A 288,358-nucleotide genomic window follows, 5' to 3' on the forward strand; every position below is an offset into this window, starting at 1 on the left:
CTCCCATTTTACAGAGGCCATAAACCATGAACAATGCACAACCCCCAGAGGGGGTTATCAGTGCTGGCGCCAGGCCAGGCCTTTAGGTGTGGTCTCACATCCCCCATCCCAACAGGAAAGGTCCAGAAGTCTGATCCATATATGGGGGACAAAGAAACCAAAAGGTATAAAGAGATAGCTTCCTCCATGTTGATTGACTCAGGATTTGGAGAACTGACCTCCTGAGTCACTGTACTAGTACATGTGAAACATCTGAAAATAAATGTTTTTTTTCCTGTATCTCCAGGTACTCCTGTGTATTTTACGGTCACCTGGTAAATTCTGTAACATGGTGAGGGTTTGTTTTGTGAGCACTTTGGACAGTGAGAAACACTGAAGGCTGTGCTCTTTGGATTGAAATCTAGACTTTAGTTACAAATCTTAACTGATGCCCTCTCGCACACTGAGCTTATAATGTCTCTTTTTTTCCACTTTTTTTTTTAATAAGCTGGCAAATGCTGAGGATTCCCGAGGAACTGTCTGAATGAGGGTGTTGCAGCTGAGGGGCTGGGAAGCTCTGTGACCTCACAGCCCTTTACAAGCCCCGGGCCCCAGGAGACTTGCCTCACTCTCGGGCCTCATTTTCTCATCTGTCAAATGGGGAGAGTGACAGCTACTTCACAGCCCTGCTGGAGATGTTGGGAGGTGAAGGCAGGGGGTAAGCAGTCTGCAGAGCAGGGGTGGGGAACCTTTATTCTGCCAAGGGCCATTGGATATTTATGACATCATTTACTTAATATAAATGTATGTCACTATGAAAAAAAGATCCCAGGTTTATTGAATTCAAGTCCTGCCTGCAGTTGCCTTGACAGGGCCAGACCAAATGATTTCTCAGGCCTTCTATGGTCCGCAGGCCGGAGGTCCCCCACCTCTGCTGTAGAGGCAGTTATGCATTGAAGTGAATGAATGTTCAAGAACAAGAATGCTCAGGGACTGGGCAAGATTTAGAGGGGATGTCTTTTGCACCAGCTTTTCCAGAGCTTTCCAAAGCTGGGACCACCTTTCTCTTCTCATCACTGGTCCTGGCCCCTCAGTCATCCTAGTCTCCAGTTCTGCTAGGAATGCTGTTCTCCCTTCCCACGCCTCCAGCCTGGGCTCTCACATTTTGTAACCCCTCCCTTCTGCATTTCCAACCCCTAGACAAGGTCCCTCCTTCCCCCAAAGTCCCGCCCACACTCGCTGTCTGAGCTACAGTCCTTCTAATCCATCATGGAACCTTAAACCTCCACCACTAGAGCATGAACTTCCAATGGACAGGGACCCTGTCTCTCCCCCGAGAACCAAGCACAGGCTAAGAAACATGTCCTCAGCTCATACAGTGTTGTTCAGTGAATAAATTCTGCATCTTCACATAGCCTCACGGGATGGGTCAAACGGAAAATAAAGGTGTTTGCTAAGTCCAACCCCTTGGCTTGGCATTCGAGCCCTTTACGATCTAGATGTACCAAACTTACTCTTCCATTCTCGTGCCTCTCACCGATTCCTGCCTCTGTACCAAGATCCCACTCATCCATCTGGGTTCAAGTGTATAGCCAGCTCATCTAAAAAGCCAGGTGCCGCACCAAGCAGAACTCCCCTCTCCCTCCCTTTTTCCCACTGATTTTGGACACATTTCAAAATGTTTTACCTCTTCCTTTTTTGCCTGTGTTATGCTGATTTAGGGACAGGCCTATCTCCCTCAGCTCCATTCAAACTTCTTGAGCACAGAGGCTGCATTTGCCCTCAGATGGTTATTAAACAAGATGACATCGGTTTATAAAGGGCACAGTTACCCTGGCCAGGTAGCTCAGTTGCTTAAAGTGTTGTCCCAATACTCCAAGGTTGTGGGTTCAGGGCACATACAAGAGTCAACCAATGAATGCATAAATAAGTGAAACAACAAGTTGACATCTCCCCCCCTCCCCCAACCCCCTTTCCTCTCTCTCTAAAATCAATCACTTTAAAAAAAAAAAAAAAAAGAACTTGTGTTTAAATTTGTTAAAGACTGGATTTCCCCTTCATTGGATTTCCCCTTCATTGGATTTCCCCTTCATTGGTATGTAAAGAAGTATCATAAAAGTGAAGGGAGAAAAACTTGCATAGTTAGTGACTGAGCCACCTGGACCACAATGTCAGTTGCTCTTTATCCATGTGCCCTGCTCTGGGCTGGGGCTGTGATTGAAACCAGACAGGGAACCACCTGAGTTAGCCACAGCCCTTGGCAGAAAAAGATTCCCCACCCCTGCTCTACAGCCTGCTTCTCAGGTTGTCAGCTTCCCACGCAGCGTGAAGGACATTCCGGCCCCCTGCCTCCTGCTCCCTCTTGCCTGTCCCACGTCCCTTCCCTGCTCCTCCACACTCAGCCTGCGCTTCAGCCAAACCAGCCACTTCAGCTCCCCAAGTCCCAGACCTGCCTGCTTCTGCAGATGCCATTCCCCTGTCTAGGATGTGACTCCCTCCAATTCCCAGAGGACAACTTCAAGGGCCACCTCCTATGTGGCGCCCTCCCCGAGTCCCGCAAAGAGCAGCGCTTCCCTTCATCTCTTCTCTCGCCTTTCTCGCTCGCTGGGCTGTGGGCATCTCCTTGCTGCGTCCCCTCCATCCAGTGGACGGGCCAGGCTGACAGGGACTCCCATCCACAGCTGCGGCTGCGCTGGTCTGGGTGCCATCCTGGCGCCTTCTGCTCTCAGCTGCGCCCGGGTCCATCAGGCTTGGTGATGTTCCTTAGCATCCGGAACTGAAATGACTTAAATGCCGTGCCTCCCTCCGCTAGGAATTAGACAGGCAGTAAAAACAGTGACAGGGGTCTCCTGGGGGCGCTAATTCCCGAATTATGAAGGGGAATAAACGTGTTCAAGGGTTTCGGTTTTCCGCCACCCTCCGCAGCATGCGGACGCTGACTGTTTTGTGTGGGCACGCGGACTAGGTTTAAAATTCAGAGAGGCTGCGTGCAAAACCCACCTTGCGGAAATGTGCCCCAGAGCTCACTGTTGTTCTGTCTTTGTGGGGATGCCTTTGGGGGCGGGGTTTAGGGCAGGGCTGGAGTTCCTAGGAGACAGCACAGTTTACCCAGAAGGAACCAGATTAGGAATTTAAAATTCTGGATTCTTGTGCCAGCTCTGTCATTTATGAACAGTTATAATATTTTGCCATTATGAGCCTTAATGTTCTCATCTGTAAGTAGACATAATTCCTCACATATACTGAGGTACAAGTAAGAATTAAACAAGATAATCTATGTAAAATGCTTTGTAATCAATAATACAACATAGAGACACACCTGGTGCGCCACACCAGGCTGGGGTTTACATCAAGTTTTCACCTCTCCGGGCCTCAGTTTCCCCATCTGTAAAATGGGGAAAACTTTAGACCTTCTAATCCTTCAGAGGGTTGTTAGTTAGTTATTACTTCATACAGGTTAAAATATTTTATGTAATTTACTTAGAACAGTATCTCACCCAGAGCAAGCACACAATAAATATTAGTTGCTATTATTACAATGATTGCCATTTTCATTTTGTCACTTTGTACCTAAAAGAAACTGAAGAAAAAGGTATGTAGCTGTAGTCCCTGAGAACAGGTGCTTCTGAAGTCAGATTTGTATGTCTTGGAGCCATACAAATGCCCCAGAGTTGTTACAAAACTTCCACACTGTTTTTTAAAAAAATCCTATTTTGAGGAAGAGAGAGAGAAAGGGGTCACGTTCCAATCCCCACACGGCAGGAGTAGGAAGGGTCGCCAGGTAACACCTGCCCTGATCTGCAGCAATGCTAATACATTGTTTGGACAATGCAAAGGCAGAGCAAGAGCACACACTAGTGGGCGAGGCTGGAATGCAGAGACCTCTCTGTCCTTGGCTTAGTCACTGCTGCCTTCTGGCTCAGAGACCTCAGTCTTGTGGGAAGATGAGTCAAGCAGACCTGGTTAGACTCCTGGGCCCTACCCCAGTTAGGTGACCTTGGCCTGTTTATTTACAAAATGGGCTAATAATAGCCGTCTCCTATTGTTAGCGGTCAAGATTAAAGGAGAAAAAGTGTAGCGAGCCCTTGGCCCTGAGCCTGACACTTGGGATGATGAATCCATCCACATCTGTTGCTGACTGGGCTGGGAATAGCCCAGGGCACCACTTGCTTCCCAAACTCTCCTCCCTCCTACAGGGCCCCAACCTCCAGCCCTGCCTGCCTCCCCACTTAACTTAATGAAGACAAACGGAAGTCACAGAGTTCATTCATAACTTCAGGGGAGACTGCTGAGGGAGGGAAGTCAATCGTTTTCCAACCCAAGAGACGGACAAAGAATTGTCCTTTCCCCAGCCTCCTCAAATGCTTTTTGCTTTCTTCCTCCTCAGAGTTCAAGGGCCTTTCTGGAATCCAAGGAGCAAGATCTGAGTGTTCTAGGAGGCACTGCATTAGCTTCAATACTTCACTGGCAACACAGGAGGACAAGAGGCGTGAGCCAGCTGGTCGCAGTGGAGCCTGCGTGGGCTGAGCCCACAGGGGTCAGGGCCAGGCCCAGCTCCTCCCCGCAGCCTGGAGCACGTACGGGAATCGGTGCAGGCACAGAACCTACAGAACCATTGTAATAGGACCTCACAGGCAGCAACACCAACACTCACCTACATAGGCATCTTCTTCTGCTGTTGTTTTTAAAAAATGATCTTAACCCTACCAGACCGCTGTACCGATTTTTCGGTAATTTCCACACAAAGGTGGAATATTGGCGCTAGAGATGAAAGGTAGATGAAAGGTAGACCTATTTTCTACTATGTCTCCAAGTTCCATCTTATTCTAACCACTTGTTTGCATGTAACTAACATTTTTCTATAGCATGTTAGTTTTTTCTCTTTAATGCTCAGGAGCCCAGGTATAGGGGACAGTTAGGTTCAGGGCCTCAGGTCTGGTAGGATTAAGGAACAACATTAAGGGTGATTCTGTTGGCTTGTTAGTTTGCAAAAAGCATTTCCCCACACCTGCTAGGGCCTCTCTCCCATTCAGCTAATGTGGCAGGAGCTGCAAGAACAAAGAAACCTCAGCCCGGTGTGAATTGGGGAAACTTTATTGAACACAAATGAACAGACGTCAGGTTTCCTCTGTGGATTAGGAAGGACTCTGGGCGCCAGGAAGGAAGTGAAGGGAATTTCTGGAAATGTTTGGGGTGGAGGTGGAAGTTCAAAGGAAAATAATTTAAGTGACAAGATGAAGAGCCCCTTCTGAACTGCCTCAGTTGGTGAAAGGAGTGAGGGCCCCAGAGATGGAGACGCAGAGAAAAGGTGGAGACAGAGAGTGAGGATTTGCTCTCCTGCTGCCCAGTGCAGGGGCGGGCGCCCTGGGAGCCCCTGGAAGAGAGGCAGCAGGAGTCCGTGGGAGGGGCCTGAGTTTTGGAGTGAGAGCCTAACTCACTAGCCAACTCTTCCACCACGTGCCACTCCTGATCATGTGGCTTTGCACTGCTTCGCTGTCCTAGACCTTCATTTCCTCATCCTCAGAATGGACTCATAATGCCCACGACCTGGGGCTGTTAGGAGGATAATGTGAAATTAAAAATATGAAAATCCCCACCACAGCACACTGGACACACACAGATTGCAGTTCCTATCTAACTTATTCCCATCCTTGAGCTTGGCCCAGGCTGGCTGCTGCTTTTCAATGCCCCCTAGAGGAATCAGGGACCTGCTCCATCCAGGTCTCCTCCCCGACCCCCAGGGAGGTGACTTCTTCGTGGACTGCTGCAGTCAGATGCTGATGGGCAGCTGCCTCCTCCCCACCACGGGCTGGGGGTGCCCATGCAATGTGGGGAGGCCTGCAGCTGTGCCAGTGCAGCCAGGCCTGCGCCAGAGGCCTCCTGCCAGGAAGCTGTCACCTTCTCCTGCCTTTCCAGAGGCTCCCCTGGGCTGGCCCCTTAGGAGCCCAGCTAGTAGGGAGTCTGTGGCTTTCAGGATTATCTGAAAGTGAGGACAGGATCTCGTAACCCATCCACAGAATTCAGTCCTCAGGGCAACCAAAATTGCCCAAGCTATTTATAACCCATTCTTAATGCTTGAAATTGAAAAAAAAATCAAAAGTCAAGAGCATGGCAAGGAAAATGACAATGGATCTAAAAGCTGATCAAAGGCTGGACACACTCTTCCCTATATTACACTCTCCTTTCAAACCCTCCTCCCCTAATAAATGGAACAACACACACACACACACACACACACACACACAAATACATACATGTTCACACATATACTCACATGAACAACTATACATACACAGGGTAGAGGCCCCTTACGGAAAGCCTTGATATTGTCCAACATTTTCCAGTTTCTTCTCTAAAATACCACCGACAAATGTAGAGAAGTTGATGAAGGTTGTACATAAAAGATAACATTTTAGCAACTGTGCCTACCACCCGCCAATGGCAAAATATTCTTCAGTTATAAAAACACTAATCAGAAATAATGTTAGATTCCTTCTAGGCACAAAAATATAAAAAAAATAAATTGCAGGTATGTTAAAGAGCTATAGATAAATAATTACAGAAACATATATATATTTAAATCTAAACATTTAGATAACCTTGGAACAGGGAAAAATTAAGCAAAGTGAAGAAATATATAAGCCATAAAAAAGGATATATTTGATCATATAAAATGCAAAGCTTAAAAGAGGAAAAGATATCATACTCAAAGTCATATATAAAATATCATAAGGATGGTAACAAAATGATAGATTGGAAGGAAATATTTGTATCACATATAATGTACTAAGAACTCCCCAAATTATTAACAAGACAATAAATAACCAATTGAGAAATGACAAAGAACATAAACTGGCAAGTTATAAAAAAGAGCCAAAATGAACAACGGTAACATAAAATTTTATAAGCCACACCTTCTCAAACAGTACACAGGGAAATTAAAACGAACACGATGACATAACTATTTTCTATCCATTAAAACAGTTCAAAAGATTGGTAATATCTTTTGGGATCTAGGGGCTGGCTCTGTCCCATAATGATAGGACAATTGTGAGTAATTACAAACTTCATAAAAGTCATCTAACAATATTTATTCAACTTTAAAATGTAACACACTCTGATCCAGGAATCCCATTTCTGCGAATTGTTTGGGCTAATTAAACTATCAGTGTATAAAGCTAGTTAGTTGTCTGTGATGTCTGTTAAATCACTTTTTGTAATTAGAAAAAAACTGAAAACAACCTAAATATTATTCAACAAATGATGCTATGGCACATTGTTGAACTTCTGCATCCTCTACTTGTGCACATGTGGGTCATAGGGCAAGGCAAGTCTATGCTTCTGTTTCATCATCTGTAAGATGAAGGTAATAATGGCACTTACATTACAGATTTATTTGTGTTAACTTGGAAGGGCTTTTACTATATGTCCCAAGTTTGTTTTGTTTTTTAAAGCAATTTGCAGAATTAAAGGGAGTCTTTAAAAATGTATATACACCTACATTTATTTGCATGCTTTATGAAAAGGAAAAAGTGGAGAGACTCTACATTAAATTATGAATACCTTACTGCCTTTGTAGTTTGTCGCTAAAAAGAAGAAAAAATCACCAATAGAAAAAAATACAGAAGCCACAAACATTGAGAAACAAATACAAATGCTTACTAATCAGAGGGGGGAAATATTCAGCCTTAAAGCCTACTGGTTTCTGAGAACTTCCTTAATTCAAAGCTCCCTTATTGATGCCATGTGCCGTCCAACTAGCCAAGCTGAGGGTGCTATAGTCAACCCCTCAGATGAGGCACAGTGAAGGGTGTGTATGGATGCATGTGGGGTGATTCGGGGGGTGGGGAGGAGGGGTTGATGCTCTGGGTGAAGAAATAAATATCTTTGCAGGGATTCGAGGTAGACTAGGGTTCTAATCCTGCCCCTGGCACTTTTCTATAGAATTAAAATAGTCTGGTTTTCTTTTGAGTCATTCTCTTCACTTGAGAAATGAGTAAGTGATGGGATCCAGCGAGGTCATATTCACAGGAGGCCTGGAACAGGGCCCTCCTGCCCTCTCAGCCCAGGCCCAGCCCGCAGTGCTGAGTCCTGCCTCTCCTCCTCCTCCTCTGTCCTACCCTCTCCCATGCCCTGCACTGCCTCGCTCACAGCCTTCTTTTCCTTCCCTTAAGACAGGACGCTGACCTCTAGGCTTGTCACTCTGTCTTAACACAGCCTGTCTGCCTGTGACTGTCTGTTTACCATGACACTCATTGCTGCTGCATTTAAGGGATTTTGGGTCCCTGTGCAGGTAAAGGCAGGGTTTCTGTCACACACACACACACACACACACACACACACACACACACACACACACAGACAGTCACAGGCACACTATGCCCTTTACTTGACACCGAACTTTCTAAACAAGAATCCAGGTGTCACACTGGGTCCTGTACAAAATACAGGTTTCATTGGCCACGGAAAGAAAGCTCCCAACGCCAATATGACAAGAGAAGATGAATTGTAATAATTTCACATTACTTTAAAAAACTGCATTTAAAATCATTGAACCTTGAAAGTAACTTGAACAGACAGAGAAAGGCAAAAGAATCCGTGTCTTTGCAAAGGGCAAGACTCCTGAGAAATCGTGGGGCAGCTGGAAGCAAAGTACCTGCTTCTCCGGCAGTTCCACCAAGTCCAGGGGGAATTCCCCTAAAACTCTCCTGTCAACAAGGCCACACGCTGACCATGCAAACATGACCGTGTGCTGCTGGTCCAGGGAGCCCAGGGGGTGCTCAGGCGCTCTGGGGCCGAGGCTCCCTCCCGCTGTTGAGCAGGTCCGTGAGCTCCCCGATGTACTTGATGGTGTACTTCAGCGTCTGGATCTTGGTGAGCGGCTGGCCCCTCTGGCTGTAGACGGGTGGCAGGTAGTTCCGGAGGGTGTGCAGGGCGTCGGCCAAGGTCCTCATCCGGAGCTTCTCCCTCTCGCTGGCCTTCCGTCTCCGCTGCACAGACATCCTGACTTTGGTGCCCTTCTGGGCCTTGGGGCCCCCCGCGCCCTGCAGGTAGGTGGACTGGAAAGCTAACATGTTGTAGTCCACCTCTACCAGGCCACCAGGGTCACGGCCGCTGCAGCCATCGCTGCTCTCGTTGCTGGCACCCCCATGCCCACAGGGCAGCCCAGCCGCAGCCGGACAGGGAGAAGAGGTGTAAGACTCCAGCGAGGGGGCTGGGGAGAGGCTCTGAGTGGGAGAGGCCTGGCTCAGCTCGAAGGGCCCTGCCCTGCTTTTCCAGTCCCAGGCGGACAGCAGGCCGGGGCTGCCGGAGGGGCCCAAGCCATCCTCCAGGCCCAGGAAGGTCTCCCTCAGGTTGTCCATGCCTGCGAGACAGCTGCAGAGAGAAGGGCTCCCTGGCAAGTGAGAAAGAAGGTTCTGTGCCGCCTGGGCAGAGCTGGCTTTTATGATGCTGGGGGACGAGTGATGAAGTGGGAAAGAGGCCGGAGAGGGAGTTCAAAGGAGACGGGCGAGGACCAAGATGGAAGATGAACTCCTCAGGTGTCACTTTCTCCTCATTGATAATTAGCATCTTCCAGCTAAAACGGCTCTAAACAAAAAGGCCTCCAAGAGAAGAAAAAAGGAATTATCTTGTGGTAACTAAACCAATTAAGGCTGCATAACTAGACTTAGCATTGTCCTGTGGAACTCATTAAAGGGGGAGCCAAAGAAAACAAACCTGGGGCAGCCTGCAGCCAGGAGGCGGGGGCCAGGGGCCTGCGGAGAGGAGCAGAGTGCCCCAGAGGGCCTCCTCCCCCCTCCCCCCTCAGCCCACCTAGAGGTTCAGAGCCTGTGGGGTGTGCTGTTGGAGAAACAGGTCCAGGGAGGAGGTACCCCCTCTGAGCTTGGATGCCTTCCTATGCCAAACGCAGACAATAAACCCTTACTTCATAGGGCTGTTGGGAGAAGACATGGTGGATGCCAGCTTCCTCCTTTTCTCCCTCTTTAGGCAATTCCCCCAGGGCTTTGTAACGTGCAGGAAGCCTACGGGCAGAATGACAAAGGCCGGCAGCTCCAGTAAACTCAGAGCCTTAAGGAGCAGGAAATACCCTCCAAGAAGCTGAAAGCCCTTGCTTTCACTGAGCAGGTTGGGATTTGTCACAGCAAACAGACACCAGATAGAGGACGATCCTTAAGGCAGGACAGGGGGTAGGGTACCTGGCAGTCAGCCTTCTGAGGGTGCTTTGTGTTTTGTTTTGTTTTGAAATCTGGCTGCAGGGTCACACCTTGTTTTTGAAATGGATAGGGGAAGTGTGAAATTAACTAGGAGCCTGCCTGTTTTCCCCACCCCAGCTCCAAATGCCCCGGGATGGGGTGTGTGAGGTTGGATGGTCCCGCTAGTTTGCTCCACTTCCTACATGCTCTGAGAGGCAGACCTGGGCTTGGGAAAAGGGTGTCTCCGAGTCCCCATTTGTCCCGTGAGCGCTCCTTTTTCTCCACGGAACTAATTCCACAAGGGAGTATGAATATCGGAAGCACAGTGCGTTACATTTCAGAGTAATAGCAGCGTGTCCTCTAACGTGGTTAGTTAAGGCCCCTTTGCAGTTATTGAAGCGAAATGTCAATGGCCTAATTAAAACATGGATGGTCTTTTTTAATTAAGTAGGCTCGGGGAAGGAAACGCTCACTCGGGCAATCTGCGGAGGATGCTCTTAATTTTGCTACTTACTAAAGGACCCTTAGCCCTATCTGGCAGAACAACATTAATAAAACATAATAAATGTAACAAGTGATTGCCTCCCCTCTCCTCTCCCCTCCCCTTTCTTTTCCTTCAGCTCTTATTGGGAAGCCAGGAATCTGCTGCTACTATTTAAGGACACTTACACATATTCTAATTAACCTTTATTAAGAAAAATAAACCAACAGTTTACAGATGAAAATATTAAGGCTCTATGACAGCGGTTCTCAACCTGTGGGTCGCGACCCCTTTGGCAGTGGAACGACCCTTTCACAGGGGTTGCCTAAGACCATCCTGCATATCAGATATTTACATGACGATTCATAACAGTAGCAACATGACAGTTATGAAGTAGCAACGAAAATAATTTTATGGTTGGGTCACAACATGAGGAACTGTATTTAAAGGGCCTGAAGGTTGAGAACCACTGCTCTATGAGGTTAAAAGACTCAGTTAAGATTTCCCTGGCAGAAAGCGGTCAAGCCAATATCCCTGTAAGACCACCTTTAAAAAAAACACATTTTATTTCAGTTGTCCGTGGTAGAGGCAGGTGACCTGAATGCGACTCAAAAAGAAGGGACTCTCAGTTGACCCGAGGCGCTGGGGTTGCCACTGTCAGTCGGCTGTCAATCCTCATTCTAAACCTCCCAGTTTTCCACATAATATCACCTCTGCTCTCAGAAACTCTCTCTCTCTCTTTTTTTCCTCTATAGCTTCTTTCTAAAATTGCTTATTCCTTAAACTTCTACTTTCCGAAATTTCGTTTTCTAAATGAGACAACATCTGTCAAATCCTCGGTACACTGTTGGCACTTAATATGCATCGGCTTTGCTCTTGTCCCTGGTATCAGAACGACTTCCCGTGCTCTCACTCCCCTCTGCTGACCTCAGGCAACCAGCATTGCTGGTCCCCCAAACCTGCTTTGGGAACAAGGAAACTGCCTGGGATCCTTGCTTGCCAATGTCCCCTCTCTTTCTCTAGTAAGAGATAAACCAGAACCAGATGTGCATGGACCTGCTTGTCTCCCTGCAGCTCTCTGAGCTCATTCTGTGGACATGGGGTTCAGGACAGCAGAGCCGGGGCCACGGCTCCAGCTGCTGAGCAGGGCAGGCCTGGAGGCTGAGGCTGCTCCAGATAGCACTCCAGGTGTGTAACAGAGATTAACTCACAAAATCCTCGCAATGACCCTAGGAAGTAGAAGCTATTATCGCCACCAGTTCTGTTGTACTAATAGGAAACTGAGGCACGGAGTGGTTAAGTAACTCACCTGAGACCCCACCCCTAACACCTCATAACTGGTAGCCCAGGATTCAAATCTCGGCAGGCTGCCTCGGGCCAGGCTTTAACCCCTGGCTGGAACACCTGAGAACCGTCAGAGGCATCGGCACGATGGTCCCTGTAGTGCTCTTGATGCCTGAACTCAAGCTATAGCAGCAACACAGTTAAAAATCGGGACGACCGATTGGTGCCATTCAATCACATGGTCAGTGTGTACAGAGCACCTGAGATTGGCCTGTGTGCTAGCACTGAAGGGGCTAAAAGGATGCCGTAGGTTTAGACTTCCCATCCTTGTTCCTAAATTAGATGGTGAGACAGATTAGCACCCACATACTTCTCTGCCACGATTCGTGGACAGGCCTGATTCTGACAGTCTGAAGGGAGTGCTGTGTGTACAATCGCAAAGGCAGCCCCTGTCCTGGCCATACCCATAGTTACCCCCATAAGCTTATTTAGTGTTAAGGGCTTTGTATGATTTATTCCATTGGGATCTTATAAAAATCCTTTAAAGAAAGTACTATTTTTGTTCCCATTTTATATAAGAAAAGAATGGAGGCTTAGAGAAGTAGAAAAAGTTGTTCACGGTCATGATTAAAAAGTGGAGGAGACATGCTAGACCCAGGTGGTCGGACTGGAGGGCCAGGCTCCAGCAAGCGCTTCCACATCATGAGGGAGGAGCAGAGGAGGGCAGGCTTTGAAAGGGCCCTTGTTCGTGTCCTAAGGCTGTTTTACAACTTTGGGTCCACAGCTCCAGAACAGAAGGCATCTGTCTCCCCGACCACCTTCTAGTGCTTTCCCTGGCCTACGGCCAGGCAACCACCTTGACTAAACAGCAGGTAAGTTGACATTTATGCATATTTTCCTATAACTGAAAATGTTAGAAAAAAAAATCTCATTCTTTCGCAAGTAATTTTATGTGTTAATGTTAATAAGTAAGAACACTTTCCTTGTTTGAGTACTTACAGCACTTCCTCTGTGCTAGGTGCCAGAAATGAGAGCCTTGTATACAGGATCTCATGTCATCCTCCATATAATTTGGTATGGTAGGCCTCGTCTTCACCTTACAAGAGAGGAAATGAAACTCAGAAGCTAAGGCGCTCGCCCAAGGTCAATGGAAACAGCCTCTCCTTAAAGGCCACAGCCTCACCCAACACCTCTGCGGTTGACACGCCCAGAATCCTCTGCAGTAATGCAGCCGCATCCTGTCCTCACTGCCTCCAACCCTGAGCTCATCACACAGACACTCAGTGCAGCCAGGTGTCAATAGCTGTCTTTGGCCCTTAGGGTCTACTCCCCGACCTTTGTATACTCCACAGTCCCTCAGCCTCAGCCACAGGACCCCACTGACCATGCCAGCCTCCGGCCTGTCCAGACCCTGGAACTTCCTGCTGGGAAAGAGATAGAGGCGGTGTTTGAACACAGTTAGGACTAAGGTAAAAACATGCGCTCTTTCACGCCATCACAGAATCTTGGCACCCAACTAACACACAACCAAAAAACAGATAATTCTTTTGGGGCAAAGGGAGTGTGTGTGTGTGTGTGTGTGTGTGTGTGTGTGTGTGTGTGTGTGTGTGAGAGAGAGAGAGAGAGAGAGAGAGAGAGAGAGAGAGAGAGAGAGAAGAAAACTCCTAATTGCAATGTGCTGTCTCCCTATGTCCTTGAGCTAGTCAAGAGAAATAAAAGTAGCAATTCCCTACTTGGTTACTGGCACAGAACTCCTGTGTTGTTGAGCTGTGAGAGTTTTCGCAAGGCCAGTGCCTGCGTCCTTTCAAGGTCACTGCCATTACTTTCCCGACTAACCCGGGAAACTGGAAGTTTTTGGCTCTCCTGACTTGAGTCTGAGGTTCATTGGAAAGCCAAAATGTAGTATTTTGGTTTTAGTCCTCTTACAAATCCATTGTGAAGCATCATGCAATGAGCAAATAGATGATTTTCACAGGCTAAGTATTCTACCAGGACAAAATACGGACCAAAAAAAAAAAAAAACCACATGAAATGAAATAAAATGCTTACTTCATCGGACATATGAGAGACAGAAGATAAATGTGCTGAACTGTAGAAGCCCTTTTGAACAGAAAGAGAAAACCCTGTGGACTTCTCCAGCCATTCCTGAGGCTTCCCCGACCTGAAATCATGTGTATCTCCATCCCCTTAACTCAGCAACGGGGGGAGGAAGAGCATCCTTCTTGTCCCAAACATCTGTATGGCTTCCTTTCCCCTCAAACACGCTGACAACCTGAGCTCAAGATCCCAACTCGTCCACCCATTCCACAGCCAAGCACTGTGTGCATTTTCTTTGTTGAATGAATGTAGATGGAAACCAAGTCAGCGTGACTTTCCCGTAAAATAATCCACTTACAGGTAACCACATCCCTGTGGGACCCCTGTGGTTCCTGATCAGAATGTAAGCCTCCTTCTATTTGGAAAATGTGACTAAATACCCTGGCCTCTGTGGCTCAGATGGTTGGAGCATCATCCAGTGCACCCAAGGGTCACCTGAACCAGTTCAATTCCTGGTCAAGGCACATGCCCGGGATGTGGGCTCCATCCCAAGGTGGGGGCAAAGGGGGCATGCAGGAGGTAGCTGACCTCATATCGATGTTTTTCTCTATATAAGAATATGTTTCTTTTGGGGGGGGGGGGACAGTCATCACATCTGCACAAAATGGGCTGTTCTGTGGACCACAGGAGGGTGGTAGAAAAGAGAATGCATTGTGTAGGGCAAAGGAACATGAGAGCATGGACCAGGGTGAAAAACAGAGGAAGTGGCAGCTAATTCTCCCTTGAGAAAAACAGGGCAGGATGTGGGGATGATTCTTGTCGCAAGAGAATATAAGCATTTCCTCTTGGTTCAAAAAATCTCATGTCAACATTTCGCCCCAAATAGCCTGGTTTTCCCCCACAGGCTCAGGGGGGGAAGCAGCTCTGAGTGCTTCACCCCTAATTCTTCAGCAACTGGCTAGCAAGATTCAAAAAAAATCTCATGTGTTACATTTACACCTACTCCCCCTTTTAAGTTGGATTCTTTATTACCACTGGTATTTGGGGTGGCGTTTTAATACCCGTGTCAAAAAAGTTGAAAGCAATTTGCACTGAGGCGGTCCTCCAAGGAGTTCCCTGTTTTTATCAGCCTGAAAAGCAGAAACGTGCAAAGTTACTTCTTTAGTCCCCTCCAAGGCCAGTAATTAAGATGTGGAAACTCCTGGTAGTAAAATGAATACTACAAATGTTTTTAGTCAGATATCTGCATAAAAAGGCTGCTTATTTTCAGAAATGCTGGCCTCTACATTAGATCATTTTAAATTTAGGTCTCCATATTTGTAAGCTAATTAGCACCTAGAAAGCAGAGATACAAGGCAAAGACCAAACCAGGGAAAATATTTCTCACAAATCTGAGACTCAAAGGTTATGGCTATGAAGATCTCACAGGGATAAGAAAAACAGGAGCCCACCACTGGGAAAATGAACAAGGGCATGAATAGACAGCTCACAAAAGAAGTGCAAGTGGTAGTAAATGTAAAAAAAATGTCCCATCTTGCTAGTAATCAAAGACATGTAAATGGAAACTACAAGGAGAAGTCATTTTTCACCTCCCAAATTGGCAACGTTGGCAAGAGGGTGAGGAAATGGTCCCTCACACACACTGCTGTGGGTCAACTGGTGAGATTTCTTAAATATTCTAAAGTCTCTAGAATGCACTTTAGATTTAAAAATAGCTTTGACACACAGCCTTTATTCTACAGAACTAGTTACAGTCAAAATTTATGAACAAAAATATTTGTCACAGTATTATGATAGTAAAAAATTAGAAACAACCTCAAGACTTAACAACAAAGGAATGATGACATAAATTATGTCCCCTCCATGTGATGGAATACTATTAGTCAATGAAAATCATATTTATGGAGAATATATAACATAGGAAATATAATCTAAGAATTTATAATCAAGATTGCAAACTTAATATTTTGATCCAATTACATATTTTTCCATAGAAAAAACGATGAAGTATTTAAGAATGATTATTTCCAATGGACACAGACACCAGGGGGTGAAGGCATGATGGGGGAGGGGAGGGAAGAGGTGATAAGGATACATATGTAATACCTTAATCAATAAAGAAAATTTTAAAAAAATATTGGTTATTTCTGGTAATAGGAATTGAAGGTCATTTTTTTCTTTATTCATCTGACTTTATTCTTGAGGGGTAGTCTGTGTCATGATTAGAAGCATAGGGTTCCTGTTCAAACCTGGATCCCTCTGCTTTCATTAATTATGTGACAGTAAGAAGGTAACGTACTGGTATTTGGTGTGGCATTTTAATACCTGTGTCAAAAAAGTTGAAAGCAATTTGCACTAAGACGGTCCTCCAAGGTGTTTCTCTGTGCTTCAGTTTCTCTATTTATAATATGGGGATAAAAACAGTACCTACCTGACAGGATTTTTGTGAAGATTCATACACGTAAAGAAATTTCTCGATAACTGTCTTCAGACATAGTAAGCATTCAGTCATTGGTAGCTGCTCTTACTCTTTATAGTTGTCAATATTTTCTAAATTTCAAAAAGATAATAATTTAAAATTTTAGAAGCAGTGACTAGGCAAAGCTGACCTGAGTAGGTCCATGAATAGAGGAAAAAGACTCAAAAATCACAGTTGCCCCCAAGTTGAATCAAAGCATCTGGGTATTACATTTATTTGAAAATAAAGAAAAGACAAAGATAGGAAATAAGGGAAGATGGAAGGAAGGGAGGGAGGGAGGGAGGGAGGGAGGGGAGAAAGGAAGGTGATTGGGGGGAATACTCTTGTAAAGAGAACAGGACATTGATAAATAGGACATGAGGATTATTAAGTCCTTGATAGAGCTCTGCATTTAGCTTGCATGGGGGAGAAAGAAATGGGAAGGAGGTTCAGGGTAGGGCAACAAGAAATATGAAAGAGAGAAAGTTGTTCCTGAAGAAAGTGCCAGTCTTCTCAGTCACAGTTGGGTGGGGCACAGAGCACTGGGTGACTCTACCCAGCCCTCTGTAGATGAGCAGTCACCTCCTTCATCAGCATAGGAAGCCTGCCTGTGGATGAGGCTCCTGGCACAGGGAGTCATCAAGGTCACATGCACAGCATTCCCACAATTCCACGAGGACAAGAACACCTGGGGAGAGAGGAAAGCTTATTTTCAGAAGGATTCCTGGGCCCCTCTCCCAGAATTCTGATTTGGTAAGTCTAGGCTGGAGTTGGATAATCTCTTTTTTGAATAAGCAGAGAAGTGGGGAGCCGCTGGCTTGGACAGATGAAGACCTGCAGGGTCCAAAAGCTACTGAGCCTGGCCCCTGGAAGCCAAGAGCATGTCCCGTACGGGCCCCTTTGTCCTGACTGTTAAATAGGGATAAGCCACAGGACTCAGGGAGCAGGATGATCTCGATCACTGCTTGACTTTTCCATGCCACTCAAACCTCTCCTGACAACATCCCTGCCTGTCATGTAAGGGTACCCCCGGTCCGACCCATCACGACCCTTCAACTTTATGTGCCCATTCTCTGCCCCATTCCAGGAAGGCTCTGCACTGTCCCTTGAACACATTTTTTTTTTCTTGCCTTTTACCTGGGCTATGTCCCTCCCCCAAATGTCCCTTCCTCTCCCTTAACCCTTCAGGTTCTACCAGTCCCTAAGTCCAGCCAAGTGTCTTCTCCAGAAACCCTCTGTGCCTCCTCACTCCTGTGACCACTTATGTGGACAGTCCAATTTAGACAGTTTATTTCACTGTCCTAAATTGTTCAGTAATTTTTTTTTCACTTGTTAAACTCAGGAACAAGGACCTTAATAAAAACTACTATGGGAGCAGTGCCTTATAGTTTGTAGAAGGTTTTCATACCTATTACATCTTGGGAACTTCATAACCCGCTCAAGATATGGATAATGGTGTCATCTCCACTGGAATTGGAAACTAAAGTTCAGAGAGGCATCTCGAGAGTTCTTATGGTAAAACTACGCATAAGTGGCAGAATGACGAGACTGCACCACTGGTAAAAGGAATAGGGGATCTCCCCATGTGAAAACTGGAAATGTGGGGGGGTTAATGAATGGCCCTCTTTGTTCTCCAGACCAGGGGGAGGGTCGAGACACCAAGCTTTAAAGAACAGCTGCACCTCAGAGCTGAGCCTGTGTCATCCCTGGCTCAAATGGTGGGCTCATTATTGCAGCTGTTGCTGGCTTTAGAGAGCCAGACAGCTGTTACCAGGAGATGGATTCAAAGAAAAGAGAGGAAACAGAATCCTGCGAAAATAACCGTGCCTGTATGTGTGTGCACAACGTCCTCCCTTCTTGTAGCTCAAAACGTTCTGAAGATGTTATCTAATTATTCCTTATAGAAAGGCCAGGTTTGGCAAGGACAGGTGAGAAAGCCAGGCAGAGAGAAGGTACGTGCCTTAGATGAGCCTTTCCTAGGTATTCCTAAGGAAATTCGTGACAGGCGTTCGTGACAGGCACTGCGGGAGAGTGTTCTTGGCAGAGCTGGGGAGCTCTCGGGGTGTCTGTGCCACAGAACAGACAATGGGATTGGAGATGAATTCCCTGTTCCCCTCCATTCCCTTCCCATCTCTTCTCCACAATATAAGCTGTTGCCATTTTATGGATCTCAGCATCTTTTTCCCAATATTGTAGGGCCTATGCCTGCTGATGAGCCCTTGTTCTATTTTCTCTTTTGATCTTATTACCCTTCTTACTTGTCACTAAAGCTTCCTATTTCATCCTCACCCTTCCCCTTCCTCCATCATTCTCCTTGGAAGACAGGCAGCTCATCCCATTGCTATGCCTTGGTTAGCATATAGGTTTCTGCCTCGGGTGAGTGGTGCCATCCCACTGCCTAACCAAATCCTAATTGTTCTTTCTGGTCTATTCTGACTACCAGGCAACTTCTTGTGGCCTCCAGTGTTCTTATAGTGGGAGCGTCACAGGCTAACACAAGGTTTTCCTCCTGCAGTTTAGTCCACCCAACTAGACTAAGAGCCGGGGACTAAGATGAGAGGCTTCCTTCCTTCTCATTACCCTCAGCTGCCCATCACTTACTGTGCAATGGTGTGTAGTCAGCATCCTCTTACGTGAAAAATATTGATTTCTTTACTCCTTTAAAACTCACTTTTCTACTTTAAATTATCCTGGTTTATGTTGGGCTTAATTTTCAAATCATTATGAACTTTTATGGAGCACTTTTCGTGCATTAATTAGTCCTTTATCTCACAGTTTAATCAACACACAACCCTAGGAAGCAGGGACTGTTACTACCCATATTTCACGGTGAAGAACCCGTGGCTAAAAGAGGCAAAGTAACTCCCTTAAATTCACATGCTAGTGGGCGAAGGCCTTAACCACTTGTTACAGTGCTTTGCATAAACCACCAAAAGTCCCTACTAGGAAGTGTACAAATTAAGATCTGTAATGTCTGGGTGTTCCAGATAATGGGTGAGCTGACATTGGAAGATAGGGGTGTTCCTTTCCAAAGTGGGTCCTTGTCACCACATCCTGAGCCTCGTCTGGGAATGATGTGACCCAGCTCACGGTCTGCTCCTCCTTATGTATGGAGCAAATGTATTACCCTGTGAGTGACAATCAGCCTGGGGACTTCCAAACTTCAGTCCTTCCACTTCTGTACACTGATTACCTGACCTCAGAGGACCTCGGGAAAGAACTCTGATTTCTTTAAGAGCTCTCTCTTCCCTGGAAAGCCATGATCTTGTATCTGAGGGCACTCTCTTGGAGACAATTCTTTTTTGACAAACTCAACTATGGGTGAATTATGAGGTAAGCCAGGCAATTCTCATGGGAAGCCTCTGGTCATGAATGGTATAAACTGGTTCAACCCGTTTTTGGAAAAAAAATCTTTGCTGAGAACATGTTCTTCCTGTAGCTCTTTTTGGGGACTCGAGTGATCACATTACATTCCAAACAAATCTTCTGGCAGACGATGTTTTCCAGGCAGCCCAAGGGAACCTGCTCAGAGAAGGCTGAGCACGGTGCAGAGCCACCAGGGCCTCATGTGTACGGGTACGGCGCCCGATCCCACAGTGCACCATGGAGAAGTTACTCTGACATCCGCCCCTTGTGCTGCACTACCTCCTGCTCTCTTAATGCACTATGCCCCTGGGGTTCTCCCAACCCCCACTCCTCTCAAATAAAACCTGCTCTGGATTGCTTCCCCTTCCTTAAAACAGATAGTATACCTTCTCCAAAGAGACTGTGGCTTCAAACAGACAACTATCAAACAAACAAAAAACATCAAAGGATACTCTCCAAGAGGAATTCATATTTGAATCAACTCAAATATTTTCTAAGCACCTAAAGTGGGCCCAGGGAGTGGACATTAAAGTTCTAAAGAACTTAAAGCAAAAGTCACAGACTTGAACTCAAAGAACCAGAACTGTGCTAATATGGCCTCCAGGACCACCTGTGGCTGTCAGCCCGTGATATGTGGCCAAAGCTGAGATGTGCAGTCAGTGTAAAATACACATCAAATTTCAAATACTTAGTATGGTTAGAAAATGTAACCATTTTATCTCACAGATGATTTTTATATTGGGCACATGTTGCAGTAACCTTTTGGATATGTTGAATCAAACATTCTTTTACAATGTTTACAAATCAAACATTAACAAAAATGTTAGTACAATTAATTTTGCCTAACTCCATTCAATAAATATGGCTTCTGGACTATGACCCAGCCATTCCATTTCTGGGAATATATCCAAAGAAACCCAAAACACTAATTTGAAAGAATATATGCACCCTATGCTCATTGCACCGTTATTTACAATAGCCAAGATTTGGAAGCAGACCAAGTGCCCATTAATAGATGAGTGGATAAGATAGCTGTGGTACATGTACAAAATGGAATACTATTCAGTTATAAAAAAAAGAATGAAATCTTACCTTTTGCAACAGCATGGATGGATCTAGAGGGTATTATGACAAGTGAAATAAGTCAGACAGTGAAAGACAAATACTATATAATTTCACTTATATGTGGAGTCTCAAGAACAAAATAAACAAACAAAATAGAACCAGTCATAGACAGATGGTTGACAGAAGAAAGGGGGATGATGGGGCTGGGTGAAAATGGTGAAGGGATTCAAAAGTACAAATTGGTAATTACAGAATAGTCACAGAGCTGTAAAGTACAGCATAGGAAATATGTTCAATAATATCATAATAACTATGTATGAAGCCAGGAGGATATTTGAAATATTGGAGGGACTACTCTATAAAGTACATGATTGTCTATGAAACTAATATGGAATAATATTGAATGTAAACTGGTAAACTGTAATTGGAAAAAAAAACATGGTTACTAGAAAATTAACAGTTGTATATGTGACTGGCATTATATTTCCATTGCATAGTGCTGACGGAAAATGTCGCGAGTAGAGGGGCCAGTATATAAACTGCCATAAAGACCCTGGAAATGTGCCATGGGAGGAGAGAGATGGGAGAGATAAATTTCTGTTGGATGACCCAGGAAGACTTCCTGGAAAAATGACAAGAAACTAGGTCTTGAAATAAAATTAGAGGGATAAGGCCTGGAGGCATCCACACCCAGATCTTAGATGGGAATTTGTGACGTCAGCCAGTTGGAGGACTGAACAGATAATGTGGTGCTACAGTCCTCCTAGAGTTTCCAAATCTGATTCCCCATCAGAATTTCCTGGTAGTTCTAAAAGAGTATAGGTTCCTGGGCTCACCCCAAGCCTTATGAGATAAGATCTATGGGTATGAGGTTCAGACATCCATGATTCACACAGCTCCATGAATGGTGGTCCCGCTGCTCATGGGTCCCAGCCCAGGAAACTGTTTGAAAATGCCAGCTGCAAATGGTCATGCTTGTGCCTTTGAAAGGCAGCCTCGGGGGAGCTCTACATAATCCATGGCCAAAGGCAGCCTCGGCATCTTCTGTTCTTTTATATGTCCTTTGGGGAGAAGCACTTGAAATACAGACTCAGGGAAAAAGCTCAGGTCCTGGGCTGCTCTGTGGGTCTCCCCTCTGGGGGAGCAGAACAGGAGGGCTCTGTGGGCTCAGACTCATCTCAGGGACCACCAAAGGTGCTTATTCAGTGGCTCTGGCCTGTGTGACAACTAGCTAATCTTTGATCATTCTGAAGAGTGATCAAAAGCTCTTTGTACTTTCAAAAGCTCTTGATAACCACAGCAGAAGGAAGACAGAATAAGAGTGAGAGAGAATGGAGTAAGGAGAGAAAGAGAGAGATTATCCTGACCATGCTCTGATTAATGGATCTGTGCCCCCAAATACCATTATTTTCCTTATTTTCTTTCTTCAGCCCCCACACCCCTCTCAGATCTACAGCAGTGTTGCTCTAAGTGGGATCCAAAGCCCACCTGACCACGCAGTGTCACCCAAAGACATTCTTACCAGGGGCCAGGGTATCACAAACTCGCTTCCAGATTAATTCATTCAACTTGCAACATTTCCCAAGTACTGTATCTACTATCTACCAGAAACTCCACTGCAATCTGGAGATGTACAGGGAATCACATGAGGTCCCTGGACCAGGGTGCTCACTCTAGAACAGTGGTCCGCAGTGTGAGAGAGGTCAGGGATGGGACTCCCGAGTGTCCAATATAGCACATGACAGTTACACTTATGTGCCCAGGTATATTTTACTGGTAAGGAGATGTATAGATTTCATAAAGTTTTAAATGTTTTTATCACTCAAAGAAGGGCTAAGAACTACTGGATGCATTGCTACCAATGATGAGTGCTTTCTAAAAAGAGAAAATGTTAAAAAAAAAAAAAAAAAGAGAGAGAGAGAGAAAATGTTGCCCTAACTGGTGTGGCTCAGTGGATAGAGTGTCGGTCTGCAGACTGAAGGGTCCCGAGTTCAATTCTAGTCAAGGGCCCACACCCAGGTTGCGGGCTCGATCCTCAGTGGGGGACATGCAGGAGGCAGCCGATCAATGATTCTCTCTCATCATTGATACTTCTATCTCTCTCTCCCTCTTCCTTACTCTCTGAAATAAATAAAAATATATTTAAAAAGAGAAAATGTCATCACCTGCAAGCTAGCAAAATGAGGCCAAGTTGGGATCTTTAGTAACACTGTCATTAGCAGGTCAAGTATTTGCTCCAGAATGGATAATAGCAAGATGCAGAAAAGTCTGTGTAGGTTCTGTGATCAAAGGCATCCCTCCAGGCACAGCTAAATGCCACTGATGACAATTTATCCTCCTGATAGTTATGTGTGGGTACATATCATTTCTGAGGAGAAAGATGTTAGTATGGACAGATGGTCAGGAAAAATGTTTTGGTAAAAACAGGTTGTGAGTTGCACCCCAAGAGCAACTGTGGTTGGGCCAGGGCTTGCTGGGTAAGATGAAGTCACTGGACCAGGATCATCTCTTACCCTTGTTATTCTGAACACATGGGACCACAGCTACATGGTTGACAGGAGGGAATCATTAAGAAAAGAGCTTTCTTAGGAATTGCCCGGCCCACACCAGTATCTACCCTGTGTGCTCAGGAGGGAAGATGCCTGCTTCCATAGCCATTCTTTCTGGAGAGGCACCTTCCCAGGAGTCTATCTGGAGAGAGCACAAAAGATGCCTCCAGCTCCCAACCTGACCCCCAGCTCAACACAATCTAGAGGCTTTTACAGAAAACCTCTGTGGGGAGAGGCGGGGGGGGTAGGGCAGGAGCATTCCCTCTAGGGATTGGAGATGGGACAGGGAGTGGAGGTGGGGAAGCTGTGGCTTGAGCTTTGAACCTGATCTCTCAACCTCAACAGGAAGACTGCACCAGCAAGGGCTTTCTCACGGCTCCCAATTTGGCACTCTGAAGGCCCCCTCTTTGAGGGTGGGGGATGGATTTTCCAAGGATAGAGGGAACTTGCAGAATCTTCTAGTTTGTAATAGACAGTCTAAGTTTGGGAGGAGGCTGCAGGTAGACAAGCAGTTCTTGTTTCCCAGTGGAAGCCCTCGTGGTCAAAGTACCACTCAGGCTGTTGGTGAATGCCAGATGGTTTTAGATTACAGACCTGACCTCAGCGAGCCCACAAATGATCATATTCATCTCCTCATTCTGTTGGTTCTTGGCTCTTTTGGCTCAGAAGCAAATTTCACAGGCCAGTCCCTTCAGCCAGGGTATGTTTGCACTCTTCATCACACCCCACCGCAGCTGTGGGAAAGGAAGGAGCTGAGCTCTCCACAGCCCAGTGAGTTCAGATCCCGGTCCCAGTTACTGTAGAGCAAGCATGTCAAACTCAAAAGCTAACACGGGCCAAATAAACGAGGCATGTGGCCCACGGGCCACGAGTTGGACATGCTTGCTGTAGAACCTTCAGTCAGCTATTTCTCTGAGCCAGTGCAGCTGTAACATGTGGATAATAATTCATTGTACCTCACTGGCTTGTAGTGAAATTAAACAAGACAAAGCACCTAGCACACAGTTGTTAATGTGACTTGTGTCCTTGATCTATCACGTTTAACCTAGCAAATATGTAGTATTCTGATAAATCTGATGTCAGCTACTTTTGCATGAGACATTCTCTGAACCTCTGTTTCCTAGATAGTTTTTAGGATCCGCTCTAGTTGCAAAAATGTGAGAGTCTGCGGTTCTAAGCTCGTTCCCCATGAAGTTTCTGTGAGTCAGAGAGAAGCTCTGTTCAGCAAATCCTATGGGGCTGCAGATGATGGTGCCAAACTAAGGCGTGCAGCTGCGAGCTGTGGCGGCCAGGGTGCAAGGCCAGGAGAGGAAAGCCACAGAGCCCGAGAAGAGCTGCAAAGGAAAAGACAGCTGCAAGTCTGTCCTGAGTAAATCAAAGTGTGACGTTTATTGGGCTATTTCCAGAATAACACCAGCAAAAAAACTGGAATGCAGGATACGCTTTGCCAGGAAGGATCTTAGCGGAGCTGCCTATAATAACCAGGCTTGGGGACTAGAGTCAGCCTGGCTTAAGGAAAAGGTCATAGGTTAGGGGACACTCAGACCTGAGTTTTAATTCTGTCTCCGCTACTTATCAGTGTTTCTGGGCAGGTTATTTAACCTCTCTGAGCCTCATTTTCCTCCTCCCTTAACAACAACAAGAACCAAAAAGGTAAATAATCAAGGAAACTTTCAAGATGATTGTGGCTGTTGGGAATGTTAAAATAACTTGATGTATTTTGGTATTCAATAAATAAGAGCTACATGACTCTGAACACACCACACTAGGGCCCCCAGGTCCCCTGGACCTGGAACCACCCTTTCTCAAACGTGTACCTGGTACAATGTAGAGAACTGATGGGTGGGGGAGGGGGAGGCATCAAGGCTGGGGGTGGGTGGGTAGAGGGGAGAAAAGAGATCAAAAGGCCTATAAATATCTGTCAAACTTTAAAATGCAAATCCCTTGCCTGTGTCCCTGTTGGGACCAAATCTTCTGTTATCACCTTTCTGAGAAGAGAAAGAAAGATTAGCATAGTCTTCCTCTTCATGGAATGTTTTGGTTTGGTTTGGTGTGATTTTGTGGCCAAGCCTGAATATGTGATAAATATTTTCATTCAACCCAGATATGGAAGCATGAGTAGAGAGTTAAGACACTAAGGGGCATATTGTGTCATAAAGTCTTAACAGCATGTGGTTTTCTTTGTGGATAGACCGTGAATTTCTTAAGAAAACGAACCCTTACTATAGCCCCTGCAATTTGCATGATACTTGGTGTAGAGAACCTGCTTGTGGAATACATGTATGGACAAATGAATGGACGAATACTTGTTCATTTTGAGCATAGGAAGTCATCTTCATTAGCTAGTGACCTAGTTCTCAGGAATCTTCTTGCTCTATACTTCATTGGGGTCCCCTCCGAGGGGCAGTCCACATAGGAGGCAGCTATGGCCCTCAGAGAATCTCTTAGAGATGGTCTCTGCTGGCCTGTACCGGAATATATATAATGCCTAATACCTGACATTCACTGTGTTCCAGGTCCTGGTCCACCCCTTCTCAATGCCAACCAGAAGTCAAACACTAGAAACCTCACTCACCCTTTTCCTCCTCTTCTTTTGCCTTATTGGCCTTGTTTTCTCACAAAATTATACTTGTATGTAATGAGTGAGTGAGTTACTTTCTAGACAAAAGGATATAACAAATGTCACCAGCCTGGAATGCCCTCAAATACTTGTCATTTGTTACTCATTCTTGGGTAAATTCACCCGATTTTAAGTCTTACCCAAGAACCTCATGGTCTTCACTCCCCCCTGTAAACTGCATCTACCATTCAAGCCTCCAACCACTCAACTAGCAAGTCTCTGAGGACCACCTGGGTGCTCACTGACCGCTCTCATCTGCATGCTGATGCCCTCTGATGCCACTGCCTTCACCCAGCACTTAGGTGTGTTATTTGTTATCTCAAGTGCAAATGAGTCTGGTGTCAGAACTTAGTTATAAAGATCTTGAAAGGAGAGACTAGTTATTATTCCCTTGTACTCCGCACCATGTCTAACCAGGTGCTGGATCCATCTTAAGAATTCAATTACAACTTGTGGCATGTTGGTGGTCAAAATGTGGATTTGGGTTCAAAGTTTAACTTCATTTATTCATTCATTCATTCATTCATCCAATAAGGTTGTATTAAATGTGTGCTACATGTTACTCACGGTTAAAAGTAGCTCAAGGGATATGACAAAAAATAAGATGAAGTTTCTTCTCATGTTGTTACTGTAGTGATAGGAGACAAACAAAAAGAACTCTAATAATTTGTGAAGAAAATAACTCAGGGTAAGAAGCAAGAGGAGTGGGAATCAGAGTGGGGATGTGGCGACTTAGCATCATCACAAAAGTACTAGCTGAAGGGTGAGTAGGAGCTTACTATCCAAAAACGTGTGAGAAGTTCAGGCATATGGCACAGTAAGTTCAAGAGCCAGAATGTGGAATGAGCTTGGTGTGTTTAAGGAAATGAAGTAAAGCCAGCAGCACTGGAGCAAGGTGATCAAGGGGAAGAGTCCAGAAATGAGGTCAGGGAGACAGGCAGGGCTCAGCCACGGAGGACCTGACAGACTGTCAAGGAATTTGGAATTGACACCAAGCATGATGGGAAGCTTTTGCATGGAGGAAAGGGTGAAGGCGGTGCTGGTGTCAGAAGGTGGTTTGCACTTTCTGTAGATTTGTCTGGCTGATGTGTGCACTACAAAGGGCGTGAGTGCTTTGAAGCAGGGAGGTCAGTTAGGAGGCGCTTTTAGTAGTCCCTGTCCCCTTTGGAGGGAGCAATGCAACTGGGAGGAGACGAGCATACCAACTGTGTGGCCACAGGCATGTCGCTTTACTTCTCTGGGTTGCTTTCAAGATTAGTAAAAAATGCACTTAACTGATTACAACAGGCCCAGCCCCTTGCAGTCACTGTGCAAAGGTGACTCAAGTCAGAAATGAATGCCAAAAAGGAGCCGCTCTTAATGGACACTCCACTGAGAACTCACAGATGACCTCATCCTGGGGACATCTGGCCCTGGTGGTTAGAGCGTCAAAGGAAGGGGATGAAACTTCTAGATTTGGTGCCCTGGATGTCCCGCACCTCCCAGTCCTTCCTTACACTCAAATCTCCCAACTTTCCCACTGTAACTTGTGATCATTTCTTGCTTTGCTGGGGCTCAAGTACTCTGATTTAGTGGCCAGTTTTCCAGAAATCAGATCAGTAGAAGCCAATGCATCTCTCTGACAGGTTGTTTCTTTAAAAGTGTCATACACTTAGATAAATGTGGAGTATACAGACATCTTAATTTTTGCCAGAGAAATTGTGCAGTTAGACTACTAGCTCTGGGTTCAAATCCTGGCCCTGCTTCTTACTAAATGTTGACCTTGGATAAGTTCCTTCACTTCTCTTAGCCTCATATATAAACAGGGAAATAAAAGTGCCTGCCTTTCAGTTTCTGTGGAGCAAATGTGAGGATTCTGAAAAAGTAGAAAAATGCGTGGATGTGATAGTAAACATTTAATATGTGTCATTTCTCTTCTCCCAAGATTCACTACTGTTTATACTATCCAATATGTTTTGTCTTTTTTCTTCATATTAGAGACAAGTTACCTTCTCAAAAAATTATACAGGTTATAATACAACACATTTTAAGAACATCGCTTATTCACCAATGGATTTGACAAGTCAAAATCAGTAATATTAAATGTATACATTAATGTCTGTTTCTCCAAAAGCTGTTTATTCTCAACATGTAAATGAGAGTGAAGGGGGGAGGAAATATCATTCTCACCTATGTAGGAGAAGCATGCAGAAGCTTGGAACATTTGCCCAAGGTAGCCAGTCTCTATCAGAAATTGGACAATTACTCAGACATTGCCTCCCACATTAAAGAAAATGTCCTTTGGTCTGTTTCACAGGATGTAGACCGGGTTGTATGGAGTCCTTGACACCTCTCATAGCACTATCCCAGCTGTGAAGTCATGGGGCCTTCACAGGGCCTGGACTTGAGACGTCTGGGTTTGGACAGCCCTGTTAAAATAAGCCTTCTGGCATCTGGCATTCACAGGGTTGGCATTCTCAGTTTAATAAAAATGTAAATGACTTTAGCAATAATATTACTTTGGAGCAGTCACTGAATCCACATTGCTTTCAAATAAAACAAACAAACAAAAAAGGCAAAGACTCTGTCATCTACCTTTACATGAACGTTGAATAAATCACTCATTTTCATTTTCAGATTCACAGGACAGCACTTTGAGACTTCACTCACAGCAGGAAGGTGGATATCTGTTGAGTGGGAGATGAGTCGGAGTTACGACGATGCAAACAGTATAGAATTCCTTCATTTGGTTTTTGATCAGAGAATTTTGCCATTCTGGGGAGGTCGACATTCTGTTTTTTGGGTCTTGGCACAGAATAATGTTGAGGAAGCTCAGGCACTTAATCCCTATTAAAGAAGTCTTGTTTGGTGCTTACCAAAGAATTCTTCCAAACATTAGCAGAATACTCAGTCATTCTCAGTACAGAAGACTCGGCCTGACTTCCAGATGACCGTTTCCTCCAGTGCCAAACAGGCCATTTATTGAATTTGTCTGGCCTGGGAATAAGTACATTGTCCATTCTGGCAATCATCAGCAAAGGTCCCACTTTTTTGGACTATCCTGGGCCTGACTCTGCAGCCTTAAAGGCAATGTGGCAAGTCCTTTAAGGGGCTAATGCGAGCTGTTAGCTGAGCCTGATAAAAGGTTTTCCTGGCTAAGGAGGTGATAAATGTTGCCACATTAATCTGCAGATGAAAGGAGGCTGCCTTTGGTGGTATTATTTAAGCTGTTTCACCCTAAGTGCTACCAGCATGACAGGAATAGTGAGCGGCTGAGTTAGCCCCTTCACCTTCAGAAAGCAAGGCATCTCACCCTGGCATCTTCACATGACAAAGGGGGACACGTGATCAAGCTGATGGAGGGAACCATCCAACTGGATCTGATCTTTCTTGATGGAGAATGGAAGAACGAAGACCCCAAATTCACCAGCAGGCAATCGGCACCCATTCACTGATGGCTTTCTGTGGCAGCCCCTCTGCTAGGGGTTAGATTCAGGAATACAAGATGCTCACAGCCTGGTACCTGAGACAAAATGCAAACCACTCGAAATAAAGCTATTTGCAGATAATATTTTAAAAGTCTATAGGAAAGAGGAGGGGTTCTTGAGAAGCTATATAAACCCCTCTTAGAAAAGACCAGGTTTATTCTGAGTCTTGATGGATAAATAAGAGTTGGTGAAGCAGAGAATTAAACTCTGAGCATAGTGATGGGGGATACAAAAATAAATACGATTTAACCTCTGTGTTCAGAATTCTGTCTTATCTTAGAGAAAGGTAAGTACATTAAAAAAAAAAAAAGAATATGCCTGCTATATAGTAGACACTCAACTAATATTTTGAGTGTATGAATTAAATGTGATAAATACTATCATGGAAGTATGCACAATTTCTTTAGGACCACAAAGAGAACAACTAATGGAATTGAATGAATTATGGAAACACAAATATTAGGAAAGGTCCTTCACTAAAGGAATTAGGAGACCCGAGTTCTAGCCCCAACTGAAGCTTTTTCCAGCTGGGTGATTTGAAAAAATATTAAATTCCATGGACCTCCAGCTGGCTGTGATACACAGAAAAACATAGGGCTCTTTTACAAAGTAGTTGTTCAATAAATATATTAGGTGGCTAAATGAGTAATATATCAGCTGCAAATAATATTTGGTTTATTGAAAATATATTTTTATTGATTTCAGAGAGAAAGGGAGAGGGAGAGAGAAACATCAATGATGAAAAAGAATTATTGATCGGCTGCCTCCTGCAAGCCCCAAACTGGGGATCGAGCCCACAATCTGGCCATATGCTCTGACCAGGAATCTAACCGTGACCTCCTGGTTCATAGGTTGACCTCAACCACTGAGTCACACCGACCGGGCTGCAAATTATATCGGAACAAGCACACTGTTCTCATCTCATAAAATTCCCCAGAACACCTCTAAATCTATTTAAAAAATAAAAAAAGGACATCTGTATATTGTAAGTATTTACCTGGACTAGATGGTCCTAAACTATCAGAGCCAATTGTGGTGCCCAGATTGAACAAATCATGATCAGCAGATCCTCAGAGAAAATGTTTTAATTAGGATTATTTTTCCTTCTGGATATTCAAAATAAACCTTTATATATGGCTTATACGGTCAGAATCTTTTAGCATATTGGTCACGTTCTTTGCTACACTTTGTCCTATTTCTTTTCCCCATTGCCCAAAGATACCCTAGTCTGCTTTCTGCTCGATTCTTCACTTCTCAATCCCTGACCATTCCTTGTCTGCACAGCAATTTGTTACCTGGAGACCGAAATTCCAAATAAGACTCCAACATTCCCTAAGCATGCCAACCGTCTTTATTCTATGTCGTTACCTCAAGCTAATCAATCCCTCATCCACTGAAATGTCCTGTTGTAACACAGCTACAATTCTGCCAATTTTTTGCCTATACTTCAAAGCCCAGTCAAATCTGCCAAAAGAACGTTCCTTCCTCTGATCCAGGTGGCAGTGATTGTCTATTCATTAAACACCCAATTCTATGCTAACCAACATAATTGATCCTTGTATGTAAATATGCCATATTTCTTTATCTTGCTCTTTTCAATTTCTTGAAAATAAGAATTGGGTTTCATGTTACTTTGTATTTCCTGGTGGCCCTTGGCATTTCATGTGCACTTATTCCTGCAAGTAAATGTCTCCAGGATAAATGAATGTGCGTGACCACTTAGAACCCAGGAACCAGTTACAGCAAGGCTTGGAAGTACATCCAGATTAGATGTAACAGGCAGCTCAGAGCTTCTGCCATCTCTATTACTATACTTTTATCCCCAGTGATGTCAGGAATTGGTTAAATAAGCAGATCTATACATTAGAAGAAAAGCTTCAGCTAAATATCTGTATCTGAATCATAAGAGCAGAAAATATGTAGAAATAGTGAATAGAGTAAGAAAAGAGAGATAATTTAAGGAACACAAGTATTTAAGGAGCATGAATATTTAAGTCTATGAAGAGTATAACTTGTTTCTATATAGATTTGCCTATTTGGAACATTTTATATAAAGTGAATCATACATGTGGTCTTTTGTGACTGGCCTCTTTCACTTAGCATGTTTTCAAGGTTCATCACATTGTAACATTTATTAGTATTTCATTTCTTTTTATTGACAACTAGAAGCCCAATGCACGAAATTTGCGCAAGGGTAGGCCCTCACAGCCCCACTGCCTTGGCCCTAGCAGCCCTGGCTGTCATTCCAGAAGGTCTTTCTGCCATCCGGTCTAATTAGCATATTAGCTCTTTATTATATAGGATTGCACAAAGAGACCACATTTTGTTATCCACTCCTCAGTTGATGGGCATTCTGGTTGTTTACATTTTTGGCTATTATGAATGTTTCTATGGACATCTGTGTACAAGTTTTTGTGTGGATATATGCCTTCATTTCTTAGGTATATACTTGGGAGTGGATATAATGCATAATGTGGTAACTATGTTTAACCATTTGAGGAACCACCAGACTTTTTCCAAAGTGGCTACCCAATTTTATATCCCTACCAGAAGGTTAGAAGGGTTCCAAATCCTCCACATCCTCACCAATACTTGTTATTATCTTTTTTATTTAGCCATCCTATCAGGTGGCAAGTGGAATCTCATTGTGGTTTTGATTTTTTCTGATGATGATAATTTTTTCATGTGTTTATTGTCCATTTATATATTTTCTTTGGAGAAATGTCTATGCAGATATTTTACCGGCTTTTGAGTTGTCTTATTATTATTGAGCTAAGAGTTCTTTATACAAGCCCCTCTTAATATAAACCCTTTATCATACTTACGATTTGCAAATATTTTCTATTTTGTGGGTTATCTCTTTTCTTTTGTTGTTAGTCCCCACCTGAGGATATTTTTCCCACTGATTTTTTTAGAGAGAGTGAAGGGAGGGGGTGGAGAAAGTGAGGGAGAGTTCGAGAGAAAGAGAGAGAGACTGGGTGCCTCCTGCACTCACCCTGACCGGCAGTGATAATGGAACCTGAGACCCTTTGGTGCTCAGGCTGATGCCCTAACCATTTAGCAACACGGCCAGGCCTATCTCTTCATTTTCTTACTGGTGCCCTCTGAAACACAAAGTTTTTATGAAGTTTATTTTTCCTTGTCTGAGGTTTTGGTGCGATATCAAAGAAATCATTTCCTAATTCAAAGTCACAAAGATTTATGTTTGTTTTCATCTAATTACAGCTTTAGCTTTCATATTTAGTTTTTGATCTATTTATCTATCCTAATAAAAGACAAAAAGGGTAATTAACCGTACCTCTGCTATGCTTCCCATTGGCTAATCAGGACGATATGCAAATTAACTGCCAACAAAGATGGCGGCCGACAGCCACGCAGCTGAAGAGAGCAGGAGGCTTGCTTGCTCCAGTGATGGAGGAAGCCAAGGTTCCCCGCCTGCCGCGGCCTGCTCTAAGCTCCGAAAGCAACAGCTCCAAAAGCAACAAAGTTTCCATTATAGAAGCCAAACAAACCCCAGATACCTGCTTTCAGCCAGCTGTGGCCTCAGAGCTGGGAGCACCAGTGAAGGCAACAGAGTTTCAATTATAGGAGGTAAATAAATCCCAGAATAAAAAGAAAAAGAAAAAAAAGAGAGGCTGGGAGCTTCAGTCACAGGCCAGCCTGAAAACGGCCCTCAGCCCCTCACCCAGACTGGCCAGGCACCCCAGTGGGGAACCCCACCCTGAAGGGGGTGTGGCCAGCCTGAAAACATCCATCAGCCCCTCATCCAGGCTGGCCAGGCACCCCAGTGGGGACCCCCACCCTGAAGGGTGTGTGACCAGCTGCAAACAGCCATCAACCCCTCACCCAGGCTGGCCAGACACCCAAGCGGGACCCCCACCCTGATCCGGGACACCCTTTAGGGCAAACCAGCCGGCCCCAGGCTTCTATCCTATATAGTAAAAGGGTAATATGCAAACTGACCCTAACAGCACAAAGACTGGGAATGACTGGTCACTATGACACACACTGACCATCAGGGGGCAGAGGCTTAATGCAGGAGCTGCCCTCTGGTGGTCAGTGCGCTCCCACATGGGGGAGCTCTGCTCAGCCACAAGCCAGGCCAATGGCTGCCAGTACAGCGGTGGTGGTGGGAGCCTCTCCTGCCTCCTCAGCAGCGCTAAGGATGTCCGACTGCAGTTTAGGCCTGCTCCCCACTGGCAAGTGGACATCCCCCGAGGGCTGCCAGGCTGCCAAAGGGATGTCTGATTGCCAGCTTAGACCCAATCCCCTGGGGAGCAGGCCTAAGCCAGCAGGTGGTCATCCCCTGAGGGGTCCCAGACTGCGAGAGGGCACAGGCCGGGCTGAGAGACACCCCCCCCCCCCCCCCAGTGCACAACTTTTTGTGCATCGGGCCTCTAGTATGTATATATAAGCCCAAGCGACCCAAACAACTGATCGCTATGACGCACACTGACCACCAGGGGTCAGACGCTCAACACAGGAGCTGCCCCCAGCCCACAGGCGCCAATCACTGATGGGACCTGCCAGCCAAACTCCTGGTCCCTCCCCCGCCGGCCGGCAGGTCCTGATCGACCCGATCAGGGCCGGGCCCTGGGCTGGGACAGGGAACTGGGGGTGGGTGGCAAGGGAAGGAGGAGGCAGGGAGGTAGGGAGGCGGGGAACCTGATTGGCCCTGATCTCCAGCCAGGCCTAGGGACCCCACCTGTTCATGAATTTCATGCACCGGGCCTCTAGTTGTATAGTGTAAGAGGTAGGGGTCAAACTTCATTCTTTTGCATATGGCTACCCAGTTGTACCAGTAGTATTGGTTGAATTACTCTTGTTTCCCCCTGAGTTGTCTTGGCACTCTGGTTGAAAATCAATTGAACATAAATGTGAGAGTATATTTCTGGACCCTCAATTCTATCCCACTGATTAATATATATGTCTACCTTTATGTGATGACAACAAATTCTTCATTACTGTAGCTTTGTGGTAAATTTTCAAATCAGATTTAAGAAGGGCAATTCCTCCCATTTCTCTTTTTAAAGAGAGCTTTGCCTATTCTGTGTCCCATAAATTTCCATATGAATTTTAGAATCAGCTTGTCAGTTTCTGCAAAGAAATCAGCTGGAATTGATGGGGACTGCACTAAATCTGTAAATTAGTTTGCCATCTTAATACCAAGTCTTCTAATCATAACATGGAATGTCTTTCCATTTATTTAAGTTTCTAAAATTTTCCATTCAACAATACTTTTGCAGTTTTTAGAGTATAAATTCTTTACTTTTGTTAAATTTATTACAAAGCACTTTATTGCTTTTAGTGCTGTTGTACACAGAATTTTCTTAACTTCATTTAGTATTATTCACCAAAGATATATAGACCCACAATCGATGTTTGTATATTGATTTTAAATCCTGCAACTTTGGTGAACTCATTTATCAGTTCTAGTAGTTTTTAGTGGATTCCTTAAGATCTTGTACACACAAAATTTCGTCATCTGCAAATATTGACAGCTTTACTTTTTCCTGTCCAATCTAATTGCCTCTAGACCAGTGGTTCTCAACCTTCCTGATGCCACGAGCCTTTAATACAGTTCCTCATGTTGTGGTGACCCCCAATTTCATTTTTACAAATTGAACATAATTAAAGCATAGTGATTAATCACAAAAACAATATGTAATTACATATGTGTTTTCCGATGTCTTAGGCGACCCCTGTGAAAGGGTCGTTTGACCCGCAAAGGGGTCGCGACCCACAAGTTGAGAACCACTGCTCTAGACCAAGCATGTCAAACTCACGGCTGGTGGGCAATATGCCTTGTTTATTTAAACGAGGCATATGGCCCAGTGGTCGCAAGTTTGACATGCTTGCTCTTGATTTTTTGAGTGATAAATGAATAAACAACTTAATATTTGGAGAGGTTGAACTCAATTATTATATAGATTCATTTTTAAAATAAAAGTAAGGAAAAGAAAAAAGTGCTATAGAAGAAAAAGAAAACAGAAAAAAATGCCACCAAATTAGGAGGCAAGAAATCTAATCCTCACATCATTATTAATTAGCTGTGTGATCCTCAGCAAGTTTCTAATTCTCTTCTGATTATATATTCTATTTTTCAAATCTTTTCTCCATTTGGCAAACCTGTTAACTTCTGGGGATATATAAAGAGTAGCTTTCCTTAGTTTATTCAGCATTACAACCATTATTTTTTCTATATATATATCAATCGTCTTCCTCCTTTTCCATTTTCCCCTCAGAAAAGAGAATAAAGTTACCAAAGCAAAAGAGCATACTAAAAGTATCTTCACATGGAGAGAAATATGACTCTCCAAAAAGGCACAATATAAGACATTGAGAGATTTTAGGCAATTATAAAGAATTATCTTCTTGAGAACAAGCTGAAATATAAACATTATAGAGGTTTGTGCAAGACATGGGTATAAATGAGCAAAAAGATGAAGACTTTACTCTGCCTAGTACTGTATTAACACTTTAAAGCTATGACTAAAGAATAGTCAATAAAGATATAAAATATGGCAAGAGTAAGTTTTAAAAATATACATTATCTAGTTTTACCACAAATATTATGTTTTAAAATAAAAGTTTTAGGTAATTTTTAAAAATTATAATTTTGATTAAAATGGCAAAAGTATCTCCTGACATATAAACTACATTACATTTTTCTGCCAAACATTAATTAGACACCTTCCTTCTGCCTCTGCTAATGCTGATGATACCAGAATATTAACTAACACTTAAACATTTTTAATTTCAAGTGTTTTGGAACCTCAGTTTTAATCTCTGACATAAAGGAAGAGGACTATCCAAATAAGTACCAGAGTCATCTTTTTCCTTATGACACTGTAGGGAACTCAGAGAAACTTTGGCTGCATCTGGGAAATAGTTTTCTACATTTACAGCTGTTTTAGAAGTCTGGACATACTGTTCCGTTTCTTTAATATGTATCTTAGGGTTACTCAATTCGTTAGCATCATTTTTCTTGAATTGGGCTGGTTTGTGCTTCTGAAAACTCTGCTTCGTTTTCTCAGTTGCATTCATAGCTTTCCCAAACACTGGGGGACTTTCTTCATCAGAGGAATATCTGTCAAGGCAAACACTTTTCTCCATTACAATCTTCTGAGTGGTTTGCAAGTCAACATTTCTATTATGATCTAAAGAAGTATTTGGTGGCTCGACTCTAGCATCAGAGGCCTTTACTATCATGTTTTTGACAGAATAGGGTATAGAAGTATTCACTTTATAGTTTTCTGGAAACAGCTGGTCTCCTTTTAGAACTTTAGAGTTCCTAGATTCCTTTTGCAAATAAATTCCTAGATCCTCTGAAAGATGTGATGGACAATCAGAACTACTGCTAGCCTTACAAGATTCTTTTACTGTGCGTACGGATAAAGTTTTCAGGTCTGGCTGTACATTACCCAGAGGATGTAATGATTTTATAAGTATTCGTTCCTTTAAAGGCAGATCCTGACTATGTAAGTTAGTAATGCCAGAAAGTAGATGCTCTTCAGGATTAGTCTTTTGAAGATCCCAACTGAACACTTTATTTGTGGTGCACCATTCTGAGTCACATGACAATTGTCCTGGGATATGTTTAAAGCTATGAGGGATGGCTATTTCAAGTCCTGATTTTAAGCCATGAGAGCAAGTATTCCTTGGAATAGCGGGAGAATTACTAAAAGAAGTTCCCTCCCAATCAATGCTGCTCAAGTGTAGATCAGCAATCGTCGACACATTATGGGATGAAATATTTGGTTGACTAGATTCTGAAATTAGAGATTTACTGACAGCTGTAATTTGCTGTGAAGCCAAAAGTTTTGAAGAAGACATTAACTGTTCTTGAGTATTCATACAGAGAGCATCTTCAGATAAAAGCAAGCTCTTCAATGACGCAGAAATAGATTCCTGGGGTAATGCCGAATCAGGGAAAATTTCCAAATTTAACTGGGAATTCTGTTTAGAAGAGATTTCACATGTGGGTTTTAAAGTTATGAGTGACTGAAAATTCATCTCATCTGTTTGTGGCAAATTATTTTCTTTAGGCTTAGTTTTCATGCCTGAAAAGAAAAATACAATATAATTAAAACCTGTTTTATTTGACTTAACTTGAATAAACAAATAAACTAAACAGTTCAGATTAAGAACTATATAAGCAATTTTTGCATTTTTGTCCCAGTGCATTCCTAGAAACTGTGTTGTAAGTAATTATAACAAAATAATTAAAAAGGATATATGTATCCTTATGTTCATAGCAGCACAATTTACCATTGGGAAGATCTGGAAACAGCCTAAGTGCCCATCAGCAGATGAATGGATTAGAAAACTGTGGTACACCTACACAATGGAATGCTATGCTGTTGTAAAAAAGAAGGAATTCTTACCATTTCCAACAGCATGGATGGAACTGGAGAGCATTATGCTAAGTGAAATAAGCCAGTCAATGAAAGAAAAATACCACATGATCTCACTCATTTATGGATAATAAAGACCATTATAAACTGATGAGCAAAAATAGATACAGAGGCAGAGCAGCATCGAACAGACTATCAAACTACAGCGGGAAGGCTGGGGAGGGTTGGGGGGCGGGAGGGGGAGGTAAGAGATCAACCGAAGGACTTATATGCATGCATATAAGCATAACCAATGGACACAAGACACTGGGAGGTAGGGGAGGCCGGGGAATGTAAAGGGGGGGAAAAAAAATGGAGACATATGTAATACTCTTTGTAATATTTTAAGCAATAAAACAAAATTAAAAAACAAACAAACAAAATAATTAATGACAACATATTATAAAATATTTTCTTCCAGAAACAATGTTTGATCGAATTTTCTTCCTTAGTTTTTCTGGGAAATAAAGAAAATGTATTTATAATCCAAAATATATTACATATACTACTTGCTCAATAAGTGGTTGGTGTAATTACTATTATTAACACTTGATTAACTTATCAGACACATCTGAGAATGGTTTACTCTTGGCTTTTCAGCTTTAATAGTGTATCAAGACAAAGAAGCAAGTTCTTATATAGAACTTTCAGCAAAATTTAGACAATATTGACTCGTGTAGAACAGATAGCTCCTCTACAACAGCTGTGTGTGGCTATCAAATGAGATACTTACTTTTCTTTTTCTTCTCTTTAATTTCTAACTTTTGTTTGTGGTAAACAGCAACAATCTCTGGAAAAGCTGCTTCAAATAATGATTCTTCTTCTATTGTTAGAACTAATTCTCCATGTTTATCTTCTATAGCATAATGTTCTAAAAGATTAAAAATACAGTAAAACAGCCTTAATTACAGATATGAAAAATTCAATTTTCCAGGTAACAAAATTTACCAGGTAAACTAAGTCATCCACAATGGATGACTTATTGCAAATATTGCTTTATAACATCTCTATTCTAATAATCTGCTGATTCTAGTATAGAATTGATTTTCTTCTGCCTAACAAGAGTTGGAAGATTATTTTTTTATATTTAAAGTATGTATTACATATGTCTCCTTTTTCCCCCATTGACCTCTCCCCAGCCATTCCCACCCCCCAGCACATGCCTCACCCCCTACTGTCTGTATCAATGGGTTATGTTTATATACATGCATACAAGTCTTTTGGTTGCTCTCATACTCCCCACTCCCAACCCCCCTACCCCCCACCCCCCACCCCCACCTTCCCTTTGAGGTTGGACACTCTGTTCGATGCTTCTATGTCTCTGGATCTATTTTTGTTCATCAGTTTATGTTGTTCATTATATTCCACAAATAAGTGAGATTGTGTGATATTTATCTTTCTCCGACTGGCTTATTTCGCTTAGCATAATGCTCTTCAGGTCCATCCATGCTGTTGCAAATGGTAAAAGTTCCTTCTTCTTTATAGCAGCTAGTATTCCATTGTGTAGATGTACCACAGTTTTCTAATCCACTTATCTGCTGATGAGTACTTAGGCTGTTTCCAAATCTTAGCTATTATAAATTGTGCTATGAGCATAGGGGTGCATATATCCTTTCTGATTGGTATTTCTGATTCCTTGGGATATTTCCTAGAAGTGGGATCACTGGGTCAAACGGGAGTTCCATTTTTAATTTTTTGAGTAAACTCCATACTGGCTGTATCAGTCAGCATTCCCATCAGCAGTGCACGAGGGTTCCTTTTTCTCCACATCCTCTCCAGCACTTGTCATTTGTTGATGACAGCCATCCTGGCAGGTGTGAGATGGTACCTCATTGTTTTGATTTGCATTTCTCAGATGACTGGTGACTCTGAGCATGTTTTCATATGTCTCTTGGCCTTCTGTATGTCCACTTTCAAAAACTGTCTATTTAGGTCCTTTGCCCATTTTTTTTATTGGATTGTTTATTTTCATTTTGTTAAGTTGTATGAGTTCCCTATAAATTTTGAAGATTAAACCCTTGTCAGATATTACATTGGCAAATATGTTCTCCCATGCAGTGGGCTTTCTTGTTGTTTCATTGATGGTTTCTTTTGCTGTGCAGAAGGTTTTATTTTGATATAGTCCCATTTGTTTATTTTCTCCTTAGTTTCCATTGTCCTAGGAGCTGTATCGGTAAAGATATTGCTATGACCTATTTCTGATATTTTGCTGCCTATGGATTCTTCTAAGATTTTTATGGTTTCCTGTCTTACGTTTAAGTCCTTAATCCATTTTGAGTTTATTTTTGTATATTTCTGCCTGCCAGCCTGGTCACCCCCATTTGCCCGCCCCCCCCCCCCACCAGCCTGGTTGCCCACAACTGCCCCCCCCCCCCCCCGCCAGCCAGGTCGCCCCTTACTGCTGCCCCTGCTTGCCAACTGCCACTGGCCTGGTTGCCCCCAAGAGATTGTTTTGACTCCATTGTATGTTCTTGCCTCCTTTTTCAAGTATTAATTGAGCATAATGGCTTGGGTCGATTTCTGGGTTCTCTCTTCTGTTCCATTGGTCTATAAGTCTGTTCTTGTGCTAGTACCAGGCAGCTTTGAGAACAGTAGCTTTGTAATATAGCTTGATATCTGGTATTGTGATCCCTCCAACTTTGTTCTTCTAGAAAGAGATTACTTTTAAATTAGAACTTTAAAGTCTCTTGTTTCAGAGGCAGAAGGAGCAGCGTAGAGGATAAGTCTTTGTGTAGGTAAGGTTAAATGGTTTAGTTTAGTATAGTAAGTGTTTAAGAGCTGGATAAAGAATGGGAATAGACAGTTGACTAAAACTTCAATATTAACTTTCTTTAGTGGTGTCTAATGAAAAGAATAGGATTGAAAGGGTCATCAAAAATATTATAGTAGTCCCCTTTATCCATGGGGTTATAAACCCCGTCAGCAGTGCACGAGATCTCCAGTGGATACCTGAAACCACTAATAGTATCAAACCCCATACATACTATGTTTTTTTCTATGCACATATACTTATGATAAAGTTTGATTTATAAATAGGCACAGTAAGAGATTAACAACAACAATAATAAAATAGAATGATTATAGCAATATACTATCATTAAAGTTATGTGAATGTGGTCTCTCTCTCAAAATATCTTATTGTAGTGTACTCACCTGTCAACTCAAGGAAGCACTCTAAAGCTTCTTTGGTATGTCCAAATGCATCACTACTCTTGTGCTTTGGAGCCATTATTAAGTAAAATAAGGGTTACATGAACACAATCATTGCAATACTGTGACAGTCAATCTGATGACTGAGATGGCTACTATGTGACTAATGGGTGGGCTGCACATACAGCCTAAATATGCTAAACAAAGGGATGTTTCATATCTCAGGCAGGACAGAGTGGGAAATCACAAGAATTTATCAGAAAGGCACATAATTTAAAGCTTATGAATTGCTTATTTCTGGAATTTCCCAGTTAATATTTTTGAACTGTGACTGAGTGCTGGTAACTAAAACCATGTTAAATGTAACCCCTGATAAGGGGTTTATACTTTACTATTTTCCAGATGTTATCCATCTTTTGAAGATATACGCAGGCTTAGTGATAAAGGAAAATGAGAAGGTTTATATGTAAGTTCACAATAAGATATATAAGTAACAGTCTAAATTTTTGCATTTATCCTACATGAGGGAAAATAGCTCAAGAGAGGCCAAACTCTAATGAAAATATTAGTTGACGAGTATAATAAAGTAGAAATAATAGAAATCGGTGAATTTTAGGTGTTTCTCAGTTAAACTAGCTTGGGGTACATTTTCCCCTTAAAGGACAGCTCCCACAAAGATAAGTGAAAATGGGCATCCAATCCTCAGTTCTAAACAGATCTGCACGGCCAAAGTGGGTTAATGTCACTTTCCTTCCTGAAAATAGACTAAGGTTTGTGGGACTGCTTCCAAGCAGTTTTCAAAATTCTTCAGCTTTCTATCTTCTTCTTATTGCTTAGAACAGTTTATCTAATTCTTTATTAATTTCATTCTTCAATTTACCTACAACTTAAACCTTCATTGATAAATCTACTATCTCACTCATTCACCCATAATCACACAATATAATCTCAATGCCAAACAGAAATGAAACTGGGATTATTTTCTATTTAAATAACCTGTGCTTTTCTTGCCTTTGATTTTGGTGCTAATTCAAGTTTACTGTATTTCTGTCTATAACAAAAATAAGAGTAAGACAACTAAAAATTCCCATGAAAACTAAAGAGTAAGAAAATGAGAGGAAGAGTACCCCACAGTGAAATCCAATGAGCAGACCATTTGTAGTGGTATTTTCTTGAAAAATACCAATCCAAACTATCTCCATATTATATTTTAAACATTAAGTACAAAAGAAATGCCAATTTAAGACATTAAAATAAAATTATTTGAAGTCTTTAATCTTTACTATTAGTCAAAGCCTATTTAAATAGCAGAGGGAAACTATGAAATTAACCCTGGGTACATATTTCTTCCCTATTTTTTACATACATACATATATTTTACATATGTGTACAATATTTGCTAAACATACATGGTTTAATGTTATAAAAGCTGCTTAAACTGATACATACCAGGCTTTTCCCACTCTATTTCAAAGCAATGAACTCCATTTCTGATTCGGTTTTTAACAATTCTGAAAAACAAATTCATCTAATGAAGTTCAATTGCATGAGTAACTTGTAAGTTTTCAATTTATAGATTGAATAATTAAATATGCATTGATTCTTATTCTATTTTTATAATATTAAAAGTATTGTGAGGAATAACCACATTGTTATTCAACTAACTTATACAAAAGATTTTATTGTTAGGGGTATAGGGCTTATAATTATTAGAGTGTATGAGTAGATTGTTCATTATTATTCAGTACCACTTTTCCATAATAATTTTTGTTTTAAAGTCTATTCTGTTTCTGTTAATTTTTCTACATCACTTTGGTAAATATTTGCCTGGCAAATCTTTTAAGTCTCCTTATTTTCTAACTTAGTGTATATTCTGTACATGCCCTATAAGAATATTGCTGAATTTTGTTTACTCATCCAATAAAATGTCTTTTAATAAATGAGATTAATCTACTTACATTTATTGTGATTACTAACATAGCGGAACTCATTCCTGTTTCTTATTTTGTGTTTTCTGTTACCAAGCTTTTTCTTCACTACTTCCCACTTCCTCCTTCTTATACTTTTTTGGCTTGGTAATTTTGTGTGTGCTTCTTTTTAAGTCCTTACCTGAGGATATGTGTATTGGATTTAGAAAGAGAAGGGAGAAGGAGACAGGGAGAAACATCGATGTGAGAAATACCAATTGGTTACCTCCTGTAAGTGCCCTGCCCAGAATCGAACCATAACCTTTTGGTGTAGGGGACAGTGCTCCAACCAACTGAACCACCAGGCCAGGGCTTGGTTTGATAGTATTATTTTACGAATTGGTTTAGAAGATACTGGATTTCTAATGTTTTAGTGGTTACCCTTATATGTCTACACATATACTTTGGAAGTTTATGATCATATTTTAACCATCAAGCATTATGCAGATATTTATATACATATTTTTTCCAGTCAGTTTATTAATTTGGCTATGTTTTATCAATTTTGTGCTGACCACTATTTCTTGTTATCTACATTTTCCCTCTGGGTTCAGTTTTCTTCTTGCTGAATGAAGTACATCCTTTAATAGTGCTTTTAATGAGGACCTATGAATGGTAAACTCTTAGTCTTCATATGTCTGAAAATGCCTTACCAACCAGTGAATAATATTTTAATAATGTTTAGGCTGCCAATTATTTTTACTCAAAGTTTTAAAATATTATCCTGTCATCTCTTGACATCTATTACTATTATGAAAGATGTGTGCTATCTCATTGTCTTTTCTTTGTTGTTTATCTTTTTTCTTTAATACTTTCCTGCAAACTTTTTATTTTGAAAGTTCCAAACCTTTAGAAAGCTTGCAAGAATAGTGCAAAGATCACTGACATACCCTTCACTGAGGTCCCTCTATTCACTTTACACTTTTGTTCCTTTTTTGGTCACTGAAATAGTTATCTGGTTAAGCCTGGCTATATCTTATTATACTATTGATTTCTTTTAATTTATTATAACTATGTATTCGAAGCAGGAAAGTATGTCAGAGTGTGAAGTTATTATGTTAGCTTGGCTGTAAGCCCTGACTAAGCTTTTATTTATTCCAGGAGACCTTTCCTCTATCTTTATAAAGATACTAGAGGCCCGGTGCACGAAATTTGTGCACGGTGCGGGGAGGGAGGGTGGTGTGTGTCCCCTCAGCCCAGCCTGCACCCTCTCCATTCTGGGACCCTTTGGGGGATGTCCGACTGCCAGTTTAGGCCCAATCCCAGGGCTCGGGCCTAAACCAGCAATCAGACATCCCTCTCACAATCCGGGACCACTGGCTCCTAACTGCTCACCTGCCTGCCTGCCTGACTGCCCCCAACTTCCCCCCACCGCCAGCATGATCACCCCTTACTGCCACCCGACGGCCTGGTCGCCCCCAAATGCCTCCCCTGCCAGCCTGGTCGCCTCCAACTGCCCCCCTGCCAGCCTGGTTGCCCCCAACTACTCCCCCCCACTGGTCTGGTTACCCCATGCAGCCTGCTGTTCAGTCGTTTGGTCATCCCTCACTAACCCCCCTACTGGCCTTGTCGCCCCACATAGCCTGCCAGCCTGCTGTTTGGTTGTTACTGTTACTGTGACAGCGTCCTGGACAATTTGCATATTCCTCTATTATTAGTATAGATTAAGAAGAAAATTTTAGATCATAAGATATTCAAATGCAAACACACACAATTCATACCGAATTGGCTGTAGTTGATTAGAGTGTCTTCTACCAAGTTTTCTTTCTATCATGTCATAGTGGGTCAAAAGTACCAACAATTTCTCACATGCATAGTGATTGGGCCAATCCATTTTTTCAAGAGTAAATCTCTGTAAATATAATAAAAATAAAATAAGATTTTCTTATCTCTTGGAGACAAAGAGCACTCAGATGATATTATTTTTGCCTTCAGAATGAACATTAAAGTAGTATCACTGACAGAACAATGAGCCTCCTAAAGAGTCAGTAGTACATAGTACTTAAGTGTGAGGGTTCTCCATTTGTATGTCAGCATGATATTTCCTAGATGTTGGGTAAGTTACTTAACTTCTCTCAGCCTCAGGTAAAATATAACCCAGCTCACAGATTATGAAGATTAAGTCAAATTATATGTAGTGTGGTTTTAAAAAAAGCAAATTTTAAATGTTCAATAATTATTTGTTACCATTATTATTTCTGTTGTTGATAGGAATAAGCAAGAAGTAGTTATAATTTACTGAGCCACTGTTTCCCTAGCCACTCTATTAGGAGTTAATATAAATAATCTCATTTAATCCTCATAGTGACTTCGTAAGATAATATTATTTCTATTTTGAGGATAACACATATCCAGTGTCACACAGTGAGTGATAGACTATCCAAATCTAAATTTATATAACTGATTACAAATCACAGTGTCCGTGCAAATTAATATACCAGTACTTAATCCTGACATTCTTTGGTTATCAGCCCCTCTCTCCCAATATACCGCTGAATACAATATATCTGTACAAGGTATTTAAGGTGTTTTCTAACAAACAGCATAATTATAATTTGCCTTATGGGTCTGCAAAGTACAGTTACTATGTAGCAAAGAAATGAAGACTAGAAATAAATGCTGAAAAAAGCATGGGTGCCAATAGCAGACCATTCAAAGTGATTATCCCTTCTATCTTCCTACTATTCAACTTCATACTGTAAAGAATTTATTTTCAGATACCTGAAACAATAATAAATCAGGTCTTTGGTACCTGATTGCCTTTACCAATTTATCCTTGTTCAAAAGGAATTCTTGAATAACCTAACAAGAGAAAAGAAAATAGGAATTGAGACTTCAAACTTAAAAAAAAAAAAAACTTCTGAAATAAACACACTTGAATTATTAGTTATTACCTCATGGAATGGGAATCCTTCACAACTGCAAGCTTTTCTGAAAATAGATTATATACATGTTGTTAATACAATCAGACTAAAACTATTTCTCATCTAATCTCTCATTTAATGAAAAATGTCTCTATAGTATCTCAGTCATCAAGTTTCACTTTGAATAACTATTATATTACCATCTCCTGAAAAGGCCTATAATTTTAGTAAATTCAAGAAAAGGATTTTGTGAAATGTTATTAATTTAGACATGGGGAAAGGCTATATGGAAATAATTCAACCACAGGTATATAAAATAGGTCATGCCAGAAAAGAATGAGTTAAAAACAAAACTTACTTCTTAATATTGTTCTCTATTGTAATCAGTTGCCTGTCCTGCTCTGATCGGTGCCACTCACAGGGACAACAGTATTCATAATCATGTGGTTCACAATATCGATCAGTTTGACATAATTTGCATCCATTATGTTCATGATCCTTAGGTGAACCTTTAGGGCGGTATAAGAAAGTATGATTTTCACTGCTTTTTAGAATTATCTTCTATTATACTTTTTTTCTTGCACTTACCCACATTTTCAAAAATGAATACTGCCTAGCACAGTGCCTGGCTTATAGAAGGGTTTCAATATATTTAGGTTAAAGAGAATAATGCACACTATAGTAATCTTTAAGGTGTAGTAGATCCTAAGCTATTACTATCACATGATACTTTGTTTCTGTAAATTCCATTATCTGAAAGTGTTAATTTGTAACTTGAAATTATACATTCATAATAATCAACAATGGAAAAGTTTGTGGTTAATTTGATAGCTAAATTCAAGAAAAGTAGGCTATAATTATTAGTATTAAAAAAGATTATTTACTTTATAGAATAATTCATAAACTGTTGTCCTTAATTAAAATATAAAAGAATACAGCAATTAATTACATCTTTTAGTGTCTAGCTCTAAGTTACCTGTATTACTATTTTTAAATTATGCTTGGAACATGAACAAATTATGACTATGACAAAGGTGTGGGATCCTAGTTCCCTTTAAAAGGAAAGCATGACCATCTTCAACATTGTTTTGAGAATACGGAAGAGCATACATAACTGATATGACCTAAAATTACCATTTATAAGTTATCAAGAAAATATAGAATGGAGAATCTTATCCATAGAAAATTTTTTCTTCCATGATTTCATCTATAATGTAATAATGTTAATGAAAACATAGTAAGACAAATAGATAAATGCCGTGGCTAGTGTGACTTGGTTGGTTGGAATGTCATCCCTTGCACCAAAGGGGGTTTGATCCCCGAGTCATGGTGGGTATGAGAGGCAACTAACTAATTGATGTTCTTCTCTCTCACATCGAGAAAGACTCTCTCTTTCTGTCTCTCCCTCTTCCTCTCTCTCTAAAATCAATGGAAACATACCCTCAGGTGAGAATTAAAAAAAAAAAAAAAAAAAGACAAATACATAAAGCAGAATTTCTTTTAAAAGATGAGCTAACATGATCTCAATCTCTGCTGAAAGTGGAAGACCTTTCTAATCTACTATGTATCAGTGACATCTTTTTTTTTCTTCCAAAACTAATAAAGAGAAACCAAACTATTTTCAAAAATAATGAACATGTTTTAGAAATTAGTTTCCAGGCACTATCTTCACACAATCAAAACGCACTAGAGGACAATTAATATTTAATCATTTAAATATATAAGTGTAAATCACTGTTAAAGAAACAGATAGTTTCAATTCCATTTTCCCCAATACTATTAGTGTATTTTTTCCCTTAAAATAGATTTCTATATTAAAAACATAATTTTAAGATCTAAGTAATTTGGATTCATAGTTTGAAACTGTACTTGTTCTATATTTATCATTTATGTCACTTCATTTCATTCAACTAACATTTACTGAGTGCCTATTATGTATATACGACAACTCCTGACTCTGAGGATTCCCAATCTAGCGGGAAAGATAATATAAAATGTACCTATAAGAACAGGGGTGAAAATGTGGGTTTCTGACACTAATCCTCCAAGATATCATTCCCTATGTCTGCTTACCTGGATGGGAACACACAGAGCAATGAGCCAGTTTTTTAATAACTAGTGGTTGTTGATTAGAGTTACAAGGTTTTTCTTCACTCCACTGAATAAACCTTTAAAAGAAAATGGCTTTAAAAAGAAAAACAAATACACACAAAACACCCCCAAGGTCACCAAAGTGCCATGTTCTCAAATATCAGGTTATTCTGTTCCCTTCCAACCTACCAACTTATTTTCCCTTTGGTGGTAGATAAAGTTACTGCCCAAATTAAAAAAAACTCTCCCTCAATCAACGTACCTCAATTTTTAGATGTGTTCCCCAAAGACAGAAGAATTCCAACAGGAGAGGAGAAAGAGTGTCAGAGCAGGGGAGAGGGAAAGAATATGTGTGTGTGTGTGTGTGTGTGTGTATTGATATACTCATTCAGCCTTTATTTTTAAAAAAGGATCTTCACTTAAGCATACATATAGGGAGAATGGTTCATATAAATTTGTTTTTTATATCTTTTCTAAGTGCCAGAGTATAAAACAAAGAGAATCATGTACATGAACACTTCTGTATATCAAAATAAGGGTTAAGGGCAAAGTATAACACTAAATAAAACATGGAGTTTCTGGGTAAGAACTGTTTAAAAAATCCAGATCATTTGAAATTGTCATTTTCTTATTCTCCTATCCAAACAGCAAAAACATTACTTGTTTAAGGAAAGATTTTAAGAAAATGTATATTACTGTTAAAAGGTCGACTAAATAAGTTTTTTAAAAATATATTTTTTTATTGATTTCAGAGAGGAAGGGAGAGGGAGAGAGAGATATAAACATCAATGATGAGAGGGAATCATTGATTAGCTGCCCCCTGCACCCCCCCCCCCCCCCACTGGGGATTAAGCCCGCAACTCAGGCACTTGCCCTTGACTGGAACCGAACCTGGGACCCTTCAGTCCACAGGCCAACACTCTACCGACTGAGCCAAACCGGCTAGGGCATAATAGTTAATTTTTACTACAAGCTTCATGTCAATTTAAAACCACCAAGAGGATAAACATTACCATAAAATGTAAGTTCTGAATTGTTCCTCTACTTACAGAAATTAAAGTTCTAATAAAAAACTAAATTATACCTTCAGTTTGCAATCTAGTAACTGGCACTAAGAATTATTATTTAGCTTTGGGAACTTCTAATGAACATACAACAAAGACCAACTACACGCTTGCTAAAAATTAGCAATAATTGATGCTGGCTGCTGGATAAATAATAGAGATTCAAATGTTAAAAACAAACAGGGGAAGCCAGTCTAAGCTAATCAAAATTAAAACATAATTATAACAAAAAATGCAATTTCATTACTTTCAAATATCAAGACCAACATTTAATAAAATGTTGCCAAAAGTACAAGTTTGCTGAAACTGTTTCAATAAGAATGCCTTGTAGCTGGCCAAAGGCCATATTTGCTTGTTTTTCCCTCTTTGTATTAGTTTTCACAATTCCCAAATAATTCCTTAACTCACCTCAATGCCAAAGAATACCCTTTTTTTCCTGCTTTGGCAAAGTAATCACTGATCTCAATAATGAATTTTTTGAAGGCTTAGATCTATCAATAGCTTTTCAGCTGAAAGAGAAGTATTGTAGGAAAAAGTACAGTAATATGAAATTGTTTTCATCATCATTCCTTCTTGATTTCTACAACTTGTGTTTCCTTTCATGCACTCACCATCTCAAACCTAACTGGAGGCCAAGACTGGTTTAAGTCTCCAGTGTTCTCATTCTTTCCTTTATTCACTCTATTTTATCACCCTTAATATTAATTTTTATAAACCACTGCTTTCATCAAGTAAATCTAGTTCACATGCTTGCAAAACTAAATAGCATAGTTTGTAAATTTCAATATATTCCTTAACTGGTTTGAACCCTTAAATTGTTCAGTCTAAATTAATTTGAATACATATATTCTTAAATGTATGGTTATAGAACAAAGGAAGGCAAGTAAAAGTTTTAATCAAGTGTTACTTATTAAATATTTGTAACAGGTTAGGCATTTCATTTACAAAAATAAATTCAATATCAAATTATTTTATATTAAAAATGATTTTAAGGATAAAATAAAATATTTTTAAGGATAAAATCATTTCAATGTTACATTATCTTTACTTGGTAGTAAAATAGTCTAAAATAGCCCATAGCAAATGCCCATGGTTATAAATAAACACATTTGACATCTACTTGTGTTTACAGTGAGCTAGTAATACTGAAAAAACATATAGTATGGCTTAGGGCATATAGGGGTGGGTTTACAGTTATATGTGAAACACGGGAATTTATTCTTGCATTATTATTTATTAACTATTGTATTATTTTCCATATGAACAACTGTTCACCTACTTTTTCCAACCCTTTCTTTGAAAAATTTCAGAATAAAAATAAGTAATTTTCCTGCCTCTGCGGCAGTGCCAAGAACCCCTAGGTGGACATACTGCGAGGGGTCCCGGACTATGAGAGGGCACAGGCTGGGCTGAGGGACCCCCCATCCCCCCCCCTCAGTGCACGAATGTTGTGCACTGGGCCTCTAGCATTCACTATAAAATTCAACAAGAATAAAAGTCTGATGTCACAAGAAAACTTAATTTTTAGTTACCTCTGAAGTAAACTTTGACCTTTCAAAATCTGTATAAGTTTTAATGCTTGCTCTTTTCCAACTCCAGGGACGCCCTTTCAGAAAAAAGGAAAGTAATTCAAATGTTAATCATCAGAAAATGAATAAAGTACATTAAGTCCATTCAAAAGTAGATCATGCGGCTGAAAGAATGCGGTAACTATATGATAGAAAAAGATGTGGAAAATACATTGCTGTGTGTAAGATGAAAACCACAGAATAGCCTATGGTGTGATCTAGATATGTAAGTGAAATAACAATTATACTGTTAATCTATTCAAAGGAAGAAAGTCAGAGAATTACATACCAAACCACTGATAGCGTTTGTTTTAGGGGAAGGAAGAACAGAATTTTAGAGGGCGATAGCTTTCTTTGTTAATTATTTGGATAATATTTTTATTTGAGCTAACTTTATGTTATATTTATAATCAGGAAAAAGCATGTTTATTTAATGATATGAAATTTAATATTTAAAGACCCAGATGTCAAAAGAGAACAAAAAAGAGTTCTAAGTTAAGAAAATTAAAATAAGCTAATACCCATTAAGCATAAATTCACATGACAATTTCTGATTTAAGTTGAGGCTTCCAGTAACTATACAAGTTTATGAATATGTCTTTATAAGCAAGGCTGTTGGTTAGCCAATATACACTAGAATAGACATACCAGTTTTACAATACTCCTCAAGCATCCTGAGTGCCTGCTGGCAAACCCTCTAACCTGAATACCCTTCCCAACCCACCAGGATCCTGCTACTAAAATGGTAGCACATGGCACAACAGATGGCAACCACAAGCCTATGTCATCAGCATACCAGTTGCCAAATATTTTGTGTATCACCCTTCTTGTATCGGCACTTAGCTACATCTTAAATTTTTTGAAGACAAATCATCCTATATAATAAAAGGCTAATATGCAAATCGACCGAACAGCAGAACAACCAGTCGCTATAACATGCACTGACCACTAGGGGCAGACGCTCAACGCAAGAGTTGTGCCCTGGTGGTCAGTGTGCTCCCACAGCGGGAGCACTACTCAACCAGAAGCCAGACTCAAGGCTGGCAAGTGCAGCGATAAGGACCCCTCGGGGAATATCTGACTGTCAGCAGGGAGCGGGCCTAAGCCGGCAGGTGGACATCCCCCAAGGGGTCCTGGACTGTGAGAGGCTCAGGGCGGGCTGAGAGACCCTCTTCCCCCTTAGTGCACGAATGTCGTGCACTGGGCCTCTAGTCCTCCTATATTATAAAAGGCCAATATGCAAATCGACCAAACAGCAGAACGACCGGTTGCTATGACCTGCACTGACCATGCAGGAGCTGCCCCCTAGTGGTCAGTGCACTCAGCCAGAAGCCCTGAGCCAGGCTCACCACTGGTGAGTGCAGCAGCAATGGCAGGAGGGACCCCTCTAGTATTAGTATATAGTCTTAACAATCTTTAACTTTAAGAACAATATATATGGCAGTTTGGGTTACGAAGAATACAAATGTTCAAAATAGCTAAGGCTAATGCATAATGTAACACCACTGTAGATAAAGTTGGTTTTTTACATTCAACATTGGACTGCTTCTAGTCTTTAAGCTTTAATAATTACATAAGGAAAATAGAAATTTTCTATTTCAGAATTACAATTATAATAAAATAATTTTTTTGTGTGTTATTTAAAAGTTTCATTCTTCCTTCTTCCTTTACTTATAAGTTTAAAAAAAGTTGATTTCACCGTCTGGTCACTGATGACATAAATTAGAAATTAGAGTTAATAATTTGACTTCCCTGCTATTTTTCCTATCTCCTAAGATCTGGCTAAAAAAAATTATATGTCCTCCTTCTCTAGATGTCTCTTGGGGATAGAGTATACAGTATAGTATAATGAGGGATTCGGTAAGAAGAGATGATCAGTAGGGACATAATAATGGGACAACATAATAAGAGCTATAATACAAGTAATTTTGTATTTTTAAATATAGTATTTAAGAATGGGGTTATCCTCATAATTCTTAATCACTCACTTAATATACCTATTTGTTACGATATAAATTTATAAGATATAAATCAAAGGTTTTCTGAACAACATTGAATGCGGCACGAAAGGATGAATGGCTTATCCCAATAATCATGTAGCCTAGCAACAATAATAATAACACCAAGCGTCTGCACAGCTGGAAAGCTAAAGACTGAAAACCAAAAAATAGATAAAATACTGATAGAAACTAACATTAGCATGACACAAGAAAAGAATAATTCCTTTATTTCTTTAAAAGGGTAGTTGAAACTTGAATGTGAATTCTTAAGCTAGAGTAATGGTTTATGAGATTCAAACTGTGATAATAATTATTATTCTATTCCTATTTAGAAGCTTCAGTGTCACAATGAACCAGCTTTTTAATGCCATTTGAAATGCTGATTATTTTAGTTATTGATTTTATTATGCCTAAAATTATACTCTAAATTAGATTCTTAATCATATAACAATACTGTATTAATATTTATGTAAATCATAAGGAATAAAAAAACCCCCACACTATGAATAGTGAATTTCAGTGTACCTTTGGAAGATAATCACAGCCAAGCAGTATTGCCAGTCCAACTAGAGCATCTCTATCCAAACCTAGTTTACTCTTGATAGATGGCATTGTATAACAGTCAACGTGGGGGTCCTAAAACAAAGCACAAATTTATTTAATCTTCAAAATGTAAATGTTTATACATTAAACACCATTACAAAAATGTGTCAAAGGTGTCTCTAAATATTTAATTATTCCCAGATGTTTAAATAGGAAAATTATCCTAATAACCAGAATCTTCGTAGAATCTAACACTTTAATATCTGGAAATAAAGTCATAGTTTCAAAAATGGCTAAACATTTCAGTATTCATTTTTTCCCCTTTACTGTTTTCTGTATACAAAAGCAGATTTTCATCTTACAAAATTAAACACTTTACAATGTATATTACTGAAAGAAAACATTCCTGTAATTGCAATTTCTAAAGTTAACATTATTAACAGTGTGGTACATATTCTTCCAAAATACCTTTTCTTTTACACACATATACAAATATTTGTTACTAAGCATATTTTAGGTAAAAACAGGATTATATAAAAGAAACATTTTGCAACATTTCTTACCCACTAATATATGTATGTATCTTTAATATTAATATTACATACCGTTTTAATAACTGCTTACTCTTATATCAATTCTGAAGCAGTGTTTCTCAATGGGGATACTATAAGCATTTTCAGACAGATAACATAATTGTCTGGCAAGAGATTTAGCTTTCCTGGCTCCAATCCACCGAATGTCTATAGTCTCCCTTTCCCAACATTGAATAGTTACAACCAAAATGTCTTCTAGCAGTATCTCCCAGGCTGAGAACCATGGCTATATTTAACCATTCCCTCTCATAGACATTTGGGTTGCTTATCAAATTTTTGTAATTACTGACAATGCTGGAAATAATATCCTTGCATACCTCTCCATGCATATTTGGAGGTGTTTTTGAGGATACATTACTAAAAGTAGAAATTCGGGATAAAAGCAATAAATTTCATATGCAATTTTATAATATACTTTTAAAACTAATTTAAAATTAAAGTATATGAAACAAGTCAAACCCTTGGGAGAGAAATCTACATTTCAAAGAGAATGAACTATGTGGCAATGATATTTAATAACAGTAATAAGCATTTTTTCCATTTAATCATTTAGTAATCCCTTTAAAAATTTAGTTTGGAAAACAAATGCTGACAAAGAGAAAGAAAAAAATACCTTGGTATTCATAGTGAAATTCCTATAAACAGTCCGGGCCCCATAAAGGAAAGCATCCCCATCATTGGTGAGGCAGCCATCCACATAACCACTGGCATCGAGGTAAGCGCACATGGCTTCTGCTTCCCCAGCAGCTTGGACCCAGGGAATTCCTAAGCATTCCAGCAATTCAAGACACTGAAAAGAAAAAGCAGATGCAAGAAATCTAAGAACATTGTTATTGCTAATTTTTTTCACTTACTTTCCTATATTACAAACTAGAGGCCTGATGCACAAAATTTGAGCAAGGGGCGCAGCCCTCGCAGCCGCAGTGGCTTGCCTCAGCCCTCACAGCCCTGACTTCGTCCAGAAGGTCATCTGGAAGGTCATTCGGCTGTCTGGTCTAATTAGCACATTATGCTTTTATTATTATAGACTAGAGGCCCGGTGCACAAAATTTGTGCACTGGAGGGGGGGGGGGTTTGTCCATCACCCCAGCCTGTACCCTCTCCAATCTGGGACCCCTTGGGGGATGTCTGACTGTCGGCAGTCAGATATCCCTCTCACAATCCGGGACTGCTGGCACCCAACTGCTCACCTGCCTGCCAGCTTGATCACTCCCTAAACACTCCCCTGTCAGCCTGATTGATGCCTAACTGCTCCCCTGCTGGCCCGATTGCCCCCAACTGCCCTCCCCTGCCAGCCTAGTCGCCCCCAACTTCCCTCCCCTGCAGGCCCGGTCACCTCCAACATCCCTCCCCTGCAGGCCCGGTCACCCCCAACTGCCCTCCCCTGCAGGCCCGGTCGCCCCCAACTGCCCTCCCCTGCCAGCCATCTTGTGGTGGCCATCTTTGACCACATGGGGGTGGCCATCTTATGTGATGGTGTGAGGGTCAATTTGCATATTACCTCTTTATTATATAGGATTATTATAGTTATTAACACATTGTATGTGGGAAACGTATTTATGCATTTTACGTATTTATACGTTCTACCAGTGTAGTAGAGCGCGGGACACGTATTAATACGTTTTTTATAGACTAGCGGTAGAATGCGGGTAACGTATAAATACGCAAACTAAAGTTATAGTAATTTTACTGAACGTTGCCATCTGCACAAAAAATTAGCAAAAATGGCCTGCGCCACCTGTTAGCGAGCGATAAAAACTACTCGCAAACAATGCATTAACAGTGCTATTTACGTGTCTTACAAATTATGATACTTGCTTAATAGTATCTCAAGAGTCTGGAAATATCTTTTAAATGATTAATAATTAATCACATTAATATTTACGTCTGTAAAATTACAAAAATTCTCACATGATGTTGGCAATGTAATATGAGGTGATTATGCAATTTGGCTTGAGGCTTTAAAGTTCTCTTCTTTTCCTTATATCATCTCTTCCCTATAATGAAACAAATGGTGGGAAACCAAAGAGGGATCCGCTGTTGATGTGTTCCTAGGAAGTCAAGTGTCTGTGCAGAATGTTCCTATCAGTTTGCTGATGAATAAATAATCCCGAGTTTTCTTTGGATTATGAATTTAACCCAACTGAGCAGCATAGAGTGTAGTCTTATATCCCAGTGTATTCTTTCTTGTCATGTATAATTCTCAAATTCTATTACTGGGGAATACTGGGTAAGGTGAAGAAACAAGGGCACTGTAGTTTGGAGAGACCGACAGAGTAAACATCGTCTCTTTTGCTTTAACTGATCAATTACTTACATGCCATATTACATAAGAAAAACCTCTGCCAGATGTTGCCCAACGTGGACAAGGTCCAAAAATACAAAGTACTATGTTGATAAGAAGGATACTTTTCAGAAGACAAGTTTTGTTACAGGTATTATTTTATGGCAACACTATAGTTGCTTTGACCTTCCTCTAGATAAGAAATATCCTTTCAGTATAAACAAGAGTTTGAAATTTATCTTAGATTCCAGTGCCATTTGTCATTTCAGCTCTTCAAAAACCAGCAGTAAATTTGTGATGAGGCTGGTTGTAAATTTTCCTACCCTAAGTCCCTGTCACATTGAGGGTGGATGTGGTGTTGGAAGAAGACTAATTTGTGCCTTTCGTGCTTGTAACTAAAAATTGGCAGTGGAGTAGGAGGAAGTAGGGCCTAGTAACTGAGGGTACAGAAATATGAAAATAATGGGCAGGTAACACTGAGCAAAATGTCTAAGAACACCAATTACTGTAATAAAGAAATAAGAATGGAGCAATTTTCTCAAAAAAAAAAAAAAAAAAAGAGATGGACATCTTTTTGCTTTATTCTAGGTATTTAAGGCTCTAAGTATGTGTACCATGGTTATTTTCAGTAATTGTTTATGGAGGAAATAATTAGAATCCAGTACATATATTTTCTTCAACTATTGATAGTCATTAAGGTGGAATAGCCACTAATTAAAAACTATTTTTTTAAAAATCACCTAAGAATAAAAACAGAATTTCAGGAGAAAATGATTATTAACTTATGCAATACCTTTTAAAGAAATAAAAATTTTAACCAAAATTGAAAAGAAAAACAGGAATATGAATTAAAAGCAAATATGATAACAAGTTTATATCCTTAATATATAAAGAACTTGGACAACAACGACAAAATTAAAACTTCAAGAGGTAAGTGGGGCAAAGACCATTATCCACAGAGGGACTAAAACTAGGTTAAATGTTTAACCTCACCATTAAAAGACCAATACATATTAAATATGTATTTACATGTATTACATAAACAAAGAAACATCTTTGATTTTGAATACTAAATAATACAAAGATAAATCTCCTATCTTCAGTGTTCTTGTGGGTGCTCTGAAATTGCTTATCTCATATCTATACTGGTGGAAAGTAATTGGTAGTAGCTATAAAATCATTCCTAAGCTTTGGTCTACTCATCTCACTTTGGGTAATTTTATCTTAAAAATCCCAAATTACAAGAAAAAACTACGTACACAAAAAATGTTCATCATAATTTCACATATAATGGAAGAGCTGAAAAATAAACAATATATACAATCCTGGGTAATGATTTCATAGCCTCATAAATGTTGCACAATCATTATAACAACAGGGAAATATGGATATGACATATTAAGTGAAAAGTCCAAGATAAAAATTATTTATGAACTATTATGGCAAGTTTTAAAAATATATACATTTGAAAAAAGACAAAATTATAGTAGCTTCCTATTATTTTAATAATATATTTTATTTTATGGATAATTTTTTAACTTTTATAAAAATATATAATATTTTATAAGTAATATGTAAATATATTAAAATATAACAATAAGTACTTTTAAAAATTACAAAGCCCTAATGAAAGTCAAATATGCATGTTCAATGCATGAACTATTATTAATTCTGAATGAGTGAAGTGTGAATTAATGAGATCTCTATTCTGGGAATTCTTTAAGTGGTAAAGATGTCATAAAAGATAACATGTATCAAGTCTCTACTATGAACTAGTTGATTAGATATTAGATATTTGTAGATTTTCTCTCATTTTCAGCACATCCCTGCAAAGTATTACTATCCTCATCCACAGAATAGGAAATTTTTATTTTAGATAAATTAAAAACGTGCAGAACACCTTAGAGTTTCAAGATGCGAGAGCCAGGCCTTGAACTTAGGTCAATTTCACTCCAAAATATAAACTCTTCTCCACCCACACTGGCCTTCTATATACAATACAATAAGAATTATTAAATCAGATCCAAATGCTCACCTCTCTTAACACTGATTTAAAATGTGATCTCCCTGTTTTCTGAGACCATGTTTTTCCAGAAGGCCCATACCGAATTTGATTCCTCTTGTTTATGACATCAGCTTTCAGCTTTGGGGGTTCCCCTTCCATAACGAATACCAGTTTTACATCCATTAGTGTTAAATGTGAGATACGAAAAAACAAGTTCCTGAAATACAAAAATTAGTCATATATTAATCCTCATATATTGATAGCAAAAGTCAACATAGCAGCATGACGTTAATGGCAAGAACATTAGACTAGTACCTAAAAGGTTATATGCAATAACATTTATTTTATTTTCACGGGACTGAGAAACTACTGAATGTTTTTTTGTTTGTTTTTTGAATGTTTTTAAGCAAGGGAGATTTATGATTATTTTTTTTAATATATTTTATTGATTTTTTACAGAAAGGAAGGGAGAGAGATAGAGAGTTAGAAACATTGATGAGAGAGAAACATCGATCAGCTGCCTCCTGCACATCTCCCACCGGGGATGTGCCCGCAACCCAGGTACATGCCCTTGACCGGAATCGAACCTGGGACCCTTCAGTCCGCAGGCCGACACTCTATCCACTGAGCCAAACCGGTTTCGGCAGATTTATGATTATTTTAATTGCTATATGGAAAATGGTCTGATAGATACAGAGGCAGAGCTGCCTCAAACAGATTGTCAAACTGCAGCGGGAAGGCCGGGGAGGGTTGGGGGGCAGGAGGTAGTGGGGTAAGAGATCAACTAAAGGACTTGTATGCATGCATATAAGCATAACCAATGGACATAAGACACTGGGTGATAGGGGAGGCTAGGGGACTGTCTAGGGCGGGGGGATAAAATGGATACATATGTAATACCCTTTGTAATACTTTAAGCAATAAAAAAAAAAAAAAAAAAAAGTTGAAAAAAAAAAAAAAAAGAAAAGAAAATGGTCTGGAGGAGGAGGATGAGGAAGAGGAGGCTAAGACCTGAGGGAGGGAAGCCGGTGAAGAAGTCATTCAGCAGTATAGATGAGAGATGATGCTGGCATACACTGAGGTGGTGCCTCTGGACATCAAGTAACGTTTATGAACAAACACAAAAGTTTCTTTTGAAAGTAGAACTGGCAAGACTTCTGAGGAACTGGACACTGGGCCAGGTAAAACAGGGAGAGAATGGCTCCCAAATTTCTGGCTTAGTCATGGCAACATCCAAGTAGATATGTTAAATAGGCAACTAAGCATGTGAGTCTGGAGTTCAGAAGGTAAGAGGTACAAATCTGTGAGTCATCAATACAGGGATGGCAGATCTAGACACATTAATATCTTTTAAAATCTCAGAACCAAGACATCAACTATTTATGTAATCATACATTTATATTCTAAGAACTTTACTGTACCTGAGGTGGGGCTTCGTGACAGTTCCAATCATTTTTTTGACTGTCTGTGATTCACACACCCAGAGGCTCAGATCAACTGCAATGGTTTTCCCACCAAGACTACTCAAGTCGATGTGTTGCTTAACGGGCTCCAAAATTTGCCACAAGTCACTCACTCCCATTCTGGTTATTATCGGCTGTTATTAGAAACACACTTTTCAAAAATTGTTAATAAACACAGAAGCTTAGAACAGGAATTCAAGCAATATATTATGACCTACATAAGAATAATTCATAAATAGAGGATTCTACTTATTTCTTTCACTAGTCAGCTTTTTGGAATCAACCAAGAATACCTAAGCCATTAAAAATGGTAGTAAATGACATGCTGGTTACAAAATGGTGATACAATGAATGGATTATAAGTAATTTACATGTCACCAAATCTGTGTTTCTTTACAGTACTTAAAAAGTTATTTTTATATTTAATATAACTCAAATATTAATGGTCGCCTTTGTCCTTCCTCATTCTTTCCTCTTCTTTTCTATGTCCTCTTTAGCAGCAGCTGAGAATAACATTTTTCACATGGTTACCTTAACATTGTATGAAATTTAGAAAATAAAATATTACCCGCCAAAACGTAATGGTGATAATTGGCTTTGTTCCAGCTAGTAACAAGAACTAACAAATGCAAGACAGGTAGAAAAACAGAGGTGCTGTAAATCATATTTATCTTATTGAAAATTAATTCCTTGATTTTTCACACCAGGCTCTATCATGATCAGGAAAAACAAAAAAACATAAGCAAGGAACCATGCAAACAAAGCAAATAAACCAAAGGAAAAAAATAAGAGGTTAATGAAGGAAAACACTGAAGACAGAAAATGGGAACTGGAGGAATATGGAATTATCTTTTCAAAGAGCATTGACGGGCTTTTTAATTACAAGGTCTCACGTGTTCATTGTGGAAAAATAAACAACTTTAAAAAACAAATTTTTAAATCACCCATACTTACACGATCCAAATAAAACTATTGCTAAACTCTTTTCTATGTCCATGAAATTTGAAAAACAAAATTGGCTTAAATTCTGCTATTGTAATAACGTCTTTGGTATTTTCTATAGGCCAGTTTTTCCTTATTAAACATCTATAGCTGTTTTTCTTTCCCTTTGCTATTATTTGATAAAAATGTTATGCAGCATTTGCAATGATTCAGTCTGACTATACATACATACATATAATCCAGATTATCATCCTCTCAATAATGAACTTCATTCCAAAAACACAAGGTTGGATAACAACAACAACAAAAATTAAGTCAAAAGGCTATCTCCATAATGAAAAACCATTCTAAATAAAAATACTATATTGTCTGTTCCTTTAATCTAAGTATTATTTTGTGCACTCATTTTTATGAAGAACTTACGCAAATATTTGCTGATATCTCACCGTACAAAGAAAAACATTCAGATCTGAATGCACAGAATTAGGTAGTTAATGGTGGCTCAGTGCTAACATTGTCTATTTCACAAGAAGCCCCACTGGTTAGAATGCACACTATAGCATAGATTCAGAGTTAAGATTTCATCCATTGGTTAATGTGAAAAATGGCACTTACTTCTGGAAAAAGAGTGAGGCACATACATTTTCTAAGGCATTATTATGAACAGAAACAAGACAAATATAACTATCAGAACACATAAAAATTAAAACAACAACAAAGTTTGAGGGGGAGTTCTTTTTAATAGTTTTGCTTTCCTTTTATTTGTGAAGCAAGCTGTTTACTGGAATGGCTTATTATTGAAGGAAATTACGCAATTCTTCTCTCCGGAGGACAATTATCATAACTGATCTTATTTTATTATATGTGAACCTGACTCTAGCTGTCAAATTTTAAATGCCAGTATCTTCGGACTTACATAGCTCTCCTAGGAATTTATTTTAAGATGCACTTAGGTGTGTGCAGATGTATGTACAAAGATAGTCACTGTGGCATTTTTTTTTATCCTTACCCAAGGATGTTTTTACTGATTTTAAAGAAAGAAGGGAGAGAGAAACACTGATCAGTTGCCTCTCACGTGTGCCTAACCAAGGATCAAACCGCCACCCAGATATGTGCCCTGACCAGGAATTGAACCCATGACCAACTGACCGAGCCAGCCTGACCAGGGCAACTGAAGCATCCTATCTAATAGAGAAACATGGTAATTGGCGTACGACCGCTACCCTTCACATTGGATAATCAGGGCAATATGCAAATTAACTGCCAGCCAAGATGGCGGCCGGCAGCCAGGCAGCTTGAAACTAACATGAGGCTTGCTTCCTTCAGTGACGGAGGACTCCAACATTCCCCGACTACAGCTGCAGGCCTCTGAGCTACAACTCTAAGCAACTATGTAACAAATATAGAAGCTAAACAAAACCCCAGAAACCTGCTTTAGTCCGCTGGACTTCAGCCAGCAGGATCGCAACATTGTAAGCAAAGGCCAGAAACCTACTTTCAGCAGCGGAAGCCTAAGAGCTGGAGCCAAGCCTCAAAGCTAAAGCTGGCCCAGAATAAAAAAAGAAAAAAGAAAAAACAGGAGCGGTTGGGAGCTTCAGTCACCCCCAGCCTGAAAACAGCCCTCAGCCCCTCACCCAGACTGGCCAGGCACCCCAGTGGGGACCCCCACCCTGAAGGGTGTGTGACCAGCTGCAAACAGCCATCATCCCCTCACGCAGGCTGGCCAGGCACCCCAGTGGGGACCCCCCACCCTGAAGGATGTGTGACCAGCTGCAAATAGCCATCATCCCCTCACCCAGGCTGGCCAGGCACCCCAGTGGGGACCCCCACCCTGATCCAGGACACCCTTCAGGGCAAACCAGCCGGCACCCACACGTGCACCAGGCCTCTACCCTATATAGTAAAAGGGTAATATGCCTCCCAGAACCGGGATCAGCGGAGCCGCGAGGCCTCCCGGCACCAGGATCAGCGTGACAGGGGGCAGCGCCCAAACCCCCTGATCGCCCTGCGGCTCTGTGTGTGACAGGGTGCGGCGCCCCAACCCCCTGATCGGCCCTGCTCTGTGGGTGACAGGGTGCGGCGCCCCAACCCCCCCCCCCCCCCCCCCACGGGCCCTGCTGTGTGTGTGACGGGGTAGAGCCATAACCTCCCCATCCGCCCTGCCCTGAGTGTGAGAGTGGTGGCGCCCCAACCCCATGATAGGCCCTGCTCTATGGGTGATAGAGGGCGGCGCCCAAACCCCCTGATTGGCCCTGCTCTGTGCGTGACAGGGTACAGAGCCCCAATACCCCTGATGGGCCCTGCTCTGTGAGTGACAGGGGGCAGTGCCCCAACCCCCGATTGGCCCTGCTCTGTGGGTGACAGGGGGTGGCACCGCAACCTCCCCATCAACCCTGCCTTGAGTGTGACAGGGGACGGTGCCCCAACCCCCCAATCAGCCCTACCCTGAGCGTGACTGAGGGTGGCATTGCAACCTCCCAATCGCCCTGCTCTGTGCATGACAGGGGGCGGCGCCCCAACTCCCCAATCGGTCCTGCTCTGAGCCCGACCAGGGGCTGCACCTAGGGACTGGGCCTGCCCTCTGCCACCCGGGAGCAGGCCTAAGCCAGCAGGTTGTTATCTCCCGAGGGGTCCCAGACTGCGAGAGGGCACAGGCCAGGCTGAGGGACCCCCCCCCCCGAATGCACAAATTTTTGTGCACTGGGCCTCTAGTCTTACCTAAGAATAAACAAACATGTAAATTGACTGTCCCCCTGTTATGCACACCAGCCAATCAGGAGAGTATGCAAATTAACCCAACAAAGATGACAGTTAATTTGCATATGTAGGCGCAAAGTGGTGGAGCCCAGTGAAGACAGAAGGCTCCGGCTGGAGCCACAAAGACGGAAGGCTCCAGGCCAGAGCGAAGGCCTGGGCCCCCGAGGAAAACCGGTGCCGGCAGCCAGGGGAAGGGAAGGCCCATTGCACGAATCTCTTCGTGCAACGGGCGTCTAATATTTATAATAGTAAGACAGTGGGGAAAAATAAATGTCCATGAATAAACGATACATCTTTGATATATTCAAACAATGGAATAGATGGTGCAGCAAATAAAAATGGTATAGATCTATACATACTGGTCCTGGCCGGGTAGAGCAGTTGGTTTCTTCCCATATGTCAAGGTTGTGGGTTCGATCCCTGGTCAGGGCACATACAAGAATCAACCAATGAATGCATAAATAAGTGGAATAACAAATCGATGTTTCTCTCTCCCTCTCCAAAATTAATGGGAGAAAAAAAAATATATATGTATTGACCAAAAAGTCTCTAAGTTTTCAAATGAAAACAGGTATAAAAGAGATTACATATTAGGAATGACTGGAGATGAGTGATAAGAATTACTCTTCAAAGTATATTCCTTTGTGTTTTTTTGTGTTAAACTAGAGACCCGGTGCACGAATTCGTGCATGGGTGGGGTCCCTCGGCCTGGCAAACAATTGGCCATCCAGGTTGGGGGGTGGGGGGGGGGGGTAGGAAGGGGCCATGAGAGAGGTTGGCCGGCCGCTAGAGGTTGGCTGTGGGAGTGCACTGACCACTAGGGGGCAGCTCCTGTTTGAGCATCTGCCCCCTGGTGGTCAGTGCATGCCACAGTTACCAGCTGGTTGGCCGGTCATAACGGTTGCTTAGGTTTTTATATAGACAGATAACCATATGCATGCATTACTTTTCAAATTAAAAAACTATTTTAAAAATGTGGTCTTATCTATAAAGGGTTGGAAAATAAACTAGAAATCTTTAGATGGGTTACTTCTTGCCTAAATATTATATGACCAAACAGAATATATTTCATGGGTTGAATTAAAAAGCAATGTTCTGCAAATTTATGAGTACCTGAACATCAAATATGACTTCACTATAGCTTTTTAAGGAGAGATTTACATTTTCGGTTTCCTTCAGAATGCCTAGGAATGAATCATGTGATCTCAGACAATGCATATCTCTTCTGGCCCTTCCCACCCTAAAGTTCAATCCTTCCTATCATGACTCTAATGCTAGATTACACAAAATGACTACACATATGTTATATTTCACTGGAGCAGCCATGCCTGGGAAAAAATAAGCCCAGAACTGATTCTATAATGTATTAACATTTCCACAGGTTGGATCCCTTATATATGTTTAATGTAACATTAATTACATGTAAAACTTAATTATTCATATTACTTTAGTTTCTTTTGTCAGAAATAAACCTGGTTTAAAGAATGAACATCCATGGTTATGGTATAGAACTAGCACAGGTAATTGAACAGGTATCAGCCAAGTGTACCTAAGATTTATTTTGGCTGTTCTTTTATAATACTAGGCCTGGCCTGTGCCCTCTTGCAATCTGGGACCCCTTGGGGGATGTCGGACTGCCGGTTTCAGCCCAATCCCCGCGGGCCAAGAAGAGGGACCCCACCGTTGAATGAATCCGTGCACTGGGCCTCTAGTATGCATATAAGAGCTTTGGTTAATCTCTTCCCACCCTCCCCCTTACCCCATGGACCAGATTCATCAGTCTGTTCCATGTTTCCATGCCTGTGCGTTGAGTGTCTGCCCCCTGGTGGTCAGTGTGCATCATAGCTACTGGTCAAACGGTTGAACAATCGCTTAGGCTTTTATATATATAGGTGAGCAAAAGACTACAAAGCTGTAACAATGGCTACTTAAACACAACTGGTATAAATAATGTAGGCAAAAAGAAAAAAGTCTATAACAGAATTATCTGTTAGTTTTCAGAAAGTAAAATTTGAGTTATTATCGCAGAACTAAAGTGTTCTCTTCTTCACTTTCCCTTAGTTAAGTGACAGTGCTGGAAAAATGTCTTTCACTGCCAATCCTTCTGGTCACTGTATTTTTAAATCTTCCTCAAAGCCTTTTAAACCACTCTAGTATCTTAACCTATAGTTCCTATATATCTACCAAAATGGATTTGAAAAAGCTGAAAACATCTTTTGTGCTCCCCAAGCACACTCCTATATAGTAATGCTCTATATTTCTTCATAAGCATGAAAGAATTGCTGCTACACTCCGCCCCCCCGCACCCGCTCATTTTCCCCCTCTAAAGTCTAAATGATGCGAATCAAGGGGCCATTTTTATAGGAGCTAGTCTCTTTCTAGGACATTCCTCAATAAATATATATATATTTTTTTAGTAACTTGCCATTCATGAATTTCAATTAGATCTTCTTAAATTACTGCAAGACCTTTTATAGCCTTTACAACTTTTAACCAGAAATAATGGATTAGAGCCATGCCAAGCAACAATACCTAAAGGATGGGGATAGACATGGGAACTGGAGAGTGAGGAACGATATTTTTAGAGTTGGACTACACTGAAAAAGACATTATTGCTGAGTTCCCCTTGAATATTCTACAATGAAGGAACTTTTCTTCACTCCCCACCTCTAATATAATGTATCCCACATCATCTCTTAACTCCTCTCACCTCTGGACTAGAACATTCAATCCCTACTTTATCTTCACATGGATACATAATATGCATCTAACTCATGATTCCAACACCTCTCCTCAAACTCTTCTACCCTTAGTCTTTCCCTAAATATGCAGGAGTTTAGGCCAAAAACCTAGGCATTTTTGATTCTTTACTTCATTCTCTAATAGCACCTTGATCAGCAAGTTCTCTATTTCCAAAATCTATACCAAATCCCCATTTCTAATGACACTCCCCTAGTGTTGCCTGTATATGACTGTAATAGTCTTCCAACTGGCCCCCTGCTTCTAACCTTGTTCTACTCTCCACCCCAGGTAATCATTCTCCTAATGATGCCAGAATGATTTTGTTTAATAACCTAAAATATTAAAATCATCACCTCTTTGGTAATGGATAGTGACTTTCCTTAAAGGTGACATAACCTTTGTCACAAGTTAATTTACTTCTTTAAATATGGTGCTACCTTAGAGCCAGTTGTAAAATGCAAAAAAAAAAAAATTATGTAAAATTACGTAAGTGTTCTAAATGTAATTCAGAACACTCTTTAATGTAACTTAGTATGTAATTTAAATGAAATTTAGAAGACTCTTTTAAAATACTATTTTAGGATTATTTTCAGTAGATCTGCAACTTAGTTGTCTAATTTTCTTTTTTTTCTTGTAATTTTCTTTTGAAAAGCATTTATGTTCCTTTTGAAAATCATTAATAAATGCAGAATATTAAAAGAATACCTCAATAGTTCTGAAAGGATAAAATTATGTGAAATGTCTATTTTATGAAAAACAACAACAGAACATATTTTAAGATAGCAGTTAATACAAAATATGTATTTCCATGATCTATTGCTTTCTTGTTACTTTCTTTGCACCAGTCCTTCCTCCAAAGTGACATTAAGTAGCAAAAATGTAAAAGCAAATAAAGTTCCAAAAAGGGACAGAATGCAACAGCTCTTAAGATATTCAAGTACATCCTGATTAATAGCACGCCCTTGCCAAAAGATAAGCCCACGTGCAAAGGATAAAACTTTGTCAGTGGAGATTATTTTAAACAATGAAGGGTGGGGGAGGCAATGCTCAGAAGAGAGCACCTCAGAGACCAGTCACAAAATACACTCAGTGGTACCCGTGTCACAATTCTGAGTTCCTCCTGAGGCAATTATTTTAAGGAAGATGACATTCACTTGAAGTTGTCTTATGTTTATGAAAGTCCTACTGCTTTGTGCTCACTACTTTTAGTTTATGATTGTGACCTTGAAAACACATTTGAGGTCATGAATGTACCCCTTATTGACTGACTGTACACATTAAACTGTTCACAAAACCAGAAAAAAAAAAAAAGATATTCAAGTACAACTACACTCAAAGATAGAACAAATGGTTCTTGCATGAGGTCATGATCAATCTGATGAGGTTACCTGAAAATAACCCATCATTAAAATTTAAAAATATTATACATATCAAACTCACCCAAAACTAGGTATAATTTTGTCTTACCTTTTTTTTTTTTTTGATGTAGTGAAATCTGAAATTTGTGTGGTGTGAGATTTGGTTAGTTTCTACTTTTATAATGTAATAATTTTATTGATGTCCATCTGATCATGCAGTCTATATATATTACATATTTAAAAAATCTAACATATTCACAATTCTTACGAATTAGAGTAATACATAATTACTTATGTGAGTCAACAGTCAGAATAACCCTTAACAAACAAATTATAACCGATTAGTGGCTTCAGTTTATTTAGTTTAGTAAAACTGCACTGTACTTGGGATAAGAAACCTAGGATTTTGGTTTTGGATGTAACACTGACTAGCTGTATACCCTTGGGAAGACATTTAACTGATCTCCAAAATGAAGGATATTAACAAAATGAATTACAAGATTCTGACATCCTTTGAATCTCATGACCAATTTTAGTAGCTTGGTACCCAAAAAAAAAAGAAAAGAAAGTCCAATCACTTTATTTCAGATATTACTTGGTCGAAAGAACATGAATTTCTAGTTTAAAGAAAGTGCTTAAAATTCACTTTAGGTTAAGACAAAAACAAATCCTTTGATGTAACCATATGGTGCCCATAAATCAATTTATGCCCCTAAAACTTCCTTAAAAGCTAATAAGTTTTTATTGGTTGATTATAAAACTGAATGAGGTGAGAAAAGCACAGACCCTTGCTAATTCCACTAATGAATCAAATTTTAAAAAAACATAAAAAAAAGGTCAGTGATCTGGTTCATGCAAAAATACATTTTATTCAGCTTTGCAATTTTACTTCAGTTTTCAGCAAAAACATTAGAAAACTTATTTTAACAATAATGTGGGAAATACTTTAAATCACCTTATTCCCATTTAGATGACTATAATGGACTAGTAAACGATGTAAAGTTTACTTCAGTACAAAATGGTACTGTATGGGATTTCCCACATAACGTCACTAATGTTTATTATTTCGTCAGTTTTATTTTCATACGAATTTAGTTTTAACTTTAAAGCATAATATAATATAAACTGGGCTTAACTTTGCTATCAATTAACATTAAATGCCTACTATTTATCGAAGTTCTAAGTGTTGGAGACGCAATAATCAAAGATTAAGCCTTGAATTTGAGGAACTGAGTAGAGTGAGACTAGAGATAAAAAGAATTACAACAATGTGACAAGTACAGGTACAGAGATAAGGAGAGTGAACTACAGGAGCATATAAAGAGGTACCTCCCCAACTCCAGGAAGACTTCCTAAAGGAAGTGACATCCAAGCAGACACCTCCCAGTTTCCCCCTTTTTTCCCAACAGGACCACTTAGCCTAAATGTTACAGCATTTTTGACTCTTCAGACTATGTCATACTAATTGTATCAAGGCAAGGACCATAATAGGAATATAATATATATATCTGATTATCTTTAGAAGTAAAAAGGTGACTTAGATGCAAGGGATTTCACTACCAGACGTTTGACATCAATTTATTTGGTGTGTGTGTGGGGGGGGGGGGGTGGACTGGGGTAGCGGTACATGCCACTTTGTTCCCATCTGGAAAGGAAGATGGAAAGATTACTTGTCTAGATCAGCAGGCCACGTGAAGAGTTTCGCAAACATCAGAAGTAGGTTAAGGTCGGGTGCAGAAGGGCGCAGGAAGCCAAGTCAAGGCCTTAACTTTTACTGGTCCCGATTTTTATTGAGATGCGGGTGGGGGTGGGGTGGGGTAGGCGGGGTGGGGAGGGGGGGAAGAATGGCTGTAAGTTAACCATCATGCCTTAAGGCAATTGCTATAATGCAAATTATTTTCCAAACACCACGTGGACAACTGGAAAAGGGGAACACCCAAGTATACCTGCGGGGATCGGTAGACTCGCCCGGAGGGCCTTGAACAGGCGTGGGCGGGGGCCCGACGGGGTGCCCAGGGCGAGGACATTGAGGACGCATTGGCCTTGGCAGAGAAGGGAGAGCCCGGAGTGGCGGGGACACCGAGTTCTGGCCCGCGGGTCAGCTCGGGGGCGGAGAGGCGCAGGGGCTGGAAGCTGGGCAGGGGGTGGCGGGCCGCGCTCCCACGGTGCGCAAACGGGAGCCACCAACGGCGCGTTTGAAGGGCGCGAACACAGAGCTCCTCCCCAACCCACACGCCAAAGGACCGACGGGAAGTGCCGGGCCCCTGGGGCCGCCTCTCCACGGCCCGTGGGACTTACCCAGACCACCCTTTCTCCTTGGCTTGGGAAGGCGCCCCTCCGTCATTTACCAGTTTGGCCTGAATCCTAACTAGCTGCTTCCAAGTTTCTGAATTTAATCTCCTCCCCAAAAAAGATTAAAGTAAAAAGAAAATGAAAAACGTCCTCTTGCCTTTCCCACGCAAAGCCCTGCGTATAGGTCGTAGCACCCAGGCGCGGAAACCTCCCGGGAGCACTTCAAATCCGGCGCCTCCGCACGCAAGGTCCCGCCCCTTCCGGGAAGTGGCAGCCCCTGTCCCGACCCGACCGCTAGCTCCCAGCCGCTCCGTGGTACGCATGCGTGGAGCTGTTGCTGGGCCTCCGAGCAATCTTCCCTTTCACTGAGGCAAATCAACACCCCCCCGGTACACCACCCCGCGTCCGGCCGCGGTGCAGCCCCAGCTGTTCCCAGCTTCACCGTCCGCCCAGGGGCACTTCCGGCCCCTCCTGTAGACAACAGTGGCGCGAAAACGCCAGACCGCGCACGCGCGGGCGGAGTCCCCGCGGGCGGGGGGGCGGGGCGCAGGCGCGGACCGTCCCGGGGTGGGCGCCGGGGCGGCCGGGCTCCTGCCTTCTCCTGCCGCAGGCGCGCGGTTCCCGGCGGGCCAACGGCTGCCAGCCGCGGCCGAGACGTCCCAACGAGTGGCCTGGAGCGCCCCGTTCCGGCGCGACAGTCCCGCCATCGGGTTCCTTGGGGAGACTTGGACTTGTTGGAGGTAGGGTGAGGGTGCGCGCCTTCGCTCTCCTTGGCTCCGGATCGTGTCCCTGTCGCTGCCCCCGTCGCTTGCCTCCCCCAACCGTCTGGTGGCGCCCGGGTCCCCGGAGCTGCCCCCGTGTCCAGCATGGTCCCCGTGGGCCTGGGCGGGCCGGCCGGCGGGTGTTTCGCGCCCTCTCTGCAGGCGGCACCGGTCGCCTCTGCCGCGGGAAACTTGCCCGTCTGCGCTGGGCCCCTCCGGGCAGATGCCGGCGCGGGCGGCGGGACCCCCTGCCCGTCCCCTAAGGGCCGGTTGGCTTTGCGAAGCAGTGGCGGGGCCTCGGGGTTAAAGGGTGAGGTGTAACCCTCGGGATTTGGGCGCTTATCAGCAATCTGATGGTAACCTCGCCTGAAGCAACTTAAGAATGTTTAAGAGAGAGATACAGCTACCACTTCAGTTGCATTGGTGGTGAAACCCAGCTCCATGAACGTGCGAACGGCATTTTCTAGAAAAAACTGAATTGTGATGTGTGGATCTTTTATGAGAGCGATCCTTTCCCCTGTTTTCTTGCGGAAACGAGCTGGAGAAGAATCCCAGCTGGGAACTGCGGAACACGGGACGCCGGGGTGGCGAAAGGGGTGGGAGTAGGACCCACGGGGCTTGTGATCATTCCTAGAAAAAGCGGTGATGTGGGAAGACAAGTTATCTTTCACGAATAGGAGATGGAAAGCGAGTGTTTTGAGGACAAGCTATTCTGGAGTGTATATTCAAAAGAAAGAAAAGAAAGTCCAAATTCCCTGGCTTTGAGAAGGCTGCTGTGTAGTCCTTTAAAGCACTCGGCAGCCTACGCGCTGGCCTGCAGGTAGTTCCCGAGTGTGGAGCGGGGCTGGGAGCGTCCAGGCCTCCCCAGGTTTACTTTCTCTCATTCTGTTGGTGCGTGAAGTATGCAGAGTACTTAGTTCATTTTGGAATGTGCATTCAGGATTTCTTTTTCCTGAATGGGTGTAACTACAAGAACATGTTGAGATCCCTCGACTGTTGTTTAAAAAAAAAGCATGTTTTTGTCTAAGGCAGAACCGGTGGTGCATGACCCTGGGCCAAGTGGGTACCACCTCCTCAAGCCTCATTTCCTTTTCTGTAGTTGCGTAAATTAACGTAGGACCCTACTCACGGGATTCTTAACTATATTGGGGTGGGAAGAGTGAGGGAGATAGTTACCGTTATATCTCTACGTTTATCGATAATTTGTGTAAGGCACTTATTGAACCTGATCAAAAAGTAAGTACAGTTGACATATTAGGGTTGTTACAGCGGAAAAACAGGTTTTACTCAAAGGTTTATTTTACCGAGTGCTTAGATGTAGAATTTTATGTAAAACCTGCCCAAATCCTAACTATCACGTTTAGATTTCAGTTAGGAAAATTAATCAAAGTTGTACTTGGCTTACTTTTCAGGAATTGATGCACAACGCGAATTGCCGTAATAGTATGCATTACATTTAAGGCATAGTTAAATGCTACTGTTCTATCTACTCAGAAGTCCAGATGACTGAGAGTCAAGTACAGTCACTTATATTAACGTTAGCGTTTTTGCTTCACTAATTAATGAAATGTATCTTTCCTCACTCAACATACTTTCGCTGGTGACCAAATTCAAAATAACTTCTGTGGCTTCCTTAGCTCCGCTCCCCAGGCCACCTCTACAGCAGAGTACGTTTTACTGCCTGTTGGCCTCTCCATCTCGGTGTCCCAGGAGCACTTCAAACTCCGTGTTTTCAAACAAAATACATGTATTCTATATCCTCCCTCCTTGCCAAACCTGCTTCATCTACTTATAATGGCATTTTAGCACTAAATGTGTAGATTGTTTCTGAAAATTCAACGCAAAGTAAAATTTTATAAAGCATAGTAACATTGGAGGGACACATCACAATAGACTCTCTTACGTAGTTTTTATACATTAATGAAGGGTGGACAAGAAGATGAACAGATTAATAGCCAGTTTACAGGCCATAAACAATTAAAATGTTAAATTCAGTTCATGCCTGGAGGAACTTGGGCATTAAAGAGGTTTGAATTTAGGTTTTCACAAACCTGGGTTTGGATCTGGGCTACATAAACCTGGGCAACTGTCCTCTTGATTCTCAGTACCCTCTTTTATAAAATAAGGACAGTTTATACGGATGTTGAGGATTAACATGTTAAGCGCCCTGTCAGTCACCGGTGACTGACACTATACTTTCCATCCGGAAGACAAAACAGGCTGGGTGCTTAACGTGTTAAGGGAAATACATAGAATGTTTATCTCAACAGCTAAGCACATAGTCTAGCAAGTGGTTATTCAACAAATATTAATTCTATGCCCCCAAGTGACCCAATCTTTTAAATCTCTTGGTTTCATCTCTTCCCCCATCATCTCCTGGTGTTGTTACTGTTTTTTCTGTTCAGTGCCCCTTATTCTTTAGAGACTGTTCTCTTGCCCATATTCTCAGCCTCTCTGTTTCATCTGTCCTCTACATTTAGGCCACAGGGATGTTTTTAAAACATAAATCTGACTGTTCAAATTTATTAACTGAAATTCTGTGCCTAGTACTTTCCAGTTTCGCTTATCTGGGATTGTTTAATGCGTGGACTTAATTGGGGTTTTTAACTTAAATATTTATATTATTATCTATTGTATCTCATATGATTTCATGATATATTGCAAGCAGTGTGCTTAATTAATTGAATGCATTAAAAATCAGGTTGTGTAATGCAGAATGAATGTATCCATGGTGGTGGGAGGAGTAGAATTGGGCATGAAGTAAACAGTCCACAGCAGATTCAGAAGTAGTAGCAATTTGCCTTTTTATAACCATGATTTGTTTTTTGAGAATTCCAATTCTGTTATGTCTGCTCTCACTGCTGTTAGGTCCAGCTTAGTTAAATGGGAAGTATGAATTATTGGGTGCTCACAATAAAATCTAAAATCTAGAAATTTATAATCCTGTTAAAATGCATTTGATGTCTATCAAATTTCCTACGCACATACTTTCATGAATTGACCAACAAAATAAGACCCAAAGCATGGAGGCATGGAACAGACTGACGTACCTTGATGTGGGGTTGGGGGGATGAGAAGAGATAAACCAAAGAACTTGCATACTTATATGCATAACCCATACATGTGCAATGGGGTAGTGAAGACCTAGGGGGGTGGGGGGGGGGGCCGGGGAGGCAGGGGCGGGGAGGAGGAAGGTAAAGGGGGAGGAAATGGGGGATATCTAATGCTGTCAACATTAAAAAATATATTTTTAAAATGCATTTGATGTCTATCACATTTCCTATGCACATACTGCTGTAATGAACCTGTGGTTATTGATCTTGAACTTATTTTTTATTAAAAGCGCATATTTGTTACTGTTTCTGCTCTGATAGAGGTTGGTTCCTATGAGAGAGAAATGATATGTTCTTTAATTCTAATATTTTTATTGTCAATAAACAAATAATAAAACTATGAAGAGATTTGTAGATGTCTTGATAACCCCAGAGGAGCTTTTTTCTCCCCTTTTTGTGCATTCCACAATATTTAAAAGTATATTTGGGGGAGGGGATCTTCTGTATATATGTCTCTTTAACCTATTGGAAACAGTTTTTCTGTTTTAACCTGTATCTACCGCGATTTTAAAAATCCATTATCATTAAATCACAAAGTGGTTCTTATTATAAAAGGTAGGATCCTTCATGTCTGTTAGGTGCAAGTTACCATGGCAACCTAGTAGCAAACTGCAAATCCCAGACTAAGCACAGCAAATAAAAAACATCGTCTTCATGTAGCGCATTATCTTCTGTGTAGTGTAGAATCTCACATTCATTGTAAGAAGCTTATCACACTTACCTTTGTTCATTTCCCTCCCCCCAATTTTATTTGAAAACTACCGTTTTCTATGAATGGTAAAATTCTAAAATCAATCAGCTGCTCTCTGAGTGCCTGCTAAGATCATGTTATTAAGCATTAATAAAAACAGTGTCTAAAAGGGCATTTAATGTTGTGCAAACCGAACAGTAATGTTTCTTTTTTCCCCTTCTATAATAAATGAATTAATTATTGCTCAGTAATTGAGAAATGAATAGAGGATGGGTGGGAGAGAAGAAAGTGTTGGGGAGGGGGAAATGGCTTGGTGGTATTCTAGGGAATTTAAATTAGCAACAGGTTGAAACTAATATACATTGAGCCCAGCGGGCTTGGCTTAGTGGTTGAGTGTTGACCTATGAACCAGGAGATCATGGTTTGATTCTCAGTTAGGGCACATGCGCAAGTTGTGAGTTCGATCCCCAGTGTGGGGCATGCAGGAGGCAGCTGATCAATTTTTCTCTCATCATTGATCTTTCTATCTCTCCCTCTCCTTCCCTCTTTGAAATCAATAAAAATATATTTAAATATGTGTACATTGATTCTTGTTATTAAATAATTTGAGGAATGTATTTGATTTTCAAGTTTTGAGTTGTGTAAGAGATTCAAAATAAACATTAAATTATATGTAAAATAAAGATTTTTGAGTACTATGTAATTGTGACTGTAATGGTAATGTTTCTAAAGACATTTGTTGAGGTTAAATGTCCTTTGGATGTTAACTAATATACCTTTTGAGTGATACATAATTTATCATGATAAATTAGATTGTCATTGCCTTCAGGATAGGATAAAGTCCAAGTCCTTTAATGTTGTTTACAATAGTTCTTCTCAAACTTTAATATGCTTATGAATCATCTGAGGTCTTCCTAAAATGAAGATTCAGATTCATTTGGGTTAGGGCGTGGCCTGAGATGCTGGCAGTCTCACACATTCCAAGGAGATAGGCTGCTTGCTGGTCCTTGGGCTACACTTTGAGATCAAGTCTGCAAGTCATTGTGTGGTCAGCTTTCCTGCTGTTCTAACTTTCTTCTGTGCTGGCTATGCCTTGTAAATAATGGCACTGAGTCATGGATTTGCGTACAGTACCTCCTACAGCAGCAGTTTGCAAAGTGTGGTCCAAGCAAGCATCTGTGAGACTTTCACAGGGTCTACAAGGTAAAAACTGTTTTGTAATAATAGTAAGATGTTATTTCCCCTTTTCACTTTCATTCACTTTTGAATGTACAGTGGAGCTTTCCAGAGGTTGTAAGACATGTGATGATGTCATTGTTCTCACGACTATAGAATGTGTACTTGGTGTTTAAAAGTTTAACACTTTTAATTTCTAATATGGTAAATATTGATAGATATAAACAAAAGCTCTTTGAGTACTGTAGTATCTTTTGAGAGACCATAACCTTTGAGAACTGCTGCCCTACGGTATTGGACCATGGACATAGAGACTCTGATCTAGAACTTACCAGAGCTCTTTCCTTAGCCACAGTGACAGTTGAGCCAGAATGGAAGTTTCAGCTCCCCGCATGGTCCCCTCTCCGGCAGTAGTAAAAGGCCTCCTGTGACACCATGCAAGGGCGGGTGGGAGTAAGTGGCACCCTATTGCTGCCTGTGGGGGTAACTGTCTCAGCTCGCTAGGTGATCTCCACTGAAGTCATTGTCATGGTTCTCTCCTTGGCCTACATAGCCTTCTCTAACACCAGCCCAGTTGGGATGCTGAGATGACTCCTTTTAGCCTCACCAGAGTGGAAGACCAGGCTACCCACTTGGCCTTCGCTGGCCTGGGGGCGTGGGGCACAGTTTTTTCAATGGTATTTGGCTGGAGTAGAGCAATTCTTGCCTGAAAGTTCTCTGTCTTGGGCCCTTTTCCTGATCCTTTGGCTAGAGAGGACAGCTTTCCTTAGCTCCACCCTGTCTTCCACCTCCCCTGCACTTACACCTGTTGGTGTTTCCGCAGTTGCTGTCTTCTCCAAATCTGAGAAATTTGAAGCAAAGCAAAAACTCAGGGACATCACCAGGGTGTCATTCCTTGGGTGCTGAAGTCCCTAGCCAATCTGCCTCCTTCTCTTTCAGAGTCTTATGTTTCTTTTATATGTAATTTTCAAGGTTTTTAGTTTTACTAAGCAGGAGGAATCAGGAAAAATAAACCTATTCCATCTTCATGGAAGCAGAAGTCTCTATGTCCTTTTTTAAACTTGCGCTGTGGGAGATCTAGTCCCCCTGCATATCCCTTATATTTGATTGTATAAAATATATGAATAAATATTAAAATATTCCCATTGAAGAAAAACTAGTTTTGGTGGGGCAAAGAACTAATTTTGGGGAGAAATGTTTAAAATTTAATGAAATAGAATTTGCATGAAAGGAGTTATGACTATACTTGAAGATTTATAAACTATAAGGTAATTTTGTGTAGTATATTTGGGGCTTTAAATTATCAATATTTTGGAAAATAAAAATTATGGAAAATTTTTATTTTCCAATTCAGGAAGATATAGTGAACCTGTAAAACCCAATATACAAGATAGAAATTGAGATGATTTCATAAAAAGTTAACTTAAAACAGTCTCCACTATCTAGTTAGCTTTAAGTCTAGTTCTTTTTCACTTTCCAAGGACATTTAAATGTTATGTTATAGAGGTGATTTGAGAGCATTAAGAAGATGGGAGAACTACTCATTTCACTTAATGAATTGTCATAATAACAGACTTGGCAACTATTGTTCTCCAGAATAGTTCCTCCAAAATAAGTATAGGCATTTGATACTTCTGACATTGGTTCTGTCGGTATAAATTTGGAAAGCAGTGCTTTTTTTTAAAAAAAAAGGCATCACTGCATGAGTGTCTTTCCCTCGCCCTCCTTTTCTCTTCCACATCCTTCCTCTAGAGCAGTGGCTCTCAACCTTCCTAATGCCGCGACCCTTTAATACAGTTCCTCATGTGGTGACACCCAACCATAAAATTATTTTCGTTGCTACTTCATAACTGTAATTTTGCTACTGTTAAGAATCGTAATGTGAATATCTGAGCAGGATGTATTTTCATTGTTAGGAATTGAACATAATTAAAGCATAGTGATTAATCACAAAACAATATGTACTTATATATGTGTTTTCCGATGGTCTTAGGCGACCCCTGTGAAAGGGTCGTTCGACCCCCAAAGGGGTTGCGACCCACAGGTTGAGAACCGCTGCTGTAGAGTCCCTGTCCTGTTTCTGCACAGCTACTTCATGCTCTGTAACACGGCTTCACTAGCTCCCCCTTTCCCAGCACACACATGCACTTAGGACTGGCTTTCTTGACCTGTGTTCATGTCATCTCTTCTAGGGAGGACTGACTAGAGCCTTTCAGTCCAAATTCATAAAAGAGGAAATAATGTACTGCCTCCCAGGCACCGGGCATAAACAGGGTTGCTATGGTGTATGTAGTACTTGAGAGACTGAAATTGATTGAGATTAAAACTTTTCTCATATTCTTTTCTTGTATCTTAGAAACTTTTGATTACCTGTGCCAAGGATTTTTCTCTTTATTCAGCAAACATTTATTAGGTACTATATCTTTTGAGATCTTAAATGTATTTTAAAGAGAAAACTGAAAGCAGCAATCAGAGTAGTCATAACATTTAATTTTAGTCACAGACTATCAGCTGTGACTTGAAGTGCAGTTTTCATATGTTTAGAAAATCTTGTGTAATTTTAAATATATTCACTTTCCAGGTATAAATTTTATAGCCTGTTGGTAAAAAATAGTCAATCAGCATGCACTTTCTTTAGGGAACGGTTAAGGGGAATTACTAGTGCTAGGCAACACTGCTTCAAAATATACTTCCTTGGGAAAATAATTTAAAATTAAAAGTTTTACCTGATTGACTGTTACTCTATAACTTGTAAAAGTTGGATGATTGCTCTGGAATAATCTCAGAAGGCATTATGCCATCTCTAAAACATCTGGGAAACTAGAAACCACGGTTGCACAAAATCTTTTCCCTTTTGTGAATTTAGGAGTCAAACTATTTAGGTAGGTCCATATCAGTAAAATGGTGGCCATAAACAATGGAAGTAAAATCAACTAGTATTTCATATGCAGATGATTCAGAAGCACACAAACAAATGTATTATCTTATACTTTGATAGGTGAAAAGTCTGACCTGTCTCGCTGGGCTAAAGTCAGGGCGGCAGTGGGTCTGTGTTCCTTTCTGGGGGCTCGAGGGAAGAATCCGTTTCCTTGCCTTTCTAGCCCCTGGTGACACCTGCATTCTTCTGCTCAGGGACCCCTTTCTCCATGCAGATGACATTGTTACCTTTTTAACGTCAAAATGAATGAGCATGGTACTTAAAATGTAAGCCTCGTCTGGTTTAATTTTGTTAAGTTTAATGTATGTGGAATAATCATATGAATACTATACTTGATTTATTTCATTGTTACAATAATATGTTAAAATTTGTTCAGACCTGATGGCCAAAAGAAAGGAAGAGGATTTCTGCTCTCCCGAAAATGCCAAAAGACCAAGACAAGAAGAGGTGGAGGATTCTGATAAAGATGGCGATGAAGATGAATGTACAGATACCTTCACTAATGGTACCTCTACTTTGGTAAGTACAAAACTGGGGGTTTTTTATTGGCATGTTTCTCATGTCTGGTTCATATGACATATTCTTTTTTTTTTTTTTAATATATTTTATTGATTTTTCACAGAGAGGAAGGGAGAGAGATAGAGAGTTAGAAACATCGATGAGAGAGAAACATCGATCAGCTGCCTCCTGCACATCTCCCACTGGGGATGTGCCCGCAACCCAGGTACATGCCCTTGACCGAAATCGAACCCGGGACCCTTCAGTCCGCAGTCCGACGCTCAATCCATTGAGCCAAACCGGTTTTGGCATGACATATTCTTGATAATTCAATATCAGGAAAAGCAATATGACCTTTAAAAAACTGAGGTAAAATAACCCAACTAATTATGAAGTTTTTGTTTAATTAGAAAAAATTAGTAGAGAAAAACAATGATACAAAGAGTTGATTCTTTGGAAAGAGCAATAAAATTGACAAACCTCTGGTAAGACTGAAAAGGGGCATATAAAGTGCTACAGCTACTCTGGGAAATAGTTTTCTACAGTGCAAGACAGCCCTCCTCTAACAGAAAATTATCTGACTCAAATATTAGTATTATTTATATTAAGAAACCTTGTGATTTACTTATTAGATTTTTTAAGGAATTTAGAATGAGTAGTTACTCATGTAAGGCTCCCATTTCATTTCATTTCACTCATTGTTTGAAGTTAACATTATTCACTTTCTGTAACTTTTTTCATGGGTGACACTGCTGATCTTTCTCCTGCTGTAGACGTTTGGATAGTTATAATGAGTGAATTGGACCGATTGATTGTCTTCTTCCATTGTTTTTTAATAGACTGCAGCAGAAGTTGGAATAATTGAGAGTATTCAGCTGAAAAACTTCATGTGTCATTCAATGCTTGGACCCTTCAAATTTGGTTCTAATGTTAACTTTGTCGTTGGCAACAATGGAAGTAAGTGCTTTCGCTTTCCTTTGTGCACTCTGAGCACTGCGTTGACATTAGAATGCATTAACTTTTCAAAATAGGTGACTGTTAGTGCTGATAAATCTGAGCTTTAGGTCTGTAACAGTGGTCATGAACAGTTTCAGTGTTTGCTGCCATTCTACACGTTAAGAAATAATGTTAACTCTGGGTTCATGATTTATGCAACAGGGATAAACGTTTCCTATTTATTCTTTTGAATCTATTTACCTTGGAATTCACACCGTAGAAGAGTGGATAAGCTGGCCGTATTGTAATTGGGGCAGCCCTGTATCTACTTCTATTAAATGTTGTAACAGAGCATGAATAAAGGGCCATGGGCATCCCAAGGTGAAGGAAGGAACTTCTCACTCTTGTGACAAATGAAAGTGTTGTGAGAACTGGTATTTGTGCTGGTACATTGTCTCATTGGGGAAGAAGCTGAGATAGTCCAGGCAAAGATTGCTCATCAGCTAAGGTTAAGGTTTGTGGGGGTAGAAGTAGATGCGTGTGGAGAGAGGCAACAACCTTATATGGCTTTATCATATCGTATGTGGTAGGGAGGGGGCAAAAGCTGACACTGGAGAGTCATGTTGTAGGTGATACTGCTAAAGATCTTGGATGCCATGGTAAAGAAGTGGGGGTTTTATTCAGAAGTCAGCGGAGAACTAATTAAAGTTTGTGAGTAAGTGATGACCTGAGCAAGATTTGTGAAACGAACGGGCCACGCTGTGGAGAATCGATGAGAAGGGGAAGATACAGGAGTTAGAAAGAACAGTGATGTAACTTTTGTGATAGACCAGCCAGGCATGAGGTGTTGCCAGCTTGACGGAGCCAGTACACAAGGAAAGGAGGCTTGCCAAAGTCTACAATGGTGATACTGCTATGACATGAAACTAGGTACCTGTAGTTCCACAGCCTGTTTAGTTCTTTGTTTTCCCTACTCTGCATTCAGCCAAGAAGGAAGTGTTTTCAGAAAGAGAGAATGGACAGAGGGGTCAGTGCCACATGGAGGTCACATAGGGCAGTAAGTGAAGAAAGACTAGTGGGTTGGGCCGTTAGGTCCTCTTATTTTTAACTCTTGAGACTGATTTTATTAATAAAACTTAGGAAGAAATAACGCAAGTAGTGGAGGCAGTAAATTTATAAGTGAAAGAAAAGAAGAGAGTTAGAATAGGGACTTGAAAGGCATCCCAGGAACTAAATGGGTTAACCAGTGGTATATTTTGTTGTTGTTTTTAATATATTTTTATTGATTTCAGAAAGGAAGGGAGAGGGGGAGAAAGAAACATCAATGATGAGAGAGAATCATTGATTGGCTGCCTCCTGTTCACTCAATATTGGGGATCAAGCCCACAACCCAGGCATGTGCCCTAACCAGGAATCAAACCATGACTTCCTGGTTCATAAGTTGATGCTCAATCACTGAGCCACGCCAGCTGGACAACCAATGGTATATTTTGGTTAATTTGGACTGTATTGTGGAAGATAATGGGCCAATAAGAGTTGATTGAATTGGTTAATCGAGGCATTCATAAAATGGTTATCATATTCTGGATAATTATTGTAGGTTTTGGAATTTCAGCTTGTGATATTTTATGCAGGTTAAAAAGAAATACATTTTTAAAGTACTAACTGATGAATAACATTCAAATTAGGAGCAATAATTGTCCAAATATTTATTTATATGATTGGTAAATTTTTCAAAAAGTTCATTCATGGGAGTGCTGTTACGGGCAGATATTGGAGACACAGCATTGAATAAAATAGACAACATTCCTGTCTCAATGGAACTTTAAGGGTTGTTAAAAATAGTTTCTGGCTTCTAAGAATTTATAGAAAAAGTAAATTTTAATTAGAATGTCATAAAAATTAGATGAGTTAAATATGTACGTATGTATGTATGTATAGTTAGGGAGTTCAGTGAATAGGCTGTGGTCCAAAGTACAATGGGATTTTTAGGTTGAAAATGCAGCAACCATTTTTTCCCATTTCCTTATCAGTGGCAAAAATTTAATTCCTGAAATGTATTGATTTTTTTCTAATAGCATTAGCTAAATATTTCATTACATATACAACTTTTTTTTTAACATTAGCTGCTGTGGCACTGGAAGAAAATTATAATTGAAGTGTAATACTTTCAGGATTAGGCTAATTCACATTTTTATTCTGAAATTTTCACATCAAATTGTAGGTGTCAGCCCTTCCTTTTCTCGCTCTCTAATGAATGTGATTTCTTCAACTCCCGTTGCTTTAGGTGGGAAGAGTGCAGTACTCACAGCTCTCATAGTTGGTCTTGGTGGAAAAGCAATCGCTACTAATAGAGGATCTTCTTTAAAAGGTTTTGTGAAAGATGGACAGAAGTAAGTGTTTGCTTTTTACATGCATTTTTCAGTTTTTTCGTACTAGCAGCTACTTTAGATTCACAGTTCATGTAGGCGTTTTAGGAAATGAAGTGGCTTCTCAGAACTGGAGCACAGGAATCACAGCTTTCCATTCCTTTCTCTTGCCCCTGTTCCCAGCATGGCCCACTGTTGCCTGTTATCCATCTCCAGACAGAAAGCTTGTGCAAATTATTGCCATGTGCCTGTTTCTGTTACCTTTCTGGAAGAATGAGCAGTGATAAATCTATGTGCTTGTGTTTAAAGCAATATTTATAAACACTGAACTTTGACTCTTGTTCCAAACCCAGCTTTGGCAAGTCCACGTTGGTATGACACAGGTGAAGGCAGAGTCTGTGACCAGCCAAGGTGTCCCTGCACAAAATTTCTGCCTCCAGCGCTTTAAGAATTCCAAAAGAGTATTCTGCGCTCTGTCTCTAATTTTTATATCCTTTACTCAGGTGATTCACCAATGAGTTTGATTTGAGGGCCACAATCACTAATCTATTTGTGGTCCATCTTGACCCTTGATGAATGGTCTTATAACTACTCACTTTGGCTTCAAGTTTATATTTTTTTGTTGCAGCTTGCCTTCACATAACTTTATAGTAATTGCCTAGTTTACATCATCATAGACTCATGGCCTTCTGCCTATTAGGAGCTCTCTTCAGGATGATGTCCTTTTTTTAATAGTGCCTCAGATGGGGGTAACGTGGGGATAAGGACACATATGTAATAACTTAATCAATAAAAAAATTAAAAAAAAAATAGTGCCTCAGATGGCTCAGTAGGGACCTTGTTTCTCCTGACAACTAGATGTCCCAGACTGTCATAGCTCCCAGAGTGGGGCTGCTTCCAGTACTCGTTCCTCTCACACGCCCGACGCCCAAAACATCAGGAACTTGGATAATTAATAGTGAAGCCTTTTTCTCGTATAACAGACTTTCCTCTGCTCAGTGTCATATCCATTTAACTTCCCCCATTTTATTACTAAAAAATAGAATGGGGAGGGATGTGAATCAGGATTATAGTTTCTGATGTATCTCTCAGAAATCTTAGGAATCTGAACCCTGAGCCAGGGTTCCAAGCTGACTCAGGAGAAGCAGGGGAAAGATACACAGTAAACGATTTCCCATGCTGTGTGGCCTTGGAAAAGAACTATTTGGTAAGAATTTTCCAGCATATTCTTTTGTCTCTACTTATCTTATTTGGGCCTTAGCCCAGCAAGCTCTTCTTTCCCATAGTCCCCAAACAAAATTATGTCTGAAATAAAAAAGTAGTTATCTTAACACTTTTTAGTTAATAGTCTGGACTCAGTTTTAATTCATTATATAACTATACATTTCTTAGTTGTCCAAATAATCACCTCATCCACCTAGCCAGATAATGCATTGATCTTTCAAATGGAAGCTTCAGGAAGAAATTACTTTTTTTGGTATCACTAAATGATTTATGACTCAATTAATTAATTAATTAATTAATTTTTTCCCCCATTTTGGAGGTACCTGAACCAAAGCAGAAACTTGTTCTGAGACTTGCCCTTGGAAAACCATTAAAAGGAAGAAAGGAAGAAAAGGGCTAGCTTACACAATCACCAGCTTTTGAGGACAAAGCTGTCTGTAGATAGGAACATCAATATATTTTAAACAGAGTTAATAACAGTTAAAAGCTTTAATGTGGGCTCAGTCTCCTTTTTACTGACCTTGTCTGAAAAAGTAGCTATAAACAGCTTTTCCAGACCCATTACTATTCCTGTCATCCCTTTCCTCATTTAAAACATTTGGTGTCTGTAAAATTCCCCTTAATTTATAGTGTCTGATTCTGTCATCATGTTTTTACGGAATCAGCTCATTGAGCTTTCCAGTTCTATTTGTAGTCTGTTCTGTGCCTAAAGTCTATGTGGCTATCCCAGTGTGTCTGAGGAATGGCCTTGTCGGGCACAGGTGTGAGGTGGCCTCAGGACTCTCCTTCCTCCATGTCAAACATTATACCCTTCATTTGTGACACCCGGGCTGTGAGCTGTCTTAGAGATGCTTGCCCAGCATCGTTAGGAGAAATCAGAGAACTGTGCCTTAAGACCCTTTACCTGGGGTTCAGCCCATCCATCCACCAGCCCTTTTTTCAGTTATACAGGGACAGTGATTCCACTATCCTCTGATACATCTCTGCCCTTGGAAACCTCTCACAGTGAGCTCAGCTCTCATGGTTCTGGCTGGTCAGGTTTCTCTTAAACATGACAGTTCACCGTTTCCTCCCTCAGCCTTCCGGATCCAGCCTGGTGGTGTTGGGATCTTCGTACCTGTCTTGTTTTGCCATCAGCTGTGGCATTGGGAGTGGGGGATGGAAGGACTAAAACGCAAGGTTACAGAACTTACTGAGGAAGAACTGGCTACCCAGAGAAGGGACAGATAGGTTGTATTTTTACATGGTTTTTTCCTTGGTCCTCAATCCCATTGGTGTGTGCTGCCAGTTACCTTTGTGAGGTTGTTTCATTGGAGCTGAGAAAGAAGCCACATGCTTACCTGGCACTGCTAGTTTGTGTTGTCATATCTCATTGATAGTTGTCTCTCTTCACATATGCGTCTCCCATATTTACAGACACTGTGGCCCTTGACCCAAATTCAGCTTCAGCCACATCAGTGTGGTTGGGAGGAAGCAGTTAGGGCCCAGCTCGGTTGTCTTTCTCCCCTTTCACAGGTGTTTTGAAGTACTAGGAGGCTTTTTTCTTAACTCTGAATTTTCTTAATAACTTGGCTTTCTTATATTAAATTCATATAGCAACAGGAAGTCAGTGCCCCCAAAGTTCTCACAATACTAAAGGTAGCTTTGAAATACAAGCTGTAGGCTAGGAATGAAAATAATAAAGTAGATGTTTGCTTATTGAGAGATTTTGATCATTCAGACAACATGTACAATCACTTTATTGTAAAATGTTTTCATGAGACCCTGACTAGTTTGGCTCAGTGGATAGAGCATCTGCCCATGGGCGAGGGGGTCTCAGGTTTGATTCCGGTCAAGGGCATGTTCCTTGGTTACGGGCTCAATCCCCGGTAGGGAGGCGTACAGGAGGCAGCTGATTGGTGTTTCTCTCTCATCTATGTTTCTGACTTTCTATCCTCCCTTCCTCTCTGTAAAAAATCAATCAATCAATGTTTTCATGAGATACATTCACTTAATATGAGGTAATCATATTAGTTAATGAAACATATTTTTGCACCATATTGTAGTTCAGCTGCCCTTTCCGATCATACTTTATTTATTGATTTTCAGCCTTGAGTCTTCATTAGAATCAACTCAGAGTGCTTGTAACAATCCTGGTAATTACAATTTGGCAGGAGCATATCTGTCTTCATTAGGTATCACTGAATAAAAGAAAATACTTACACCAACCCATTCAGGGGAGCTTTTGAAAAGGAGATTTATTGTAAAGATGCAGGGTTTTATATATCTTGCAAGCTTGCAAGAGGAAGTAGAATTGGGTCTCATGAATGACCAGAAATGAGAGACCTCGGAACCAAGTGTCTCCTGTCTCTGATTTTCTCTGTGCCTTCGCCTCTAGGCAGGTAGTGCCTTTGCTGCTCTTTTCCTCTATGCCACCTCCCCCGTCCTCCTCACCTAATTGCCTGTATACACACCCCTTTCTCCTGACAACAAAAAGTGTGGGGAAATGAGTGTCTCTCATTGTTTCTGAAGCATGTGTGCTCTTATTATTTAACAACTTGTTTGTATATTAGATAGAATAGTCAGTTCTTTTTTATAAAGCTTCCCTTAGTCTCAATTTTAATTTTTTTTGTTAGATGTGATATCTGGTGTACAGTAACTTTTCAAATGAATTAGCCAAATTACTTGGAAGTTTTGAAAATTTAGTGACCTAGTACTGTAATTGCACTGTATCTTCATGTACTTAACCTTATTGCTTTAGCTCAGCAGACATCTCAATAACATTAAGGAACAGAGGAGATGATGCCTATAGAGGAAATGTGTATGGAAACTCTATAGTGGTGCAGCAACACATCAGCATGGATGGAAGTCGATCTTATAAACTAAAAAGTGAAACAGGTTTGTTATGAAGTTCTTTTCATTTCATATAAAATATTAGTAAATGTCTAGTTTAAAAGAGTTAAGTGATTGTGCTGGTATTTATTGGAAGGGCACTAAGCTCTTGAAATCTCTTGTAAGATGGTTCCTTGGTTGCATGTATGTATTCATACGTGTATATATGCATACAAATATTACACATAGTTGTACCACCGGACATTCTACAACAAAACCAAGATTGGCAGAATTTGGATTTGTTTGAAATAGGCTATGCCATTTTGTTCTCATCTGCAAACCTTCTTTCACCCCCATAGTTTCTATCACATGTGGAAAGAGATGGTTAGCAAAAGGTGGGAAAGGACATAAAAAGGAAGTGAGTGTTAAGCATTATGGGAGCCAGAGATGAGAAGGAACAGAAAATGTTGAGCTCCGGGGAGAAGAGAAGCACAGTCACTGCATCTGTGCCTCTCCCTCTGTGGGTACCTGATTAACTGCTCGGTTTTTTCTGTATTATTGCCCTAGAAACAGTCTGGTTATTTTGTCTTTCCTGAAACTAGGCACCGTGGTTTCTACTAGGAAAGAAGAGCTGATTGCAATTCTTGATCATTTTAACATACAGGTAATTGCTAAGTTGGTATTTTACAGATGGTAAAATGAAGGAGTTTAAAACTTTCCTCATTTATACTGGCTCTACATATTCTATCACTTAGGAACAGGATTATTTTCTAACATACCAATTGCTTTGTTACTAACACCAGATATATAAAGTATAAATATTTTTGAAACAAGTAATATGTTTTTAAGTTTTTCAACTATAATTTGAACTGTTAGTATACTTTACTATTACCTTAACTGTATGTTAACTTGTTAGCCAAAGGTGGTCAAATCCAAGCAATGGCTTATTTAAAATGCCTCGCCGCTCCAAAAGATAGAAATGACTCCAGCATTTCCATTTCTTTGATAATGTCTTCATGAAGATATAACAAGTGGGAACTCTGAAAAACTGCTATAAGAAACAGAAATGATACTTATCATAATTCTGATTAAAAAGAAACTGAGTTGGACTTTTTGTATTTAAACTAAGTTGCCCAAGGCTACATAGGAGGGTAGAAATGGAGCCCAAACTAGGTCTCAAGGCAGCTGAATCCCAACTCTTGTCCAGTGATTAAGAGTAGCTAGGAGTGATATTCTATAAAAGAGATAAAAGAAATGAAAACTTTCCAGTAAAAACACTTCTTCAGAGAATTCTTGTAGCTGTGCCCTCATGTAATAGCAGAATATTTAATTTTGACTATAGTATATATTTTAGTCTCATGAAATATTGAAACATTTTCTCTCTATTATAACATTTTTCTTTATATATTTACCCTAATGCTCTAACCATTGGCTAATACTTAGCCTGCTTGATTGCACCATAGGTCAGTTGTATTGTATATATTCAGTTTGTTTATCTTTAAGGCATTAAATTGACATATTTAAAAATAACCTTTTGTTTGTTTGCTTGTTTGCTTTTTTCAGGTGGATAATCCGGTTTCTGTTTTAACACAAGAGATGAGCAAGCAGTTTTTACAGTCTAAAAATGAGGGAGACAAGTACAAAGTAAGGAACACCAAGTAAATGAACTTAATAAAAGAACACATTCATAGTTTAAGCATATATTGTGAACGTAATTCTTGTTTCCACAGTAAATATTGAAGGTTTTTTAATAAGCCACCTATTTAAAGTAATTATTATAGGGACTAATTTAGGAAATTGTTAAGTAAGATGATAAATTAACACTACCACAAATGTTAATCTTTTGGTAAATTCTTGGTTCACATTTTGGCTTTTAATTCTGAGGGAGAATGAGCTATTATTTTCTAAAATTAATCTTTAAGAAAATACAAAAGAATGATTAGCCACACATATATAACTTTTTAAAAAGTTTTTATTAAATTCATTGGGGTAATATTGGTTAGTAGTACCATATAGGTTTCAAGTTTATATTTCTATGATACATGATATGTATATTTCATTGTGTGCCCACCACCCACCCAAAGTTAAATCATCTTCTAGCATCATATGTTTGCCTCCCCTTTACTCTTTACTAGCTGCCACCCTCTTCCCACTGGTGAGCATCATACTGTTGTCTGTGTCTATGAATTTCAGGTTGAAATTCCAAACATAAGAAATCATGTTTCTTAGCTTTGTCTGAATAATAATTTTTATACCTTAAATTGTTTAAATCTCAAAAAGCTACTAAAATTTACAGTGTAACTTTTGAATGGGTTTAAGTATTTCCTTTTCTAAAAATTTGCAGTGTACTAAGATTAAACATACAGATGTTCTCTGTTTCCATTTTTGCTTAAAGAATGGGAATCAGTAAATATAAGCGTTCAAAATGGTATTACTATCACAGCAAAAGTGTTTTCTTTCATGGAGTTTTAAGAACTTTTGCAAATGAACATGTAGATACGAACATAGTAGATTAAGTAAATTTTGGGTCTGAAATGAGACATGTTCTTTTGTGTCTATGTGTGCTTACGTATGTTTTTCATGTCTTGTTTACATAATTGGTCTAAAAGTTTTGAAGACCCAATTTTTTATTTTTAGAGTTCCATGGAAATTTTCAAATTCTTAATTGTGTTTTCATTGTTGTTGATAGTTTTTCATGAAAGCAACCCAACTAGAACAAATGAAAGAAGATTATTCATACATAATGGAAACAAAAGAAAGAACAAAGGAGCAGATAAGTCAAGGAGAAGAGGTTTGTAAACATTTAATGTAGTTATTTTTGAGATCAGTCAAAATTCTATAGGTATAAATGTTATTATAAAATCATTTACATTTATATGTTTATATATGTATACTAGAGGCCCGGTGCACAAAAATTTGTTCACTCGGGGGTCCCTCAGCCTGGCCTATGCCCTCTTGAAGCCTGGGACCCCTGGGAGGAGGTCCACCTGCTGGCTTAGGCCCGCTCCCTGGGGGATTGGGCTCAAACTGGCAGTCAGACATCCCTCTGGCAGCCCGGCAGCCCTTGGGGGATGTCCACTTGCCAGCAGGGAGCAGACCTAAGCTGCAGTCAGACATCCTTAGTGCTGCTGAGGAGGCGGGAGAGGCTCCTGCCACCACCGCTGTACTGGCAGCCATCAGCCTGGCTTGTGGCTGAGCAGAGCTCCCCCTGTATGAGCGCACTGACCACCAGGGGACAGCTCTTGCATTGAGCATCTGCCCCCTGGTGGTCAATGTGTGTCATAGTGACTAGCCATTCCCAGTCGTTCTGCTGTTAGGGTCAATTTGCATATTACCCTTTTATTATATAGGATAGAAGCGTGCCTGGCCAGCCTGGGTGAGGGGCTGATGGGTGTTTGAAGGCTGGTCACACATCCTTCAGGGTGGGGGTCCCCACTGGGGTGCCTGGCCAGCCTGGGTGAGGGGCTGATGGCTTTTTGCAGCTAGTCACACTCCCTTCAGGGTGGGGGTCCTCACTGGGGTGCCTGGCCAGTCTGGGTGAGGGGCTGAGGGCCGTTTTCAGGCTGGCCAAGCCCCCTGGCGATGGAAGCTCCCAGCCTCTCCTTTTTTTTTTTAAATCTGGGATTTATTTACCTTCTATAATTGAAACTTTGTAGCCTTGAGTGGAGCTCAGAGCTGGCCAGGGTGGGCGGGAAGCTTGGCTTCCTCCATCGCTGGGGCAACCAAGCCTCCTGCTTGCTGCAGCTCCGTGGCTGCCGGCCACCATCTTGGTTGGGTTAATTTGCATATAGTCGCTCTGATTGGCCGGTGAGCGTGGCTTAAAGTGTAGCGAAGGTGCGGTCAATTTGCATGTTTGTCTTTTATTAGTGTAGCTATCCTATCTAATAAAAGAGAAACATGGTAATTTGCGTACGACCGCTACCCTTCCCATTGGCTAATCAGGGGCGATATGCAAATTAACTGCCAGCCAAGATGGCGGCTGGCAGCCAGGCAGCTTAAAGCGAACATGAGGCTTGCTTGCTTCAGTGACAGAGGACTCCAATTTTCCCCGCCTGCCGCTGCCGGCCTCTGAGCTGCAACTCTAAGCAACTATGTTACAAACATAGAAGCTAAACAAAACCCCAGAAACGTGCTTTAGTTGCCAGGCTTCAGCCAGCAGGATTGCAACATTGTTTCAAATACAGAAGGTAAACAAAGGCCAGAAACCTGCTTTCAGCAGCGGAGGCCTAAGAGCTGGAGCCAGAGCTAAAGCTGGCCCAGAATAAAAAAAAAGAAAAAAGAAAAAAAGGAGCAGTTGGGAGCTTTCAGTCACCCGCCAGCCTGAAAACAGCCCTCAGCCCCTCACCCAGACTGGCCAGGCACCCCAGTGGGGACCCCCACCCTGATCCAGGACACCCTTCAGGGGAAACCAGCTGGCCCCAACCCGTGCACCAGGCCTCTATCGTATATAGTAAAAGGGTAATATGCCTCCCAGCACCGGGATCAGTGGAGCCGAGAGGCTTCCCGGCACCGGGATCAGTGTGACAGGGGGCAGCGCCCAAACCCCCTGATCGCCCTGCGGCTCTGTGTGTGACAGGGGGCGGGGCCACAACCTCCCTATCGGCCCTGCTCTGTTCGTGACAGGGGAAGGCGCCCCAACCCCCTGATCAGCCCTGCTCTGTGCCTGATGTGGGGAGCTCCCCAATCCCCTGATCGCCCTGCGGCTCTGTGTGTGACAGGGTGCGGCGCCCCAACCCCCTGATCGGCCCTGCTCTGTGTGTGTCAGGGTGCGGCGCCCCAACCCCCTGATCGGCCCTGCTCTGTGTGTGACAGGGTGCGGCGCCCCAAACCCCCCCCCCCCAACGGTCCCTGCTCTGTGTGTGATGGGGTAGAGCCATAACCTCCCCATCAGCTCTGCCCTGAGTGTGACAGTGGCATCGCCCCAACAGCCTGATCGGCCCTGCTCTGTGGGTGATAGAGGGCGACGCCCCAACCGCCCCCCACGGGCCCTGCTCTGTGTGTGATGGGGTAGAGCCATAACCTCCCCATTGGCCCTGCCCTGAGTGTGACAGGGTGCGGCGCCCCAACCCCCTGATCCGCCCTGTTCTGTGTGTGACATGGGGCGGTGCCCCAACTCCCCTATCGGCCCTACTCTGTGAGTGACGGGGGAGCTCCCCAACCCCCTGATCGGCCCTGCTCTGTGCGTGACAGTGGGGAGCTCCCCAACCCCCTGATCAACCCTGCTCTGTGTGTGACAGGGCACGGAGCCCCAACCCCCATGATGGGCCCTGCTCTGTGAGTGACAGGGGGGAGCTCTCCAACCCCCGATTGGCCCTGCTCTGTGCGTGACAGGTTGGCGCCGCAACCTCCCCATCGACCCTGCCTTGAGTGTGACGGGGCGGTGCCCCAACCCTCCAATCGGCCCTACCCTGAGCGTGACTGAGGGTGGCATTGCAACCTCCCGATCCGCCCTGCTCTGTGCATGACAGGAGGCAGCGCCCCAACTCCCCAATCGGCCCTGCTCTGAGCCCGACCAGGGGCTGCACCTAGGGATTGGGCCTGCCCTCTGCCACCCGGGAGCAGGCCTAAGCCAGCAGGTCGTTATCTCCCGAGGGATCCCAGACTGCGAGAGGGCACAGGCCGGGCTGAGGGACCCCCCCTTCCCCCCGAGTGCACAAATTTTTGTGCACCGGGCCTCTAGTCCATCTATATAAAAGTAATATTTTCAAAGTACCCTATGAAGTATATGAAGTGTGGTTTTTTATATTTAGGGTATACTAGCCTTTACTTTTTGTTTTGTAATAATGGGTATGTACATGTATTACTTCCTCTATCTATATATATAAAAGCCCAGTGACTGGAATGGCGGAACGACCGGTGTCTGTGACATGCACTGTGGCAGCCAACCAGCCTGATCTGGGCCCTGATCACTCCCACTTCCCCCCAGGCCAGCCCGGCCCCCAATTGCCCCCCAACACTCCGATCGGGGGCGGGGCCAGCTGGCCAGCCGCCCACTGCCCCTCCCCCCGACTGGCCCAGACAGACCCCACCCATGCACGAATTTGTGCACTGGGCCTCTAGTATTAAACATAATATACATTTAGAGAGAGAACCAAGATGGCGGCATAGGTTAACGCCGGAGTTTGCTGCTTTGAACAACTACTTCAAAAGTGAAACCAAAAAACGGAAGGGACATCACCCAGAACCACAGGAACGCTGGCTGAGTGGAAGTCCTACAACTAGGAGGAAAGAGAAACGCATACGGACACTCAGAGGAGGCTCAGTGCTGAAGTCAAATTCTGAGGTGCGGAGTGCGCGGAGCGGGCTGGCGGCGGAGGGCGCGGTTGGCGTTTTCAATCGGGAGGGAGTCGCAGACTCTGAGCTCCAGATCCGGGCGAGTCTTCAGGGACCCAGACTCAAACGGGAGAAACGGGACTGTCTGGCTTCGGTCAGAGCGAGTGCAGCTTTCTCTCCCAGCTTTGCAGCGGGTGCTGGGACTCAGAGAGGCAGAGCCCCTTGGGACAGGACTGAGAGCCACCATAACTGCTCTCTCCGGCCCACCCTGTTGATCCTGTGCGACCCGCCCCGCCCAAGCCCTGCACAGAGGCATTTGCCGGATAGCCTCAGGCAAAGGCATTTGCCGGATAGCCTCAGGCAAAGGCTAGATTAGCACCTCCCTAGAGGACAGAAGTTCTCTCACTGCTGACCCAGCTGATTCTCATAGCCACTTGGCCTGGAGGTCAAACCCTCCCTGGAATTAGCTACAACAATCAAGATTTATCTATAAGACTGCGAACAAAGACCACTAGGGGGTGCACCAAGGAAGCATAACAAAATGCGGAGACAAAGAAACAGGACAAAATTGTCAATGGAAGAAATAGAGTTCAGAACCACACTTTTAAGGTCTCTCAAGAACTGTTTAGAAGCTGCCGATAAACTTAATGAGATCTACACGAAAACTAATAAGACCCTCGATCTTATATTGGGGAACCAACTAGAAATTAAGCACACACAGACTGAAACAACGAATATTATACAGACGCCCGACAACAGACCAGAGGAGCGCAAGAATCAAGTCAATGATTTGAAATGCGAGGAAGCAAAAAACATCCAACCGGAAAAGCAAAATGAAAAAAGAATCCAAAAATGCGAGGATAGTGTAAGGAGCCTCTGGGACAGCTTCAAGCGTACCAACATCAGAATTATAGGGGTGCCAGAAGATGAGAGAGAGCAAGATATTGAAAACCTATTTGAAGAAATAATGACAGAAAACTTCCCCCACCTGGTGAAAGAAATGGACTTACAGGTCCAAGAAGCGCGGAGAACCCCAAACAAAAGGAATCCAAAGAGGACCACACCAAGACACATCATCATTAAAATGCCAAGAGCAAAAGATAAAGAGAGAATCTTAAAAACAGCAAGAGAAAGAAACTCAGTTACCTACAAGGGAATACCCATACGACTGTCAGCTGATTTCTCAACAGAAACTTTGCAGGCCAGAAGGGAGTGGCAAGAAATATTCAAAGTGATGAATACCAAGAACCTACAACCAAGATTACTTTATCCAGCAAAGCTATCATTCAGAATTGAAGGTCAGATAAAGAGCTTCACAGATAAGGAAAAGCTAAAGGAGTTCATCACCACCAAACCAGGATTATATGAAATGCTGAAAGGTATCCTTTAAGAAGAGGAAGAGGAAGAAAAAGGTAAAGATACAAATTATGAACAACAAATATGCATCTATCAACAAGTGAATCTAAGAATCAAGTGAATAAATAATCTGATGAACAGAATGAACTGTTGATTATAATAGAATCAGGGACATAGAAAGGGAATGGACTGACTATTCTTGGGGGGGAAAGGGGTGTGGGAGATGTGGGAAGAGACTGGACAAAAATCGTGCACCTATGGATGAGGACAGTGGGTGGGGAGTGAGGGCGGAGGGTGGGGCGGGAACTGGGAGGAGGGGAGTTATGGGGGGAAAAAAGAGGAACAAATGTAATAATCTGAACAATAAAGATTTAATTAAAAAAAAAAAAGAAGGGAAAACATGAACAATAAAAAAATATATATATACATTTATACTTATATATGGCAGATGACTCTTTCATTTCCCTAGTACAGTGTTAACATTCATCAAGCACTGATGGGTTGGAGGCAGCTGTCACATCAGTACTCCCAGGTTTGCAGCTACAAATTTGCTTAAAGCAAGCCAGTGGGACTTACTTAAATTTGTTTTTACATATGCTATATTTTGTTCTTATACTTTCTTCAGATTCCTGAAGATCCACCGTTTCTGTTTGATAATCAGAGACCTCAAAGTCATAAGGCTTACATTTCAACTGTTCATCCAATACATTAAGTTCCACCAATTTTTGTGTGATTCTGGGTCTTGTTCTTTTGTTATTTAGTCGGTTTTATATAGCTTGTTCTTTTGTACTAATGACTGACTCAGGTCAAATGTATTAGTTGTTTCACTGGCATTTTTACTTCAAGTTTTTATATATTAAGATGTAAGTTTATAGTTTTATGGTTCACTAAGTGAAAACTACAAAAGCAGGGGTGACCATATTTATTTTTATTTCCCCCATTATCCCTTCAAATGTGGTAGTGTGGTCATTTTTATAGTGCAGAAATTAACAAAATTGCTGTACCTAGTAAAATATACCAAAGAATCAAAAATATTTTTTATTTTTATCTTAAAGAAGTCATTTCCTAGCAAATCTTTTTTAGTACTTGTTTAGGCAATGTATTCAGAAGAAATACATTTGTGAAACGTCTTGTTTTTTCAATGTTAGTAAAAAATATATCCTTTTTCTTTTTAAAGCGACTTGTTGAACTGAAGCGCCAGTGTTTAGAGAAAGAAGAACGTTTTCAAATTATTGCTGGTTTAAGTACAATGAAGACTAACTTAGAAGGCTTGAAACATGAAATGGCTTGGGCAGTGGTAATTTTCACTTAATTATTTATTCACATATATTATCAGTATGTTTGGCTACAGTTAGTGATTTTCTATATAATTTCTTTTTAGGTCAATGAAATTGAAAAACAATTGAATGCTATCAGAGATAATATCAAAATTGGAGAAGATCGTGCTGCTAGACTTGAAAGGAAAATGGAAGAACAGCAGGTAATTACTATTTTTGTATAGATTTAGTATGTTGAATCATATGAGATTGCTGATATTAGACTATTATGACTTACAAAAATAGCAGTTCCAACCTGCCGGGAGCCGGTCCATGCTTGCTGTTTCAAGGGACCTGGCATATATGGCATACTGTTCTTAATATGTTTGCTCACCTTCTTGGCACTATGTGTTTTAACCAAGGTCTCTGAGAAAGGTTGTTTTCCCCAGGTAGGGATTTTCCCCTGAAGTTAGGGAGGGAATAAAACCCCTCAACTAAGTGCCAGGCGGGTAATTAATCCCTTTAACTACGAACAATCATGCTTAAACTACATAATCTTTTCTCCCTGGAATGGAGATAAGAAACGCCCTAACCTTTGTAATAGAGATTGATAGGATTGAATCAACTGGTATAAATACAGTTGTAACAAGACAGAAACACTCAGAACTTAGAACAGAATCAAGAAGACAGAACCTACACGGAGCCTACAGACAGAAGAACTTCGCTGGAGAGAACATGGCAAAAGATCCTGGACTGAACCTGACTACAGAAATTGGCAAGAGAACCTGACTAGAACATGGTGACCGAACCTGGCTAGAGATCTCAGACAGAACCTGGCTGGAGAACCTAGCGAGGGAACATGGCTACTGAACCTAACTGGAGAACCTGGACAGAACCTCTCTGGAGATCCTAAGCAGAACTTCTCTGGAGATCCAGACCAGAACTTGGCTGGAGATCCTGGCTAGAGATCCTGGCTAGGCTGCTGATAACTGAGTGCTGTCTCCGTGTCATTCCTTCTTCGCCGACTCCGTCCACACCTTTGGGGACCCCTGGACCCGCTGGGGCTGGACCCCAGCACCAACCTATATATTTACCTAATTTGAATTTATTACTCAAGTGAAGCTGACCTAAACTTTTGTTCAAGGAGTGTTGTGGCAATACATCTAGAGAGAGGACACTATTTGGATGTGATCAGCTAAGATTCAAGAAAACTCTTCCAATTGGGCCTAGAGGTAGAAGTTGGTTGAGTGGTACATAAAGGTAGTCATTTTCTGTTGGGATCCTCCACATGGATCTTTTTAATATATAGCAGATCCACTCTTTATTCTCGCCTTTCCATTCGTTTTTTCTGTTTTGTTTTGCTGTTGTTTTTTTTAAAGATATTTTTACTGATTTCGGAGAAGAAGGGAGAGGGTGAGAGAATCATTGATCAGCTGCCTCCTGCATACCCCACACTGGGGTTGAGCCCACAACCCAGGCATGTGCCCTGACCAGGAATTGAACCATGACCTCCTGATTCATAGGTCAGAGCCTCGCCAGCCGGGCTCCATTCATTTTTAAACAGCTTTATTGAGATATAGTTCATATACCATACAATTCACCCTTGCAAAATTTACAGGTCAGTGGAATTTTAGTATGTTCACAAGGGTGTGTAGCTAGCACTGTGGAATTCCACACAGTATTATCCCAGAAGTAAGGTTCCTAGCCTTTTCTTTCTATATAGGACACCCCAACCCCACAACCCACCCCCCATATTCAGTGTGGTTGATTTACCTCTGAGTACTTTATTCTACTTAGTAGTTGTTGGCCCCCTCGCTTAGATGTAATAGGATATAATCTTCCCTACCTTGGTTTTTTCTGTGCCTCCAAGTTAAACAGATATGTCTTTTTCTTTTAAGGGTTCTGACATTAAGCTATTAAAGGTAATAGATAAGTATGAAAAATAACAAATGCTACAGATTGTACATTTTCTTGGTGATCTCTGGGCTGAGTTTATTACTCCCTCTTCAGGTAATAAATGGAAGTTCAATCCCACCTACTTCTCTCACCTCACATACTCATTTTGGAGAGAATGTTCTGAAATTTTCACTGTATTGTTCTCGACCTCCTTTTTTAGCTTCTCATGTGAAAAAACTTTTTTTTTTTAATTGCTTAAAGTATTACAAAGGGTATTACATATGTGTCTTTTTTCCCCCCCCGCCCTTGACTATCCCCTGGCCTCCCCCACCCCCCAGCGTCCCATGTCCATTGGTTATGCATATATGCATGCATACAAGTCCTTCGGTTGATCTCTTATACCCCTCCCTCCTGCCCCCCAACTTTCCCCGGCCTTCCCGCTGCAGTTTGACAATCTGTTTGAGGCAGCTCTGCCTCTGTATCTATTACTGTTCAGAAGTTTATAATGGTCTCTATTATCCATGAATGAGTGAGATCATGTGGTATTTTTCCTTCATTGACTGGCTTATAATCTTCCCTACCTTGGTTTTTTCTGTGCCTCGAAGTTAAACAGATATGTCTTTTTCTTTTAAGGGTTCTGACATTAAGCTATTAAAGGTAATAGATAAGTATGAAAAATAACAAATGCTACAGATTGTACATTTTCTTGGTGATCTCTGGGCTGAGTTTATTACTCCCTCTTCAGGTAATAAATGGAAGTTCAATCCCACCTACTTCTCTCACCTCACATACTCATTTTGGAGAGAATGTTCTGAAATTTTCACTGTATTGTTCTCGACCTCCTTTTTTAGCTTCTCATGTGAAAAAACTTTAAGTTACTTCCCTCTTTAGGTATTCACCAATCTAGAAATGGAATCCAGTCTGAGTACTAGGTGCTCATCCCTTTTTTCCAAATGGGAAAAGGAAAATCTGGAGGCTGGGTAAAATTTGCTTCTGTGGGTGTTTGCTCCACTTTAACTGTTTGGGCAATTTATGTAGTAAGTGGTAAATTTCTGGAGGATAAAGACTATCTAATTTTATATTTATGCCCTTCACCCTCTGTCTTACATAAAAACTTTCCCATAATATATGCTCAGTTATTGATTATAGAATGGCTATTGAATCGAAGGTTTCTGAATAGTGTCTAAAGCAGTGATGGCGAACCTTTTGAGCTCGGTGTGTCAGCATTTTGAAAAACTCTAACTTAACTCTGGTGCCATGTCACATATAGAAATTTTTTTATATTTGCAACCATAGTAAAACAAAGACTTATATTTTTGATATTTATTTTATATATTTAAATGCCATTTAACAAAGAAAAATCAACCAAAAAAATGAGTTTGCGTGTCACCTCTGACACGTGTGTCATATGTTCGCCATCACTGGTCTAAAGCAAACTTTAACCTTGTTTAAAACTGAAACTTTAACCTAATTTAAAACTGAAAATATATAAGATGTTTATTGTGTATAACACATAGACCAACTTCAATTTTTATTAAAAAAGCATACAGATTTTACTGTCACTGTTTTAATAATAGAACTTCATTATCATTCTCTGTAATACTTCCTAAATATCCTAATACTGACAGTTCCCTAATCTATATTTCCTGTTCAGATGTTTATCTTGAGCACTGATTCAAATGTCTGTCTTCACAGCTTTATATAACCTGGTCCAGAAACTTTAAACTTAGCATGTCTGGTTGACAATATGGCTCACAGATTCTGAGACATACACTATCTGGCTCTTTCCAGAAAAAGTTGCTGATTCCTGATATAAATTGTTCTCATATTTGCTACTTCTAATCCATTGTCAGTACCCCATTCTGGCCACTAATTATTTTTGCTTCAGGATATTCTGTTAACTTCTTACTGAAATCATTTTCTTTTATTTTCCTCTCCACCCTACCTTCCTTGTGCTTCCAAAGTGACTCACTATACAGATTTGGTCAGATCTTGTCTCCCAGTTGTCTAGGGTTAAGCTGTAAGCTCATCACTGTGGAATTCAAGACCCTTGTACTTCGTCATCTCATCTTCCGCCACTACCTTCTCAGTTTAATCTCCAGAAATATTTCTAACTCATTAATCCCTTACCCCAGCTTTTCTCCTGGTACATTTTTATTAAATCTTTCCCACCTCAGCTCAAATGCTACTCCTGCTTTGAAGACATGCCTTATTTTTTCCTGGCAAAGCTATGGGTTTCTTCTGTATGTTTCCACAATTACAAATAGGCATACTTGCCTTCAGCATTAATCTATTCAAACTGTATGACCAATTTGCATGCCTATTTCTCTGCTGAATTGTGTCTGTCTTCCTTTAATTGTGTTACTTGAAGACAGTTATTACAGCATTTTTGTATCCCCAGAAGATAACATATTTGTTGGAAGTGTGGAATTAAAATTTAATACATTTTAGTATTTTATATTATAATTATATTTGCTTGCCTGATAACTTGAGTTTATGTAATCAGTGAAATTAAATTTATTATTGGGGTGTGAACTATATATAATTTTTTAAATTTCTATTTATTGAAGAAAAATAAAACATATGCCAACAATGTTATGTTTTTAAAGGTCAGACTTAATGAAGCAGAAAACAAATACAAGGATATTCAAGATAAACTGGAAAAGATTAGTGAAGAGACAAATGCAAGAGCACCTGAATGTATGGCGTTGAAAGCAGATGTCACTGCTAAGAAAAGGGCCTATCATGAGGCCGAGGTGAGGGAAATTGTCCAATCTGGAATATTAAAAACTGCATGTCAAATATAGATACTCTTTGTTTATTTTTACAAGTAGAGGTTTTGTAATTGTGTTGAAATCTGTGTTGCTTTAAGACTTTAAAAAAGGTTTTCATTTGGTCATTTATGCACTTTTTTATTTTAAAAATATATTTCTGCTTATATTCAGCCACTGATTTGAAGACTTGGCAAAGTGGACTTGAATGGGATATTTATTTGTTTTTATTTTACTGAAGTGTGTTTAATTTTTCGTTAGATTGTATATAACCGTTCCCTGGATGAGTATAGAGCATTAAAGAAAGATGATGAGCAGCTTTGCAAAAGAATTGAAGAATTAAAAAAAAGGTAAAATAGCTACTTTGTCATTTTTATGGTTCCCTCATTTTATAATAAAGTAGTCTAGTTGAAATGGAGTATTGTATTTTCTGTACTATTGTTAAAGGGTTTTATCACATTGCTTTATGTTTTTTTAATGTTAGGCTTTTCATTTAACATTTTCCACTTTGGATTATTTACTGTTAGTGCCGATCAATCTTTGGAACCTGAGCGGTTGGAAAGGCAAAGAAAAATATCTTGGTTAAAAGACAGAGTAAAGTCCTTACAGGATCAAGAAATTTCTGTCAATCAAGAGATGGAGCAGTTTCAGCAAGCCATAGAAAAGGACAAAGAAGAATATACTAGAATTAGGTAAGTTTCAACATGCTTACACTTATTTTTTTCAATTACTTGAAAATCATAGTGTTGCTCTTTATAGGAAGTAAGAAAACATGGAGGTTTTTGTTTGCTCTACATAATTTAGGGACCTTTTAAAAGCGTTTTTTGAGACTTTCTTACACTCTTAGAGTTGAATAACTTCTGGGATGTCTAGTCCCCATTATTGCATCCTTTTTTTATTATTATTTCTTACTAATTTTTCTCTAGTTGCACAATTATTTTTAAATAAAGACATCTTCAGTGGTTCTCAACCTGTGGGTCGCGACCGCTTTGGCAGTCGAATGACCCTTTCACAGGGGTCGCCTAAGACCATCCTGCATATCAGATATTTACATTACGATTCATAACAGTAGCAACATTACAGTTATGAAGTAGCAACGAAAATAATTTTATGGTTGAGTCACAACATCAGGAACTGTATTTAAAGGGCCAGAAGGTTGAGAACCTCTGATCTGCTTTTAGTTTTTAGGGTAGCGGGTTCTGTTACTGGTATACAAGTGTTAGGGGAGAAGGGTGAATATTTCTGTGTAATTTTATCACGTCTGCTCTGTTCTTCCACTTTTATATTTTAGGAGAGAAGAATTAGATGTGAAGCATTCACTGAGCTATAATCAGAGGCAGCTGAAAGAACTGAAGGATAGTAAAACTGATCGACTGAAACGATTTGGCCCTCATGTTCCAGCTCTTCTCGAAGCAATAGACGATGCTTATAGACGTGGGCACTTTACCTATAAACCTGTAGGCCCCTTAGGTATTTGTCACCATTTAGTCAGGATATAATAAACATTAGAAATAAGGTTTTATTTTTAGGAGTGGGTCTATTGAATCTAATTTTAAACCTATTATCAAAGAGCTATATAGTTACGTGTGGATTTTAATTGTACATGTTTTAAGAAGTAGTGATGAGTCACCTTAAAGTTTGTAACTTTGCTTTTGTATCTTTAAAGCATAAAATACTCAAAAGAGAACTTAGGAAAATAATTATAGAGTTAAATAATCTGATTTTGATTTTTTTTCCCCTGAATGAGTAAATAAATGAACTAACTTGACTGTAACTGATTAGTAAGAAAATCCAGTGACATTAAGACATATTTGAAAGGATACTCACCACCTGAGTTTTGTTTAACCTTTAAAAAATGACTTGTGTTTTTCTGAGTTTCTTAGTTTCTATTAAGGATGGACAACATTGTTTCTAAGTCCTCTTCCAACTGTAATATCTGGGATTACTTAAATATCTCCATATATACCTGAGATTTTAGAAAATCAGTTGAGTTCTCCTACGGAGTTATCTCTAATTCTGTACCTTGTTACGTGAAAATATAAACTTATTTTGTTAGTAAAGTACTGTATTGTATAAGTACAGTGCTATATACAATATTAAGTATTGTAGTAATGTCTCTTTAATTAAATATGTACCTCTATGCCAGGATCCATTTCAGTGAAAGGCATTTTTTCCTGTTGTAAGTCTAAAGTTCCAATGTTAATCACTTTTATAAAAAAAAAAATAAAAAATCTCTAAATCTTTTGATTGATTTTCAAAATACCATTCAAAGGCTGGAATCTATAAATGTATGTAGGAAAACCACTGTTGATTTACATTCCAGTGGGACAGCTTTTTTCACAGAGTAGAGTGGGTTTCCTCCCAGTGTGATGAGTGGATATGTGGCATTTCCCACTCAGTTAAAGTAAGATTTGTAATATCATTTAAGCTGCTTTACATGAGAATATTTTAAAATCATTATGAACTATTTTAAAAAGATAGTTACATTAATGTTCAAAAATCAGTATTTATGGGCCTTTAATAATTTTTTATCACTTTTAGGAGCATGCATTCATCTTCGGGATCCTGAACTTGCTTTGGCTATTGAGTCTTGCTTAAAAGGACTTCTGCAAGCTTATTGTTGCCATAATCATTCTGATGAAAGAGTACTTCAGGCACTGATGAGAAAGTTTTATTTACCAGGGACCTCACGGCCACAGATAATAGTTTCTGAGTTTCGGAATGACATGTATGATGTACGACACAGGTAAGGCATCAGTAATTAAATACTGTTTCTGGTTTTGCTTAATCATGTGCAAGTCACAAAGAATGAAAACATTTTTATGTTAACCATATCTGTACTACTGATATACAAAACTGCATCAGGCCACTTTGTTCTTTTCTGGTAGATAAACAAGAGAGATACGCTCTGCCTTGAGGTCTGTTGTGGGAGTCAGTACAGTGAAATGGATGTAGTGTGGCCTAGGAATTATGCTGATGGGGGAAATGGTGCCAGACCTAGACAAATAAAGAGGGAGGCATTAAGGGAGACACTGTTAATGTGCTTCAGAGATTGCATAAAGAGCTGTGATTGTTTTCCTTAATGACCCTAACAAACCTTTCAAGTCAAGATACCCAAACTGGCTTCTTTACTAGCTGTTGGCTGGCTGCCCATTGTATTTCTAAGTATCTACATAGTCCCTAATTTATTCTTTGTCAGCTTTGATAAAATTGGATTACAAGTTATAGTTGTGGTTGAGATAAGGGAGTAAATAAATGTTAGGAGGTAGGTTAGTGAAGAAATCAGAGGAGAGAGGAAAATGATTGGTCTTCTAACTGATGAGTTTGTTAATTGCATTCTAGGCAAATAGAATTTTATGTGCAAATTGCATGGAAGCATGACATCATAAATTACTCTGCAAAAATAGCATTTGCATTATTATAGATAGTAAGGAACAGATTAAAAGATATTTAGGACAAAATAACACATGTTACTTCAATATAAGAGAAAGAAGAATTGAGGATCACTGCTAGGTTTTTGGCTGGAGTGACTACCTAACAGATGTGCCAACAATTGATTTAGGAAAAATATAAGAAAAAAGTGAATTCGTCAAAAGTAAAGTTCTGTATTAGAATTGTTGATTTTGGGCTTTTATACTAGAAAGTAGAGGCCCAGTGCACTGATTCGTGCACCGGTGGGGTCCCTCAGCCTGGCCTGCAGGAATCAGGCCAAAACCGGCTCTCTGACATCCCCCTGAGGAGTCCTGGATTGTGAGAGGGCATAGGCCAGGCCAAGGGACTCCATCAGTGCATGATTGGGGTCTGGGAGGGACCGCAGGAGGGCTCCAGGGCATGTCTGCCCGCCTTGCCCAGTCCTAATCGGCCGTACCCCAGCAGCAAGCTAACCTACCTGTCAGAGCGTCTGCCCCTGGTGGTCAGTGCACATCACAGTGACTGGTCGGACACTTAGTATATTAGGCTTTTATTATATAGGATAAGGATTGGGAGTTAAGAGTAAGTGTTTTCTTTTTCTGCATGGGAATTTTACCTTAAGTTGATTTCTAGTTTGATCCCTGGTTTCTTAAACCCCATAAAAGTGAAATTTCAGTTGTGCTACCAGACAACATTGCTGTGGTAAAAAATGATCCCTGACAGGTTAGTTGCAACTGAAGTTGGGGAATATAAACATTCAAATTTAATTTGTGTAAAAGCCAGTCTCCTGATTTCTACCCTAAAACCTGCTCTTCCTAGAATTTTCTCCATCTTCATTTTTCAGTTGCTTAAGCCAAAAGTAGGTTTACAGTTGTCCCTATGGAAAATAATGCAATATTTAATAACTAATAATGCAAGAATAAACTCTGTTTCACATACAACTGTAAGCCTGCTTTTGCCCCACCCTGTATATACAAAGATACTTTCTTTGTTTTAGAATTGTAGGACTAAGAAAGTACTAAGACTACCATGACCATTTCCCCTTTAGATACTCATTGCTTCTGCACCTTCTGTTCTTGGTGTATCCATTCTTCAGTGCTGTTAATAGCACAGATGTTTAAAATTTTAGTTGAAAGAGTGAATGTCTCTTTAGGGAGCCCAAATTATAATTCCTAAGAATATCATTTCTCTCATATTTCCTCTGTGTTCATAATAATCTTCACTTCAGTTTTTCTTGTCTTGGTAGTAATATTGTCTCACTTTTTTAGTTAATTGACTTTTATTTTTATGTATGATAGCATGTAAGATTTAAGAAAGGTGTAATTATTGTAACAGGCAGTAGGGCATAGTGTTTAAGAATCTGGGCTCTACAAATGTTGAATCACTGTGTTGTACACCTGAGACTAATATAATATCATATGCCAACTCTACTTTATTAAAAAAAGGAGAAGAAGAATCTGGGCTCTAGAGCTGAGCTGCCTGGTTTAAATCCTAACCCAGGCATTTAACAAGCTCTATGACATTGAGGAACTTATTAAAATCTGAAGCCTCTCCTCTGGAAAGAAAAAGGGAGAGAATAGTATTATCTATCTCATTGTTGCTATAGGATTAGATGAGCATAGAATATTCTTATAACAGTGCCTATCACATATAAATGTTTGCTAAGTAAATAAATAAACCTAATCAGATATTTTCAAATGTTACCAGATATTTTTCATTATCTTATCATTGCCTATCATCTACTCACCCATTAATATATATGTAGGGATGTTTACATATAATTAAAGTTTGATGCTAATCCTTATGTATTTTTGTCTCTTAGAGCTGCTTATCATCCAGAGTTCCCAACGGTGCTGACAGCTTTGGAAATAAATAACGCAGTTGTTGCAAATAGCCTGATTGACATGAGAGGGATAGAAACAGTGCTGCTAATCAAAGTAAGACCAGATGCGTGCTGTGTTTATGTTTTTTAAAAAATTTCATAACTGAAGTAGGTTATATAAGTCCCTGTTCCCCTCCTACATCATGGAGCTGTTGATGTTTCATCATTGTACATGTACCTCGTAGGAAAATCTATAGAATAATACAGAGCTGGTGGTTTGTGTTTTTTGCCCCAGGGAACTTCATTACTTTCAGCTATTCTTTGTAAAGCAGTTTCACAAGTGTGTATATTTTTTTGATGCATGATGCTATAAATTTTTTTGTTTATGCTTTCTTGATTGCCTGCCAAATTCATTTTTTACTTGCCCTGACAGATATATGTATTATTATCATTCTACTTTTTAAACAAATACTTGACTTGATACTTTATAAATCTCTTTTCTTAAAAATGTGAGTGCTGTAAAATCAATATGTATTCTTTATCTGTATATGCATTTTTATATACTTGTTTGATTTGATCACCATATAGTGTTTTACCTATTGGAATAAATTTGCTGGAAAGGAATAAGGAAACTTAAAACAGAAATACGTAATCAAGACAAACACAATAGAGCCTGTTTTTCTTATTAATGGAAATGAGGAGTAACGGTATTAGTAAGCCAAGTGTATGTGTGTATTGCAAGTGTTGTAATTTTTGTGGGCTTGGCTCTATCATATTTTAGAAGGATATATGAAATAAAACAATGAAATCCTATTGTAAAGGTCTGTGCCTGGAGAGGTTAAGCCTGATTCCCTTTTGATTTCCTCTAAAGCTTAAATATTTCAAGGTTGTTGTCGTTTACTGGAATTTGTTTTTCAGTTGCATCATTTCTAGGAAGTCATTTAGAAAAAATAAGATTTGTATTAACTGGTAAAAGTAAATATTTTCATGTGAAGAGTTACTTAAAATTTTTAATTTTGAATGGATAGCAATATTAGAATTTAAAAATAGAACGTATCAGTTTGTCATAAAGCATTATTTGCTGTGCTGATTTGAAGACTTAATAGTTTTAATTCTTTGAATCTTGAAAGTTTTTTTTAAAATTTTTTTGTTTAACTTTATGGAATTATTTTACTTGAATGTTTAAATAAAAAATATTTGAATCTTAAAACAATGGCAGAAATTTTGAAATTGTGTGCATCAGAAATGCTTTGGCACAATTTAAGAAATGTATTCGTCCTCTGTTGTTTTTAGAGTAATTCTGTAGCTCGTGCAGTTATGCAGTCCCAAAAGCCACCTAAGAATTGCAGGGAAGCTTTTACTGCTGATGGTGATCAAGTTTTTGCAGGACGTTATTACTCATCTGAATACACAAGACCTAAATTCCTAAGCAGAGATGTGGATTCTGAAATAAGGTTGGTGTCCAGTGTGGCTTTGCTATATTATTTCTACTGCTTCCTTTGGGGTTCATACATATTTTATTAGGTAGCACATGTTCTTTCTCCAAGTAAAAAATAATTAAAATTAAGGAGAAACACTCTATGAAAATACATAACAGAATTTGTCCTACCCTGAAAAAGGGAAGTTATAAAATTTAGCCATTTTGTTTATGTAAATTATGTTGATTCTTTTTTATTAATTATTTTTTAATATATCTTATTGATTTTTTACAGAGAGGAAGGGAGAGGGATAGAGAGTTAGAAACATCGATGAGAGAGAAACTTCGATCAGCTGCCTCCTGCACACTCCCTACTGTGGGGATGTGCCCACAACCAAGGTACATGCCCTTGACCGGAATCAAACCTGGGACCCTTGAGTCTGCAGGCCGATGCTCTATCCACTGAGCCAAACCGGCTAGGGCAATTATGTTGATTCTTTAAATTTATTCTAAATATTCAGAAAAATGTTTAATAACAATATTGTTTATTGGTTTTATTTTTTGTTTAGGCTCTTAGTTTCAAATTTTATTTACTTGGTAAATTTTTATTGTTTTAGCAAAATTACTATTTGTTAATAAATGTATAGATTTATATATGATAAACATTTCTTATTAAATCCTCAGGAGCCATCTTAAATTTTTGCATCAGGCCCCATTTTTATCAGAAATACCACAATTATTCTTCTTTCCTCATTTTTATTCATTTATCATTTATTCAGCTGACTTTTTTTTTTTAAATTTTGAGAATTCCAGTAAGGTAGCACATTTATAATATTTATCAAATTTAAGTTGCTGTGTTATTTTATATATCAGTAAGGAAGAAAAAAGCTGCTAATAGAACCATGGACTGAAAGATTATTTCAGAGAGGTGAAAACGTGGGAAATATGCATCTTATTGAAATATGGCACACTCACTCTCAGAGAAGTTTTTCTTTTTTTTCTTTTTCTTTTTTTTTTTTTAAATATATTTTATTGATTTTTTACAGAGAGGAAGGGAGAGAGATAGAGAGTTAGAAACATCGATGAGAGAGAAACATCGATCAGCTGCCTCCTGCACATCTCTCACTGGGGATGTGCCCGCAGCCCAGGTACATGCCCTTGACCGGAATCGAACCCTGGACCTTTCAGTCCGCAAGCTGACGCTCTATCCACTGAGCGAAACCGGTTTCGGCGAGAAGTTTTTCTTAACTGCAAAGGTGGTTCACTTCCACCAGGCACTCACCTCTGGGGGACAGGTACTATGGTCAGGCAGGAAAAGGTCATTTCTGAAGACGGTGAATGCTGGCCAGATCTTTATGGTTTTGGCATTTGCTTGCTTTATTCTCCATCCCTTTTCATTGTCCTCCTTTCATTCACTTTAATTCCTCACGCATTCATAGCAGTGATAGCACTTACTCACCAACAGTGAATGTTGAGCTGCCAATTTTATCTTTTCACCCCTCGGTGCCTCTGTGCAGTTCTTCCCATCCTCTCCTCTAGTTGGTCCCACTGTTGAAAACTTTACAGAATACAATTGCCATGTCTCCCAAAGTCTGATTTTTCCGTGGTACTATGGACGTATAGTGTCCTGTTTGTATTTTGATGTTATGGTTTATTTCCTGAGTCTTTTTTGTTTGAGTTATTCATGTCTTAATTCTATCTCTGCCTCTACTTATCACTATGCACAAAGTCCGCCACACAGAAATCATATCATAAATGCCTATTAATGAAATAAGTAAAATTTGACTCCAGTCTAGATATTTTTTTGAAATCATTAGGATTTTTACAAATAAGCTATTAAAAATTAGTTTTTCTTTGTAAAGATCTAAAGTATTTGTAATATTTAGAAATAGTTTTAAATTATTTTTTATACTTCTCTATCCAGTGAATTGGAGGATGAGGTTGAAAATAAGAAGGCCCAGATATTAAATTTTCAGCAACATTTGTCTGCCCTTGAAAAGGATATTAAACGCAATGAAGAATTTCTTAGAAGGTACCAACTACGACATAAAGAATTAAAGGTAAAAAAATATATGCATCATTTTGTTTTCTCATCTTGTCACTTCTAAGCTGTTTTTAAAATTCTACCATTTATTTAGTTAAGCACCTTTATATTCTTAAAAGAGCTTTTTACATATGTGGGTTTTATCTATCAGTATTTACGTTGTTAAAAATTAAAACAAAATTTAACTGTATTTATTAGTTCACTTAAAAATTATAAACTCATTGTTTGTTAACATGCTAACATTTTTATGAAAAATAACTTTTCCAAATACCAAAGCTATTTAGTGAGAAGATTGACATTTTTATATTTTTGTAGTAAATTTGTATTTCTGGCTTAATAAAACTTAACTGAATTATCAAGTCAACCTTCTGCAATCAATCTGTTGCAATAAGTACACGTCACCGAGTTATAAACCTCCTGAGCACTTATGAGAAATAATAGTAAAAACGGTGAATAATGTCTTAGTGTTTTTATGAGGATAGTTTTTTTGGTTTTTTTTGTTTGTTTTTTTTTTAAATATATTTTATTGATTTTCCACAGAGAGGAAGGGAGAGAGATAGAGAGCTAGAAACATCGATGAGAGAGAAACATCAACCAGCTGCCTCCTGCACATCCCCAACTGGGGACGTGCCCGCAACCCAGGTACATGCCCCCGACCGGAATCGAATCTGGGACCTTTCAGTCCGCAGGCCGATGCTCTATCCACCGAGCCAAACCGGTTTCGGCGAGAATAGTTTTGACCTCATGAATCTCTGCAAGAGTTTCAGAGGCATCCAGGCAGTACTTGAATTGTACTCTGAAGACCCCTGGATTAGAATAATCTTTCCACAAGTTGAGTCTGGATATTTTAGAATATTTTCTCTATGAATTCAACACTATCATCATTTTAAATGCAAAGATTGAGTACTTACATCTTTTTTGTGTGGGAATGGGTCACCAGTGAGGGTAATATGGCAAACTTGGTAATATAACTTACTTTGGTTCATTTAATACTAATATGACTCTTTTATTAAATACAGAATCCTTCTGTAACACAGAGTAGAACATCATGGATTAATATAGCCTTTCTTTATTTTTTTTTTATTTTTATTTTTTTTTTAGTATTTTTTTTTTTTTTATTGCTTAAAGTATTACAAAGGGTATTACATATGTATCCATTTTATCCCCCCGCCCTAGACAGTCCCCTAGCCTCCCCTATCACCCAGTGTCTTATGTCCATTGGTTATGCTTATATGCATGCATACAAGTCCTTTAGTTGCTCTCTTACCCCCCTACCTCCTGCCCCCCAACCCTCCCCGGCCTTCCCACTGCAGTTTGACAATCTGTTTGAGGCAGCTCTGCCTCTGTATCTATTATTGTTCAAAAGTTTATAATGGTCTCTATTGTCCATGAATGAGTGAGATCATGTGGTATTTTTCCTTTATTGACTGGCTTATTTCACTTAGCATAATGCTCTCCAGTTCCATCCATGACGTTGCAAATGGTAAGAGTTCCTTCCTTTTTACAGCAGCATAGTATTCCATCGTATAGATGTACCACAGTTTTCTAATCCATTCATCTACTGATGGGCACTTACGCTGTTTCCAGATATTAGCTATGGTGAATTGTGCTGCTATGAACATAGGGGTGCATATATCCTTTCTGATTGGTGTTCCATTTGACCCTGTGATCCCACTTCTAGGAATATATCCCAAGAAGCCTTTCTTTATTTTTATTTTTCATTTATTTTTATGTTACTAAAATTAAAATACTTTCTTTCAGATGAAAATAAGAAAAAGTATTTCTGAAATTCAGGAACTTGAGAATATAGAAGAACACCAGTCTGTAGATATTGCAACCTTGGTAAGAGTCTTTTCCTCAAAGTTATAAAGGACAAAACTATCATTTAGCTTAACAGTATCTACTCAGCTTTTTTTTAAATCCTTTTACTTAAGGCTGCTTTTCATGATTGTCTCCATTTACAGGTAAGATAGAAACTACCTCATGTATAGCCTTCAAGTTCCTTATTGTTTTGTCTGTATAACTTGCATGAATAATAACTGATTTTGTCATCTACTACATGAAGAAAACTTTATCAAAGCTTAATTGTGCTCGTAAAATCAAACAGTGGCACTTTAAACCCTGCTGCCTAGCATAGTATTTTTCAGAGTGAATCAGTATCAATATTAATGGGTACCTTTTAGTCAGTTACGCTTGTTCTCTTTGCATTGTTTCTTTTCCCCAAGTTAATAGTTTTCAGTTTAATTGACCACATATTTGTTATTCTGTATTTTTTTCAGGCAGCTGTTTATGATATTCAGCTTAGCTTCTCTGAGTTACAGTAAACAATGGATTAGATAGCTTGCAGAATCTGGTTAAAAGAAGTATTAGTGTCTATACTGTACGTCATATAAACTGCTGAGGGATATACAGCATGTGGAACTCTACTCAAATGAGAATTTGTCTTCATTTTTTTATTAGTAATCTTGTTTCCCACATTTTATTTGTCTGCTTTAACTCCTTTTATTGATAGATTAAGTTTCTTTTATATATACTTTTTTATTGATTTCAGAGAGGAAAAGGAGAGGGAGAGAGAGAGAGAAACATCAGTGATGAGAGAGAATCATTGATCGGCTGCCTCCTGCACGCCCCTTACTGGGGATCATGCCCGCAACCCTGGGCATGTGCTCTTGACTGGAATCGAACCCAGGACCATTCAGCCCACGGGCCAATGCGCTATCCACTGAGAAAACTGGCTAGGGTGATAGACTAAGTTTCTTGAAGATATGTAATATGTCTTGTTTATTTTTGTTTACTCAGCATCTAACACATTGTCTGGCACAAGGTAGATATTTATACCAGTATGTACTATATTGTGAAAGAAAAGTAAGTGGGTAGAATAAAAGTTATTCTTTTTGATTATGACCTCAAGCACAATATAGTTTTAAATTGTGTCCTAAATAGTATCTCTCACTATTTTGAACCTGTTTCCTTCTTCCTAATTTGCTTTTGAGAGTGTGAAAATGCCCTAGTAGTCTTTGAATTTGTCTTTTATCTGATTTGCCTATAGCGTGTAGTGTCTTCTCTCTTAGAATTGTTTGTACTACTTTTCTATCTGATAACAAAGCATTTTAATTAACTCCATATGCTCTGTAAATGTAATCAGGAAGATGAAGCTCAAGAAAATAAAATGAAAATGAAAATGGTTGAGAAAAGTATGGAACAACAAAAAGAAAATATGGAATACCTTAAAAGTCTGAAAGTAGAAGCAGAAAACAAGTATGATGCGATTAAACTGAAAGTTAACCAGCTAGCAGAGCTAGCAGATCCACTTAAGGTATGTATTATTGTTATTCTATGATATATGTATCTTAGGTGTTAACTTTATATCTACAGTGTACTCACTAGATATTATCCTAACATAGTTTATGTTTAAACGTTAATATAACCATGTAAAAATAGGATGTAAACCAAATTTTCATCCTTAGATCAATTAGAATAAAATGCTTCTGCTCATGCTTTTATAAGAATAAATTGGCAAGTTTTTGTCCCAGAAGATTATAGCTCCCCGCCCTCTTTATTTTCTGATTTAATTTTTTTTTTTTTTTTTTTTTTAGAGCTAGAGCCAGGGACATCTTGTCTGTCTGCACTGTTTCTGTGCTTGCCTGTTCTGTTGTCCCACTTTCCTTCAATAACTCAAGCCAACTTGAAATAAAGTGCTACTCAGTTCCTGCTTATTGGCATTTCCCAGTTACGTTCCAGCTTGAATTTAGTTTATTTTTTTTAACACATGCTTTTTAAAACCAAATTTAGGAAAACAATTATTCAACAATTAAATTGTGTAAAATTTTCCAAGTTGTTTATTAGGTTAATTATTAATATTTTATTGTCATCATTTTTATGAATAGCTCAATTATTTTCAGGACTTTTATTTATAAGACACTGGGAAGAATGAATAGGATATTTTCAGAGGGGTGGGGTATCTGAGATATCACTCTAACATATCCTTTTCTTTTTCCAGGAAAATTAATTGCCCTCAGTATATTAAAATGTGTTTAGATATTTTTAAAGTTTAAGAGAATTTGCATGCATAAAAATTTTTATTGTAATTTTGTTTATTAAAAAATTTTAAAAATGTAATAAAGAGTTGAGAGAATAGTAGAGGAATTTAGAGGTTTTGCTGGTAGATTTCTCTGTAGTTACTATCCCTGGAGCTGAGATTTCTGTCTGCCATTATAACCTAAGATGGATCAATTGAGGCGAGCAAAGGTGGGGATTGAGAATGGAAAGAGACTTTGCTTGGGGTGATAGGTGCATGATTCAGTGTGCAGGTGATATTTGATTGGGTTGTACACTTGAAACCTGTATGGTTTTGTGAACCAATGTCACCCCAATAAATTCAATAAAAAATAAATAAAATTATGACTGAGAAAATGAGAAAGAAGAAAAGAAAATAGGAAAATAGACTAAGAAGAATATATAGTTTAAATATTAAATTGTAAAGTTGTGAGGAAGGAAAATGTACTAAACGTAACACTGAGAAATACAAATAAGAGAGTAGTTACCACAGGAAATAAGAATTAAGAAGATAAAGCCTAAGACAAAAAAGAAAACGAAATTCCTTTTTAAAAGAAGAAAAAGAATAAAATAAATATGAAAATTATCAAAAATAGACAAGGTAGAATTCAGAGAAATAAATTCAGGAATTAGAGCAGTAAAATTACAACAAAGGTAAGGTTAAAATATTTTTTTTAATGGGTGAAGGATTGAACAGAGTGACGAAATCAAAATGATGAAATACGGTAAAACGATATAGGGAAAGAAAGCACCTAAATTATTTATCCCAGAAGACTTAAAATTAAAAACAAGAAATGATGAAGAGTAAGCTGTGTTCTGTTCTTTTAGGGACCTCTAAGCTAAAGCAACTCCTGGAATTGGGAGTCCATAAATAAGTCCAAGAGCAGAAAAATATGGGCAGAAGGCAGTAAGAATTCTTGGTCTTAGCTCTTTGCCTTGGCTGCAAATAACTGAAAGCTAGGAGGTGAGTCCTTCAGTTAACCTGCATGCAAACAGCTAGTAGCCAAGAGGTTTTCCTTCACAGTGTCACATCACATAGCCGTCAGTAACAAGAGGACCAAGAGGATTTGGCTAACAAAATAATTCCTGAGAAACTGCAGTCACTTGTTAAACATTAGCAGCTTCTAGACATAATGCTTGCTGTTAGGACATTTGTTCATTTTGTGAGAGGGGTGGTAAAGAGTAGAATACTCTATTTAAACATGCAGTCGTTGAAATCTTGGCATGGGGAATACTTTTCTCACAAGATTTCATGTTTTATAGTTTTTTAAAACCTCTTAATGAACGTAGGTTTATATGAAACAAGAAGCAATCTTTCCGATGGTGCTGAATAAAATTCATTGTTTAGGCATCCAAAAGAATAAGGTTTTTCAATGATTCTGTCCTTTCTAGCATCTTAGTCTATTTTCTAAAGGCTGTAACTTCTTGCAGGTGGAAACTCTACAGCAAGCATGTCAAACTGAAAGGCTAATGACATGGGCCAAATAAATGAGGCCAAGGGCCGCGAGTTTGACATGCTTACTCTACAGGTTAAGGGCTGCATCATAGTTTCATTTTAGACCTATCCCATCCTAGGCCTCAGCCCCAAACCAAGATGAATGTATTAATTTGCTTTTATTATCTCTAGTTCTTCATTTCGCCATCAAATTAAATGAAATTAAAAGAAATGCTCTCTTGGTTTCCTTTTAGTTTTAGATCTCATAGTATCCAGGACATATATTTATTAAATATACAAGGACAAATCAGACAGCCATGGTAAATGTTGAGAAAGGGATATTAACATCTGTAGGTCTTTTCCTATTATTTTATGCTGTAGGTCTTTCCCTTTCTCAGGTTGCTAGGAGGGAAGATTAACCAGCACAAATGTGTCCTTGTGTGTTTTATCCCTTCTGTTCCCTAACACTGAATTGATTCCCTAAAGCAAATGGGGCCTATTTATTTTGACAGCTTCTACCAAAAATGATTAGAAAACTTAGTTCTGTTTTTAGAAGACAAGCATTCTATTTCATAAACTGTTCCCATTCCTAATTGTAATCTCTCCTGCTACACACATTGCACCCAGTTTCTTTTATTGTTTGATATAAATGAGCAGTTTGTTTTCATCCTTCATGTAACAATGATTTTAATAGAACTCTTTTATAAAAGCTATATGTTATCAAATGTCTATCATGGTGATATTTCCATTAATATGAACAAGCTGCAATAAATTGTATTCTTAGGTTAGAAAATAGCCCATGATGTGAGGTAAATATTTTCCATGTTTAGATACCTCTTCCTTTTGCGGATACCTCCATATATTGTCCCATGTGATGCTCTTATTGCTGCTCTGGTTTGTATTTGTTTCTTTCTCTGTTTATAACTAACTCTTGAGACTGAACATGATAATCATAGTGTCAGTGAGCAATGCTAGGCTCAAAAAACAAACAAACAAATTAACTAAAATATAACGTGGTGGTTCTTAAATCAGCCTTTTGAAAACAGTGTTATTGAGATATAAGTGACATGCATTAAATACACATATAAGTGTATGAGTTCATAAATTTTGACATGTATATACCTGTAAAACCTCACAATCAGAAAAAAGAACAATCCTTCATGCTCAGTTTCCTCGTGCCCCTTTGTAATCTGTCCCTCCCTGTGCCCTGCCCCTCGTCGCCAGACAGCCATCAGTCTGCTTTCTACACTGTAGCCTGCACATTTTCTAGAATTACATGCAATGGAATAACACATTATATACTCTCACTTTTTTGTGATCTGACCTTTTTCAGAACCTAACATGCTGTCTAGCACATAATGTATACACTGTTTATAGTTTGAAAGAAAAAGTGAGTGAATGGAATACAAGTTACTCTTTCTGATTATTGTAATCATCCATATTTTTACCTGAATCAATAATTCATTTCTTCTTATTGCCACGTAGCATTCCATTGTGTTTGATATACCACAATTTGTTTCATTTACTGATTGATGGACATGGGTTTCCAGGTTGGGGCTATTACAAAGAAAGCTGCTCTAAACATTTGTATATCAAACCAAAAGAACAAGCGCTCTGAGATTCTAAACTTATTTTGGTGCTTCTTAAATCAAGAGCTATTTAAAAGATTGAGATTCGGGGATTCCAGACCTAAAATAAAACATCCAGAGGTGGAGTCTAGAAGTCTATATATTTTGTAAAAACATCCAAATCAGTGGTAATGTAGATCATTATTTGAGAAGCCACCATAATGAATGTCTTTATGCATATGTCATCCAAGCCTTTCACCAGGCTAATGTGGCTTCCCACCAAACTATGCTGTTTACCAAAATAAAGTTGAAAGCACCATATATATGGAGACTTCATATAAGAGTTTAAATATAATCATGTGACTTCTCGTTTCTATTCAGACACATCCGGTATGAACTCTAACACTTGTGTCTTGAAGCAACATAGTCCTATCCACTTTATGGAGTTGTCAGTTTGTTTTATAGTTTGTTTTATTGCTGGTAATTATTTAAAAAAAAAACAAAAAAACAATGTTTGCTTTAGAAATTATTTTGGCTTTCTTCAAACAGGATGAATTAAACATTGCTGATTCTGAAGTAGATACCCAAAAACGAGGGAAGCGGCATTATGAAGAAAAACAAAAAGAACACTTGAATACTTTAAATAAAAAGAAACGAGAACTGGATATGAAAGAAAAAGAACTAGAGGTTATCATTTTTTATTTTACGTTTTTGTTTACAACCTTACTCCTAATTCCCAAAGTGCGTTTTTCTTAATATCCTGTTTTCAAACATACACAAGTTGTCGGATGAGTATCTGTTTCCTATAAAGTAACAGCTGTTTTGGTGAATCAAGAGAAGGAGCCTTAGGGAGTCTCTGAGTGTGGGGACTTAAATAGACCAACACGAAGGAGACTTCAGGCAGGACTGCGACAGTCTGGCGTCTGAAAGGGAATGGCACTCCCTCCAAGCTAATCTAGCTCCTTACTGGCCTAGTGTGGCAAGTAGATAGCAGCTTTATGCCAGAAAATCCATCCCTGCCTCTGAGTAGTTGGGGCCGGGCTGGGCTGTGCTGTGCTGGGCTGTGCTGGGCTGCAATTCCACTCCTGCTTGCTGGACACCCATGCTGACAGCTGTGAGCAGCAGCCCTGTTTTTGGAGATTAGTTGAAAGCAACCTTGGTCTAACTAGAAGAGATGGATCTCAACTTTGCCTTTATGTATCTTGGGAAAGGACTGAGACTCTAATCCATTGCCTTACTTATTCAAGACTTACACCAAATGTTGTAAATACAAAATAAGTACTATGTGTGAAAGTGCTTTGAGTTTTTTAATATTTTATAAACATGAGGGTCTTTTTGTTTGCATTTCAATACTATTTGGTGTTCAGAGTCCATCCTAAAATACACAGAAAGCTATGTCTGACTTCAGTGCCCTGCATGCCAAACTTTTCATAACTGCTACTTGAAATTTGTTTCATTAGGAACTTACGGAGGTCTTACAAATTATTAAAGATGTGAACAGTAGTGTAATTTTCTCTTGAAGATTTATAGTGACTGTACTATATTCTCAATATAAAGCTTAGAGAAATAACATTGATACCAAATGCATTCAAAAATACATTTTGTAAACATAAGTTTAGAATTTGACTTTGCTTATTTTGGCATTAGTAATACAATGAATTGTTATCTCAAAGAAGAGTTTTAATGACATTAAAAATCTCTTGTCTTAGGAGAAAATGTCACAAGCAAGACAAATCTGCCCAGAACGGATAGAAGTGAAAAAGTCCGCATCGATTCTAGATAAAGAAATTAATAGATTAAGACAAAAGATCCAGGCAGAACATGCTAGTCATGGAGATCGAGAAGAAATAATGAGGTAAGTGGTTGGTAGCTTTTCTACTTGATTATGTTATCCATATATATTATCAACACAAAAAATAAATGTTTAAATATAAATCTTAAATTTGGATTAAATATTGCCATAGCATGTTTATAGCTAAACTAGTCTTTCATATGTATATGTTAATAATAAACTAACTTTGCCTTGGCCGGGTTGCTCAATTGGTTGGAGCGTCATCCCACACACCAAAAAAGGTTTTGGGTTCAATCCCCAGTTGGGGCATGTATGGGACGCAACTGATCAATGTTTCTCATATCGATGTTTCTCTCTCTCTCTCTCTCTCTCTCTCTCTCTCTCAAAGTCAATAAAAAAATAATATAACTTTTTTCTTTTGAATTATTACAGAATATTTGCGTATAAATGTTATCTTTATACCTATAAGGTTCATATAGACATGAAATTATTCAGCTTCACAAGTAATCAAAGAAATGCAAATCAGAATAATTAGAAGCCATTTTCACATACATGAAGATAGAAAAAACTTCATGTCAGTTAGATCTCAGTGAAATGGATGTTTTTATACTAGGTAAAAATGGAAGCTCCAATGTAGTTAGAGCACAGGTTCTGAAGCAAAAGTACCTCGGTTTGAATTGCTCTTTTATTATCTTATGGCTTCAGCAGATTATCCAGTGTCTCTGAACCTTAAATTTTCTCATCTGTAAAATAGATGTAATTATAGTATTCCCCTTAAAGGGTTATTGTGAGGATTAAATGAGATCATAATAGACAGAATATATAGGATACATAGTATGTTAAATATTAGTGTTTCTGAACAACATTAAGGCAGTTTATGTCAAATGCCCTCAAAAATTTGTTTGGCCAAGTAATTTTGTTGTTATAATCCAAAATGAGAAAAATAATTTTTGCTTGGATATGTTTATTATTTATAACAGTGAAAAATTAGAACCATGTGCAACTATAGGATGATGATTAAATTGTAGTAGAAGATTGTAACTATGCACTTTTGAAGAACTTTTCCTATTTAAGAAAAGGCTGGAGATGGGAGCTATCTCAATTCTATTTTCAAAAGCATTGGAAAACAAAAATAGTAAAGTTTTTCTTTAAAATAGTTTTTAAAAAATACAATGTAAAAAGACCCCCCAAAAATTTACTTCCTCTTTTTACTTTTTTTTCTTTTATCTTATTAAATGTGCTCTCAGTGTTTCTATATGCAAATGTAAGGTAATGTGACTGCTTTGTATCCTTTCAGCTATAAAACATAGCACATTATATAAACTCTTTTACAGATTATTTTCTTTGATTTAATGATATACAGTGTTTGGGATTTTTTTTTATTGTTTTAGAGTATTAAACCACCTATTGATGGATAGTTGATTTTTTTAATTGAATCTTTTGCTATTATATATAGTGGTACATAATAAGTAATTTTGTACATGTGTCATGTTATTCAGGTTTATTTTGTGTTTGTGTATGTGTGTGTGGTTTTTTGGTTTTGTTTTTTTAGGAAAAAATTTCATTTTGACAGATTCCCCTTTCTGGGGATTGTATTTAATTTGCATTCCCATCAGCAGTGTATTAGAGGGCTTGTTCCCAATAGCCTAAACAGTGTGATCATCTTGTATGGTTTTGCTGATGGATAGATTTCCCCCCCCCCCCAAAAAAAACCTTGTTATAATTTTTATTTTCATTTCACTTATATTAAGTGTTATTGAACATTTTTTTTCTTGTCTTAACAACTGTTTATTTTTTGTTATGTGCACTTTTTATGTATTTTTTCATTGTCCTGTGGATAATTTGGGTGTAAAGTGAGGAATGTATTTTATCTTTTTCCAAATGGCCCTGCAGCCATTTGAAAAGTTGTTTGTCCTCAAATTGTTTCCTTAAGAATGGCTACGTGAATGATATTTTTGCATATTCATAATTATTTGTCTTAACTTTGAATTGAAGACTAGTTTACCCTAATGTAAAATCCCCTGTCTCTTGAGTATCTGTGATAGTCTATGAAGTCCTGTAGCTTGTCCAGAATGTCAGACTCCGTGATCCTTTCACTTGGTACACAGCATGCTTTTTCAGTCTGGAGATTCAAGTCTTATTTATTAAAACGTTTTCTTGTGTTTTACTTTTTAAAATATTTTCTGTTCTGTTCAGTTTTCTTTTTGAGGTCTTCATCTACACTAATAAAAGAGAAAAATGGTAATTGGCGTACGACGCTACCCTTTTCATTGGCTAATCAGAGCTATATGCAAATTAACTGCCAATTAAGATTGGCAGTTAACTGCCAACAAGATGGCGGTTAATTTGCATATGTAGGCACAATGCAGGGAGGCGAAAGGGAAAGCAGGAAGAAGCCCCCTGCCACTGACAGTGATCGGAAACCCAGGGGGGAGCTAAGCTCTGGGGGGCAGGGAAAAGGCGGCCCTGGGGCCGCCTTTGACCTGCCCCAGCCATGATCGGAGAATCAGGCGCCTTTGCCGCCCTGGCCAGTGATAGCAGGAAGTAGGGGTGGAGCCAGCGATGGGAGCTGGGCACGGTCGAAGCTGGCAGTCCCGGGAGCTAGGGGTCCCTTGCCTGGGCCTAAAGCGAAGCCCACGATCGCGGGGCCGCTGCAGCTGTGGGTCCCTGCTGCCCGGGCTGGACGCCTCAGCCAGAGGCGTTAGGCCTGGGCAGGGGCGGAGCCTGCGATTGAAGGGTGATGGGGGTCAACGCCTGAGGGCTCCCAGTATGTGAGAGGGGGCAGGCTGGGCTGAGGGACACTCCCCCCCCCCCCCCCCACACACACACACACACAGTGCACAAATTTCGTGCACCGGGCCCCTAGTCCTATATAATAAAAGGCTAATATGCAAATAAACCAAACTGCAGAGCGACTGATCACTATGACTCACACTGACCACCAGGGGGCAGACACTCAGCACAGGAGCTGCCCCCTGGTGGTCAGTGCACTCCCATGAGGGAGCACCGCTCAGCCGGAAGACGGGCACAGCAGTGGTGGCAGGAGCCTCTGCCACCTCTGCAGCAGCGCTAAGGACCCCTCGGGGAGCGGGCCTAAGCTGGCAGTCAGACATCCCCCTAGGGGTCCCATACTGCAAGAGGGCGCAGGCTGGGTTGAGGACGACCCTCTCCCTCCACCCCCCAATGCACGAATGTTATGCACTGGGCCTCTAGTTTATACATATGTTAGATAGTCTTTGTCTTCTCTATATATTTTGTCCAACCATTTTATATGTTTTTCCCCCAATTTGTTTCCTTTTCTCCTTTCTGTTCTCTGTGTTCCCACATTGGTGTCTGTCACTGAGGGAAATATTTATTGCCTTCCAGTGTAATCCCTTTACGTTTAGAAGGTGTATATTCTCTAATATGCACTGCCACTCTGGGACCCACTTTCCTCTGTGCTTTCTCTGCCTCCTCTAGGGCTGGACTTTGTTCCTGCCCAGCCTGCTAACCACTCTTCCCGGTCAGGGCTGCACCCGCTCCTCCTGGTAGTGGATTGTGTTTACAACTCTGTGAAATCTGCTAGTTCTGGGTCCTCAGCACTCCCTGTACTCCCTGGTCTTCCCCATGAAATATATTTGAGATTTTACTTTTTTATGTTTCTTTGAATGGCCTTTATTTACTTAATATTTTGTTCATAAAATAGGCAGTACCAAGAAGCAAAAGAAACCTATCTTGATCTGGATACTAAAGTAAAGACTTTAAAAAGGTTTATTAAATTACTGGAAGAAATAATGACCCATAGATTCAAAACATACCAACAATTTAGAAGGTAAGTGCATTAAAAAATATATTATCACATATGCATTTTTTTATTTTTCTTTGTTTCCACTTATCCCTTATAAATATTAAATTAAATTAAAAGAACTTTGCATGATTCAGTTAGTGAAGAGCTGCCAGTGCTTACCTTGTCAGCTGGTGCTCACAGTCCTATAATTTAATTAGGGAATTATGGATTTGAGTGGGCCTTTATAGCAGCTGTCCAACTTTTCCACTCCATCAGGTATCCATCCTTTCTAGATCATTCACAGGTGGCTGGTCACTGGCTGCTTAAAGTGCCCTTTGAAGGGTAGCTCATTGGTCCTGAGGCAGCCTCTTTCACTCTTGGACATCACACGTTGTTGAGGGATGCATGTTTTTGACGGGACCTGCTGAGTCAATATTCAGTTGATTTACCCTGATCAACAAGAATGGTGTGGCTTGTAGCTTGATGGATGCTGCTTTGTTACAGCTATCTCCAGAACCTACTGCAGGACCTGAAACAGAGTAGGAACTTGGTATATATTAGTTGCGTGAATTAATACAGGATTAGGGAAACTGGATATTATTAATGTACCCGGAAATGTACAGACTCGCATGGATAAATTGACCCCAATGAAAGTCACAAGCAACAAATAAAGCAGAGGACAGTTTAAAGGTAGGGATAACCCTTGGTGTGCTTGGACCCAAGGCAGCCCTAGTCTTTATACTAACCTTCTGTTTTCCCCAGAAGCAATTCCTCAGTCATGTGCTTTTTCCCTGCCTTTATACCCCAAACTCTATTAGTCTTAAGAATTTTTTAAAAATGTAACTAGCTCTACCACATACATGGAAATTCAAATGAAGCCATAACAAGAAATAGGCTTTTACATGAGTGACCATATTCCTGAACTAAACTAAAACTTTGTTTCTATTTTATAAGCATATGTTGTGAAGGCTTAAATAGGGTTTATTTTTATCCTTTTAAGGCTGCTTTTAAGTTTTGTTTGGTGGGACCAGAGCAGCCTTTGGTCGAGAACTAATTTTTTTCTACCTGTGAAGCAGGTTCTGAGTACTGTACTGATATCTTGTAACTTAAAAGGTTTCCACTTGGGCCAGGGGGAATGTGAACTGCTCCTGGCTGTGGGTGTCTTCATGAATTACTTCTGCTTCTTTCGAATGTTTCTCCCCCAGGGAGTGGTATCCTCACACCTGATGAGTAGAGTGCTCAGTGAGACCCGAGGCACCCCCTCCAGGTCCTCTCGAGTTCCCTCAGTGCTGTGCTTTCCTCTGCAGACTCTGCCTTGTGAACCGAGGCTCCTTGGCCTCCAGGGACTTCCAGCTCCACTTAGTTTTTCACCCTCTCCCCCTTACTCTTCCATAAGTTGTCATTTAAGGCTTCCATAGGGCTCAGTGGAATGCCCCCTGACAGATAGAGACGGAATGGGAGTTTGCATTGGGTCAGGCATGGTGTAGCTGTTGTAGATACACCGTGACTAGAGGTTGCCCTTCCCCCTTTTTTTTTTGCTGCTACGAAGTTGAGAGGAGACAGGCAGATGAATAGGTCCTTCACCCATTGTCAGCACTGCTAGAGTCAGTCCGTGCAAGGAGATGGATGTCTTCTGCATTAGGATGATGGATCGGTACATCCATATGGACCAGCTCTAATATCAGGAGATATATTCACTGTGAGGTGATATCATTCTGCAGATGTTTGTGGTAAAAATGTAGAGACAAGCGAAATATAAAGATCGGGAGAAAATCACCTAAAATTGCACCTATAAAATGGCCCACCAGTGTTAACAGTTTAGCATATTTTTGTCTGGTCTTACATGCTGGTTAAAGATCATGCTGAATACACTCTGTATCTTTATATTTTTCTTAATGTGTCCAATTTTTTATTTCAAGGTGTTTGACTTTACGATGCAAATTGTACTTTGATAACTTATTATCTCAGAGGGCCTATTGTGGAAAAATGAATTTTGACCACAAGAATGAAACTCTTACTATATCAGTAAGTATCTTAACTTTACATGTTCATTATTAGGAGATGCTTTGTCAAAGTGTTGAACAGTAAATTGACCTTATTGGCTAAAGCTGCTGTTGTAGCTTTTTTAATTAAAAAAAAAAAAAAATCTCCCCCAGACAACTACATTATTTTCTTCTGATGATAATTAGGAATTTTATTTCAGTGGAAATAAAACTTAGTTACCTTCTCTTTCTACTCCATTGGTTTCTTTCTTGAAATTATGTGGGACATTATAGAAGGTCCATTTTCTCTTGTCTCACTGTAGGAAGCCAAGAAAGAATTTCTCAAAGAATGTTCTAGCCCATGTAATAGTTTGTACTACTTATTTCTGAAGGTGTCCCTAGATCTGATCTCTCTTGAGAAAGAAAGCTGCCACATTCAACTCTGTGGAGTCTGTCTTTATGTATTCTCTCATAGTCACATGCGTTGAAAGAAGGAGTGCAGGGCAAGAGCAGCTATCCACTCAAATAATTGGAGAAAACTTTCAAATACTCATTTAATACTTCTAGTTGCCATACATTTTATATTCCCATTTTAATACTTAGAATAAGTAATAATTTGCAATACATATATAAAACAAAGGACTCATATCTAAAAATTTTAAATAATAATAATAATTACGAAAAAGAATGACAACACATGTAAAAATGATCAAAAGGCTTAAACAAGAACTTCATAAAGTGTCCAGATGGCAAATAAGCACATGAAAAAGTGTCCAGTATCATTAGTCATCTGAGAAATACAGATTTATATCACAACTTACTATGACATCACCATTAGTGTGCCTAAAATGAACAAGACTGATAATGAATATCTTGTGTTGGTGAGGATATAGACTAAGAACTCTGATTCCCTGCCAGTGGGACTATAACTTGGTAGAACTTATTTGGAAACCTGTCTGCCACTGTCTGTTAAAGCAGTTCCACTCTTCAGAAACTGGCAAAATTCATTTATGTGGTTAAAGTCAAAATAGTGGTTACCTTTTGGGGATTGCTATTGATGGAGAGAACACAGAGAATTTGCAGAGATGCCAGAAATGCCGTCTTGATCTGAGTGGTGGTTACTCTCTGTGTGTGTATGTGTTTGTATAAAAATTATTTGCACTAAACACTTCAGTTTTGTTCCTTACTGTATGTAATTTACACTCTAATAATAATAATAATAATAATAATAATAATAATAATAATAATAAAGTAAAAGAGCAAAGTGTTAGGATTGTTTGGGTAATTTATTCCCAGAGCTGACTAAACAAGACAAGTGCAGCTAGATTTTCTGACGTTGTCATCCCTGTTATTCTGAAGAACATTATTGCTTTAAGAATCTAGTCATCTGCCCTGCTTGGTTTGCTCAGTTGGTTGGAGCATCATCCTATACACCAAAGGGTTTCAGATTTGATTCCCAGTCAAGGCACACAACTAGGTTGTGGGTTTAATCCCTAGTCAGGGCTCATATGGGAGACAGCTGATCAATGTTTCTCTGTCTCTCCCCCTTTCTCTCTCTTTATAAACAAACAAATAAACAAACAAACATATCCTTAGGTGAGTATTAAGAAAAAAAAAAGGAATCTAGTCGTTTTTCAAAAAAGGGAAATTGATACCAATGTCCCATGATAAGTTAGTAATAGATAAGAAGTAAAATTTAGAGCTCCATGATTCACCCAGGGCTTCATTCATTAGATTGATACCAAATGCAGTTTTGGACAAAAGATTACATCCTGTTACTTAGTTCTTACTTTCATATGTGTGTGTTGTGTGTTTATTTGGTTTAGCTATGTTAATGTTGCTTTTTCATTTGGATTTTCATGGAGGATTCAGATTTACAGATGATATATGTAAAATTTCAGTGTATGTTTAAATTCAGAATATTTTGTAACCCTTACATGGTTAAAAAATAAATGAATGCTCACTTGAGAGCTTCATAATTTTTCAGATAGCAGTTTGGAAAATATGTGAATCCATGTGTGATTAACCTTCATGATGTAGAACTGGTTGGTGCTGCCTTTTCACCTTGTATAGCATATTTGTGCAAGTGGAATTCTGTCAGAATGAAGGAGTGACTTCTAATGTTCAGTATACTATCTTCTCAGGCAATTGTGACAGTGTGCTGTTCATTTATTAATTGCTAGTTTATTGTTCCCACGAGCCCTTATTTATTAAAGGGGGATTTTTTTTAAGAGATTTTATGAATTTCAGTTCATTGCTGTTACTTTCTTTGGCCAGTCTGAGTCTGTTTAAGTCGGTCCTATGTCTTTTTGACATTCAGTAATTACACTTAAAGCAACATAACCACTAGATGTCACTGGAATTCAAGTAACAAAAGTTATCTTGGCACTTAGAAATGTTTGAAAAAAGAAATAAACAAAACAGTCCCATTTACAATAGCATCAAAAACAGTAAAATACTTTGGAGTAAATTTAACGAGGAGGTGAAAGATCTGTCCACTGAAAACTATAATGTATTGAAGAAAGAAATTGAAGAAGACACAGATAAATGGAAAGATATCCGGTGTTCATGGATCAAAAGAATGAGTATTGTTAAAATGTACATACTTTCCAAAGCCTGATTAGATTTAACTCAGTCCCTAACAAGATTCCAGTGGCATTGCTTACAGAAGTAGAAAGCACAACCCTAAAATTTGTGTGGAATCGTAAAAGACCCTGAATAGCCAAAGCAATCTTGAGAAAAAAGAACAAATCTGGAAGCAGTCACGCCTCTTGATTACTACAACTTTTCACACCGTTTGAAATCTTCTCTAAGAAGAAAACATAGGGAGGAAGCTCCTTGATGTTGGTCTTAGCAATGATTGTTTGGATTTGACACCAGAAGCACAAGCTTTGGGTGTATATCCAAAGGAAATGAAATGAAATCACAGCTGCACCCCCATGTTCATTGCAGCATTATCTCAAATAGCCTAGACATGGACACAACCTAAGTGTCCACCAAGAGATGAATGTGTAAAGAAAATGTGATATTCTCTCTCTCTCTCTCTCTGTCTCTCTCTCTCTCTCTCTCTCTCTCTGTCTCTCTCTCTCTCTCTCTCTCACACACACACACACACACACACACACACACACACACACGGGAATATCATTTAGCCATAAAAAGGAGAGGAAATTGACATCCAGGCAACAACATGGATAAAGCTTAGGGCATTATATTAATTAAACTAAGTCACACAGAGAAAGACAAATACTGTCTGGTATAACTTAACGTAGAATCTAAAAGAGCCAAACTTCGTGGAAGCAGTAGAATGGTGGGTGCCAGGTGTAGGGCGTGGGGGAAACAGGTGGTCACGGGCTCAGGCTATCCAAGATGAGTAGGTTCTTCCCTATGTTGTCTTCTACAAGTTGTATGGATTCAGGTCTTCAGGGGGCTATGAAAGTGCCAGAATGACTAGTTCACAGTGTTTTCGTTACTAACATTGGGCTCACATTGGCATTTTTATCACCAAGCCTTTGGAATTGTGGATGTTAGATCTCATTACAGTGAGAAAATGCTTTCAATTTTTTTTTCTCACAATAAAACAAAAACCACTGTTATGCATAGCTCATTGTTTTACTGTAAAATGTTTTAAATGGAATAGATGTCATTTCCACTTGACTAAATGACTTTAGTCTCTTTTATTATTTTTAACTGTAAACCCATTCTTTCTAATGTGAGGCAGCCTTTTTATAGAGAATTTAATAATGCCTTTTCTACACCTTTTTTTCCCCGGTTGACTCATTCAAGGTGCAGCCTGGAGAGGGGAACAGAGCGGCTTTCAACGACATGCGAGCCTTATCCGGGGGCGAGCGCTCCTTCTCCACCGTGTGCTTCATTCTTTCTCTGTGGTCCATTGCTGAGTCTCCCTTCAGATGCCTGGATGAGTTTGATGTCTACATGGTAGTGTTACATTTTAATTTCTCCAGTTTGGGGGGTGGGGTGGTGGACGTGTGTTTTGTATGGAAGCGATTCTCTCTCTAGTTTTACCCGAACTAGGAAAGCTCCGGCCCCGACACTGCAGTCCGTGTTGGTGGAAGGAAGAACGGAAAAGCTGCAGTTCTCTCCCTGCTACGATGTGGCAGCTCCAGAGACCCGTCCTGATTTCCTCCTCTTCTCTCCCAGCGGGACCTCCCTCCTCTCCACCAGATGGACCTCCTGTAGCCTCTTCCCTAGTGTATTTCCGTCTTTCATTGTAACAGAAAGTCAAAAGCAGTTAGCTTACGCTTTCCTTCCTTCACAGCCCCTCAGAGAGCGGTATATATATGGCACAAGGGCGTGGGAACACTTGATTTTAAAGTCTAAAAACCCAAGATTGAGACCAATTACCCAAATGACTTTGGGCAAAGTAGTTATCCTTTTCAGGCCTCAGTGTCTTCATCTATAAAATAAAGCTATTAATCTTTCCTGCCTCATAGGGTTATAGTGAGGCTCCAGTGGGGTCTTGCTTGGTGCACGTAGTAAGTTCTCCCAAATTATCTGCGAGTCATTCTCTTTACTTACTCATGCCCGTTCTTTCCTAAATCCACTGCAGTCTGAGTTTAGAGACTGACTACTCTAGCAAAACTGGTTTAGCCAAATCATAAACGAACTTCCAGTCGTACTTTAATTCTCTTAGTATTTGTCACCACAGGCCTGTCCTCCATGTGTCTTCAAAATGTGTCTTCTCACTGGTTTCCACCTCCCTCACATTGCCTCATTATATATTTTATATTATGTATTGCATGTACCATTACACTAGTATTTTAACTGTATGTATTTTCCTTTCCATTGCTGTCCCTCTTATGTCTGAATCTCCTACCAAATAGTAATCTTTTTGAGGTCATATTTCTACCTTCTAATGCCTAGCCCAGTGATGGCGAACCTATGACACGCGAACTCATTTTTTTGGTTGATTTTTCTTTGTTAAATGGCATTTAAGTATATAAAATAAATATCAAAAATATAAATCTTTGTATTACTATGGTTGCAAATATCAAAACATTTGTATATGTGACACGGCACCAGAGTTAAGTTAGGGTTTTTCAAAATTCTGACACGCCGAGCTCAAAAGGTTCGCCATCACTGGCCTAGCCCATAGGAAGCATTTAGAAAATGCTTATTCATGAATCAGAATTTATACTTGGTGAGTGCCATGTAATCTTTCAAGTGACACCCTCCCAAAAAACATTGTTGATGATTAGTTAGAAATTCCTCTGAGAATTGGCTTTGATACTAATTCACAAATCTTAGAAGGCAATTGTTCTTTCATGCATTGTTTTTGTCCCAAATACAATTTTTTTTCTTTTCTACCATTTTACATCTGTCTCCTTTTTCCCCAATTGACGCCCCCCCCCCCAATACCATTTTGCAGTCCAGTCCTATGACCCATCTTATGTCATATTTAACTCAGGGCAACTTCTTTCTCTTTCACAAACTTAGAGGGTCTTAATCAGGATGGCATTTTGCCCCATTAAAATTATTCAGAAAAATGCACCCAGGTTCTGAGAACGAATCCAAAGAAGCAAATATTTTTTTTTGGTGCATTGACAGCTTTGTTATTAAATGATAGGCCACACCGGGGCGTTGTTTGGAAAGGACAGCATTCCATTTGTGCAAGCTCTGGTTATTTTTGTTCACTTTATGTGATATTACTTTGCAGATATTCCTGATGGAAGAGTTTTTATCATACGAGCCACTGAGCAGTGTAGGCGGGATGTGGGTCCCCTGTCTGCCTCCAAAGCCCATGTTCTGAGCCAGCAGGCTGCACTGCACACATGGTTTCCAGGAGTCCTTTCAAAATGCATCCTCCATCTGTCTCGGCTTCCACCTCTCGGGTGGGAGGGCTGCTTGGATTGTTTTTCTTTTCTGTTATTTAACTGAGAAAATGTAAGCACAGTTTAATTCATTTCATTTCAAAACCTGTTATAACTAAACATTTTTTTTCTATACACCGATGCACTGTTTATATTAAAGATTTAATTGAGAAATTGGTCTGTGAATTCAAATTGGTTCACATTGTACAAATTGTAGGAGATGAAGGGTGTAGGCAGAGTTTTTAAAGCACCTTAGTCATTGAGGGAAAATTTGAGAGACGTAATATGTTTTCGCTAGTCACTTTTGATACCGTTCTCCTGCGTGACTATTACTGTACAAATTAGATTCATTCTGGAATAGTTAGTTCTGTCTTTTGAGTGCTTATAAACACGTTTACTGAAGAAATTACATGGAAGAGAGATGTACTCAGTTGTTTTCCCTGAGAGCTTTGGACGTTATCTTCCCTAAGCTTGGCATCGGAGAGAAGGTAATGGATGGATGATTCGTGGATAAAAATCCAGGGGTTGCAGCAGCCGGCAGATTACTGTGTTCCCAGTAATTTGATTGACATGCCGCGACCCTGACTTCTGCTTGCTCTCCAGGACATGGTGAACCGGAGAATCGCAATGGACATGATACTCAAGATGGCAGATTCCCAGCGCTTCAGACAATTCATCTTGCTTACGCCTCAGAGCATGAGGTAACTTTTAAAAGTCTGCTCTGAATATATGTGTCAAGTGTATAAAATGGGGAGAAGTCTTTTATAATCTCAATTTTTTAAAAATATATTTTTATTGATTTCAGAGAGGGAGGGAGGGAGAGGGAGAGAGAAACATCAATGATGGAGGGAATCATTGACCGGCTGCCTCCTGCACGCCCCCCACTGGGGATCAAGCCCACAACTCGGACACGTACCCCTGATCGAAATTGAACCCGGGACCTGTCAGTCCATAGGCCAAGGCTCTATCCACTGAGCGAAACCGGCTAGGGCTATAATCTCAATTTTTAAAGTGCAAATGTTTAAATGACCATTAAAAGTAAAAATTAGCCTCTATACCAGTTCTGGCGATTTAAGATAATTTTCTCTTTGAAGATATTTAAAATTTTGTGTGTATCATCTCCCATAACAGAAGCAGGTTGATTTGAATGTGATTATTGACTTGTTACTGTTTCTATTTTGAATCTGCTCCTCTGTGTTTATTATGACCAACTAGTGCAGCGGTTCTCAACCTGTGGGTCGCGACACCTTTGGGGATCGAACGACCCTTTCACAGGGGTTGCCTAAGACCATCGGAAAACACATATTGAATATATAATTACATATTGCTTTTGTGATTAATCGCTATGCTTAATTATGTTCAATTTGTAACAATGAAAATACATCCTGCATATCAGATATTTACATTATGATTCATAACTAGCAAAATTACAGTGATGAAGTAGCAACGAAAATAATTTTATGGTTGGGGGTCACCACAACATGAGGAACTGTATTAAAGGGTCACGGCATTAGAAAGGTTGAGAACCACTGAACTAGTGTTGCAGTAGTTGTAGTAATTCCATTTAGACTAAAAAACGTTCATGATTCCTGGTCTTGGCTCTTTTCCCGGTCAGTTACAAGTGCAGTTACACTCCTTCCCAACAGAGAGCGCTCCTCTGCCGCAGTCAGCCTCTGCTGGTGCCTGCTAGGTACCAGGCTCCCTGTCGCTTAGAACCCATATGCTCTCTCTAAAGTGGTCGCTTTGGTGGGGATTTAAATTTGTGACTGGAAATATCAGGTAACCCCTTTCCAGCTAGACAAGAAGAACAAGAATAAGAAATAGTTGGTATATAAATCTCCCTCAGTTTATTTTTCTGCCAAACTGAAAACCCATAGCATTTAGCAGGAAGTTGATTTTTTTAAATGAAAACAAATTATTTCCTTCTTGCAAATCATATTTCTTCTGGAACTTCAGATAGTAGCCATACCCCCCTGCTGTGAATATATGTTAACAGATAACAGCCATTTAGATTTATGTTTTCATGAGAAGGAGGAGAATTTTCTTGTAATGTGAAAACGTGTTCTTGGAAATGTAATTTAAATTTTACTTCCTCTAGCTCACTTCCATCAAGTAAGCTGATTAGAATTCTTCGAATGTCTGATCCTGAAAGAGGGCAGATGATACTGCCTTTCCGACCCGTGGGTCAAGAGGAAGAAGAAAATGGAAGTTGATCATCTTCGTGCTGAAAGCTCTGTAAAGGGAAAAGAATTCAGGACTATTTGATGTAATAAAATGGAACTGAAGATATTCTGAAATAAAAGAGATTCCTTTGTATAGATGACCACAATAAAATATGTAAATAACCTGGAAAACCAGCCACAACCAGCAATTTAAAATTAACTCTTACTTTACTTGGAGAAAATCAGTTTCATAGTACTGGTTTTAAATCCGTTTACGTTTGTTCATTTGTTTCATTTTGTTTTATTTTCAACCATCTACTTTTATAGATTCTTTTTCAGAAGTAAAATTTTGTACATATGTATATGTACATATCTGTTTCATTTGGGTTCATTTCTATAGAATTTGTAAGAATGAAAATAAACGTTTTAATTCCCTGATTATATTTAGTCCTGCTTTTTCAGAATATTACATTCTCATCGTTTGTTTCTACTTTATGTATGAAAAGAACCACTCAGTCTGCTGGAGAATTTGATTTCTGTGCGTGTCCCGAATATCCACAGGGCCCACTTCCTTCTGCTGTTGCTTCATGACTCACAGTTACGGGCTTGCACGTGTGTGAGTGTGTGTGTGTGTGTGTGTGTGTGTGTGTGTGTGTTTTGTCTGTCATAGTGTTGGACACATGGTAGGTCCATGAAGATTGCTATGAAAGCATTGCCCAGAGCCTGACTTAACCAATTGCCCTTCCAAGGAGCCTCCCCAGCTCCTCAAACCCCCCCCCCCACCCCCCTCCCTCACTCTGGGAAGGGAGTATGGGGAGGCACTCACTGACCCTTTCCCATCTCTCCCTGCCCCCACTTTGGACCACCTAGCTCAGGGGTTAAGGACACCAGGATATTCTATTAGCACTTGGGGTGGAAGTTTGGTTTTATCAGTGTTTGTGGTATGGTTTGCTTGCCTCAGTTTCTGTTGAATGGATAAATAAATTATTAGGCAGTGATCTCTGTCTTATTTAATAACCCTACGGCAAAGAAAAAGAGTGTTTAGGAAAAAAACACTCAATAAGAAATGAATAATATAGCACTGCACTGTGATACTGTACTGCCTACATGTGGCAAATTAAAGTTAAATAATTAAAATGAAAAATAGTTCCTCAGTCACACTGGCCACATGTAGCTAGCTGGTGGGGACATGCACGTTCCCATCACCAAGGAAGCTCTGTTGGACGGCACTGTAGGAAGGAACTGAACTGCTCTAGACATGTTCTGGAAATGCAAACCTGCCTTTAGAGTCCTTTGTTTTCAATTTTAATTATTGATTTGAGAAAGCGAAACATTGATGAGAGAGACACATCGATTATCTGCCTCCAGCACACCCCGCCCCTACTGGGGATCTAGCCCACAACCCGAGCATGTGCCCTGACCTGGAATCCAACCTGGAACCTCTTGGTTGGTAGGTCAGTGTTCAAACACTGAGCCACACCAGCCAGGCGAGCAGTTAGAGCTCTTAATGGAATCTTTTCTGCCTCCCTTCCTGGAGCTAAGAAGGTCAGAGTGTTCCATCCTGATAAAGAACAGATAGTGCACTTTTGGTTTGGAAAGACCTCTTTTGGAGGACATTCCAGCCTGCTGAATGTGCCCTCCAGCTTGTGTAGAACATAATGTGTCCTTAGCACCAGAGTCACATTGAGATACATTTTATTTTCATATGAGCATTTTTTTTAAGGATGAAAAAGTTGTGTTTTCTGTAAACATTACATATGAAATTGTCCCTCTTTTGAGGGCCAGAATGAAGTTGGAAGGTTGCTTTTCCCCTTTTGTTGTCATTAATTCCTCGAATTCCAGAGTTGTCTGTTTAAGGGCTAGATTTGGTAAGTAGTAGCTAGCTGACCCTTGATAATTATAAACATCTGTTTCACATCTAAAATTATGAAATAAAAATTCAGGGAAAAAGTCAAATGTTATAAATTTATTTGGGACCTCTATTGCCACCTTTTCGGAAGCCTTTGAAAACTCAAGCAGAAATCAATACACTTTTTTTGTCACTTTCAATAAATAATATCTTTGTGTGTATATATATATAGATAGATATACTTAATGAGTCATTTATCAGGATTTTTAAGTTTTATACTGCATTAATTCCAAAACAGATTTTTCCAGATTGGTAGGATGCAAATGAGGTAAGAGTGAAGGCAACCCTAAAAGGCATGCAAATGTAGTACATTTATATTCACTGGTAAGACAAGCTCTTGTGTGTGGACCACATGGAAGAATCAAGAACCCCTGTGTGTGTCTGTCCAGTACTATTTTACAGGAAAATGGTGACACAGCTTATAATAAGTTACATTACCATAGCGGGGGGAGGGGGGTTCTCAGTGCTACTGACATGTAATCAAGGAGACACAAGCATTAGCAAAACATGAATGAGAAGTCATAGAACTATTATTTGCACATTTCTGGCCAGGCTTTGGAGAAGGAGGGTTAGTTATGAAATAATATTACACATATTACATTGTGGCAGGTTGTTTTATAATATATGCTTTTTAAAATTCATTAGCAGATGACATTCTCATGCACACAAGTGTTTCAAACACAAGAAGCAAGTCCATGTATAGGTAGTCCAAGCAATGTGTGTGTGTATGTGTGTGTGTGTGTGTGAGAGAGAGAGAGAGAGAGAGAGAGATAGCTGCAGATTGAATGGAACATTGAAACTTATGCAGTCCATAGCGTTGACCTCAGCTCATTTCTGAATGTCACACTGCAGAAGTAGTACAATGGAAGGGTCGCTCTTGGCCGCTTCTTTGAACTCATCCAGTGTAATCTGGTCATCTTTGTTCTTATCCATCTTGCTGAAAATCTTGTCTACCCGCTGCTCGGGCGTGAGGCCATCCTCATTCATTTTCATCATGATCACAGTGCCCACCATTTTGTAGATAGCCTGCAGAAAACCAGAAGGTTCTATGATAGGATCAACAACTCCAGTTTACTTCAAAGACCTCTTTAAATGCTTTAAATACGAGAGTGATATACTCAGATATATATGAGAGTCAGGACCTCTTGGGTAGAGAAGAACTTTGGATGGTTGCCAGGTTTCTGGCTGGAGGAAATGGGTAGAAAGAGTAGCTCAGTGGTGAGATCAAGAACCATGGGTTCGGGTTGGTCAGGGAGGAAAATGATGGCTTCTGTTTTAAACACCGAGTTTGAAGTGTAGGTGATGGTCAGCATGCCCTCGCCCTTGGTGAACTGGGAAAACACGGAATGTGGTCTCAACTGATCAGGAACTTAGAGTCGCTTAAGACAATCACACAACATGGACCACTACCACGTAGCCCTGAACGGAGTCAGTGTGAGGAGCACCGTGGATTGGGGACTATTTGTCAATTAGAGCTACAACAACAAGACTCCAATTGTTCCATTCACCAGACACAGTTCTCAAGGTGGCAGTTTCCTCGGTAGAAACAATGTTTTTCTTAGAAAAGTGTCTTAAAGAAATAAATGCCCATCTATACAAAGACTTGCAGGTCGGAGCCAAAAAGTGGAAGCAATTGGTAAAGATGAACAGACATGACGTATTTTACACTACAATCGTATACTATTTATGCGTGAAAAATGAATGTGATAAATCCCACAACAGAGATAAAAAGGAAGCCAGAGACAGAGGGCCACACACATGCTTACATTGTTCGGTTCCATTGACGTGACATGTGCAGAAGGACAGTATTTTGCTGAGCCGCCTGGAGGTGGCAACAGGTGGGCAAAGAGACCTTACTAGCTGGGACGGGGAGGATGACAATGTAAAATTGGATTATGGTGATGGCTGCACACTTTGCTACGTTTACTGGAAACCATTTAATTGTGCCTTAAAATGGCTGAAGTTATGGGCTATAAATTATGACTCAATAAAGTCTTTTTTCAATGCCAATTGGAGGAGCCGCAGTGGCATCGCATGCCCCCGGGGAAGCTGGTTGGAGGAACAGGGCGAGTCCAGCCCCGCAGAGCTAAGCCGGGCGGGAAGCAGTCCTGTAACATCCTCCGCGCCCAGTAGCCCACGTTGTGTAAGAGCTCAGAGCGTGCGGGGCTGGTTCGATGCCACCTCAGGGGGCAGCGCCAGCCGCTGGGATCTGGACTTTCCCCGCCCTGCGCTGGCGTGGGGGGCGGGTAGGAGAATCCAGGGCCTGGCCTGTCACTAGCAGGGCTCCCGGGGAGGAAGGAGCCGCCGTAGACCTGTGCCAAGGAAGCAGGGCCCAGAGCCGGGTCTGCCCCCGCGCCCCACAGCCCGGGCGGCCGCCCGAGGGCCCGCGCTCACCTCGATGATCTCCAGCATCTCCACGCGCGTGATCTTGCCGTCGCCGTCCAGGTCGTACATGTTGAAGGCCCAGTTCAGCTTCTGCTCGAAGCTGCCCCTGGACGTGATGGACAGGGCGCAGATGAACTCTCGGAAGTCGATGGTGCCGTCCCCGTTCTTGTCGAAGGTGCGGAAGGCGTGCTGGGCGAACTTGGAGGCGTCCCCGTAAGGGAAGAACTGCAAAGCGGAACGGACACGGTCAGGGGGCCGCAGGGAGAGAACCAGCCTGTCTAGGCTGAAGCTGAACCCCTACAGACAGAGAGGCTGCAGCACACGGGTGGTCTCAGACCGGGGAGGGTGGGGGGAGCTCGCCTCAATGAGCAGCAGCTTGGCCACGTGTTCAAGGCCAAGGGCGCTGGCACAGGAAAGGCTGTCTGTCTACGGGGGTGACCTCACTCACAAGCACCTCACTGTTTCCCGTGGGCGAGGCTGGTGCAGCCTGAATGGGGGTAGCTGGAACCCTCAGCTGCGGCCTCTCCAGTCACTCCCACAAGGACAAGGACTGGGCAGGTAAGCAGCCTCCTCTCCCCATGGCGGAGGGGTGGGAGAGGGGGGTTTCTACACGGATGTCCACATTCCCCTCCGTGAGAACAGCTAGGTCCCTGCCCATGAGCCGAGCGGGTTGCCTGGACCTGCTCTCTCCAGCCCCTGGCTCCCTCCCCAGCCAGCTGTCATCTCTGCTGAGGCCCCAGTGTCCGAACGCCTTTTACAGGGACTTTTCTTTTGTAGAACAGACATTTAAAAGCCATTAAAAATAGAACATGACTGGGCTTACTTTGGAGAGATAGAAAGAGGTTTCTTCTCAGAGCCACCAGCTGGCAAGGGTGCCGCGGAGACGATGGGTACAAGGAGGAGAGGAAGCATAGACCCGGAGAAGCCAGGGGCAGAACCAGGTGGTGGCCTCGGCCTGGACATGAGTCTAAGCCCTCACAACGGCCAGGGAATCTGACACCTGATCCTCTGTCTAGTCCAGCAAAGCTGAAGGACTTTCTCCAGGTGGAGGGAAGAAAAGAGGCCAATGAACCTCAAACTCTCCTCCCACTCCAATAACCACGTGCTATTTAAAAACAGACAAGGTGTATATGTATTTATGGGTGAATAAATCCAGCAAATTCAAAGCACATTCTTGAGGATATGTTTTGCAAGTTTTGCCACTTGCCAGCAGGACAGATGGCTGGCTTGGTGCCCACTCGGGGCTGTCTCCCTTAGGGAACCTCAGTCTCTCTCTCGCTGTACATCCTGACCTGCTGCCCACTCTTCCTACACCTAGAAGCACAATGGAAGGCAGAACATTTCCCTCCAGAGATAAAAGATGCTTTTCCACATCAGGACCCCTTACCTGAGGTCCAGAGAAGGGACCAGCCTTGCTTGGGGAGGGGGAGCTGGCTTAGGTTTGAATTTCAGTAGCAGCCACGTCCAGACACCAAGATCCATTCTGGCTACTACTGCTGTGTACCACCTCACCGCTAAGCTTAGTGGCATAAAACAACGGCGATCATTTTATTCATCTCAGAAAACAAACATTGGACAGCCATTTTCCCCCACCAAACAACTTACGGTTCTATGGCTGTGAAGGACAGCTTTCTCCTTTGTTCCCTCATTCCCTAAATGTGTCATATTTTTGCTGTCCTTCATTTTGCATTTTCATCAAAACCCATTGTGCCCTTTCTCTTGCCAGGCCCTGTCTTCGGTGCTGGGAATACAGAGATCCGGTCCTTGCAATTAATGGGGAACCCAACGTGAAATTTACAACAGTGGTGTTATCTGGTAAGAGCTAGAGCCCCTAAGTAGTCAGTCTTCCTAAAGCTCCGGGTGGTTTCAAAGAGGGGTGCTATGGAGGAAAAGGTCACCCTTCTTTCCCTCTGCACCCCTCTCCCCCATGCCTCTCCGGAGCTCAGGTGCCTGAGGATAGGTTGCCAGGTGCTGAGTTTTGAACTAAGCAATTTGAACTTGAAAATTTCTAAATAGGTAAATTGGATCCTTACGTGCTCTGACCTGCTTTTTACTCACACTTTTGACACCAAACATGTGAGTTTTTGTTTTGTCTTTACCCCTCACAACAACCAATTCTCCAACTCTTCGGACACCAAGTGGGTGTCCTAGAAGTCAATTCAATTCTGATATTAACTGCCGAGAGTTAGGGCACACCCCACAGGTCAAGGGCTCAGTCCCACAAGACTGCCCCCACTGGAGGTACCAGTCACAAGTCCCAGGTTGCCACTGTACCTCTGATAGACCTACTATAAAGGTGGGGGTTCCCTCAACTCCGTCCTTTGATAATTTGCTAGAATGACTCAGAATCAGGAAGGCACTTTACCTACTACTAGAGGCCTGGCACACAAAATTCATGCACTCAGGGGGGAAGGGGGTCTCCTCAGCCCAGCCTGTGCCCTCTCGAAGTCTGGGAGCCCTCAGGGGATGTTGGGCCTAAGCCGGCAATTGGACATCCTTAGCACTGCCTTGGAGGCGGAAGAGGCTCCTGCCACAGCCACTGTGCTTGCCAGCCCTGAGCCTGGCATCTGGCTGAGCAGCACTCCCCCTTGAGCGTCTGCCCCCTGGTGGTCAGTGTGCATCATAGCGACCAGTAGTTCCACCGTTTGGTTAATTTGCATATTAGCCTTTTATTATATAGGATTACCAGTTTTTTATAAAGGTATAAAGGGCACAACTCAGGAAGAGTCCAACAGAAGAGAGCATAGGACAAGGTGTGGGGTGGGTGCATGGAGTTTCCATGTCCTCTCTGGGCACACTGCTTCCCAGTGCCTCTATGTGTTCACCACCAGGGAGCTCCTGACCCCTATTGTTTAAGGGGTTTTGTGCAATTTCATTAAATTTTGCTGATAAAATCATCGGCCATTGGTGATGGAACTCAGTCTCCAGCCCCTCTTCCCTGCCTGGAGGTCTGGGGTGGGGTTGAAAGTCCCAACCCTCTAATCATGTTTTGGTCTTTCCCTGACCAGTTCCCATCGAGGATCCCTCAGCCACCGGTCATCACATTACGCAGTGAATGAATGCGTGAACTACATTCTTTTTGAACTGTTCTTCCTAATCATCGCCCTGCATAGTTGCAACCAATTACACATTCAGTGTCTCTAGAGTCCGCAAGACAACCCGAGGGGATGGTCTGATTGTTGTTAACTTTTACTTGGTAACAGAGAAGCGGGTTTTTAAGACAGAGGTTTAGTACTGTCTGTCATTCCTATTTATTTAGGGGATTCTTTACTTACTATTACTGAACTAAAATTCCCAGAGTGCAAAGCCTGTTTGCCCACCAGTGTATCCATAGCACATAGCACAGGCCTGCAGACGGAAGTGCTGAGTACGATCTTGTTGAATGACCACATGGAAGGAACGCTTGCAGGGCCAACCTGAGGGTAACAAACGCTGCTGCTGCTGCAAACGGCTACCACTTACGGCACATCTATTACATTCTAGCCAGTTCTGTGCCACAGAACTTCTTGTGATGATGGGAAATTCTATAAACCACACGGTTAAAAATAACAGCCACTAGCCATGTGACAACCACTATGTTGCGTACTGGGTATAAAAAAGAAAAATAAAAAACCCACAGAGAGCATTGAGGACAGTGCGGGGGTTGTAACTCTTGAAATGTTACATGTGTGATGGAAGAACTGAATGTTTTGACATTGTTTAATTTGCACATCGATGTAGGTAGCCACGTGTGGCTCTGGGGTTCTGCATTGGCTGCTCTGATCTGTGCTATGTCACTAGCGCTCACAATATTCCTGTCGAGCATGTATCCTCAACTCCATTGCGTGGAAAAGGAAACGTGGACTCAGAAAGGTCCAGCAAACTCTTACGTTAGTTCTCCCCCCACTGTGTCCATCTGCAGCTCTGCCCTGCCGGGAATAAGGGCACACAGGGCAGAGGAGGCGGAGAGCGAGGGAAAGGTTTTCATCGGCCTCATCATTTGTTGGAAAGCTTCCGTGATTGTCACGCAGCGCTGGAGTGGGCTCGGTTCTAAAACTCCTGATGTGTGTGAGTTCGTTCAGTCCTCATAGCATACCTACCGCTGTGCACTCGGTACCGTGGCCGGAGAAGCAGCTTCAAAGGTCACGGTGTTTGTGGGTTCCTGTCTGTTTGTGGCAGAGGCAGGAGGCAAACGCAGACAGGTGTGATCTTTCCTGCTACATATTGTTATTTCTCTCCATGGAGCATTAGCTAAGGAAATAAACCCAATTCCACAAGTGATGAAGCATAAGAATGTGGTGCAGCAAAAGAATTGGTCGCATTATGTAATTCTTCACTCCCATTGTCTTGTAACACTGGAAATCCACAGCCTTTTGTATGTATTGCCCCCCTCTGGCATTGTGTGTGAACTACAAGAAATTTACCAAAATGAGGACTCTTTTATGATACATTAACTCAATAACTATTGAGAAGCAATTGTGTCAAGCATTGTTTTAGGTGCTGAATAAAATAGAAAAAGACTCACAGCATTAAGGTCAGTGAGGCAAGCAGATATTAATCAACTACATACATGAGTATAAAGTACATTATGATAAGTTACAAGTGCTGCATAGAGCTGCAAACAAGGGTGATGGGAATGATATTAGTATAAAATTTCTAAAATGTAGTGTAGCGTTTCCTCCCACCACCCTAATATGCAGGCTGCTGACAATTCATTGTTCTTCATCGTAGCTGAGGAATGGTTTCAGAGTCTGGGACTTTCTGGGCTTACTCAAGTCTAGACTTCTCCCCACTGTGCTCCACACCCTCACTCGGAACCCACCAACGCGCAGAAGAAAACCCCAGGAAATGCTTGCAGCCTTTGTCTCTCCCTAGGCCACAACAGGAGGCTTTGCACGAATTATCCAGCTCCCCCCAAAGACAGTGGCCCACACCCTGCATTTCTTTGCCATAATCTATCCAGCTGTGAATGTTAAAAGGCTTGTTTCCTCTAAGGGGGGTGAGTGAGCCCGGACGCCTGTGCTGAATGTGTGTTGTGTCATTGACTGCACGCCAGACCCCGACCTGGGTGACACAGAGGCTGTTTGGTGGCTGCATCAAGAAATGGCCTCAAGCCCTCGCCGGTTTGGCTCAGTGAGAAGAGCATTGGCCCTCGGACTGAAGGTTCCCGGGTTCAATTCCAGTCAAGGGCATATACCTCGGTTGCAGGCTTGATCCCTGGCTTGATCCCCAGCTCCACTGGGCCCCATGCAGGAGGCAACCAATCCATGTATCTCTCACATCCATGGTTTGCTCTCTCTCTTTCCCCTTCCCTTCCACTCTCTCTAAAAATCAATGGGAAAAATATCTTATCCTCAGGTGAGGGTTAACAACAAAAAAGAGACGGCCTCAAACACTGCACTTCCTCCCCTCACCCAGTCTGCCCTCTGCACCACCTTGCTGCCCGTATACCGCATCTTTCCAGAAACTGTTCTAACTTCAGAGAAGATATTGCGACATTTAGAATCTCTCCATCTCCCAGGCACCGGAGCCGGCTGCACTTTGATGGAGGAGCTTTGATGGAGGATGCGGGTCCCCTAGCCCTTCAGAGGCACGAGGTCTGCACAAGCCTGGCGGCCTGCCATGTCCCACTGTGACCGCGATGGGCGGGGTCAGAAGGGTGGCACCAAGGCCGGTGAGGACGGTCTCTCCTGGGCTCTGCCCCCGGCCCACTCCTGGCTGATGCAGGGCAGCCCGCAGACCTCAGAACAGATCTCTGCCCGTTATCAGCCTGGACTAGAGTTCGCACTGGGATCCAAGAACAGAACCGTCTTCTGGGGCCGCTCCCCTGCTCAGCCTCAGGGGAGCGTTCCCTTCCCGTGGCTCACGGAATGCAGTCCCTTTTAGCACATCCTGCTCCCGTCCCTTCTGTTCCCTTTGTTCTCCAATGTCTGAAGCCCATCTCTCTGGCCATGAACCCACACACACAACCCCCCCAAGGGTAGGGTCTTCTGTATTGCATCCTTGAAATACGGCTACTGCACCTGGAGGTCATGTGCCCTCACTCTGCTGGAACTCATCAGAGGCGTCCAGCCCACGTCCTCAGGCCCTGCCACGAAGGCAGGAGTTATAGCTTCCTGAGTGTCTATCAGGGAGCCAGGCCCGTGGCAGCACCATACACTTCTTCAGCCGCTTCTTCAACAAGTTCAGACCTTGAGTGCTGGGGTCCAACCCCAGCAGGTCCAGGGGTTCCCAAAGGTGTGGACGGAGTCGGTGAAGAAGGAATGACACGGAGACAGCGTTCAGTTGATCAGCAGCCTAGCCAGGATCTCCAGCCAAGTTCTGGTCTCGATCTCCAGAGAGGTTCTGCTTCAGATCTCCAGCCAGGTTCAGTCACCAGGTTCTAGTCAGGTTCTCTTGCCATGTTCTATAGTCAGGTTCAGTCCAGGATCTATTGCCATGTTCTCTCCAGCGAAGTTCTTCTGTCTCCAGGCTCCCTGTAGGTTCTGTGTTCTGAATTCTGTCTCATGAGTTCTGTGTTCTAAGTTCTGTGTTCTGAGTTCTGTGTCTTTCTGTCTTCTGAATTCTGTCTGTTGTTGTCTTGTTGCATCTGTATTTATACCAGTTGATTCCAATCCTATCAATCTCTATTCCAAAGGTTAGGGCGTTTCTTATCTCCATTCCAGGGAGTAAAGATTATGTAGCTTAAGCATGATTGTTCATAGTTAAAGTGATTAATTACCCGCCTGGCACTTAGTTGAGGGGTTTTATTCCCTCCCTAACTTCAGGGGAAAATCCCTACCTGGGGATTCAACCTTTCTCGGAGAGGTGACCTTGGTTAAAACACAGCGCCAAGAAGGTGAGCAAACATATTAAGAACCGTATGCCATATATGCCAGGTCCCTTGAAACAGCAAGGATGGACCGGCTCCCAGCACTTGAGGGCTGTTCTTCTGGGTTAAGTAACTGGCATAGAGTGGTACCTCGAAGGGTGTGGGCGGGCTGGGGTCAAACCCAGCTCTGTGTGCAGAATGCCGCCTGTCTTGCACCTGGCGAGCCTGCCCGGCCTTTGACGCTGAGCTGTGATCCACCTCCTCCATGCCCCCTCCTCCGCGGGAGGGTCCAGCAAGCTCTGCCTCTCTGCCCATTGGTCTGCTGCCTCCTCCCCACATGGCACTCATCCTGTGGGCACTTCCTGTCTCTGTCCTCAGCAGGGCTGGTCCAGGCAGCAGGCACATGGGGAGCAGGGCACCCCGTCTAGAGACCAAAAGGGCATACCTACTGCCCCTCACATCAATCCACATTCACACCCCCCCCCGCCGCCCCCCAGCAGCAGGCTGTGCCCAGGGCAGGTGAATGGGAGCTGTGGCCCCAAGTTCTGTGATTGGGGAAGATGTGCCAGTGAAGACCAAGGCGGAGGATTTGAGTCAGCCTCCTGGGCCTCAGCTGTGGCCCACACGATATTGATACTTGGGTTCTCCGCTCCCCCAAGGCTGCAGAAGTGTGGTGTCCCTCAAAGAAGTCAGGGCCCACCCAAGGCTAACGAGAAGCAGAGGTGGGGTGAGAACCCAGTTCCATTTCATGCTGTGATGTTGGCTGTCAGCTGACCCATCTGAGCCTCAATTTCCTTATCCACAAAATGGGCCATACTGATGCCTAGCACACAGAATTGTGGGATTTACTGAAGATGACAGACGTGGAAGACCTCTGGGCCCCTGGGTGCTGCAGGCCCTCGTCCTCTTTCCTCATCCCCTCAAGTCCGCCCAGAGGCATCCCATACCCTGATGCTTGCAAATGGCACCTGGGTGAGCAGGGGGTTAGTGAGAGGGTCTCTGCACATGTCCTGGGCTGCTGGCCAAGCTGGTGCCCTTGAGGATTAACTTGGTATTCGGTTTGGCTTCAGGCTCTTCACCCTACGAGGCCTCACTGGGAACAGGACCCCCATTTGCTGGGCTGGCTCACTGGCCCCATTGATGTTGCACATTCTTTGCCTCCTAACTGCTCCCTTACCCTCCCTCTCAGGCCTCTCCAATCCGTTCCCCACACAGCTCCACAGAGAAATTTCACACCCAAGTTTGCTCATGTCCATTTCCCATCCCAGCCAATTGCGTCCAACTGTTCTCAGAAGAAGGACCAAAATCACCCCCAGGCCCGAGAGCCCTCCCAGCCGGTCCTGCCTCGTGTCCAGTACCTGGTCCCCTCCCTAGTTCCTCAGCCTCTTTCGTCACTTGGACCTTGTGCTCTTGGCCACAGTCCTGTTGTTCCCTTTGGTGGGAATGTTCCTTGTTGCCAAAACCTGTTAACTCTGTTCATTCTTTAGACCCTGATTCAGTCTTCATCTTCTCAGGAAAGCCTTCTCTGAGTCCAGGCCAGATACTGGCACACGACTGAGTCTGCCCTTGGAAACATCCGTCATGATCGTGAAGAAATGCTCATGGGGTGGCTTGATTAATGCCTTCCTCCCCAGTGGACTATACGCTAAATGGAGGCAGGGAGTGGCCAGGGTTTGCCCTCCAATCTCCACTGTATTCCCTGGTGCCCAGAACAGGGCCAGGCCACCGAGGTGCCCAATAAGTCACTGTCTGTCCAATAAAGTGACTCAGCATTGCAGGTCTTTTTCAAGCCCGAGGAGACAGCTGCACATTCACCCGACGGCCACTGAAAGGGTTGACATGTGTTCTGACGGTTGTCATAACTCACTATGCTAAAGAAGGCTCACTGTTTGGCCTGAAAACTTGTCATTCCCATCACTAAGTCAGCTGGTGATTCATGAGGGTATGAATCATCGCCAGAGCAGCACATGCACTTGGTCTCGTGGCTAGAAAGAGGAGAGAGCCCTCTCCCCTAATTGGAAGTGGGGAGTCCAAAAAACGGTTTCCTGCCGAAGTGTTCATTCAACAGATACTCGCAGAAGCCCAGTTGGTGTCAGGCTCTGTGTGGGCAGGAGGGAGGCGAGGAGAGGCCACGCAGAGTAACAGTAAATGTAACGCCTGGTCCCTGCCCTCAGGTAGATGTCATGCATCAGAGGTAGACACAGCGGAACATGGGCGTGGCCTTCCATGCATGGGCTCTCTGGGACGAGCCTAAAGACACACCCAACTCCTCTGAGAATAAAGGGGTCCATTCAAGATCGCTTCCTATTTCACCCTACACCCAACTCATTTTCACAGCGTCATGGTGACTATGATAGGCAACAATGCAGATCCTAGGCACCTAGGATTGGAAGGAGGAGGCCCAGGCAGGCCTGGAGAGGTCAGGGGGGAGGGGGTGTGCTGGAGGAAGTGGGCTTGAACAGGAGGGAGCAGGAGGTAAGTAGGCACTGTGTCTTCCTGGGGTATGCCTCGCCAGTGGTGAAGGGTTGAGAAAAGACAGACAAGAGAATGAAAGCTGGGTCTCGGTGGGACGTTGCCTCTCTGATGGAGAGACAGCGACACGGACTACAAGCCGTGTCTTTATTTTATAGCAGATTCCACACGGCAAAGTAAGGGCCTGGTTAAGATGTTTACAACATTCTCGTGGGTTTCGATCCTACTCAATTACATGCACCTGAACTCTATCAAGCCCACATCACTCAGCCATGTGGGGCCACGTGTTCAGACCATAGGTTCAAGCTTACAACCATAGCTGTTGGCTATAATTGTGCTGGGAGGGCCCTGCCCTCCAAGCTGGGACTTGCACGTGGCCACGAGAGGACTGTGCCCTCTCATTAATCCAAGGCTTGAACCTGTCCAAACACTGTAGCTGCTCTCCACACTGGGGTGTTGGGAGAAGCCTACACGAGGTGGTGTGGTCAACAGAAGCCATGGGCCAGCTGGGGAGATGCCCGGTGGGTCTGCTGGCCTGCCTGGGCGATGCTGCCTGTGGGGTAGGGATGGAGGTACAGAGGGTGGAGAAGGGCTGAGTGGGGCCTGGTGGTTTATGCTCTAGGTGAGGTGGCTGTCCGGACTCCCGACAGGAGGACTTCTGTACATTTCCATATTCATCTCTGCAGGGAAAGCAGAGAACATCCCAGCTCTCACCACCAGGCTCATGAATCAAGATGTGAGTCTCCTCTTGGAGAGCCCTCCAGGTCCTCCCAGAGCAGAGGGGAGCGGAGGCCACGACCGGGAGGGACACAGTGAAAAAGAACAGGCCAACCCGCCCTCCGTGGCGGCATAGAAAGGCAACCGGGGTCAGAGTGGGGGGTCACAGGTCATACCCGAGCACCAGAATCATTTCTCCTCTCAATGCCTCAGTTTCCCCGCCCATAAATCAAGAGGCTGAACAAGATGGCTTAAGGCTCCTCATTCCAGGCCTCCCTTTCTGTGGTTCTGCCATAAGGAACAGCAGGCACTTTATGGCAGCAAGAAGCGCTCTCCAAATGCCAGGCCTGTTGTGAACTCCTCCGAGAGGAGCCCTAATAGTCACTGTGAGCCACAAATGTGAGCCACACAATCATCTGAAATTTTCTAATGACTGAACTTAAAGGGGTAGGAAAAAACAAGTGACATTATTCTAATGACATCTCATTTAACCCACTCTAGTCAAAGCACATCCCATGACATCATTTTAACATGTAACCAGTATTAAAGTTATTAATGAAATGTTTTACCTATTGTGAACCATGCCTTTGAAATGAGTGTGTGTGTCTTCTGGTGACACATCTCAATGCCCACCAGCCACGTTCTGAGGGCTCGCGGCTCCGGGCCTCCCTGTGGAACCCTGCAGCTCTGGACAGTGCGTCCAACGCAAAGAATGTGTTCTAACTGCCCACATTCTAGAAGCATAGGCCAGTGCTGTGAGTGACCGTCCGAGCGTGGGCACAGGATGGCTGTCCACCGATCAGGGATGCAGGGGTTTGTGCGTTACCAGGAAAGCTGTGAGCCGGAGCAAGGCAGCAACCTCTCAGATCTGGACACCAGTGCTGCTTCCCACCCTTGGACACACCAGGCTTCGAGGCAAGTGAGTGGCCAGGCAGACTGGGCCTCGGCTTGCGTGTGGAGCTTGGAACAGCTGCATCAGTCCAGGCGTCCGTCCCGAATTCAGGCATCTGATGCCCTCACACCTCGCACACCTTCCATTTCCTCCGAACCCTGGTCTGTCTTCCCCTTCCCAGGTCCCAGCCACCAGGGAGTGCCACAGTGCTCCCCCTGCTTTAAACACTATTTCTCAAATGTTCCTCTGAAGAGTTCTTCCCAGCGAATCTTGACCCCTCTGAGACATCAGTGTTTTTTTCTTTCTCTGAGAAGCAATAGGGGACACAGCATGGCTGAGGGGAATTAATGAGGGCTCAGGAGCCGCCGCCACCACGTCCAACCCTGACTCCACGTCTAAAGTGCCATGTGGCCTGAGAAGAGTACTTTGTCCCTGTGCCTCAGTTTCCAGGAGGTATGAAAGGACCAGTCCCAGGAGTGGTTAATGCCATAGCTTATCTAAGCATTTCATTCACTGCCAGGAGACATGAAACACACACACACACACACACAGCTGCTGCTCCTCCTCTCTCCCTTAGGCCCGTGGATGTGTGTTTTGGAGTCTACACTACAGTTTGTGCCATCTCTGAAAACAAGGCACCTCTGTCTTGTTGGAGTGTCACTGACCTCACACTGATTCACACCCATTGTTTTAAGTCCTTTTCCCAGTTTTAACTTAATTCTTACAACACTCCTATGAGGTAGGGCTCACAAATGAGGAAACTGAGGCACAGAGAGGTGAAGTCACTTTCTCAAGGTCACACAGTACAAGGCAGGGCTGAGATGTGAACTTAGGAAATCTACCTGCAGAGCCCGGTGCTGCTCTGCTGTCCCACTGTTAGGCCAGGGGCTCCCAGGGGCGGGGAGAGTTGACCTGAAGACAAGAACCATCAACCAGGGCAGGAGCTTTAGGGCAGCCATCACGATGACCTGAACCCAGATCCTGCCGCGGCCAATCCTGTCGGCAGACATTTATGAATTTTTACATGTTGCCTGCCACCTGTTATCAGCCATCCCGGCAGCTTCCCCACCGCCCACGGCTTTCTGTCGGGATTCTATTTTCTGGAGCATCGCGCCCAGCAGGCGCCTGAGATTCCTGGCTCGGCACCAGAGTCCTGACTCTGATCTCTGGAGTGTCCTTCTGGCGGCCGCACACCAGGCTCTTCAGCTCAAGTCCTCCCTGTGGACCCTTCCCCTCCCGTGGGGCACCCGTGGTTGCAGCAGCCACAGGGGCATTGCATTCCCAGCTCTGCTCCGAAGCTTGTTGCTAAGCAGCTGGTGCACGCTGAGGTGTGTGGAAGGAAACCCTCATGGTGACACAAACAAACCCTCCTGTGCCCAGATCTGCGTGTGTGTGTGTGTGTGTGTGTGTGTGTGTGTGTGTGTGAGAGAGAGAGAGAGAGAGAGAGAGAGAGAAAGAGAGAGAGAGAGAGCTGTGCCTGGCAGCAGGACCCCAGGACTGCAGCAGAACAGACTGAAGCACAGAGGGGGTGGGACGGAGTTACATCACTCAAAGCAGGAAGGTAACCGTTTTCTCCTCTTTCGTAGCTGTGCTCCCAGGAAAATAGAAGCAAATATACAAAATATACAAAAACACCTGTCTTCCCCCTCTCCCAGCTCCTCCCCGAGGACCCCTTGCTCCTGATTCCAGTTTCCACGCGCAGGAGAAAACAGTTGCTTGGGACGAAGCAAAGAGGGCCCCAGTGGGTCTTGGCCTTGGCCTCATTTTTCCCGCTGTAGGCACCTTCCCTGGCTGGGCAACGCCACACACTGCCATTGCTGCTCCTTCCCTGGGTGATGTGCTAAGAAGTCCCCAAATGCAAAGGCTGGGAGAGGGAGAGACGGAAGCCAGGCGGCCCTCTCCCCCAGGCACCGGCAATACATAGCCCGCCTCTAGTCTTGCTGATTCTTCAGCGAATTTGGGGGGCCCATGCAAAGTGAACATATGGAGCCCTTGTTTAAAATTATCAAGAACTTGGAGATGGCAACATCGGAGCGTTGAACCCAGTGCATGATTTTATGAAAAGTCCAGATTTCCCTTACGGGTTGGAAATACCACATTTGTGCTGTGCCCTGGGGGCCTGGGTTTAAACTTGTTACTCTCTTTTTTCGGCTGGCAGTCAGTCTATTCCTCTGTCAATAGCATAGTGGCTTAATTACTGCAAGCTTATCACATATTTGCATATGTGGCAAACAACCCCTCCACTCTTCTCCTTTGGATTATTATTGAAAATATATTCTCTCAGAGAAATTTCACAATAATTAAGTCAAGTCACAGAGCAGCCAAACAAAGCAAAACACAATGAGATTCTGATAGAGATTGCTTTGAGCTGCTCCGGTCATTTAAGTCAGCGGTTCTCAACCTGTGGGTCGCGACCCCTTTGGGGGTCGAACGACCCTTTCACAGGGGTCGCCTAAGACCATCGGAAAACACACATATAATTACATATTGTTTTTGTGATTAATCACTATGCTTTCATTATGTTCAATTTGTAACAATGAAAATACATCCTGCATATCAGATATTTACATTACGATTCATAACAGTAGCAACATTACAGTTATGAAGTAGCAACGAAAATGATTTTATGGTTGGGGGTCACCACATGAGGAACTGTATTAAAGGGTCGTGGCATTAGGAAGGTTGAGAACCACTGATTTAAGTGGAGTGGAGCGAGGGCAGGTGCCTTATGTGAGCTTCTCCTTGCACCTCCTCTCTGCCCCTGGCAGGGGTCATGTTGTCCCTGTGGCAGCGAAGGAGCTGTAGTAACTTGTTACAGCAGCAGCAGGAAACTGATTCACCGGGTGGCTACATCCTTGAACACAGACAACAAAATGACCACCCAACTCCTCCTCTGATTCCTGGGTACCAGGACAACAGCTGGTCCCTCTCACACCTCCGTCACTTGCTCCTCCCCCACATCCCTTCCCCAGGTTACTGATGCTACTGGAGCTGAAATGGTGCTGCCAGGCCTGAAATGTGCCGCTGGGAACCCCTCCTCTTCTTCCCTGGGCAAAGGTAGAGGAAAAAGTTGCGGAGATGTGTGTGTGCCTGTCTGCACGTGTGTACCTTGATGAAGGCATTTCAAAACTGAAAATAATGTCACATGATGGGGGCAGGAATCCAGCCCTGCTCAACTCCTGGCAAGCCCAGGATGAATGGCAGTTGCCATGGAAACAGCATCCCTTGGCTCTGCTGGCTGCCTTCTTAGCGCAGCTCTGCCTCTGCGATCCAGTCGCCACTCCATGCTTGGCAGCTCGACAACCCGGCAGGGTCTGCATGCCTCGAGGCCAGAGCACTTCTGCTGTTTTCCATCTTTCTAAATTAGCTGCACGGATTCCAGAGGCCAGGAAATTGGCTTGTGAACTGAGATGAGAGGTTGTAAGCTACACTGGGCAGAGTACTGGATTCAAGATCTCCTTGCGAAGGTCCTTTCCCTCCTCCAAGCCTGGTTTCCGCTCTGTTGTGATAGACAGGGGGCTAGCCAGGATGGCCCCTGAGAGCCCCTCTAACAACCGTGAGTTTAAGTTCATTGGGAGATGATAAACTCAGACTGAGGAACAAGATAGAGCTAAAGAATGGCCAGGATGATGGCAATTTCTCCATGTTCCTGAAATCCAGCCTTGCCACTGGAGGGAAAAGCCCCAAGGGGCAGCCAGGAGCCAAAGGAAGCTGCTCCTGTGCTGTTCACAGTGCCAGCTTCCTCAGAGGAAGTGACTGAAGGAGAATGAGCGAGAAGCCCAGGACCCTGTGGCCTATCTATCAGAGGACCGCCTGCTGCTGGGCTCTGCAGTCTTGCTTCCTACACGCCGCCTCCTCAGGGACCACATCAAAGCTCTTCAGCTACGCCACTGGCCACGATGGATTCTGGGGCTCAGATAACACAAGACAGAAACCACTCCTTAAGCCAATCTGAATAAATAGTTAACTTTTCCAAGGATGCTCAACTGGTTCCTGACCTTCAAGAGCCATAGTGCAGCAGGGAAGCTGAGGCACATACACAGGTAACTGCAACCCAGGGTCTACACGAAGCTCACCTTGGCCCCACTGCCTGATTAGAAGGCAAATTCACTTCACTCCATCAGCTCCTGCCACCTACCACTGCACCACCAGTCAGCAACGGGGTGTTTGGACAAATCCACTCTGTCCTTCCATCTTTATGGGACTTGCCACAATGTTGCAGAGAGGGTCCAGGGAGCTAGCAGGGTGGATGGGGCAAGGCTACTCTATGCTATTTCATAGCACTTCATGATAAATAAACTGGAGTTCATGAGTTAATTATAGAGCTTGACAGGAGCCACAGAGCTGGCTGCAAGGCCTCCCAGAGTCAAGAAGCAGCGTACGGCTTTCTGGGCTCCACTCGGTGATGATGTTCACAATATGTGAGCACCTTGTTCCCTTCATCATGACCTCCCAAGGGAGCATGTCACAGGCCAAGAAAACGGCTTGAATCCAGGAGATGCAACACTGAAGAATGTTCGGTGACTGTGCTCTGCCCAGGTTAACTAGTGGATTAGTGCAATGAGAAGGTAAGTTATCAGGCTCTGTGGCAGACAGTCTAAGTCAACTAGTACTATCCTTTCTTCCCTAATTTTTTGTTAACTTGGCTTTTGTTCAAGGCGTCAATATTTCCAACTCTAGGTAACAGATGGTGATTGAACTAAAAGTAATAATGACAATCCTGTTTCTTGCTTCTTAATTATATATGTATATGACATGTGATATAGTTTAGGCCAAAGAGACAGAAGAGTAAGTCTGTTGAAGGTGGGTGGGTGGGAAGGGGGCACTTGTTGGAAATCTTCTAATTTCCTGATAAAAAAGACTGATGCTGCTGGTGCCCTGCCCCTTCTCTGGCAGACTTGGGTAATGACGTGATGCCCAGAACTTCAGCCAGCAGCTTGTATCCATGAGGGAAAGGCCAAGAAATATTCAGAAGCCATGGCTTAATACTGAACAAATTTCTATCTCCAAACTTCATTTTGTGTGAGAAAAATAAACTCTTGTCTATTTAAGCCACCTTTTATTAGATTTTTTTGGTTCCTTGTAGCCATGTAACTAAGAGGTCCAGCACAGGAAATGGAATTTGTACTTTTTCCTGTAGGCAAAGAGAAGGAGGGCTTTTGTTGTTGTTTAAGATTAATTTAAAATAAAAAGTAATAGATATGTGTTGTGAAGATTTTGGACAATAAAAAAGTATAGAAAGTAAGGAGTACAGGGCCCCCCTTTCACCAAACCTTTTTGAAGGAACACACTATGAAGAGCAAAAACATAGGATTATGCTATATAGTGTTTTACAATTGGCTTTTTTCATTTAATAATACAGCCTGGATCCAGGTGGATCCATGGATATTGGGGCAGCTGTACTTAAGGAAGATGAAGCTGATATGATTCAATCATCTCTAAATAGGACATAAACAAAATAGATAGAACCTCCTTTGTCTCCGAAAAGCAAAAGGAGAGGCTGAGATGTGTGGGTAATTTCCTGGGTGCAGGCATTGTGTTTGGTGTTCTCATTTAATCCCAGCTCCTCTGTGAGGTCATTCTCCTTTTACAGATGTGGAAACAGAGGTGCCCTCAGAACTGGGACCTGGTTCTATCTGATACCCAAATCCCTTGTTCCTCTATTTTACCGACAAATGGGTTTGCATTTTCCATCATAACTGCTCCCATGTTCCAAGCTGCCAAATGCAAATACAGTGGGGCCTTGACTTACAAGTTTAATTCGTTTCGTGATAGAGCTTATAACTCAAATTACTCGTATGTCAAATCTTAAAGTGAACGAGTGAGACACGTGATGCTGGGCTGATGTGGCGTTCACTGTGACGTTCGCTGCGCCAACTAGCGGTGGGGTATCTAAAGCTGGCTTGTAACCCGAATTTTAGCTCGCAACTCAAAGCAAAAAAATCGGCCGAGAGACGGCTGGTATCTCGAAAAACTCGTTAGTTGAGACACTCGTAAGTCAAGGCCCCACTGTATTTGAATTGCCTTGATGAGGAGACCTGATGCAAAGTGAGCACCCAGAGAGCCTCTTCCTCCTGGGGCCTGCTAGGAAAGCAAAATGTCTGGGCCTGATCCTGAGGCATAAATGCCCCCTTCGGTGTTGACCAGAGCTGACTCAGGGAGGTAGGGACGCACTGGCATGGGTTTGGAGGAAAAGAGCGATCGGACACCAAAGCCAAAGGAAGTGTCGTGTGGAGCCCATCAGGCTGGTTTCAATGCTGACGGTTCAGCAAAGCTCCTGGGAATATGACAACTGGCAGAGCTCATAGTGAGGGGTAATTATGCTGTCAGACTGTCAGAGGCACTCCCCGGTGCTGGTGCTCAGGGCTGGGAGGATCTGCCAACAGGATTCTGTGTGAATATGTAATTTGCTGAACATTGTTAAGTCAATGTTTCCCCTGACTGGGAAGTCTGACAACAGGAAGTGTAATTTCAGTGCCCCTCCTCCCCTATGCTGCTACAGAGAGAAGGTGGGAATAGTGAAGGTGGTGGATTTGGTGGGGAAAATAAAGAAGGGGGTAGCCTAGGGAGGAAAGGCAAGGGAAGGGGTGCTGGGGAACCATGAGTGCCCCAAGTCAGGATTGGGTGTCTTGTTCATCTTTGTGTCCCCAACACAGAGGACTGGGCCTGGACCCAGCTTTGAGAAAGACTCTGGGAACTCTTTGTTGAGTGTATAAATGAACTGCAGGATGGGCAACTCCGCCTTCTGGAAAATGAAGCAGTTGCTGTCATCCAGGGTTGTCTGTCCCCATTTAGAGTCACGTGAAAGCCCAGTGGCAAGTTGCGATGCATTTCAGAATCATCGTGGAGCTTTGTAAAGTATAGATGTTGCTCTTACCTCCGTTATACTGAATCAGAAGAGGGAGGGACGGGCCCTGTCAGTCATGCAGAAATTAGAAATGCATACGCCTGATGTTAGGAAGCATGATTTTCAGCACTTTTAGATTCTTCCAGCTTCCCTGCCCTCCTCTGGAGATGGCCCTGCAGTGGTTGTAGATGTATCTGTTTGGTAGCATATTTGGGGTGATCCTTTCAGCAAGGTTTGGTGGAGCTAAATGTCTACTTGGATTTTCCCAGCTACAGGAACCCTCACTCCTATACCAGGTTCTCTGATGAACTGATGGGATATTTGTGGAGGGAGAAGGGGGCCTTTACACTGATGAACACTTTGAGAGGGGAGCGCCTTGCTGGTCAGTCCTCTACACAAGCCACCGGGATCACACAGGTGACAAGCACCCTCTGGGGCCCCTCTGTGCTGCCCTCCTCTGGACTGAGAGCTTCAGCCCCAGCAAAGGATCATGTAGCAGAGATTCTTTTGCCAAAGTAGCCGAAGTCAAGGAAGGCAAAAACTTGCAAAACATTTTCAAAACACCAATCCCTTCCCCACCCCTAACACACACACACACACACACACACACCCTGGAATATAAGACCTTGCTTGTCAAATTCTCACCCCTTATGACTGCCAAAGCCTTGCTTTGCTCGTCCATGTGATGGCCCTGGAATCTCATCATTATTGCTTTGGCTTTCCTGATACACTCTAAACCCCTAAGCATGCCACACACATTAAGTCTAAGAAGCCACCGATGTGCTGATATAATTGATTAGAAACATTTGAGGAAGCAGGTTTGACTGAGGGAGGGCAAGAGCGAAGTAGGTAGGTGTGGGGTGGGAAGCTATGAAGCAGACAATAGGGCACAGAAAAATGTCAGTGAGGATGTTGGAGCCAGAGTTGGCTCATTTTGGAAACACCAATGTCTTCTTCAGAATAATCATGCAAACCTCTTTCTAGCCTGGAGTCAATGTACCTTTTGGCTCCATTCAAGTCCTACTTCTTGGATGGAGCCTGTCTCAAAGCAGTCGTATATGAAGTGAGTGTCATATGGCAGGGTCAACCTTCATATTATCTCCATACAAGCCTGGTGTCTCAGCACAACTGAAATGCTCTCAACAGAGCTGTGTGGGAGGCATTGCTCTCTCTGTTGTTTGGATGAAGAAACTGCGGTTCAGGAGTTTATGTCATTTGTCCAAGGTCATACAGTAAGGTCAGAGCTGTGGTTCCAGAGTTAAAGCCTATACCACTCAGCCATTCGTTAGCTGTGTGACCTTAGACACACTACTTTTCTTTCTTTGTGCTCAGTTCCCTTCTCTGCAAATTAGAGGCAGTAATGGTACCTAGCACAAAAGGCAGCTGTTTTAATGAAAATAATTAATACACGGAACAGTGCCTGGCACATAGTAAATCTGACATAAGTGTTTACTATTATTCTTATACTTGTTATTACTACTCAATATTATTTCCAAGGAATCCTATCACCTCTGTTTCTCTCATTGTATCTACTGGACATATAGTAGGACCTCAGTAAGTATTAGCTCCCTTCCCTTTGTCATTCTGAAAACTGCCACCAGGGCCAACAAAAATGTCACGACTACTTGTTTTACGGAACAAAGATTTTCATGTTCCCGCTGAAAAGAAGCCAACACTGGCACTATTGGATCAAAGCGAGCACAGTTCAGGGCCTTGAGCTGTAGCCCCCGCCTGGCTCGAGTTCAGAGGAAGATTCCTTGGAAACACACAGGCGAGACGGAGAGCCAAGGCCCTGTCATCCGGATGCGTCCAGGCCCACATCACGCACACGTTGTGATCCATCGTCATGTTCTCGGTCCCCGACAGGGCTGTTTTGATAAAGGGCTGACTAATGGGCAGGAAGGGGAAACTTTCACCAATGTGTTTGTTTCCATTAGATTATGGATGTATTTTTAGTGTGGCTGAGAAATATCTAGGATCTTGCCTTGCACGATGATTTTGTGGACCAGGACCAAGAAAAAATATTGGCAAAAAAACCCCCAAAAGATTGCAAATGCTTGCTGCTATCAGAAGATCCTTCTTTTCATTGCCACCTGGTCCACTTAAGACGTAGCTCAATTATTATTTCTTCAGGAAAGCCCCCCTAGAGCCTCTTCCCAGCACTCTTCATTTTTTATGGCCTCTAGCACAACATTTACTTCATTGTATCATCACCTCCAGTTCACTTGGCGGTCTCCCCCATTGGCTGGGCTCCTTGAGGAAAGGAGTCATGGCTATTGGTTTATTTCAGGATCCTCAGAGAGCAGATGCTCAATAATGTTTAATGAATAAATAAATGTATATATAGATTGATTGATTGATCAATGGGTAGATGGATAGATGGGTGAAATACAAAGACCAGTCATTCTGCATCAGTAAATCTTAGTATGAGTGTGATTATAGATCCCATGTCTCAGCATCTCTCACCCACTGTTAGGTGTCTGTTCCTCATGTGACGCTGCACTTGCCTAATGCCACCGCAGGCCTCATCTTCATGCGTTATTCAAGTCATGCCGGCAAATAAATGCCTCTGCTGTCAAATTGACACGAGGAGAGAAACACAAGCACTAATCATGGTCCACCAGCCCAGCAGTACACCCGGCAGAGTGCCCCAATGGGGACAAAGAGTCAGGGAGCAGGCGCAGGAAGAGGGTAGAGGTTGACAGGAAAGTCTTACATTGGCAAATTATGGACAACAGTTCCTTGTGTTTAAAAAATAAACCCCACTGACTTCAGCAAATGAAGTAATCAATCATCGGGACCTTTATGGTCAGTTTAACTCTCTATGTAGATGCAGTTTCTATCAGCCTCCAGTGTGAGACAGAGTGGAGCCCTAAAGAGGCTGTCTGGCTCAGCCCAGGCAGTAGAACAGGGTATCTTAGCACCACCCACCCTTAGTAAAGCAGAATCAGACACAGAATGAGTCCAATTCTGCTTGTCATGGTCTCAAATCCCATCCACCGGGAAGTGCACATAGCTGCGCACCTTGCATCTGACCTTGAGAAGAGAGGTTGATGACAGGAAGGAGCCCCCCAAAACATTCCCTCTGGGCAGAGATTGCTAGTGATCTCCCTTATCTAGTATTCTCTCTTTTCACAGTAATGGGCTGTTTAGCTGGGCATATAGCCACCTAAAATCAAGGCTACCTTCCCAGTGTCCCTTGCAGCTAGGTGTTGTCATGAGATTAAACTCTGGATATGGGCTAAGGTAATGTATGCAATTTCTGGTTCTTTCCCTTAAAGGTAAGGGTATATTTTCCCATCCTTCAGTCTTCTTCTTCTCACTGGCTGGAACCTGGCACTGTAGGGAGCCACTTGTGAATCAGAGCAATACCCTTGGAAGTGGCATCAGGATAGAAGGGGACTGAGTCCCTCAAGGTTTACAGAGCAGTGATGCCAGGTCAGCTTGGACTTCCCATGAAAGAAAAATATTCTTCAGTCATGCTGAAACCACATGAGTCTCTATTGCACTCAGTTGAATTTTTATCTTAACCGAAATGAGTGTGTGTGTGTGTGTGTGTGTGTGTGTGTGTGTGTGTGTAATTATACACACAAACACTCTGGAAAATCTTCATGTCTCCTCCACTGACTGTTATGAATTCAATAGTTTTTGTCCTTCAGAGTCATTCCTCCGTTTGAACAATAAATACATATTTATATATGTCCCTACCACAGAATAACAGAGCACCTTTAATATATTTGAAATCTTAAAAGGAGATAGACTGATTTCTTAGGGAAATGGTTCCTTGCTTAATACATACTATTATATTAATTCTGTATCAACTGGATTCCTTAGTTGCCCAGAGCTTTCATCATCAGTCTGACCACTAGGATTTTTCTATTTAGGTGGCTGATCCAGGTGTCTAATGCTACCTGTCTCATCATGTCCTCATCTTGAAAGCTAAATAGACAATATTTCATCTAACTTATTTTCATCTCTTGACCCCAGGATATCTCTTGACTCTTTCCAGTTGGTCTTGTCTTATGTAATCCCTCCAAAGCCAACTAGATCCTCATCCAGGGAGTTACCCTGGCAACCCAACTGTGTCATCTTGAAAGATATCTCCAGGCACCAAATTCTGAGTCGACAAGAGATTTGACTGGGACCAAGCTGTGAAGCCACAACATATTAGCTCTAACAGGATGTCATCATTACTCATGCTCCTGGTACACTTGTCACATTTTTAAAAATAATATGGATAAAAGCAAGTCCTACCTTGACTGTACAGGGAGATTTACTTAGAAAGCAGATGATCTCTGTCTTTTGCATTTCTTCTAAAAGAAAATCCTTTAAGTTTTCACATTTTTCTCTAATAACCATACTACAAACTAACACAAACAGCCCAATTTTCAAGTCTTCAGATAGCTTTTTTATTTTTTGGTTAATCCTCACCTGAGGATATTTCTCCATTGATTTTTAGGGAGAGTGGAAGAGAGAGGGAAAGACAGAAAGAAACATCAATATGAGAGAAACACATAGATTGGTTGCCTCCTGCAGGTGTCCCAACCAGGGCCCAGGCTGGGGAGGAGCCTGTAACCAAGGTGAGTGCCCTTGATGGGAATCAAACCTGGGACCCTTCAGTCCCCAGGCCTATGCTCTATCCACTGAGCCAAACTGGCTAGGGCTCAGATAGCTTTTTTATATTAGACATCTCGAGTTTTACATTTTATCCTTTCTTTTCCTCTTGGGAAAGTAGTATTTAAGGAAGCTCATTGACTATTCTCTTTGCTGGCAAGTGCAACACATATTTCATAATAAAATTAACTAGACTCTGAGAATGGCAATGCTATTCATCCTGTTATGTTATGATGTATCCTGCTTATTTCATCCTATATCACAGTTGTTCATTATGAATCTCTGTAGATTTATTATTCTGGATAACATGCTATAACATGCTTCATTCCTTTCATTTTTTCTTCAAATTGAATTTCAGCTAAGCTTATAAGAGAGTCCTTTATTCATTTATTTATTTGTTCTATCAACCAACTAATTTTTGTTACTGAGAGCTGAGGATAGAGAGATGAATAAGACACAGTCCCCACCCAGCCGGCATGGCTCAGTGGTTGAGCATCGACCTATGAACCAGGAGGTCAACAGTTCGATTCCAGGTCAGGGCACCTGCCTGGGTTGCAGGCTTGGTCCCCAGTGTGGGGGCATGCAGGAGGCAGCCAACCAATGATTCTCTCTTAGCATTGATATTTCTATCTATCTTTCCATTTCCCTTCCTCTCTGAAATCAATTTTAAAAATGTATTTAAAAAAAAGACACAGTCCCTGCCCCTGTGGGGAGCTGGACAGGAAAGTGCCATGATGCCAAGCAACCTGCAGTACATACTAGCAGAGATCTCGTGTCAGCTCCACTTGCTTTCTAGAATCTTAGTATTGGAAAGGAATCCAAGAGGTCTATGGTTCTCTCCCTCATTTTACAGAGAAATAATCTAAGGCCATGCCTCCCCATCCTACCTCTAACCTTCTATCTTTTACCCCCTCATCTTCTCTGCTCAGTCATAGAAACTTCTTTCTCTTGTGGAACTCCCATCTCTGCCTTGGTACCATATTCTATTAATTTCTATGTCTCCAGAAAAAAAGTAGGAAGTGAAGCTAAAAACATGGCCCCTGTCTCCCTCCCCTCCCCTCAGCTCCTAAAGCTCCTACTGACCCCAAACCTCATAGCTCTTGTGCTGTGCCTGCAGTAGTTTGCCTGGATGGCTTTGTGCCCACCCCAGCCCCTGCCCAGATTGCATAGGACTTCCACGGGACTGCCTAGGACAGCCTGTGATCCCCTCAGAGGTTAGTCTGGTGTGGCACACACAAGGTATGGACAATAAACACTTGATGAATAACTCCCTCAACTCTGGCTCTAAGGCATTTGTTTAAGGACACATTGAGAGCTCCTGCTGCTTCACTCACCGAGTCACTGTGAACATTTACAAGGAAAATGAAAAAAATAAAACACACCTTATCATTTCTGGTACTGTCATTCTGCTATTTTAAGAATACAATACCAGGTCACCAGAATTTCTAAGGTCATCTAACACCTCCTGGCAAGAAGCCATCTGTTTGACTTGTGAACATATTCAGGACCTTGAGCTTTCCTGGCATTCAGTGACTCTGTGATTGGGTCCCACTCACATCTCCAATCTTACTTCCCCCCTGTTACCTCTTTGGTAATCTGACATTTCAGGCAACATAGCTACTTGCTATTCTCCATACATCCCCTTATCTCCCTGTCCTTATGCCCTTGCTTAATTTGTCCTTTCTCTTTGGAATGTCACTCTTGCAGCTGCAACTCTTACTATACTTCAGGGTATCTTGAAATATCCAGTAAAGATATTTATGTAGAAATATATAGAAATATACTAGGCTAGAATATTTTTCTTGGTCCTGGGACAAATATTATTTCCTCTACCATCTCTGAGCTATCTATGTAGATTGTTGTACTAGGTTGCAAGCCCTTAACACAAGTGAGGCAATCTGACTCAAACTTCACATTCTCCATAGTTCCTGGCTGCAGGCTTGTTATAGATACCACCCAGCAGTGTCGGTGAATGATTGCTAGTAGCTTCTCTGTATTGCTATCTACTGAGGGATTCTCCTATGACAGAGCTAATGAAGTCCTTGGACATTTTGTAGATGGATTTAGGACTATTTTACACCTGATCTCTCCCATTTCTTTCCAGTTATGACAGGACTGCGTTTCATCTGGGAGGAGAGAAGCTGACAGGACACTGGAATAATTCACAGCATCATAAGGGCAATCACAAGGATGGGACTCTATAACAACCCTGAGAGAGAAATAGTCAAAGAGCCAAGAACATTTCCAGTGGAGATTTAAGAGTGATCATCAATAAGGTGGAGAGTTTTCTTCTAGCAGGTGCTCAATGGGCCACAGGAGGGGAGGAAAGAAATTATTCCCACCAGGTTGGGTCAATGGTACCAGATCCAGATCCCATTTATCCAGATACCATTTCAAAGGGTCACAAAAATCTAGTAATGCAAAACAGCTTTATAATGAGAGATCCAGACATGATTGTGTATCTTTAAGTGCAATCCTATAATAGACATGGGCAAGTTCTTCCTCTTTGGCTCAATTTCCAATTTGAAATGGATTGTCCTTTACCAACTAGCTGTAGATAATAGCTAAGTGGAGAGCTGGTCTTCCTGGCTTAAAACCTCCATAATCAGGCTGGAGTTGGGACCCATCCTTTTGGATGTTAAGCGGTTCCCATTAAGAAACTGCTCCATTGTGGAATGCCCCTCCCCCTCCCAAGGGCTTCTGTGTCCTCCTTTGAAAATTGGAGGTGAGGTGAGCTGGGGGAAGTGGGAAAGAGGTTGGCGGGGTGCAGGGGGAGGGAGGGAGGAGATGGAGTGAAAGACTTCTAAAGAACTCTTTCCAACCTTATCCCGAGAAAGTCGAGGAATCATCTAAGAGCATTCCTCTGGATTACATGGCTGCAATGACCATTGATAGCTCTCTAACTGACACCTGCTGTATCACAGGAAAGCAAACTCCCAAGGTGTGGAAGCCATCCAAAGGAATTTCACACCATCCCAGACGGGAGGAGGTTATCACTCCAACCCCTTTGGGATTAATGCTCTCTCTAATGCAAGACTCACTGGTAACTAGCTATTCCCTGAGAAAATTTCCCCATAACAAATGCCTTTGGAACCTCACATGTGATCTTGTTTTCCCAGAACTAGAACTTCATTGTCATCTCTTCCCTCAAGATTTTCAGACCCTAGCTCTTGTTTTCCACGTTAATTAAAGTTGAAGTGCAGCCTTGATCGTGTTGGGAAACATTCCAAATGGAAATGAATTCCCAGGTTTTCACTAAAAATCTTAGCATCCTCACCAGCCCAATCCCCATGACATTTTATGTCTTATGTAATGTCTATTTCCCAAAAGAATTAAAATGGTTCTGCATATAGCTCTGACCCCCAAAATTTTTAATGAGGCCTACTCCTAATTACCTTTTACAAACATGCAAAATCTGAATCCTTGAAAACTCATCATCCAAAAACCTTTTTTGAGCCAAATCTTTTACTTTCCAATTTCATTTGAATCTGATGCTGCGATGTTGTAATAGCCATTGTAATCCCACAATGGCATATGGATTATTTTGAATTAAAATCACTTGAGAGGTTGCCAGAGCAAGGAGGAGCTCTCCAACTCGCCTCTGTCTCTATAAATGCATAAATGCAGGAAATAAACCTCCATGTGAAAGGTACACTCCACCCCACCCCCCACCCCGCTATAAAAGGACTAAGATTCAGAGCAGTCAGACTAAAAAGAATCTGACAGCCTTATCGCAACAGATAGAGGATCCAGGGCTGAGAAGCGAATATAAACAAGCCCTTGTCAGTTTCACTAATTTACTGCCCTTAGCTCACATTCTAGAGACTTCCTTACTACTTACAGACCCCAGCACCTATGTTCTTTTGTCTTGTCAAAGTCTCCACAAATTGTTTCTTCATATAATAAAAAATATATAAACAGCCTGCTCCACTTCTCTCTTAGAGAATTATTCTTTTAATTCTCCTATGTACGTGTAATAATTTGGGTTTTCCTCGTGTTATTAGGCCTTGTGCCAATTTTATTAGTAGTCTAGCTGCAAGAACGCAAGAAGGGTAGAAGGGGGAATTCTCCCTCCTGGACAATGCCACGATGCCACAGTCCAAGGGACGGGGCTGTTTGACATCTGGAAACCTTCCCATGCCCAGGTGCCTTAATCTAGCTACCCATCTGTCTTACCTGGTACAAAGCACTTTGGTTGGCTCTAACATGAACTAATGTCACGCTTCATCTTGTATGGCAACAGGGGCCTGGCGGACACCGTTGTGCTGGGGAAGACACAGAGCTCAATGTCTAAGGCTCTGCGATGGGAATGAAGCTAGCATAGCCTGTGGTAGGTCTTGCCATGGTTGCTGCCCCACCTTAGAATACACTGTAGACATCAATAGCGCCTTGCATCCTCCTCTGTAGACCATTTATGCGGCCATTGGCTTTGGCATGTAAAACAAACACATTTTTCATCTTGACTCTGGAGTAACTGAGTAGATCATCAATCACGAGAGCAAAAACATCTTGTTATAGGTTGCAAAATCATTTTCGCTTCCCTTCTGTCCTTTGGGGTCCACCACTGAGGTGATAGGTCTGGGCTTGTTATTTCCTTATCAAAGATGAGGAAACAGAGATTCAGAGAGGCAGGGATATGGCAAAGGTAGCACAGCTGGCGTTGAATCTCAAGTCTGCCCGGCTCCAAATCCCATGGCCATTTTTAACTACCCCCTGACTGACTTTTCAACTCAGCCTGAATCCTCCCAAACAATCCTGACAGGCAAACTCCAAACAAAATCAGAATCCATTTGGGGCTTTCCAAAACTCCACCAGCTTTGTTTTGCGGTTTCTTCAGCTTTCATGTCACAGTGACTGAACAAGGTAAACAGGCACCCGTCTTCCCAGGAAGAGGACCTTGGAGAGGGACACATCCTCCCTCACACAGTTGCTTGCTCTTCCCCAGGGTAGGGTTTATTTTGACACTGTGGCTGCTTCTCTGAACATATAGTTAAAACTGCAAACCCTCCATCTTCATTTGTGATAACTTGGCAATCACATGATTATTGGAAACAAGAAATGTTCCTGGCGGGGAAAATTCAGGTACTTGGTTCTTTGTGACAAAATGCAAAAGCTCCCTTCCCACCCTTTCACAGCAGTGCTGTGGTGAGGATGATGAAATATCTCCTACAACTCCTGGGACCCGAACACAGACATTCCTGTGTGTGCCGGGGGGTCCTTACATCAGATACAGAGGGATCTGGGTTTGCACGTGGGAAGTGTGTAACAGAGAAGAAACAGGTACAATATTAGTTTGCTGGGGCCACCATAACACAGTGCTACAGACTGGGTGACTTGAACAATAAAAATGTATTTCCTCACATTCGGGGAGGGCAGAAGTCCAAGATGAAGGTGCTGGTAAGGTTGGTTTCTTCTCAGGCCTCTTGGCTCCTAGATGGGCACCTTCTCCCTGTGTCCTCACATGGTCATCCCTTTGCATGCCTGTGTCCTAATCTCCAGTTCTTATGGCCCTAGTCATAATGGATCAGGGCCCACTCTAATGACCTCCTTTTCATTTAAAATTACCTTTTTAATGATCCTATCTCCAAGTCCAGTCACATTCGGAGGTACTGGCGGTCAAAACTCTCACAAATGAATTTGTGGGGAAGTGCACAGGTACCAAGCTTGAAAAAGTAAAAATATCTCCTAGAGATATTTTACCTTCTTAAAAGCTAAGAGAAAGGTCCTCCATCACGGCCTTAATTAACTTTTTACTTTAATATCCCATTTTGAAATTAAGCTCTTCTTTCCACTTTTGCCCCACCAGAAGCACTTATGTCATTCCGCCTTGTACTGTGGTTAACCGTGTCTTTCAGAGTAGCCTGCGAGATCTTAGGGCAGGCAGGACTGCCCTTTAGTTACTTCTCTATGCCTCCACCACAAGGCTTTCTGAGAGGGAGATACACAGCCAGCATTTAATATGATTCACTCAACAATATGATTCATGCTTGCTTTGTAGTAGGCTCTGTGCTAGCCATTGGGTCTTATGTTAATTGAAATGAGGTGACTGGTCAATATGACGAAAGAATGAAACCTGTATCAGACTAGGAAGGACCATGCCCAGATCTGTGTTTTTCAAGGCTCACTCCAGCAGGCATACGGTATAGGGGATGGAGGGGTGCAGGCGGAGCTGCCATGGAATCCAGTCGACAGGTAGGGTTCTGTGCCGTGGTGCGAGTCAGCATACAATTTTTATTGTCCATTCTCCTACCTTCGGTCTTTTTGTGGGCAAATTGCCTCATTTTTCTGAACCTCGGTTTTAAGTCTTTTTAAACATAGACTTAATGAAAGCATTCCTTTATATTTTGGTAACAAAGGCTTCTAAAGCTGAGGGTTTGTGGCTCCAGGCCTTGCATTGTCTCTCATTATCCTGCTCCTCCCTATACTTCATCAGCATTTGTTCTAAGCAGCGAGGTGACTCTCTGGGAGCCTGAAACAGGACAGGTAGATGAGCCAGGCTGACCGCACAGACAAGAGGGCAGAGGCCACAGCAGTTTTGCTGGCCCAGCTGTGTTCCAGGATGTTTCATCATCCACACTGAGCTAGAAGGAACCCCTAAAAAATGCCTATTCATCAGGAGAAGGACTGTGTTTTGCTGAATATTTGCACTTTTCAGCAGCATTAAAGGAAGTTTTTTTGTTTTTTTTTTCTTGTCGGCCCTTCTCCTGGTCCTCATTATATAACCCACATTTTTCTGTGCTTCTCTCTTCTAGCTTATCAGACTTGTCGTTCTTTTTTTCTGTGCATGTGGCATATTTCCTACGTGATTCTACTTTGTATTATGTCCTTGGACAATTTTGGAAGCAGTGGAAGACTTTGCCTGTTTTCTGACTATTTGATACAAGAGCACAGGCTAAGTTTGAATGTGGCTATTAAGAAGCTGCCAAGAGTCTAAATTCCATCCAGAAAGTCATATATTCCCTTCAGGGAACAAAAAAAAATCTACTCCAGGACGGAGCTGGGGAGGTGGGGTGGGAGATGATGTCAGTACATATACGTCAGTTGTACTGTGTACGCTGAGCTGTGTTTAATGTTTACATCCTCCTCTCTCCCCATCTTGAGGCTGGTGCTTTTTTGGTGCTGAGTATTTCCAGTATATAAATGCAATACCTAATTTCCTGCAAATCAACTATGTCTTCAAAGGCAAAACTTCTCATTTCAAACAAACAGTAAGGAACATAGCACACGGAGCTCTCTTAAACACAGAGTGACAGCTTACATGACCTTCGGTGACATGGAAGTGGCTTTGACAAATCTCATTTGTCTGTGCTTTCCTTGGGGCTGATAGTGAAGACAGTTCTGAGGCCCAGGCTAACTCTTGGGTGATAAAATAGTGGAAGATGTGACTGAAAACTATGGAGAGTGGTATGTATAATAATCTAGGAACGTGCATACCATCACACTTCTCTGCAAAACCAATTTAGATCACTTGAATAATAAATGCATTTCTCAACACTTTTATATAAAAGGTCTTCACATGGTAAAAATGAATTACTTAGATCTTAGAAATGTCACAGTAGTCTTATTACAGTACCCATGCCAGTATATGTGTACCTTTCTACACACACTTACAGACATAGTGTCCTCAGGGGCTCAGCTTTGCAGTAATAATAATTCTGGGTCCCTGACATGCATCAGTGGCCCATGCAGGTTTAGTGAGCTTTTAATAATGACATAAGCCCTGAAAATTCACCACCCAAAACCATAAGTATGACTGACACAATTTATATCTAACATATGGTTATATCCCCAGCTCATCCCTTGCCGATTCCCCACTGAATATAACTATCAGTCTGAATCCTGTGTTTATCATTCTCTTGCTTTCCTTTTTATATGATTTTATGGCATTTATTTGTAATCTTATAAAATTGTCAAATGCTATTTGTGTTTAATTTAGAACATTTTGAGACTTACTTTTTTGCACTTAATGTTTTAGTGTCACTACAGTTCAACTGTTTTGACTGCTTCCGTGAATATACCACAGTTTATTTTCCACTCGCCCTTTGATGGGCATTTGGGTTGTTTCCCAGATTTGCTGTTGTGAACAGTGCAGCTATGAGCATTCTTATACATGTCCTTTCTTGTACAAGTGCAAGGAAGGAATTCTGGAGTACAGGCTATGGGAAATGTTCAACTTCAGGAGACAATGACAATGCTTAATATTTTATGCAATCATCCTACACACACATATACAGGTGGGTGTTTCAGATTGCTCAAATGGACAGTTGCTACACTTAAGTGATAAAATCACTATATGCTATTTGTCATTTTACTCAGAAAAAGTTAAAAGAAAAAGTATGTATTTCTTCCACAAGCTTAATATTATGTAAGCAGATACAAATTAGAGTGGCTCAAGTCAAGCTGATAAACTCAGACAAACCCAAATAATACCACTGCAGTAGGAATTATACCTTCCATGGAACAGTTTTATCTCAGGTCCAGAGAAAGATGAACTTCCATACAGTACAAAATGCTGAGTTAAGAGCCCATGGTGTGGACATTGATGCCTGGATGTAAACCAGACCTCCCCTAACCCTTCTACATGTGATGTTGAAGGGATTTTTTTCTTATCTGCAAATAGGAGGACTTTTCTTAGTGGAAAAAAAAATCCATGTACTTTCTCTTTAACTGAGAAAGATACAGATGCCTTTTCAAGCCAAACAATAGTGTAATTAGCAGCTTGTCAATAATCATCAGCACATACGATTATCTGAAATTTTACTGTTCTTTTACCAGCCCTGTCATCCTCTAAACTCTACTCAGTGATTTGATTGAACGATTACTCTTCTTGTTCAGAAATTATTATCTCTGGAACAAAGCCCACCTCTTTGCATTTTTTTTTAAATTGTCAATTTTTCTATTTGGGTGAAACAAACTGGCTAATTTGAATTATAATTCCACATGAAGCTGCATTTCATGAAGACAATGTTTTCTGCCTGATGAACAAACAACTTACCTTCACATAGAGCTGCTGGAATTCCTCGAGATTCAGCCTCCCGCTCGGACAGTCCTTGAGGAACCCTTTGTACCACTGCTTGAGCTCATGCTCGTTAAACTCAGTGCTCTTCACCAGGTCCTCCATCACTTCGGGAGCCAGTTTGCTATTCTGTTTCCCCATTTTGCCTGAAGAAAAGCAAATTAATGCAATTAGTGCCACAGCTATGATTATTTCAAACTTGATTAGGAGCCAAGCTGGAGTTCTGAGCAGTTCCTTGGTGGGAACTCCCTCCAGGGCATCTGATAAAAGTCTCCCCAAGTCTACTTCCTTCTATTTGGTATTCTAGAAAAGAGATTAGCACAAAACCCTCTTCTCACAGTTCAAAGGGCTGCAGAGTTCACCCTCGTCCATCATGTGTCATCTTTCACATAACATTGGTTACCACATGGGAAGGCACCTGTCCCTTTTTATGCTACTCATGTAAAGTATATGGGCATTGTTTATATTTTCTTTCGATGAATTAAGTTTATTTTCATTTGCTACCCAGGTACCTAATTCTACATTTAGTTTGTGGAAATATTGAGATTATTGATAAGAAAAATAAGGCTTTATACACAAATGATCAAAAAGTGGCTTGGAAAGCTGATCAGCAATGGTAGGGAGTCTCAGTTGTTCTAGTTCTAAAGTTGCAGATCTTTTTCCCAAATGGAAACAGCTCATGTGTATTAGTCACATTGATACTCTATTTTTCTTCTCATCCACAGAGACTTCCAACAACACTGCTTTCAGTACTGACCAACTCTTGGTGGCTTTTTCAAAAGATCATTTGGTGAATTTCAGCTGACATAATTCCATTCTTCTATTATTACTGTTAGTAAGTAAAAATAATAGTACATTAAATAATGTTACCTAAAAAGAAAGAAAAAGAACCAATGTTACCTACATCAATTATGTGCCAAGTTATGCGGCCATTATCACAGTAGAGTGTCAGTGAACAGATCATAGGTTTAAAGTCATTCCTGATTTTTACTCCTGATTTGGCCATTTACTATGTCTATCACTTATGGCAATGTTAACTGCTTTATCTTCCATTTCTTCCTTAATAAAGCAAATATAATAACAAAACTCTTTTAGCTTCACTGAAAGAAATAGGTAAACAAAGATAAAAATACTCCAAAATTAAAATAGTTGCATAGTAATTAAGAATTACTATGTAAAATTTCCTTTTAGTGTTGTTTTATAATAAAAAAGAGTGAAAACAAATTAGTCACAGATTGATTTAAAAAGTCAAAGTAAACTTGGAAATCTAAGGGACCACCAGAATAAGGAAAATGTCACAAGATCTTTAAAGTTGTTCAGAGGAGACTGAGTAAGCTTTTGAAGAATTTACCCAAGTGGACCTAGTGCTTCAACGTTCTTGAGACAAATTCTCTCTCGGGCTCTAGGCAGGTCTACACTTGCAATAGACCAGAAAAGGTAATCTCATCACATACTTTGTTATTATTTTTTACCTTCTTCTAAAACAGATTCCACACCCATTGTCAGTAACCTGCCCTAACACTGAACAATTCTTTCACAAAGCCACTCCCTCTAGGGAAGGCTTCCCGCTCAGCACCATCCCAACAGCACACAACCCAGCGAGAAGATGCCATTAAGATGGCCATTTGTGTTCTAGGCTCTCTGGTTTGAGAAAATGCCCGGAGGATAAGGCATGCCCTTTGTTATGGAGCTTCTCTATTTACTCTTGCTCTTAATTCCAAGTTCCAAGTCTCTTATTAGCAACTGTCTCTTAATTGTAAGTTACTGTGGGATTCCACAGCTGGATATGGAAATCAAGTAAATACTCAGGTGTCGGGTTTATATAATTGGAGTAAGATAACTGTAATTCATGGTTATCCTGATAATCAAAAGATGTAAAATTTTCAATACGTCACTTTGTTCTTTTTAGAGAATTACAAATTTTCATTATTGAACTAGAATCTCACCTAACAATAAGAGCTACTGAATACTGAGTGTCGGCTCTGGGTTAGGCACTGTGTTGAGTGAGCACTTCATGAACTTGCCTATGACCTTATGACACCTCAGCAATAAGGATTAGGGCAGCTCTCTCAAGATCATACAAATAGTGTGTGGCAGAACTAAAATTTGAACCTGAATCTGCAAGACGCCTATGCACAATCACAGACAGGTGAATGGAAGGCATGTTAAGTGAAGGAACAGAAGGAGCAAAAGCAGGAAGAATCAGTGTCTCTTGGCAGAGAGAGAGAGAGAGAGAGAGAGAGAGAGAGAGAGAGAGAGAGAGATCAGTCACTTTGCCAGAGCCTTCTTTGGAAAACCACAAGCTCAGATGTGAATTTGTATTAATAATGGAAAAATGGATTAAAGGTTATTTAAAACCACCTCTTCCAAAAGCCTTTTGAAGGTCAAAGTGTCAGCTTCTCTCTTATGCAGGAAAGCTTGGATTTTCCATGGATCACTTATGATTCCTTAGCCTGTTCCAGCTGCCTGGGAAGAGGGTTGTCTCTTACACACGCAGGGAACATTGTCAGGACCATGAATCACAGTTCTGAACAATCAAATGCATAGCTTCATGCTTCTTGGTTATACTTTATGATCAGCACATCATGCAGGTGTGTCTGGCAACGAGTGAATCATTCAGAAAATCAAGTTCTGAACCAGCTCAAAGTGGCATTGACAATGCCCTCATCAGAACTTGTTTGGATTAATGACCAACCTCCTCACCCAGCTGTCTAACTCCAAGCCACCTTTTCTGCGTGGCTGCTTGAATGAATTTCTGAAATATAAACCTCACCATCTAATCCTCTCCCTAAAACTCTCAATAATTCTCCATTGTCTACAGAATGTAGCCCCCCCTCTCTCTACCATGGCATAGGTCCTGCCTACTCATCTGTCTTTTCACTTCACATGCCTGGCAACCATCAACTATTACAGGTCTCAGGTCTTACATGCTTCCACAGGTCCATGCTTTGTGCATGCTGCTCTCTTTTCTTAGAATCACATGCCCTGTGTTTGCTCAGCAGACCTTTTCTTCTTTAAGTGGCTTCAGCTCACAGGCCACCTCCTCTGCGACACCTTCGTTGACTTTACAAGGCCAACGTAGGCATCCTTTCTCCTAGGCATCCCTCTTACCTTGTAAAAGCTTCCATGATCATTATTATTTAGTTTCTTGAGAGAGAGAACTGTCTTTTATTTATCTTTTCATCCTTGGTACCTCATTCTAAGTCAGTGATGGTGAACCTATGACACGCGTGTCAGAGGTGACACACGAACTCATTTTTTTGGTGGATTTTTCTTTGTTAAATGGCATTTAAATATATAAAATAAATACCAAAAATATAAGTCTTTGTTTTACTATGGTTTCAAATAACAAAAAATTTCTATATGTGACATGGCACCAGAGTTAAGTTAGAGTTTTTCAAAATGCTGACACGCCGAGCTCAAAAAGTTCGCCATCACTGTTTTAAGTGCTCAACAAATATTTTTTGACAGAATGAATGAATGATGGGGACTGACCATTATGAAGTAGATGCTTAAGGACCTTGTCACTGATTTTCATCAATTTATGGTATTTTGTATGTCTTATTTTGAAGGGAATCAATGTAACCATAGTATAAATATAAAGTGCAGGCAGCATAGGGCAGGAATGTTTCATTGAACTGTATAGAAACTAGTCTGTTTTCCTGGAGGTTGTTTCCCTGTCTGTCTTCATCATCAAATTTTGAACACCTTGAAGGTGGGATCCATTTTTTATCTCAGTACCCTCAGTTCCTGGCATAAAGGCGATGCTTAGTAATGTTTGATAAGTGAATGAAAAAGCATTCATGGGTTAACGCTCCCCACCTACACTCCTTTTGTTCTGGGCAGCAATGGTATGGGTTAAGTAGTATCTTTCACTTGGGACCAGGAATACAGAAAGGGTAAAAATGAAAGTAAAACTTCTCAAGTTCCCAGTGATAATGGGAGGGAGATTCATTCCAGCCCTGTTTCTAGTAGATTCTGTTGCTCAGTTTCCCTCTTTGAAAAATAACTGATTTGGGTCAGATGATCTTTAAGGCCATTCTAACCCCTTCCATTCACTGATTTGCAACATAAGTTTTGTAAATATGAAAATGGAGTCCCAGACTTCAAATTGGCTATCTCAAATGTGTGGATTTTTTACCTGAGAACCTGCCTGTACTTGAGTGTTTGTTACCTTAGACGGGAGGGGACAGGAACTGGTGTATTATGTTTAAGTTTGAGTTCCAGGCTACGAGGTAAAAACCAGCCCAGCCATAACCCAAAGAATTTTTCACTGCTTGAGTTACAATAAAGAGAAACTCGGTGCTAGGCACAAAGTGGGACTGGTGCAGGGGCTCTGATGGGCAAGAGAACCCCCGCCCCTCCCCCTCCCCCAGGGATGGGCCCTGGAGAGAAATTCCAGGACCACTTACCTCTAGAAAAGACTAAATTTTTCTACACTGCAGTTTACAGAAGGCCTTTGTGCACATTTGCCCATATAACAATGCTGTAAGAAAGAGGTAATTACCATCCCCTCTTTACTGATGAGAAGTTTTAAGCTCAGAGAGATTAAGTAATTTAGCTCAACCAGCTAGTAAAAAGCTTAGAACAGAATGAAAGAACTTCCACTGGTTTCTAATACAGGCTCTCTGTCATCTCTTGTCTGGATTCTGCAGCCACCTTCCAGCTGGTCTTGCTACCTTGAGTTTTTCCTCCTCTCATCCACCTTCTAGCTGGTCTTGATAACGGGATTCCAGAGCAGAAGAGGCAGAGCACGTCAGAGTGCCCTTGGGAGAAAACTGGAAGGCTGCCTGGAAGAGGGGAAAGGACCAGCAGGGGAGCCAAGCAACACCCACTTGCATCGTGTGTGTGTGTGTCTGTGTCTGTGTGTGTGTGTGTGTGTGTGTGTGTGTGTGTGTGTGTTGCCCCGAGTTGGCCCCAACCCATGCTGATATCTCAGTCCAGCTTCCCAGGACACGGCAGGGCCTGCTGCATGGAATGAGGCACACAGAACATCAGGTCCAGCTTCTCTCATGTAATCTGGCCATCAGCCTGCCAAGATCCATGTACAGACTGCGGGGCTGAGATGGACAGTCCAGGCACAGGTGCAGATACACAGCAAGATGAGCACATCAACAGGGAAACAGCCCTGGAAGTAGGACTCAGAGCAGCAGAGAAAGGGCTTTAGGGGCTCAGTCTGGAGGCCTATGGGATACCTGACAGGGGTCTGGATTGCAAGTTGAGCTTGTTCTAGTGTCAGATTGCCTGGGTCTAATAGAACAAGTGCCCCTCACCTGAACATGGTAATAACTGGAAGAGACTAGCCTTGCTCAGGCTTAGACTCCTGCCAAAATTGCCCTTTCTTTTCCTTACCTCCCGTCTAAATCTTACTCCTTATGCAAGGCTTGGTCCCAGTGCTGTCTTCTCCATGACACTCTCTACAAGCTCTCTACTGTCCTTTTTGTATCCATAATGACATGTGGCCTGGTTAACTCTGGGTAAGTCAGTTCAGCAGACATTTATAAGCATTTTCTGTGAGAAAGGCCCTGTATTGGGCATGGTGAGATATACAGAGAAGACATGGTTCCAATCTTGAAGGGATGAGAACTGAATGCAGGAGACATTCAAACCTCCTGGAATAGGGAGCATGGTGAGATGAATGCTCACAGCACAGAGCTAAAGATCATAAGGAACAGAGAGACAAATTCTTACTAGTTCTGTCAACTTCTCCTTTAACCGATTCCCAGGTGAAAAAATCTTAAACAGTGTTTCCCAAACATGTCCCAGAACAAGACTCATCCTTGGTTGTCTTGTTAAAAATACAGCTTCCTGAGACCCATTCTTTGAGGGAATTCTGTTCTTTTAATAAGCTACTCAGGTGAATATGGTCCTCAGTCAATTTGGGAAGCACCGATACAAACATGAATAAAAATCAAAGTCTAAGGAGAAAACACCCAAGGCAGCACAGACATAACCCCAGATCCTCCCTTCCTCCATGTGACATCCCTAATATGGTTTCAAGGTCCTGCACTGGGGACATTAGCAGTAAGAATTTAGAAATCACACAACTAAGGATGACCAAAGCTTAAAAAAAATTGCCTCTGGGCTTTTCTGTTTTATGCCCTTTGGTTTTAGGTTGGAGAATTTGAGGTTGTCCAAGGTCCCATGGGTGACTGATGACAGAGCCAGGGTGAGAACCCCTGTCTCCTAACCTGGCTGGGTGTTCCCACCCTTCCACACCCTAAGCGAGCTGCCTCCAGGCCAAACAAAGCCTATAAGCCAGGAGGCATGTTTATTTCTGTGCCAAGTGTTGAAACAGTTCCCATCACCCACCCTTTGGGATCCTATAAACAAATGACATGAGGTTGCTAGTTTCCAGAGACTGTTAAAACCACCCTGAAAACCAGACTCAAAGTTGCCCAGCACATTGTGTGGGGTATTCTCTTCAATAAAGCAAATATCTGACATGCTGGTTCTTTGGGCTCCTCTCTCCTTCATCCTCCCCAAGCTAAGTGCTCACAGCCCCCCAGCAGCATGTCCCAGGGCACAGGGAGAGATCACAGGCTGGCCTTTTACGCTGTCTCTGTGGACCTGAGCAGCTTTGGAAAAGGGGAGAAATCCTTTCTCTTGGTGTTCTCTGGAGACTTTCTCAGACCCTGAACCTAATGAGATTAGAGCCAAGGTCCTGGTCCACAAGCATGAAACAGGTGGGGACGCAGACTGCACTCTTGGGGACTCACGATGAGCAAGTATTTATTTGATCTGTAATAAATGAGGAAACACATTTTGATGGCAGTGTTAGAGCCAGTGATGAGAATTTCATTCCAGAAAGTATAATAAATACAGAAAGATGAAAGCAGAAGTGAGCCCCAGGGATCAGTCATCTGATCTAACTCCCTTGTTTAATAGAGGAGCCCCAGGGAGGCGAGGGGACTTATGCCATGGGACACGGAGTTAGTAACAGAACCTAGCAGTGCCCTGGCTACTGAGCCTGAGCAATAAGACTTGGAGGCCAGTGCTCCCGGGGCACTTAGATGGGCCAAAGTTCCTAGCCGCTGCAGGAATCGGAAGAGCCAATCCATGTCCTAGGGACTAGGGTATGAAGAGTGGCCTCCTTGCTTAGGCTGTCCCTCTATAGCTCAGGGCTGAGAACCTGATGGGGCCCTGGAGATTTGCTGGATGGGGTAGCCCTGACCCAAGGATGGATGCTGCTAGTGGGCCTTAGCCCTTGAATCTGACTAAGTGGTTCCCTAGGTGGTTCCAAACTAAAATCACCTAATAATTAGGTGACCAAGTGCTCATGGACTCTACCTGCAAAGGGTCAAGTGGACTGACCAGCCTTAGGGGTCAGACCCAACTGCCATCTTCTTTCTCCTTTCCCAGGAACAAAGGACATTTCCCAAGTACCTGGGAACCACAGCTTAGACTATATTGTACCCAAGTGCTAGGCTATGACTTGGGAAATGTTTCTGTTCAGACTCAATTCCCTTTCGCCCCATCTTGTGGGTTCCCTTCTTTCTTAACCAGGGCGCATGTCTTTTATTTTTTACTTAAGCTTAGTTTAATGGAGAAAAAAAGTGTGCTGGTGTCAGACCTGGGATTTAATGGTGCTTTTGCTGCATACGAGGTGTATGACTTCTGACAAGTTACTCAGCCCATTGGAGCCTCATTTCCCTCATCAGTCAAATGGAAATGATGACATTGCTATGAGAATTACTAAGATAAGAAATAAAATTCCTTCCACATAGTGGCTGTTCAACAAACAGTGGCTATTATTACCCTGATCACAGGACCCAGCAAACTGGGCAGCTCTAGCAGAGAGGTAGACATTTCAAGATTCAGGTCTAGACATCTAGGAGTCAGCCTAACCCCTATACCTACATCAGGTCTGATAGGTATAAAGAGAAGTAGAGAGATTGTGAGACATGGAGAATTTACCATGGTCCTATTTACTCTCCTTCCTTTAAGTAAAAATGCTTCATATCTGACTTGACATATTCAAGTCATCTGAGGACCCCACAGCCCTGAGTAAGCATCTATTGAGTGAAGTTCCCATTCAATTCTTTTCTCACCCACTGAACAGAAGTATGAGCTGATTAATAGCTGGTAACCTTTCATCTGGGAGTGTTTCAAGCAGCCACCCACTTTTCTGCATCTTATTTTTACTTCCCGGTGCTTGTCTGTGACTATTCAATGTGTTTGAGAATCAGTTTCTATGAAAAGAAGGGGCTGTCTCTGGCAGCATAAGAACCTTAGTTCTGTGAGGTAACAGAGGAAATGCTTTCATTAATAATCACAGCCTTCTGTCCAACAGATTGCGATCTAGGTTGTGCTGCCAAGTCCCAGTGGGTAGGACCATGCCCTTATCTCCAGCAGCAGGGAGCCGTGAGAGAGAAGTGCAGACCTGGGGCCCATGTCACCTGCACATCCCCAGTCACAGGGCTCGGAGCAGCCTTGAGCATAAGTGGTGCGTATCCTCTCCTTGTTATCAGAGTGAGGACATGGGTATCCAGAGGGGCGAGTGACATGTCCAAGTGTCTACTGATAAAGGCAGAGTCATTCAAGTCTTCTGATTCTTAGTCTCTTTCCCCTCTGAGAGCCCTTTGCACTGACCATGCTCCTAAACTATGATTTGCACAGTAATCCTAAAAAATATTTTAACTGGTGTGGGTGGGTCTCAAATACAGGGAGTTTTGAAATTGGCATATAAAGTTGGCTTTATAAAAGTAAAATGTTCTGCTTGAAGGAGATGTGATACTAAAGTTATTCAACAAATGTTCATGCAATATTGTCATATAATACAATTGTAAATATGGTTCCCATATTGATCTCTAGTGCAGGCCCTTCCTGAATACTAGATAATATCAGCTTGCTTACATGTCCACCTTTGTATCCTATAACTTACCAGACCTAACATGTTGTCTTACTGGGCTACTCTCTGGGTAATGGCCCCACTCTCTGCCCAGCAACTGGTTCAGAACCTGTAGTTATTGAGGACTCTGCTCTCTTTTACGTTCCTTTATCTAATTAATCATCAAGTTTAGTCTGTAGATTGTACTTCCTAACTTTTTCAAATTCCATCCACTCTCTGTTGCCACTATGTTAGATCAGGCCATCATCTTCTTATGTCTCACTTTGATTACCACAATAATCTTCTAACTTGTTTCCCCATCTACAGTCTTGCCCTCCTTAAATCCAACTGTAGCTGAAATGACCTTCTAAAGCATAAAATCTAATCATGTCACTGCCCTGCTTAATCCTTTCAGTGGCCTTTATATCCTCTTTCTGAATCCAGTCCTCAGCATGGCACTCAAGACTACTCTGTCCCCTCTTCCCCAGCACCCGGGAGAAGCAATGATAGGGAGACATGGTGTTGTTGTGGGGGAATTCCTGGATCAGAGTCTCTGACATTCAGGACAGCCATGTTAGGAAGCATCTTTGAGGCTCAGTGCTGCCTTCTGTGAGATGGAGTATAATAATGTTACACACAGTATTGTGATAATGTTATCACAGCTTAAATGATATATAAAATAGGAAAAATCTATCCCATGTTCATTATAATGATTGAGATTCAAATTTGAAAGATAGAAAATTCAAAGAGAAGATGATCCATAGGTCATTACTTCAGGGTGCCTAAGGCCAGATCTAGGATAGTTCAATGAGGCCCAGAGAGAGACCCATTTAGAGGTCAAAGGAAAGAGCCAAAATATGCTGCTTTGGCATAGGATTACTTTAGGATGATCATTTTTAAGAAATAGCAGACATAGGAGAATCTCTGAAAACAGTCAAAGTTACCCTTTAAAAAGACACATTTATAAAGGGAAATCTCTATCTGTAAGGCTGTTTCCCTCTTTGTACCAGGAACAGGCAGATGTCCAAATCCCTATAAATTCTTATTAATGGAGAAGGCAGCTGACTTAAATCTGCATAACAACCTTGACCTGGATTGCTGGGCTTTGCCTGATAGCTTCCCACCACTGGCTTTCCTCCCAACTAACGTTTTTTGCTTTTGTTTTTTGTTTTTACTGGTGATGGTATTTAAGGTGGTGACTTGGGCCATTTTGAAGAGTTACTCAGTTGTCCTGGTTCTCTCCCATGTACACTAGAGGTCTATGTGTTATTAGACTTCTGCTTGTTTTTGTCCTATTAATCTGTCTATCATTACAGGGTATAGCTTAGCCAAAAACCAAGACTGGTAGATGAAAAATGTATTTTTCTCCTTTGCAAACAGTAGTATCTCTGGATGTGCCTGTAGATCAAAATCCTCTACTCTCTTTTTAGTATAAGGACATTTACTTGAAGGTAAGGGCCACCATTCTGAGTCCTCAACCTGGAACTGTTGGCCATGAAGCCAGCTGATAACCTCAGGAAAAGTTTTCCAGGGCCCACCCAAATGGCCTGTGTGGGCTTTCTGTGCTTTGATTGGTTCATGGGACACCTTTCCCTAAAACACCAGAGCTGGGTTTCAGTCCCAACTCTGCCATGTTTTCCTGTATGACCTTAGGAACAGCCTGTTGCCTCTTGGAGTTCAGTTCTCTCATCTTTGAAAGTTCTATGAAAGTTTCCCTCACCCAACTCACCAGGTCATTGTACGGAACAAACTGTGGAGGCAGTTTGTATATTGTAACACTGTTTGTAACTCTTAATTTAGTGCACTCTCCAGGACATCTCAGGAAAGAAAACAAGACCCAGATATGGACAGAAGTGGGCTTTGTGAGGCAGGGATGAGGAGAGGGAGTAAATTGCAAATCCCAGGCAGGAAGGGGTGAAGACACCTGTTGATGAGCAGCCAACAGAAGCTTCACAAAGAAGAAGCTGGAGGATAAAGAGCCAACCACGTGCCCGTTTCTTGGATCTTTGGGACTAAGATGGGTGGAAAAGACACATTTACCAAAGGTTGCCAGGGGAGTGCTGACCCTCTCTAGTAAGGTTCCTGTCTTTGATGTGTTTCTAGCTCTGACTTATGCTCACCCTGTCCTTGCTGGGCCTTTGTGAAGGATCCAGCAAGGCTGGAACAAAGCACTTTATTGTGGTACGTGATAAATATATTGCCTGAAAGGGACAATGCCAAGGCTGAGAGGGCTAAAATTAGACCTTCCAGTTCTGTTTGATTTGGCAGTTGTGTGCCCAGGCTGCTAACATGGCATCCTCTACCCACGTCTTTCCGTCCCTGGGCCTTCTGAGAGCACAGGTAACGTGTGCTGAACGAGAGGAAGCGTAGCTTCCTCCGCCACCCTGTGGGGATGACAAATGCTTCCGGGCTTGTGTCCTGCCACTTGGAGCAGTATGTTAAATAATACTTAGCTTGAAAGGATATGTTTCCTTGTCAGCTAATTTGCAGATTAGGCTAAAACCATATTTCTCCTTCCCATTAATATAACTTTTCCATAGTGAAGCCATAGGAAATCTCAAGACAATCATATACTTGAACCTTCTATTTATCTTCACTTAAGAACTTACAGCTGCATCTATGTAACCAGCGCAGAACCCAAAGAACCAGGTATAAGCACCTTAATCATGCTGTGCAGTAATGTCATCTACAGGAAGGAGCATGGGCCTTAGTGTTAGACATATGAGGTGAGATCCCAATTCTAGCACTTCTATTAAATTGTGCCCTTGGGAAAGTTACTGAACCTTTCCTACCTTGTTCATTCAGCTTTAAATTACATACAACCTCAAAATGTTAAATGAAATAATAAATCCACATAAATGATTTTTAGCAGTAATAATTATAGCTTATCAAGTGCTTACCATGTGTTCATGGGTTATGCACTCCACCTTTACAATAATTTTATGAAGTAGATGCCACTATGTCTTCACTTCACAGTCAAGGAAAATAAAATTTAGAGAATTGAAGACATTTGTTCAGGATCACACAGCAAGAAAACAGTAGAGTTAAGATTTTGAACCCTGGAAGTTCTCTCATTCACTGATAGCTTTTCTATCTTCTTAAAGGAGATGAGAAACAACAAAGTATTCTCCAGGACAAAAACTATTATTTCAATGTAAGAGTTTGCCATTCTCCTTCTTGCCTGGATGGTGCCCTGATCTATGTTATTTTTTTCCCCAAGGAAGGCAACTTAAGGGTACTCCACAGCTTGGTCCGTTATTTCACAATTGCTAGCTTCTGATTCCTAGGGGGTGGGGGACAGGTTTGGATGCTAAATACAAAAGCAGCAGTTGAAGGTACTGAGAATTTTTAGCCAGGAGAAGCAAAGACTTTAGGGAGGAAATTTGAGCTCTTTTCAAATAAGTGAAGGATTTACTGGCACAAAAATAGACTTATGGATTAGCATAAAGGAACAGAGAGTCTAGAAATAGATCCAGCTATACATAATTACTTAATATATGATGAAAGAAATTTTTCCAAACAAGAGGAAAAGGGAATATATTCTTGTAAGTGATGCTATCATCACCACTTTGCAGCAATTCGATGAAAAACATCAGATAGAATCACACTATATACAACCTTTTAAAAAACATTAACAGTTGGAACAAACAGTTTAATACAAAAATTAAGTCAAAGATAACAATTAGAAACTGAAACTATGCTAGACAAATGTTAATAGTTATTGTGTATGTGTACACATAGCTTTGAATATAAAACCAATACAGTTATTAAGGAAACCATTAGAATCTGAGGAGATAAATGATTGGAGTGTGGCTAGATAATTCAGGCCAGAATAAACACAAATAATGAAAACAAAACCCAAAAACATGGTTAACTTATTTATTAAGGTTAAGTTAGGCTTTCTAAACATTAAAAGCAATGGCAGAAACTATAAAAGATAAGATAAATAGATAGAATTGCATAAAAATTCAAAGCTTATGCAGTCTAAAAACACTAGAATAAAGCAAATATCAAAATGGGGAAATATGCAACATAAATGTCTTCTAAGTACTAAATATGCTTAAAAATAAATGGGGAAAGGGTATGAAATCTGGGCAACAAATATGAACAGATTATGAACAAAAGATGAAATATCTTGGCCAACTTCAATCCTACAAATAATCGAGCACAGTAAAATTGTATATTGTTGCAACCCACCAAAAAATACTAGAAATCAATAAGCTTTATATATCGACACTTTTAATTCCAGTGGAAGCTAGCTTAAAGAAATAGTCCAAGAGAAAAAAAAGTGATACACAGGATATATTTAAAGCAGCATTATTTAATAATGGTAAAAATACTCTAGAACTATAACCATTCCCCATTACAAAAATGTATAGTAAATTATGGCACATTAACACCATGGAATATAAAACTGTGAGTTCTATGTTGAAACATGGCAAATTACTTATGATATTCTAAGTGGAAAAAGCAGACATACAATATTTAACAGTCATTATAATTAAACTATTTACTGCAAAAAAAAATGAAGTCATTTTGAGAATGAAAGAAGGTACTATTGTTTATGCAAGGACTACAGGCATTATTCAGGGCTATCCTAAGCAAATTGGGGTGTATGGTCACCCTACCTCTCCAACTTCATCTCCTATCAATAACACTTATTTGCTATGCCACAGCCACACTCACTTTGTGGCTTTGTCTCTAACACATCAAGTTTACTCTCATATTAGGTCCTTTGCATTAGTTTTCCTTTCTCCTTAGAATTCTCTTCTCCTAAGGTCTTTCATGGTTGACTTCTCATCATTCAAGTCACTGCTCAAATGTCACTTTTTTGATCTTTCTATTTAAATTTTTAAAACTCGTCTCTCCTTCAATACACTCCTAATGACTATCAATTACTTTGCCTTATATTCTTTATAGCCTTAGGATTATCTGAACTTAGCTAATGTAGTTATTAGTCTATATGATCATTTACTGACTTCTTTCACTAGAATGTCAGCTCCAAAAGCTGGAACTTGGCCTGTTTTGTTTACCACTCTTTATATCTAGACTTGCCCCTGGTACTGAAGAAGTAATTAATATTTTTTAAAGAAATACCTTAACTTTCTATAATTTTTAAATACAAGCTCCTCTTCTTGATAGTGATAGCTGTTAGAGTTATTATATGACTGTGCTCAATGCAAAGAGATTGTCTCTACAAAATTGTTTGAAAGAAAGGTCAAGTTTAAGTTCCCCTATCTACCTGCTCAGGTGCTCAATAGGGATATGCAAAAGTCAGTCAAGTTCTTAATTATTACCAACTTCAGGGAAGAACTGAAATAAGCATTCTTAAATAAGATTAGAGGGTATGTCAATATAAATTAACCATGGTAGTATTATTGACCCTATTATTAAAACCATTACTACCACCTCTAAAGTCCAGGCATCAATTGATATCTATGTAGTAATATTTATAACATGTACACCATGATAATCTGTCATACAGGTATCATTATCTAAACTTCACAGATAAAATAACTCATGTAACTCAGAATATTTTGTGACAGAGCCTTATAAAATCCACACTTCTTTCCGTCTTATTCAATCAAGATTCTTTAATCCTTTAAAACATTATGTCAGACAATGCATTTGAAAGTATTTTCTTGCCATTATTGTATGCTTTGGTCCTTGCTCCCTGCACCCCTTTCCCCATTGCCTAGCTAGTTCCTACTCTTGGCACACCCCAAATGATCCCACCTCTAATCCTCACCCTGTGGAAGTCTGGGTTTATGTGTCTAGAAGGGCTTCCTCGGCACTCTATGCTTCTTTCATGACTGTTCTTAACAGACTACCGATACCTGTCTCTACTGCTGGAATGTGAGTTCTGAGAGGGCATGAACAATGTCTTCTATCTTCAGAGTACATAGTAAGTACTAAAGAAATACTTGAATAAATAAATAAAATACTTTTAACTGAATGGAATTGTGAAGGTACTTGGACATGTTTAAAGACCCACAGGTTTGTATCACATGGAAGTAATGAAGGGTTTGGGAAGAGCACCTGACATTCAGGTGCTTGCAGATTTCTCTATCTGGAAACTGTTCCAGTGAGCTATGCATCAGGGTATGGTTATCATGGAGATTTCTCTTGGAGATATGCTAAAATTAAATGGATATCTATGTGGTAAATGGCTTTGTTGTCCTCGCTATGGAGGCCTTGCAAGTGATGGATAAAATGGGGGATGCTAACACTTGTGGGCAAGGCTCATTCTCCTCAAAGAGAAATACAGCAACCACCCTCTCCTTCTCAAGGCCCAGAGGCTGTAAACAGGTTTTAGCCGCAATCCCAGGAGGTTGAGTTGGAAATTTAGACCTCAGTGGATTTCCCTGGAATCTATTATTTCAAACAGCTCAAAATAGGTCTCCCCATTAACATTTTCTTGTAGCATTGATTAATTTTCTTCCATGGTACTTAATCCTTTTTATAATTTTATGCTATAGTATGATTATTTGTTTGATATCTGTTCCTCTAACTAGACTCTGATCTCTATGAGGGCAGAGATTATGGCTGATTTAGATCACCCTATATATCTAGTACTAGACAAATGATAGATGTTTAATAGGTATTTGTTAAAAGAATGATTTGATAAGACAGAGAGGCAATACCTCATGTGAAAGTAACATAATAAATAGTAAAAAGAAGGTAAAGTAAGTAGAAAGAGCACAGATCTGTTTTGGATATTGGAGCTATTACTTACAAATGTCATTACTTTAGGCAAATTACTCAACCCCTGTATCAATTTCATCACCAAAAGTAGAAATACTATTATTTGGAAGTTTGGAACACCTGAACATCATAAGGTGTAAAAATCTGTCAAAAGTGTAAATTACTCACATGAGGAAACCCTATTGCCCCTGAAATCTCTTCCTCATGTGGCCAGAAATTCTCACTTCCCTATTCCAAATCTTAGACAAACATTTGGGACCTTTTGGTGTTCTTTGGTCTATTCAATGCATATTTATTGAGCATTTATGATATGCTGTCCACTGGGGTTGGCTCTGGGAATACACTAGTCAATTAGAAAGATGTTCAGTCTTAGAGCTTTGTTTATCTTATATAATAAAAGGATAATATGCAAATCAACCAAACAGTGGAACAACCAGTTGCTATGATGCGCACTGACCACCAGGGGGCAGATGCTCAATGCAGGAGCTGCCCCCTGGTGGTCAGTGTGCTCCCACAGGGGGAGCACTGCTCAGCCAGAAGCCGGGGTCATGGCTGGCAAGCACAGCGAAAGCCTCTCACACCTCCGCAGCAGGTTGACATCCCCTGAGGGGTCCAGACTGCAAGAGGGTGCAGGCCAGGATGAGGGACCTCCCTCCAGTGTACAAATGTTGTGCACCAGGCCTCTAGTATTTGAATAACTCCTGAAAGGACCTAGGGGCCTTAGTCACATATCACTGCAAACAATAACAATGATAACTATCTGTTATTGTATACGCTCTCTATCCCCAGCCCTGTCCTAGGTATTCCTGATTCATAATCTTATTTAATCTTTATAAGGACTATGAAAGGTAGACCTAACAGTTTTCATTTTTAGGCAAAGAAACTGCAGCCTTGCAGCTAGAGAGTTGCAGTGTTAGGCTTGGAATGCAGGTCTATGTGACCCTACACGCCAACAGCCATGATTTTCTTTATAGCAGCACATCTGCCAGCCAGTCACTTTTAATAGTATAATTTATTTAGCAAGTGATGACTTGACATTATTATAGAATTTTCTACTTTTTATTAGATTGTGCAATTTAGTAAACATAGTTCTTATAATTACTGATGTAAAAATATTCTTTCATAAATGCTGGGTTTTCTCTGGCACATGAACACTGCTTGCCTGTGGTACAGAAATATTTTAAAACTAACTTAAAATGAATGCAAAATTCAGAATCCAGGAGTTTCCTTTTTTTAGACCAGCAATGTCAAATTCATGGACATTGAATCACATAGGATCCTGGATATATTTTTATTGGCTGGTGTGCTTGATGACAGGTTTTGAAAGACAAAGATACTAGGCAGGCATTCTGCTTGGTCAAAATACCATCATTTTAACAGTAATTTAACACCTGGCCCACTTCATTTAGACCAATGAGAGATCCAAAGATTAATCATACCCTGTGTTTGCTTTCTAGGAATTCACAGACCGATGAGGAATATGCTACTAGCAATGATATGAAGAGGATGATGGTGATAGTGGTAGTAGTAGTAGTAATAATGATAGTAAAAGCAAAGCAGGCCATTAAAACTGTATGAAACAGTGTTCTGGGAGTTCAGCCTAGATTCGGCTCTTTCCTATTTCCTGTTCCAAAACAAAGTGACAGAAGTGGTGGGATATCAGGCAGTTGCAGACAGGTTTTGGTCAGAAGAGACTTTTCAGAGCTTCCAGAAGGAATGCAGTCTTTGACTCATAAAGTTGGCCCTGAAAATTACTAAATAGTTTAGACAAATTTCCCACCCAATACTAAATGTTATGACTCCTCTGGCCTATGATTTTCTAGAATCTCACCCTCTGTCACTAAGCAGCCAGCCCAGGTTCAAGGGGATTATTCATTCTACGAAAGATGTCCAGAAATCTATGTCAAGGATATTGTTCAGGCTACCCTTAAAACAGTAGTGAGTAACGTGTACAAAGATATTTCCCTCACTGGTATTTAAAAAGTTAAAAAGTATAATAAAAAGAGAATAGTGAGGTAAACCTTGTCTATACATATAATGGAGTATAATGTCTTAAGATAACATTTGTGATATATTTTAATTGCAAGGGTCATGCTAAGGGGGGAAAAAGTAGTATATAAAATTTAAAGAAATGAGTAGTCTCAACTAGAAACAATACTTACAAAGGAGGAAAATATAGCCTATAAGTAACAGATTGTAGGTGATTTTATTCTTTTTTTATGTTTTGCTTTCCAAATTTTCTGCAGTATTATTCTTTTACTTAGAAGAAGATATCACTAAGCACTTAAGAAGAGCAAATTCCCAGCTTTCAATCAAGCTAATTTTTAAAAATATATATTTTTACTGATTTCAGAAAGGAAGGGAGAGGGAAAGAGAAACATCAATGATGAGAGAGAATAAATGATGAGAGAGAAACATCAATGATGAGAGAGAATCTGCTTCTTGCACACCCCCCACTGGGGATTGAGCCTGCAATTCCTGGCCAGGAATCAAACTGTGACCTCCTGGTTCATAGGTCAGCACTCAACCACTTAGCCACACCAGCCGGGCACAATCAAGCTCTTTTAAGAGCTGTTGTGTGAGTAGGGACTTGAAGGACTGAGTATTGTTCAATGAATTGCATGGAATGCCAACAGCAGCCCTCTTTAGTTCTAGTTCTTAGGGTTTTGTCAAATGAGTTTGCAAAAGTAGACACAAAATCTTCTGAAAAAACACACACAAAGTAATCTGTCTTCTTCACTTAATGAAAAAAGAAATATTCTGCCCTTATATCTACTCCCAGACAACCACAAAACTGGAATATTATCACTGTTATAATGAGACAAACTCAATCGCCATGTAAACAATCAGTGTCCAGGCTGGCTCTAAATTTAGAGAAATGATGTGATTCTTGGTTATCTACCATAGAAGCCAATAGCTACAATTCAGAGAAACTAGCTGGAGTACTGGATAAATGTTTAGCCTTCCTTCTATTATAACATCTCCCAGTGAGTTTTCATTCACAGATGTATAACCTTATAGACCTATTATAATCGAAATACTTCTTACCAGCAACCTCTGGTTGGCATTTTATTAATTGGTTCCCATGTAATATAGAAGAAGCTGGTCTCTTTACATCCTATATAATAAAGAGATAATATGCTAATTAGACCGAACAGCCAAACAACCTTCCGGATGACCTTCCGGATGAAGCTGGGGCTGGGAGGGCCAGCGGAGGCTGTGAGGGGCTGTGCGGGCTGGCCAGGGCTGTGAGGGCTGACTGGGACTGCAAGGGCTGGCCAGGACTGTGAGGGCCAGCCAGAGCTGCAAAGGCCGGGCAAGGCAGCCTGGGCTGTGAGGGCCAAGCCCATTGCACAAATTTCGTGCATCGGGCCTCTAGTTTTTTAAATAAGCAGGCACAAGCAGTACAAGAACATTATGCCACTGTCATTGTGCTAGGAATCTTTATAAATACAATGTTCTGAATTCAAACATTCATGTTCTAGAAAGAGTACCCATTTACCTTCACAAATGGTTTTAGGAGCTAGCATGTCAGCTATATTCAGCTGTAAACTTCTTGATAATGAATTCATTTAATTTCTCAACTTAAAAGCTCTGAGAATAACAAATACAACTTCATTATTAAAAACTGAGTGGCAGTTCAATGCAAGGGTTCTACTGGGCCTTTAATATATATTATCTCTAGGATTTGCAACAATTTTGTGAGACAGGTTAAATTCACACTTAAATGAAGAAACTAAGGCTCAGAAAGATTAAATTATTTGCCTAGGGCCACACAGCCATTAAGTGGTGGAGTCAGAATTCAAATTTGGTTCTGATTTATAGTCCAGTTTTATTTAAATTTTCCCATTTTGTTGATGTCTAGTCTTTAGATTATTTAGACTGTTTTATTCAGAACTCCTATTTTATACCCTGAGAAACTGAGACATGAGGAGTTAAATGACCTGCTGAGTTAATATGAACAAAAAACAAACTCAAATCTGAATCAGATTAATTGCCTCTATTTGTTGATTTTTTAAATTATGACCTCTGCAACATTATATTAACCTCTGATAACATATCATACTTTAATTTTTGTATTATTTTGAATTGACATGAAATTAAAAATATTTTACAATAATGTCATTTTTCTGAATTTTAGATCATCTTAAAGTCATAAATACACCCCCTTTTCATGTGGGGAAACTATACAGAGGTATAAACATGCAGTGGGAAGGATTCAGAGACATTAGTCATTAGCCACTTTGGCACAATTGTGTCAAATTTCCATCCAGAAACAAAATGGGAGAGATCACAAGGGATCAGTAGCCAAAGTACTCCAAGAAGTTTCCTCAAGCTTCTTGGCCTGTTAGTCCCTTTTTTTCCATTTAAATTTTTTAAGGAAGGGACATTAACATTCATTGAAGACCTAATACATGCCAGAGACTGTGCTAAGCACTTTCATAGACATTATGTTATTAGTCCTTGCAATTAATCTCAGGGATATAATTTCCATTTTACCAAAAATTAAATAACTTTCTCAGAGTGACTGCACCCATCTCTGAAACCATGTCTCTTTTAACCATACCATACTTCTCTCTTAGAGAGAAACAGGTATTGTATAAATTTCTTGTATAAAACAGGCTGCTCTCTATTAGCTAACTGGGATATGTAAGACCTTATTTGGAACCTGACTTAAATAAACTTCAACAATTCATATGAGATTTGAACACTGATCAAATAGTTGATGAAATTAATTTTTGTTGTTGTTGTTTTTTGGTGTGTAACAGTATTGTGGACATGTTTTAAAGAGTCTTTGTAGAAATATACTTAAATATTTGTAGATGAAATAATATGTCTTAATTTGTTCAAACTAACCTACTGGTGGGGGAAGAAAAGTGACCTTAATAATAGTTATAGCTGGGTGATGGGTACGTGGGAGTTCATTACTGGTACATTATTCCCTTCGAATGTGTATGCTTTCCATAGTAAAAAGAGTCTTGGGTTTATTTTTTTGTTTACTTTTTAAATATATCTTTATTGATTTTAGAGAGGAAAGGAGAAGGTGAAAGGGCTAGAAACATCAATGATGAGAGAATCATTGATTGGCTGCCTCCTGCACACCCCATACTGGGGATTGAGCCCACAACACAGGCATGTGGCTTGACTGGGAATCGAACCATGACCTCCTGATTCATAGGTTGACACTGAACCACTGACTCATGCCAGCTGGGCAAGTCTTGGGTTTAAATAACACCTTTTCAGTTAGTAAAAGTGTGACCGTGAATAAGTTACTTTCTGAGACACAGCTACTTAGTCACAAAATCAAGCATCCTTACCTTGCAGAGCTGTAATGTAGACTCAATGAGGTACTGTGTGTAAATATACACCATAGTGCCCTATGCATTCTAAGTTCTTCACTACATTGCTAGTTAATATTATTACAAAAATAAATAATCTCTGTTTTCATTTCCTTGCTCTCATGACTTAGCCAGAGATAACTTACAATATTCAGATGAATCTGATATTGGCCAACAACCAAAGGTGAACGATATAAAATTCCTGTGGAGCTGGTCATCTACAGAGCACCTCTGTGGAAGAATGGTATCCTTTTCCAGTTTCCCCTTTGCCTAGACCTCTTGTTTTATGAACAAATCTTATGCCATTTTGTACAGCTCTTTTTATAACCAGTTTATTGATAGGTTGGCTATATAGCTTTATTCTTTATTGCTTCAAATATTATCTACTGTGTTTCCCTGTCCCATCCCAGAATAATAAATTGAGTCCATTTCAGGTATCAGAAAAGTGTTTTTCCTAGGTATTAAAAAGTTCAGTCTAATTTAAACATATATTTCCACTTAAATCCAATTCAATCTCTCCTTTCTCAGTTCAATTTTGAACTAAGTGATGAAGAAGCAGATATAACCTTGATGCAATAATTTGCACAAGATCAGTACTTTGAGTCTTAAATTTTTTTATAAAAGATAAACTAAAATTCTAAAGTTGTGATAATAAATTTGTTACCACCCTGGATGCATGCCTCAGTGGTTGAGCATCGACCTGTGAACCAGGAGGTATCGGTTCAATTCCTGGTTAGGGCACATGCCTGAGTCGCAGGCTCGATCCCTCGTGTGGGATGTGCAGGAGGCAGCCGATCAATGATTCTCTCTCATCATTGACGTTTCTATCTTTCTCTCCCTCTCCCTTTCTCTCTGAAATTAATAAAGATATATATTTTAAAAAATTTGTTACCATTACATGGCACTATATAATCTACAGAATATGTTCATAGTCATCTCAATTTCATAACTGCTAACTAGAGAAGGTAGGTAATTTCATATTTCATACAAGGAAACTAAACTCAGAAAAGTAACTTTTCTAGGACTTCACACCTATGATGACTACAGCACAGGTGTGATGTCTAAAACACATCTAATGACTCCCAGTTTTCTGTACTTTCCACTATATAGTTCAGGTATTTCTTCTATAGATTCTCTCCTGTATGCATCTATACCACCTTTTTACTTCACTTGACTTACTGGAATTCATTTATCTGTCTTTCTCATTAGGCATAAATTCCTTGAAGGCTCCAGTAGTATCTTAATGTTGATTTTACAGTGACTACACAGTCCTCAGCACATTTATTCAATAGTTATTTATTTTGTAGGTTAAGCGCTATTAACTGTTCAATGCTTTTAATAGTTTAATTTCTTATTCAGAGGTTCCACCATGAATGGGATAACTACTGTTCAGAGACTAAAGTGGTTTATGAACCATTGATTTCTCATGAAAGGGATGATAATAACTATCGTTTGTTGTGCATTTTTAGTAATGAGGCATTATGTTATATTTTTTATATAAATAGTCTTCTTTTTACTTTTCAAGAATTCTCTGAAGTACTATTTTATTTTATTATTTTTTTTAAAAAATATATTTTATTGATTTTTTTACAGAGAGAAAGGGAGAGAGATAGAGAGTTAGAAACATCGATGAGAGAGAAACATCGATCAGCTGCCTCCTGCACACCCCCCACCGGGGATGTGCCCGCAACCCAGGTACATGCCCCTGACCGGAATCGAACCTGGGACCTTTCATTCCGCAGGCCAACACTCTATCCACTGAGTCAAACCGGTTTCAGCTGAAGTACTATTTTAAATGGAAACTGAGGCAGAGAGGTTAAACAATTATTCAAGGTCATAGAACTAATAAACAGTGGAACTGGAGATTTTTATCTAAGTACTAGTGGCCTGGTGCATAGATTCGTGCACATTGAAAGAAAATTAACCTCTCTGATTCCAGGGTGCAACACCACAACTTGGCACCAGATACGGGGCAGACAGTACCCCAGCAACAACATAACCCAAGGCCAAAGGCGGAATCACGCAGCCCCCACGAGGAATCAGGCTCCCTCCTCTCTGGTTCCGGGATCTATCACCCGAGAACTGCCACTGCCAAGCCACTGCAACTCGGCAACTCCTGCATTGAGCATCTACTCCCTGGTGGTCAGTGCATGCCATATGTACTGGATGTTGGACGGTTGGACGGTCACTTAGCTTTTTATATATATAGATATCTATCTTGAAAATTCTTGTTTACATTTCCTCTAATTTCTTTTGAGCCAGTTGAAACATTGGTGAGGGCTGAGGAATTTTCCCATTTACAAATGAAAAATGAGGAAAAATTAAATAGTTTTCATCTCATTCTGAGGAAAAATACCTTTATAAGTAGTTAAACTTACAAAATTTAAGCTGATTTTTAAAAAAATATTTCATGAGCAAGAAAGTACCTTATGTATACATTTAAAAAACACTTGAACTTCTGCAATAAACAAAACTGATAGTCTTCCATTAACTCATAGCATCAAATGCCAAACAATTCCATCAAGCAGAAGTTGCAAATTGAGTCAGACTTGTGCAGTCTTTTGGTACATTAAAAATAAAATATTATATTAATAAGCATGTCAACTTTATTGATAATGCTTAATAGGCCTCCAATGGGGCATTTCACTAATAATTCAAGATTGCATTTTAGAAATAAACTCACTAATCAAAAATTAATAAAACCAATGCAAAATATAAAACACCACAGGTTCCTGTACCACCAGAGTCTACTATTTTAAGAAACCTTCAATTGCCCTAAACATCCTGAAATATGAAAGAGCAGAAATATTAGGGCCTACTTGTGTGAATTAGAGAAAATTCATCCAGGCTCCAAAGCACATTTAACATGTTAATGATTTGCAAAAAAATCTATTTACATTCAGCTCTTCAAAAGTTCATAGTCTTTCAGAGCTTAAGAGATAATAAACAAGATCTAAATAAAGGATAAAAAAGTACATTTAAAGTGACAGATTTCCATTTTCAGAAAGTTGCTATATGAGTAAGAATGAAAAAAATAGGATTCACTTAATAGATCTATAATAACTGTAGGCAAATTTAACTAATTTGTGCACACTTTCCCTTTAATGAGTAACACTTCATAAAAATGAAATCTTTGTTAATTAAGAGAGACCTACTTTCTATAAAAAGTTCACCAATTATTCTTAGCTATATTGAGCTTGAAGGCCACTTGGTGAATGAGAGTATTCCAAGTCTTAGTTGTAATTTAGAACAAAAGGAAATAGATTGTTCACCTAAAAATTATCCAACAAATGGTTAGAAATACAGTGCATTGTCTTCTAAAAAAAAAAAACAATTGGTGGTTATACAGTAGGTCATCTTTGTTAGAAATACAGTGAAGTAAGGCAGTTGAGATATTCAGAGAAGGCATAAGAATTATAAATTATCTGACTTGCATGCTTTAAGTTAACTGATCAGAGTATAGAACATCTCTTTAATGTATTCACAGGCACCTTATTATTAAAGTGTCAAACCTCTTTGAGGATTCTTCAGTAATTTGCTATTCCATTTCTGTTTCATTCATTAAGTAGTTTCTAAAGCACCCCCAAGATCCCCATTTGTGAAGTTCTCAATGATTCAAGCTGTGAGCAACTCAAACTATTTTGATTCACTTAAGAGAGCACAAGTTATCTTTAGAAACCAACTGTAAATAAGAAATGAAGTGTTATGGCCCCTTCACAATGTTAACACGTTAAAATAATTCCACAGCTCAAGAGACCCATCATCTAAATGAGTGGTACACATAGCTACCATAGGCTAGGTTTGCATCACTTTAAATTATTAATAACAATTCTTGAATATAGGTAAAAATGATTATGATTTTACTTAGTAAGAGATGAAAGGGAGGATACTCATATGAGTAGATTAAAAAGCACTCTTAAAGGTGCTTTATATCTACTGGAAGTAAATTATAAAATCTTCTTTAGTCTTGCTTTTCTTTTCTGTTAAGTAACATAAAGATATTTATAGCAATGTTAATTGTTCACAGGCTTTTAGTAGAAGATTTAATTTCTTGATATAATTAATAAGGTACATTCAACTGATTCTTGTTATAACAAATATTTCATTGACAAATATTATAGAGTATCTACTATAAAAACCATCATAGAGATATGAAAAAGGTCATTAAAATATCTGCCCTTGTGGACAGTGCTTTCATATTGTAGCTATATCTTTAAAATAAAAATGTTCCTTAATATACTGTATTTTTATGTATTGGAAGGATGGATTAGGTAATTTATATGGTTCCCTTCCAGTTCATATACTATATTAATTATATGAATTAACCACTGGAATAGTAGAAATATCAATCATTTATTAATTTATCTCTGTATCATTTGATATTTTATGAAATTTAATGTTTATGTCTACTAAATATAACTGAAATGACCCTAACTGATTTGACTCAGTGGATAGAGCGTCGGCCGGCGGACTGAAGGGTCCCAGGTTCGATTCTGGTCAAGGGCATGTACCTTGGTTGCAGGCACATCCCCAGTAGGGGGTGTGCAGGAGGCAGCTGATCGATGTTTCTCTCTTATCGATGTTTCTAACTCTCTATCCTTCTCCCTTCCTCTCTGTAAAAAATCAATAAAGTATATTAATATAGAAATAAATAAATAAATATAACTGAAATGGACATTGTCAATTTCAACGTTAGACTAACTGAATGTGATTCCTTCTAAAAGAACTTTCTTATCTTCCTAAATAATGACGAATCTTAGGAGCATAGAAATCACTCAACATAAAGAAAAAGACCTTTAGAATGACATTAAAATATATTGCTTTTGTGAATAGGAAACTGGGCATTTGATATGGATGTGAAACTCCCCACGGAGCTCCTCAGCAATGTTTGGTGGAATCCGTAATTATGTGCAACCCAAACAGAAAACCTATAGCTTGCCCAGGGCGGCATTTCTAATCAAGTTACCCTGTCACAGAATGGGATTCATAGCCTCGCGAGACCAAGCAGGGCACTTCGCAACCCCAAGTCTCTGCTGTCTGCAGAGGCTACCTGGTGTTGAGAAAAATCCTGGCCTGCCTGTTTTCAGAATGGGATAGCAAGACCAGGTGTCATCTGACCCAACAGCCTTTGCTGGAACAGACTTTCCAAGAGACAGCTCCTTCCTTCCGATTCAGTAAAGGGTTGCCAAGATGGGAGGGCGGAATTCGCTTGGTAATTGGTGAATGTGTTGAGAAAGGCATCACCTACTTCCTCCACAACTTCCAAGAGGATTGGCTACTCTCTCCAATGAGAGACTCAGGCTCTGTCTTCTACCAGCCTCCCCGAAGGCCTCAGCTTTTCTAGGTCAGAATTCCTGGCATTTCCCTCAAGGGGACATTTTGGTTAGTTTTGGTTATCTTTCTGAGTGCCTGAGTGATTGCATTTGGGGAGAAGGAACAGGAAGACCTGGATTATTTTAAAACCGACTAGAACTTTATTATATAGACACTCTGGAAAAAAATGTTTTGGAAGAAAGGGAGAAACAGAGAAAGCAAGTGAGAGAGAAGGAGAAGAAAAGGAGGAAAGAGAAGAAGGCTCACATCGGCAGGTATTATTGCCGGTGCTGCTGTCCTTGTCCAGCAGGACAGAGAAGGAAGCTGTGCAGGAAGAGCTGTGCAAGCCCTTGAGAGGTTTTAGAAGCCGCACTGCTGGCCTCTATGGGCCTGGTCAGCTGGAAGCAGTCAGGCATTCTTCTCTCAGTCCTGCTGTTGCCCCACCCTCCATCTTTTCTGAAGGTGGCTGCATCTGGAGCATTGCCAGGAAGCCAGAGACAGGCATCTTGGATTTGGGTTCTGCCTTCTAGGAGGCAGGGGAGAGCTGGCAGGGCACGGTGTGTTTGCACTGCAGCTTCCTCACTCCTCAGAGTCTCAGTGCTTGAAGCTGCAGCAGTTTAGGAAGAGGCAAGAAGGCAGAAGAAGGAGCATGCGCCTGCAGGGTCTCTGAAGGCAGGATGCTCTGAAGAATTCTGGAAACATGGCAGGGCAGGATGGAGATGGGGCTGTGCTGTTCCCAAACAGGAGCTGAAGATCTAATTGGTTTGCCAGTTCTCTCTAAAACCTCCAAAGGTGCCCAAAAAATAGACTGTGGTGCAGAGGAGGCCAGGAGGCCAGACTAAACATGTAAAGAGATGCATCTAGTAGAGGTGAGGGGCAATAGGAAAGAGATCTTACAAGTAAGAAGAGGCAGAGAAGTGCTATGGTGTGAAAAGAAACCCTTGGGACCTTTCCGAAAGATGTTTGGGGAGCACATAAGTACTTATTTGACGATGTCAGCAATGTCACCGAGCATGTTAAAAGTGCAGAGAGAAGGGATCATTCCCATTCAACATTACTTTTTAATTGTTTATTCCATAGGCTAGAGAAGTTAATTGAATTTTCCCTAGCTCATGGCTCTGCGCCTCAGTTCCTCATCTGTACAAACAAGGTATTTGGGCTAGATGCTTTTGAAGGTCTGGGCCAGATGTGATCCTCTATAACTGTCAGCCTGTGAACCAGAGTATCTGAGACGAAACGTCTCTGAACTTTAATAGCAAATTTTCCCTCTTCCTCCACCAGTCATTTATCAATGCAGTGCACACCTGCACCATTCCTGGAGCTGGTTCAGCTTCAGTGATGACAAGGAGTATGGCTTAATTGTGACAGATGATTGCTCCTTCCACCCTGAAGTAAGGAAGAGAGGCACAGAGACGGCAGTATAATTTATACTTTGGGTTCCCAAGGAGAGGTTATTCTCGAATTTTCTATTTCAAATTTCATACACTTAAATAAATTATAAATTCCTTTGAGTAGGTTCTAAATAGTTGGACTGACAAATGGTTAAAGAGTTCTATAATGATCTGCCCCGTTTTTGAAAAAAAAAAATTATTTCATCCCAGAAACTGAACCTGCTTTTTCCATGGAAATCCAGTACACTGGCCATGCTCTCCCCTTGTCTGCCTGCCTCATACCATTCTGCCTGCCGGCTTCAGTGCAGCATTTTCTGGGGTTATCAAACACCTGAGCTTCATGGAGGTGCACTATTTAGTGATGTGGAAGCTACCCCCACCCCCCCATCCTCCACACACACACACCACCACCACCACCACCACCACCACCACACCACCACCACCATCACTCACACATGCAGGCACTTTTGATGGCAGTGGAGATAAAATGTGTTTTCACAAGAGTTTCTCTTTTAATTTGTCTCAATCTCAAATTTATTTTAAAAATGAATATGTAGAAATACAACTCCCTTGCTCCTCTTGTCTTGAAGTTGGACGTGACACAGAGACAGTATACACTTGTTTTCTACACCCACTGCATTTCCATTTCACTGTAGTCTCCAAAATATGGGCAGGAGGGCAACTCTGAAAAATGGATTCCCACTCTGGCATCTCCCAGGGCGCGGATCCGCGCAGTGCAGCGCTGAGCACTTGGACGGAGCATCGCCGATTCCTCCCGCCGCCCCCTCCCCCCATTCACCAGCACCTCCGATGTCCACAGCGCGGTTGACCTTGCAAAGACTTCTCCCGTGTCTGGGAAGGAACAATCCATTTTAACAAAAAACACAAAACGACCTTTCCTCCTTTAAAGAAACACTGCCAAACGCAACGCGTCTGGGTTCCCACTTCCCATGCCCGCATCCCCCAAGGCGAATACCGGATGCCAAGGCAGGTAACTAGTTTGGGTCTGACTCCCCCATTCATTCTGTCTCAGACTCTGTTCAAAATAGAGGGCTGACTGTGCGGCGGAATATCTTGCCTTTTTCTGACCATTCACCATCGTGACGAAAAACCAAAAGGGAAAAAACTAGCCACTCATTCCTAAATACCGAGAGAAATGTGCTTATGTTGCGTCTCGCTGTGTGGTTCTAAACACTTACATCCCGCTGGGAAACCAACCCTGATTTCCACACCATCTCGTCCACTCAGTTTGACTTAGCAAACACCTCCCCTGCTCTTCCACGGCGAGGAAAATGGTGCACCAACCCCACGAATGACAGGTTGCTACTGGACTGCAACCGCTCAATAGTTTTATCAGCAACCGGGAAACTTCACCATCGGTCAGTTACTTAAATCTCTGTAAGGAGATCCTACTATTTATAGACTTAAACTAAAAAAGCACCTCTGTTTCACCTGTCTTAAATCTAGCCTAAGACAACCCTCCAAAACACGCCGCGTATAAACACCCCCCCCCCATTATTCCAAATAGCCCCCCTCGGACTAACAGTGCATCCAGATAGCCAGCATCAACCAAAGCAACTGTCCCCACGCATGCAGACGCATCGATGTGCAAAGCAACGTGTGTGACAACAGCCAAAGCACCTCCCAGACAACTGGCTGCGCTACCCATGCAGAAATGCAACGAAGACTGCGTTTTCCACTTACAGTTAGAGCGCTGCGCTCGGTGACTGAACGAAAACGGCAAAACTCGGCAGGTCTTTCTATAGAGATATTTAATTCGAGCAAAAGGTTGAGCCGTCTCTGTGGTGAAGCCGCGCTCTTTTCCCCCTCCGGAGCTCTAGGCTGCTTAAATCCCTCTCGAAACGCGCCTTGCCAGCCCGGCGGCCGCAGCTACACGCTCGGGTAAATCGCTGCTGCAGATTGGGAATCCCATAGAAAACCTAGGGTCGCTGGAGCTGGCTGCGCAGGCGCGCGGGCACCCCTCCCGGCTCTCCTCCCCCCGCCCCTCCGGCTCCGCAGCCCCGGCTTGGAATGCTCGGGAGTCGGTCGCTGACCAAAAGCTGCCTGGCATTGGCGCATGCTCAGTTGGAGGGGCTCGGAGTTGCCGCGGGTGCATTCCATTCTCCAGATTTTAGCAGAAACTCCAAAGGAAAGTAGGTAGGAAAAAGGTGCCTGGCCCCCTGGCAGCGGCACCTGGAGAGGGGTGGGGGAGGGGGACTTGGGTTCCCCTCGCCCCGCCGTTGCCGAGTCCGGCGGTGAAGGCTGAGGCCGGAGATGTGCCCCGTGGATCCTGCTTTTCCCACCGCTCTCAGCCCTAGAGAGCCCCCAGCCCAGCCCCCGTCAGGCTGCAGATGAAGGAGCAAACTGCACGAATCCCTTTCTCAGAAGGAAGCGTTCCCAGCCATCTGGGAGCCCATCACCTGGGCTCCCCAAAGGAACCCTCACGGGGGTGACTTTGCATGGCCACTTCAACCTAGAGAACTGGGAGCCAGGCCCTGTGGTATCCCAGTGCCCAGGAGGTCCAGGCCCAGAAAGGCGATGGAGAAATGTGTGTTCAACGGAGCTGGGTCCGAGGCTTGCCCTGTGTGACCTTGAGCAAATCATGCTAACCGTCAACAAATGTTTATAAGTGCCTTCTGTATGCACTTCATAAATGCTTATTGAATGTGATTTTGAATATGCTTTTAGTGGGACTGGGGGGGGGGAGAGCCAAGGTGGGGATGACTCACCCTTGGAATTCAGGGTTGAGGGCTTGAACTAAGGGATCATATACCGCCCCCTTTTCTGTCCTTGAACAATGTATGTTTGCCAGCCTCCTCTGCTCCCCACTGGCCTGCCAAAGCCTAGAAGACTTGGCAAAGAGCACTGCCCAGTAAATGTTTGGTTGCTTCCCTACCAAGAAAAGCAAGGAGAATTCACTGATGTTTCCAACCTAATCAGTTTCCTCAAGTGTGTATGCTTGTACTTTCATTCATTCAACAATTATCACTGGCCACCTTCCTACTGACTATTAGGCACTGTTCTATGCTTTGGAAGTAATGCAGTGAACAAAACCCCTCCTGAAGCTTACATTCAGGTGGGAATTTTATTTTAAAGGGAGGAAAGTTCTGGGGGCGCAATGAAGATCAATGTCCTCCTTAAGCAGAGAGCTTTACAATTTGCCAAGAGCCTTCACACACCTCACCACTGGCAGGAAAGCGGCTGAGTTAACCTTTGGTTCTGAGGACACCAAGAGCATCTCCCATGGCAAATGGGCTCTAGTCCAGCGATGTTCAACTTTTTCCACCTCGTGGCATATATAAACTAATTACTAAAACTCTGTGGCACAAACGAAAATATGTCTTGTTGCCGATATGAGCAAAAAAAAAAAGACAAGGTATAATTTTGATTCATTCGCATTGGACAGCTACTGTGTGGCCTGTTGTCATTTTTTTTTTTTTTAATTTGACAATCTGAGGGAAGAGAGGTCAGTGCCCCTGACTAAATAAATAGGTATTGCATGTTTTAAAAATTCTGGAGGCACACTGGCCGGGACACAACAGTGGAAAATCGCAGCTCTAGGCTGACATATCTCTTTCCAGGAGAGAGATGCTCCTAGCTGCAAGCTGGGGTGTCAGGTTTGGAAGAACTTGAGGCTACTTAAGCGACCAGAAAAAAACACACCTCTGCTTCATGAGTCTGTGGCCATGGAAAGCCAGCTAGGTGAGGGCCTCGGGCGGTGACGTCCTGGCCTCTTGCAAAATGCCAACCTGGCCGGCCCAGAGCCAGGAACGCGCTCCCGGGGGCCAGACGCCTCGGGGAGACCGCGCAAAGGGGCAGAACGCTAGGGGCTCCGGGCACCCAGCTTGCCCAGGTTCCCCACCAGCCGACCGGCTCTCCCGCGCGGGGCTGGCGACCGCGGAAACCCGGAGCGCGGAGCGGCGGGGAGCGGGGCGCGCGGTCCTGGCGCTGCGGCAGCCCAGCAGGTTCCGAGGGTGGTGGCGCCCGCCCGGCGCTCCCGCGCCGCAGTGCGCACTGCGCAGCCGGCTCGCCCAGCCTATTCATCCTGTTTCTCTGCTTGGGGTCTGGGCAAAGTTAGTCCTGATGGGCAGCTTTGGTGGGCGGCGGAGACAGTCTCCAAAGCTTTCCAAGTAATTCCCCGTCTTTGGTCGATTGCCCAATGAAAACATTCGTGTGCGGGACTCTCCGGTTTCCCTCTGAAGGAGTCTCCGTGCGGACTGTAGCGGGCACGGTGCCATTTCTCGGCCTCGGAGAGCTGAATCTAATTATTGCGCCCCGGGAGTCTCTTTTGTGGCAATGTGAGGTTTTAGATAACTTACTTTGGACTCGTGTTTAGGAAAAAATGAGCACTGATACTTTCAAACCGTGCTCTGTTGTAAGGAAGAGTTTAGGTGCGTGCGTTTTGGTAACGCAGCTTTGTGTAATGGGGCAGGCAGGGTTTTTTTGTTGTTCTTTAGTTCTATTTGCATTGAAGAGTTGTTTGGGGTCATGTGCTATCTTAATCCTAATCTTTAATCTCCAGCTATTGCGTAACCTTATCTTTTGAAGCATTAATATTTTGTTTTTGTTTAAAAAAAATGTTTTGAGAGGCCCTTAGGTGGAGTTTTGTGTGCAGTGGAATCGCAGAAGGGAAGCCAATTCTAAAAGATAGCGAAGGAATGTTAAATGTTATCTTTTTAATTACAGAAAGCAGCTGCCCTTTTTAGGCTGGTAGAATGAGCTGTAAGGCAGGAATGTGGTGGGAAGCTGAAAAATAGGGGAGCCTTTCTTTCCGTGCAGGTGTCACGGGTGATCAAAGAAGAGCAGCGGCGTGCTGCCCCGCCCGCCTGCCCGCCCTGGGGTAGAGGGGCTGCAGTAATGTCCCTGTTCACTGAAGAATGCCACCAGCTGTGGCCGCTGCCCCACGACTTAAAGCCTGGTGCCCCACACTGCAGACCCCCGAAGTGTCAGCTTTCACACGCTGAAGAGTTTTAGGGGCGGAGGGGGTGAGTCCGGACATGGGAGAGGGCGGGAAGGAAGGTGCTATAGGGAGGGAGGGGGGTGTTTGATTTTCCTGGAGTACCTTGTAAAATCTTCACTTGCCCAGAAACAACGGAGGAGCCATTTTTCCTTTCCTTGTTTGCAAATTATGTTCTTACTTGAAGTTGCCTCATTTTCACCTCCCTCCTTCCCAGATTCAAAAATAAACAAAATAAAATCAAAGAATGACTTTTTTAGGTGTACCCAACTTCATTTAATTTTCCCATTCACTTTCATGGTAGCATGGCCAAGATGAAAACTGAGAATCACAGTAAAAGTGCAAAATGGCAGCGGTATAACAGGTCTAAGCTTGTCATCTTGTGAGCTCACGGTAATATAATATATTAGACATGCTGTGTATAAAATAAATGAGCCAAGGAGGGTGGAACTTAAGACATGAGGGCATTTAGGAAATTAGAAGAAAGATTAAGTGTTGGAAAGTCGTCATTAAAATGCAAAGAGACAGGAATTGGAAAAACTGATTTATACTCATTTAAATTCATAAAGAATAATGATAGTAATTTTCTTGTATGGGTAAAGTGCCCTTATTTGAAAAGGCTAAGAGTATTAATCCTCACAGAGGAGATGCATTATGTAAGATAATTATATTTATCCTCATTTTTTTATCCCATTTAAAAAATATGTGGATAGACCAACAAAATAAAATAAGCTCCTAAACTCAAACAGGACGTTATCACCTGGAATAAAGCCTTACAGTAGTAGTTTTACTGACACATAAATTGCTTCATCATATAATTTTGTATTCCTTCTACATGTTTTTTTCTAAAATAATTAAAAAGATGCAAAACCATGAAGGAGTAATTTCCATGCAATTAGAGGGAGAGCTCCATGCCTCTCTGGACAGGGAAGGATTAAAAGGCCCAGTTTTAATGGACTGTGTCGATCGGTTCTCCCAGCCCACTCCTGATTTATCTCTGCAATCCATGATTGAACCTAAATTCGGTTTGAAAGATAACTTTTGACGGCGTCACCAATTTCCTTTAAAGTTTGAACAACTCACCATAAAAGTTTCTTAAGTCCCTGCTGAATGAATTACCGGCAAAGCTTTGAGTTTCCTAGAAGTTTTTTGGAGTCTCAGAAATGGTCATTGTAAATGTATGGTCTACAGCTTTAAGAACAGAAAATGTTTTACTCCATTCTTTCCTCCACGTTTGGGCCTAACCTATAGATTCACAGCAGTGCTCTGAAGTTGGGAATGTTTACCACTATTTTTAGTGGCAACACAAAAGAAATAACGATAGCGGAGTTGGACTATCTATGAGCCCATTTCTTTTCTTCAGTGACTTTTTAGGTAGTTCTATATGCTAGGCCAGTGGTCGGCAAACTGCGGCTCACAAGCCACATGCGGCTTTTTGGCCCCTTGAGTGTGGCTCTTCCACAAAATACCATGTGCGGGTGCGCACATACAGTGCAAAGTTGACTTAAAACTTTAAGTAAAGTTTATTAAGTTAATTTTAGGGAACGTTGTGGAGTGAAAGAAGATGTAGTGTCGAGAATTGAGAAAGGTATGTTGAGATGGTTTGGACATATAGAGAGGATGTACAAAAGGAGGTAGACGAAACAAGTATACAAGGTGAGTGTGGATGGAAGAGTTGGAAGGGGTCGACCTCAGCGAACGTACCTCAATCAGATTGAGGACGTTTTTAGCAAAGGCCAGTTTAGGAGTACCCTAATGAAGTTAATAACAATGTACCTACCTATATAGTTTAAGTTTAAAAAATTTGGCTCTCAAAAGAAATTTCAATCATTGTACTGTTGATATTTGGCTCTGTTGACTAATGAGTTTGCCGACCATTGTGCAAATGGAATCAGGCATTCAAATACAGGAATTAGGTACTTTGGAGACAATCTGATCCATAAGAACTTCAAAAGCCCTTTTTGCCTAAAGCAGACCTTACTGACTTGTTTCTCCATTCAATCTCTATTTCCCTTAATATTGTTCCTTTGAATTTTTAATGAAACTCTCAAACTCAACAGAGAATCTTAGCATACAATTTAAAATGAAATAAAAAGGATGAATTCTACACTTCCTCTGAGACAACCAACAAAAACAAAACCTCTATCCTTCATCAAAAGATTTTCATAATTGAGTTTATATGTTCACCTAACTTCCAGAAGGAGCAAAGAAATAGTGGCCTTCCGCATTTTGAGTGTGATCGTATTCCTCCTTTAAAGTTCATTATACCATCCCAAGGAGGTTCAAGAAGAGAAAGAGTGACCATTGAGGATCTTTGATTTTTTTCAGAATGTATCTTCAGTACCTGTTATCATAGCCTCTAGGAGGGTGGATTGCACTGATTTTTTAAAAGAGAAAAAAACCAACAACAACTCTGTGCAAGTAATTCATGGTGGTGTTCAGTAGTGGATGAGGAGGTTGAATTCTTTTGGATCCATTCATTATTCATTTATTTAGCACTTTTTGAACATCTACTTTGTACCAAACAGTGTTCAATCCTATTTATGTGTAAAATAGGTACTGTAATAACCCATTTTACATATGAGGAGGAAATTGAGGCAATGTATATATTAGTAATATCTCCAGATGCCACTCTTCAGTTAGCCTCAATTTCTCCTCCTTCTTCACCCCATTGCAATTAATATTATAATTTCCTCTCTATAAATTACTACCTTTTTATCCACCTAAAATGTGGATAAATGCAAGATAAATGTTGTACAGCCCAATTTATTTGTGAAATAGGTACTATTATGGTATAACTCATTTTACAATGCAAGTTGAAATTGCCCTGAAACTTATCTGTCGAATTATCTTAATGTTAGTTTACATTGTTAGGGACTGTTTTTGTCTTTTTCTGTATTTTCATGAATATTTTGATGGGCAATATATCAAGTATAGTTCTCCTGTTTCTGAGTTAATCTGGAAGAGGTAGTCTATTGTGAGCTTTCAAAAAAATGAATTAATGGTAAATAATTCCCCATTAATGTACCATAAAAGTGAACCAAATGTAGCAGCTATCACTACTGTCCTTATCCAGCAAATATTAATTAATTATCTAAAGCTAGAGGATGAAGGTTCAAGATTAATAAGACACAGCCCTGCCCAGAGGTGTGGCTCAGTGATTGAGCGTTGGACCTATGAACCAGGAGGTCATGGTTCGATTCCCGGTCAGGGCATATGCCTGGGTTGTGGGCTCAATCCTCAGTGTGGGACGTGCAGGAAGCAGCTGATCAATCACTGTCTCTCATCATTGATGTTTCTTTCTCTCTCTACCTCCCTCTCCCTTCTTTTCCTTTCCTCTCTGAAATCAATAAGAATGTATTAAAAAAAAAAAAAGATATAGTCCTGCCTATAAAAGGCTTTCAGTCTGTTCCAGGAAATGAATTAGTAAATAGATAATTAAAAAACAGTTTGATAAATTCTAAATTCTGTTCTAAGCACAAAGGTATGGCAGAATATTTGTGAGAGAAAGAACCTAGATTATGAAAAGGACACCAAAGGAGATGATGACTGAGCTCAATCTACAGCTTCAGTCGGTAAAATGTTGATGCCATGTACCAAGAACTTTGCAACTCTTATTTAGCACAGCTAAAGTTGTTACAATTAAAAATAACATCTTTGATTTTCTTAATGCATACTACTCTTCAATATTCTTATAATATTCGATATACTCATTGTATTCTCCACCTAATCTTCATAATAGTCCTGTGAGGTAGGTAATTTAATTACTAGTAGCTTAATTTTGCTGTTGAGGAAATCAAACACCAGACAAATTAAATATCATATCTAACACAATAAACTTGAAGTCCATAGGAAAGCATGTCATAATTTTGAAATTATTTGAATCTGGTCAGTGATTAAGGAAACAGTAATAACTTCAAATTCAAAATCCTTATTAATGATCCATAAAATGTTAAAATATACTTTTAAAATATTTAATTGATATTTTTTAGAGAGAGAAGGGAGAGGGAGAGAGAGAGGAAAAAAAGGAATCCATGTGAGAGTGAAACATGGATCATCTGCCTCCTGCACGCTCCCTGCCAGGGATGGATTCTGCAACCAGGGCATGTGCCCTGACCAGGAATGGAACGGGCAACCTTTCTATGCACAGGGCAGTGTTCAACCAACTTAGCTACACCGGCCAGGGCAAATGTTAAAATATTTTTTTTTAAAAATCTATAAGCCAAAGCAGAGTCAGTTAACTCAGGATAGAAAAAAATGTTTCTTAACTGTTCTTTATCACTATTAGGTAAGAAGATGTACAGTATTGAGTTAAATAGCATGCCCTCAAGAATTCATGTCCATTCAGAACCTAAGAATGTGACCTTATTTGGAAATAGGTTCTTTGTAGGTTAAGATGAGCTCATAATGGGCCCTACATCCAGAATAACTGGTGTTTGTGAGAAGCGTAAAGACACAGAGACAGGGACACATACAGGTGACTATGGCGGCAGAGACTGGCATTATGTCCGGGGTTTCCAGCAACCACCTACAGTGGGAGCAGATTCTTCCTCAGAGCCCCCAAAGGAATCAGCCCCAGGGATACCTGGATTTCAGACTTCTGGCCTCCAGAACTGTAGGAAAATAAATTTTTTATTGTTTTAAGCCACCCATTCTGTGATATCTTGTTACAACAGCCTAGGAAATTAATACAGAGAATAAGTGCTCTTAAATACAGCAATTGACATTTGGGTTTTCAAGAAAGACTATGCTGGTAGCAAGATAATAGAAAGATAAAGTTTTCTTTTCTACAAATAGACCACCCCCCCCTTTTTATTTTCTATGAAAATGACAGGACTTTGAATTCAGAGTCATAGATTCATGAACCAACTCTGCTACTTCTTAGATGTGGTCTTGAGCAAATTAAGTTACCTTCATGACTTAATTTCCTCATTGATAAACTGAGAAATATTAAAACTCTACCTAAAAGTAGGGCTCTGTTGCTCAAAAATTCAAGATATTAGTCACCCACAAAACTCTGCAGAGTAAGTTAATAGAGCTAATTTGCATGTAAGATGATATTGAGCCACTTTCTTCCTATCGAAAACTAAATTAAATTCATGGTTTTGGTTTTGAGTTCATTTAAAATAATTTCCTTAGAGACTTTTCATATTGTTGCTCATGAAAATCAGATTAGGTACATTGATCACAGTGCCAGTGCAAGAAGTAATACAAATTCTGTTTAAGATTTCCCAGGCTAGTTTATAGATGTTCTAATAAAAGTGAGTATTAATAACCCTAATGTTAGACAATATTTTGAAATTAGACTTATATAACACTTTGCCAATATAATGTGTTTGTTTTTTTTTTAAATAGGATAACAGCACACATAATGTTTTTAGAAACACTCATTGACTGTAGACCTTATTGATTCTGATTGTGAATTGGATAAATAAAACTAAATAACATATTAATTGTATTATTTCTTTAATGTATTATATAGCCTTAATATTCACGAGGGATATGTCCTAAGACCTTCCTGACTCTCCAATACACAAATATCACTGTAGAATAAAATTGCTTAGTTGGTGAAACCATAACTACCTACTTATAGAGTATTAAATCCTATATAATAAAGTGCTAATATGCTAATTAGACCAAATGGTATAACAACCTGGACAACCAGTGGGGGCGGGGGCTGGGGCTGCAGGGCTGCGAGGCAGCTAGGGCAGCTGAGGGCCTACCCTTGCACAAATTTTGTGCATCGGGCCACTAGTAAGATAATAAATTAAGAACAACAAAGCTACATTGAGCTGCACACACAAAGGTGATCAGTTGACTAAGACTTATACTAATTTCATTCTCAATTGCAGGCACCAGCTTCATAGTTATATAAGATTCACAATTGTACCTTAGCAAAATGACATATTACTGTCGTTATAACCCCCAGGGTCATTCACAAATAGATACAGCCCCAAAATTAAATCTATAAAAGCCATATTCTATTAAAAATCCCGCTATCTGGAAACATTAAAATTTCCATACATCATTGTACTACTTGAAAAATATGTAATTGAAACTTGAGATCCTGGCCATTTTGAAAGCAATTTGAATGCAGTGGATGAAGGTCAGTTTTGAAAGAGCTAAAATGTACTCTTTGGTCTTTATGGCTTCAACATGCATTTGTAAAAATAGGTCTTCCTGAAGATTTTTTAAAGCTCTTTCTGAAGCTCTTTCTCTTTAGGAGCTAATAAAGCTATTAATCTAAGAGGATGGGCCATTAATGATGTTATTTAAAACATGTACTGTGTGAATAATTTGTCACTTTGCTCTAAAGGAAAGAATACTTGTCTTTAGAAAACACCTGTGTTTATCTGGTGAGTCTGTATCTCTCCAGCACCTGGTAAAAGAACTTGTAGGGTCACTTTAAGCTAATTAAGAAAGCCTTGTCCAGGAGCCTTAAGGTAGTTAAAACACAATGTTGCTGATGCTGTCAGGTAAGTGCACTTTTCGGTTTATGGTCTGAATATTTCTTTTTGGTCCTTCCTGTAGGAAGGATCACACTTTTTTTGTGTGTGAGCAGTGCATTTTATTGAAATGGTACAAATGAGTGGAAAGGTGCCAAAGACAAATCTCTTCTGATTAATGACAAGATAGTTTTCCTTCAGAGAGAGCAACACTGTACCGTTTGGTGGTGATGCTGATGCTCTGCTTCTGTGGGATGGACTAGGGCTGGGTCAAGTACAGGCCGTGGTGCTGATTTCTGACCAGATCCTAGGTCTGAAGTTAGAGCAGAAGAGAATTCTTTAACTGAGTCTAAGCAGGACAAGATTTCCTCCAAGATCTCCTGTTCTCACCAGGGGCATCTCCAGACCAAAGTGCTCTCCTGACCTCTAATGTGAAGTATTCCTAGAATCCCACCCAAATTTGTACCCCCAAATGAAGACTTTTACAACAGATTGGTATATTTTTACCAAAAAACCAGGTTATAGCGTATTGCTGAATTTGGATAGCTGTAACCTTTCCTACTTACTCAACGTCTTATTCAAATACCATGAAGACTTTCCTGACTACCTATTCCAGAGTGATATTTCCTACGATACTTAATATGAGCAGAAAATTAAACTAAATATCACTGTGACACATAGTTTTCCCTTTAGATTTTAATATCCAACTATATTGTAAAGCTACTTAGTATAGGATCTTTCTTATACTTCTACTTTGTATCATTCAAAATGCCAAGTTTCTGATTCAAATAGAGCTCAGTATTTATTTAGTTGGTTAATTCCCTCTTTCTCTTTAGTTTTTATTCTCAGTGGAGTAGTTTTCAATGCTTTTACAATGTGGAAGAATTAAAATTTAGTTGGGAGTTCTGATAACTGGGAAGATTATTTTTATAATTTAATAATGATACTGTTTTATAATTGGTACTAGGGGCCCGGTGCACGAAATTCGTGCACTGGGTGTGTGTGTGGGGGGGGGGGTAGTGTCCCTCAGCCCAGTCTGCCCCCTCTCACATACTGGGAGCCCTCAGGCGTTGACCCCATCACCCTCCAATCGCAGGATCGGCCCCTTGCCCAGGCCTGACGCCCCTGCCAGAGGTGTCAGGCTTGGACAGGGGACCCCCATCTCCCCCGATCACTGGCTCTGGCCCCCGCCCAGGCCTGAGGCCTCTGGCCCAGGAATCATGCCTGGGCAGGGAACCCCCATCTCCCTCTGATCGCTTGTTCCACCCCCCGCCCAAGCCTGACGCCTCTGACCCAGGCTTCAGGCCTGGGCAAGGGGACCATCATATCCCCCCAATCCCCGGCTCCGCCCCCCAGCCAGGCCTGATGCCTCGGCCAGAGGAGTTGACCCTCATCACCCTCCGATCACCAATCACCGGATCAGCCCCTTGACCAGGCCTGAGGCCTCTGGCCTAGGCGTCCGGCCCGGGCAGCGGGGACCCGCAGCTGCAGCGGCCCCGCGATCGTGGGCTCCGCTTTAGGCCCAGGCATGGGACCCCTAGCTCCCGGGACTGCCAGCTTCCACCGTGCCCAGCTCCCATCGCTGGCTCCACTCCTACTTCCTGCTATCACTGGCCAGGGCTGCAAAGGCGCCTGATTCTCCGATCATGGCTGGGGGGCAGGGCAAAGGCGGCCCCAGGGCCGCCTTTGCCCTGCCCCCCAGCTCTTAGCTCCCCCCTGGGTTTCCGATCACTGTCAGTGGCAGGGGGCTTCTTCCTGCTTTCCCTTTCGCCTCCCTGCATTGTGCCTACATATGCAAATTAACCGCCATCTTGTTGGCAGTTAACTGCCAATCTTAGTTGGCAGTTAACTGCCAATCATAGTTGGCAGTTAACTGCCAATCATAGTTGGCAGTTAACTGCCAATCATAGTTGGCAGTTAACTGCCAATCATAGTTGGCAGTTAACTGCCAATCATAGTTGGCAGTTAATTTGCATATAGCCCTGATTAGCCAATGAAAAGGGTATCGTCGTACACCAATTACCATTTTTCTCTTTTATTAGATAGGATAGTGGGTGTGATAGATAATTCTCCATTTACAAAACCCCTAACAGTGGCAGTGTTCTTATATTGATTTTAAAAATGCATTTTGACATTTTCCAGCTAATGATTATATTGTTATTATTCACTATAGGTTTGTGCCAGATATGGTTGAATATATTATAAAAGTATTTAAACAAGAAGAGACGTAGTGTTTGGGTTAATTTTTATGAACACTGTGCGATTAGCTTTATGAATGAAAGAGGAAATTAGACTTGACAGAGGGAGTTTCCAGGCTTATTTGACTGGGCAACAGTTTTTACAATTGACATTAGACACTGGAACTGAACCATCTTTTGGCAACCAATGTAATCATTTGCAAGCCAAGAAATCTGCTTATATTATTCTTTATGTTGTTGTCCTTTTTTGTCCTTTTTTTTTTTCTTCCTACTGACAAGTGAAGGCTGTGCTAGACTTAATTTAATTTCTCTAACTATTCATTTGGTAGCCACCATGGACAAGATCATAGCTTTCCAAGGCCATCGTAAAAGTTTAAATAGTTTTCCCTTTTATATTTTCTAAGGGAAAGTAAAATATTTTCTTATATTAAGTGATTGTCTATATGCAGGTAACACTGAAATCCACATACTATTGATTTAAAGATTTTTGTTACTCAAATTAATTTTTGTGAAATTAGTTCCAAAATCAGGAAATAAAAGCTTAATCATATTAAACAATAAGAAAAATCTTCAAGAAGTTACTACGTAAGATCATTTTGATGATGACACTGCCCAGTGAAAATTCTGCTAGCTTGCAATCCTCTCAAAATCAGACTATAGGCAAACCCTATGACCTTGGAGGTTTATACTAGGAAACACGGGCTGCCGAAAGGGTAAATGGTGAATGATGCCACGATTCTAGCCTTCCATTTGTCAGCCCCCAGTACAACTATTCTGCAGACACACAGTATAGTTGGAGTTTAAATTGGCATATTTTATTTCCATGTTGAAGTTCCTGACAAAGTTTCATGTTGTATCAGTTCTTCAAGTATAGGTAATTATCGTTTGAGGAAATTCATTTGTAATCAAACCCAATGTAAGAGGTCTTTTTAAAAAATATATTTGTATTGATTTCAGAAAGGAAGGGAGAGGGAGAGAGAAATAGAAACATCCATGATGAGAGAGAATCATTGATTGATTGCCTCTTGCACGCCCCCTACTGGGGACTGAGCCCACAACCCGGACATGTGCCCTTGATAGGAATGGAACCCAAGACCCTTCAGTCTGCAGGCCAACATTCTATCAACTGAGCCAAACCAGTTAGGGTGTAAGAGGTCTTTTCTTCAATGGCATGCAGAAATTGAAATACTTGTCTTATTTTTTTTAATCCTTCTACCAGAGAGGAGTTTGGAGAGTAAAAGTGGAAAAAGATAGTGCTATTACATTACTATGGAAGAAGTCTATTCAGCAGAGCGACACATACGTATTTTAGTGTTTCTGACTACAAAGCCAGTGCTTTTCAGAAGAGCATGGCATCCAGCACAGTAATGAGACATATATTCTGTACTAAATATTGTTTGAACTGAAATAAGTTTTTTTCTGTGTTTGTGTTTCCACCCATCAGAGATTTTATAAGCAAAAAACAAGAAAACCTGTGCCTTTTCACACGTTTTTTTGTTTTTGCTTTTTTTCTGCAAAAAGCTTTCTTGTCTCACCTGGTCCAGTGCATGGGAGGGGGCTTCAGGGGGTTAAAATAATCGCCAGGAGTTTCGAGGAGAAGCTCAGGTAAGAGCCAGACCCCAGGGGAGGCAGAGGGCCCCACAGGCCTCGGTTCCACAGGCTCCTGGTGGTGCTGGAGGGGGAGCCTTTCGAACAGACACGGGCCCCGCCCAGCCTGCGGAGGGAGGTGAGGAGGGAGGTGAGGCAGGTGTCGCCCATCTTCTTGATGAGCCTCACCACCTCGCCCGGAAGTGGTTCCCCAGGAAGTCGCAGAGCTGAGGGTCTGCTCGGGTAGAACCCAGGGCCTGCAGCTCCCCAAGGGCTGGGTCAGGCTCCTCTCCGAGGCCGGGGCGGCCTCCATGGCGTCCTGAGCTTTGCCCGCTCATCCTGGGGCGGCTCCTGCCCGTCCTGGAGAGAAGGCGGCTGCCACGCTGGTTTTGCAACTTTAAGAGCCGCTCAGCGCCCTCGCACTTCTTCTCCACCAGCTCACGGAAGAAGTGGCCCCCGCCTGCCCTCCAGAGCCACGTCGTCCCGTGGGGATGGAAGCCCAGGGAGAGGTAGGTGTGGCGCCCGCAGAGGCAGGTGGCCAGGCGGTGACCGCAGCCTCCACCTGGGGGAACGATTTGGATGAATTTGGGAGCCCATGGCTGTTCGGTAATAAGGAGTTAAGGCAGAAAAAAGGGCGTGTTGGCTGGTCTCGGAGGTGGTCCTGCAGGTGGTGACTGGGTACTTTTTAAAACAACTTTTGTTGTTGTTTATTGGGGTGACACTGGTTAAAATTATACAGATGTCAGGTGCCCAGTTCCACAACACGTCACCTGTACGCTGTGGTGTGTGTTCACCACCCCAAGCAGCCTCTGTCCATCGCCACATCCCCCTCTGTCCGCCCTGTGCCCTCCCCCACCCCCACCCCCACCCCACCCCCACCCCCACCATCGCCATCCCTGCTCCCCCCAGACCCCGCTTGGTCTGCATCCTGACTGGCTAGCTCTTCCTATTCTAGAGCCATTTCTGCGCGTCCTTAGTCTCTGAGGAAGCAGGGCTGTACTTTCCAGGGTCTTAGGTCACTTTTTATTTCCCACTTGAAGCCAGTCTCCCAAGGCTGCCTAGATCTGTTTTTCAACTTTAGGCCAATGCAGCAGCACACACCCGAAGACTGAAGTCCTGAAAGGGCTTTATGTATTTAAGGAGCAGAGAGGGTTTTGGTGCGGCAGGAGGGCAAGCTGTGCGTGCGGTGGGAATAGAAGCTGGAGAACGGTTGGGAGCTGAACTACGAACAGCTGTGTAGCCAAACACTCAAACACCAAGTTACACACAAATCAGCCCAGGACCTCAGAGCTGTGGCGTGTTCACATAGAACAGTGATGGCGAACCTATGACACGCGTGTCAGAGGTGACACGCAAACTCATTGTTTTGGTGGATTTTTCTTTGTTAAATGGCATTTAAATATATAAAATAAATATCAAAAATATAAGCCTTTGTTTTACTATGGTTGCAGATATCAAAACATTTCTATAGGTGACACGGCACCAGAGTTAAGTTAGGGTTTTTCAAAATGCTGACACGCCGAGCTCAAAAGGTTCGCCGTCACTGACATAGAAAGCTTGGTCCTAATGTCCTGTTCGTGCACCGGTTTCATCTGCCTTCGCGATGCAGAGGACGGGCTGCACTGCCTGGGGATGGAGTGCGGAATTGTGGAGACTCCGAGGTGAAAAAGGCAACGGAATCCTTTAAATTGACCGAAAGCAGAACGACCAGTCACTATGACGCGCACTGGCCACCAGGGGGCAGACCCTCTACGCAGGAGCTGCCCCCTAGTGGTCAGTGCGCTCCCACAGGGGGGTGCGGCTCAGCCAGAAGCTGGCTCAGGGCTGTCGAGCAAAGCGGCGGTGGCGGGTCCCCGGCAGTCGGACATCCCCCGAGGGGTCCCAGACGGCGTGGGCTGGGCTGAGGGACCCCCCCTGAGTGCACGATTTTCATGGACCGGGCCTCCAGTTTAAGAAAAAGACAGATCCTGCCCTAACCTGTTTGCTCAATGGTTAGAGCGTCGGCCTGCGGACTGAAAGGTCCCGGGTTCGATTCCAGTCAAGGGCATGTGCCTTGGTTGCTGGCACATCCCCAGTGGGGGGTGTGCAGGAGGCAGCTGATCGAGGTTTCTCTCTCATGGATGTTTCTAACTCTCTATCCCTCTCCCTTCCTCTCTGTAAAAAAATCAATAAAATATGTTAAAAAAAAGAAAAGAAAAAGACGGATCCTCTGAGCCCCCGCTGCCTTCGTCCTGAGAGTGTTGATGCAGTGCTTCTACCGCAAGGCTTTCTCCACACGTGAGCAGCCGTTTCTCTGGAGGAATTTGAAAGCTAACGCCCGTCCTACCGGATGCCCGGAGTCGGAACCGCGACGTTTATCCGACGGGAGGCGGGTGGCGCTGCATTGCTGGGCGCAGTGTGTCAGCTCCATCCTGCGGGTACCCCGCCCCCCCCTGAAGTGGGGGTTCCTGTTCCCATCATTGTCATTCTTATTCCTGTTTTACCGGGGCCCCTGCGGCCTCCCACTGCGAAACAGCCCTCCAGGGGACTGAGGTTTTGACTGCGGAACAGCAATGACATGTTTCCTAATAAACACCAATGGAATAACAACAACACACATTTTGAAAATCACTCTGTGGCCACGGAACTGACAAAACTCAGCCATGAACTGGAAATAATAAAGTATTTTAGGGAATTATTGAAGGAAAGGAAAAATAACCTTCATGAAACGTATTAGCCAGAGCCCTATTACTTCTGCTCACAAGAAATGGCGTAGCTGAAGCGTGGAATTTGTTTCTTTCGGTGACCTGACCCACAAGCTTGGGGGGAAGGAGCCCCCCAGCAGGGGGAAAACCTTTCTACAGCCTGAAAGGGAAGACCGAGCATGTTCTGGGTAATAATTTCCACAGACTTTGCCAGGATATACTGTCCTTCCCTCACAACACACTTTCCTAGTGAAGTGGACACTCGACGTCAAGCGCCGCCGAGGCGATGAGCAGCTTTAAGGAGGCTTTTCGGGGCGCAGAGAGACTTGGCCCGCCGCTGGCACAGCTGCAGGGTTTGACTGGAAAGGTCGCTCGCTCGGGAGCTGCCGCGGGGAAGCCACCCCCCCCCCCCCCCCCGCTCCCCCGCCCCAGAAAAACATGGAATTTGAGAAGTTGAAATGTCAAGCCGTCTCTGTTCACAAATTAGAAAAATAATGCAGATTCTGACAGAGGAAAGAAACGATTTAGAGCAGCTACGGTCCTGGCTGGAGCAAGAGGCGCTAAAAATAGCCCACATAACGGCCAGGGCGGCTCTCGGTGTGAGGGAGCGACACTGGGAGCGACACTGGGAGCTCTCGTTTGGGGTGGAGGAGAGCGTCCGGGGGGCGTGGTCTAGGCGGAGCGGCACTTAGAGGGGCGGGGCGGATAAGCTGGGGCGTTGGAGGGGCGTGTTTGGGGCGGGGCTTTCCATAAAGGTAACACTGAGTCCAGGCCTTAAGGGGCGTGTCGGGGGCGTGGCCGAGGCTGCCCGGGATGGGGCGGAGCCTTTTCGCTTGGGCTGAAAGACTGGAGCTTGGCGGGAACCTCCCACAGACGCCCTCAGTTCTCTGTCATGTCGCTCACGCGCCTCACGCCGCCGGCTGACGAGCACAGGGAGCGGGCGGGTCCCCCGCCTCCTCCAGACCCTGATTCCCACCCCCCCACTAAGCGGCCCCGCCTCGGGGAGCCCGACGGGGCCTCTGAGGCGGGGTGGAGGCTGCCTCTGGTGCCTCGCCTGTCGGAGGTGGAGAAAGAATGGGCGCCGTCGCCCACACCCTTCAGGGCGCTGCTCCTTTCCCCTGACTCGATTTTCACCAACTCCGGCGGGAAGCACACGGGACATGGGGGATGCCAAAACAGCCCATGCGAGATGAATGCTGGCTTGCAGTCCCCCCCCTCAGGAAGTTTGCATTCTGGTTGGAGGGCTTCCAGAAGGTTCTCTGGGGCAGGACTGTGTGACGGGGCGGCTGTCCGTGGGCCCCGCGGTGACGGACCCCACGCGGAGGGGGGGCAGCTTCGGCCCCACATGTCCCTACGCGACATACAAGGCCTTGCAAACGAGGCTGGAAAACGATATGTAGTCCCAGGGGGAGGCAACAGGCAGGAAGACAGTAGTGACAGGAAACGGACGGGAAATCTGTCGAGGGGCCTCACCTTTGACGAGGAACCGAAACCCACAGCTCATGAAGCTGAGGGCAGACGCCAAGCTGGCAGCGTCGCACAGCCCAATAAAAAGGAAAGTAACATGGCGGCGTCCACGCTGAAGACGCCCAGATCTCAGAACCAGCCTGGCGCGAGCATCGCCGCGCTCAGGGTTTGCAGAGAGAGCAGCGCCGGGCCTCTCCCCGAGGGTCCAACGGACTTCAAGAGCTCACTGTCCCCTGTCCATTTAAAGCAAAGAGCAAAGAAAAAGGGCGACAAAAACGAGACCTATGTGACCAGTTTCACAAACATGGACTGGCCCCCAAATAGACCGACTGTTAAGAGGCGCAAGTTACTGGACGACACGGACATGGTGGACGCAGGGGCTCTGTTTCCTGAACGTGGGGACAGCGGCGCCCGCTCAGCCAGCGAGCACAGGGTCTGCGTGAGGGGGGAGAACGCCATCAGCTTCCGGCGCGATCGCCACAGGGGCGTCGAGTCTGACGTCAGGGATCCTGGTGCGAATTCCACTCTAACACCGCACAATGCAGCTTGGGAGGAGGCAGGAGCAAGCCTGGACGGTCACACAGCCACCCGATTCGGAAAACGTCAGCGCGGGAGCTATAGCATTAGACATATTTTGAGAAAAAATAGGGAAAACAGCTGGGTTATGCATAGTTACCAAACCAACTGTGAAAATATGAAGAAAACTGGAGAAAAGTGGAATTGGCTACAATCGTCGGATTCAGCTCTTTTAAGCAAAGAAGGTTGTTATGATATAAAAGCCATGAACACACGCGAAGAACAACCACAGCTTCTCATGATAGGGACACTGGGTAGCCAAAAAGCTTTAATAAATTTTTTTTGGTTCAGTGGTACAGGAGAAAGCGATAATAGGCTACAGTGGCCGTCGCAATATTATACTTCACAAAAAGACTGTGATTTAAGCAATATTTTGGTGAATTTCATTACAGAAAGGTTTTGCTTCCATAAAAGCATTTCAGCAAAAGAAGCAGATAATAGTATTTTAGCCTGGCATGAAATTTTGAAGTGTCTAAAGCAAACTGATGTTCATAATCTAATAATTAGGAATATGAATGTCAATAGAAGGAATAACATTTTAAGCATATATTTGCAAACCGGTGTTTCAAAATCTCTACATATCATATTGAAAACCAACATAGCTTCTTTGCTCAATAACTTTGACTCTTTAACTGGAACTGAAAATGATTCTAAATTAGAAGAGGGGTGCATTTTCAAATGGATAATGTGTTTGAATTATCCAAAAAATATTATGGTGGAAAATCAGATTGTATATCTAGGAAGGACTTTAACTGTTTCAATACCATTAGGAGATAATATGAAACCTATGTTAGAGGAAAAAAAGCTGTTTAAAACTCAACAAGTTTTCAAAGAGTTTAAGAAAAAACCCATCGATTCCTTTAGTATGACAACTAAAAATATCGTTTTAATGGACTTTGATGATAGGGATGAAATCAGTTACAAGAGTAAGACTTGTCCTGAACAAGTAGTGAATGTGAAAAATTGGGCTCAGTGTGGTATAAACACTGTGAAAATACATGTTAATTCTCTTCCTCAATTCATACAGAACAACTATGAACATATTAATGAAAACTTTTATGAAATAAATATGTACAATGAAAATGTAGCTACTGAAAGACAACAGGAGCATAAGATTAGTAGCTTTAATTGTAAGTGCATTGCTGAAGATATCCTCAGTGTTAGGCAACAAGCCATACCAGCAAGCCACTGCACAAAACGTGCTGAACAAACCAATCCCATGATTGTAACTCAAGTTCAAAATTTTGGGAGCTTGCTAAAAAGTGAAATTGAAGCAAAAAGACATGACTTAATTTTAATGGAGGAAGAAAATGTCATAGCCCAAAGTTTAACATACTGTCACCAAGTTCATAAAGATATTAAGATTGAAAAGGAAGAGAAAAATAGCTCTTATTCAATGGATGGCATTTTTTCTGTGCAACCAGTTTCCTTAATGAGTAGGAAAGTAAACGTGGAGGAGACTAAATATGTTAATCAACTTAATCCTGCTGACAAAAAGGAATATGAGAGTATTTTGCAAGAAAGTGAGTTAGCTAATTTAAAGCATTTTTATCCAAAGAATGACTCTATAGAATGTGTTAAACATCAATTTGAAGCTGATCTGAGTGTAGGGAACAATGAATGTTTTCAGGATTTAACTGCCAAGTGTTTGCCAACAGAAGTTGTGACAATAGCCAAAGATTTTGAGATGAAAAGTAAATTTGATTTAGTTCTTGAAGAACTTCGCATGTTTCACAAAATCAGTAAGGAAAATGAAATTCTAAGCACTGTGGAAACAAACAATGGGCAAGAAAATTACTTTAGAGAAAATAATGCTGTGGAGGCGGTAAAGACAAAGATAAAAAAAGATTTGAAAATAGGTACAGTCAACAAAATCTGTGAATCTTCTTTGCTCTGTGATGCTAAAGCAGGGCCTAATAAGCATAAAAGACACCAAAGTTTATTTAACTGGGAATCAGTACCCAGAAGCAGAGAACAGGAAGTTCCTAATGCACATTCCTGTTTAAGAGCATCAGAGGAGGAAGTACTCTATTCGACTTCTGAGGAAGGTACAAAATTAGTTTTAAGATGTTTTTTCTTATGATAGAAAAAAAATTGCAGCTTTCCCCCCCTGTGCTGGCCAAATATATAATTTTGGCAAAAGGGAGATAAAGTGTAAGCAATGTTTATTGATGCACATTATTTTATATAAAGAACTGTTCCAACATTAAATATGTTGAACTTGAAGATAACAAGTGATAACATTTTTTCAAGGAGCTTTGAAGCATTTTTCTAAATATTAGGAGCCAATGGGAGAAATATTTTTGAAAAAGTAATTTGTTTAGAATTCACATTTTACATAAAACTTACTTTTTACAGTAATATATTGATCTTTATTTTCAGATTGTGAGAAACCCTCACCCAAAAGACCTGCTTTTTCCTCTGATGAATTTAAGGAAGAAAGAATTAACTATATAGTGAAGGGAGGTAAGATTTTTGGTTATTTTCAAGAATACTTTCTAAGATAATTATTGCATTCTTGTATTTTTCAGTATAAGGAAAATGTACTTAAGTTGTTAGAAAAATAAATATAAAGATTTAGCACCTTTGTAAATATTAATAATGTACTGGAGCAAATTCTAATAGTTAAAAATTGGCTAAAGATTAAAACACCATTTTAGAATATTAGCTTTAGAATATTATTGGGAAATGTGCTCTTCAAAACTGTTTAATTATTTGCCAGGGTGCATTGAAATAATAACTATGTAATAAGATAGAGGTAATACATGTCTAATATACAATCTAATATATGTAACATTAATGGGCAAAACAAAAAAAAGGCATTTAACTAAGTTGAATTTCCACTGATGAGATGTTGCTCACAGTTATATAATTATCATCAATGTTCTCTATTCTTTAATTATTATGAGGCTGTTTATGTAGACATTTTATTTAGTAATTAAAAATTTAGTACCATTTAGATATATGAACATGATTTATGACTATGGAATTTACATTTTGATTACTATTAAACAAAACTAATGAAAAGTTAAACTAGCCTCATCATTTGCCTAAAAGGTTTACAGTATCAGAATAAAACACAGCAAGTCTAACGTCTAGTCTAACTTATAATAGTACCAGTGGAATGAGACACAAGGGTAGAATTTACATTGGGTAATTGTTTTCTAAATGACTAAAACTTTATTTGGTAGAAACTGCTGGTATTACACAAGACCAGAGCTAGAAAGAGTAATGATGTAGGTGAAATATATTTACCAAAACATTCATCATTTCTCAAAACATTTTCCTGGCTTCTCATCAGTAGGATGCTGCTCGTGGAACCTTTATTCAGTCACTTCCATAATGCATCTTTTCCTTTTTCTAAGCTTGCAATAAAATAATCTTAAATATTAATCCAAGTCCTGGAAGATAAAAGGCCCACAGGCAGTTTCTTCTCCCATGAATGAAGAGAATAACTGAGGTAGCAATACTCTATGAAACTAAAAGCAGGGGCAGAATTAGCCTGGAAAGGATAGGAGTTGTTTCTTCTAGGACAGAAAGGAAGAACTTGGGTTAATTTTGAGATAGAATGGAGGAAGATTAGGGAACATGCACCCACACTCTTCATCATTATAATTGTGATAATGAAATGGATGAAATGAAAGATTAAGTTATGTACACAAATTCAAGTGTTACATTTGTTGGAAATATTTGAACCTACACTACTGTACTGTGTCTTTACAAGAAAAAGTGCCTTATTATTATAAAGTATGTGTGAGGTCAGCCAGAATTATTTAATATTGTGTTAGGATAGTTGTCTTGGATTTACTTACAAAGATTATCCCTAATCTTCCCGAGACTTGTTAAAAATCGATAGTGTAAAGGAATAGTTGAGAGACACTGGGAAGTGGGGATAAGACCTGTTTATACAGAGTGGTTTTAAAGGCATTAGGAAACTCCTGATTGTGCTGAAATGTTTTTGATACTTACTCACTTGTCATCATGATGCCTCCAATTAAAATTTCTGCCACTTAAGTCTCCAGTAACATCCTGTAAACTCTTTGTGTCTTTCTTCTCTGTGGAGAAGGCAAGTATTTTGGGATTATTTTGAGCATGTGTTATATGCCAGCCAGCCAGTGTGCCAGGTGCTTTAAATATCATTCAGCATCCATTCTCCCCTAATTTTAAATTCTATACAAACTAGAGGCCCGGTGCATGAAATTCGTGCATGGGTAGGGTCCCTAGGCCTAGCCGGTGATCAGGGCTGGCGGGGGCCTTCCTTTGTTCTGCACTGCCCCCTGGTGGTCAGCACGTGTCATAGTGTGTGATTGAACTCCCAGTCTCCCAACTCCCCGTCACTGAGGGGACACTTTGTATATTAGCCTTTTATATATATAGATGACCTGGGTATCTTTCTAAATGATTATTGTTCTGTTGTGGGTTAGGCATTATGATTCTGATTTTTAAGAAGCACCTAGATGCTGCTAGTCTGTGGACTATACTTTGAGTTGCAAGGATTTAGAAAACAATCAAGTTAGTATTATTTTTAAAAGATGACTAATAAATTTCATAAATTTTCTAAATACAAATTTTTTAAATGAACCATTTCTGGTAGTACGTTTGAATATTTAGAATTGTGAAATTATACAACACAATACATTAATCCAGTATATAGCAATAATAAAAAGGGTCATAATTTATTTAATAAAAAGGTAGGAAGTCCAAGGTTACAAAAAAGCACATCCTTGCAACCACAACTGAATCACTGTTTAAGGGCATATGCTTTGCAAAAGGCCTACTGTTGATACAAATTGGTTTAGTGATTTCCCACCCATTGCAAAATTATCAGAAGTATCTGTCATATTAGAATATGAAAGGGGAAAGCTATACTGTGAAAAAGTAATCAAATAGACGAATCATATCTTTGTTCTGAAATAAAAATCTCATAATGTAGAAGTATACTTAGCACAAATTGCTGACATTACTTAATTTATAACCAAATCTAGTGTATCAGATATGATCCATCAATTTTGGTTTACTTGAACAATCCCTTTTTGTTTAAAAAATAATTTGGCAATATATTTTTTAATGAGTAACTAGCTATATTATGCTGTTTCCTCCCTTTTTACATATAGTTAAAATTTGCATTTTATTTCATTATTGTTTACATAGGTACACACTTTCTGTTTGGTTAAACTTAGTAGAAATTATGTTGTTTACCTTTTGTCAGATTTGAAGTTATGTTGATTACACTATTTTTAGTATAATGTGCTTTTATATTAAGATCATACTAATTCATTAAAGCATGATGAAAGCTTGATAGATACATTTTTAGCTTTAAATATCTATCCTACTGTTTATTTTTAAAAATAAAGCACCTGAAATTTAGAGGTATTGTATTTTATTATCAAGGGTAGTTGATTCTGTTTGTCTGATTAACTGATTTAATAACAGATATATTTTCATGAAATGTTTTGAGCTGTTTTAAAAATGACATTTATATTCTATTATTGATAATAATCTCTATTAGAAATCAAACATAATAATTGATGGTATAGTTTAGTTATTTAGCTTCTAATAAGAAAAAGTGACATGGTGTTTAGAGCCACTATCATTGATGGCGAACCTTTTGAGCTCGGTGTGTCAGAATTTTGAAAAACCCTAACTTAACTCTGGTGCTTTGTCACATATAGAAATTTTTTGATATTTGCAACCATAGTAAAACAAAGACTTATATTCTTGATATTTATTTTATATATTTAAATGCCATTTAACAAAGAAAAATCAACCAAAAAAATGAGTTCACGTGTCACCTCTGACACGCGTGTCATAGGTTCGCCATCACTACACTATATCAAGTGTAACTTTAAAATCTATATAGGCCCAGGTAGCTGAGCTGGTTAGAGTGTTGTCCCGATACACCAAGAAACACCAAGGTTGTGGGTTCCATCCCCAGTCAGGGCACATACAAGAATCAACCAATGAATGCATAAATAAGTGGAACAATAAATCAATGTTTCTCTCACTCGAAAATCAATACTTAAAAAAAAAAACTATGTCGTTTTTTTGTTAAGTCAGACTGCCTGACTGGAATGATGATTTTATTTAGTTTGTATTTTATATTGGCCAAGTTACTTAACTTTTGTGCTGAGGTTTCTACATTTTAAAAATGGAGATAGGATTAAGTAAGCTAATTCATTTAAAGCACTTAACTCAGTGAGTCAGTAAAGTTGCTAGTATGATTAAAAGTTATCAAAATTTTTTTAATCTTAGAAACTATGAGTAATATTTTCCCTTAAATACTTTTATTGTCTTATATTTTTAGGTAGTAATTTTTCACATGGAATTTCAAGAGTACTACCTCTTAAGACATGCAGTCGTCCAATCAGAGTTGGTTTGTCAAGAAAAGCCAAACTTAAACAACTTCATCCCTATTTATAGTAAATATGTTATGAGGACTTAAAAGAAGATATTGGACTTTAAAATTTCATGACAACTATCAATCTTTTATTTATTTCTTTGGCTAAATGCTTTTCTTTCACCTTGGGGTTTGGGGTCTTTATTATGAAGTATGGAGAGGGGGTGTGTGTGTGTGTGTGTGTGTGTGTGTGTGTGTGTGTGTGTGTGAATTATATTTAAACATTATATAATATTTTATTGATGTTTTTATGGCATTAACAATATACAGATTAAAAGTTTTTGTGCTCTTATAAAACATGTCAACTTATTTTTCATAACATATGCATATATATAAAGTGCTTTTGTGGAGAAGATTGGTAGCCTTTATAGGTTTCTCTAAAGGATCTGTGACTCTTAAAAAGGCAACAAACCTTATTTGCTTCTGTTTAAAAAGCCAGCATGCCTCTGCTTCATAGGTGTTCTGCATTTGAAGTGTAGTGGAATCTTTGCTGTTTACTAGATGTAATGTTTTCGTTCTTTACAAACAGGTGTGTGTGTGTGTGTGTGTGTGTGTGTGTGCAAAAGCTAACACTGAAATTTTGAAACAGCAACAGAATGAGTGAATTTTAATATTTGTTCACTGCTGGTGATTAAAAAGGAAAATCTCCCCTATGAAATTATTGTGAACACTTTGCTTTGTGGTCACTTCAACATTTTGGGGGGTTGGGACAGGGAGGAAAAGTAACAATAGTCCACATGTCCCTGGCATCTCTTCAGAGCAATGTGAACAATTTAATGATCTTTTGTAAGAAATGTTTTATGATTTAAAAAATAAATTTAGTGAACTTATTTTCAATGGTCATTTTTTAAAAAGATGGTTATTTTTCAAATGGCTGAATCCCCCAACCTGTCTTAAACTTAATACTGGCTTTTGATTTCAGCTCCTCTGTTGAAAATAAATGTATCTCTTCCTTGACTTAGGCAAAACCATCTTGGCAAATTTAGTTCAGTTCTAGTGATTTTTTAAAAAGTTTTTTTTAAATTGATTTTTAGAGAGAGAGGGAGAGAAAGGGAGAAACATTCATCAGCTGCCTTCTGCACAACCCCTGCCAGGGATCAAGCCTGCAACACAGGCAGGTGTCTTGACCAAGAATCAAACCAGCAACCTTTTGATGGATGGGATGAACCCCAACCAACTAAACCACACAGCCAAAGGCCAGGGTGGTTCTGGGTATTTGATGGTTTGAAAGTCCATTGGTTGGGAAGAAATTCCATCATACTCATTCATGCTTTAAGCTGGGGATTTTGTTTGTTTTTGCAAATGCTTGTACCTACTTTGCAATAGTTTTCTATGTTAGTGATTGTGAAGAACCAAGGTGTGGAGCAGTACTAAAAATTAAGTAAAGGTATAAGTAAATACCAGATGTCTGATGATAGCAATTTTTATTGATCAGAATATTATTTGGTTATGGTAGTGACTGATACTAAAAAAATTCTGATTATTTATTACTAGATATCTCACACATATATGTTTTTCCATTGTATGCAAATTGAAAAAAGGATGTACCATTTTTGTTGTTGTTGTGTGTTGGATTATGTAGGAAATGTTTGTGTAAACTTTTTAAAAAGGATGAAAAAATTTCTGTGTATGCTTTGTGTAGTATCTTGACATTTGTATTAATAATTTAAAGTTCACTTCCAAATAAAACTCCCATAATGTTAGAAAAGAAAGGTAATGGATCATTGTTTTAATTCACTTCCCTTATTTTTCTTTTTTTTTTCTTTTTTGCATTCTCAAACTTTATTTTTTTAATTTTTTTTTTATTGCTTAAAGTATTACAAAGGGTATTACACATGTGTCCATTTTTCCCCCCCCGCCCTAGACAGTCCCCTAGCCTCCCCTATCCCCCGGTGTCTTATGTCCATTGGTTATGCTTATATGCATGCATACAAGTCCTTTGGTTGATCTCTTACCCCCCTACCTCCTGCACCCACCCTCCCCGGCCTTCCCGCTGCAGTTTGACAATCTGTTTGAGGCAGCTCTGCCTCTGTATCTATTATTGTTCAAAAGTTTATAATGGTCTCTATTATCCATGAATGAGTGAGATCATGTGGTATTTTTCCTTCATTGACTGGCTTATTTCACTTAGCATAATGCTCTCCAGTTCCATCCATGCCGTTGCAAATGGTAAGAGTTGATTCCTTTTTAGAGCAGCATAGTATTCCATTGTGTAGATGTACCACAATTTTCTGATCCATTCATCTACTGATGGGCACTTAGGCTGTTTCCAGATCTTAGCTATGGTGAATTGTGCTGCTATGAACATAGGGGTGCATATATCCTTTCTGATTGGTGTTTCTGGTTTCTTGGGATATATTCCTAGAAGTGGGATCACAGGGTCAAATGGGAGTTCCATTTTCAGTTTTTTGAGGAAACTCCATACTGTCTTCCATAGTGGCTGCACCAGTCTGCATTCCCACCAGCAGTGCACAAGTGTTCCTTTTTCTCCACATCCTCTCCAGCACTTGTCGTTTGTTGATTTGTTGATGATAGCCAGTCTGACAGGTGTGAGATGGTACCTCATTGTTGTTTTGATTTGCATCTCTCAGATGATTAGTGACTTTGAGCATGTTTTCATATGTCTCTTGGCTTTCTGAATGTCCTCTTTTGAAAGGTGTCTATTTAGGTCCTTTGCCCATTTTTTGATTGGATTGTTTATCTTCCTTTTGTTAAGTTGTATGAGTTCCCTATAAATTTTGGAGATTAGGCCCTTATCAGATATGACATTGGCAAATATGTTTTCCCACACAGTGGGTTTTCTCGTTGTTTTGTTGATGGTTTCTTTTGCTGTGCAGAAACTTTTTATTTTGATGTAGTCCCATTTGTTCATTTTCTCTTTCGTTTCAAGTGCCCTAGGAGCTGTATCAGTGAAGAAATTGCTTCGGCATATGTCTGAGATTTTGTTGCCTTTGGATTCTTCTAGAATTTTTATGGTTTCCTGTCGTACATTTAAGTCCTTTATCCATTTTGAGTTTATTTTTGTGTATGGTGTAAGTTGGTGGTCTAGTTTCATTTTCTTGCATATATCTGTCCAATTTTCCCAACACCATTTATTGAAGAGACTATCTTGGCTCCATTGTATGTTCTTGCCTCCTTTGTCAAATATTAATTGAGCATAGTGGTTCGGGCCGATTTCTGGGCTCTCTATTCTATTCCATTGATCTATATGCCTATTCTTGTGCCAGTACCAGGCAGTTTTGAGAACAGTGGCTTTGTAATACATCTTGATATCTGGTATTGAGATCCCACCTACTTTGTTCTTTTTCAGGATTGCTGCAGCTATTCGGGGTCTTTTTTTATTCCAGATGAATTTTTGGAGAATTCGTTCTAGATCTCTGAAGTATGCTGTTGGTATTTTAATGGGAAGTGCGTTGAATTTATAGATTGCTTTGGGTAGTATGGACATTTTAATGATGTTGATTCTACCAATCCATGAACACGGTATGTTCTTCCATCTGTTTATGTCTTCCTCTATATCTTTTTTCAACGTCCTGTAGTTTTCTGAGTAGAGGTCTTTTACCTCTTTAGTTAAGTTTATTCCTAGGTAGCTTAATTTTTTTGGTGCGATGGTTAACGGGATTGTTTTTATAATCTCTCTTTCTGAAAGTTCACTATTGGTGTATAGAAATGCCTCAGATTTCTTGGGGTTAATTTTGTATCCTGCTACATTGCCAAATTCATGTATTAAGTCTAGTAGCTTTTTGATGGAGTCTCTAGGGTTTTGTATGTATAATATCATGTCGTCTGCAAATAAGGACAGTTTTACTTCCTCTTTTCCAATTTGGATGCCTTTTATTTCTTCTTCTTGCCGAATTGCAATGGCTAACACTTCCAGTACTATGTTGAACAGGAGTGGTGAGAGGGGGCATCCCTGTCTTGTTCCTGTTCTTAGGGGAAATGGTGTTAGTTTTTGTCCGTTGAGTATGATGCTGGCTATGGGCCTGTCATATATGGCTTTTATTATGTTGAGGTATGATCCTTCTACTCCCACCTTACTGAGAGTTTTTATCAAAAATGGGTGTTGAATTTTGTCAAATGCTTTTTCTGCATCAATTGATATGACCATGTGGTTTTTTTCTTTCAATTTGTTTATGTGATGTATCACGTTTATTGATTTGCGGATATTGTACCATCCTTGCATCCCTGGGATAAATCCAACTTGGTCATGGTGTATGATCTTTCTGATGTACTGCTGGATCCGATTTGCTAAGCTTTTGTTGAGGATTTTGGCATCTATGTTCATGAGGGATATTGGCCTGTAATTCTCTTTCATTGTGTTGTCTTTACCTGGTTTTGGTATTAGGGTGATGCTGGCTTCATAGAATGAGCTTGGAAGTGTTCCTTCCTCTTGAATTTTTTGTAGTAGTCTGAGGAGGATAGGTTTTAGTTCTTCCTTGAATGTTTGGTAAAACTCCCCTGTGAAGCCGTCTGGTCCGGGGCTTTTGTTTGATGGAAGCTTTTTGATGACTGCTTCAATTTCTTCCATAGTTATTGGCCTGTTGAGATTTTTAGATTCTTCCTGATTGAGTTTTGGAATGTTGTATTTTTCTAGGAATTTGTCCATTTCCTCCAGGTTGTCTAGTTTGTTGGAGTAGAGCTGTCCATAGTATTTTTTAACAATCATTTGTATTTCTGTGGGGTCTGTTGTTATTTCGCCTCTATCGTTTCTGATTTTGTTTATTTGGGTCCTCTCTCTTTGCTTCTTGGTGAGTCTGGCTAGAGGTTTGTCAATCTTGTTTATCCTTTCAAAGAACCAGCTCTTGGTTTCATTGATTTTCTGTATTGTTTTTTTGGTCTCTATGTCATTTATTTCTGCTCTAATATTTATTATCTCCTTCCTTCTGCTCACTCTGGGGTTTTCTTGTTGCTCTCTTTCTAAATCTTTGAGTTGTAGAGTTAGATGATTTACTACCATTTTTTCTTGTTTTTTGAGATAGGCCTGTAGCGCTATAAACTTCCCTCTCAGGACTGCTTTCATTGTGTCCCATAGGTTTTGGATTGTTGTGTTTTCATTGTCATTAGTTTCCAGGATGTTTTTAATTTCTTCTTTGATCTCATTGGTAACCCAGTCAATATTTAATAGCATGCTATTCAGCTTCCAGGTGTATGAGTATTTTGGGTTGTTTTTATTGTAGTTTATTTCTAGTATTATGCCATCGTGGTCTGCGAAGATGCTTTTTATGATTTCAATCTTCTTGAATTTGGGGATACTTTGCTTGTGACCCAATATGTGGTCTATTTTTGAAGATGTCCCATGAGCACCTGAGAAGAATGTATATTCCCTGGCTTTGGGGTGAAGTGTTCTGAAGATGTCTATTAATCCAACTGATCTAGTGAGTCATTTAGGATTGCTGAATCTTTGCTGATTGTTTGTCTATAGGACTTATCCAGTGCTGTCAATGGTGTATTAAAGTCCCCTACTATGATTGTATTGTTGTCGATCTCTCCTTTGATATCTTCCAGGAGTTTTTTTATGAATTTGGGTGCTCCTGCATTGGGTGCATATATGTTTACCAGGGTTATATCTTCTTGTTGTATTGATCCCTTTAGTATTATGAAGTGGCCTTCCTTATCTCTTGTTAAGGCCTTCACTTTGAGGTCTATTTTGTCCGATATAAGTATTGCTACCCCAGCTTTCTTTTCCTTTCCATTTGCCTGAAAGGTATTTTTCCATCCTTTCACTTTCAGTCTGTGTGAGTCCCTTCTAATGAGGTGGGTTTCTTGTAGACAGCAGATGTATGGGTCATGTTTTTTTATCCATTCAGCCACTTGATGTCTTTTGGTTGGAGCATTTGGTCCATTTACGTTTAAAGTTATTATTGAAAGGTACTTGTTTGTAGCCATTTCTTTTTTTGTGTGTGTGTGGCTGTTTTCTTTCTGAGCTTTTTATTTCTTCTTTTTATACCAGTCCCTTTAGCATTCCTTGCATTGCTGGCTTGGTGGTGACAAACTCCCTTAGTCTTTTTTTGTCTGTGAAGCTTCTTATTTCCCCTTCAAGTTTGAATGATAGCCTTGCTGGATAGAGTATTCTTGGATTCAGTCCTTTGCTTTGCATCACTTTGTAAATTTCCGTCCATTCTTTTCTGGCCTGATGTGTTTCTGTTGAGAAATCATTTGATAATCTAATGGGAGATCCCTTGTATGTGACTTTCCGTCTCTCTCTTGCGGCCTGTAAGATTTTCTCTTTGTCCTGAACATTTGCCATGGTAATTATGATGTGTCTTGGTGTGGGTCTTTTTGGGTTCACCTTGTATGGGACTCTCTGGGCTTGTGTGACTTTTTTCTTCCCCACCTCAGGGAAGTTTTCTGATATTATTTCTTCAAATAGGTTTTCTAATCCTTGTTCATCTTTCTGTTGTTCTGGTACCCCTATTATTCGTATGTTGTTTTGTTTCATGTTGTCCCAAAGCTCCCTTAGGCTCTCCTCCTGTCTTTTAATTTTTTTCTCCAATTGCAGTACATTTTGGGTGTGTTTTGCTTCCTTGTCTTCTAATTCACTAATTCGGTCCTCCGCTTCTCCTAGCCTACTGTTGATACTTTCAATGGTGTTTTTTATTGCAGCTATATCACTCTTCATTTCTTCTTGGGTCTTACTTAAGTTGTTGATTTTTTCATCTGTTTCTTCTTGCTTCTTGCAGAGGTTGTCGATTTTTCCCTCCATCTGGTTTTTGCACTCTAGGACCCTTATTCTGAATTCTTTTTCTGTCATGTTGCATGCCTCTGTATTACTTAGCTGCTTTTCTGGAGAGTCCTCCTTCTCTTTCCTTTGGGGGTTTCTTTGTCTACCCATGTTTGATCTCACTGACATATCTAGACGTTGAGTCGTTCAGTGGCTGCTCCCTGGGTGGCAGTGACTCCTTGGTCTGTGGTTGCTCTTCGGGCGGTTGCGGTAGCAGCTGCTCTTGAGTTGGCAGCAGCTCCTCTGGTGGTTGCTGTTCAGAGCTGTGGTGGCTCTTCTGGCTGGTGGGGGGTGGTTTCACGTACAGCTGCTATTCCTTAGCAGAGGGTGTGGTGCTCAGTTGGCTGCTATTGCTCGGATCTGCTGCGTTGATTTAAGGGCACAAAATACAACACAACAAGGCACCACGTACCAGGCACTAAACACAAATATATTCACAATATTAATAACCCCAAATAAAGGTGACCACCTGAATAAAGAGAATTAGGGGATAAGGAAGAAGGAAGAGATAAAGATAAAAGAGAAAAAAGAAAAGAAAAGTAGGGATCAAAAAAGGGAGTGCAAAAATGAAATTGGGAAAAAGAAGGGGGGAAAAGAAAAGCGAGAAAAGAAAAGAAAAAAAAGAGTGAAAAAAGAGAATGAAGTGGAAGAGGGGAAGAGACTTTTTATATGAGGAGAATACTCCTATAGAACCGCCACTAATCCCAGCAAATTCCAGCAACAGCTCCCTGTAGATGGATGCAAACTAGAAACAACAAATAATATAACGATGAAAATAGAATGGAGAACACTAATCCCAAAATAAAATAAAGAGAAAATAAAATGGCACTTTAAAGGTGGTAAAATGGTAGCAGTAATAATGCTGGTTAAAAATAAGAAGGTAGTAATTAAAAGGGTAAAATCAGGAAAAAGAAGATGGAAAAAGAAGAAAAAAAAAGAAGAAGAAAAAAAGGAGAAAAAAAAAGAAAAAAGAAAAAAAAATTGGTTTCTTAGTTAAAAGGTGAAAAAAGAAAAAAAAAAATTGCAGTAGTGAAGGTCCTTCGGTTCTTCTATTCTTCAGTCTGGTTCGCCTTTAGTCCTGCCAGGTATTCAGGAGAGTGTTGAGTTTCCCTGTGATACACTGTTCCTCTGTGTTGTAAACCACAGTCCTTATTTCAAAGCAGGCCTTATTTGTTTCTCAGACTGCCTTATTTTGTGTTTAGCAAAGAGTCAGTTTGTGGCTCAGCCTCTGGGTGGCAGTGTTCTGGGGTTGGCCTCTGAGGCTATAAGGCATTGAAAATCCTTCTACAGGCCAGACCCTGTTAACTCCCAGGGACTGATCAGATTATTTTAATCCTTGATCTTGTTCAGGGTGGAATCTGGGTGTGGCTGTGCTCCTTGCCTGGGGGCTGGGGGAAGGAGTCTCACTCTCCCGAGAGAATGGCTGACCCAGTCCTGGGCTAAGGGGTGTTTCAGCACTCAACACTCAATTCGCTGCCACCTCTCCTGGCCCCCCTTCTCTCCTCAGCCTCTCGCCAGATTCCACTCCTCCGCACCCTCTCCCTCTCTTCAGCACAGGTGAGTGTCTGTATCCGAAATGTCCCATGAACAGGATTTGGTGAGAACAAACAAACAAACGCCGGCCGCGGAAACGGGGAAGGCTTAGGTTCTGTAAGCTCCTCTCTTACTGGAACTGCATGGTCAGGTCAGCTCTTCAGGCTGCCCCCTTTAGGCTCAGTCCTCCGTGGTCACAGAACCCAGTTCTCAAATCCCCTGGCAGCGCCAGGAATCCCGCAGATCTCCTTTCCCCCGTCAGGGGCTGTGCCTGTCCCAGGGGACGCAGCTGTCTGCCATGCGGTCTCCCTCCGACCCTCTGGACTCAGAGGTCTGGCAAACTTTCCTGCCCAAATCCCTGTTTTTTTTTTTTTACCTTTCCCAGGGGAGTTCTGCCCTTCCCAGCTGCAAACCGTCTCACCAGCTGAGCAATTTCGCCAATTCGGGGTGGGTGTCACTAGTTTCAGCTGCTCACTCCATTTGCTCCGGGACACAACCTGGGACGCGTCTGCCTATATTGCCGCCATCTTCTTTCTCCCACTTCCCTTATTTTTCAAGTGAAAAAAAAATAGAGGTGCAAAGAGGATGGGTGAGTTTTTCAAAATCACAAAGTTGGTCAGGGTTGGGATAGAGGCAATCTCCTCCATAGCATTCTTTCCCACCTTTCTCTGCATTCACTTTCTATTTCCACCTCCAGAGTTTATCTCTGGCCCAAGAGCAGAATTGTGATCATTTAGTTAATACCTACTATTAAGTTATTCACTCATAGAATAAATGTATTTTAATACTCCTAATGTTGTTTAGGCTCAGTGATAGAGTACAGAAGTCCTTGCCTCAAGGAGCTTACTTGAGATTGGAAAAGAAATGTCAGATATACATAATTTAAGCGCAACCATCAGTAGAATAATATTTTTGAAAACACTAGACAGAGAAATAAAATGGGCTGCTTAGCAAAAACTAAGGGAAAAAGGAAGCTGCAAGAAAACACAAAAAACGGAAAGTGTATAATGACAGAAGGAAGACTAAATGTATTAACAAAGTAAGTCTGATTATCCTATTACAAGCCAAGATTCTGAGACACCCTAAAAACCATCTGAAATTCAGCTCTATTTATTAATTTCCATGCCCTACCATGTAGTTTCTAACTTCATTGTCCTGCTCTAATTTCTTATTCTTCTCGCAGAACTCTTCAGTTTTTCACACACTATATAATTTATGCCTTACAAGGATGCAAGTCCTTGGAGGTAGGATTGTTTACCGCCCGCCCCCCCCCCCCCGCCCCAATATATCCCAAGTGCTTTGAATAGTACCTGCCCCTACTAAGTACCCATGCAATATTATTTGAATGAGTAAATGAATACATTTCTGTACCTGCTCATCATAGCTATGCCTTTTTGATCTTTGATCTTTCTTTATAAAAATTTTGGGAAATATTACACCTCTCCCAATGCAAAACTTGTTCCTGCTAGTGTCATTACTCAAGTACCCCCAGACCTTCTTCCTTAACATACAGACACACCCAGAAACATTACCTCCCCCTTCCTGCCTAGTTCTGTGAGTTTTTGTTTCTGGAACTGGAAAATTGGAGGATAGGAGGAAGGTAACATTTTAGCTTTTAAGTTTTTGTGTCTTTGTAGCCAGGTTTGCAGAGGTTGCATTGGGGGCTGTGGTGGAATACATTTTAAATTGGAACCCATTCTCCCCTCCACTTTGTTCTTTTTATCCTTGTTCTTAAAATGTAAAAGTTGAATGTGTTCAGATCAGAATAAAAATATTCAGACAATGAAAAGCCACTTCAAAAAATACTTGCTTTTATTCAACCTTAGAATAAATCTTGGGTGTTACTTCAGTTTAAAATAGCAAGCTTTTGAATGTGTAACAGTAAGCTTGAGAAGAAAAGCAGAACCTTATATTACACTAAATTAAAAAGTTATGTTATAGTCAGTACATTAAGTATGTAGACCTCTGAGGTAATATTACCTGTTTAATCTTATTTAGTTAAGCAAAATGGGAAAAAAAATCTAGTGACTCATAATTCTTTCTACATAGCAAACATCCTTTTAAAGCAGTGGTTCTCAACCTTCCTAATGCTGCAACCCTTTAATACAGTTTCTCATGTTGTGGTGACCCCCAATTTCATTGTTACAAATTGAACATAATTAAATCATAGTGATTAATCACAAAAACAATATGTAATTATATATGTGTTTTCCGATGGTCTTAGGCAATCCCTGTGAAAGGGTCGTTCGACCCCCAAAGGGGTCAAAACCCACAGGTTGAGAAACGCTGTTTTAAAGGAACCTATCCATTGAATGGTTTGGACCTGTCTAACTTATGAGAAAATCTCTATTAAATTTACTCACATTCTGTATCAATAATAAAGAATGAACCAGCCCTAACCAGTTTGGCAACAGTGGATAGAGCGTCGGCCTGTGGACTCAAGGGTCCCAGGTTCGATTCCGGTCAAGGGCACGTACCTTGGTTGCGGGCACATCCCCAGTGGGGAGTGTGCAGGAGGCAGCTGATCGATGTTTCTCTCTCATTGATGTTTCTGGCTCTCTATCCCTCTCCCTTCCTCTCTGTAAAAAACCAATAAAATATATTTAAAAAAAAAAGGATGAACCATAACAATGGTTATTTGGACTTTCTAAAGTCGGTTTATGAACACAAGCCTATGGATGTGACCTATTTTTCCCATCTCGGAAAGAAAAAAGATGTTTCAGCAGCATTAAGGTTTGTAATTTGGGGACTTGAGGAATGGAGTAGAGATCATTTTATTTTCATGAGACTAAAATTAAAGATAGTATCCATGAAATGTCTAGCTCAGCTCCTGGTATACAGCAAGCATATAATTACTAATATCTGTTATTATTAATATTTGAAAAAAAAGCTTTTTCACCCCTGTTAGGGTTATATAAAAATATACTAATAGAGTTTCCTGTTTAAGGGGTCCTACCTACAAAGGATGGGCTGAAAATATTTACCTTTATGTTTTTAAGTCTATTACATGTTTTGAATATTTATTTTTCAGAACACTTTATTAATTCGTAATTCAAACATTGTATGTTTGGGTCAATCTATTTTCACATGTATAATGTACTATGTCAGGTCCAATGGCAGTTCTTTTATTATAAATAATTTTTAAAAATGATACAGCTGTTTTTATTACAGTATACAAATTTTGTTACATAATACCAATTTACCATTTTAGCAACTTTTAGGTATACAGTTCAGTGGCATTAAGTACATTCACACTGTTGAATATAGCACTTTTGAACGTCACTTTATTTAAAATAACATGTTTTGCTCTAAACATGTTATTTTAAATAAAGTTTTTCCTTTTTTAAAAGTTTTATTTTATTTTAAATTTATCTTTATTGTTGAAAGTATTATAGTTCTTTCACTTGGGGCTTGTTTCTTTTGGCTGACTCTTTGGGTTTGTTTCTATGTATTAGGTAGATCTGCTATGACTCCCAGCCTTGGTGGGTGTCATGCAGTGGATGACCTGTGGGATCCAGTGGTGCAGTCTCCCTGATCGCCAGACCTAGTTCTAATAATTATCCTTGTGCACTTAATGTGTGCCCTCCCGTTACAATTGAGTCTTTTTGTTTTTTTGTCAGAAACACAAACTGGTTTATTATCTAGACAGCTGATCCTATCTAATAAAACAGAAAAATGGTAATTGGCGTACGATGATACCCTTTTCATTGGCTAATCAGGGCTATATGCAAATTAACTGCCAACTATGATTGGCAGTTAACTGCCAACTAAGATTGGCAGTTAACTGCCAACAAGATGGTGGTTAATTTGCATATGTAGGCACAATGCAGGGAGGCGAAAGGGAAAGCAGGAAGAAGGCCCCTGCCACTGACAGTGATCGGAACCCCAGGGGGGAGCTAAGAGCTGGGGGGCAGGGCAAAGGCGGCCCTGGGGCTGCCTTTGCCCTGCCCCCCAGCCATGATTGGAGAATCAGGTGCCTTTGCCGCCCTGGCCAGTGATAGCAGGAAGTAGGGGTGGAGCCAGCGATGGGAGCTGGGCACAGTCGAAGCTGGCAGTCCCGGGAGCTAGGGGTCCCTTGCCTGGGCCTAAAGCGGAGCCCACGATCGCGGGGCCGCTGCAGCTGTGGGTCCCCGCTGCCCAGGCCAGACGCCTAGGCCAGAGGCGTTAGGCCTGGGCAGGGGCGGAGCCTGCAACCACGGGGAGCTGGGGGTCCCCTGCCCAGGCCTGACACCTCTGCCGGAGGCCTCAGGCCTGGTCAAGGGGCCGATCCGGTGATTGGTGATCGGAGGGTGATGAGGGTCAACTCCTCTGGCCGAGGCATCAGGCCTGGCTGGGGGGCGGAGCCGGGGATTGGGGGGATATGATGGTCCCCTTGCCCAGGCCTGAAGCCTGGGTCAGAGGCGTCAGGCTTGGGCGGGGGGTGGAGCAAGCGATCAGAGGGAGATGGGGGTCCCCTGCCCAGGCCTGATTCCTGGGCCAGAGGCCTCAGGCCTGGGCGGGGGCCAGAGCCAGTGATCAGGGGGAGATGGGGGTTCCCTGTCCAAGCCTGACACCTCTGTCAGAGGCGTCAGGCCTGGGCAAGGGGCCGATCAGGCGATCGGAGGGTGATGGGGGTCTACGCCTCTGGCCGAGGCATCAGGCCTGGGCTGGGGGCAGAACCAGTGATGGGGGGAAATGAGGCGTAGACCCCTGGGCAAGGGGCCGATCCTGTGATTGGAGGGTGATGGGGGTCAACGCCTGAGGGCTCCCAGTATGTGAGAGGGGGCAGGCTGGGCTGAGGAACACTCCCCCCACACACACACCCAGTGCACGAATTTCATGCACCGGGCCTCTAGTATTTAATATAATGGAATTCTTCTGCCAAAGTATCAACTTTTGATGCTTAAAAAATGTTCACCGGAATAAAATTTAACAATTAAATGTTAGTTCATGTCTTTTATTAACCCCAATACAATTACTTGTCTTCTGGTTTGTTGAAACATTTGCCACAATAATGTCTGTCAAAGTGGCTGGCCATAAACACTCCAGCACCACATTCATCTGAAAGCACTCCCGAAAAAGGTGACTGGTTTTGCCATTCTCATCCACTTTGTAGTATTTCAGGACAGCCAGCTTAACCTTCTTTCTCTGATGCTCGTTCTTCTTGGGAGCGGTGTAAGACTTCTATCTTTTCTTAGCACCACCATGAAGTCTCAACACAAGATGAAGAGTGGACTCCTTTTGAATGCTGTAGTCAGACAAAGTATGTCCGTCTTCCAATTGCTTGCCAGCAAAGATCAATCTTTGCTGATCAGGAGGAATTCCTTCCTTATCCTAGATCTTGGCTTTTACTAGTATATTTTCTATTGTATCAGAGGGTTCAACCTTGAGAGTGAGGGTTTTCATGAAAATCGGCATCCCGCAGATTGCTGATCGGTAAGACAATTGCTATTGGCTCTTTCTTTTGTGGGCTCATCCCAGTTAAACTCAACCCCCAACACAGTGTGCAGTCTGCTGTGCAGTTACTTATCACACAAAGTGGAATTCTCTGCAAATTTTGGAGCCTGTGTATATACTACTTCTGGAGCTTATTGGATCCTGCTCTTGTTTGAAGCTGGCCATTGGGTTTATTGGTTTTGAGCCTCTTTGGAGTGTCTCTGGTACAGGCCGATGTCAGGTGCTGTTTGTGACTGGCCCTGATTAGAGCTATCAGCAACCCATAGCTTGTAGCTCCCTCTGCTAGGGCTAGACGCAAATGGGAAGGACCAAATTGTGCACCAAGGTCTGTTTTTTCTTGTTCAGGGCCCAGAGGCATGTCAGACAAAAACTCAAAACAATCGGAGATCTGCCTCTGCCTGCAGGCAGATTGTTAGTCTCAAGCACTTAATGAGCCCCAAACTGTAGAGCTCAATGGAGTGTTTACTCCTCAGGGTGGGGAAAAAGGGTTTCCAAGGGGTGGGGCAGTTTCTTCCCCCCAGGCAAAAGTTGCCTGAATGCGGAAGCTCCCCCTGAGAAAGATGGTTTCTCGTGTATGGAGGAATGACTCAGCACATGGGTCCACCAGGTGGTCCTCTGTGTTCTCTCCCCACCAAGCTGCCCACCCCAGACTCTCCTCACCCAGCTCTAGTCCACTCTGTCCTCCCACTGCTGGAGCCCAAGGTAAGTGGCTGCAAACAAAATCTAGTGTGTTGGCTCCGTAAGAGGGTGTCTGCATATCTAGCTGTCTGTCCCTGCTGGACAGAACCCCTGGTGCTTTTCACAGCCAGATGTGATGTAGGCACCTTTTCCAAGTTCTGGTGCTTTGGGCTGGGGAGCCCTCCAGGTTTGGGGTTTAGATCCCAGACTTCTCAGGGGGAACCTCCCGCAATTGAGATAATCTTCTGGAGCTTCAGCTGCTGCCTTTGGAGCGTGGCAACTCTGCTCTCCTCTTCGATGAGGTCTCCTCTGTATGTCCTTGGTTATAGGGGTTCTCTCCAGCTAGTCTTCAGTTGGTTTTTCAGGATGATTTTTCTGTATTTTAGTTGTAATTCCAGTTTGGTCCTGGGAAAATGTCAGCATAGCGTCCACTTAATCCACTGCCATTTCCCTCCAGTCACTCAGTTTTTCCTTTTTTTTTTTCTTTTTTAATAAAAGAGTGACATCATACAAAAGAGCAGGTGCTTTTTTATTTGTTGAATAAATGATTATACTCTTTTTTCAATACCACCAGCCTCCATCTCCTTTTCTCTGGACCACTTTGCACTTTCCCAAAAGAGACTTTTAAACAGAAACGCACTTTATTTCTGCTATAGGTGAGGCAGTAAGGATTGACTAAGATCTTAAAAACACCTAGTGAGTAGAAGCCAAAGATGCTGCTAACCACTCTACAGTGTGCAAGACAGCCACCCCCATTCCCAAAAGAGAATCTGACCCCAAGTTTCAGAAATATGAAGGTTGAGGAACCCTGACTTAGGAAAATGACTTCACCTTTCTATACTTAATTTCTTCATCTACAAAATGGAAATAACCATGTCTACTTATGAGATTATTGTGCAACCAAAATTAGATAGCAATACAAACAGAGTGATCCATTAGTAGAAACTACATATATGGTAGTTATTAATATTAAATAATATTAGAGCTGGAAGTTTTTCTTTTCTTTTTTTTTTTTTTTGAAAGCACCATTTGTGAAATTTATTGATAAGAGTATAATGATGTTTATAAAACAATCTAAATATAGTCAGTACAGAATTTCTATATAATGGGCACAAAAGGGTTGTTGCTTTCCGAAATATAATTTTTCCAACAAAATGTAATTGGCTGCTGTTTACTTATCTGTTTCAAATCGCCCAATTCTCCAGAATATAGAATCCTTCTACTTTCTAAGTTGCTCTGTTCTAAGGCAATACTGTGCCCAGAATATGTACATTTTTTTTTTTATTGCTTAAAGTATTACAAAGGGTATTACATATGTATCCATTTTATCCCCCCGCCCTAGACAGTCCCCTAGCCTCCCCTATCCCCCAGTGTCTTATGTCCATTGGTTATGCTTATATGCATGCATACAAGTCCTTTAGTTGATCTCTTACCCCCCTACCTCCTGCCCCCCAACCCTCCCCGGCCTTCCCGCTGCAGTTTGACAATCTGTTTGAGGCAGCTCTGCCTCTGTATCTATTATTGTTCAAAAGTTTATAATGGTCTCTATTGTCCACGAATGAGTGAGATCATGTGGTATTTTTCCTTTATTGACTGGCTTATTTCACTTAGCATAATGCTCTCCAGTTCCATCCATGACGTTGCAAATGGTAAGAGTTCCTTCCTTTTTACAGCAGCATAGTATTCCATCGTGTAGATGTACCACAGTTTTCTAATCCATTCATCTACTGATGGGCACTTAGGCTGTTTCCAGATCTTAGCTATGGTGAATTGTGCTGCTATGAACATAGGGGTGCATATATCCTTTCTGATTGGTGTTTCTGGTTTCTTGGGATATATTCCTAGAAGTGGGATCACAGGGTCAAATGGGAGTTCCATTTTCAGTTTTTTAAGGAAACTCCATACTGTCTTCCATAGTGGCTGGACCAGTCTGCATTCCCACCAGCAGTGCACAAGTGTTCCTTTTTCTCCACATCCTCTCCAGCACTTGTCGTTTGTTGATTTGTTGATGATAGCCAGTCTGACAGGTGTGAGATGGTACCTCATTGCTGTTTTGATTTGCATCTCTCGGATGATTAGTGACTTTGAGCATGTTTTCATATGTCTCTTGGCTTTCTGAATGTCCTCTTTTGAAAGGTGTCTATTTAGGTCCTTTGCCCATTTTTTGATTGGATTGTTTATCTTTCTTTTGTTAAGTTGTATGAGTTCCCTATAAATTTTGGAGATTAGGCCCTTATCAGATATGTCATTGGCAAATATGTTTTCCCACACAGTGGGTTTTCTCGTTGTTTTGTTGATGGTTTCTTTTGCTGTGCAGAAGCTTTTTATTTTGATGTAGTCCCATTTGTTCATTTTCTCTTTAGTTTCAAGTGCCCTAGGAGCTGTATCAGTGAAGAAATTGCTTCGGCATATGTCTGAGATTTTCTTGCCTTTGGATTCTTCTAGAATTTTTATGGTATCCTGTCGTACATTTAAGTCCTTTATCCATTTTGAGTTTATTTTTGTGTATGGTGTAAGTTGGTGGTCTAGTTTCATTTTCTTGCATATATCTGTCCAATTTTCCCAACACCATTTATTGAAGAGACTATCTTGGCTCCATTGTATGTTCTTGCCTCCTTTGTCAAATATTAATTGAGCATATTGGTTCGGGCCGATTTCTGGGCTCTCTATTCTATTCCATTGATCTATATGCCTATTCTTGTGCCAGTACCAGGCAGTTTTGAGAACAGTGGCTTTGTAATACAACTTGATATCTGGTATTGAGATCCCACCTACTTTGTTCTTTTTCAGGATTGCTGCAGCTATTCGGGGTCTTTTTTTATTCCAGATGAATTTTTGGAAAGTTCGTTCTAGATCTCTGAAGTATGCTGTTGGTACTTTAATGGGAAGTGCGTTGAATTTATAGATTGTTTTGGGTAGTATGGACATTTTGATGATGTTGATTCTACCAATCCATGAACACGGTATGTTCTTCCATCTGTTTATGTCTTCCTCTATGTCTTTTTTCAACGTCCTGTAGTTTTCTGAGTAGAGGTCTTTTACCTCTTTAGTTAAGTTTATTCCTAGGTAGCTTAGTTTTTTTGGTGCAATGGTAAACGGGATTGTTTTTATAATCTCTCTTTCTGAAAGTTCACTATTGGTGTATAGAAATGCCTCAGATTTCTTGGGGTTAATTTTGTATCCTGCTACATTGCCAAATTCATGTATTAAGTCTAGTAGCTTTTTGATGGAATCTCTAGGGTTTTGTATGTATAATATCATGTCGTCTGCAAATAAGGACAGTTTTACTTCCTCTTTTCCAATTTGGATGCCTTTTATTTCTTCTTCTTGCCGAATTGCAATGGCTAACAAGAGCTGGAAGTTTTTCGAGAGCATGTTGAGCCACTGTCTTGTATCATGCACCTGTTCTGTACCATTTCAAATGCACCTGGCTTTCCCTTTACTCCAGTAACTGCTAAGCAGCGGTTCTCAACCCTTTGGGGGTCGAACGACCCTTTCACAGGGGTGGCCTAATACATCCTGCATATCAGATATTTACATTACGATTCATAACAGTAGCACAATTACAGTTATGAAGTAGCAACAAAAATAATTTTATGGTTGGGGGTCACCACAACATAAGGAACTGTATTAAAGGGTCGTGGCATTAGGAAGGTTGAGAATCACTGTGCTAAGGGGAATACTTCTATGCAGGCTTTGAACTCCTTCACTTCCCTGCAACCTGAGACCACTTTGTTTCAGGCTTCCATACACACCTCTCTCTCATTTTCTGACCAAGGCTTCTCTGACATCTCTGGGTGGACACCTGTGGGACCCTGAGCCGAATGCATGCAATAGTACAACCATGCCTGACTGATAGGCCCTGGGTTGATGAATACATTCTTCCTTCTGCCTTCTGTCCCTCAGTGGACTGCTCTAACACTGCTCATGTCATGAAACTTCCAGAAGGTTCTGAGCACCAGTAGCTCAAAATAGTGGCCAACTAGACAACGTATAGATCATTCTATTGACTTCTCCTTTCCTGTTTCATTACTCTTGTCCTTCATTTCTGCTCTCTGCGATCATTTCCCAAATACACTTCGCATGTAGGCATTTTTCCTAGATTCTGCTTTCAAAATTCTGGTAGTGACACATCTCATCCAAGAGAATAGGAAAATAGAGGCTCAGAAAGATGAGAAAATGGAGGTTTAAAAAGGCCACACAGTATGAAAGCCAAGGCTAGAACAAAATGTCTTGACACTTTTTCAATCCTCTGTCACCACACCATAATTTCTCTCCACATTATAGTTTGGCTCAGCTCATGAATGCTATTTATGTGATAACTATTTTGGTTATTATTAGGGACTGTTAAAATATGACAAGGAGGCATATGCTAATAAAATATGTGGGTTTCTGGAATGCCAGCAAAAACTGTTTATATCATGGTTAAAAAAATTATTTAAAGTATTTTATGTATTCTACCATCTGGAATGTCTACAAAAGTATAAAATTATATCTCAAGGTTACATGATCCTTAAATATCTATAATAATAAAAGGGTAATATGCTAATTAGACTGGACGTCCTGCCAGACGTTCTTCCTTCCGGACAAAGCCACAGTGGGCAGGGGCCACGGCAGAGGCCCCCAGCTGCGGCAGTGGTGGTGGTGGTGGTGGGTGGGGGCTGGGGCCAAGGCCATTGCATGAATTTCATGCATTGGGCCTCTCGTAATTATACATATAACTGTACCTCTATAAGGTTTGCATAACAAAAAGTATTGTTAAAAACTTTCACCAAATTTCTGTTATTCAATATTGTACAAAATCTGCAGATCATTTTAATACATGAAACAGTCATTGCCTCTGAGAAAACTGAATTCACACCTAATAGTGCTCAAAACTGTTGGTCAAACATGTTATAAAAAGAGGATTTAGAGGTAGTTCTTAAGGCATCTCTAATAAATATGACAAATTAACAATAAGCAGAAATACATTGCCACTTTATGTGGTATTTCCTTGGCCTGTCTAGTAATACATATTCCAGAAGATAGAAAGAGCATGGTGTTCTTCTGCATAGACAGATCTGTCACAATCTAGTTTGCAATTGCTCTTAATGAATTGTAAACTCATGCCAAGTGGGAGTTGATGCATTAATCCATGTTAGTATTTGTGAAAATGCATGTGAACACAGTGAGTGAGTCATCCTAGAGTCTGGATTACCTTGTCCAAGAACAAAAATAGCAGGGTTTCTGCATCTGTGAGCTCAAACATAGCATTAAGCCACAGTTTACCCACCTCAGGAAAAATTGGACTTGTTCAAGTGGTGCTGGATCAGGGCTTTTTTTTTTTTTTAAATCAAAGTGGTGGTTTTGTTCTAAGAGGAAAAGAGATAGTTTTGCAGACAGACCATAGGATAACTAATTCTGGTGGATGGGGACTGGACTGTTATGTTAGAAAGTATTCATGTCTTCCACAGAAACAGCCGAAAGAGAAGCAATTATTTTTTGAACAGGTGTAGAAAGGTTTTGCAAATCCAAGATTACATCTCAGGAAAGCTTAAGCAATACCATTGGCTGGGATGAAACTTGCCTCAAAAAAGAGATTTTCTTGGTGGGACTGGCCCACCAATGATCTCTATCTAGTCCACTTGTCTTTAAGGCCCATTTAATATGTGACAAAGGATTGTGTGTCTTTTTACTTTATTTTATATATTTTAGAGAAAGAGGAAGGGAGAAAGATAGAAACATCGATGAGAGAGAAGCATCATCGATTGGCTACCGCCTGCATGCCCATACTGAGGATGGAGCCTGCAACCCAGGCATGTGCCCTGATCAGGAATCAAACTGGTGACCTCTTGGTTCTTGGGTCGATGCTCAACCGCTGAGCCACAAGGGCTAGGCTGGGCTTATGTGTCTTGTAAGAATACTGGCTAGACAAAGTCAGTAATAAAACCCAGAATGACTTCAGATATTTATTTTACCAACAAGCAGGAGTTAGAAAAAACTGCTGGCAGGAAAGACTATTTTAATGCTATTGACATAATACAATACCAAGATAATGGAAGATTTCACTTAAGTGTAAGTGAGAGTGGTGAGCACACATTCAATTTGGGAGTAAGAGGAAATTTCTTCACCTGTTGATTGAAGGAATATAACATGCTTTCACATACCTATTTTGTATAAGTTCTTTCCAGCATTGTTTGCTTTTCCTCAGATACATATTATGCTTTTAACACTTATTAGCATTCATTCATTCAGTCAGCATTCACTTAGGTATTTATGAAGCAACAAGCATGTGCTAGAGTCTATACGCAGCAAGAGAAAATAAATATAAGATTGCATGAAAACTGTACTGAGTGGTAGCACAAATTTTGATTATCACTTTAGAGGTGGTTATAATCTGTCAGAGGAGACTAAACTCTATAGGACAGTGATGGCGAACCTTTTGAGCTCGGCGTGTCAGCATTTTGAAAAACCCTAACTTAACTCTGGTGCCGTGTCACATATAGAAATTTTTTGATATTTGCAACCATAGTAAAACAAAGACTTATATTTTTGATATTTATTTTATATATTTAAATGCCATTTAACAAAGAAAAATCAACCAAAAAAATGAGTTCACGTGTCACCTCTGACACGTGTGTCATAGGTTCGCCATCACCGCTATAGGATGAATTTACTTTTTTGCTTCATAAAAAATAAGCTTTAAATAAAAAGACAAGAGATATATATTCTATTTTTGCCACAACATTTCTGAGTATTCTTAGATAAGTCACTCTTCCAGCTGTTAATTTCCAAATTTGTAAAATAATGAACTTGCAACTTCAAACTGTTATGAGCTGCTCAATGTCATTAGTTTTTAGAGAAATGCAAATCCAAAACACAAAGATATATCATTTCACACCCTGTAGAATGGCTATAATAAATAAGACAGACAATAATAAATGTTAGTGAGCGTGTGGAAAATATGAACCCTCAAACATGGCTGGTGGGAATGTAAAATAGTACAGTCACTTTGGCAGGTTCTTAAAAAGTTAAACTTAAGACTACCATATAATCCAGCCATCCCACTCTAGGTATTTACTCAAGAGAAGCAAAAGCATATGTGTACAAAAAGACTTGTGAGTGAAAGTTTATGGCATTTTTCCTAAGGTCAGAAACTGGAAACAACCTCAATGTCTATCAAGCTGTCAGTGGGTAGACAAAATGTGGTGGATTTACATCATTGAAAACTTTTAGCAATAAAAAGGAATAAACTCCTGACATATGCTACTTATGAATGAACCTCTAAAAACGTTATGCAAAGTGAAAGCACTGAGACACAAAAGACTATATATTGTATGATTCCATTTATGTGACATGTCCAAAAAAAAAAAAGGCAAATTTATAAAGACAGAAAATAGATTAGTGGTTGCTTGGACCTAGGGGGAGGGTAAGAGTTTAAATAGGAATGAGGGATCTTACTGGGGAGGGTGGGAGGGTGTGACTTTGTAGAGTCAAATGGGTTAATTTTATGATTTGTAAAATGTACCTCAGTAAAGTTGTTTGAAATAAGCTCTAAGAAATAGGGGATGGCTTCTGATTCCAATATTCTTTGAAAGACATGCAGATAAAGAAAACGGCTGGAGTCAGCAATTTTCTGAATGAGATTTCCTTCAGTGCTTCTCGTATTGTGATTTAATCTGTTTTGCCTCAGACTTTAATACTTCAGATCCATCACGTATATGCCTGGGGGGCCACCATGTTTTCCCAGATGGGTAAAAAGGTTCTGAGATATAGTAGTTAGCTTGTAGTCTATGGGGATGGCTCTACCGTGAGCATGAGCTTCAAGTCATTGTACTAAATAAAGGTGGCTGCTTGAATAGTGAGGGAAATGCAAACATACAGAGTTAACACCTGCAGAGCCAACCAGGAATTTGTGCAAAGTATCTTTAGATGTTGTTTTCTGTAAACTAATTCACCATTCATAGATATGTTTTCATTTTTATTTTGTTTGCCAGCCATATTTTTCTTTTAAAGTTTTTTTTTAATTTCTCTTAATTCACTAAAAGAATAACATGTTAACCCTTCTTTTCTAAGGTTTTTAATTTACATTATAAATCAGGAAGTGAGATAACTTAGAAATGGAGCTCTAGCCAGTTTGGGTTCCTGGTTCCATTCTGGTCAAGGGCACATACCTTGGTTGCAGACTCAATCCATGGCCCTGGCCAGGGTCATGCAGTAGGCAACCAATCAATGTGTCTCTCTTATATCGATATTTCTCTCTCTCTCCCTCTCCCTTCCACTTTCTCTAAAAATCAATGGGAAAATATCCTCAGCCAGGATTAACAACAACAACAAAAAGAAATGGAGAAGAAAATCAGTGAATAATGATATTAGAAACATCTAGGCCAGCGTTTCTCAACCTGTGGGTCGCGACCCCTTTGGGGGTCGAACGACCCTTTCACAGGGGTCGCCTAAGACCATTGAAAAACACATATATAATTACATATTGTTTTTGTGATTAATCACTATGCTTTAATTATGCTCAATTTGTAACAATGAAATTGGGGGTCACCACAACATGAGGAACTGTATTAAAGGGTTGTGGCATTAGGAAGGTTGAGAACCACTGATCTAGGCAAATAGAAGAGAGATTTGGATGAAGCATAACCAATGGACACAAGACACTGGGGGGTAGGGGAGGCTGGAGGAAGGTCAAAGGGGAAAGAAAGGAGACATATGTACTACTCTTTTAATACTTTAAACAATAAAACAAAATTTTAAAAAATCATATTAAAAAATTGGGTGAAATAAATTGGCACTAAAGAATTAACAGTAAATTTGGAATTAATGAGTGAGTGATTGAGCAAAAAAAGTGGATATCACCTGTATTTAAAAAAAAGCAAATACTTTTCAGTTAGTCAGACTTTGAATTTTGAATCTTGGTGATTCAATGACTTGGGCAAGACACTTAACCTTATTGAACCTTAGTTGTATTCAGGTCAAAGATTATTGGGTTTAATGAGATATTGGATATAAAATATCTGGCACTGTGCCTGGTACCATGTAATTCCCAATAAATAATGCTAACCTTCCACCATTCCTTCCAGTTTTTCTTTCCTCTTTGCATAGCAGCATAACTGCTGATTTTCCACATTAAAGTTCAGTTAGTAAAATGCTGAAAAATTTGATTCACAAAGTCAGATAGAATTTACTTTCTATATATATACCCTGGTGCCTGGATGTCTTTTCATATTTGATCTGAGTAAAGACCAAATTCCATCTGGAGTTTATAAAACATCTTTCACTTGTCATTTTCAAACAGATTTTTTCCGCATGTGTCTACTAGATGATTTGAAAGCTGTAAGGAGGAATAAAATTGTGTGAAAGAATTCCAAGGTGGTATATGTAGGTTTCTCTACTGTAACAAACATTTTTTTAATTATTAAAACCACCAAAGATTTTAATCAAAATTACCAAATAAATTTTTCATAAAATAGAAATTGCATGATTTTTATTAATATATTCAATTTTCTCACTGTTACCAATGGAATAAATCCAAAGTTTTTAGTATAACAATTACTAAATTGTTATTGTTATACTTCCATCATTGATTGAGGTTTCTATTTCATCTTTATCATATATACTTTTCAACTTTATTATTTGCCAATTGCACTTTATATTCTCATCTAAATCTCTTAACTTCTCATTACCCCTCTATTAAGTAGTGAGGGCAGTGATTCAAATGTGGTCTCTGTGATTCAAAATTCTTGTTCTCGTTCTACAACAGAATGCTTTCTCCTATTGTGCTCTTACTAGATGAACTTTTTCTGATACATACTCTGTACCTTCACATATCTATGCTTTTGTTCACCATATTCCTTTTGCCTTAAGCACCTTTTCCCTTGCCTATTATTCTATTTATCTTCTGTGGCTTAAATGATAACATTTCCAATGATGCTTCCAGTTGGAATTTTAGTTCCTTTTCTTGTACTCCCAAAGTGCTGTGTACCTTTACTATGACACATTTAATTTAATTACTATGGCAGAGACAGTAATTGTTCCTCTAAGTACCCATTTTAGTTAATAATATATAGAACTCCCAATTTTTATCTGACCACATGACTGCCTGAAACAAAGCAATATTCTTAGATACCCTTGTAGATAGAAATGGCAATATGACTAAGTTATGGTTATCCTATATAATAAAAGGGTAATATGCAAATAGACCAAATGGCAGAACAACCAAACTAGAGTGTAATATGCTAATAATATGCTAAGGCTGCTCAACCGCTCGCTATGACATGCACAGACCACCAGGGGACAGACAGTCAACTGGTCGACCAGTCACTGTGATGTGCACTGACCGACAGGGGGCATTGCTCTGACTGGTAGGTTAGCTTGCTGCTGGGGTCCGGCCCATTAGGACTGAGGGAGATGGGCCAGACATGCCCTGAGCCCTCCCGCAGTCCCTCCCCAGCCCAATTGTGCACTGGTAGGGTCCCTCAGCCTGGCCTGCACCCTCTTGCAATCCAGGACCCCTTGGGGATGTCGGAGAGCCGGTTTCAGCCCGATCCCGCAGGCCACTCCCTTTGGGAGCGTGACAGACGCAGGGCTCATAGCTGGTGAGTGCTGCTGTGGCAGTGCAAGCCTCTCCTGATTGGGACTGATTGGGCGGGAGCACAGTGGGGCAGACACAGTGGGGCCGGGATGAGCGGAAATGGCAGGTAGGAGCTGCAGGCAGTGTTGGACTGCAGGTTTCAGCCCGATCCTTGCAAGTCACCCAGAGGGACCCCACCTGTGCACGAATTTGTGCACTGGGCCTCTAGTTGGTATATAAGTAGACATGTCCTGTCACATGCATTCAGGGGACCCTTAATGGGAGGGTGCTTGTCTTTCATCCCTTCCTGCTGGCTGCAATGTGTTTGCCATCTTTGATATCCATATTGGGCCAAGAATGAGGAGGAAGGTCCAGTCTGTGGTAACTTTAAAACTATCTTACCAGTCCTAGTCTACTACTAGATTTTTTTATGTGTGAGAAAAACTTGTTTATTTAATCCACTGTTATTTTAGGGTTTCTATATTTGAAGCTGAAGGTGATTCAACTTGATATAATTCTTATTATTCCTAGACAGCCTCTGTTTTCTACCCAAACCTGTCTTCCTCTCCCTCCTAGCATGATGAATAACAGCTTGAAGTAAGGAGCCATGTTTTATTCATTTTTCACATTTGCATAAACATGTTAGAGGGCTAGATACTTATTCATTTAGTCAACAAATATACTATTATATGTCAGGTACTATGTTAGGTAGGAATAATTCTAACATAGCGCTTATACTGATAGAGCTCAAAATCTAGTGGGGAAGACAGACTCTGAGTTAGCAACATTAACAGTGAATTATATTTACCTGGGAGATTTTAAAAACTACTAAGAACCATCGCCACTCCTCCAGTCCCTCTACCTATTAAACTAGAATCTCACGGGATGGGGCATGGGCATTTCTGTTTTAGGAGCTTCCCACGTAATTTTATTGTGCATTGAGATTGAGATCCATTGAATTAAACCAAAAGGAAGGCATAGCAATGACTTTGACTTAATCACTAATAACTACCATGTGAGAACTATATTAGTTTCCTATCATGTCCATACCAAATGATAGGAATTCCATACCAAATGATAGGAATTACCACAAATTGGGTTGTTTAGAATTTAGCGCCACCCCCCTCCCCCGCCCCCCCTCCCCCCACACACACACTCATAGTTTTGAAGGTATAGACAGGGCCCCATTCCCTCTGGAGGCTCTAGAGTAGAAGCCTTTCTTGTTTCTTTCAGCTTCTGGTGGCTTGAGGAGTTCCTTGGTATTCTGGGCTTGTAGCCTCATCACTCTAATCTCTGCCTCCATTTGTACATCTGTCTATCAACTTCCTTTTCCTCTTCTAAGGACACTATCATTGGATTTAGGGCTCACTGAAATGATCCAGGATGACCTCTTCATTTCAACATAAATCTGCAAAGATCTTTTTCCAAATAAGGTAACATTTATAGAATCTAGGAGTTAGGGCATGGACATGTCTTTTTGGTGGCCACCATTCAACCCATTTCAAGAACCTACTTTGTATCAGGTACCAAAATAGCTTTCATGTGTTAAAAACTATTAATGCTAGATGATTGTTACAAAGAATTCTATTCTCTCTACTTTTATATATACAGGGTGTCCCCCCAAAATGCATACACACTTTAACAGCTGATAGCTCAATTTTGAAAATGAAATGTATTTTAATAAACACTGCCTCTATAATTTTTCAAAGTGTGGATATACAATTTTGGGCTTCCCTATATTTAAATTTTCATTATAAAAAGTTTTACTTTAAAAAGAAAAATGTATAATTCATTTTAAAAAGTATAATGTGTTTATACTTATTTAATTCTAATACTAGATCAATGAGGTAATAATATCCAAATTTTACAGATGTTAAAATACAGATTACTTAACTTTGTCCTTTTAATAGAAAACAGCTAATTATATCTACTATTAAAAAATCAATGGTATTATTCATGGAAGTGTAATATCATATATAATAAAAGCCTAATATGCAAATCGACTGAACGGTGGAATAACCGGTGGAATGACCGGTCGCTATGACATGTACTGACCACCAGGGGGCAGATGCTCAACACAGAAGCATCCCAGCCCCCAGGCCCCAGGCTGGCCAAGGTGGGTGCCAGCAGGGGCCCCCCAATCGCCCCATCTGTTGCCCCACAGATTGGCCCTGACCGCTGGCCAGGCCTAGGGATCCTACCCGTGCATGAATTTCATGCACCAAGCCTCTAGTGGTATGATAAGCACAGATAAGTTCCCCCTGCCCGCCCCCCCCCCCAAAAAATGATTATTCTGGGATAGTGCTATACTACCACACAAAGTGGGAAGTCTTGATGCATATTTTTAAAATAAAAATATGTTTCCTTTCTACTCATAACTGCTTTTTAATTCTGCTTAATGTTTCTCATGGCTCTAGAGAATAAAAGAATGGTTCTGTATTTTCACATTATCTGGTCCCTTCAAAATTTAAAGCAGGCTGAAAAATATGTTTTGGTGTTTTAATTTGTTTCATTATGATTTCTTACCAGCAATATCTTCACATGATATCCACTCAAACATGCAGATATTTGCAGATGGGATATATTATCATTTTACATTCTAAATTTTAATTTCTAATGATGATAGTTGTTATTTCAGAAAGAGCACACATTTTAGAATCAAACAGGTTTTATGTATATTTTAATTTTAGAGGAGAAAATCATATCTACCATGTAGGACTAGCTTGAGAATTAAATGAGACTGTAGGTACTAGGACCTGGTACACAGTTTGCATTCAGTACATGTTAGTTACCTTCCTACCCTTTATTTACCTCTCAAAGCCTAATGGATAACATTAGCTAAATTTGAATTTCCAATAGAAACAATATTTTTTGCTCCCTAGATAAGGAAACCTTGATTATTTGCATTAAAAATCTATGATTCAATTTAGAAAGTGTTGAAAAGATATAATTTTTCTTCAAGAAATGGGTATTATTGTCCTGACCAGTGTGGTTCAGTGGAGAGAGCATTGGTCCACACACTGAAGGGTGTGGGTTTGATTCCTAGTTGAGGGCGCATACCTGGGTCCTGGTCGGGTCTGGACACATGCTTCTCTCTCTTTCTCTCTTCTGCTCCCCGCCCCCCCACTTCGCCACCCCCCCCCCCCCCCCGCTCTTTCTAAAAATCAATGGGAAAAATATTTTTGGGTGAGGATTAACAAGCAAACAAAAAGGAATGTTTATTATTAAATATCAAGAGGACTGAAAATATTATTTCTATAATATGTTCTCCAGAAACTCCACTAGTTATGATTTAAAATATAGAATTCTTAGGCATTCATAGTAATTTAGAATATCTATGAAACTTTACTGCAAACACTTATTTACAGGTAAAAAAAATAACTAGGAAAAGGTGCGATTTTACTAAGTTTCTAAATTCAATTCCTGAAAAAAAATTTTGTCTCTTAGAAAATTGCACATATTTAGATGTACACAACAGATGATGTGGCTTATTATTTCAGAGAAAGCTCAGAATGGGTGGAAACTAATTAAAAAAGATTCAGGTCTTTAAAATCATAAACACCCGCACATACCCAACAGAATGCAAAGGAATGAAAATAAAAGCTCAGCACCCAATTAAAACTCATACTATCCAATTATGCTTTAAACAGTACATAATTAAAACATGCATACATTTAGTAGGCTATTTTCTAAAAGTGAAATGTGTTTCAAACAGGAAGTAAATAAAAATTTTTACAAATTAGACTGCACCAAATTTAATTACGTTTTAGTAATTAAAGTGCCAGTCAATTGAATTTTAAAACTACCTATCTTTTCTTTTAAAAGACCTTGTGAAGCTAAAACCTCCCTCTGGATCCATTTATGAAACGTTTTTGAATGGATGGACACTTGGGCTCATGCTTTATGCTGAATCCTCCACTGATTTAATGACAATGCCACCTAATGACTGGAGGTCTTCTTTTTCTAAGGTTTGGGCTTCTGACTGTATATGCTGACAGTGAAAATTTACCTAAATGCTCCAAAATGCCCTAGGAGAGGACTGGCCTTAATAAGAATGTGAAATATATATTACCTTTTTGTTTTGCCATCTTCCTTTTCTATGCTCTTTCTTTGAGCACACTTCTTTTCTTTTCCTGCTGCCACCCCAGCTCTTCTTGTCACCTGGAGAAATGGTTTACTAAACAAGAGGGTTTTAACTGTGTTTCTTTGAATGCTTCAAGGGTGCCTTCGAAGGGCAAGGGGGTTGCTCAGAGGGATAGACTCTAAGTTCATCAACCTGCTCCAATCAGTCTGCTTTATTTTCTATGCTTCCTTGTCAGATTTTGTTTGTATTAAGGTTTTAGCACTAAATAGAAAGTTTTTGTGAGCTACATTAATAAGACTTTGACGTCCACTGTAAAAATTCTCTGACACACAGAAAAGTTGAAAGAATACAGTGAACTCCCATATGTCCTCTTTGTAGATTCAACAGTTGTTAACATTTTAGCCTCATTGCAGAATCATTTCAGAGAAAATTGCACACCTACACAGTTCTGCATATGTCTTCTAAAAATAAGGGTATTCTCTCACCTAGGCAAAATACTATTATTGCATCTAGAAAATTCACAACAATTCTCATATATTATCTAAGGCTTAGTACATATATAAAACCTTCCCAGCTATCCCTATTTGCATTTGAGTTAAGTTTGGAATGAGAGATTGATAATTATGACAGGTAAAAATAGGATTAAGAGTGAACATTCCAGGCAGAGGAAACTGAAATTATATACAGGGAAAGAAAATTCCAGAATATTATAGTTTCCTGGAGTGTAGTAAGTAAAATGTGACTTGGTGACATATAAAACTAGAAATATAGGTTAAAGCCAGGTAGTGGTAGTTGAAATATTATACTAAGGAGTTTCCACTTGAATCAGCAGGCAGTAACTGTAAAAGAATGTACAGTTCAGCCATCCAACTATATTAAATATTGATGAGAGAAGAGATTACTACTTGTGCAATATTACAGATTTATAAATAATTTTCTATTAATCTGTTCACTATAGCAAAGGTTAATTTGGACAGGGTGGTAGAAGACATTATCACCTTGAAGTCTTTTTTCAGCCTTGCTTTCTTATCCCTAACAAAAATAATGCCTCCCTCCTGTATGCTTCCATAGTACTGATTTCAATCATACATTACAAGCAGTTGTAACATGGTTATTTCTGAATGTGTCTCTTGCTTCAGTTCCTGGACACACCCCACAGGGCCTTTCTTATTTTGTGTTCCTTCCTATTGAATGGATGATTTGGCTCAAGAAGGTCAATTTAACATCTGAAAACATAACTTCTCTTATTAGTTGGCTGAAAAATTGATTCTTCTCATTCCTCTTCTGGATTACTTGAAATATGGAATTGGCTTAGCTAATTATATCTTATCCTTCCTCAGGGTAGTTAAGGAGAAAAAAGAAATTAACAATCACTTTATCTTTTTTTAAAAAGTTTTCTTCTCACGAAGAGTTGAAGTGCTTTTCCTACTCTATCCCTGCCGGGCCACAGTTTACTCCTTTATGTTCTCCTTACAAGAGTCCTTTTATGAAAGAATCAAAAATGCTACAGAGATGACAGAATCTACTTTAAGTCAATATGCTTTAAATGGTATGCTTAGTTAAATCGAGATATTCAGTCAGGGGAGCAGAGCTCATCATGGCTGTGAGTAGAGTAAAATGCAACATTAGATGAAAGAGAAGATGTATATGAAACTCTTATTAATTTTTCTTTTCATAAACATGAACCCATACACATTTACTTAAACATCTGTCCTTTGTATACAATTTGAAATAAGAAAAGCAAAGTAAAATGATAGCTATTATTAGTGATCTAGAAAAGACTCATTATGAGTAATATAGGAAAGGATTCCTCTTCCATTTAACTCTATTTATTTCACATATTAGAAAATTTTCCCCTACTATTAGAATTGAGGCATTAATAACTAGATACAATCTCATATGGAATCAATCATATTTCTTCAGAAGCAGTTGCTGGGTTACAAACCCAGAAATTAGTACTTAGCAGCTTAAAAACAGTCCTTTCTTCTTTTTATGTGTGATTCTGACATTCTTACTTAATTCCAATGTCTCTAATTTGCTCCATCTGTAAATCAGAAGATTCTCATGAAGGGCTGGCATGCTATAGTTGAACATGTTTTTTGCAAAAAGGTGTTGGGAATTCAAGGTAAAAGTGAGACAGAAATTCAAGATATAGTCAGTGTTTCAGTCAAGCTCCAGGCATTAAGAAAGATGCTAAGTATGTCTTTCCTAAATATATTATTAGTTAAAAGTGATTATCTTCCCTCTGCATTTTAAAAAGTATATAGTCTCAGGATTTTTGTCTTTCAGTATGCTCTAGGACAGTGGTCGGCAAACCATGGCTCGCGAGCCACATGTGGCTCTTTGGACCCTTGAGTGTGGCTCTTCCACAAAATACCACGTACAGGCGTGCACATACAGTGCGATTGAAACTTCGTGGGCCATGCGCAGAAATCGGTTTTCGACCTGGGCGAGTCTATTTTGAAGAAGTGGCGTTAGAAGAATTGGGGGGTGTTGGTCGGACATTTTTAGCAAAGGCCAGCTTAGGAGTACCCTAATTAAGTTAATAACAATGTACGTACCTATATAGTATAAGTTTAAAAAATTTGGCTCTCAAAAGAAATTTCAATCGTTGTACTGTTGATATTTGGCTCTGTTGACTAATGAGTTTGCCGACCACTGCTCTAGGATATACTAGATTTAATTGAAATAATACAAAGAGTCTTGAACTCTTGCTCAAATAGAGAATTCATCATCTTCATGGTATTTTTGTGGCATTTATGTAAAAAGGGAGAGAATAGGCAATTGTAAAAGTGCGTCTATGACATGAAAAAGAAAACTCACACTATTTATATTTCAGGAAACAAGGATGACTATTATAATATTACTAGAGGCCCGATGCACGAAATTCGTGCAAGAGTAGGCCTTCCTCCCCCTGGCTGCTGGCACTGGCTTCCCTCTGGCACCTGGGACCCGGGCTTCCCTCGCAGCCCTGGTTTTGTCCGGAAGGTCATCCAGAAGGACATCTGGTCTAATTAGCATATTACACTTTTATTATTATATATTACCATGGCAAATAATAATAATGAAATATTGACAATCAGAATCACAAACTTGGAGGGTTACCAGGTTATATTTCTAACAGCAGAGTAATAATCTCAAAGTTCCAGGTGCCCCAAAAGACTCCTTTGTATAAATAACACTTTTAAGGACAGTTTCAATAATCTAACACAGAACAGATTACTTTTTTCACATATATTTCATAGGAATATAAGATCAATACTTTTATAGATGTTCTCAATTCACAGTATAAAGCAGATTTATATGTATTGCAGCTGTAAGGAGAGGGAAACATTTTATCCTTCCAATAGTTCTGAGATTCTTTCACCATCATTTAGGAGCACATGCAATTTTAAATCTTAGCACTGTAATATCACTATATCATTACTTAGCACCAAGAGGGGAAAAGGCTGACCTAAGAAACTTAAAATATGCAAAAGGAAAAGGCACAGAGAATTTTTACAAAGGAAACCTTGAGACATCTAATATTTTCCCTTCACAATTATTTTCTTTCTTTTAAAAAATTATCTTTATTGTTGAAAGTATTACAGATGTGCCCCTTTTACCTCCATTGACCCCCTCCATCTCCCTACTATTATCTGTGTCCATGAGTTATGCATATATGCATATAAGTTCCTTGATTAACCTATCCAACCCCACCCCACCTTTCCTCTGAAATACGTCAGTCTGTTGCATGCTTCAATGTCTTTGGTTCTATTTTGTTCCTCAGTTTATTTTGTTCGTTAGGTTCCACGTATAAGTGAGATCACATGATACTTGTTTTTTTCTGACTGGCTTATTTCACTTATCATAATACTCTCCAGGTCCCTCCATGCTGTCTCAAAGGGTAAGAGATCCTTCTTTTTTACAGCTATGTAGCATTCCATTGGTAAATAAACACAGTTTGTAATCCACTCACCTGTGAATACTCTATCTTAAATTAGGACCTATGTCAGTGATGGCGAACCTTTTGAGCTTGGTGTGTCAGCTTTTTGAAAAACCCTAACTTAACTCTGGTTCCGTGTCACATATAGAAATTTTTTGATATTCGCAACCATAGTAAAACAAAGATTTATATTTTTGATATTTATTTTATATATTTAAATGCCATTTAACAAAGAAAAATCAACCAAAAAAATGAGTTCGCGTGTCATCTCTGACACGCGTGTCATAGGTTCGCCATCACTGACCTATGTAGTCTCCCCTAAACATCTTACTGTGGTACAATTCTTACTTAGCATCTCATTGAGAACATTTGTTGTGCATGCTTTCAATGCCACATTGCCTGAGACATTTTATAAGCATTACTTTTAGTACATGTATATCGACACTATCATATTTATTTTACTTTATTTATTTATTTCCCTACAAATAGGTTCTGATATAAATAGGTTCTTATCTTCAAAGTGGTGTGACTGGCCAACTGCCTTCTATATGGCACTTGACAGACCATGGATACACTTGCAATGGGCCTGACAGACCACGGATACACTTGCAATGTGCCTGACAGACCACGGATACACTTGCAATGGACAGGAATACAGTTGGAGGCTTCCTTATAAGGAGTGGACATATCCCTCCTTTAAAGGATAAGGTGAAACGCCAAGTCACTCTCAGTGGAGACAAAGTGCAGAGAAGCAGTCCTGGCATTACTCTTTTGTTTTAAAAGATTGGTTGGGTTCTTGATCTCGCCAACAGAGCAGATAACATCATAGGATGAATATGTTGCACGCTGAAATCATTTGCTTCAGCCTTTTCACAAGGAAAGTGAAACTTTTCCTATTTGGATCTTTGGGTGCTAAAGTGTTGCATAGTTTTTAAAACTTCAAGTTTTATAGAGAAACAGTTGTGATGTACTCTGCCAGGGGCATATTTTTAGCGCAACATTGAATATAGTTGTTAATGCTGGTTTTCAAAAACAATTTCATCATTCCTTTGACAAAAATTCAGAGAGGACAGTCACTAAATATAGGTCAGGTTTTCCCATCTTTCTCTGGAGCTAAGTAAAAAAGTACTAATTCTGTAAGTATTAATTAATTTGAAGACCAGCCTCATGCCCAGAATATTTAGGAAAGGAAATATTCCCCTACAGATGTTAGACTGTCACCTCAGATGAAAGACATAGTTATCATAGGGATTTCTCTTCAGTGCTATGTGCCACGGAGAGCAAACTCAACATTTAGGAACATTTTGTTGCTGTATCTTTGCCATAGAAAAGAATACAGTTGCAGGAACCAGGTGCAGGTATATACTTTTGTGTGTGATTTAAGTATTACATAGTCCTTTAGAATAAATTCGTTTCTTCTTACATTTGATGTTCAATGACCAAACCAAGAAGGTCAGATGGAACAGTGCAGTAGTTAAAAGTTATTAGAGTCGTCTCTGAAACTCATTGGTACTTTTGGTTTTATGAGCATTTATAAATCCTTTTACATTGATGGAAAAGAATGGACTAAGCCTCCTGTTTAGTCTCTTTATTGTGTGACAGTTTTCAAGGAAGGATCTATTTTTCAGTGAGAAAGTAGTCAAATCAGTTTCTGAAAACATGCACAGAAGGCAAAAAATGACGTTTACTGACTCATTTGCTATCATTTATTAACTGATAGCCAGAGAACAATTTTATTTTCTCAGAGTTACTCACAGCTTCTTTCCTTATGACACAAAATATTTTAAATTAACTTTAATATAATTTGATTTATACACACACACATATGTAATAACAGGCATATTAAATACTGTATTTAAATGATGTTGTTTAATCTTTAACACAATGACTCTATATTTGTTTTTCATCCCTGTTTTTGGCACAGAGCTATTAAAACCCTTGGAATTTCCCAAGCAATGAGAGCAATAAAGGTGTCTTATTGTGCAAATGAGGTAAATTTGGGACCTCAATTGAGAATGTGGGCTGGTTGCCAGGAGAACCAACCCTGTGACTGGAGAGTTGGCACTTTCAGGCAGTTTTGTAGAAATAAATCCTTACCCTGTGAAATCTGATGCTATCTCCAGGGAGATGGTGATAGAATTGAGTTAGATCGTAGGAAACCCAGATAGTGTCCAGATAATTGCTTTTTCTTGGTGTCATCCTTAACAAAATGAAATAGCCAGTTGTTTATCAGCAAAACGAGTTTTGGGAAAAGCAGAGAATTGCAATTTGAGGTAAACAAGCTATGGCAGAAACCTTCGGCAAGTCCAGAGAACCGAGGGGAGGCATGTTCTTGTATAGAGAAAAGGGAGGAGTTGAGAGGGGCTCTTACGACAAAAGGAGTTGAAGTGTAGTGGCTTTCCATTGGCTGAGTCATGGTGGTTTGCTATTGGTTGAGTCTGTTGCTAGGCAAGGAGAAAATCATCTTCCTCCTGGAGTAGTAAAATAAGCTTCCTTCTGTACAGAAATGTAACCCTATGCTTCTTTCTGTTGGAGTCTGGAAAATTTGAAGTGTGGTGAGTGGTAGTATGTGAGAGAGAACTCTTCCTTCAGGACTTCTGGAGTTTTGTTTTTTTTTAATATTTTTTTTATTGATTTTTTTACAGAGAAGAAGGGAGAGGGATAGAGTTAGAAACATCGATGAGAGAGACCGACCAGCTGCCTCCTGCACGCCCCCCAATGGGGATGTGCCCGCAACCAAGGTACATGCCCTTGACCGGAATCGAACCTGGGACCCCTGAGTCCGCAGGCCGGCGCTCTATCCACTGAGCCAAACCGGTTCAGCTGGAGTTTGTTTTAAATGAAGTTTTCTTTATTCATTTTCCCATGGTGTGGTAAAACTCTGCCCCCTAAGCCTTGCTACTCCCAATACACATTAGGTACCAGAACCTACAAGAGCTCCCAATTTGTACTTGTGTACTTAATTCCAATCACATTACCTTGCTCTTTACCTGAATAACAACTAGTTCTTTTTGCAATGAACAAAATCTTATATAATAAAAGGCTGATGTGCAAATCGACATAATGGTGGAATGACTGGTCACTATGATGCGCACTGACCACCAGGGGGCAGATGCTCAATGCAGGAGCTGTCCCCTGGTGGTCAGTGTGCTCCCACAGGGGGAGCTCTGCTCAGCCAGAAGCCGGGCTCATGGCTGGTGAGCACAGCAGTGGTGGCGGGAGCCTCTCCTGTTGTTAGTTGGACATCCCCTGAGGGCTCCAGGACTATGAGAGGGCACAGGCCGGGCTGAAGGACCCCTCCCTGCCCCTAAGTGCATGAATTTCATGCACCAGGCCTTTAGTAAATCTATATAAAGGGTATAATGGAATTATCTTAATATGGTCAAATTTATCAGTCTTGTTTTGTGATGAGTATTTTGTGTCTTGTGAGGGGCTTAAAATTAAAAATAAAACATTACCTAAAATATGCTTTCCTAAACATAATTAATTGACCCAATATCATTTAATGAATGAGCTATCTTCACCTAACAAATTTCAATGTTATCTGTGCATATATAGCTTTTTAAAAATAGCTTTTGATGTGTGCATGGTGTTCTTTTGTGCTCACTGGTTCGATGCATTGATTTATTGTCTTTCTTTGAAACCACTGTAGCACAGTCTTAACTATTTTTGCTTTGTAATACGTTTTTGTATCTGATAAATCAAGTTTTAGTTTCTCCTCTTCTTCTCCTTCCTATTCCTTTTTTTTTTTTGGTAAGATTTTCTCAACTATTCTTATCTATTTAGTCATCAACATAAATAGGTATTAGAGTATGAAGTTTTATAAAATATCCTATTGGAAGTTTGATTATAATTTATTAAATATATAGATCACTTTAGGAGCATGACATTTTATGAAGTGAGCTCTCTACCATAGAGCATTTAAAATGTCAATAAGAATATTCTTTTTCTATTTTTTGTTAATATATTTTTATTGACCTCAAAGAGGAAGGGAGAGGGAGAAGGAGAGAGAAACATCAATGATGAGAGGGAATCACTGATCAGCTGCCTCCTGCATGCCCCCTAATGGGGATCGAGCCCGCAACCCAGGCATATGCCCTTGAATGGAATCGAACCCGGGACCCTTCAGTCCGTAGGTTGACTCTCTATCCATTGAGCCAAACTGGCTAGGGCTCAACAAGTATATTTTCCATTCTACAAGTACTTTTAGATTATTTTTCAAAGATTTTTTTATATTTTATTTCTTCTTGCTCATGTTTTGATTTTTTCTTTACTCCCTTACACACATTAAATACACTCATTTATATTTGAACTTATAAAACCTTTTTAATATATGCCCAAGCAAAGAGTATGGTATGTGAAATTCCCATATACTCACCACTCTGCTTCAACAGTTATCAAATCAAAGTCAGTTTCAGCTTATCAAATCCCCCTGTTTTGTTATTTTGAAGCCAACTCTAGATAGCATAAATTTCATTCATAAGTATTCATGAGGATTATCATATTAAGAACTTTAAAATATAATTATTTAAAAACTATTCTTAATTTTATCTGATATTTAATCAACTTTAAATCCTTGATTGTTTTATAAATTTTAAACAGTTTGCTTAATCATGACCCAAACATGCTCCAAATATTACATAAGATAGGTCTCAGTTACAGGCCAAATTGTATGTGTCCCCCCCTCCCCCCCCAATTTATATTTTAAAGGCCCAACCATCATCACCTCAGAATGGTGACTTGTATTTGGAGATAAGGCCTCAGGGGTGCGGCTAAAGGCCAAGATAGGAGAGAAGGATGGGGCTGTCACCTAGGTAAGCCCAGAGGACATAGCCTGGATCCAAAGAAGGATTATTATGGAGTTTTAAAATCTAATGGAGTTTACTCACTTGGTTTTGGACTTGCTGGGATCTGTGTGCCTTATCTTCCCCAATTGTTTTCTTTTGGAATTGGAATGTCTATTCAATGCCTGTCCCATCATTGCATTTTGGAAGCAGCTAGCTTGTCAGATTTCACAAATTCACAGCTGGGAAGGAACTCTGCCAAGGTGATTAAGTTAAAATGAGACAATTAGGGTGGTCCCCCTTCCAATTTGACTAGCGTCCTTATAAGAGGAAATTTGGAAACTCAGGGAAACATCAGTGGTACAGGAACACGGGGAAAAGCCGTGAGAACCAGTGAGAATGTGGCCACCTGCAAGCCATGGAGAGAAGCCTCAGAAGGAGCCAAACCTTGCTCTTGGACTTCCAGCCTTCAGAACTGAGAAAATCTATTTCTGTTTTTTAAGTCATCCAGTCTTTGGTATTTGCTGTGTCAGCTCCAGCAAACAAATACTATATTTTTAAAATTCAAGTATTCAGTAGGGGGTGTGCAGGAGGCAGCTGATCGATGCTTCTCTCTCATCGATGTTTCTAACTCTCTATTCCTCTCCCTTCCTCTCTGTAAAAAATCAATAAAATATATTAAAAAAAAAAATTCAAGTATTCCTCTTTCCTGTTTTTTAAAATTTTTTAAAATTTTCTTATAATTTGAAGGAAAAAAAAAAAAGGTCAGTCATTTGTCCTGTAGAGACTTCCAGAGCCTAGGTTTTGCTGATTGCATCACCGTGGCATTCTATGGGAGTGTGTTTTGTTACCCTATATTTCCCATAAACCAATAGTTGGATATAGAAGCTTGATTAAATGCACATTCAATATTTTGACAGGAATACTTCACAGATGGTGTTGTGTACTTTCATCAAGAGGCTCATTATGCCTATTTGTCTCCTTTTGTGATAAGATTAATCAGTCTATTTAGGTGATTTGGCCTGATCCTTGGATTTTAAAGTTTCCATGTTCTTTTTATCTAATGATTTAACAACCATTAATGGTCATCACAAAGATTCATAATTTCATTAGGGGTTGCAAAAATGTTGATTAATTAAGTCTATCATTCCATCTTCAATTATTAAATGGACTATTTCTTTTAAAAAAGTTATTAACTATTTGGATATCTTGATGTACAATTTGAATTTTGGAATAAATGTGGATAGCCCCCCCCCCCCCCCCCCCCCGCATTGATTTCAGACAGAAAGGTAGAGGGAGAGAGAGAGAGATAGAAACATCAACGATGAGAGAGAATCATTGATGGGCTGCCTCCTGCACACCCCCCACTGAGATCAAGCCCACAACCTGGGCATGTGCTCTGACCAGGAATTGAACCCCGACTTCCTGGTTCATAGGTCAATGTTCAACCACTGAGTCACACTGGCTGGGCATAGCTTTCTTTTATTTAAGTGTTTAGTATAATGTTTTGGTTGTCTGGAATCCTTCATAGGTGGCCTATGAGTTTTTGTTTAAATATTATTATAAGCTGATGGATTTTAACTATTTGATATTTCCATTATTTTTTTTGTGTGCGTGCTCAAATTATTTCATTTTTGGCTACTGTGGGGCCTCTTCATTTGTTCCAAGTCTTTTTGACATAGCTATAGTAGTCTTTAATAGCTTCATTGCTTTCTGATATGACAAGGTATTCTAATATTAACACTTATGCTTTCTTTCCAGCCAGCCAGTTCTCCAAGTAATCCTTGTACCTTTTAGTGAGAAGTAATATTTGCAGATCATAATTTTTTATGCTAATTATAAAAATTTATTTTATATACTATATCTCTTTATATCTACATTTGAAGTCTTTCTGAATTTTTCAAAAAAAATGAAAACTCTCGCCATGATGCTTTGTCTCCTTGAGTGTTCTATAGCTTTTCACTGGTAGCTCATATTTGAAAATTTACATATGTGACTCCTTTGTTGCTTAGATTGACAGTATGTTTCTGTGAAGGAGATTTGCCTTTGCAGCTGCTACAGATTTGGGTCCACAATAAAATAAAGGAATTTGCCCTTAAATTTTGCACAAAATAGTGTATATTTAAGCTATCAACTCACATAAGGAACCAGATAGTGGCTAATACTCTGGAAGAATGGTTTTCTTCCTTCTCAGAGCCAAGGTTAAAATACCAAAGTATTTTTGCTATCTATTTCTGAATTTAGTTTTTTGTTGTTGTTTTTCACCCTTTCTCTGTTCACTGAGACTTGGGTTTGACTTTATGAAACCTCTGTGATTGAATTTCCTACTCTGTATCACCTCTTTAGACCCATGTTCTTCTTCCCTCCTCCATAGATTTGATTGATTTATTGTCATTTTTTATATATTAGCCCATCCATTCATCTAGGAATTTACAGTCATGATTTTCAGGATTTCTCATTCATAATTTTTCCGTATACTGAAATTCTTCAAAATTTATGTATTTTTAAATACTTTTTCTTCTTCCTAGGAGACTTATTCTTTCTGAGGAATAGGTTAAATTGTGGATTATTGAACTCAGATCCAAGGATTCTGATATGGTAGGCCTGGGCTAAGGCCAGGAGTACCCTTGTATTTTATTCCAGTAAGGAGCTCAGAAGATTCTGATGCAGTTGTCCTGAGAATCACAGTTTTGTGAGACACTCTAGGAAGAATTTTGTATTTGTTATCCTATAGGCAATAGGGAATTAGCAAGTGTTTTCAAGCAGAGCTGTACATTCATCATTATTGCACTTTACTAACCTTTTCATCTATAGGAAACGCTTTATGGCTTGTCTCTGTCATATCTGAATTTGCCAGCATCACTACTCTGGAACTTTGGAGCCATTACTAAGTAGAATAAGGGTTACTTGAACACAACCAGTGCAATGCAGTGACAGTCCATTTGATAACCCAGACTGCTACTAAGTAACTAAGGGGCAGAAGCATAAACAGTGTGGAGACACAGGACAGAGCGATGGTTTATATCCAGTCCTGAATGGTGCGGAGGGGGATGGCTGGAGATTTCATCATCTACTCAGAACCGTGAAACAGTGTACATACAATTTAAAACACATAATTGTTTATTTCTGGAATTTCCCATTTAATATTTCTGGGCCTTGGTTGACCAAAGTAACTGAAACCCTGGGAAGCGAAACTGCAGATAGGATGGGCTCTGGTAGCACTAGAGAGAGAAAGAGAGAATAGACTCATGTGGGAGAAACAGGCAGTTAGGAGATGAGAAAGGAGGCTATAGAAAGTTCCAATGAAAGTTGAGAGAGAGTATGTGGCCACCAGATATTTTTGAGGCAAATTCAAGGGTTTAGTGATGGAGTGAGTATTGGTTATGAGGAAGAGGGAGGACTCAGTGATGACTGAGGGTGAGTCCTTTGTCTTTGGAAAGGTATTTGATTTCGGGGAGATGAATTTTTGTTGCTGCTCAACTTTTCTATATTTAGAAGTTCATGTTTTCTTAGGATATAGTATTTGACTATGCAATTAAAATAACTTTGTGACATTTTCTAAGAGACTATTAAACACATACACACACATAGTAGAAAGATGCGTTATGTCCTATCAACCTTGTGTATATTCTAAGCTTGATATTTGAAGGTAAATGTTATGCAACATCATTTTAAGTATTTTTTCCCTTTTGGCATTTGGGAGAATCACAACAGACTTTTTTTTTTTTTTTTAAAGAAAAAAGTAGAACTAGGAAAAGTCACACAAAACCAAATGTCATAAGGGATCAAAACCTTCTCAAGCTTTATGACTGATTCCTAGGGTAAAATCAGGATGCTTTTCTGACAGTTTCCAAAATAGCCTAATAGAAGAGAAATATCATTCTGAATTCACTTGAGCAATAAGCAGCAAAACCCAGGACAGTAGTTGTTCTAACCTCACCTGGAGGGATCTTCAAAGCCAATGGTACTTAGCTAGAATATCAGCTAGTCACCTGTTGTAGGAAAATCTTATAATATAATTATAAGTTAGGGCAGTATAAACAATACAAGCTAGCAATCACATCACACCCTTGGTCTTCTGAAAGCACAGTGAAAGAATAATTTTAAAAGTCTTAATTGGAATCTCTTCTGGAATTGACGCTGTGCACAAACTTGGTGTACCTATTGCTTCCCCCCCCCTTCACCTTTTACTTCCTGGAACATATACTACTCTATTTTAATAGCTCACAAGTCTGTAGGAGAGATAAGTCCTTTATGAGGGAGTTTTAAATGACACCATGTTCTGAATATGCAATCCTCTGTTTTTCATGGTTGCTGGCTTTCAATAGCTGCTTTGAATCATGGAATCTCAGAATTCATATTAAGTGAGGTTCAGGAACTTGAATAGAGAGTAGGAAACACATGGATTTTCCAGCCCATTTTTTAAAGGAAAAAGATTTTTTAGTTGCTCAACAAGTATGTGTCAGTCTAACATTTTCAACATAGGTTCTATTTTGAAAATCCAGCAATAAATATAGTTTAAAATTTTTCTTAAGTGTTTAGCCAGTCTATTGATAGACTTTCCATTCTGGAAAAGACCTGTAACTTTCTCTGATATGTATTCTTTCCCGTTGCTAACTCAGTAAAGCTCTTGCATCTGGAAGATCTAATGAGGTTGTTTCATGATGATGTCATAAAAGACTAAGTTGCTGGAAGGGGAGCACCTCACTTGGCAATGGTTTTACACTGAATGTGGATATCTAATGGGGGAGTTCATGACTGCACATCTGGGGGGGGGGACGCTGGAAACAGGCATGGGTGTCACTAGTTGTGGAACCTATGTAACCTTTTTATGTCTCAGTTTACTCATCTATAAAATGAGGTTCTCTGGAGGTTTAGCAATGATGATATAGGTAAAATCCTTAGTGCACAGTAGATTTTCAATAAAATATATCTTCTATACATAAAGTGCTTTTTTTTTCTTAATCCTCACTTGAGGATATTTTTCCATTTATTTTTAGAGAGGGTGGAAGGGAGAGAGACACACACAGAGAGAAACGTCGATGTGAGAGAGACCCAACAGTTGGTTGCCTTCACACACACGCCCCGACCAGGGCTGGGGGCTGAGGTATATGCCCTTAACTGGAATAGAACCCTGGATGGACCCTTCAGTCTGCAGGCTGATGCTCTACCCACTGAGCCAAACTGGCTAGGACATAAAGTGCTTTTTCAGTGTAGTTGCAAAGTTTGTCATAAGAGTTTATTATAGTCTCTATGAAGTAATCCTGTTCAAAGTCAGTGTTGAATGGTGTTTTAAATAAAAATATCAGCACTCCATTATTGTTTGCTGTTAATTGCTTTCCTTTTCAAAACCTGTGGGATTAGAGTCAGTAGTCTCTCCCTAGAGTGTCTCATGGTTGCTGGTTTTCAATAGATGCTTTGAATCATGGAATCTCAGAGCAGTTAGGGATTTAGAGATCATAGTTCCACTTAACTACCTTTGTGTGTGTGTGTATGCAATTTTTCACATGAAAATCCTGAAGCATAAATCAAGAGAAGAAAACAACATTGATTTGCAGTTGTATTTAAATTTGATTCCCAACTCTGTCACTAACTAGCTGTGTACTACTGGGTAAATCATTTATTTTCCTGAGACTATTTATTTATCTGAAAAATAGGTTAATAGTTATAAAAATTAAATCAGATATTATATATATAGAAACCTAGCAGAGTGTCTGATGCTGTAGGGTTTAATGTTGGTTTCAAGAAAGGAGGAAATAAACAAAAGAGACAGAAAATGGGACAAATAGAAAGCACAAAATAGGATAGCAGAAATGTATCCAAATCATCAGTACTTAAAATTAATGAAAATGAACCAATTTCTTCATTTGAAAGGCAGAATGTATCAGATTGAAAAATATGGAAAGAGGCTATATGCTTTTGCAAGTGTCACACCTAAAACCTAAAGATCGAGAAAATATACTGGGTTAGCTATAGTAAAACTAGAAGACTTTTGTCATATAATGTAACCTTGTCGCAGGAATGATAGCCAATCTCCTTTGCTACATTGTATTGGTTAGAAGGAAGTCACATGTCTTGCCTGCATTCAAGGGAAGCAGGTTACTCAATAGTTTGAACACCAGGGGGCAGAAATCCTTGGGCTGTATCCACCACAGTGAGAGAGCACAGTGGTAGGAAAACGAAGATGAAGGGTTACAGGAATTGGACTTTGAAAATACTTGGGTGCCATGTGTGAAATCTAAAGTAAATAGAGTTAAAGTTACATTGAAGCTTACATTTATGCTTATATTTTTGTAAAGAGCTTTTTTTAAAAAAATTAATAGCATAAACAAGTTTTTACAGAGACCATGTTAATGTATCTTGGATTTTTAAGAGTTTTGGAAAATATAGAACTATTCCCATCAAAAAGAAGAAAAAATAATTTGTAATTTTAACTTTCAGATCAGGTACTTTATATTGGCTCGCTTCTAAAGTTTTGGTAAAAAGAAAAAGATGCACAAAGTTTGCAAACCTTTCTTGTCTTTGAGTTATACAACATCAATTTATTTGAGGAAATGTTTTCTAGCCTACCCGTTGGAGCATTAGAGAAGAATAAAGATCTGACCTACATGTTGACTTTTTTCTTTCATTCCTCTCTTAAAAAATAGCTGCAAGGCAAGTGTGTCTGCCACCCACTCATTCTGGAGATACCTTTGCTTTGGGCTTCAGTCAGGTTGAAAGGAATTTTGGGCTCCTTATGGACCAGAAAAATGCAAGACAAGATCGGTGTGTATTTTTTATAATTTGATGAATCTGTTCTTCCCTGATGAGAGACTTTCAATGACCCTCCAATGATTAGAATCTAAATATTTCCCCTTGTTTTTTAAAATGATGGGAAATGTCAGATATCTGCATCTACTAGTATATTTATACCTGTATCTATGGTCGTTACCATTATATCATATAGATATTTTCTATGTTGTCTCACTGCATCATTGTGAGGATCAAAGATAATAGACAAGAAAGAATTTTTGTCAGTTTCCTCTCCCACTACAGTGCTATAAATCTCTTGAAGGCAGGAATCAGGCTTTATCTATCCCTGTGCTGCCAAATGTGTCTGGCATATTGCTTGACTCATAGAACAGGAAATCAGTAAACTTTACATTGCATATCCAGATTCCTGCTAGCATCAGAGAGTGCTGAACATAATATGAATGGTTTTAGCTAGATAACTAGATAACTAGATAACTAGGTAACCTGAGGAATATTTCTCTCTGAACTTGACATGTTCTCTAACAAATGGTAAAAAGGACTAGTTAGTGGAAAAACTATAAACGTGGGAATCAGGGAGATTGCGGTTGTTATTATTACTTTTTAACAGGTTTTTAAAAAATATATTTTTATTGATTTCAGAGAGGAAGTAAGAGGGAGAGAGAGAAACATCAATGATGAGAGAGAATCATTGATCGGCTGCCTCCTGAATGCCCCCTAGTGGGGACTGACCCTGTAACCCGGGCATGTGCCCTTCACCAGAATTGAACTCCAGACCTTTCAGTCCACAGGCCCACACTCTATCCACTGAGCCAAACGGAGTAGGGCTGTGGTTGTTATTTTAACGGACATCAGGAGAGGTGCATATTCTGCACACCTAATATAGGTAGGTATGAATTTTAGCTAAGATGTTACAGAGTGTGTAAGGCTGTCAGGGGTGTAAGAGGCTTTAGAGATCTCTGAGTTCAGTATCTTCCCTTTTTTAAAAAAAATCCTCACCTGATTTTTAATCCATTGATTTTCAGTGAGAGTGGAAAACAGAGGGAAAGACAGAGAGAAATATCGATGTTAGAGAAACACATCGATTGGTTGCCTCCTGCACCTGCTCTGACCAGGGCCCGGGCCGGGGAAGATCCTGCAACCAAGGTATGTGCCCGTGACCGAAATTGAACTTGGGACCCTTTGGTCTGCAGGCCAAAGCTCTATCCACTGAGCAATACTGGCTAGGGCTTAGGCAACTTTCTTAGCCTCCCTGTAACTTAGTTCTCTCACCTGAGAATTACAAGAGAATTAAATATATTCATGTAATTCAAAGCATTCCATTTATAGTTATTGAGGAAGCAGTGACTGGCAAACTCAAAATTTTACAACCCAAATGCAAATGCAGGACATTTTCAGTAGTCCACTTTAAAAACGTACTTTTTATACAGTCCTGGCCCACCTTTAACCTCTTCAATGAGTGGATCAAGTAGAGGCTACTTCTTAGTAGTTCGAAGTTGGGGTGGCTTGTATGCCAAGCTTCTTTCTTAGTATGCAGAGAGCCCTTTGCGTTGTAAGCAGTGGCCTGACAAATTGCTGTACTCCTTTCAAGTGATTTAGCCAAACCATTCCCCCAGTGCTGACAAAGCATCAATCCCCACTCACTTCCCCAAAGTGCTGCCTTTGTCTACCATTTTAGGAAGACAGAGCTTAGAGGGAGTAGTATCCAATTATTTAAATGTGAGAGCCCAACTTTATAGATAATATATGTTTCTCTCCCTTTCTCTCTACTGCATAGAGAGCAAAGGGTTATGGTTATGAACGGAAACATTGCCTACCAATGTGAAATTTATGGGGAGAATTTTAATAAATACATGGAAATTTCAGCATCATTTATTGATGGAAACACAAAGTTAAATTGATTGAAACTAATTTGTACAGGCTGTGGTTTGCAGGTAAGAAATGAACAGCAAAACTATGGAATCATTCTCAACGTAAATATATATATTTGATTTTAGGGGTATTTTTTGGTTGTTTACATCATTTTGGTAATGATCTTATATTTGTCATCACAAAATATGGAATATTTCTAGAAATTTGCATTTGAAGGGTGAAAGATGCTTCTTTGTATCAATGATTTTATTATGACAGAGACAGGATTGGTCTTATTTTTATGAACCCATTACATTTTTTAATTGAAATTTGAGGATTTGGATTTTTTTCTTTAGAGTCATACCTTTTATTAATTGACTTAGTGCTATTTTGTGGAGTATTTCTTTAATATTATGGTGAAGTCCTTTTGCTTTTAGCTCTGTAACTGCTATTTATATTCCTAATGGAATATTAAGATCTTGGAGGCTTCTAGAGTTTCCCTTATTGCAACCATCTACTATTAAAAGACTGAATTGTTGGTCTCAAAGGATAAAACAGCACTCAGCCTTGTTGTGTGTTATAGTTTAATATTCAACTTATAAAAACTGCTCAAAACTAATCTTCATTTTGCAAATACCTAGGATTTGAGGCATTGGTTTGTGAGAAATCTGTACCATTTTTGGCAGTGCTCTTTTATACAATATTGATAAATTATTATCAGTTGCTGTTTTGTTATTCTATTTATTTAAAAATATTGTTATATAGAATTGATTGCCAGGAGTCTCAAGGTTTATTTATTTATTTTAAATATATATCCTATTAATTTCAGAGAGAGGAAGGGAGAGGGAGAGATAGAAACATCGAAGAGAGAGAAACATCAATCAGCTGTCTCCTGCATGCTCCCTACTGGGGTTCAAGCTAGCATCCCAGGCATGTGCTCTGACTGAAAATCTAACCTATGACCTCCTGGTGCATGGGAGGACACTCAATCAACTGAGCTGACACTGGTGGGCAAAATTCGAGGTTTAGTCCTGAATTTTCCTTTAGCTTACGTTGGTAACTTAACCTCTGTATGCCTTGGTGTCCTGATTTATAAAATGAAGAGGAGGAAGTTATGAGGTTAGACTCGGACATTCTCAAAATTTATTTTCTCTTTTGCACTCTGATCTTACCCATTGCATATTGTAGACTACAATTGGCAGACTTGGACTGTTATGATGAGGCTAAGATAGTTGAGATTAAAAAAGAAGGCAAATTGGAGGAAGTGCTTCAGGTCGGATGGGACCCTGGGAAATTAAACTATCTATAGAGGAAGGTTCTAGCAGAGACGACTCAGAAGTCCCACATATGGGCCAAAATGGCTTTACAAAATTAGGTGAGCATGGTAATACATCACTAACAGGATGGTGGCTGTGGAAAGGTGCAGGCAAATTCTTGGAAGGAGAGTTTGCAGAGGGAAACCACAGGCAGCAGGTTATACTCAGGACCGTGTGATACAGAAGCATGGCTCTGGATGAGGAACAGAAAGGCACAAGAGCAACAGGGACCAGTCATAGGGGATGGGTCAGGTCAGCATGAGATAAAGGATAGGAAATGCTGCAACTGGGAGCCTATAGCATTGTCAACAGCTCATCTCTGATATAGACATTGGGTCTGCTGGCAGAAAAATATTAATTCTAAACTCTACCAACTATAGGTATTACTATGTCTAAAAACAAGAATATCTTATGAGGAATTATGAGTGAAAAAAGGAGAAAAGTGTGAACAGAACCACCATGCTTTGTCTGCCCTTTCTCTTTTGTAAGACCTTATTAGTGCTTTTTTCCTTCCTTATTCAGAGAAATGATGGAGGAGAAGGGTAGGGTACTTAGGGAAAGAGATTTTAAAAACTGACAGTATCTGTTTTAGCTAGCATGGGAAGGATGTTTCCTTGGTTACAGATCTTTATATGTAGTAGAATTATGATAAAAACACTTTAGGGAAAATTACTTGATTGCTGGGAGATACGAGACTTTTTCAACAAATATTTCATTGAATAGAAATGGATTGAACACCTGCTATGTGTAAAGCTTTGAACTGAGTGCTCTGGGGGATATTAAAAATTATACCACATTATTCCTGGCCCTGAGGAATTCATGAGAGAGAGAGAGAGAGAGAGAGAGAGAGAGAGAGAGAGAGACAGAACACACAGAGCAGTGATTAAATAATAAAGTAAGGCTTACTAGTAAATATCCATATAGAATGTGATGGTATCCAGGGGGTTTCTCTACCCTCCCCTCTGAGTTCTGAATCATTTGAGAAATAAGAAATATAAAGCAGCCCTACCTGGTTTGGCTTAGTGGGTAGACCGTCAGCCTGTAGACTGAAGGATCCCAGGTTTGATTCCAGTCAGGGGCATGTGCCTGGGTTGTGAACTAGATCCCCAATCAATGATCCTTTCTCATTATTGATGTTTCTCTCTCTCTCCCCATCTCCCTTCCTCAATAATAATAAAAAAATAAATATAAAGCACATAGGGCAATAGATTACCTTTATTTCTAGTAGATAAAGGCTAGATTGAAGTGCACACCTTTTTGCATGGATCTCAGAGGTAGGCCTGACACTGGAGTCCAGAATGAGTCAAACTCACTCTCTTGGCCAGGCAGTGCCCCTTCCCCTTGGAACAGAGAGTAACCAATCTTTATGGAAGAAAAAGAGAGGAGCTAAGTAGAAAATTATAACTTTATATTTCCTTACTTTACTCTGAGATGAAGTGAATAAGGCAAGAGACAGGTCAATAATTAAGGTCCTTTTTAGGGAAAGATTCTCAGTGAGTGGGGAAGAAATGTTTCCCATAACAAAGAAATGGAGAAAGTGCGTGCAAAGTGTCGAAGCAGGATTCAGACTTCAGGCGTTAGATATAGAAAGGGCTCTCTGGGTCTGAGTGTGCCAGGAAGGTTTTATGGGAGGGAAAGGATTTGAGCTGGCTTTTCAGTGATAATAACTTTTTTTTTTAAATATATTTTATTGATTTTTTACAGAGAGGAAGGGAGAGAGATAGAAAGTTAGAAACATCGATGAGCAAGAAACATCGATCAGCTGCCTCCTGCACATCTCCTACTGGGGATATGCCCGCAACCCAGGTACATGCCCTTGACCGGAATCGAACCTGGGACCTTTCAGTCCGCAGGCCGACGCTCTATCCACTGAGCCAAACCGGTTTCGGCCAGTGATAATAACTTTTATACAGCATGGAAGAGCTTGCCGGTAGGGGTGGTGGGAACGATGTGAGCAAAGTATTGGGAACATAAGAAATGATGTGAACTCCAAAGTGGAATGATGATAGTGGAAACTGAAAAGGAGGGTAACGGTAGGAAACTTATGAAGGGGTTTCTACTGAAGAGCGAACATGCGGGAGAGAAAAAAAGAAGGAGCATTAGGGCTTGTGGGAAGAAGGGGTCTGTGTTCTCATTCTCCTGTTGTGACCTCAGTATGTCAACTAACCTCTGTAGGCTTGTCTCAGTTTCCTCATCAGGAAATTAGAAGAGATTGGATAGCTAGGCTTCTCTAGGATTTGGTTAGTTAACATGGCTGGGCTTGCTGGGAGAAGCTATTCAAGTAGTCAAACAGAGCCTAGCCCAGCCCTGGGCAAACTACGGCCCGCGGGTGTTTGAAATGAATAAAACTAAAAAAAAGGCCGTACCCTTTTATGTAGTGATGTTTACTTTGAATTTATATTAGTTCACACAAACACTGCATCCATGCTTTTGTTCCGGCCCTCCGGTCCAGTTTAAGAACCCACTGTGGCCCTCGAGTCACAAAGTTTGCCCACCCCTGGCCTAGCCAGTGTGGCTGTGGTTGAGCGTCAACCTAAGAACTAGGACAGTGGTTAGCAAACCACAGCTCGCAAGCCACATCCGGCTCTTTGGCCCCTTGAGCGTGGCTCTTCCACAAAATACCACGTGTGGGAGCACGTACAGTGCGATTGAAACTTCATGGCCCATGCGCAGAATTCGGTTTTCCGAAAGGAGATGAAACAAGTATACAAGACGAGTGTGGATGGGAGAGTTGGAAGGGGTCGACCTCAGGGAATGTACCTCAATCAGATTGAGGACGTTTTTAACAAAGGCCAGCTTAGGAGTACCCTAATGAAGTTAATAACAATGTACCTACCTATATAGTTTAAGTTTAAAAAATTTGGCTCTCAAAAGAAATTTCAGTCGTTGTACTGTTGATATTTGGCTCTGTTGACTATTGAGTTTGCCAACCACTGAACTAGGAGGTCACAGTTCGATTCGTGGTCAGGGCACATCCCCAGTGTGGATGTGCAGGAAGCAGCGGATCAATGACTCTCTCATCATTGATGTTTCTCTCTCTCTCTCTCTCTCTCTCTCTCTCTCTGTTTCTCTCTGAAATCAATAAAAGTATATTTTAAAAAAGACAGTCAAGTAGAACCAAAATAGTAAAGACCAGAACAATATATGGTATTATTTTTATATCCCTAAGAGACACAGAGATAGAGAAGACTTAAGTAGTGAGTGGAGGTCTCAGAATGGGGCTGTGTTAGTTCACTGGGAGCTGGTAATGTCTACAGTGGGGAACGGCTTTCATATCACATTATGCAGACTGAGTAGAGAAGGTGAGGAAACCCAGCTCAAACCCTTTTGGTTTTCAATTCCAAGATCCAGGTAAGGAGCATTCAGGGTAGAGCCTGGCCCATAACTGAGGGGCAGAGGCACATCCCTAGGGGGATGCCACTAGAAGTCAGCCTTGTTTGATGATCTCACCTGTTCCTGGCCAGCCCACCTGAATACAGATTTGTCCCAAGTGAAGGACAGAATTTTCTCATATATCTTTAGGTTATGCACTGAGATCTTTGATTTTTGCAAATTCATAAACCTACTAAAATTTTGCATATTTAAAATGGGGGCTAAGCTTTAATATCCTTACTGTATTCTCCTGCCTTTTACTTCAGTACATATTAGTGATATTTAGTATACATTTTAAAGAAGCTATCTTGTATCTAAGATATAAAAAAAATGTATGTTCCAAAGGGGTCTTGTCTTAAAGAAGGGAAAAAAATGGGGCTAGGTGAGGGGAAATCATTCCACAAAATAGGTATTTTCAAATCTGACAGAATTAATACTGTATACATGCACAGATCATGGTAATTTAATGTGAATTGATGCCTAATTTAGCTCAATGGCAAACAAATAACAATGCCTTATTAATATGCAACACTGAGTGCTCTGATAGAGCTAGTCTCACTGAGTTTATAGCTCATTGATTGGTTCATTGTCAAATGTTAGTGAGCCCCATTAAGCACTAAAAACTGTTAGTTGTTGAGGATTGAGTGGTGAGCAAAACAGTTGGAATTTCTGCCATTTGGGGTAAGTTTAGGATGGAGTAGAGGTGGGGAGGAGTAAATCTTACAAATACAGGCATGAGCAAAAGTAGGTTTAGACTTGTGACTACATGAAGCACAGTGTGTTCTTGTATTACTAATTATTGCATTATTTTCCATGTGAACAACTGTAAACCTACTTTTGCCTCACCCTGTATATAATTACAAACCATGAGACTTGCTATAAAGAAGAAGTGCAGCTGCCTCAGTGGGTTCCCTAGGTCTGAGAGAGTAGACACCGGTGCACTCTGTGTTCCACCTCACTGTGTCAGCACAACTCAATCCTTGCTCCCTTTCTAGAACATTCTGCCTTACCTTTCCCTCTTCCACCTGGTGAACTGTCATCCTTTCAGGTCCAGTTCAAATGTCATTGTCTTACGTGATATGACATGGCTACACTGAACCTTGATTGAAGACACCCCATCCCAGTTTATTTCTACTGTTCTTCTAATGGCCATGTGACCTGAATGTAGTCCCCGACCTGGCTCTGTGCTCACTTCTTACTCGGCTCCCCTTCAGGTAGGCATCTTGGTGACCATATCTAGTTCACCTAAAAGCTGTATCAGGTTATTTAAATAAATAAGACATGAGAGATGTGGTTGCCTTGGGCCACTTAAACAAGAGGTTGGAATTGGATATCTTGGAGTCCTGCTCCTTGGTGCTCAGGTTCTTTGGTGAGATTTCACTAAGGACTCCCAAGCTCGAGAGCTTGAGCACCCCCCAACCCCCCACTGTCATTTCAGTTCTGGTTGACAATGAACTCCCTTTCTGTACTGAAACTGGGTTGTAATTATAATGTGTGCCCAATAAATATCTGTAGAACTAGAAGTGAAAAAAGAAAAAATGACTATACGAGGAAACAAATTCTAGAAAACAGGTAAATAGCCAGGAACTATGTTGTCCTGAGAGAAAGGGTCTTCAGAGCCCCATCACTGGAAAGTAGGACCATAGTCCCAGTACCCAAAGGGTTTAGAGGAAGTATCCAGACATGGACAGACTTTAGCTTGCTGACTCAGGCCTGAAATCCCTTTATTACGGGCTAGCGACTCACGTCTTGTGCTAAGGGCTTAGGCTTGACATGATTATCCTTCTCAGAGTGTGGGATGGGGGAAGGGAAGCGTGAATCACTTGGGACCTGACAAATGCGGACATTTTTCTATGAAAATAAGTTTTATTCTGGGGAGTAGAAGGAGACTAAGTTATACTGAAGTAGAAAATGACTTGGGAGGTGGAGTGAAAAAGGGAAGGGTTTTTAGAGGTAGTTTATAAACTGGCCTCCTGCAGCTAAGCTCCAGCTCTCTTTTCCTCAGGTTTATTTTTCTTGAGGTTTCAGATACAATTTTAGTTTTCCCTGTGAGTAACCAGATAAACAAAGTTTCACCCTCAACAGCTATTATAGAATTGACTTGGAAAGTTCTCAGCAAGCCTTCTCTCCTCCCCACCCCACATCTCTTTTTTTTTCCTCCTTCCCTGTCTCTGTCTTTCCTCCTTCCCTCCTCTCTCTCCACTCTCTACCTCCCCCTTTGTTTCTTTCTCTCTCCACCCCGCCTTTCATTTTCTCTCCTCTCCTCCCCTCCTCATATTATTTTCTGCTCCCTCCCTCTCCACTTGTCTCTCTGATTAGCACCGTCAGGGCTGCCTATTTCCGAGCCCAGGCAGTGAGCATCGGGACTCTGCTGCAGCATCCTCAGCATTAGCTCTCCCACAGCCTCTCAGCCATTCCTTCCACACCACTGAGTGCTGAGCCATCACTTCCTAGAGAGTCAGCAGGCTGAGTGCTGCATTGCAGCAGAAGCATTTAAAGAGCCTGAGAGTACTGTGAGTTTGCCGTCCCCTCAGCCATTCATGTGCCATGCAGGGGCTATTTGCATTTCAGAGATCTCTGTGCATTCCTGCAGCAGATCTGGGGGCTCTCCCTATGCTGGGTGCAGAATCCCACTATAACTGCTTGGGTTTGGAGACTACACAGGGTGGCAGGAGATAGGATCACTTATTGTTCACAGCCCATCTATAGAAAGCAGCGCCAGCTCAGTGGTGGAGCCCTGGTCCTCCATGTTTGGTTGTGTGTTTAGTCACAGAGAGGGTATGCTCTCAATTGTCTAAGCAGGTGTGAGATGCTGGGGGAAGGCTAAAATTAGAACACTTCAGCATCTGGACTGAGATTGCACTAGAACCTAATGCTTGTGGTGTTATTAGTTATTAGTTGGTGTTTATTGCAAACCTATTCTGCACAAGACGCTGCTCTGGACAGTCCCGGGAAGAGGCAGGGAAAAAAACATTGGTTCCTGCAGCTGTCATTTGAGGAGAAAAGTAGAGCAAATTTTAATTAAAGCTGTGGCTGTTCAGTACCCAGCATGGAGTGCATGGATCAGAAAGGAGTTAAGTCCAGGAAGGATGGAGGTGGAGAGGGCTTCCTGGAGGAGGTGGGCCTTGAGTCAAACATTAGAGAATGAGAGGACTTAGGCTACAAGGAAGCTGTTCCCTTGCCAAAGACATCCTGCAGACTCAGAGTAGCAAGGGCTTATTCTGAGTCAGGAAGAGTTTTATTTCTCCGCCCCATTAATTTAAGAATGTTGTGAAAACGATGCAGTATTAATCCAAAAGATGGTCATAGGGATTTCAGTACAATTTAATGCAATTATTCCATGTGGTTACGTTCAGTACACAGAACATTTATTGAGTACAATCTCTGCACAGAGTTTTGGAGAATACAGGGGAGAATATGAGCCAGCCCTCAACCTCAAAGAGCACAGGCTTGGCAGATAAACTAACGCCCAGGACTGTGAGAGGGACTGGAACCAAAGTACAGGGCTATTTGCTAAAAAGATGAGGGTGTAGAGGTAGCACATCTCAGCTTCCGATCCTGCCTGCCTTCTTGGTTGTGTGATTTAACCTTATGGACCTTTAGTTTCCTTGTATGATAAAATGGGATTAATGCTGTCCTTTTCTCTCTTGGTATGGGGGTTTGAGAATCAAAGGGGGTCATGGGTCTGAAAGCATTTTTCAACCATAAACTGATGCTTGGATATACATCATTATGCATGTGGCTAGTGATATCATTATCAATACAGATCAATCATTTTAGCTGTACCCATGGCTTATGATTAAAATGTGGACACCTCTAATCCCTAACCTCAAAGCAAGTACCTCTTTTTTTTAAAAAAAAATTGATTTCAGAGAGGAAGGGAGAGGGAGAAAGAGATGGAAGATTAATGATGAGAGAGAATCATCAATTGGCTGCCTCCTGCATTCCCCCACTGAGGATTGAGTCTGTAACCCGGGCATGTGTCCTGACTGTGAATTGAACCCAGACCTCCTAGTTCATGGGTCAACACTCAACCAGTGAGCCACATCCGCCAGGCAAAGCATGTATCTGTTAAGGAGCATTTTAATAAATTACTTTGAATTACCTTTGGGTGTAAGTAGAACAAAACAGAATTTCTTCAAAAAAGATGTCTACTTGTCTATTCTTCAAAAAAGATGTTTACATCTTTTCAGTAAATTGAGATGGACTTTGCACATAGTTTAAATTTGTTTTGTTTTATGTTGTAGATGCAAGTTAAAAAAACAAATTTTTATGTAAAACAGTTTCACTTTTGTGTAAAATGGAGGGAAGGAAGAGAAGGAGTGGAATGGTTAAAGAAAAGACAAAAAGGAAGAACATGGGTACATGAAGCAAATCATAAATCTATAAGCAATTGTGGAGATGTTTTAGACCAAGGTCAGGAGGCCAGGATTCTAGCCTTATTCTGCTTTAAGCCCTTGTTACTTGGCCACATCTTTTTTACCTCTTCTGGGACTCTATGGTTTTTGTGTTTGTTTGTTGTCTAAGATAATAAATGGTAGGGATTAAGATTTTTGCCAACTCAAAAATTCATGATTGTAAACTTCAAGGGAACAATAACTTCAAGTTGTAATAGAAAAAAATTATAATATCTAATGTGAAGAGCCTACACTATTGGAGTCAGAGACTCTGAATTTTAATCCAAGTTCATCCATTTTCATGGGTAAGTTTCCATTAGTCATCGGCATTCTGAGCAGTCCTCCATTCAGAGTGGATGTAATTATGACTTACTGACTGTGTCCCCGAAGAGCCATGAGTTAATGTCTCTGAGACAGCCTGAGTCGCTCAGATGAAAGGTGGCCTACAAAAATACGTGGGTAGATAAGCCTGTAGGAAGCTGCTGAGTTTGGAGAGATGTTGCTTTAGAAATGTTATTTGAAAAAGGTAGGAGAGGGGAAAGGGTGCTAGCACCAAATAAGCTATTACAGAGGAAAGTAAATCTACTGGAAAAGGAAGGGAGAGAGTAAAAAGGCAACAATACTGAAAAAAATCATGAATTATCTTGGTATTTTGTAAACAAAAGAATGCGAATATGCTGCAGTCAAATCAACATGTGATATCACTGGCATTCTTTTGTAAGGATGTTTAAAAGTTTTAAATGATAGAATATATAGAACATCTAGCATGTTCACTGCTGAATAATTTTTGCTGCCAGACATCTATTTTATGAGTCTGGTAATTTTGTTCTATAGATATGATGCTTCAACTTTAACAAATTCATCATCTGCAAACCAAAGCAAAAATGACTCAAGCAAAGTCACTTGGGGTTAAGAGATGTTTAAAGCATCTTCCTCTCTGTCACTGTTTTATCACTCACTAATTCAGAAACAAATTTGAAAGATATAGAAGGGAGAATATGAATACTTCCTACCCCAAATGTTGTATAAGGAACAGTTCTAACAGTCAAAAGCTTATCAGTGGCAAAGTGCATAACTTATATTAGTCTAACCCTCTGGCCATGAAACAAAAGTAGAAATAATAACAAAAGTTAACCAAAACTTCCAGTCCCAAGTATAAGAAACTATACCAAAACAAAACCAATCCTCCCAAATAACACTTGGCCAGAGAACAAATCTAAACTGAAATTACATACTGCTCAGAAATCAATAATAAGAAACATAAAAACTTATTGAAGAGGCTAGTTTTAGACACAGAGAAAAATCAATTATATTTATTGCATTTATTAGTAAAAATAAAAGGGTACTTAGAAAGTAGTCATCAACTTTCTACTGACTAAAGATTATAGAAGTCTCATAAGAAAATTATAAACATAAACACTTGGAAGGAAAAATTAAGAAATTATTAAATGGCAAAGCCAAATTGTAGGTCCTTGTCCCTAGATACCATGTTCCTCCCAACACGTCCTTCTATTTCTCTTTAGGAATGGCTGGATGTTTCTCTAAGCACATTGATCCAACTGAACTAAGTACAGCAAAATAGCTTTGTTTTTCATCTTTGTATAGAGGAGTAATGTCCCGGCTGACCCTCTGATGCCATTGAGAAGAGGCACATCTGGAAAGTAGAAGCTGTGATTGTCCTAGAGTTGGAATGATCATTTACTATCATGTCTGCATCATGAACTTCTAGGATTCTTGGGAGAGAGTGGCCACGTTGGGGGTTTTAAGAAGTAAAAGCAATCAAGCCTTACCGGGAAAGAAGGAGGGACTCAAAAGGGAGTTGGCATCTTAAGGAGATTTTTACAGATTTGAAAGGGTGTGTTTGGCAGCAAAGCCTCTGGGTGTGAACATAGAGGCCATACTGTGGGGAACGGCAAGCACATTTGTGTGCCAGTCTGTTAAAGGTCAGAATGAAGTGGGGTACAGGCTCAGGGTTCACTTTTCTGTCCTAGCTTTCAGCCTCTCCTGAGTGGGGCCCTTGGGCAGTGGCTTCTCTGCTTGCTGTAGTCATCATGCATACCTATGTCAACAGCATCCTGGCTGGTCATCTGGGACCTTTATTGGCCCCTGTTTTTTATTTGGAAGGCTTTAGGTTATACTGCTGAAAAATTATATATCTGCCTGATCTTCATTTATAACTTTTCCTTTGGGGCCAGGCAGATAAACTCTCCGTACGTTACTACAATAAAATTTAATCCCCCAGTGCTAGCATAGAACCATATGTTACATGATAGTACATGATAAGATATGCGTGGGGTGGTGGTGGGAGAGAATTTATTTCTATTGCCATCAGAGTTTTTATGGCCCTGTTTTATCAATGTGTTTGAAGGCCACACCTTGTGTGTTGGTTTATTTGGGGCTTTGTTGGTGGACAGTTACTGCATCATTCTGGCTCATCTGTGGTGGAAATGCCTTGGGATGAGGGTTCCCCATGGATTGGGCTGACTATTCATACAATTTCTGTGAAATTCTTTTATAATGGAAACATCTGTTTATCCAAGTTACCTGGCTCAGGAAAGACAGCCTGAACTCCTACTATGGAGAACCTTGAATACCACAGAAAGCTAAGGAAGTTGGACATTTATTATATTGTAGGCCCTGGAGAATTTACAGAGATAAGTTACAGCATCAAGCCTGACATTTAGGAATATTGTTTCATTTGGAAAACATTTCGTGAGTCCCTACTATGTATCATGCCTTGTGCTAAATGGGGGTGGGAGGGGGAAGATACCGAGGAAAAGAAGACAAAGTTCCTGCTCTCAAGTAGTTTGCCGTCTAATAGGGAAGTGAATCAAGGTTTGCCCTGCAGTGTGCTGGTTATGGTTGTAGATGTAAGTAAATCTAGGCACCGTGTGAGCACAGAAGAGGGCTTCTAAGACACACTAGGGAATCAGAGAAAGCTTCCTGGATGAGATAACTACTGATCTGGTCTTTGAAAGATAAGTAGGAGTTAGCTGAGGTGAATTCAAGAGGATGGACAAGCAATGAACAAGTTACTAGAGAACAAAGGCCCTTCACAGCCTTCTGACATTGGTGTTAGTCTGCAGCAGATGTTGCTGGAGGCCAGAGTACTGTTAGGGGGGCAGAAATTGAATCAGTTCAGGGTGAGCACTAGGACAGATAGAGTGGAGTGGCCAGGACAGGCCAAGAGAGCCACTGTCAACACTTCTCTATCAACCATGGATATTAATGTTGTTTCTGTTGGTCTTACATATTCTCTCTCTTCCATTTTTTGTCCTATTGTCTTACCTCTCACTTCAGGCTAGCAGCTGGGTAGTGTTCACTGAAACTTCCACATAAGCTCCTGTTTAGAATTTTCTTAAAGTACACAATTTGCAAAATTTTATAAACTAATATAATTCTTAATAACAACGTCTTTTTCTAAATCTGTTACAGGCTTCTTTTTTAAAAATGTATTTTTATTGATTTCAGGGAGGAAGGGAAGGGGGGAGAGAGATAGAAATATCAATGATGAAATAAAAAAATTTACTACACTTGATCTTAGCCAAGAGGCCGAGAAACGATGAAATAAAGAAATTTAAAAAGAAAAGAAAAGAAACATCAATGATGAGAGAGAATCATTGATTGGCTGCCTCCTGAACGCCCCCTACTGGGGATCGAGCCCGAAACCCAGTCATGTGCCCTTGACTGGAATCGAACCTGTAACCTTTCAGCCTACAGGCCGACACTTTATCCACTGAGCCAAACCGGCCAGGGCTGTTATAGGCTTCTTGGGCTGCATTTGTCCAGCTGGGATTACATGTACATACGAAGTTACCTTCTCCATCCTCAATTTTGGGGTAAGTGAAGCCCATTTCCAGAGTTTGCCGACCTTTATTTTTCCTGACCTTCTATGTCTTTGATGGATTAGTGGTTGATTTTTTTTTTTTTTTTTTTTTTGACGAGGTCAACACTGCTGGGGGAAATATGGACCTCTGAGGCCCTGAGACCAAATCTACCATTAATTCATGTGTGTTCTGATAATTGTGCCTTCTTCCTTCTGGAATTTGATTTTTTTTAAAAAAAATCTATATAATGAGAGGGCATAATGGCGAGGTAGATTGGGGAAGGGTGTATGTATATTTTGTAAAGTCTGAGAGGCCCTACCTATCTCTATGAGCCTGATTTCAAAGAGGCAGTAAAATCAACACAGAACCCAAAGAATGATACCATAGACATTCAGGGTGGAAGAGATCATGTTGCTTTGCAGGAAAAATAACCAACAGGGAGGCTTCATCAAGCTAATGACCCTGGAGCCAAATGAGGTGCTGTTGGTCAGATTTGACTCGTGGAGATGAGCAGGGAAGCCATAGCAGGCAGAGGAAGAGGAATGAAGTCTGAGGCAGAACGATGCAGAGCTTGTAGGGAAATGTTGAACAGCCAAGTGTAGCCGAAGCACAGGGTCAGAGTGAGGAGGTGGCTGGGGATAAGGCTAAAATTGTTGGTTTCAGCCACAACGTGCTGTACCTTGGATCTGAGGAACTGGAAATTAATTTGTTAATGAGAGTCATTAAAGGCTTTTATGCAGAGAAATGATAGGATTAGAGTTCCACATTGACATTAATTCTGAAAGAGCGTATAAGATATATTGATAGAGCAGGGAAAGAAGGAAGAACGAGATTAGCTAAAAGGTTATTACAGTTGTTCATTTCATGTCAGAAGTAATGGATGAGGCAATAGGAGTGCAATTGCAAAGGAGACAATGGATTTAGGGGCCATTAACAAAAATGGAATGTTTGGGAGTTTTTAATTGACTATGAGATGGGGAAGAGAAAATAATTCCAAGAAAGTAAAACCTGAATAATTTGGGGTTGAAGAGTGTAGTATCATTTACATTGTTCTACTTCCTGCCTGGAGACTTCCTCCCCCATCTACCTCTGCTCATTAATTGGAAAATTTTTCTCTTTTTTGCATTCTCAGATATTTTGTTCATTGCTCTATTTCAGCATTTATAAGATTCTTTATCCTTTGTATTGTATTTTATTTAGTGTCAATTTGATTGTAAGTCCCCATGAAGGCGTCTCCCAGATTTCTATCAAAGTACCGTACACATAGTAGGTCTGCTAACAGCATTTACTTTTGTCAAGAGAAGAAAATTATTTTAAGATGGTGGAAATTTGAGGAGAGAGTTCAGTTCAATACTATTTATCAGGTATCAGTTTTTCTGTTAGATACAGATTCAGAGATGAATATAACATGGTCACTCCCTCAATGAGCACTGGGAGCCATAGATACACAAGTAAGTGATTGTAATACACTGTGGAGGTATTGTAATATAAACTAATTATGATGTGCTGTGGAAACACAGAGAAAGGAGACACCAATGATTTTCTTGAATCTGGAAAAAGGGCAGATAGGAAAAGGGTACAAGGACTATGTAGTCATCCTCTCAGCCTTTAGAATAATGAGGTAATTATTAACTTTAGAAATAACTAAGGCATCATTCTACAGATACATGAGGCAAAAGAAAAAGTAATCTCTTACTTCAGGATGGTGCCCCTAAGGAGCAAATAGGAATGATTCAGCAAAATGAAACAAATACAGGGCGAGGCAAAGTAGGTTTATAATTGTTTGTATGGAAAATAATATAATAAGTAGTAAATAATAATGCAAGAATAAACTGTGTTTCGCATACTTACAACTGTAAGCCTACTTTTGTCCCGTCCTGTATAACAGATATGCTCTGATTCATTCACCCAAAACTGTTAGCTAAAGAGGTAGATATTTTGAAAACCATTTTATCTCTTTGGGTTAAAGTGAGAACTTGTGTTAAGAAGAAAAAATAATTATTATCTAATTTCTGTGGAAGGAAAGAAAAAGATGTGCTGGATCACAAAATGTTGGTTGATTTATAACTATTTGCTGAAAAGACTCAATCCTAGAAATGATTGTTTCATTTGTAATTTGGCATTTAGAACATACCCAACACAGAAAATTGCCTAATTCTGGGCTTGAAGTATATTTAATAATAATCAATTAAATGTTTGCTTATTCTAAAAGCAGTAATAAAATACATTATTATTATTATTATTTTAAAAATATATTTTTATTGATTTCAGAGAGGAAGGGAGAGGGGGAGAGAGAGAGAGAGAGAAACATCAATAATGAGAGAGAATCATTGATTGGCCACCTCCTGCGTGCTTCACACTGGGGATTGAGCCCGAAACCTGGGCATGTGCCCTGACTGGGAATTGAACTGTGACCTTCCAGTTCATAGGCCAACTTCAATCACTGAACTACATTGGCCAGGCTAAAATACATTATTTTAAAATCTATTTCCATTGATTTGGCAGTGAGATTAAATTTTTCTTCATGAAACTTTTCATTGAATTGTATAAAATTGATAATTTTAAAACTTACCTAATAGAGTAACACATTTAAAAATTATTTTAATAGCTCTGTTTTCAAATATCCAAACTTAGTAGTATTTTCATTGAAAAGATTTCAACTTCCTGCCCTAACTGCTTTGGCTCAAAGGCTAGAGCATCAGCCTGCCAACTGAAGGGTCCCAGGTTCATTCCAGCCAAGGGCACATGCCTGAGTTGTGGGCTCGATCCCCAGTAGGGGGCGTGCAGGAGGCAGCCAATCAATGATTCTCTCTCATCATTGATGTTTCTATCTCTCGCCCTCTCCCTTCCTCTCTAAAATCAATAAAATATATTTTAAAAAAAGAAAAGATTTCAACTTCCTTTATTGGAGTTTATGTCTCAGCACTTCTATGAAGTTTTTCCTGCCTCACTTATATTTTTTAAAAATATATTTTTATTGAATTCAGAGAGAAAGGGGGAGAGAGAGAGAGAGAGAGAGAGAGAGAGAGAGAGAGAGAGAGAAAGAGAGAGAGAAAGAGAGAAACATCAATGATGAGAATCATTGATTGGCTGCCTCTTGCACATCCCCTACTGGGGATCGAGCCTAAAACCTGGCATGTGCCCCTGACTGGAATTGAACCTGGGACCCTTCAATCTGAAGGCTGGTGCTCTATCCACTGAGCAAAACCAGCTAGGGTCTCACTCATTTTTCATGATCTCTTCCCTTTGAATATATTTTCCCCTTCTTCTATTGTTAAATATAACATTCATAAAGGAAAGTGCTTTAAACATAAATGCACAATTTAACAAATAATTATCAACCCAATATTGGCTTAATCATTACCCAAATTAAGAAATAGTTCATTGCCAGCACTCCAAAAGCCTTCCATGTGACCCTTTCCAATTACAGCCCCACATTCCATCCTGGAGGTAATCAGTATTCTGACTTATGTGATAACCATTTACTTGCTTTGCTTTCTACTTTTACTATGTTTCCATCTGCAAATGATATAATTTCACTTTTCCTATTTTTGGACATTATACCCATGAAATCATACTATGTATGTTATTCGTGTTGCATTTTTTTTGCTCTGCATTATATTTTTGTGGGCCATTCATGTTACTGCAGGCAGCTACAGTTTATTTTCATTGCTGTATGGTAATCTATTGTATGATTTCACAACTTCAGCATTCTTTTATTGACAGTGATTTGTCTCCAGTTTGGTGTTTTATGAAAAATGCTACTATGAACCTCCTTGTTCGTGAATCCTGATGCACCTATGCATGGATTTCTCTAAAGCAGTGGTTTTCAAAGTGTGACCTTCACATCTGCAGCATCATCGCCTGGGAGTTGTTAGAAATGCAGATTGTCGGCTCACATCCCAGAGCTACTTAGTCAGAAACTCTAGCGGTGGGCCTGGCAATCTGGAATTTAGCTAGCCCTCCAGAGATTCTGACACACATTAAAGATAGAGAACCACTTAGAGTTTCTATCCAGACCTGGAAATGAGTCCGAGGTTATGCATATCTTCAACTTTACTAGATATAGTCAAACTGTTCTAGCAAGTGGTTATATCAATTTACATTATTACCAGCATCATATTTTAAGTCCATGATTTGATTGCATGAAAACTTGGGACCTTGTTATAAAATGCTAGGTTTTGAACTTCAAACAATCTTATAAAAATTCAGATGCATTATTTACTTATAGGTACTAAGGCATTCTTATTTTTCTTTACTGTGAATAGCAGATATTAAAGAGATATTACTTTTTACTCTGGACAAGGGTTACTTTCTTTAATCACTCTCACCCACCACTTTATTTTCAGTTAGCTAAATTAATTTGTGGATAGGTGATGTATGCAAAGTGTGCACTTTCTAAGTTTGAAAAATGCATATACACAATGAAAGTGTCTCCTTGGTTCTATCTTTCAGTCACATATTTCCCCTCATAAGCCAAGCACTGTGATCAGTTTCCCAGCCAACCATTGTGATTAGTTTCCCAGTAAGTATTTAAAAAATAGTTTCTCAATGTGCTTCTAATATGTGGCATTTAGAATTTGGGGTCCCTCTTTTGCCCTCCCCTAGCTCCACGGCTTATTTTTATCATGGCATTTCAGACATTGAATGGTTGTTTACAATTTTTCTCTCACAATAAACTGGGAATTCTTTGGGTGTTGAGATTTATTATACCCAGATCCTTAGTACAGGCAATGCCTGGTACAGCAAAAGCAATTAATTAAAATGTGACATCTAAATGAATTAAACCAGCAATTTTTCCCCCCTTTATCTCTGTTGCTTTCTCAAGTTTGAATGTCTGATTTTTTGGCTGATTTTTCTTTCACCTTTGGGTAAGGTTTGTAGAATGGCATTTCATGATAAATGTGGGTGGCTCTGTGCGGGGAGATAAATAGCTAATGTGCTTGTTTGGCCTTTAGAGCCTGAGGCAGGAAGATGGGCATCTTCTCCATCTCTGCCCTCTTCTGAGAGGCTGCAAAGGACAATGCTGCCTTCCTGCTTTGAAAAGGCTCCACTTTAAGGAATCCATCCATTATCATTGATTACACAGCAACAGGACACCCATATAATTAGGGGGAATAATTACTTAGGATTTTGTACTTCTGAAAAAGCCAATGTTTGCTGAACAGGAGTTTTAGTCTTTTTACCTAAATGAGGTTTCTTTTCTAACAAACCTACTGAGTTGCATGTTTCTGAGAATTCTGGAATTCTGTCTTTGTTGTTCTCATAGTAAGTGGAACTCTACTCTTTGCGTTAAGCAAGGCAGCATTTTAAGACCCTCATTAAGTTTAGGAAAAGGATGTTATTCTGTTATCTCTGACTACACTTGAATGTTGAGAAATTGTCTTTTAAAGTCTATGTTTGTCAAAACAACAGCTCAGAATTATAACTAGCAGATTGTTTAATCTTTCTATCTCTGGTGTGAAGCATCCTCACACTTTTTTCTCTTGTTCTTTTTTATTTTTATTATTGTGAACTTGAGGGTAGTTATCTTGAGCTAAAAGTTCTAAGGAAAAGTTATTGAAGTTTGTGTTGCATTGATACAGCCAGTAAAGGGGTTGTGTCTTTTGATTTGTGGTGTGTGTGTGTGTGTGTGTGTGTGTGTGTGTGTGTGTGTGTGAAAGAGAGATGCTGCTTGGAATTATCCTGTTTCTGTGTGTAGCCTCATAAACAACCTGAATGCAAACCTTCCCATTGAAAAGGTGTAATTCCTGGCATGGCTGGATACTGATAAAATACTGTTCTTTAAGTTGTTAAAATTGATATTATGACCTTTTCCAGCTTCATTTTTTTAATTTTCGAAGGAAGAAACTTATCTGGCATGGTACAAAAGACAGTGGTTACCAAGAAACAGGGAAAATGAGTCCCATTTTTTACTTTTATGGAAATGAGCTGTCATTAAATAGAATGAGATAGAGCTAGTTGTGTTGTTTTGGAAATATATTGTTACTGATACAAGCAAGATGTAAAATATTATCTATAAGAAAATCCCATCTATGTATTTTAAAAAGGGTAGTTATTGATATGTGCTGCCTAATTTTTATGTTAGGTGCCTAATTTTCCACAAGGATCAGACAAGGATGGTTTCTTATATGTAGTAGGGAGTAGGACTCCAGGCAGAGGTGTGGAGAGATGCAGGAAGATTTGCTTTTCTCAACTTAAAATTTTCTTAGTGTTTGAACATTTTTTTATGAGATAGTATCACTTTTATGAAAAATCAGAAGAACATTAAATAAATGTGGATTTGAACTTCAGTTTATCTGAAACAGTCATAAATACCTCAATAATTATTACCTGGATTTTTCCTCTTTCTTGTGTGCTGCCTCATAAACAACATGAAGGAAAACCTTTCCTTTGAAAAGGAATGGCCAGTGGCATGGGCAGATACTGAGAATATACTGTTTTTCAACTTAAGTTGTTTTGAAATTAATGTTATGACCTTTTTTCACTTCAATTTTATGAAGCTACTAAGAAAGAGAGTTGTTTTTTGCTCATGAAGCTGTTGTGAGGATCAAATGGAGAAATTATTTTAAGAAAAAAAATTGCTTTAATTGTGTGAAGAGTCCAAAGAAGTCTGCTCCCTGAAAGAATATAATCTGGTGAGGAAGCAGACATTCAAACACATAGACTTTAGAAATAAACTTTTTCATTTTATTTCTTCCCCTCCTGCTAAGCATATACAAACATTATTTCATGGCCTTAAATTCTAAGCACCCATTTTCCTCATGTACTCAATGGTGATAATAGTGGCTGCCTGCCTACCTGTAGTGTTGCCCAAGAAGAAAATGACCAAAAAGTATGAAAACGCTTAACATTAAGACTGTCATACAGAGGGAGAGAAATAGTGATTTTCAAGGAAGAAGTGGAACATTATCAGTAGGTGGTTGTTAGATTGTGAATCCTTTAAAGGATGGAATCATGTCTGATTAATTAATCTGTGTAACTTCAGTACCTACTATATTTGGAAAATAGTAGGTACTTATTAAATGTCTGCTAAATATATCAGTGAATGTTTGATGAATGTTATGCTATCTAAACTTACAGGGAAAAACAAACAAACAAAAATCTCAGCTAAGAGCATAGTAATTAGGATTTCTTGTCCTGCAAGTATTTGAAATAGAAAGGGGGTGGAACAGTGTTATGGACTTTATGTCCGTGTCTTAATCCCCAATGTGATGGTATTTGTAGATGGGGACTTTGGAGGTAAGCAATTAAATGAAATCATGAGGATGGGACCCTCATACTAGGATTAGTGCCCTGATAAGAAGAGATACCAGGAGCTTGTTTTTTCTATCTACTCACCAAGTGGCATTTACAGCAAGAGGTCATAGAACTACTAACAAGCAATATCACAAGCATTCTGTTTGACACCCATTTCTATTTATTTTTAGGAAGAGTGTAATACTGGCAGTAGTATAAAATTTCCTTTCTTGTGGTGTGGCATAACAACACAATTTTCTCACTATAATCTGGTTAGAAAGTTGAGGACACTGCTGTTGCTAGAGATTTGACTTTGCTGATGAGCCTTTGGGCAACAATTTTAGCTAAGACTTAGATGAAGCTCTGTGTGTGAGAGAAAGGCTTATCAGCTTTGCAGATGACACAATCTTTCAAATTGGAAACAAAGAGGAACACCAAAGGCCAGAACACAGGGTTGAAACCAGCAAGTTTGACCTTTAAAAGGTATCATGTAAAGTCCTGCTTTTAGGTTTAACTAGTCCACTGCACAAGTCAGAGAGGCTCAGCTTGGTAGCACTTCTAGCAAAAAAAAACACACCACACGAACTTTTAATTGATCACAAGATCAATTGAGCCATAAGTGACCCATGATTACTAACACAGAAACCCAATCTCTAATTGGTGCATGGTGAGAGTGCTACTCTTCTCTGCTGGGGTGAGATCATACCTGAAATATTGGATTCAGTTCTTGATAAAAATCATAGGAAGAGCCGTAAACAATTGTGCCTGTAGAGGAAAATCCCATGATTTTGAAGGAAGTCAATATTACATTTCCTCATTTTGCAAGCTGGTGTTAAAGAACTGAGCATAGTCCAGAAAAGGGAATTTTCACAAGTCAATGTAACTGTGATTTAACTGAGAGAATACTATGTAAAAGTGGGACCATTTTCATTCAATTTTGTTTGTATTCAGAAGGTTCTATCAGAATTTAGGGGATTGCCTGTCAGGTTCTATCACCAGTCCTCCTTCCCAACCTCCTTGTGTATCAAACTCAGAGCAGGGTGCCAGATTTTCATGACATTCCTTCTCCATGGATCTCTTCCCATAGTTGAGAACATTTTTCTTTTTTTAATGTTTTTAATGAATTTTAGAGAGAGGAAGGGAGCGAGATAGAGATAGAAACATTGATGAGAGAATCATCTATTGGCCTCCTGCACGCCCCCTACTAGGCATTGAGCTTGCAACCCTGGCTTGTGCCCTGATGGGGGAATCAAACCTACAATCTCTTGGTTCATGGGTGTGATGAGCCACACCGACTGGGCTGGGAACATTCTTTCCAGTTGGCTGGGAATCTTGTTAAAAATGGATATTCCTCTTTCAATTAGATCAGATTTAAATTCATTCATTCATTTCAATAGCACTCTTCTAACAGAAGGAGTAGTA

At 40.8% G+C, this 288,358-nt stretch overlaps 5 protein-coding genes and 1 pseudogene across 9 annotated transcripts; 2 read left to right on the forward strand and 4 right to left on the reverse strand.

The window, feature by feature from the left end:
- Positions 1 to 8,135: 8,135 nt before the first annotated feature.
- MSGN1 (mesogenin 1) lies at positions 8,136 to 18,420 on the reverse strand. Of its 2 annotated transcripts, XM_059660498.1 has the most exons (5): positions 17,015 to 18,420; positions 16,406 to 16,524; positions 15,036 to 15,104; positions 12,937 to 13,361; positions 8,136 to 9,581 (listed from the first exon to the last, which is right to left on the reverse strand). In XM_059660498.1, exon 5 carries the CDS (start codon positions 9,339 to 9,341, stop codon positions 8,760 to 8,762), a length of 582 nt encoding a protein of 193 aa, XP_059516481.1. In that variant the 5' UTR covers positions 9,342 to 9,581; positions 12,937 to 13,361; positions 15,036 to 15,104; positions 16,406 to 16,524; positions 17,015 to 18,420; the 3' UTR covers positions 8,136 to 8,759. The 2 variants fall into 2 exon arrangements, with proteins under 2 accessions (XP_059516481.1, XP_059516482.1); XM_059660499.1 differs by having other exon boundaries at positions 16,406 to 18,420.
- An 8,768-nt stretch (positions 18,421 to 27,188) lies between these two features.
- GEN1 (GEN1 Holliday junction 5' flap endonuclease) lies at positions 27,189 to 69,722 on the reverse strand. 2 transcript variants are annotated; one of them, XR_009448037.1, is made up of 17 exons: positions 69,585 to 69,722; positions 59,446 to 59,621; positions 58,055 to 58,241; positions 54,349 to 54,525; positions 53,125 to 53,235; positions 50,564 to 50,637; positions 47,950 to 48,044; positions 46,235 to 46,385; positions 45,907 to 45,943; positions 45,734 to 45,814; positions 44,734 to 44,864; positions 42,495 to 42,556; positions 38,629 to 38,766; positions 36,324 to 37,562; positions 29,325 to 29,534; positions 28,607 to 28,698; positions 27,189 to 27,444 (listed from the first exon to the last, which is right to left on the reverse strand). XR_009448037.1 is itself a non-coding variant. In XM_059660504.1 (14 exons), exons 2-14 carry the CDS (start codon positions 59,604 to 59,606, stop codon positions 36,259 to 36,261), a joined length of 2,709 nt encoding a protein of 902 aa, XP_059516487.1. In that variant the 5' UTR covers positions 59,607 to 59,621; positions 69,585 to 69,722; the 3' UTR covers positions 36,233 to 36,258. The 2 variants fall into 2 exon arrangements, 1 of the variants encoding a protein (XP_059516487.1); XM_059660504.1 differs by lacking the exons at positions 27,189 to 27,444; positions 28,607 to 28,698; positions 29,325 to 29,534 and having other exon boundaries at positions 36,233 to 37,562.
- Positions 69,723 to 70,183: 461 nt separating this feature from the next.
- On the forward strand, positions 70,184 to 131,372 carry SMC6 (structural maintenance of chromosomes 6). 3 transcript variants are annotated; one of them, XM_059660500.1, is made up of 27 exons: positions 70,184 to 70,318; positions 78,634 to 78,776; positions 79,595 to 79,712; positions 81,979 to 82,084; positions 86,025 to 86,161; positions 86,698 to 86,759; positions 87,659 to 87,739; positions 88,785 to 88,886; positions 94,902 to 95,021; positions 95,106 to 95,204; positions 99,486 to 99,632; positions 99,909 to 99,997; positions 100,175 to 100,339; positions 100,939 to 101,117; positions 102,189 to 102,393; positions 104,881 to 104,995; positions 106,174 to 106,334; positions 108,222 to 108,357; positions 110,103 to 110,183; positions 111,487 to 111,657; positions 115,950 to 116,087; positions 117,110 to 117,255; positions 120,878 to 121,003; positions 122,878 to 122,983; positions 126,727 to 126,879; positions 129,375 to 129,472; positions 130,870 to 131,372. In XM_059660500.1, the coding sequence occupies exons 2-27, from the start codon at positions 78,639 to 78,641 to the stop codon at positions 130,982 to 130,984; spliced, it is 3,294 nt and encodes a 1,097-aa protein (XP_059516483.1). In that variant the 5' UTR covers positions 70,184 to 70,318; positions 78,634 to 78,638; the 3' UTR covers positions 130,985 to 131,372. The 3 variants fall into 3 exon arrangements, with proteins under 3 accessions (XP_059516483.1, XP_059516484.1, XP_059516485.1); XM_059660501.1 differs by lacking the exon at positions 70,184 to 70,318 and adding an exon at positions 75,300 to 75,346; XM_059660502.1 differs by lacking the exons at positions 70,184 to 70,318; positions 78,634 to 78,776; positions 79,595 to 79,712; positions 81,979 to 82,084; positions 86,698 to 86,759 and having other exon boundaries at positions 86,050 to 86,161.
- Positions 131,373 to 132,879: 1,507 nt separating this feature from the next.
- Positions 132,880 to 196,159, reverse strand: VSNL1 (visinin like 1). Its single transcript, XM_059660505.1, has 4 exons — positions 195,858 to 196,159; positions 166,555 to 166,721; positions 135,237 to 135,452; positions 132,880 to 133,868 (listed from the first exon to the last, which is right to left on the reverse strand). Exons 2-4 carry the CDS (start codon positions 166,714 to 166,716, stop codon positions 133,671 to 133,673), a joined length of 576 nt encoding a protein of 191 aa, XP_059516488.1. The 5' UTR covers positions 166,717 to 166,721; positions 195,858 to 196,159; the 3' UTR covers positions 132,880 to 133,670.
- A 16,758-nt stretch (positions 196,160 to 212,917) lies between these two features.
- On the forward strand, positions 212,918 to 220,593 carry RAD51AP2 (RAD51 associated protein 2). The gene is given in 3 exon segments (XM_059660682.1): positions 212,918 to 216,116; positions 216,451 to 216,534; positions 220,373 to 220,593. Coding segments are annotated over 3 exon segments (3,441 nt in total). The 3' UTR covers positions 220,531 to 220,593.
- Positions 220,594 to 233,673: 13,080 nt separating this feature from the next.
- LOC132213845 (ubiquitin-ribosomal protein eS31 fusion protein-like) lies at positions 233,674 to 234,116 on the reverse strand (annotated as a pseudogene).
- Positions 234,117 to 288,358: the final 54,242 nt, after the last annotated feature.

This window comes from Myotis daubentonii, chromosome 12, assembly GCF_963259705.1.
Source record: "Myotis daubentonii chromosome 12, mMyoDau2.1, whole genome shotgun sequence".
Taxonomy (NCBI): domain Eukaryota; kingdom Metazoa; phylum Chordata; class Mammalia; order Chiroptera; family Vespertilionidae; genus Myotis; species Myotis daubentonii.

What these genes read in the sequence shown, in the direction of transcription:
- VSNL1 (XM_059660505.1), bottom strand. Translation starts at nt 166,716, where the DNA reads ATGGGGAAACAGAATAGCAAACTGGCTCCCGAAGTGATGGAGGACCTG. An exon ending in TCCAGCAGCTCTATGTGAAG is followed by an intron (nt 135,453 to 166,554) that starts GTAAGTTGTTTG and finishes TCCGCTTTGCAG; the next exon opens with TTCTTCCCTTACGGGGACGC. An exon ending in AGATGCTGGAGATCATCGAG is followed by an intron (nt 133,869 to 135,236) that starts GTGAGCGCGGGC and finishes GGTTTTCTGCAG; the next exon opens with GCTATCTACAAAATGGTGGG.
- SMC6 (XM_059660500.1), top strand. Translation starts at nt 78,639, where the DNA reads ATGGCCAAAAGAAAGGAAGAGGATTTCTGCTCTCCCGAAAATGCCAAA. An exon ending in CTAATGGTACCTCTACTTTG is followed by an intron (nt 78,777 to 79,594) that starts GTAAGTACAAAA and finishes GTTTTTTAATAG; the next exon opens with ACTGCAGCAGAAGTTGGAAT. An exon ending in CTTACGCCTCAGAGCATGAG is followed by an intron (nt 129,473 to 130,869) that starts GTAACTTTTAAA and finishes TACTTCCTCTAG; the next exon opens with CTCACTTCCATCAAGTAAGC.
- MSGN1 (XM_059660498.1), bottom strand. Translation starts at nt 9,341, where the DNA reads ATGGACAACCTGAGGGAGACCTTCCTGGGCCTGGAGGATGGCTTGGGC.
- GEN1 (XM_059660504.1), bottom strand. Translation starts at nt 59,606, where the DNA reads ATGGGAGTGAGTGACTTGTGGCAAATTTTGGAGCCCGTTAAGCAACAC. An exon ending in GGTCAAAGTTTACTTCAGAG is followed by an intron (nt 48,045 to 50,563) that starts GTAACTAAAAAT and finishes TTTCTTTTAAAG; the next exon opens with GTTTATTCAGTGGAGTGAAG. An exon ending in AATCAACTACAGCCAATTCG is followed by an intron (nt 42,557 to 44,733) that starts GTATGAATTGTG and finishes TTTGTTTTTCAG; the next exon opens with AATTGTTAAAAACCGAATCA.